This window comes from Microcaecilia unicolor, chromosome 1 (assembly GCF_901765095.1).
Source record: "Microcaecilia unicolor chromosome 1, aMicUni1.1, whole genome shotgun sequence".
Taxonomy (NCBI): Eukaryota; Metazoa; Chordata; class Amphibia; order Gymnophiona; family Siphonopidae; genus Microcaecilia; species Microcaecilia unicolor.
In genome coordinates this window covers 12,308,149-12,560,521 of record NC_044031.1, presented here as the reverse complement: position 1 = coordinate 12,560,521, position 252,373 = coordinate 12,308,149, and the positions used below count along the sequence as shown (strand labels likewise).

General features: G+C 46.4%; 4 protein-coding genes and 1 pseudogene across 4 annotated transcripts; 1 reads left to right on the top strand and 4 right to left on the bottom strand.

The window, feature by feature from the left end:
• Positions 1–16,545: 16,545 nt before the first annotated feature.
• LOC115461309 lies at positions 16,546–187,383 on the bottom strand. Its single transcript, XM_030191425.1, has 14 exons — positions 187,254–187,383; positions 166,767–166,887; positions 158,705–158,818; positions 155,967–156,127; positions 151,938–152,052; positions 151,182–151,295; positions 150,946–151,030; positions 105,279–105,295; positions 102,432–102,545; positions 78,806–78,919; positions 66,386–66,607; positions 35,973–36,076; positions 24,607–24,733; positions 16,546–17,133 (listed from the first exon to the last, which is right to left on the bottom strand). The coding sequence occupies exons 1-14, from the start codon at positions 187,275–187,277 to the stop codon at positions 16,829–16,831; spliced, it is 1,737 nt and encodes a 578-aa protein (XP_030047285.1). The 5' UTR covers positions 187,278–187,383; the 3' UTR covers positions 16,546–16,828.
• On the bottom strand, positions 136,838–138,192 carry LOC115463010 (annotated as a pseudogene).
• Positions 187,384–201,059: 13,676 nt separating the features above from the next.
• LOC115463001 (gastrula zinc finger protein XlCGF17.1-like) lies at positions 201,060–208,617 on the top strand. Its single transcript, XM_030193157.1, has 3 exons — positions 201,060–201,094; positions 201,246–201,359; positions 207,451–208,617. Exons 2-3 carry the CDS (start codon positions 201,308–201,310, stop codon positions 208,395–208,397), a joined length of 999 nt encoding a protein of 332 aa, XP_030049017.1. The 5' UTR covers positions 201,060–201,094; positions 201,246–201,307; the 3' UTR covers positions 208,398–208,617.
• Positions 208,618–220,147: 11,530 nt separating this feature from the next.
• Positions 220,148–222,019, bottom strand: LOC115462993 (gastrula zinc finger protein XlCGF17.1-like). The gene has a single exon (XM_030193147.1). It carries the CDS (start codon positions 221,861–221,863, stop codon positions 220,730–220,732), a length of 1,134 nt encoding a protein of 377 aa, XP_030049007.1. The 5' UTR covers positions 221,864–222,019; the 3' UTR covers positions 220,148–220,729.
• Positions 221,899–245,558, bottom strand: LOC115456468 (zinc finger protein 90-like). Its single transcript, XM_030189135.1, has 7 exons — positions 245,529–245,558; positions 238,917–239,030; positions 237,129–237,289; positions 227,190–227,316; positions 226,464–226,577; positions 222,070–222,213; positions 221,899–221,981 (listed from the first exon to the last, which is right to left on the bottom strand). The coding sequence occupies exons 1-7, from the start codon at positions 245,533–245,535 to the stop codon at positions 221,899–221,901; spliced, it is 750 nt and encodes a 249-aa protein (XP_030044995.1). The 5' UTR covers positions 245,536–245,558.
• Positions 245,559–252,373: the final 6,815 nt, after the last annotated feature.

Sequence of the window (252,373 nt, the reverse complement as noted above, 5' to 3'; positions counted from 1 at the left end):
TAATCTATTTCTTTTACGTTATTCCCCTTAAGTTGTTAAATCACATTATCTTGTTTATGAGGTTTTACTACTTCTGTTTTCTCAGAAATGCTTGCACCTTTTTGTTACTTTTATTTTCTCAGAAATGCTCACATCCAGGGTGGCTTGAGTTTCTGAGTTACACAGGTTACATAGTAACATAGTAGATGACGGCAGAAAAAGACCTGCATGGTCCATCCAGTCTGCCCAAGACAAACTCATATGTGTATACCTTACCTTGAATTTGTACCTGTCCTTTTCAGGGCACAGACCATATAAGTCTGCCCAGCAGTATTTCCCGCTTCCCATCACCGGGTCTGGTACAGACCGTATAAATCTGCCCTCCCCTATCCTCGCCTCCCAACCACCACCCCCTCTTCCCCCCACCTGCTCCGCCACCCAATTTCAGCTAAGCTTCTGAGGATCCATTCCTTCTGCACAGGATTCCTCTATGCATATCCCACGCATGTTTGAACTCCGTTACCGTTTTCATCTCCACCACCTCCCGCGGGAGGGCATTCCAAGCGTCTACCACCCTCTCCGTGAAAAAATACTTCCTGACATCTTTCCTGAGTCTGCCCCCCTTCAATCTCATTTCATGTCCTCTCGTTCTACCGCCTTCCCATCTCCGGAAAAGATTTGTTTGCGGATTAATACCTTTCAAATATTTGAACGTCTGTATCATATCACCCCTGTTACACAGGTTAGTTAGCCTTTTGTCCTTTAGGCCCTGAACCAAAGTTCATGGCTGTGCCCATATTCTACAGTGGATACCCCACTTCACTTCCCTTCCATCCATATGCAGAATCTTCCCCTCTCCCTTCCCCCCGCTAGGGGTCCCACATAACTTCCTACCTCCCACAGTCCCCCTCCTAGGCAGCACTAGCAGGTAGGATGGGCAGTCTTCCTCTCTCCAGCAGCTGGCCTGAAGCTTTCCCTCTGCTGCCTCCTTCCCACATGGCAAGAGAGGGAAGGACCCTGGGCTGATTTTTTATTTAGCTAAGCAGAATATTGTTTTAATAAACATAAACTTGACCTACTGCTTCACTCAACACAGACAAATAAGGAGAGAGAAGAGAAAGCTGCAAAATATTTTCCTTGTACTGGTGGAACCCTGTGTGAATCATTTCTTACCTGATCAGGAACCATGGGCAGACATTTCCCTGCTGTTTCCCCTCTGAATTCTGCAGCTAACTGGGATGGATTCAGGCTGGAGATTTGCCTTTTCCTGCAAAGACAAATAAAACAGGAGGAGGCTGAGCTGATTCCAGGTCTCAGATAAATTCCCTCTGCAGATCTGAGACTGGGTCTTGCAGGGATTCCAGGACCCAAAGGCAGAAAGTTTCTGCTCTTGTTCTGAGTCTTTTCCCCCTTTGCAGCTCTTCTGCAGACAGACAGAGCATGTTCAGAGCTCCTCCTCCTGGTGTGGTCAAGGAACTATGATGATTAACAGCATGTGGCATGACATCACAGGGCTGAAGCCACTTCACCCAGGAAGTTTTTTCATTTCTCTCCAAAGCATCCACTGTCATCTCAGTACACCCAAAAACAATGTACTAGACAGAATGTAGTAACATAGTAGATGACGGCAGAAAAAGACCTGCACGGTCCATCCAGTCTAGGGTTACCATATGGCTCCAGAAAAGGAGGACGGATTGAGCCAGCCGGGTTTACTTCCATTGCTTTCAAGCAATGGAAGTAAAACCCGGCTGGCTCAATCCGTCCTCCTTTTTCTGGAGCCATATGGTAACCCTAATCCAGTCTGCCCAACAAGATAAACTAATATGTGATACTTTTTGTGTATACCCTACTTTGATTTGTACCTGTGCTCTTCAGGGCACAGACCGTATAAGTCTGCCCAGCACCATCCCCGCCTCCCAACCACCAGCCCCGCCTCCCACCACCGGCTACTACTACCACTTAACATTTCTAAAGCGCTACTAGGGTTACGCAGCACTGTACAATTTAACATAGAAGGACAGTCCCTGCTCAAAGAGCTTACAATCTAAAGGACACGTGAACAGTCAGTCTGATAGGGGCAGTCAAATATTGGGGCAGTCTGGATTTCCTGAAAGAGTTAGGTGCCGAACGCAGCATTGAAGAGGTGGGTACCTGTGTTCTTCAGGGCACAGACCGTATAAGTCTGCCCAGCACTATCCCCACCTCCCAACCACCGGCTCTGGCACAGACCGTATAAGTCTGCCCAGCACTATCCCCGCCTCCCACCACCGGCTCTGGCACAGACCATATAAGTCTGCCCAGCACTATCCCTGCCTCCCAACCTCCAGTCCCGCCTCCCACCACTGGCTCTGGCACAGACCGTATAAGTCTGCCCCTCTGCTATCCAATCTCGGTTAAGCTCCTGAGGATCCATTCCTTCTGAACAGGATTCCTTTATGTTTATCCCACGCATGTTTGAATTCCGTTACCGTTTTCATCTCCACCACCTCCCGCGGGAGGGCATTCCAAGCATCCACCACTCTCTCCGTGAAGAAATACTTCCTGACATTTTCTTGAGTCTACCCCCCCTTCAATCTCATTTCATGTCCTCTCGTTCTACCGCCTTCGTATCTCCGGAAAGGTTCGTTTGCGGATTAATACCTTTCAAATATTTGAACGTCTGTATCATATCACCCGTTTCTCCTTTCCTCCAGGGTATACATGTTCAGGTCAGCAAGTCTCTCCTCATACGTCTTGTTACGCAAATCCCATACCATTCTCGTAGCTTTTCTTTGCACCGCTTTGATTCTTTTTACATCCTTACCAAGACACGGCCTCCAAAACTGAACACAATACTCCAGATGGGGCCTCACCAACGACTTATACAGGGGCATCAACACTCCCTTTCTTCTGCTGGTCACACCTCTCTCTATACAGCCTAACAACCTTCTAGCTACGGCCACCGCCTTGTCACACTGTTTCATCGCCTTCAAATCTTCAGATACTATCACCCCAAGATCCCTCTCCCCGTCCGTACCTATCAGACTCTCGCCATCTAACACATACGTCTCCCATGGATTTCTATTCCCTAAGTGCATCACTTTGCATTTCTTCGCATTGAACTTTAATTGCCAAACCTTAGACCATTCTTCTAGCTTCCTCAGATCCTTTTTCATGTTTTCCACTCCCTCCCGGGTGTCCACTCTGTTACAGATCTTAGTATCAACCGCAAATAGGCAAACTTTACCTTCTAACTCTTTGGCAATGTCACTCACAAATATATTGAACCAGGGGCGTAGCCACAGGCGGGCCTGGACGGGCCCAGGCCCAGCCATTTTCCCTCCAGGCCCGCCCATCCACATCCTTCGCGCGCTGTCACTGCCCTTTTGTCCCGCGGAGGCAGTGTTCAGTGTGCGGTCTGGTTTCTCGACCCCTTCTCTCCTCCCCGAGGTTCGGCATCTATTTCACTTCCCTCTCCACCTCGCACTGTGCCACCACTTTAGTCCTCTGAACTTCCGGCAGCATCACCCTCGCCTCTTGCTGGCCCTGGAAGCTTTCTGCTGTATCCCGCCTACGCGGGAACAGGTCAGGAAGTTGTACAGTGAGATCTTTTGGGGCTGGCAAAGAGCGAGGCTGCCTTGAGAGGAGAGTTGATGCTGGTAGAAGATCTAAGAACTGCAGCAGAAGGAGGGGTCAGGGAGCAAAGTGAAAAAGCAACAAAAATGACATGGGACTGTGAGGAGAAGGGAAGGGAGAGAGAAACCGGAGCGAGGAGGTAAAGGTGTGAAAAAAAAATGCTACGGGGCGGAGATGAGAGATGATTGCCAGTTCTTGTGGACTGTGTTTTATGAGCATGGATTTACCACGCTCTTCTAATGCATGACCGACCAGCTGTAAATTGACTACATCAAACCCTAGACACTATTTTGGAAACTTGTCCTCCATACTGAACATTTAGCACTCGATCCCTGGAATACAGATAAGTTCTTTTCTATAATTATTTTTTTCAACTTTATTAAGTGGATTTGTTTCACTAGGTTTTGGTGTACCATTTTTTTATGTTGTGATATTTTGATTTTTTTTTTTTTTGTTTAGTTTTTTTATCTACTATCATTATACTTATTTTAAGTTTAAAACTGCTTCATTGTATTTTAGTACTTGTTTGACTTTTGGAGAGGTTTTTTGATACTTGATTCCCACTGCTTCTATTTTTGACAAACATAATAAGAAACAAACAAAACAACCAGACAGCAAAGGTAGAAAAGAATTTTATTTTGAATTTAGTGAATGAAAAATGTCAGTGTTACAAGAAATTTACGCTGATTTCTTAATTTTTTATAGAATGCAGGGTGCTGTTTGCATTTCTCTACTGTTGCACTGTGTGCAGAGTGTGGCTTCTTAGGGGTTATATTTAATTTTTGTCTACATGTCCATATTTAAAGGTTGTGGTCACTTATTCTGCACTTGGAAAGGGTCTATTTGTGTTCAGTATTTGTGACCGAGGCTAGGTACTGCATGGAGTTTCTATTTAAGCATCCGTAATATGTCAGCTTGTTCAGTTCTCCAATACAATAGGCATTTTAATGTTCAAGGTTCCACTGCTATATTTACTATGTTGAGCGTTCCTAGGCAGAGTCCTTGTGCTACTTCTGTAAGTTAGTGGTGTTATGCTGTATAGGTCCTGGGTAGTTTTTGTAGATTTTATATTACAAGTACTTCACAATAAGCTTGGAACTGGAGAGGGTTTATGGTTTACTAAGAAGACACCAAAATCAAACTTTTTTTTTTTTTTTGTATGGTGAGTTCCTGGGGAAATGCTCTTTTTCTGCTTGACATAAGAAAAGCCATACTGGGGCAGACAGATAGTCCATCTAGCCCAGTATCCTGTCTCCAACATGGGCCAATTCTGGTCACGAGTACCTAGAAGAATCCCAACAAGTAACAAGATTCCGTCTTGCCAACCCCAGGGATAAGTAATGGCTTTAATGTGGAACCACAGTTTCTGTTTTTGGTTATAAGTAGTGTCCAGCTTACTAGCAGTTTATGGACTTTTCCTCCAGGAATTTGTCCAAATCTTACTCTAATTGCTGTTACCACATTCTCCGGCAACAACTTCCAGACCTTAAATTAACAACATAATGGTCCAGTGTGCAGTGTCAGGGCTAGGTATTTTTTCATGTTACATTTCTGGGCTACATAATTAAACTTCAAAGTTATTAATCTATTGTATTAATACAGCTTTATAAGAATTTTATATTTGTTATAAAGCAAAGTTGTGCCATTTTGGTAATTATTTTACAGGATACTGTGATATTGTTGAGATGTTGACCAGACACAAGTCTACTATAATAGCAAAGTTTAAATTATGGGATAACTAGACTTTGAGCCCGTAAAAACGGGCTATTATAGGAAGGGGGGGTTGAAAGGCCCGCCCCCACCGCCGAGTTTGCCGCTGCCCCTCCCCCTCCAAGTTCGCACCACCCCCACCGAGCCGTCACCACCCACCTTCCACCCGGCCGGGCCCTCGCTCCGCTATTGAAACAGCGAGGGTCCGGGAACGCAGCACTGAGCTCTGCTGAGCTGCCGACGTCGGCCTTCGTTCTTCTTCTCTGCCTGTCCCGCCCTCGTGTGACGTAACGTCGTCGAGGGCGGGACAGAGGCAGAGAAGAAGAAGAAGGAAGGGCGATGTCGGCAGCTCAGCAGAGCTCAGTGCTGCATTCCCGGACCCTCGCTGTTTCAATAGTGGAGCGAGGGCCCGACCGGGTAGAAGGTGGGTGGCGGCGGTGACTCGGGTGGGGGGAGCGTTAGACGGCGGTGTCCCTCCCTCAGCAATGTGCAGTACAGACCCTCTGTGTTCCGCCCTCACCCCCCCCGTCATCACGTATTGACGTGGGTGCGGGGCAGAGAAGGTCTCTACTGCGCATTTGCGAGTGAGTACGGTCACTCGCCGTTTATATGTTTGATGCTACTATATTTAAAAATGTCAGTGTTTCCAAAGTTTCCATAAGTATGTATGGAGTTTATGTTGATGTAGCACAGACTGTTTGCTTAGAAGTCTGTCATCAACTTTATTTAGGAGTATATCAAGAACTACAGCTTTATGCCTAGTGCCCCCCCCCCCCCATGTTAACTTTGGACCCTCCCAAAATGTCAGGTCTGGCTTCGCCCCTGCTAGAATTGCTCTATAGGTCCTGAGTGTTTTGTATTCTCGGTATGCCTGGTGCTGAATTTTGGAGGGGGTGTTAAAAAATGACCAGCCCGGGTGTCAACGACCCTATGTACGCCACTGTTTTGATTGCTGTCGCTGCCTATTCTCCGGCGGCTGATGCCAAACTATGGGGGAGGGGGAAGGGCAGGGTTGATGCCGGGCTACAGTTCCAGGCTGGAGATTTTGGGATAGTCTTGCATTTCTGACCACCCCATTGTTATGGGACTTGCAGCACTGATTTCCATGGGCAGAATCAGGCACTGCAAATCCCACACTGATTTGGGTTATAAAGTTTAAATCAGGACTGTACAAAATCTCAAGCCTGGAACTGGGTAATTTGCCATCTCTGTGGTTGCCTCGGATTTCATTGGCATGCCCACGTGACCTCGCTGCTAATTCTGCAAAAACAAAGGGTGACCCACACGTTCTCCTGCTCATTGTGGCATTGTTTCTCGTTGTGTGAGCATCACCCCGCGCGTCTAACGCAACGCACGCAAGATAAAATCACATGTGCTCAAATCTCATTTTCCCTGTTAAGTGTTTCCCTTGCTAATAAGTTAACCCTTTCCCTTTAGCTCCATCATGGGACTATATTTATTCTCTATAAAATGTGTTTTTGGTATGTATTTTGGAGTGTCTAGAATGAATTAATTGGATTTACATTGATTCATATGGAAATAATTGCCTCGGTTTTTGTCTGTTTCGGTTTTCCGACGGATTATCAGCGAAAACCGAGGTATCACTGTACTTGATCACGGTCTTTCTTTGGTGTTTCTGGGACACGGACCATAGAAGTCTGCCCAACTATGTCCTTATGTTCCACCTACTGGAGTTGCCTCGAAAGCCCACTCCAGCCTTTCCAAATCCATCTTATCATTTGCGGGACAAAGCCCGTAAAAGTCTGTCCAGCACTGTCCTCACATTCTAAATTACTGGAGTTTCTGTCAAAGCTCTCTCCAATCCATTCTAAACCAGACTGCTATATCTGGGATCAGACCATACAAACCAGACCAGCACTGGCCTTAGTTGATGGAGCTAGAGTTGCCGTTTAAGCAGCACTTGACATGCAAACCTTTGACCGTAGATGTTGAAATTGATTATAGCCAAGATCTTTCTCCTTGCCACTACTTTTTCAAGAATGTTCCTTTAACTCTTACAGTTTTCATAACGTATTGTTACGTATGTAAGCCACATAGAGCTGAATAACTGTATTCGGATAATGTGGGGTACAAGTATCAAATCCTATATAATAATTTGCACCTCCAACATTCTACGCCTGGATGCCTGGGTTCGTAATATCCATTCCCACTCATTGCCCCACCCTCGTGTCAAAATGTAATGACGTCAGAGGGCGGAACAATGAGGGGGAAGGGACCGCAGTAGGCGAGATGATGTCAGGAGGAGAGAATCTCCAGGCAGCTCTCGGACGGTCCATCTGCTCCTTCCCGCCCTCAGCTCCCCGATCAACAGCCAGCCAGAGAACGTTCAGGTACAAATTGAGGGGAGAAGAGACTCGCAGGACATTGAGGAGAATGAGGGAGGGAGGAAGGGAAGGGGAGGGCAGGGCAGAGGAGAATTGATGGACATGGATGGGATGGGAGGACAGTAGAGGAGAGAATCATGGGACATGGATGGTATGGGAGGGCAGGGAAGAGGAGAATCTCTGGACATGGAGGGGAGGGAAGAGGAGAATCACTGGACATGGAGGGGAGGGGAGGAAAGAATTGCTGGACATGGAGGGCAGGGCAGGGGAGAGAGAAAAAAAGAAGCTTACATGACAGCCTTCCTAGGGCCCGTTTCATTGTTGAGGAACCGGGCATGGTTCCACTAGTAAATAAATAAAATTACCACCAGAATGGGCAAATTTATTAGTAAATCTGGCACTAAAAAAATTTGTTTGTCTTAGGGGTGCCTTAGTGCACCCTTGCATAAGTTTTTCCCATGTGCCAAGGCCATTTATACCGCAGCCTTAAAAGTCAGTTTTCTGTTTGTTAAATTAGTGGTCATGTGCTAATGTTGCCATTAATGCATTGCCATTAAAAAGAACAAAATTACAGCACGAGCACTTACCGCTACCCATTTTGTAGACGGTAAGGGCTCATAGTGTAATCCTGCACTAACCAGGCAGTTACCACAGGACGCCTGAGCCATTTTAAGCTGTGTTAGGAACTTGTTAGCAGCTAACGGTAGCTAGCCATTTCTCTAAACTTTACATGAAAAGTGCAACATATCCCTGAATAACACTCAAGAAACCTCACATATTTCCTGGTTAAGGGGCCCTTTTACTAAGCAGTGGTAAGTTCACCGCAGGCGCTAGCCCAATGCGGGCGCCAGCAGTAGTTCCACTCCCAATGTGCGGCATTTCCGGTGGAGTGGAGGAGTAGCCTAGCAGTTAGCGCAGCGGACTTTGGTCCTGGGAAACTGGGATCGATTCCCACTGCAGCTCCTTGTGACAATGGGTAAAGTCACTTAACCCTCCATTGCCCCAGATAAATCGCTTTGGATGTGGTTGCTAGTGAGTCTGCAGGACGTCAGACTCACAGAAACAGAAGGCTGCGCGGCTGCGTTGCTGATCTGCAAGGGCAGGCTTCTACATGGAATGTTGCTAGTGGAATAGCAACATTAACGTTCCATGTAGAATCTCAAATAAGGGAAATGGGACTTGATATACTGCCTTTCTGAGGTTTTTGCAACTACATTCAAAGTGCTTTACAAATATTTGGGTACTTATTTTGTACCAGGGGCAATAGAGGGTTTAATGACTTGCCCAGAGTCACAAGGAGCTGCAGTAGGAATCGAGCTCAGTTCCTCAGGATCAAAGTCCACTACACTACTACTACTACTACTACTTAGCATTTCTATAGCGCTGCCAGGGTTACGCAGCGCTGTACAAGTTTAAACATGGGGAAGGACAGTCCCTGCTCAAAGGTAAAAACTATGTAGTCAGTGTAGGTATCAGGAATGGGAAGGTGGTTAGGCACCAAAAGCAAGGGAGAAGAGATGGGCCTTGAGTAAGGACTTGAAAATGGGCAGGGAGGGCACTAACCACTAGGCTACTCCTCCACAAGGACCCCTAAGTCCTACTACTGAAGACCCACCTCTTTGACAGAAGCTACCACAATGATTAACACGTGAACTCTTCCACATGGAACCAGAACTGTCCTACTCTATTACTTGCTAAGATATTATCATGTTTTATTATTATCACCTTACCCTTAGATCCTTTTGCTATACTAAATGTATTTTTTCAGACAGATTTCCACAACTCATGACGTATTGGAAGCCACATTGAGCCTATAAAAAGGTGGGAAAATGTGGGATACAAACGCAATAAATAAATACATAAATAATATTGGGGTTAGCATTATATTTTCCTAATTTTGTTGGTTCTCTTATATGGAGCACCAATGCTACATCTTTATGAAAATATTTTGAAATTAATAGCAATTTCCTAGAAAAAGTCATTACATTTTTTTAATAACATAGCAAATATTACCAAAAATACATTACCTCCTCAACCCCCCACCAAAAAATAGCAAGGCCTTCCTCTTGAAATAATTCTAACCAAAGCCAGCCAATGTCCCCCCACAGCAAGGACATAGAATTCTGCAACCACTTTACTGCTCCCCATATGAGTGTTTGAAGTCTGACTCACTGCCAAAGCTGCAGGTTTCTCTACAGGCTGCCGTCTATGTTTACTAAGGTGCACTATGGGCATGTTAGCATTTTAATGTGCTTAAATGGTTTACTCACGTTAAACACTAATGCACCCATAGAAATGTATAAGCGTGTTAGCGTTTAACGCACCTTCAATTTGAAAGTGTGACAGAAATGCTAACACACCTTAGTAAACATACCCCTGTATTTTCAAAAGGGACAGACTTATTCTATGCCCTGGGCAAAATCCTTTGGGATAAAGAAATATTTACATTTTTTAGACAGCAACACTACTACTACTTAACATAAGTCTGCCCAGCACCATCCCCGCCTCCCAACCACCAGCCCCGCCTCCCACCACCGGCTACTACTACTACTTAACATTTCTAAAGCACTACTAGGGTTACGCAGCGCTGTACAATTCAACATAGAAGGACAGTCCCTGCTCAAAGGAGCTTACAATCTAAAGGACATATGTACAGTCAGTCAAGTAGGGGCAGTCTAGATTTCCTGAAAGGTATAAAGGTTAGGTGCCGAAAGCAACATTGAAGAGGTGGGCTTTGAGCAAAGATTTGAAGATGGGTAGGGAGGGGGCTTGGCGTATGGGCTCAGGAAGTTTATTCCAAGCATAGGGTGAGGCGAGGCAGAATGGGCGGAGTCTGGAGTTGGCGGTGGTGGAGAAGGGTACTGAGAGGAGGGATTTGTCCTGTGAGCGGAGGTTTCGAGCGGGAACGTAAGGGGAGATGAGGGTAGAGAGGTAGTGAGGGGCAGCAGACTGAGTGCATTTGTAGGTAAGAAGGAGAAGCTTGAATTGAATGCGGTATCTGATCAGAAGCCAGTGAAGTGACCTGAGGAGAGGGGTGATATATCGGTTCTGGCGGAATATAAGACGTGCAGCAGAGTTCTGAACGGACTGAAGGGGGGATAGTTAAGCAACAGACCTAGAAGTACTGAAATATTTCCTTTTAGTAAAGGAAGAGAGTCAGAAATAAGAAGAATTAAATGAAAAATACAAATCCAATACTCTAGAAAAATGGTCATTATAGAACTATTATACACCTTTAACTGCTATTGGATTTTATATATTTAATTTAATTTAAATGGACAAGGCAGATTATATACAGATGAGCAATCGATCATTCAAAAAACAAAAACCCTTCTAACAATGACATCATAATCCAATAAGTGTCCCAACTGCAGAATTTAAAATATCATAAAGCAAGTATAAATTATTCCAATAAATGTAGATGAAAAAGTTGTCTATAAAGTATTTCTAAAGTCTGTATAAGAAATTTCTCCCTTACTTCATATGTCAAGATTTCCACAATATTGGTCTACCCTAGGATGGTCCGTTGTCTTTTAACCTACAGCTTGATTGAAGAGACACTAGGCAGTGATAATCGAATTTCATTTTCTGATCGTAGTTGAAGAGATGGAGGAAAATAACTTACAAATGGGTCTTTTTACTAAGCTGCGGTAAAGCAGTAGTATGTGCTTACCACAACTTAAAATGGCTTACTGTGGTAAGTTTTTTATATGCGCTCAGACATCCTGCGGTAAGTTTGAAATGTATATATGCAAAATGCAAGCTAAAAACATTTTTATTTTTTCTGTGGAGGGGGTGGAGAGTGGGTGTTTCAGCACTGATCAGTTAGAGCAACGAGGCCGTATCTTGTTAAGGATGTAAAAAGAATTGAAGCGGTGCAAAGAAAAGCTACGAGAATGGTATGGGATTTGCGTTACAAGATGTATGAGGAGAGACTGGCTGAACTAAACATGTATACTCTGGAGGAAAGGAGAAACAGGGGTGATATGATACAGATGTTCAAATATTTGAAAGGTATTAATCCACAAACGAACCTTTTCCGGAGATGGGAAGGCGGTAGAACTAGAGGGCATGAAATGAGATTGAAGGGGGGGGGGGGGGCAGACTCAAGAAAAATGTTAGGAAGTATTTTTTCACAGAGAGAGTGGTGGATACTTGGAATGCCCTCCCGCGGGAGGTGGTGGAAATGAAAACAGTAACGGAATTCAAACATGGGTGGGATAAGCATAAAGGAATCCTGTGCAGAAGGAATGGATCCTCAGGAGCTTAGTCAAGATTGGGAGGCGGGGCTGGTGGTTGGGAGGCGGGGATAGTGCTGGGCAGACTTCTACGGTCTGTGCCAGAGCCAGTGGTGGGAGGCGGGGCTGGTGGTTGGGAGGCGGGGATAGTGCTGGGCAGACTTATACAATCTGTGCCAGAGCCGGTGGTGGGAGGCGGGACTGGTGGTTGGGAGGCGGGGATGGTGCTGGGCAGACTTATAAGGTCTGTGCCCTGAAAAGCACAGGTACAAATCAAAGTAGGGTATACACAAAAAGTAGTACATATGAGTTATCTTGTTGGGCAGACTGGATAGACCGTGCAGGTCTTTTTCTGCCGTCATCTACTATGTTACTATGTTACTATTACCATAAAAGGATGTTATCAGTGCTGTTCCGCAGGGGTCGGTCCTTGGGCCAGCTCCTTTTAACATCTTTGTGAGTGATATTGTGGAAGGACTGTCTGGTAAGGCTTGTCTCTTTCAGGAGGATACCAAGCTCTGTAATAGGGTGAACACCCCTGAGGGTGTGGATGGCATGAGGAAGGATCTAGCAAAGCTTGAAGAATGGTCCAAAAATTGGCAACTAAGAGTTTATGCTACGAAGTGCAGGGTATGCACTTGGGCTAAAGGAATCCAAGGGAACGGTACAGTATACGGGGTGAAGTGCTTATGCGTTCAAAAGAAGAGCGGGCCTTGGGGGTGATTGTGTCAGATGACCATAAGGAGGTCAAAAAGGTAGAAAGGGCAATGGTCAAAGCCAGAAGGATGCTTGGGTGCATAAGGAGAGGGATGACCAGCAGGAAAAAAGAGGCGATAGTGCCCTTGTATAAGTCTCTGGTGAGGCCCCGTTTAGAGTACTGCGTCCAGTTCTGGAGACCCTCACCTACAGAAAGATATAAACAGGAAGGAGTCGGTCCAGAGGCCGGCTACAGAATTTTTGAGAGGTTTCTGCCATAAAATGTATAGGGACAGGCTTATAAATCTCAACATGTATACTCTGGAAGAGAGACGGGAAAGAGGGGATATCATAGAGACTTTTAAATACCTCAGTGGTGTTAACGTACAGGAGGTGAGCCTTTTTCAAATGAAGGAAAACTCTGGAATGAGAGGGCATAGGATGAAGATAAGAGGAAATAGGCTTAGGATGAATCTAAGAAAATACTCTTTCCCGGTGGAGGTCGTGGAGACGAGGACTATGTCAGAATTTAAGAAAGCATAGGACAGGCACTTGGGATCCCTTAGGAAAAGGAGGAATTAGTGGTTGCTGAAGAAGGGCAGACTGGATAGGCCTTTTGGCCCTTATCTGCCGTCATGTTTCTATGTTTCTATAAGGACATAAGAATAGCCATACTGGGTCAGACCAATGGTCCATCTAGCCCAGTATCCTGTTTCCAACGGTGGCCAAGCCTGGTTACAAATATCTGGCAGAAACCCAAATAGTGGCAACATTCCATGCTACCAATCCCAGGGCAAGCAGTAGCTTCCCCATGTCTGTCTCAATAGCAGACTATGGACTATTCCTCCAGGAACTTCTCCAAACAGAGAGTTCCAGATCTGACCTATTCATTGAGTGAAAAAATATTTCCTCCTATTTGTTTTAAAAGTATTTCCATGTAACTTCCTTTAGTGTTTCCTAGTCTTTGTATTTTTGGAATGAGTAAAAAATCAATTTACTTCTACTCGTGCTACACCAGTGAGGATTTTCTAGATTTCAATCATATCTCCCCACATCCGTCTCTTTTCCAAGCTGAAGAGCCCTAACCTCTTTAGCCTTTCATAAGTACATAAGTATTGCCATACTGGGACAGACCAACAGGCTTATTTTCGAAAGAGAAGGACGCCCATCTTTTGACACAAATCAAAAGATGGGCGTCCTTCTCACAGGGTCGTCCAAATCGGTATAATCGAAAGCCGATTTTGGATGTCCCCAACTGCTTTCCGACGTAGGGATAGCCAAAGTTTCCGGGGGCGTATCAGAGGCGTAGCAAAGGCGGGACTTGGGCGTCCTCGACCCATAATGGAAAAAAAAGGGCGTCCCTGACGAGCACTTGGATGACTTTACCTGGTCCTGTTTTTCTCATGACCAAGCCACAAAAAGGTGCCCGAACTGACCAGATGACCACCGTAGAGAATCGGGAATCACCTCCCGTTACTCCCCCAGTGATCACCACCCCCTCCCAACCTCAAAAAACATCTTTTAAAATATTTTGCGCCAGCCTCAAATGTCATACTCAGGTCCATCACAGCAGTATGCAGGTCCCTGGAGCAGTTTTAGTGGGTGCAGTGTACGTCAGGCAGGCGGACCCAGGCCCATCCCCCCCTCTACCTGTTACACTTGTGGTGGTAAATGTGAGCCCTCCAAAACCCACCAGAAACCCACTGTACCCACATCTAGATGCCCCCTTTCACCCATAAGGGCTATGGTAGTGGTGTACAGTTGTGGGTAGTGGGTTTTAGGATGGGGGGGGGGGGTTGGGAGGCTCAGTAGACAAAGTAAGGGAGCTATGTTCCTGGGAGCATTTTATGAAGTTCACTGCAGTGCCCCCTAGGGTGCTCAGTTGGTGTTCTGACATGTGAAGGTGACCAGTGCACTACAAATGCTGGATCCTCCCACGACCAAAGGGCTTGCATTTGGTCATTTCTGAGATGGGCGTCCTTGGTTTCCATTATCACCGAAAATCAGAAACAAGATGACCATCTCTAAGGACGACCTAAATGTCAATTTTTGGGTGTCCACGACTGTATTATCGAAATGAAAGATGGACGTCCATCTTGTTTCGATAATATGGGTTTCCCCATCCCTCCACCGGGACGTTTTGTGAGGATGTCCTCAGCAAAACTTGGGTGTCCCTTTCGATTATGCCCCTCCAAAGGTCCATCAAGCCCAGCATCCTGTTTCCAACAGTGGCCAATCTGGGTCACTGTTACGCTCTGCTACACTTCTCCAGGATGGGTCGGTTTCTGTTTCCTAACCCGGCAGCCGTCATCTGGCTTGGAGCAAGGACAGCCGCCATCTTGGCTAGCTCAGGAGGGGGCAGCCATCTTGTATACAAGAACAGGAAGGAAGCCCATATTTGGGTGTTGTGCTACTCTGTTGATGGGGGCAGCCATCTTGGAACAGCTGCACATGGTTGAGCCTAATTCCTGCACTATTTAAAGCCCTATTTCCAGTCCTTCCATGCTTCGGCTTCTATTTGCGTAGAGATTGTGGTCTTCACCTGTTCCAGTGTTTTCCTATGTTCCTGACCTTGGATTGCTTACTGACCATGCGTTGTGTTGCTGCCTGCCTTGACCTTAGACTGTTTGCTGACTATTCTTTGCTCTTCCATTTTCGGGCTCTGGACTGTGTTTGTTTGCCCTCCTGTCTAGTCAGTGGTCGTGCAACCCCGCTGGTTCCGGAAGTCCTGCCGGCCACTAGAACCCAGGGGCTCAACTCCTGGGGGGGCAGTGGCCAAGTGCAGGTGAAGCTAGGGGTTGTCTGGCTGCCTGACCGAGTGCAGTGTCACTCCATCTTCGCCGTGCTCAGTCGGGGCACAAGGGCTCACACATCTCCATTCATAACAGTCACAAATACCTGGCAAGATCCCAAAAAAGTACAAAACATTTTATACTGCTTTTTCCCCAAGTCCAATTTAATAATGGTATATGGACTTTTCCTTTAGGAAACCGTCCAAACCTTTTTTAAACTCTGCTAAGCTAACCGCCTTTACCACATTCTCTGGCATATGAGAGGAGTTCTATCCCCGTTATCATTTTGGTTGCTCTTCTTTGAACCTTTTCTAATTCCGCTTTATCTTTTTTGAGATACGGCGACCAGAACTGAACGCAATACTCAAGGCGAGGTCATACTGTGGAGCAATACAGAGACATTATAGTATTTTCGGTGTTATTTTCCATCCCTTTCCTAATAATTCCTAGCATTCTGTTTGCTTTTATGGCTGCTGTCGTACACTGAGCAGATTTCATCATATTATCTACAATGACACCTAGTGAACCCTTACCATCTATAAAATAGGTGTTGATAAGTGCTCAAGTGCCAAATTTTTGTTAATGTCCGCATAGCTGCCAAGAGGGGGAGGCAGGATGGATAAGGTTCCCCGGGCCCAGGGCCACAGTCCCACCCGCCCTCCGTCGTCGACCGTCTGCCACCGGGCCGGGCCCCCTGCATTGAAATCACAGCACCTCTCACTTCCATATGAAAGCGCTGCAGGCAGCAGGGCAGCAGATCACTTCCCTGTGTCCCGCCCTCGCCTGACATAACTTCCACGAGGGTGGGACACAAGGAGGGAAGGAGGGCCGAAGGGAGGTGATCTGCTGCCCTGCTGCCTGCAGCGCTTTCACATGGAAGTGAGAGGTGCTGTGATTTCAATGCAGGGGGCCCGGCCCGGTAGTGGGCGGAGGGGGGCGGGCGGAGGGGGGAGCGGTGGCGGTGGCAACCTTGGGGGGGATGGAGGGGGGAGCAGCGGCGGTGACCTCGGGGGGGGGGGCAGGAGCGTGGCCCCAGGGGCTGTCTTGCCCCAGGCCGGGCCCAGTCTCTCGGCGTCCCTAAATGGCCGCACACTAATGGCAACATTAGCACAAGACCATTAATTGAAAAAAAAAAAAAAAGGAAAGTCATCCATATTTCTGCTGAGGTAAAAATGGCCTTAGCATGCGGGAAAATCCTTCACTAGGGAGCGCTAGGGTCACTTTTTACAGCAGCTTAGTAAAAGGAGCCCCAAATGATTTTGTGTAGGAACCAAACCATACGAGAACTTAAAAACAAAACCCAACAGTTTAAAAGTAATCCTCACCCGAACTGGGAGCAAATCTAGTTTTATCAGCTATGGTGCAGCTTGATCGATCCAACCTCTCCCAATACCAATTTGGCTGCAACATTTTGCAAAGTCTGTAGTATACATATCTATCAATCATTAGCCACTTAAGATTTTTTGGCGGTTTCTGCGAGAGACTTTAAGATGCTGTCACTGAATTTATAAGTAAGTTTCTTTTTCACTTTTTTAATTTCCCCAGTCCTGGAGTAGTTTCTCAAGGCTCTGGCCATTTTCTGGTATGTCATAACTTTCCTGTTGCCTTTCCTGTCACCCCAGATCTCAGCAAGTTTCTCCTTGTTCTTGGAAGAGAACTGGAAGACCCCGGTATAGGGCTGTATCCAGGAAACACAGTGCCTCATCAAGGGATCTTCCAACATTTCGTACAGGAATTGGAATAGCCGCATTTTCTTCTCTGAAAGAAATCCAAAGAACACTATGATAAGGCAGTGACAGAATTTTATTTATTTATGACATTTGTATCCCACATTATCAGGTTCAAAGTGGCTTACGTACAAGAAAAACTTCAAGATCATTTTAACAATTTTAATATATCAGGAAAGATGACGTTTGCTCAGTTGAAACAGGTATTAATTCTCTATTGATGATTCCCTTTAGATATTGGTTTGTATTTTGTTCCTAGCAGGGGCGTAGCTACGGGTGGGCTTGGATGGGCCCAGGCCCACCCAGTTTTGTCTCAGGCCCATCCTCACCTTCTCCCACCCCCGCCGTAGCGCTGCCTCCTCTCCTGCACTTCATGGTCTCTGTCTCCCACCCTCGCGGCGGCGCTTTCAATTTGCTATCAGCGCTGCCTGCCTGACAGCTGACAGACACGGCGTGACGACGTCCTGCTCCGGGGCCTTCCCTCTGCTGCGTTGATTCAACTTCCTGTTTACGCAGGGCGGATTGCATGCGGCAGAGGGAAGGTACCGGAGCAGGACGTCGTCGCGCCGCGTCTGTCAGCTGTCAGGCAGGCAGCGCCAATAGAGCGCTGCCGCGGGGGTGGGAGACGGAGACCATGAAGTGCAGGAGAGGAGGCAGCGCTGATAACTTTAAATGTGCTGGACCGTGTGTGTGTGGGGGGGGGGGGATTGAAATGTGCCCACCCATCCAACCCGCTGGCCCACCCAAAAATTGTCTTCTGGCCACGCCACTGGTTCCTAGTTAGTGCTTGGGATGTGCAAAGGATAAACATTTTCAGTTTGTTTTCGGTCCATTAGGCATTTTTCTCTAACGTTTGGATTTTTCTTTTCAGTTCATTTCACACATTTAAGGGCTCTTTTACTAAGGTGCGCCAAAAAATGGCCTGCGCTGGTGTAGGCGCATGATTTTGACACATACAGGTCCATTTTTCAGCGCGCCCACAAAAAAGACCTTTTTTGGGGGGAGGGGGGAATGGACATGCGGTAAAATTAAAACCACCCATTGACTTAGCTGTAAGGTCTCATGCGTTAACCGGGCGGTAATCGTCAGCGCGTTTATTCTGCCAATTACTGCTGGGTAAGCACCATGCGGTAGAAAATTTCTACCACGTGTTTTGGACACGCATCAAATATGGAATTACCACCCGGCAGGGGCTTAGCCAGACCAGCGGGAGGGGGGTCCAGAGCTCAAGGTGAGGGGGCACATTTTAGACCCCCCCCGCCATAGCCGATCCCTCCCCTGCTGCTGCCACCGCCACCAACTTTGATGACCCCTGCCGACAACCCTCTCGACTCCCCCCTCCCGCCGCCACCCCTCCTCCGCCGCCAGCGCTGCCGCTTACCTTTGCTGGCGGAGGACCCCAATCCCCGCCAGCCAAGGTCCTCTTCTTCCCGCGCAAGGCTTTGTTCTGTTTCTGACGTCCTGCAGACATCAGACTCACAGAAACAGAATGAAGCCAGCAAAGGTAGTCCACGGCGGGGGAGGGTTGGCAGGCGGAGGGGGGGTTGAGATGGTCATCGGCAGGGGGGGTTCAAGGCCAAATCTACGGGGGCCCAGGCCCCCGTGGCCCTAAGTAGCTATGCCCCTGCCACCCGGGGCACATGGTAGCCGGGCGGTAGTTCCAATTTGATGTGCGTTGGACGCACGTCAGCGCCTACACGTCTTAGTAAAAGGGCCCCTTATTTTATTTGGCTGTTACATGCAGGGATTACCAACCCAGGTGGCAATTAGAATTAATTGGGGTGGTATTCGGTGTGTGATGTGTTTGCTCAAGTGGTCTCAGCAGAGCATCCCAGATCCCCCTTGATGGTTTTACCCCATTACTACTAATGTCTTTTCAGTTGCCACCTGTTTGGATTAGAGACAAGAAAAACAAGCTATACCTTTCAGTTCCAAGCCCCGATGACATCCAGCCATCCAAGTGCACCAGATGTAAGGATGGGAACCTTGTTCACTGCTTTGAATTATGAAGAAAATGAGGGAGAACCGAGTTGCTTACATTTTAAGAATGGATGTTTCAGTCAGAAAATCTTTAATGGAACTATATGGCTTAGAGTGTTCTGTCCTCTGACAGCCTTGTACTAGTTTATAATTTGACCTTATAATGTGTTTAATGCCTTTACTGTCATTCTCACTTCTAAAGATCTTCATTGCTGCAGTTCCTACTGCAAAGACGTGAGCAATGCATTGTGTGTAATGTAGTTCACAGGCCATGCAGCCACACTTGCCTGTCTGTATAAGTACTGTTACTATTGGTTTGTGCTGCTGCCTAGACCTCCTCTCTTTCTCAGCCAAGCTTGGCTCCTTTGTCTACCTGCTATCATTTCCTGGTCAGTCTTACTATCTTTGTCCTGAGAGGTCAGCTAGGTACGACCTTTCCCTCCAATCGAGGGCTGTCCTCTAGGCCTACCCCTTGCTACCCGATGGCAGGCTCTGTCCCCATTGGTCTATTTACCTCCTCCTTCCTGGGCCTGTGTGAACCCTTCTTAGCCTCTCCCTCTCTCTCTCCATGAGGCATTCTCCATCTTGCTTCAGACAGCACTTGTCCTGCTAAACTCCCTGGAGCGAACTTGGTTTTTTACCTTGAATATATCTTCCTAATGAAATATTGCACTCGCCAGTCACTCAGCTCTGAGCTACTTCTATTTTCTCACCTCTGCAATAAAGCTGCTTCTCTTTAGATTTCTACCTCCAACCACTGTTACAGCTCTCAGAATTACGGAGTCTCTGTGCCCTGGGGCAACATTTCTGAACATCTGACTGTGAGTAAATTATCTATATTTAATCAATAAAGGAAATTTCAGAAAATAAAGAGACTTCAGGTGTGTGGCCAAGGTTATACTTCAAGATATTGAGGCTTTACAGTTAACAAGTCTTGAGAGGCTTGACATAGAGATCCATGTTTTCACAGGTCCACTCTTCCATCTATACACATGCACATGTGGTCTTAATTTTGATATCCAATACAAAATCTTTGCAAGTACTTACTTGTGCAATCACTCCAGAAAATGGATAAAGAAACATTGGGGTCTTTTAGTAAAGGACGGTGAGCAATCACTGCATGAATAAGTGCACAGAAACTGTTAGTGCACAGGCATGATAAACATTACTGAAAATGCTCACTAATTCACATGCTAACTGCATACCCTAGAATAAGGTGGGGAATGGGCAAGTTATGGGAGGGAAATAGGCAGGGATTGGGTGTATCGGTCGCTCTATGTAGGAGGAGAGGTGTAAGGATTTTTCAGCTGGCTAGAGCTGTTCAGCTTGGAGAAAAGACAGCTGAGGAGAGATATGATAGAGGTCTATAAAATAATGAGTGGAGTGGAACGGGTAGATGTGAAGCATCTGTTCACTCTTTCCAAAAATACTAGGACTAGGGGGCATGTGATGAAGCTACAAAGTGGTAAATTTAAAACAAATTGTAAAAATGTTTTCTTCACTCAATGTGTAATTAAACTCTGGAATTCGTTGCCAGAGAATGTGATAAAGGCGGTTAGCTTAGTGGGGTTTAAAAAAGGTTTGGACGGCTTCCTAAGGAAAAGTCCGTAGACCATTATTAAAATGACTTGGGGAAAATCCACTGCTTATTTCTAGGAAAAGCAGCATAAAATGAACTTTTTGGGGATCTTGTCAGGTATTTGTGACCTGGATTGGTTACTGTTGGAAACAGGATGCTGGGCTTGATGACCCTTTGGTCTGTCCCAGTGTGGCAATACATATCTACTTATGTACTTGCAACGAGTTCATGGCGACTGAGGCAGATTGCATGGATGCACTTATCATCTTCAAAATACTGCACAATAAAGGGTTTTTTTTTTCCCTGTGTGATAACTGCATGGGAAGATACAGGGAAACGACCAAAGTTCAATGAACAGTATGGGCTGTTAATCACACTAAGGTAATCTAATACTACAAAAACTGAAACACAGCCAAACCCAATCTCAAAGGGTCAAACGTAGTCAATATACACCAGGGGCGTATCTGGACTCCGGTGGTAGGGGGGGCCAGAGCCAGAGGGAGAGGGCACATTTTAGCCCCCCCCCCCCCGCCACCGACCCCCCCCGCCATTGTCAGAGCCCCCACCGCCACCAATGACTCTCTCCACCCCCCCCCCCGCCACCAACCCTCCCCCGCTGCTTACCTTTGCTGGCGGGGGGCCCCAACCCCCGCCAGCCGAGGTCCGCTTCCACCTGCCGCTGCCTTAAAAACTACTTCTTCAGCCGGCGGGGGACCCCAAACCCCCGCCAGCCGCCCCGAGGTGTTTAAAGTTCATCTTCGGCCTCCGTGGCCGTGCTGCTGTTGATAGGAGCTGTTGAATCCACTTCGGAGTCTGACGTCGCTGCACGTACAACCTACAACGACGTCAGACTCCGAAGTGGATTCAACAGCTCCTATCAACAGCAGCACGGCCACGGAGGCCGAAGATTAACTTTAAACACCGCGGGGCGGCTGGCGAGGGTTGGGGTCCCCCGCCAGCAAAAGTAAGCAACGGCAGCGAGGGAGGGTTGATGGCGGTAGGGGGGTTCAGGGCAAAATCTGCGGGGGCCCAGGCCCCTGAGGCCCCACGCAGATACGCCCCTGATATACACTAAATAAATGACAAATGGGAAATACCCTCAGAAACCAAGGTCACTGCCAAGGTCTGACCATCAAGACACTGATATCTATATACGATTTGTGTGCCTGTGATCTTATCTCTTTCATTACTGAGCACAAAAAAACTCCAAACAGCAGCATTACTTAAATAAACAAACTTAGCTGTCTCATTGCTGGCTGAATGCCCCACACTTTGAAATTTATTTAAGTAATGCTGCTGTTTGGAGTTTTTTTGTGCTCAGTAATGTTTTGAAGTAATGGTTTCATTGTGAATCAATTCTATTGACAAGATATGGGAAAATATACCCCATGAAAGAGATAAGATCACAGGCACACAAATCTTATATAGTAACATATAGTAACATAGTAGATGACGGCAGAACAAGACCTGCACGGTCCATCCAGTCTGCCCAAGAAATGTGCCACTTTTTTGTGTATACCTTACCTTGATTTGTACCTGTCTTTTTCAGGGCACAGACCGTACAAGTCTGCCCAGCACTATCCCCGCCTCCCACCATCTGCTCTGGCACAGACTGTATGAGTCTGCCCAGCACTATCCCCACCTCCCAACCTCCAGCCCCGCCTCCCACTACCGGCTCTGTTATCCAATCTCGGCTAAGCTCCTGAGGATCCATTTCTTCTGAACAGGATTCCTTTATGTTTATCCCACGCATGTTTGAATTCCGTTACCGTTTTCATCTCCACCACCTCCCGCGGGAGGGCTTTCCAAGCATCCACCACTCTCTCTGTGAAGAAATACTTCCTGACATTTTTCTTGAGTCTGCCCCCCTTCAATCTCATTTCATGTCCTCTAGTTCTACCGCCTTCGTATCTCCGGAAAAGGTTTGTTTGCGGATTAATACCTTTCAAATATTTGAACGTCTGTATCATATCACCCCTGTTTGTCCTTTCCCCCAGGGTATACATGTTCAGGTCAGCAAGTCTCTCCTCATACGTCTTGTAACGCAAATCCCATACCATTCTCGTAGCTTTTCTTTGCATCGCTTCAATTCTTTTTACATCCTTAGCAAGATACAGCCTCCAAAACTGAACACAATATTCCAGATGGGGCCTCACCAATGACTTATACAGGGGCATGATATAGATATCAGTGTCTTGATGGTCAGACCTTGGCAGTGACCTTGGTTTCTGAGGGTATTTCTCATTTGTCATTTATTAGTGTATATTCACTACATTTGACCCTTTGAGATTGGGTTTGGCTGTTTTTCAGTTTTTGTAAGATACAGGGAAACCCCTCAGCAGTTACATAGGTGTTGGAGGGGGAGGGGCCAGCTGCTCCATAAAAAGCTCCTTTGGGTAATGCAAAAATTTACTTTGCCTCCCCCCTTGGAGAAATTCCTCCCTGTACCACTGAGCAGATACCACACAGGCTTTGCAGTTATCGCACAGTAATTTTTAACTTACTACACAGTGAGAGCAAAACGTTGCCATACTTTAGGAAAAGGTCCTATTGTCTTTGTGTTATTTTTGCATTTACAGTAAAATTTCCAAAACTCTCTGCCCAAAATGGTGTCTCTACTTTACAACAGCTTTATTTTGAACCTGCAACATATTCTACCTAAAGCTGGCTCTTCTGCCTCACCATCAGATGCCCAGATAATGCCACCTTTAGGGTGTATGGTTGCCCAATCACATAGGGGTCCTTTTACTAAGGTGTGCTAAAAAACAGCCTGCGGCAGTGTAGATGCGTGTTTTGGGCGCGCGCAGAATCATTTTTCAGTGCACCTGCAAAAAAATACCTTTTTAAACTTTTTGCAGAAAATGGACGCGTGGCAAAATGAAAATTGCAGCGCGTCCATTTTGGGTCTGAGATTTTACCGCCAGCCATTGACCTAGCAGTAAAGTCTCACGCGGTCAGTGCATTTTTTCTAGCAAAAAAGGTGCCAGTACTCAATTGCCAGGCCACCCTTCAGGGGTGGGGTGATCACTGAGGGACCCACCCCACAACAGCCAGGCCCCCTGCAACCAGTCACAGAATCTATGACAAGGCAGAATTGTAGTGTAGAGCCTGAGCTCTTTCATTAAAACTTGTGTTCCATGGGTCAATTTTAGCAGACAATGGAAAAGATGCCAGCAGTGGTGTAGCTATGCGGGGCCTGGGGGGCCTGGGCCCCCATAGATTTGGCCCTGGACACCCCTGTTGACGACCCTCTCGACCCACCTCCCGCTGCCAACCCTCCCCTGCCATCGCCATGGGCTACCTTTGCTGGCGGGGGACCCCAATCCCCGCCAGCCGAGGAGGTCCTCTTCTTCCTCCGGCTTCGTTCTGTTTCTGACATCCTGCACGTTGTACGTGCAGGACGTCAGACTCACAGAAACAGAACGAAGCCTTCGCGGGAAGAAGTGGACCTCCCCGGCTGGCGGGGATTGGGGTCCCCCGCCAGCAAAGGTAGCCCACGGCGACGGCGGGGAAGGGTTGGCAGCGGGAGGAGGGTTGAGAGGGTCGTCGGCAGGGGTCGTCAAAGTTGGAGGTGGCGTGGGGGGGGGGGTCGGCAATGGCGGGGGAGGAGTCGGCAGCGCCAGGGGAGGGCTAAAATGTGCCACCTCACCTCGGGCTCTGGACCCCCCTCCCGCCGAGGTCTGGCTACGCCCCTAGATACCGGTACTCAGTATCCCCAAGTACCCCCTCAAAAAAAGCCCTGCATGCAGTAACCGGGCAGTAATGACCTACGCGTGTCAGCTGACTAGCGTCAGAAAATACTACATATTTTTCGGGCTTGCGTAGCGGATACGCACCAAAAATAAAATTACCGCAAAGGCCACATTGTAGCCGTGTGATAACTCAAGTTTGGCGTGCGTTGGGCATGCATAGATGCTTAAGAGGCTTAGTAAAAGGGTCCCATACTTTTTTCAGTTTTGCTGTTGTAGCATTCAGCTCTGGGATCCAATGCAGGGTTCGGATAGATCTGAGTTGTAACAGAAACTGTCGAATTATGAAGAGTGTCAGGTTGTGTCCACTGAGTAAACTCACACTGAAAAGAAAAAGAAAACAACCTCACGTCAGATTTCCGCATCACAGCATATTGCAAAATGTTCACATTGTTCTGTTTTATGCCTCTAATATTCTCATTGATTCACTTTGTTCTGTTTTGACCTCACCGGTCTTACAGCATGTTAAACCTCGTGGACCTACCTCCCAGAAACGCCACAAGATCATCTCGCAAATTTCTCAACCTGCACTACCCCAGCTGCAAAGGACTTAAATACAAACTGATGCATGCTACTACCTTCTCGTACAAGAGCACGCAATTATGGAATGCATTACCCGCAGACCTGAAAGCAATCAACGAAACAACTAGCTTTCGAAAAGCTCTGAAAACATTCTTCTTCAACAAGGCCTACAATGAACACCTATAATCACTCTAAGGCACCTCACCAACCCGCTCAATTCTGAAAGGTCACCTTATACAACTATCCTTATTATTTATTTATTTATTTATTGCATTTGTATCCCACATTTTCCCACCTATTTGCGGGCTCAGTGTGGCTTACAATAAGACTTGAATAATAGAAATACACTACCTTCCTTCTCCCTCTTCCCGTCCTTGATCATCACACATCACTAATTGTATCTGATATATTGTTACGATAATGTCAACAAATCTATGTAAGCCACATTGAGCCTGCAAATAGGTGGGGGAATGTGGGATACAAATGCAACAAATAAATAAATAAATAAATCCCGAGCTTCAAAAAGAACACTGGATTTGCTTTAAGTGAGTTCCAGAAAGTTTGTAGCAAGAACTATGAATCAATTAAAACTGATTATGCTTTATAAAAAGAAGCTAATTAAAGGACCCTTTTGCCTAAGGGGGTCTTTTCCCCAGCAATTGTTCTCACCCCCACTTACGGCGCCATCAAAATATTTTTTTATTTATGTAGTGCTGGTGTTTACCTGGCGGTAATTGGGTAGTACCGCGCGCTGCCTGGTTACCTCTGGGTTAGCGTGGAAGCCCTTACCCACCACCTCAATGGGTGGTGGTAAGAGCTTCATCCCCCAAACGGCCACGCGGCCAAGTGGTTCACTTTCCGTACGGCCATTTCTTTTTTAAAAAGTCAGCTTTTTACTCACTGTGGTGAAAGGGGACCTCAGTGCAGGCCCCCTTTTACTGAAGCTCGGTAGAAGGATCCCTAAGTTTGGTAGAGTAAATGCCCCAATTACCATTTGATAACTGCAAATCCAGTGTAGTAAATGCTGACGTGTTTCCAGCATATTTCCGTACAGTTACCATAGAGAAAAACCCTTTAGCTAACGTGGACAAGTGCAAAGTTATACAATGCAAGGTTTCAAATTAGGAGTAACCACTCAAGAAAAAGATTTAAAGGTCATTGTGGGTAATATGTTAAAATCCTCTGCAGTGGTGGCCAACTCCAGGCTCCGCCCTTTCTGCCTCGCCTCACCCTATGCTTGGAATAAACTCCCTGAGCCTATATGCCAGGCCCCCTCCCTGCCCATCTTCAAATCTTTGCTCAAAGTCCACCTCTTCAGTGTCGCCTTCAGCACCTAACCACTACACTTCTACTCAGGAAATCTAGACTGCCCCAACTTGACATTTCGTCCTTTAGATTTTAAGCTCCTTCGAGCAGGGACTGTCCTTCTTTGTTAAACTGTACAGCGCTGCGTAACCCTAGTAGCGCTCTAGAAATGTTTAGTAGTAGTAGTAATAGAAACTGTCACGCCCCGGGGTCGGGGTGAATTTGTGCCGCCCAACCAACCCGGAGGTCAGGTAGGCTCCAACTGATGATAGGCGAATCATCCAGGCTAGAGAGATGAAGGGGTACTGGGCTAGAGGCTGAAAGCTGGAACTGGAGCTGGAGGTTGAAAGCTGGAACCAGGAACTGGACGTTGGAGGCTGAAAGCAAAAGCTGGAAGCAGGAGCTGGGAGCTGGAGGCACACTAAAAGAGTAGCATGGAGACCTATTAAAAGGCAAGGAAGCTTTGACAGCCGTCCCCTAAAATGGAGCTCTGGGCATCTGACGTCATCATGGGAGATCCACCAGCAGTAGGCAAAAAGGCAGCCTTACGCACGCATGCACACCCAGAGAGGCCAGTGCGAGGACAGTCCATAGGACCCACGGCAGGCCCGAGACTCCGGGAATGCCCACACAGGCAGACTGACGAGCAGCAGGGGTGGGAGGAGAACCTGGGAATTGGCATGGCACGACCCTGGTATCAAGCAGCAAAGCCAGGTCAGCTGCGGTGAAGGGCACGGTGGGGCCGTTTTAGAAACATAAAAATGCGGGAAATGATGGCATAAAGACCTTATGGCCATCTAGACTGCCCATCCATCCTTACCAAATATTAATTTCTAGTATTCTTTCCTGCTTTCCAGAGATCTGTGCAATTTTAGGAATTATTAAGAAAGAGCAGAGAACAAAACAAAACAAAGGTATCATAAAGCCTCTGAATTGTTCCATGGTGCTACCGCACCTTGGATACTTTGTGCAATTCTGGTTATCACATCTCAAAAAAAGGAATTAGAAAGCGTGAAGAGAACATTGACTAACAATAAAGGGGGTGGAATGACTGCCATGAAAAAAGGGTAAAGAGGTCAGGGCTCTTCAGCCTGGAGAAGAGATGGCTGAGGGAAGATAAGATAGAGGTCTATAAAATTCTGCGTGGTCTGGGGACACACCATGAAGTCTGTAAAATACTATATTTAAAACAAGTGGGCGACAATATTTTTTTCACTCTAGAATTTGTTGACCCATGATTAATTCCTATGATCTAACTTTTGGATAAAGGAATATTTACTGAAACCCTTTCTAATACCATTAACATTTCCTTTCATTAAAAGATTGTTATTATTTTGTTCAGTTTTGATAATGCAAGATAGTCCTTCTTTTGTGTTTATAATCTCAGAAGCTAAGTAGGGTCAGGACTAGTTGCTACTTGGATGGCTCCCTATCCGTTTTCGCATCCTGTTCAAACTTCTTCTACTAACCTATAAATGTATTCACTCTGCTGCTCCCCAGTATCTCTCCACACTCGTCCTTCCCTACACCCCTTCCCGTGCACTCCGCTCCATGGATAAATCCTTCTTATCTGTTCCCTTCTCCACTACTGCCAACTCCAGACTTTGCGCCTTCTGTCTCGCTGCACCCTACGCCTGGAATAAACTTCCTGAGCCCCTACGTCTTGCCCCATCCTTGGCCACCTTTAAATCTAGACTAAAAACCCACCTCTTTAACATTGCTTTTGACTCGTAACCACTTGTAACCACTCGCCTCCACCTACCCTCCTCTCCTCCTTCCTGTACACATTAATTGATTTGCTTACTTTATTTTTTGTCTATTAGATTGTAAGCTCTTTGAGCAGGGACTGTCTCTCTGCCCGTCTTGTCTTCCGCCAGGGTCGCTTTACTCATACTACCTCTCTCCTCAAGTCGCTTCACTGGCTCCCTATCCGTTTTCGCATCTTGTTCAAACTTCTTCTACTAACCTATAAATGTACTCACTCTGCTGCTCCCCAGTATCTCTCCACACTCGTCCTTCCCTACACCCCTTCCCGTGCACTCCCTTCTCCACTACTGCCAACTCCAGACTTCGCGCCTTCTGTCTCGCTGCACCCTACGCCTGGAATAAACTTCCTGAGCCCCTTCGTCTTGCCCCATCCTTGGCCACCTTTAAATCTAGACTGAAAGCCCACCTCTTTAACATTGCTTTTGACTCGTAACCACTAACCACTCGCCTCCACCTACCCTCCTCTCCTCCTTCCTGTACACATTAATTGATTTGATTAGTAGTAGAAGACCACATTCCTGACCTTTGACCCTGTACTTCTCCAGCTTCCTACTATCTGGCAACTGGTGACCAATGTGACTCCATGTGAACACCTTTGAGTTTCTGCCTTACCAACTTAGAAGGCACGAAGGTTGTTAAACATGAACTTACACGACCTTTGCCAAGGACTCCCCGGTATTCCCAAACGAGGGGTCAACTGGCCATGACCTTTTCAAAGGGCCACAATGAAGCTGCTATTGTTGTCTCTAGTCTGTCAGCTATCGAGTCACCTTCAGCAGTCAGCCCTCAAGTGATTGTAATGATGAATGAGCAGTTGCAAACCTACAAAAGATCACGTCTGAAGTCCTATCCCTGGCCAGATAATATCCACATGTTTTTATAGCTTTCCGAGATGCCATTTTTTCTGGGGCTAGAAGTACTTTTTGTACCTTTGTCAATAGTTGTAAACCTTATTTTTTTAATGAGATCTGATGTGTATCCTACAGACCAAAAGAAACTAAGGTTTATAGTGTCCCTTTTGCAAGGTGACCCTCAGGTCTATGCTCTTGACTTACTTGAACAAGAGATCCTGATTTTGCTTTCCTTGATTTATTCCTTCAAGTGATGACTACAGCTTGACTCTAACATGAGGACCTCTGCTGAAGCTACTCTGGACCAGGGCTGCCAAGAGTCTGGGCTGGGCCCGGGGCAAGGCCGCCCCCGGGGCCCCCGCCCCCACCGCTCCCCCCTCTACCCCCCCCCCCCGAGGTCGCCGCCACTCTCCCCTTCCACCCGCCCCCCTCCGTCCGCCACTGGGCCGGGCCCCCTGCATTGAAATCACAGCACCTCTCATCTCCATGTGAAAGCACTGCAGGCAGCAGGGCAGCAGATCGCCTCCCTTCGGCCCTCCTTCCCTCCTTGTGCCCCGCCGTCGTGGAAGTTACGTCAGATGAGGGCGGGACACAGGGAGGGAAGGAGGCCTGAAGGGAGGCAATCTGCTGCCCTGCTGCCTACAGCGCTTTCACACGGAGATGATAGGCACTGTGATTTCAATGTAGGGGGCCCGGCCTGGTGGCAGACGGTCGACGACGGAGAGCAGGTGGGACCGCGGCACCGGGCCCCCCTTGGAGGCCTGGGGAATTTTGTCCCCCCTGCCCCGCCTCTCAGCGGCTATGCTCTGGACTAGATTCTATAGATGGTGCCAAAAAAATCAGCACTGAAAAAAATAGCATGTAACACTATTCTATAAATCGCGCTCAAAGTTAGGCATGTTGGGAGCCGTGACTACATTTAGGTGCAACCGTTTACTCCAATGAAACCTGGTGTAAATCCCTATATGTCAATTAGGCGCAGAACCCCCTAATATTAGAACAATGTGCATAAATTACAAGAGCGCCTCTGACCTGCCCATGCTCCTCCCATGGCCACGCCCCCTTTTCAGGTCCAGAATTGAATTGTATCACGCACGTAAATTTCAGTTCTGATAATTGCTTGCATTGCCCAATTATCAGCACAGATTGGCTCATTATTCAATTAAGTTGCGTGCGCAAATTAGGCATGTAACTCAAAGTCCCATATATAGAAATTCAAGGCTCTATGTGCCCTCAGCCAGGGAAAGTATATGTAGAGGAATACACAATTCATGCTCTCGGATGAGAAAACATAAAGTAGGATGGACAGAAGCAGTCAAGGAAGGGCTACCATGTAGTAAATCTACCTACGGTAATACAAATCCTGGAGACAATATCTTAAAAACGTCTTTATTGATGAAAAGACTCGACACAACTGTTGTGTTTTGGCCTACAGGCCTGCATCAGGAGTCTGCCACAATTGCGTAACGTATATGAATCTCAAAAGCCAGCATTCCTCCCCCTGAGGGTCGCCTGATCCTAGCCAAAAACCGATAACTCACAAATCTCTATGCTGGGGCATGGAATTGGAAGGAAATGGTTGGGAACAGCCTTTTACAGTTAATATAGAGGTTGCTACCGTGCATTAAGGGGTAAATTCAAGAAACGGCATCAAATTTTAAGCTCCATAATGATGCACGCTAAACGCAAATTCTATAACGGCAGTGCCGAGCAGAACTGATGGCAGAATACTAGTGTAAGTCAGTACTTTGGGCCTAACTTTAGGCACGAACATTTACGCCAAAATGTTTGCTCGTAAGTACTGGAAATGAAAGTGCGTCATTGACAATATTCTATAACATTGCGCCTAATTGCTTGGCACACCCCAGACCTGCACATGCCCCTCCCAGGTCCATGCCCACTTTAGAGTTGTGCGCCACATAAATTAGGCATTTAGTTTATAGAATAGGAGTGTAAGTTAGTTATGTGTGTAACCATAGACCGCTACTAAATGGGAAAAATCCACAATTTCGGGAATAACATGTATAGAATGTTTCTACGTTTGGGAAGCTTGCCAGGTGCCCTTGGCCTGGATTGGCCGCTGTTGGGGACAGGATGCTGGGCTCGATAGGCCTTTGGTCTTTTCCCAGTATGGCATTACTTATGTACTTGTAGCTTGTTTAGGCTAATTGATACTTATCACCAATTAAGTGCCAATTTAGTGCTAATTAGCAAATTAAGTGATACAAGTAATTGACCCTATTCTATGTGCGCTCAATTGTGTGCCTTATTTATTTATTGTAAAAATGTATACACCGCCTACTGCCTAGGGGGTTTCCAAGAAAACCATACATACATACAAAGAAAAACCAAAAATAACATAACAACCATTACAAGTCATCAAACAAACAGTACTGCTCTTCCACATCAAACAGTCATAACAGCCTTACTTTGGACCCCATTTATAGAATTTAGGGGTAGCTGTTACAGTGACAGATAACGCACAGTAGCTAATGCCATCTCAAGAGTTGGATTTTCATGGTCCGCAGACAAAACGGGCCAGAGTACTTAAAAAATAAGCTAGCCTTTACACACCTTTAAGGTCCTCTCAAGCATCATCACTATCTGTACCCTCACCAAAAGAAATTGTACGATGTGATACCCGCCAGTGAGCCTTCTCAGGAGTAGCCCCCAGGCTCTGGAATTTACTCCCAGAGGGGCTATGTGTAACTCAAGACTATCTCAACTTCAGGAAGCAGGTGAAAGCCTGGCTCTTCTCCCAAGCTTTTAATACATACTACACACTGCACCTGGACTAGCTTGCTACATACACTGTAACTTTGATCAGTTCCTTACCTCTTGCTTAACTATACAAAAAATTTGCCTTAAGTTTAGCCAACCATCAAATTATCCCAACTGACTCTATACCACGCATCGTGTTCACATCATATATCTGCTCTTGGTCCCTCAGCTATATGGTAATCTCTAATGTAGAAAATCTTTAGCATCATATCTGTTAGTTGAATGTTGTAATGCATTGCGTATTAGGTGTATCATTAGTATTATGCTAACATTGTATTACATCTCTGGTATTTGAATTCCAGTGCTGTTAAATGTGTATATTTTTGATACTGCTTCACAGTAGTTCTATTATTAGGTTTCAATTTACTGTTTTCAAGTTGACCTCATTTCTGTATTTACTATTGTTATGCTGTCAACATAATTGTAAGTTTTCTGTTAAACTGTGCCTGCTGAACACCGCCTTGGGTGAATCTCTTCATAAAGGCGCATAGGCAGTCGGTGGCCCAACTGTTTGGGGAGGCTAAATCTACACCTCTTCCCTGGGCTCCCTCATCTCATCTCATGGCTTCCAGTGTCATCTCTATGCGGACGACACCCAGCTTTATCTCTCCACACCAGACATCACCGCAGAGACCCAGGCAAAGGTATCGTCCTGCTTAACCGACATTGCTACATGTATGTCCAACCGCCACCTGAAACTGAACATGTCTAAGACTGAGCTCATCGTCTTTCCACCAAAACCCACTTCTCCTCTTCCTCCACTTTCCATCTCAGTAGATAACACCCTCATCCTCCCCGTCTCATCTGCCCACAACCTTGGAGTCATCTTCGACTCCTCCCTCTCCTTCTCAGCACACATCCAGCAGATAGCCAAGACCTGTCACTTCTTCCTCTTCAACATCAGCAAAATTCACCCTTTCCTCTCTGAACACACCACCCAAACTCTCGTCCACGCTCTCATTACCTCTCGACTTGACTACTGCAACTTACTCCTCACCGGACTCCCACTTAGCCATCTATCCCCCCTTCAATCTGTTCAGAACTCTGCTGCACATCTTATATTCCGCCAGAACCGATATACTCATATCACCCCTCTCCTCAGGTCACTTCACTGGCTTCCAATCCGATACCGCATTCAGTTCAAGCTCCTCCTTCTTACCTACAAATGTACTCAATCTGCTGCCCCTCACTACCTCTCTACCCTCATCTCCCCTTATGTTCCCACCCGAAACCTCAGTTCACAGGACAAATCCCTCCTCTCAGTACCCTTCTCCACCACCGCCAACTCCAGGCTCCGCCCATTCTGCCTCGCCTCACCCTATGCCTGGAACAACCTTCCTGAGCCCCTACGTCAAGCCCCCTCCCTGCCCATCTTTAAGTCTCTGCTTAAAACCCACCTCTTCAATGCTGCCTTCGGCACCTAACTCTTACCTTCAGGATATCCGGACTGCCCCAAATTGACTGCCCCCATCGTATCGTCTACTTGACTGACTGTACATTTGTCCTTTAGATTGTAAGCTCTTTGAGCAGGGCCTGTCCTTTTATGTTAAATTGTACAGCGCTGCGTAACCCTAGTAGCGCTTTAGAAATGTTAAGTAGTAGTAGTAGTTGGGGAGGCTAAAGGGGGCAGAGTTAGGGGTGGGGCCAGGGGTGGAGCTTAAATCCATAATTGTCTGATAACATGCAGAAAAAATAAATAAATAAAAATAAAAGTCACAATTAATACCTTTTGTTAAATTTAGATATTAGATATGTATCATATGTCAAAGAATAAAGTGGTTGCTCAAAGCATATTCTAAGCACAATCGCTCAACTGCAAAACACTATGCACAACTTTGTGCAAAAACACACTCAGAACCTTACTGTACCATAAATATTACACTGGGCAGAACCTAATACACCAATATACCACCCATACGGAAAATGCAGACCGTCAACAATATGAAACAAGGGGACGATTCCAAGATGGCGCTCTGAGCGGACGCACCTGAGTTTGCTCCGAGAGGACGTTGCAAGTCCGGTTTCCTTCGTGGCCTTCGACCCGTCGATAGTGATGGGGAAGCGGAGGAGAAAGGTGAAGGAGTTCCCCTCGGCTCCTGGAACCTCGTCGATGCTGAAACAAACGACTTTGCAATGCCCCAAGTCGCAACCAGGTTCTCTGGGAACTTCGACTCCTTCTGCAGCTATTGACGCTTTGACGTCGATAGAGAGCGGCGACGGGGCTTTCTTGAGCCCCGTGGAATGCATGGCACCACGACAACTGGGAAGTGAGTTGTTCGCAGCAGCCCAGTCAGAGACGGACACCGGAGGGGTGAAACCGGAGCTGTTAGAGGGGAGGATTGCAGCGAATACGAGCAGGACCCAGGCTGCAGGTATTTCGGCTCAGTTGGCTTTGAAAGTATTGCCTCAAGACATTGTTTCTAAACTTTCCCGTAGCGAGGCCCTGCCACACTCCCCATTACCATCAAGTGGTATAACTAAACCGGCCAATGTGACGTTAGAGTCACTGTGGGATATGGTGTACAATACACATTCCTCTATGCAAGATATGTTGAAAGAAAACACTAAGGATATTAAAGTTCTTTCGGAAGCCGTTCTGATACAGGCACAAGTAACTGCACAGCAGTTCCTTAAAACTGAAAAAGTGGAAACTAAGATTCAAGAAATGGGAACTTTGGAAACTGCTTTGGTTAAGGATAATAACTATTTGCATAAACGTTTGGAATATCTGGAGAACCAGACAAGAAGACTTAACCTTAGGTTTCTTAATTTCCCTAAGTCTCCTTTAATTCCTCCAGTGGAAATGGTGAAAAAATATATGTCGGAGATCCTATGAATGGACAAAGATTCATTACCTCCCATCACACGAGCCTATTACATCTGGAATTTTAAGGGGAACTTAGGAGAACCCCCTTTACATGCGGTGGGTGAAGGAATGAACCTTACTTCCTTCCTTGAGAGCTCGTTGGATGTTGTTACTTATAGGACAACTATGCTGGTCACTTTTGTGCTGGAACCAGACCGGAACGCAGTTTTAAGACTTTCCTTAAGACATTTAGAAACATTTTTTATGGGCTCAAAAGTTAGAATCTTTCCTGATCTCTCCAAGCCAACACAGGTGCGACGCAGGGCCTTTTTGGAACTGCGTCCCAGAGTCGAGGCTTTGGGAGCGAATTTCATATTACGGTTTCCTTGTATTTATAATATTATGCTAGAGGCTAAACAATTTAAAATTATGGACCCTAAGCAACTTAAAGATTTTCTAGATGCTAGAGTTGATGTGAATGTAGTATGCCATCCCACACAGCAGGCTGGAGTTTGAACACAGAGGTAGCAACTGTATATTTCTTTAAATTTCCTTGTTATTGATGTGTTTAATCTTGGAATCACTTTTCTTTAATTGTGGACGGAAGAATTTATTTTTTTTTTCCCTGGAGATTTTTATTTCCTATTGTTAAATTGAATGCTGATTACAAGATCACATTGTTTTGTGAGATATTATAAAATATTAATAAAGAGAAATTTAAAAAACCCCAATATGAAACAAGGGATCATATCATCACAATTCTCATGTAGAGCCACAAAACACCCTAATTCATGTTTAATGTGGGATAAAATGCCATAAATAAGTAAATAAATATAAACTTTTAATGTTGAGCACCTGATTCTCAAAGTGGACATATTCCAAACACTATAATGAAAATAAAATGAACTTTTCTACCTTTGTTGTCTGGTGACTTTTTCTGATCATGCTGGCCCAGTATCCAATTCTGCTGCTATCTGTCCTCAGGTGTCAGTGCAAGTCTCAAGTCTCTTTGATATGAACTACTCATGTGCAGGTCAGGAAGTCATCCTCATTAAATATCTCCCTGGCAACCCAGAACACCTCCAGCCAACCCCCCCTGCTCTCCCAGTATTAAGGTAAACAAATTAAACCATAAACCAATTTCTACAACTGGTTACACAAGGCTCCTGCTGTGAGGATGGAGGTAAATCAACAATTTAAACCCCCCAGAGCAGCGGGACTCCACAGCTGATCCATCCTGCTGCAGCAGGGGAGACTTAGCCTCCCCAAGCCTCTTATACCGGGCGCCCATGTAAAGGTGGTTAATAAATCCCAATAAATAAATAAAAACAAATAAGAGAGATAATGTACTGCATCATATTATTTCTTCTATAGTTAATGCATGGTAGCAACTTTTTCTCATAGCAACACTCCCAAAAAGGCTAGGATTACATAGAGATTTGCTACTACTGCATGTTTATTTGGGCAATTGCAACATGAGAGCTGCATAACATTCCCACACTTTAGCAAATAGGGGCCAATGTAACTTACCAGTTCATTTTTGAAGACTTCGGCATCAGGAAGTGCAGAAAAATGTGGCCTTGAGCTGCAATTGTAGTGCGTGGCTTGCAGGGGAAATTCAAAGCAACTTTCATCTAAATCAAATCAAAACACAATAATTATAATAATTTAGCTGATGTAAAATGCCAAAAGATCATCCTGCAAATTTCTGAACCTACACTTCTCCAGCTGTAAAGGACTAAAATACAAGCTGATACACTCAACCACCTTCTCTTACATGAGCACACAGCTGTGGAATGCATTACCAACTGCCTTGAAAACTACTGCCGAAATAATGAACTTTCGTAAATCTCTGAAGACACATCTCTTCAACAAGGCATACAAAGAGAACCCATAACCTACAAAATACCTACGAATCCACCAGCTTCAACAATCCTTCCTAAAACCTTCCTTACCTTTTCTCTTACTTAACCCTGACTTACCAACTAATGACAATGCCATAACAAAACTCTGTAAGCCACATTGAGCCTGCAAATAGGTGGGAAAATGTGGGATACAAATGCAATAAATAAAATAAATAAATAAAATGCGAGTACTAGCCTTTTCACATCTGGAAGTTAGGGGCTAGAGGGTGGGTGGGAGGGAGGGCGGGTGTTAGAGTTATAGGGGGAAGAAATTGAAAATTGCTGATGATACATGTGTTGATTGTATTGATTCAATATCCTCTTCTTTGAGAGTGTGTTATGTCACATAAGTTATGTGCGTACAAGGATGTATTTTTCAGAGTGTCATCAATAAAAACGTTAAAACATAAATAAAATAATCTACACTGTTTTACTCTGCATAGCATGTGCCAAGTGGCATTTGACGTGCCTAGGTCATTACCGCCCGGTTACTACGTGAGACTTTAGCGCTAGGTCAACAGCTGGTGGTAAGGTCTCAGACCCAAAATGGACGTGAGGGAATTTTGATTTTGCTCCACATCTATTTTGGCAAAAATTTAAAAAAGACCTTTCTTACAGGCGCGCTGAAAAATGGATTGGTGCACACCCAAAACCCATGTCTACACTACTGCAACTAAGCGCAGGAAGAGCAAAATTACTACAACAGCAATATATTATTCTAATACTGTCACGCAGACAACTTTTGTCGTGCTTATATTAAGCCACTGCAATTGTGACACAGTATAATCATTGACAGCCCCCAACCTCCGGTAGTGCACAATATTTGCTCGTGATGAATCACCAATTATTATAACTTAAATCTAAATGTCTTTATCATTGTGCTCATATCATAGCATGCTGAATTTCACTACAAGGAGCGTGCAGGACATGAGGGGAAGAGAGAGCAGGGCAGGCAATGCGGCGGCGCCGGAGACCGGCACTGGATGAAGGTTTCAGCTGGCGGGGTTGGGGACCCTCGCCAGGCAAGGTATTTGCAGCGTCAAGGTGGTGGGGAGTAGCGAGGTGGCGGGGAGTGGCAGGGCGGCGAGGTGGTGGTAGAGGGGTCGGCACACCAAAATGTCCCCCCCACCTCGTCCTCTGACCCCCTCCCACCACAAGGTCTGGGAAAATGAAACAGAAACAAGACTTGGGCAGATAAAGACCATATGGTCTGCCCATCCATGCCATCTAATTTTATACAATAGGCATAATCTGGCTGCTATTTAACTGGCCAGAAACAGATGCTGGCCAGTTAAATAGCGTTTCAGCACCCAACTGCTAATATTTAGCATGAGATAACCAGTTATCTGTGCTGAATATTGTTGGTTAGTACTGAAAACATAACCGGATATATCGCACGATAACTGGCAATATTCAGTGTTGACCGGCTAAATTTAGCAACCAAATCGGACCACCTATCTTTGGCTATAAACATAACTGGCCAGTGCTGAATATTGATATAGCCGGTTGAGTTTGAGCCAGCCAACCCCCCCCCCCCCCCCCCCCCCCCCGGATAATCAATACCGGTCACCAGAAATTGCCCAGCATTGAATATCTGGGGTCAGCGCTGATCGCAGCACTAAGACGGGCTACCTCCCACAGGGTGAATATCGGCAATTATTCACCCTATGTGCCTTCACAGTCTAGGTGCCCTCTTATAAAAATACCCTCCGTATGTCCTCAATTAAAGTGTGCCTTCCTTTAAGAATATAAGAATAGCCATAGGAGCTTCATCTAGCCCAGTATCCTGTTTCAAACTGTGGCCAATCCAGGTCACAAGTGCCAGGCAGAAATCCAAGTAGTAGCAACATTCCATGTAGAACCTCGAAAAGTATCAACATTCCATGCTGCTAATTCTGAGCAAGCAGTGGGTTCCCCATGTCCATCTCAATAACATACTATATGGACTTTCCTTCCAGTAACTTGTCCAAACTTTTTTTAAAAACCTAGATATGCTGGATACTGGGCAGATTTTAGTGTATTGTCTACAATGACATCTAGATCTTCATCTTGGGTGCTGACTCCTAAGGTGGACCCCAGAATCAGGTAACTATGATTTGGATTATTCTTCCCCATGTTCTTTGCATATTCTGGCATAGGCATCAGGGGAGTTGGTGATGTTCAAACAATTTTCTCAATTAAAACAGGAGTTTAGTGGGGCAAGTTTAAATCATTCAAAATTTCCCCAACTCCACCTAGCTAAGGAGGGCCTTAAAATGCACTACCGGCGGTCCTGCAGGAGTGTTGGCAGTTAGCTTAGCGGGGTTTAATAAGGTTTAGCAGTTAGCTTAGCGGGGTTTAAAAAGGTTCGGATAATTTCCTAACAGAAAAGTTCATAAGCCATTATTAAGATGGACTTGGGAAAATCCACTTCTTATGTCTAGGATAATCAACATAAAGTCTGTTTTGCTGTTCTGGGATCTTGCCAGGTACTTGTAACCTGGATTGGTCACTGTTGGAAACAGGATACTGGGCTTGATAGACCTTCAGTCTATCCAAGTATGGCAATGCTTATGTTCTTATGTTCATCTCTGCACGCTTCCCAGGCACTAAAAATACTTTTTATTTTTTAGTGCTGGGGGCATGTTTGGGGGTGAATAGTAGGTTAGCACAACTATATTTTATTTTATTTTATTTTACATTTGTACCCCGTGCTTTCCCATTCATGGCAGGCTCAATGCGGCTTACATATACGGGTACTTATTTGTACCTGAGGCAATGGAGGGTTAAGTGACTTGCTCAGAGTCACAAGGAGCTGCCTGTGCCTGAAGTGGGAATCGAACTCAGTTCCTCAGTTCCCCAGGACCAAAGTCCACCACCCTAACCACTAGGCCACTCCTCCACTGTTGCTACTATTTGAGATTCTACATGGAATGTTGCTATTCCACTAGCAACATTCCATGTAGAAGTCGGCCCTTGCAGATCACCAATGTGGCCGCGCAGGCTTCTGCTTCTGTGAGTCTGACGTCTACGTGCAGGACGTCAGACTCACAGAAACAGAAGCCTGCGCAGCCTTCTACATGGAATGTTGCTAGTGGAATAGCAACATTCCATGTAGAATCTCCAATAGTAGCAACATTCCATGTAGAATCTCCAATAGCAGCAACATTCCATGTAGAATCTCCAATAGTATCTATTTTATTTTTGTTACATTTGTACCCTGCGCTTTCCCACTCATGGCAGGCTCAATGCGGCTTACATGGGGCAATGGAGGGTTAAGTGACTTGCCCAGAGTCACAAGGAGCTGCCTGTGCCTAAAGTGGGAATCAAACTCAGTTCCCCAGGACCAAAGTCCACCACCCTAACCACAATAGGCCACTCCACCACTGTTGCTACTATTTGAGATTCCACTAGCAACGTTCCATGTAGAAGTCGGCCCTTGCAGATCACCAATGTGGCCGCGCAGGCTTCTGCTTCTGTGAGTCTGACGTACGTGCAGGACGTCAGACTCACAGAAACAGAAGCCTGCGCAGCCTTCTACATGGAATGTTGCTAGTGGAATAGCAACATTCCATATAGAATCTCCAATAGTAGCAACATTCCATGTAGAATCTCCAATAGTATCTATTTTATTTTTGTTACATTTGTACCCCGCGCTTTCCCACTCATGGCAGGCTCAATGCGGCTTACATGGGGCAATGGAGGGTTAAGTGACTTGCCCAGAGTCACAAGGAGCTGCCTGTGCCTGAAGTGGGAATCGAACTCAGTTCCCCAGGACCAAAGTCCACCACCCTAACCACTAGGCCACTCCTCCACTCCATATTAATGTGTACCTACCAGTTAATGCATGGTTACCACATGAGGCCTTTCTGCCTACTAAACAGATGTCGATATGGGCTAACACGCTAATGGCCACACGCTAATTGGGAAATTAGCACCTGGTCATTAGTTGAGGAAATGAAAACTCAGCCGTTTTGCTGCATGATATTCAGCACAACCTTGCTGATATGGGGATAACTCCATTTGCACAAATCATCACCCCATTTCTACCTGTACAAACTTTGTGTGACTAGATTGAGCTGGATATTCATATTGCTGAATATCCAGATTAATTTATCCTGTTTTATTTACCCACTCAGATACTTTTAAAGATCCACTCCATGATATGAATCTTATGGCTCATGCTTTTTCTTTTTACCCTATATGGATGTTTTGTCTGTCATTTCTGTGCTTATCTCTCTATATAAAACGCACCTCCAACGTTCGAATGAAGCCTCACTTTCCCAACGTTCTAAAGTGAGGCGGCAGAGACCACTTTTTGCTCCGAGTGTCTGCCCCGCCCACGCGTCAAACGTGATGACGTCGAGGGCGGAGCACAGACACTCAACACATCCAAAAAACGATCACTGCCTCTACCCCCCCCCCCCGGCGCATCACCCAAGCCCCTCTCCTGCGAACCACGCAGGGGGAGGAGTAGGGAAACACCCAGACACATAAAATCCAGACCGCCCTCTTCTGTCTCCCTCCCCCCTGTCAGGACTCTGAACACCCTCCTCTGTGGCCTCAGGACGACAGATGACGTAGGATTACAACGTTGGAGGTGCAGTATCCACCCTCCGCCACGCCCCCCAAGTCGGCCACACCCCTCTCCCCTCCCCCCCCAAGTTGGCAACACAACACTCTCCACCCCCCCCAGGTCGCAACACCCAGTGATCCACACTCCCCCCCAGAAGGTCGCAGCACACACTGCTCCACCCTCCACCCCCCCCAAACAGGTCGCCGACCCCCACCCACGTTGTCACCGCTCCCTCCCTCCACCCACCCCCGAGGCTGCAACATCCACTGCTCCACCCCCCCCCCCCAGGTCGCATCAGCAACCGCTACAACCCTCCAACCCCCCCCCCCCCCCCACCAACAGGTCACCGCCGCTCACCCCCCCCGTCCGATTAAAAAAAAAACAATGAAAAAATGATTTTCAAAAAGAAAGGAAACGGAGCCGACACCACCCCCACCATAGCTGCGCCTCGACTACCTCTTTCCTCTTCTTGCTATTGTTCTGTAGCTTTCGATCTTTCCTCCGGCGGAGCATGCAGTTCTCGCAAAGAAAACGGAGCCACAAGTCGCAGAGCTTTAAACTGCTGAACGAGGGTAAAAAGAAAGGGCAGTTGAGGGCCAGGTGCTCTTGGGGGGGAGGGGTGAAGGGAGTGCACATGTCCAGCTGCCTAAACCCCCTAGAAAATGGTCTGTTTTGAAAGACATTTTCAAAACAAAACAAAACAAAGGATGTGCTGTTTTCTAAATGCACGATAAGCAAGAACTTTGACAGAGGGAAGATTTATGACTCAACCTGCCTGAACTATATCCTCAGAGCAACAGTTATGGGAGGAGGCAGTGTCCTTGAAAAGCACTTATTCCCGGTGTTAATTTCTGATGCATATTTGTCTCGGGGGTTTGTTTTGTATTTTTGGGGAGATGGGGAGTTTCAATCTTTATTTTTATTTCATTTTTATCATTAATGTTTTCTTCTCCTACAATTAACAAAAATAATTGGCTGCTGTTCCTTACGTTTGCTGCTCAGAGGATAAACTTCTCACATAAACACACTCTCTCACAGACACACTTGCACTCACTCTCACTGTCTCACACACACACACTTGCACATTCACTCTCTCTCTCACACACACAGTCACTGTCACAGACACTCTCTCAAACATACACACTCCGCCAAAAAACTTCTCACACACACTCATTCTCACATAAACACACTCTCTCACAGACACACTTGCACTCACTCTCACTGTCTCACACACACACACTTGCACATTCACTCTCTCTCTCACACACACAGTCACTGTCACAGACACTCTCTCAAACATACACACTCCACCAAAAAACTTCTCACACACACTCATTCTCACATAAACACACTCTCTCACAGACACACTTGCACTCACTCTCACTGTCTCACACACACACACACACTTGCACATTCACTCTCTCTCTCACACACACAGTCACTGTCACAGACACTCTCTCAAACATACACACTCCACCAAAAAACTTCTCACACACACTCATTCTCACATAAACACACTCTCTCACAGACACACTTGCACTCACTCTCACTGTCTCACACACACACACACTTGCACATTCACTCTCTCTCTCACACACACAGTCACTGTCACAGACACTCTCTCAAACATACACACTCCACCAAAAAACTTCTCACACACACTCATTCTCACATAAACACACTCTCTCACAGACACACTTGCACCCACTCTCACTGTCTCACACACACACACACACTTGCACATTCACTCTCTCTCTCACACACACAGTCACTGTCACAGACACTCTCTCAAACATACACACTCCACCAAAAAACTTCTCACACACACTCATTCTCACATAAACACACTCTCTCACAGACACACTTGCACCCACTCTCACTGTCTCACACACACACACTTGCACATTCACTCTCTCTCTCACACACACAGTCACTGTCACAGACACTCTCTCAAACATACACACTCCGCCAAAAAACTTCTCACACACACTCATTCTCACATAAACACACTCTCTCACAGACACACTTGCACCCACTCTCACTGTCTCACACTTGAAAATTCACTCTCTCTCACACACACAGTCACTCTCACAGACACTCTCTCAAACATACACACTCCGCCAAAAAACTTCTCACACACACTCATTCTCACATAAACACACTCTCTCACAGACACACTTGCACCCACTCTCACTGTCTCACACTTGAAAATTCACTCTCTCTCACACACACAGTCACTCTCACAGACACTCTCTCAAACATACACACTCCGCCAAAAAACTTCTCACACACACTCATTCTCACATAAACACACTCTCTCACAGACACACTTGCACTCACTCTCACTGTCTCACACACACACACTTGCACATTCACTCTCTCTCTCACACACACAGTCACTGTCACAGACACTCTCTCAAACATACACACTCCGCCAAAACACTTCTCACACACACTCATTCTCACATAAACACACTCTCTCACAGACACACTTGCACCCACTCTCAGTCTCACACACACACACTTGCACATTCACTCTCTCTCTCACACACACAGTCACTGTCACAGACACTCTCTCAAACATACACACTCCACCAAAAAACTTCTCACACACACTCATTCTCACATAAACACACTCTCTCACAGACACACTTGCACCCACTCTCACTGTCTCACACTTGAAAATTCACTCTCTCTCTCACACACACAGTCACTCTCACAGACACTCTCTCAAACATACACACTCCGCCAAAAAACTTCTCACACACACTCATTCTCACATAAACACACTCTCTCACAGACACACTTGCACTCACTCTCACTGTCTCACACACACAGTCACTGTCACAGACACTCTCTCAAACATACACACTCCGCCAAAAAACTTCTCACACACACTCATTCTCACATAAACACACTCTCTCACAGACACACTTGCACCCACTCTCACTGTCTCACACACACACACTTGCACATTCACTCTCTCTCTCACACACACAGTCACTGTCACAGACACTCTCTCAAACATACACACTGCGCCAAAAAACTTCTCACACACACTCATTCTCACATAAACACACTCTCTCACAGACACACTTGCACCCACTCTCACTGTCTCACACTTGAAAATTCACTCTCTCTCACACACACAGTCACTCTCACACACACTCTCTCAAACATACACACTCCGCCAAAAAACTTCTCACACACACTCATTCTCACATAAACACACTCTCACAGACACACTTGCACTCACTCTCACTGTCTCACACACACACACTTGCACATTCACTCTCTCTCTCACACACACAGTCACTGTCACAGACACTCTCTCAAACATACACACTCCACCAAAAAACTTCTCACACACACTCATTCTCACATAAACACACTCTCTCACAGACACACTTGCACTCACTCTCACTGTCTCACACACACACACACACTTGCACATTCACTCTCTCTCTCACACACACAGTCACTGTCACAGACACTCTCTCAAACATACACACTCCACCAAAAAACTTCTCACACACACTCATTCGCACATAAACACACTCTCTCACAGACACACTTGCACTCACTCTCACTGTCTCACACACACACACACACTTGCACATTCACTCTCTCTCTCACACACACAGTCACTGTCACAGACACTCTCTCAAACATACACACTCCACCAAAAAACTTCTCACACACACTCATTCTCACATAAACACACTCTCTCACAGACACACTTGCACTCACTCTCACTGTCTCACACACACACACACACTTGCACATTCACTCTCTCTCTCACACACACAGTCACTGTCACAGACACTCTCTCAAACATACACACTCCACCAAAAAACTTCTCACACACACTCATTCTCACATAAACACACTCTCTCACAGACACACTTGCACCCACTCTCACTGTCTCACACACACACACACACACACACTTGCACATTCACTCTCTCTCTCTCTCTCTCACACACAGTCACTGTCACAGACACTCTCTCAAACATACACACTCCACCAAAAAACTTCTCACACACACTCATTCTCACATAAACACACTCTCTCACAGACACACTTGCACCCACTCTCACTGTCTCACACTTGAAAATTCACTCTCTCTCACACACACAGTCACTCTCACAGACACTCTCTCAAACATACACACTCCGCCAAAAAACTTCTCACACACACTCATTCTCACATAAACACACTCTCTCACAGACACACTTGCACCCACTCTCACTGTCTCACACTTGAAAATTCACTCTCTCTCACACACACAGTCACTCTCACAGACACTCTCTCAAACATACACACTCCGCCAAAAAACTTCTCACACACACTCATTCTCACATAAACACACTCTCTCACAGACACACTTGCACTCACTCTCACTGTCTCACACACACACACTTGCACATTCACTCTCTCTCTCACACACACAGTCACTGTCACAGACACTCTCTCAAACATACACACTCCGCCAAAACACTTCTCACACACACTCATTCTCACATAAACACACTCTCTCACAGACACACTTGCACCCACTCTCACTGTCTCACACACACACACTTGCACATTCACTCTCTCTCTCACACACACAGTCACTGTCACAGACACTCTCTCAAACATACACACTCCACCAAAAAACTTCTCACACACACTCATTCTCACATAAACACACTCTCTCACAGACACACTTGCACCCACTCTCACTGTCTCACACTTGAAAATTCACTCTCTCTCACACACACAGTCACTCTCACAGACACTCTCTCAAACATACACACTCCGCCAAAAAACTTCTCACACACACTCATTCTCACATAAACACACTCTCTCACAGACACACTTGCACTCACTCTCACTGTCTCACACACACAGTCACTGTCACAGACACTCTCTCAAACATACACACTCCGCCAAAAAACTTCTCACACACACTCATTCTCACATAAACACACTCTCTCACAGACACACTTGCACCCACTCTCACTGTCTCACACACACACACTTGCACATTCACTCTCTCTCTCACACACACAGTCACTGTCACAGACACTCTCTCAAACATACACACTGCGCCAAAAAACTTCTCACACACACTCATTCTCACATAAACACACTCTCTCACAGACACACTTGCACCCACTCTCACTGTCTCACACTTGAAAATTCACTCTCTCTCACACACACAGTCACTGTCACAGACACTCTCTCAAACATACACACTCCGCCAAAAAACTTCTCACACACACTCATTCTCACATAAACACACTCTCTCACAGACACACTTGCACTCACTCTCACTGTCTCACACACACACACTTGCACATTCACTCTCTCTCTCACACACACAGTCACTGTCACAGACACTCTCTCAAACATACACACTCCAGCCAAAAAACTTCTCACACACACTCATTCTCACATAAACACACTCTCTCACAGACACACTTGCACTCACTCTCACTGTCTCACACACACACACACTTGCACATTCACTCTCTCTCTCACACACACAGTCACTGTCACAGACACTCTCTCAAACATACACACTCCACCAAAAAACTTCTCACACACACTCATTCTCACATAAACACACTCTCTCACAGACACACTTGCACTCACTCTCACTGTCTCACACACACACACACTTGCACATTCACTCTCTCTCTCACACACACAGTCACTGTCACAGACACTCTCTCAAACATACACACTCCACCAAAAAACTTCTCACACACACTCATTCTCACATAAACACACTCTCTCACAGACACACTTGCACCCACTCTCACTGTCTCACACTTGAAAATTCACTCTCTCTCACACACACAGTCACTCTCACAGACACTCTCTCAAACATACACACTCCGCCAAAAAACTTCTCACACACACTCATTCTCACATAAACACACTCTCTCACAGACACACTTGCACCCACTCTCACTGTCTCACACTTGAAAATTCACTCTCTCTCTCACACACACAGTCACTCTCACAGACACTCTCTCAAACATACACACTCCAGCAAAAAAACTTCTCACACACACTCATTCTCACATAAACACACTCTCTCAGACACACTTGCACCCACTCTCACTGTCTCAAACTTGAAAATTCACTCTCTCTCACACTCACAGTCACTCTCACACACACTCTCTCAAACATACACACTCTGCCAAAAACCTTGCTAGCGCCCGTTTCATTTCAGCCAGAAACAGGCCTTTTTTACTAGTAGATTATAAGCTCAATGGTGTGGGGACTCTCTTACGCATTGTGTCCATCTTGTAGCACTATATGAATAATTAATAGTAACTGTAGTGCAATCTGTCCCTGAGGAGTTTCACTATTTGCTGCCTTTCCCCACTAGCAATGAGTTGTCAGGTAAGTTGCTTTTTCCCCTTAGCAATGTTTAACATGATATTACAGTGTCACCCAGTGGCTGCAGGTTTATCTGATTTGCCTGTCTCTAAAGTTTTGCTTTCCTTTTTTTTTTTCTCCTGACGTCAGTTTCCCGTTCCAGGGGTAGAGGACCGGCAGAGCTGACAGCGCATACCTGAAGGCTGCTGCAGACCCACGCTTCTTTTTCTTCTTGTGTCAGCGCTGCTGTAAAGAGGTCTGGAGGGAGAGAGAGAGTGTGTAAAAGAGCAGGGGAGAGCCAGGGACACGGAAAAGAGCAGGGGAGAGCCAGAGAGAGATGGGGAGAGAAAGAGGGGACATGGAAAAGAGCAGGGGAGAGCGGAAACAGAAAATGAGAGCGGGACCAGAGCTGAGAGAGAAGGGAAAGCTGAAGCACCGAGCCTGCTCGCCTTTCACTGCTGCCACCGGGACCCCAAGGTAAGATGAGTTTTAAAATTCTGGGCGGCACGCAAGAAGGCGAGGACGGACCGGCGGAGAACTGAGGGAGAAGAGGGCGGGCACCGGGCAGTTGGGCTGGCTGGGAAGGGAACTTCCGACTTCCGGCAGCTGCAGAGCCTCCTAGGGTTTCTGGCGCCCTCATGAAATCCTAAGAAGTTAGACCCTGCATGCAGCACAATACCAGACAAAGAGAAAGAAACACATTGCTATACATTGCAAAATAAGATAGCAGATGTAAATTCTCAAAGTGGACATATTCCAAACACTAAAATGAAAATAAAATGATTTTTTTCTACCTTTGTTGTCTGGTGACTTTGTTTTTCTGATCATGCTGGCCCAGTATCTGATTCTGCTGCTATTTATCCTCTTAACTCCGTTTCCAGGGCTTCCTTTCCATTTATTTCTTTACTTTCCTCCTTTCTTCTTCATTTCCTGCTCTATATCCATAAGTAAAAGCTGGGTCCTCCTTTCTCCCCTGCCCCCCTCCATCCATCCATATCTAGCAATTCTCCTCTCTCCCCTGTCCTCCTCTCCATGTCCAGCAATTTCTCCACTCTCCCTGGGCACTGCCCTCCCATCCATGTCCATCCATGCTCCTCTCTCCCCTGCCCCCTCCATCCATCTATATCCAGCAATTCTCCTCTCTCCCCTGTCCTCCTCTCCATGTCCAACAATTTCTCCACTCTCCCTGGTCCCTGCCCTCCCATCCATGTCCATCGATGCTCCTCTGTCCCCTGCCCTCCTCCATCCATCCATATCAAGCAATTCTCCTCTCTCCCCTGTCTTCCTCTCCATGTCCAGCAATTTCTCCACTCTCCTGGGGCACTGACCTCCCATCCATGTCCATCCATGCTCCTCTCTCCCCTGCCCCCCTCCATCCATCCATATCAAGTAATTTCTCCTCGTTCCCTAGGCTCTGCCCTCCCATCCATGTCCATCAATGCTCCTCTGTCCCCTGCCCACCTCCATCCATCCATCTCAAGCAATTCTCCTCCCTCCCCTCCCTGTACAGCAATTTCTCCACTCTCCCTGCCCTCCTCTCCCATCCAATGCTTTAATCTTTTAAATTTACCTCCGTGGCAGCAGCTGAGCCTGCGCAGCATCAGTGAAAGCGCTGCCCCCTAGCCTTCCCTTTGCTTCGTTCGTTCCCTCTTGGTGTCCCGCCTTCTTCTGACATCATTTCCGCGAGGGCGGGAAACTGAGAGGGAACGAACGAGCGAAGGGAAGGCTAGCGGGCAGCGCTTTCACTGATGCTGCGTAGCTGCTGCGACATCAGAGGGCTAAGCGGCGCCCCCTGCCCCTGCCTGGGCAGGTGAAAACATTGGGGGTGCTCGAGCACCCACAGCACCCACGGAGTCGGCGCCTAAGGCCGCACGCCTGTCAGCTCTGCTGTTTCCCTGCTCCCTCTGCCCCAGAACAGGTTACTTCCTGTTCTGGGGCAGAGGGAGCAGGGAACCAGCGGAGCCGAGAGCCGCGCAGCTGCTCCCAGCACATAAGAATGCACCCGGGGGGGGGGGGGGTGTTGATGCCCTAGGAGGGGGGGTGTCGTGCTGCACCGGGGGGGGGGGTGCACATTGGCGATCCGCCCCGGGTGGCAGCCGACCTAGGAACATCACTGTTCCCACCTCCTTAAAGTGGATCTGTGTAGAAAGTAGATAACAGGCAAAGGGTCCTACGCAGTGAGAACAGATCAGGGAAACGATTTAGGGCCTGATGCACAAAAGTCCCTGGAAAGAGACGCTTCCTATTTCCAGCTCAGTAAAAATTGCTGAGGTGCAAATAGTGAGCGATTCACAAAAGAAACTGCATGCAAATGAGCTGCATGGACTTTTATCATGCAGCTTGGGTACAGAAAGTGTGGCTGCTATGTGCATGCTCAGAACAGTTTACTATGGACGTTTGTCGTACATGCATATGAGCTGTGTGTATGAAAGCCATGTGTATTGTCATCACAAACAGCTGCTTAACCTTCTCCCCCTCCAAAAGAGCCAGTTTCAAAGGATGGAGGGGGAGCAAACGGAAGAGCTCATGACAAGAAACCTCCCCAGACTACTCTGATCACCCCTGGAGCTCCCAAGCGCTGTCCATGTCAGTCCCAGACAATCAAGGGCCACTGACCCACCTGCTACAACCCCTGGAGTTCTCAGGCGCTGAGCATACCCTAGTCTCTGGACTCCACTGCGCGCCTGCCACAGCTCACACCCATAATTCCGCATCACCGTGATGCTTTTCTTGGCTTGATGCAGCAGTGTTTTGGCTTCTTTTTCCATCCCCCAAATGTAGCCAGAAGACGCCAGACGAGTCTGCTCACGAGCTTCCGAAACGGGACACCTGTGCACACCTCCTCCCTGCCTGAACTCTCTGCTACAAGACCCGCCCTCCTGGTCACTGGCAGTGGATGCAGAACAGCAAACATCAAGGAAAATTAAATAATGTATTCTAATTTTGCATCTTACAAGAAAAAAATATATGCAGCCGGGATGCCGCCAGAATGCTACGACAGCTCCTGACCTCCCGTAAATATTCTCCTGTAAGAGCTAGGCGTTTCTTCATTTGCATCGCTCGTAAAAGGCTGTGCATCCCTCGGAATGCACATTTAAATACAAATCAGCTCATTTGCATAGATTTGCATGCAATTCCCATTGGCTGCCTTCATGGACGGAAAAGAGCTCGCAGGTCATGGACGGAAAAGAGCTCGCAGGACCTCTTTGTGCATGTCTCGCAGAATACCGGTGTAAAGCACACGGTGCTGCCCTGGTAAGTTTTGTGCATCAGGGTCTTAGTCCTCTTTCATCTACGTCCTTGTGGTTCTTAAGATCTGAATCTATATGAAAATTCTGGACCCCTCACTATGGAGAATTACATTTATATCTTGCCAGTGTTTATTTAGGCACTTCAGTGAATTGTTTTGTGCAAACTGACTCTTCAAATTGCTTGAAGTCAGCAAATACAGTGTAGTAATTGGATGGTAAATTGTCTCTCCTTCTGGATTTGTTGTAAGTGAGTTGAAGCAGTATTGCCAAATCTGAAATACGATATTATGCGGTAACCCCCAAATTATTGTATTTTACAAAACATCATTTGTGCACTAAACTTGCTCTTGATGGCCAGGTCATTTGTCCCCAGATGGATTACAACATCAGTATTAATATCCTTCTGTATGGAGCTGGTCCCTCATGCAGTGGGGCTGAGGGTGATCCAGGGGGTGGGTACACACATTTATTCTGATTAATCAGAATGTCTAAGTATATATTTTGCCTGTTCGTATTGCAGCTGGTGAAGGAGGCTCTATGTGGAAGAATACAAGTGACTGAGACAAGCATTTGAAGTGAAACAGTGCCTGAATCTTACTCACTTACAACTATTACTAAAAAGGCACTCAGCCACAACCTCACACTCGAGAACCAAGTAAATACCATACTAAAGAAAATGTTCTATGCAATGTGGAAACTCAAACGAATAAAACCTTTCTTCCCGAGGGAAACTTTTCAAAACCTAATACAATCAATGGTCCTAAGCCATGCAGATTACTGTAACGGAATCTACGCAGGATGTAAAGCACAACTCACAAAAAAACTCCAGACCGCCCAAAATACAGCAGCCAGATTGATATATGGTAAAACACGATTCGAAAGTGCTAAACCCCTACGAGAAAAGTTGCACTGGCTCCCAATCAAAAACGGACCATCTTCAAAATCTGCATCTTGGTACACAAAATCATCTATGGCGTAGTACCAGGATACATGATAGACCTAATAATTGTAAGCTCCTTGAGCAGGGACTGTCCTTCTATGTTAAATTGTACAGCGCTGCGTATCCCTAGTAGCACTTTAGAAATGTCAAGTAGTAGTAGTAGTAATAGATCTACCAACCAGAAACAGAATCAGACCATCACGATCATACCTAAACCTACATTATCCAAATTGTAAAGGACTAAAATACAAAACAACTTATGCATCCAGCTTCTCTTACATAACCGCACAACTATGGAACGGACTCCCAAATGCTGTAAGAACAATCCATGACCACTTAAACTTCAGGAAATCACTCAAAACTCACCTCTTCAAAAAGGCCTATCCCACCGATCCAACATAAATCCCAGTAACACAGCATAACTAATGATCGTACTGGACAATTTATAATCTTCACTTCCTTCGACCCCTCGATGTCTGATCCACACCTACCTCATCGGACCCCAATATAACTTTGTATCTGTTACCAACCAAATTGGCAACAGCCTCTCCGATACTATGTAAGCCACATTGAACCTGCAAATAGGTAGGAAAATGTGGGGTACGAATGTAACAAATAAATATGGGTGCTGATGTGCCCAACACAGACTCTTCCTATCATTATTATACTGTATGTCTGTAGTCTGATATTAGAAAGAAAAGGGGTTGATATTTAAAAGGACTCATCAGGGAAGCAGCACTAGCCTACAGTAAGTTAGGATCCTAAGTTTTTTCCATTATTTTCATCCAAACTTAGGAGCATAAGTTTTCAGGTGAAAATTCTTCTGACTTTAGAAGCTTAAATTTATGCTTTTCAGGAGATCCAAGATGGCTGCACTTGTCCGACATGCTGCTAGTGCTCCGAGGTTTCTTCTTGCTTTTTTCTCTACTATGCCGAAGCGACGGGGCAGACCTGCTGCCAGAGCCTATCTGCATGTTGTTGCCCCTTCTTATGGTCGGATGAATACCTATCTTCAGATGTAGGGGTTGCCAGATAGGTCGGAAGGTAGTTCTGACCATAGTGCCCCTCTTCCCCAGCCCAGCAGCAGTAGTTCACCACTGCTGAAACCGTCAGCGTCACGACCAGGAAGTGTAGTAGCTGTTCTGTGTGATGCTCCAATTCATCCAGCAGCTGCGAAGGAGGTGGCGGTTGTAACATCATTAACCCCTCCAGGGGAGATGGTGCGAGCGTCAACTTCTATTGGGGAGGATTCAAGAACCACTTGAGAAATGACCGAGGGAGCTTCTTCAGTTTTACAGGTACGGATTCCACAAATTGCTTCTTTTCAATGTGTGACGCCATGTGAGGTCATCAGAAGGCCCAAGAAGCCCTGATTAAAGATCTTGGAAACCTAAAGAATAAATCAAAATCATTTGAGAAGAGGAGGAAGTGAATTCACTGAGCAAAATGGTCGCTTGAAGTGAGAACTCCCGCTTCCCCACATAAAGTTTTTTGGCGTTACCCCATCTTTATGTGCAATCCATAGCGTGACTCGGGTGTCCCCGATTAAGAACACTTAGCAGAGACAATAGGGTGATGAGCACAACCGCGAACCTCACTCAATTCACCTTCTCAAGCAGCTCGGCGGCGAAGCAGGTGGTAGTGATGGAACTGGCGGCTCTGGACCCTGCACGCCCCCCCGGGGGATCTCTGTCCCAAGATATGTTTCTATCAGAAAGAGACCATGAAGGTTCGGAACCATTAAAGTTTCCAGAGCTTAGAGACTGGCTTATGGAGATGCAGACGGATCTTAAAGCGGACAGCACAGATTTAGCAGCTTTGGGGGCGGACCTGCAAGGAGAAATCCGCGACCTGGGTAACCACCTAGAAGAGCTGGAAGGTCGAGTGGAAGAGCAGGAGAGAGGGATACATGCCCTAGATCGACAGATGGGGGACATGCACGCAGGATTTCAGCAACTTACAGATAAGTTGGAGGACTTGGAAAATAGAAGCCGGAGACGCAATCTCCGGTTTAGAGGTTTGCCGGAATCCCCAGCTTACATAGATTGTGAAGATGTAGTGCAGAAAACGGTGAGCACTTTGTTAACAGAAGCAGGTTCAGCAACTGATCCAAAAGAGGTTCTTTTGGAGCGGTCCCACAGGGCCTTGGGCATAGCGAGAAATAATTTGCCTAAAGATATAATTGCCTGCTTTCAAGATTTCAAACTCAGGAAGCGAGTGCTGCAAGCGAGTCGAAAGCTTGATAACTTTAAGTGGGATACCTATCAGATAGAAGTATTTCAAGACTTGGCCTCAATTACGCTAAAAAGGACAGCAGACCTGAAGCCGGTTACTGTGAGACTGCGTGAACTGGGCATTAGATACCGATGGAGACACCCATTTGCTCTGGCATTCTACAAAGATGGCCGCATGCATCAAATTAAATCTGTGGCTGAGGCACGTGAAATATTGACAGATGGAGATATAGATAAATCCTCAGCGATGTCAGGCAAAACTAGATCTCTCTCTATGTCGGCACACCCGAAGTGGCAGCGGGTGTCGAAAGGAAATAAGAGGTTGGAACGCCAGAAGTCTGCTGGTCAGCTAACCTGATGCGATGTCACTTCCAGATAGTTGAGTATGGGACACTATCAGGCTTATTTTCGAAAGAGAAGGAAACCCATCTTTCGACACAAATCGGAAGATGGGTGTCCTTCTCACAGGGTTTACCAAATCGGCATAATCAAAAGCCGATTTTGGGCGTCCCCAACTGCTTTCCATCATGGGGACGACCAAAGTTCCTGGGGGCGTGTTGGAGGTGTAGCAAACTACATGCAATCAGATTGTCAATCTGAAAGATGAAAATGGGGTGTTGACTTCAGAACACCTGCACCTACAGCGGATATTTTGGCAGTTTTATGAAAGACTTTACACGCCAGATATTGCCCTCTCAGAGAGGGATATATCTGCCTTTTTAGAACAAATTCACCAACCCAGGCTTACTCTCGGGGTCCAGCAACGGCTTTCTAGGCCAATTGAATTGGATGAGATTCTTCAAGCGATTCAAGCCCTATCTCCTGCAAAGGCACCGGGACCGGATGGCTTTACTAATAAGTTTTATAAGATTTTTGGTAAGCTTTTGGCCCCTTGCTCCTGCGGGTTTTCAATTCCTTTAGTGAGGGCTAAGACCTTCCAGAGACATGGAATTTGGCGACCATTACAGTTATACCCAAGCCGGGTAAGGACCCTCAGCTGTGTGGCTCTTACCGCCCAATTTCTCTCCTGGGGGTTGATTATAAGATTTACACTAAAATATTGGCTACGCGCTTACAACATTACCTCCCCTTATTGATTCATGAAGATCAGGCGGGTTTCGCTCATAAGTACATAAGTAATGTCACACTGGGAAAAGACCAAGGGTCCATCGAGCCCAGCATCCTGTCCACGACAGCTGCCAATCCAGGCCAAGGGCACCTGGCAAGCTTCCCAAACGTACAAACATTCTATACATGTTATTCCTGGAATTGTGGATTATTCCCAAGTCCATTTAGTAGCGGTTTATGGACTTGTCCTTTAGGAAACCGTCTAACCCCTTTTAAAACTCTGCCAAGCTAACCGCCTTCACCACATTCTCTGGCAACGAATTCCAGAGCTTAATTACGCGTTGGGTGAAGAAACATTTTGTCCGATTTGTTTTAAATTTACTACACTGTAGTTTCATCGCATGCCCCCTAGTCCTAGTATTTTTGGAAAGCGTGAACAGACGCTTCACATCCACCTGTTCCACTCCACTCATTATTTTATATGCCTCTATCATGTCCCCCCTCAGCCGTCTCTTCTCCAAGCTGAAAAGCCCTTAGTCTTTCTTCATAGGGAAGTCGTCCCATCCCCGCTATCATTTTAGTCAAACAAACATTTGATACTATCCGTCAGGCCCTACACCTGTTATATTATGCTGAATCTGCACAGGTACCTTCATGTTTACTATCGCTTGACGCAGAGAAGGCGTTTAATAGGGTACATTGGCCGTTTATGTTTGCGGTTCTAGAGAGAGCTGGAATAGAAGGTTCCTTCCTTCATTGGCTTCTTCTTATTTATACGGCTCCTTGTGCTTCAGTTCAAGTTAATAGTCAGCGGTCTCCTTCGTTTCCTCTGTCTAGGGGTACGAGACAGGGTTGCACCCTATTCCCTCTTCTTTTTGCGTTGGTGGATGAACCTTTGGCAGTCAATATCCGCATGCATCTGGAGATCCAAGGAGTAAGAAGAGGGGGGATTAAGACTCGAATCTTCTGTTTGCGGATGATGTATTGCTGACTCTTGCTGACCCGGGTGCTTCCTTTTCAGTTTTAACCTTGATTTTACATGAATATGGTCAGGCTTCAGGTTTTCAAATTAATATGGATAAGCCAGAAGCTTTGAATGTGACTATCCCTGAGGAACAAGTAGCTGGATTAAAGATTAGGTTTCCTTTCCGTTGGGCGTCAAGAGGTATCTGATAACTTGAGGTAAATTTGACAAAAAGGTTTAAGGATTTATATGAGGTGAATTTTCCAGGGAAGCTCAAGGAGCTCTTTCTGGAACTTGAGCGTTGGGAGGGCTTGACAATTTCATGGCTAGGCCGGATTGAAGTGGTTAAGATGATTCTGCTACCCAAGCTGCTGTATTTGTTCATGGCAATTCCCATTTTCTTACCTGAACATTTTTTTCAGGGCTTGACATAGAGTTTTTTAATTCATCTGGAAGCGGAGGCCACCCCGAGTGAGGAGGGAGGTGATGTATCAATTGAGTGTGTTAGGAGGGATGGTTGTTCCCTCTTTTTCGGCTTACTATCAGGCGGCTCATCTTCGCATTTTGGCAGAATGGATGCAGGGGGCGGGTAAATTGTGGAAATCCCTTGAGCAGACATGGCTGGACCCATTCCCATTGGCGGCAGTCCCTTGGTTGCCCAACAAGTTTCTAGGGGGGCTGGTTAGAGGGACGCCACCATTGCTCCAGAGACCCCTGTCAGTTTGGAGGGACATTCGGAGGAAGCTTTTCTCGGGCCGCATATATTTTCTGCATATGTATATTCGTTTTGCACCCCAGTTTGCCCCAGGGGGGGTGTGTGGCCTCTGGGTATGGGTTATGGGAAAAAATGGGTTTGCGTGAATTTTGGCAGATTTGGGAAGAGGGGGACTTTGTTTCGTTTAAGGATATTCGTGAGGAATATGGGATCCCTATTTCTCAAGCATTTCAATACCACCAAGTGCGAGATGTCATTTTTAGAAAAGCTGGAGGGGATTTGAGTTTAACTGAAACGAACCTGGAAAGGGCGATGATGAGTGGGGGGGGGGGGGGGGGGGGGAAGAGGGGGGTCTCCAGACTGTATACAGCTCTCCTCTCACAGAGTAAACCTGTCATGTTTTATCTGCTGAAATGGGAGCAGGCTTTGGGTGTGTCTTATGAATTTTCACAGTGGGAGCAGATCTTTAAATCATTGCTTAAAGTATCTATTTCTAGTGCTTTAACGGAAAATGGGTACAAGATCTTGTATAAGTGGTACTATACTCTTAAGCGATTGCATAAAATGTTTCCTTAGGAGTCAGCTTTATGCTGGCGTCAATGTGGTATGGAGGGCGATATGTACCACATATGGTGGGCTTGTCCCAGTGCTCAGAAGTATTGGTCTAACATTTGGAAGTTTGTTTCCAGCCTTACTAAGCTTACATACCCTATGAAGATGGAACATTGTCTCCTGCACGTTAAGCCGATGGGGGTAAAGACTCACATACATCATTTGGTTACTTCTGTGTTTGTAGCCAGCAAGCTGCTGCTGGCTGTGGCCTGGAAACAGTCGGCATTGCCTGGTCTCTCAGTGATATTACACAACTTGGACAGCATTCATCTGATGTCTAAGTTAACAGCCTTGCGAACTGCTCACCTATTATCATCCCGTAAGATTTGGGACCCATATGTGAAATGGTCTGCCTGTCCGGACTCCTCCCTTCTTATCATATAGAGACTGTAGAGTATGGGGGGGTGGAAGTGTCATGGGGAAGGGGATTTAAAGAATTTCTGTATAGCTTGCCACTGGGGAGATATCTGCTGAGATATGTTTTGCTGTGTCTGGAGTTGATGTTGTGCCCAGGCTGGCTATTTATTGTTGTGATTTGCTGCATTCTTCAATAAAAGCATTAAAAAAAAGTCTTTTGAGAATTATATTAGGTCTAATAACCTGCATTTTCTAAATTTTCCTCAGATAGAAACTGTGACGTCTAGAGAATGCTCAGGAGATATTTGAAAGAGTATCGAGGGTCCTGTTGCCTTGAAAAGATTTGCACCACAGTTGTGAGGCCGCAGGGCATGTCAAGAGGGGCAAGTTGTAAACACGCCCTTCCCCTTGGGAGTTTTGGCTCTCTAGTGTAGTTCTCAAAGGGGAAGCGTAAAATGAAGCTGAAGACAGAGACAGTGTCCCAGGTCCTGTGGACAAACACTTGAAAGAGGTTTTAGGGGTTCCTGAAGAATCTTTACCCCCTTTCTCTCAAATATTTGCCTTCTACTACTTCAGGGAGACCTGACAATGTTGACCAAACTGAGCATCCTCTTGATGTGTCTGTTAGTACATAAGTATTGCCATACTGGGAAAGACCAAAGGTCCATCAAGCCCAGCTACCTGTTTCCAACAGAGGCCAATCCCGGTCACAAATACCTGGCAAGATCCCCAAAAAGTACAAAACATTCTATACTGCTTATCCCAGAAATAGTGGATTTTCCCCAAGTCAATTTAATAATGGTCTATGGACTGTCTAGAACTTTTTAAAACCCCGCTAAGCTAACCGCCTTTACCACATTCTCTGGCAATGAATTCCACAGTTTAATTACACGTTGAGTGAAGAAACATTTTCTCCGATTCGCATTAAATTTACTACTTTGTAGCTTCATCGCATGCCCCCTAGTCCTAGTATTTTTGGAAAGAGTAAACAAATTATTCACGTCTATCCGTTCCACTCCACTCATTATTTTATAGACCTCTATTTTATCTCCCCTCAGCCATCTCTTCTCCAAGCTGAAGAGCCCTAGATGCTTCAGCCTTTCCTCACAGGGAACTCGTCCCAACCCTTTTATCATTTTCGTCGCCCTTCTCTGTACCTTTTCTAATTCCACTATATCTTTTTTGAGATACAGCGACCAGCAAATCTCTCGCATGAATATTCATTGTGGATATCCAAAAAACCTGACTGGCTGAGGTGGCTCCAGGATCAGGTTTGGGAACCACTGCTTTAACCAGATTTTAATCCAGAATAGGACACTTCCTCCTATCCCATGACTCTCCAATTTCTTCTGGTGCCTTTCATGAGGTACTTTGTCAAAAGCCTTTTGAAAATCCAGATACAGAATATCAACCGGCTCGTCTTTATCCACGTTTGTTCACCACTTCAAAGAAATGTAGTAGATTGGTGAGGCAAGATTTCCCTTCACTAAATCCATGTTGGCTTTGTCTCATTAATCCATGCTTTTGAATATGCTCTGTAATTTTGTTCTTTATAATAGTCTCTACCATTTTGCCTGGTACTGACATCAGGCTCACTGGTCTATAATTTCCCGGATCCCCCCTGGAACCTTTTTAAAATATCAGCGTTACATGGGCTACCCTCTAATCTTCCGATACCACGCTCGATTTTAAAGATAAATTACATGTTACTAACAATAGTTCCGCCAGTTCATTTTTCAATCAGTACTCTGGGATGAATACCATCCGGTCCAGGAGATTTGCTACTTTTCAATTTGTCAAATTGCCCCATTACATCCTCTAGGTTTATAGAGATTTCATTCAGTTTCTCTGACTCGTCAGCTTTGAATACCATTTCTGGCACCGGTATCTCTCCCAAATCTTCCTCGGTGAAGACCGAAGCAAAGAATTCATTTAATCTCTCCGCTATGGCTTTGTCTTCCCTGATAGCTTCTGTTTTAAAGTTTCCTTCTATTGACCTCATATGGCCCAGAGCTTTCCACAAGCTTCAGGCAATAAAGACACCAATCAAGAAGGACTGCAAGTTATGAGAAGTCAGCTCTCAATTTATTGGTACAAAGTTATACCCACCAAACAGTCAGGCAGAGAGTCAAACAATTCACAAGTCCTGAGTTCTCTAATGTTTTATTTTACCAGCCAAAGCCAATTAATAGATATAAAAGACTTAAAGCCTGTAATTACACTAGATTATATAGGCCATTTTACATCATTAGACCTGTCTTTTTCCGTCATTATTGTCTTTTTACATCATTAGGCCCGCCTCTTTCAACTTCCTCAAAACACTTTCTGAGATATCTGGTCATCTTCCTGTGGAATTTTCCCAGTTCTGTTATTCTGAACATCTGTTACCACACTGTTGCTACACGATGCCACTTTGTTCTTTCCCACTCACGCCCATTCCTCATTCTGCTGCATGAGAGTGTCACAACAGATCATGAGTTCTGCAGCCACACTGGAGTTCAGGTTAGAGTCATGGGCCTATAAGTTTTTCCCTCATTTTAGATTCTGAACCAAAGTCTCAGGCCTTTGGTCTTTCCCAGTATGGCAATACTTATCCTATATAATAAAACTCACTCTCAACGTTCTGAAGACACTAACGTCAGTGAAGCCAAGCCACTGACGTCACTTCCTTCAAGACGGGTGAAGCCACCGAAATCGCCAAGTCTCGGGGCCCCGCCCTCGCGTCAAACGTGATGACGTCAAGGACGGAGCAATGGCGTCACACACCGAGGGCGGAGCAATGGCGTACGGTGCGTTCAGGAGGTGCGGAGCAATGGCGTCAGAACGACGAAGGCGTCGGCATGTAGGTAGGTAGGGAGGGAGGGAGAAGGGGGGGGGGGGTGTTGGGGAGAAAAACCTTGTTAGCGCCCGTTTCATTTGCTCCAGAAACGGGCCTCTTTTACTAGTGTAATAATAATATTCACTCCTTTTACCCCTTTGTTGTCTGGACATTTTATTTTTCCATCTTGCTGGTTCCAATTTCTCTTTTATGCTTTCCTGTTTGTCACCTGCTAATTCCTTCTTCGAGCGGCTGCAGTCCATTTGTTTTTTCTCTTCTCTCCTGTCTGTTCCCTCACTACGCCTACCTCTGACATATTGATCATTCCTTTTTAACTCTTTTCTGCCTCTCTCTCACCCTTCTTCTCCTCCTTTTTACTTTTCAACTACCTATCAAATTTCCATCTTCTTCTTTCAACCACTAGCTCTCCTATTCCCCGTCTCACTCCTTCCCCTGCCCTACATTTCTTTCATCTTTAATCTACTCCCCATTTCTACCCTCTATAATCACTATCCTCTCATTCAATTCCTTGCCACCCCCTACTGGCCTCTCCCACAGGGTTCCACCATTCTCATCGTCTTCCAGCCTCCACCCTTCTAGCTAGCATCTAATCCCTCTTCTTTCCTCCCCAAACTATCCTCGTAGCCTGACATTTTCCTGTCCTTTCTCTTTTCCCTCCTGCTCTCTCTCCCATGGTCCAGTATTTTTCCCTCGTTCTCTCCTCTCCACCAGCTCCTGTGTACCTCTTCCTCCTTCTCATCCACCCCCATGTCAAACATCTTCCCCTCTCATTCCCACTGTCTACCATCTCTCTCTCCCCCTCCCTTCTGTTCTGGGTCCAACATCTCTCTCCCCTTCCATGCAGCATCTCTCCTTTCATCCCCTCTACCATCATGTCCAACATTTCTTCCTCTCCTCCACCCCTACGTTAAATATTTCTTTCTCCCTCCTCTCCATCCCTATATTCAACATTTCTCCTTCTCTTGCCCCCTATCTCCTTTCTATGCAGTATGTCTCCCTTCCTTCCATCTCATATGCAAGATTTCTCCCCCTCCCCCCTTTGCTGCATACCTCCCATCTTCCCCATGCACCATCTTCCCTCTCATCCCGCCATGCAGCATCTTCCCCATGTTTCCTCCCCCCCTTGGAGCATTTGTCCTCCATGTTCCCTCCCCCATGCAGCATCTTTCCCCTATCTTCCCTCTCCCCCCAAGCAGCATCTATCATCCCCTTCCTTTCTCTTTCCTACACACAACTCTCCTCGTGCTTCTATGGGTTGCCAGTCAGCAGTGACGGCGATTTCTACACGCTGCCTGCCGCTCAACAATCTCCTTGCGGCCGCTAAGCATTAAGTCTCTCCTCTGCTGCATCCTGACTGGTCAGAAACCGGAAGTTGAGGCATAGAAGAGGCTTCCGGGTTAGCGCTTAGCGGATACAAGAAGGTCGTTGAGCGGCAGGCAGTGTGTGGGAATTGCTGCAATCCTGCGACCAGCAGACGGCAGCAGCTACTTAAGGGACACTGCTGCTGGGTGGGCCCGACACCAAACTGGGTGGGCCTAGGCCCACCCGTGGCTATGCTCCTGGCTGTGTGAGTCATTTCATGTCATTTCCGTTCAACTTTTCTTTTGAAGGAGTTATCGTATTTGGAACGTTTAAATGGTTTATGTCCCATGTGACAATTACATAAAAACACTAGGAATAACCAAATACAAACTGGAGTGAGGAACACCTTAATTATTACCCTACTTTGAAATCAATATACACCCGAATCAACACACTTTCAGGCTTATTTTCGAAAGAGAAGGGCACCCATCTTCTGACACAAATCGGGAGATAGGCGTCCTTCTCTCAGGGTTGCGCAAATCGGCATAATCGAAAGCCGATTTTGGGCGCCCTCAACTGCTTTCCGTTGCGGGGACGACCAAAGTTCATGGGGGCGTGTCAGCAGCGTAGCGAAGGCTGGTCTGGGGCGTGCTTAAGAGATGAGTGTCCTCGGCCGATAATGGAAAAAAGAAGGGCGTACCTGACGAGCACTTGGGCGACTTTACTTGGTCCATCTTTTCTTGCGACCAAGCCTCAAAAAGCTGCCCGAACTGACCAGATGACCACCGGAGGGAATCTGGGATGACCTCCCCTTACTCCCCCAGTGGTCACCAACCCCCTCCCACCCTAAAAAAAAAAACTTAATTTTTCTTTTTGCCAGCCTCAAATGTCATACCCAGCTCCATGACAGCAGTATGCAAGTCCCTGGAGCAGTTTTAGTGGGTGCAGTGCACTTCAGCTAGGCGGACCCAGGCCCCCCCCCCCCCCCCCCGTAACACTTGTGGTGGTAAATGTGAGCCCTTCAAAACCCACCAGAAACCCACTGTACCCAGATGCAGGTGCCCCCCTTCACCCTTTAGGGCTAAAGTACTGGTGTACAGATGTGGGGAGTGGGTATTTTGGGGGGGGGGGGGTTTGAGGGGCTCAGCACCCAAGGTAAGGGAGCTATGTACCTGAGATCAATTTGTGAAGTCCACTGCAGTGCTCCCTAGGGTGCCCGGTTGGTGTCCTGGCATGTCAGGGGGACCAGTGCACTACAAATGCTGGCTCCTCCCACGACCAAATGACTTGGATTTGGTCATTTCTGAGATGGACGTCCTCGGTTTCCATTATTGCCGAAAACCGGGGAAGACCATCTCTAAGGACGACTATCTCTAAGGTCGACCTAAATGTTGAGATTTGGGCGTCCCCGACCGTATTATCGAAACGAAAGATGGACATCCATCTTGTTTCGATAATATGGGTTTCCCCGCCCCTTCACGGACCCATCCTGTGAGGACGGCTCTAGGTAAACTTGGGTGCCCTGTTCGATTATGCCCCTCCACATCTATGGTAATGGATGAAAAAGATCTCAGGAGCGGTAGAAGTTCCTGAAGATCAGTGGCTTAACATACCTTACAGACCAGCGGTACTTCCGAACTGCCACGCAGCGAGCCTGCAATAGGCTTTCTGCACTTCAGTAAAATGATCCCTTTCTACATTTACAAATGGGTCTTTTAGACTATTTAAACCATTCCCCCCCCCCCCCCCCCCCCGTCAGACCCTATATATAGGGCATTGCAGCTGGGCTTCACTTCTAAAACCTCTTTGAATGTAGTTGCAAAAACCACAGAAAGGCGGTATATGAAGTATATGCCGCTTCTTCCTCTTTAACATCAGCAAAATTCGCCCTTTCCTCCCTGAACACACCACCCAAACTCTCGTCCATGCTCTCATTACCTCTCGCCTTGACTACTGCAACTTACTCCTCACTGGCCTCCCACTTAGCCATCTATCCCCCCTTCAATCTGTTCAGAACTCTGCGGCACGTCTCATATTCTGCCAAAACCGATTTACTCATATCACCCCTCTCCTCAGGTCACTTCACTGGCTTCCAATCAGATACCGCATTCAATTCAAGCTTCTCCTTCTTACCTACAAATGCATTCAGTCTGCTGCCCCTCACTACCTCTCCTCCCTCATCTCCCCCTATGTTCCCGCCCGTAACCTCCGTTCACAGGACAAATCCCTCCACTCTGTACCCTTCTCCAACACCGCCAACTCCAGGCTCCGCTCATTCTGCCTCGCCTCACCCTATGCTTGGAACAACCTTCCTGAGCCCTTACGCCAAGCCCCCTCCCTGCCCATCTTCAAGTCTTTGCTTAAAACCCACCTCTTCAATGCTGCATTCGGCACCTAACTCTTACCGTTCACTAAATCCAGACTGCCCCAATTTGACCGCCCCTATCGGACTGTCCGTTCACTTGTCTCTTAGATTGTAAGCTCCTTGAGCAGGGACCGTCCCTCTATGTTAAATTGTACAGCGCTGTGTAACCCTAGTAGCGCTTTAGAAATGTTAAGTAGTAGTAGTAGTAAGTCCCATGTGCTTTCCTTAAACTATGTGAGAGGTTCTTCCTAGTTGTTTGTCCAGGCCATTGGCCTGCTCTGACCTTCCTCTCTGACAGTAACACCTTGTTTTTGAAACATTTATAATGTCAAGTAGTAGTAGTAGAAGTATTTCAATTGGGCCTTCTTATTCACAACATTTAAATGGTTTCTCTTCTGCATGAGTCCATTTGTGCCTTTTCAGGGTCATGCTGGTTCTGAAACATTTATCACATTCTGAACATTTAAACAGTTTTTCACCCATATGAGTCATTTTGTGATGTTTCATTTCAGACTTGGATTTGAAACATTTCTCACATTCTGTACATTTAAATGGTTTCTCTCCTGTATGAGTCCTTTCATGGCATTCTACATCACCCTTTTCACTTATATACACTGTCAGCTAGCACATTTGCTTATTTCCGATCTGAGGAAGAAGGGCAACCTTCGATAGCTAATCAAGAAATGTATTAAGTTATGTCCAATAAAAAAGGTATCGTCTTATTTTCTTTTCCATGTTTTATTTTGTTTGATTTCTATTGATAACCTTAAGAGTGGACTACCACGGCTACCACACTCCTCTACATCACCCTTGGATTCGAAACATTTATGACATTGAAACCATTTAAACGGTGTCTCTCCTGTATGAGTCCTTTTGTGCCTTTGCAGATTAACCTTACTTCTGAAACATTTATCACATTCTGAACAGTTAAATGGCCTCTCTCTGGTATGAATCCATTCATGCCGTTTTAGATGTTCTTTAGTGCTAAAGCATTTATTACATTCTGAACATTTAAATGGTTTCTCTCCTATGTGAGTCCTTTCATGAACTTTGAGCTCACTTCTGCTTCTGCCACATTTCTCACATTCTGTACATTTAAATAGTTTCTCTCCTGTATGAGTCCTTTTGTGCCTTTGCAGACTAACCTTGCTTCTCAAACATTTATCACATTCTGAACAGTTAAATGGCCTCCCTCCGGTAAACACTTATTATATTCTGAACATTTAAATAATCTTTTCTCTCCTGTGTGAGTCCTTTCATGAACTTTGAGCTCTCTCCTGCTTCTGATATATTTATCACATTCTGTACATTTTCAATGGTTTCTCTCCCGTATGCGTCCTATAATGACATTCCAGCTCAACCTTCCTTCTGAAACATTTCTCACATTCTGAACACTGAAATGGTTTCTCTCTTATATGAGTGATTTCATGACATTTCACCTCGGCCTTGGTGTTGAAACATTTATCACATTCTGAAAATTTAAACGATTTTTCACCAGTATGAGTCATTTTGTGACGTTTCACCTACTACTACTACTACTATTTAGCATTTCTATAGCGCTACAAGGCGTACGCAGCGCTGCACAAACATAGAAGAAAGACAGTCCCTGCTCAAAGAGCTTACAATCTAATAGACAAAAAAATAAATAAAGTAAGCAAATCAAATCAATTAATGTGAACGGGAAGGAAGAGAGGAGGGTAGGTGGAGGCGAGTGGTTACAAGTGGTTACGAGTCAAAAGCAATGTTAAAGAGGTGGCCTTTCAGTCTAGATTTAAAGGTGGCCAAGGATGGGGCAAGACGTAGGGGCTCAGGAAGTTTATTCCAGGCGTAGGGTGCAGCGAGACAGACGGCGCGAAGTCTGGAGTTGGCAGTAGTGGAGAAGGGAACAGATAAGAAGGATTTATCCATGGAGCGGAGTGCACGGGAAGGGGTGTAGGGAAGGACGAGTGTGGAGAGATACTGGGGAGCAGCAGAGTGAGTACATTTATAGGTTAGTAGAAGAAGTTTGAACAGGATGCGAAAACGGATAGGGAGCCAGTGAAGGGTCTTGAGGAGAGGGGTAGTATGAGTAAAGCGACCCTGGCGGAAGACGAGAGGGGCAGCAGAGTTTTGAACCGACTGGAGAGGGAAGAGGTGACTAAGTGGGAGGCCAGCAAGAAGCAGATTGCGGTAGTCTAAATGAGAGGAGACAAGGGTGTGGATGAGGGTTTTGGTAGAGTGCTGGAATGTCTCCAAATGAGTTAGCTTTACAAATGACAGTAATGATCTTCACTGCCATGCCAGGGTACGTGATATGATTTCAGTCTCAAAATTTACTGCTTTCACCTCAGCCATGCCTCTGAAACATTTATCACATTCTGAACATTGTAATAGTTTCTCACCAGTATGTGTCCTTTTGTGACATTTGGAGTCAGTGGTAAAGGTTTCCCAAACATTAGCACGTTTAAATTCTCTCTCACCTTTGAGTCTTCCAGGTTGTCTACAGTTTCTCTTTTGTCTCTCTAATCTTTCTCCTGTCTGGGATGCTGCTTTCTCACTAGTTGGTATTATGCTACCGATACCTCCTTCACAGTCTGCTGAAGGATCTGTGCTGTCTCTGGAGGAGTCTTCGTGTTTCCATTCCTCTTTCTGCTGCTCATCGCACATTCTTACTCTTTCACTGTCATTCTCAAATCCATCATCTGTTGGATAAAAAATATGAGTACGATTATTCATTCCCCTGTACCGCCCCTTATTTTATGAGCAATCAGAGGTAATATTCAGGGTACCGGTACTACCTGCTTTAATGCCACTGAACACTGGGGGTTAGGCAGCCCCAGCAGACTGTTGAGAAAATGACCTACTTAATCTGAAGGGTACAGATTTACAGGCGTGAAGATATTAAATACATTTCTATTACTGTAGATTTAAAAAAACACAAAAACATTCCCCTGCACAACTCAGGCCAAAGCAATTAAATTACCTCAGAAGAAACCTCCCCCTTTCCCTGAGAGGAACTCTGCTACAGTATAATTAGGTCCATGACTTTGTTTGATCAAAGAGGGAGAGGAGAAAGCAGGTGGCCAGTGTTTCCATCAGCGCTATATTATGGCTGGAGGGCTATGGAGGGAACAGGGTAGATGTAGAGACCTGGATGCCTTAAGGCGAGACAGAAAAGATGGAACAGTAAAACCAACTGGTGAGAACATCACTTTTTCCTCAGAACCATGACCCCTTACCTTCTATAAGTGCAATAAGAAGTTCTAACAAGAATGGGCCCAATTGGGTCCCAGGAAATGCATCTTTTATTTGCCTTCTCAATCAAAAATAAAATGACATTTTACAGCACCAACTTCTTTGAATTCTAAGCTAAGAGAAATTGTACATAAGTCTCTTGTAAAGAAGGGGCAAGAAGACCACTGACCATCTCTCACTTGTAGGTCTTCCTCCTGCCGGCTTCTCCCTTTTGCTTGTGTAGCCCAATTACCCTGCCTTATTTCTGCTGCAAGATAGTTTCTTATTTTTTCAAACTTTGGTAAGAACAAAACATTACTAATGTGATAAGATTCTTTTTGTTTGTAGTTTTCTTTTTGTCGTTTACCAGGCCAGTGATTCCAAGAAAGACAGTTGGGGTAATTTGTTTGGGGGAATCCGGGTTCTGTTTCCAACTGAGACCCAAACAGGCAGCTGAGAGGTGATATGATAGAGGTTTACAAAATAATGAGTGGGGTAGAGCAGACAGATGTGAAGCGTTTGTTTACACTTTCTAACAATAATAGAACCAGGGGACACAAGATGAAAAATGTGGAGAAAGTTTTTCTTTACTCAGCGTGTACTTAGACTCTGGAACTCATTGCCGGAGAAGGTAGTGACGGCAGCTGGCCTTGCTGAGTTTAAAGGGGTCTGGACAGATTTCTGAAGGAAAAGTCCATTGATCATTATTAAATTTGGGATTTTTTGCCAGGTTCTTGGGGCCTGGATTGGCCGCTGTCAGAGACAGAGTGCTGGGCTTGATGGACCTTTGGTCTTTTCCCAGCGTGGCAGTGCTTATGTGCTTATTTAAGTGGGCAGGAGTCTTTCTACATGGCAGGGGGCAGAGAATGAGAAGACATTGCATGGAGAGAGAGAGAGAGGGGCTGCATGGCAAGGGAGACAGAGTGATGGCAGGGGGCACAAAGACAGAAAGAGGAAAGTGAATAGCAGACAGAAAATGAAGAGGCTGCATAGCAGGGGGAACAGAGAGAGAATGAGGGAGAGAAGAGGCTACATTGCATGGGACAGAAAGAGAGAGAGGCTACACTGTATGGGGTACAGAGAGAGAGAAAGAGACAAAAGAGGCTGGATGGCGAGAGAGAGAGAGAAGAAGCAGCTTTACTGCAGGGAGCAGAGAGAGAGAGAGAGAGAGAGAGAGAGAGAGAGAGAGAGAGGGAGAGAGAGAGAGAGAGAGAGAGAGAGAGAGAGTGAGTGAGTGAGTGAGTGAGTGAAGAGGCTACTTGGATTTCAGCAAAGCCTTTGATATGGTCCCCCACAGAAGACTTGTGAATAAGTTGAGAGGGCTGAACTTAGTACCCAAAATGGTGAACTGGATAGGAAACTGGTTGATCAACAGGCAGCAAATGGAATCAGTTCAGAAGAAAGCAAGGTGAGTAGTGGAGTGCCTCAGGGATCGGTGCTGGGGACAATTCTATTTGATATATTTGTGAGAGACACTTCAGAAGGGTTAGAAGGAAAAGTTTGCCTTTTTGAAGATGACATCAAGATAGCCAATAGAGTGGATACCCTGGATGGAGTAGGAAACCATGAGAAGGGATCTTCAAACGTTGGAAGAATGATCAAGGGTCTAGCAGTTAAAATTTAATGCCAAGAAGTGCAGAATGATGCACTTGGGGTACAGAAAACCAAAAGAGATGTAGCAGATAGGAGGGAAGAGATTGGTAAGCTTGGCTCAGGAGAGGGACGTTGGGGTGATGGTGTCCGAGGATCCCAAGGTGACAAAACAGTGTGACAACGCGGTGGCCTTGTGAATATAAAAAGACTTGAACTGGTTAAAAGAAAAGCAATAAAAATGGTATGGGATTTACATAGCAAGACGTACATGAAGAAACTTATTGACCTAAACATGTATACCCTGGAGGAAAGGAGAAACAGGGGTGATACGATACAGACATTCAAATATTTGAAAGGTATTAACCTGCAAACAAACATTTTCCATAGATGGGAAGGCGGTAGAACTAGAGGGCATGAATTGAGGTTGAAGGGGGGCAGACTCAGGAGTAATGTTAGGAAGTATTTTTTCACCGAGAGGGTGGTGGGTGCCTGGAATACACTTCCACGGGAGGTGGTACAGATGCAAGTGGTAACGGAATTCAAAAATGTGTGGGACAAACACAAAGGAATCCTGAATAGAAGAAATGGATCCACAGAAGCTTAGCAGAGATTAAGTTGGAAAGCCAGTGCTGGGCAGACTTCTATGGTCTGTGCCCTGATCAAGGCTGAATACATTTGGAGGGGCTGGAGTGGAGCTTTTCAGGGACTGAGACAACTACAACTGGTGAACTACTTCAGAAATTTCAGAACAAAGACAGTGCCGGCCAGACTTCTACAGTCTATACCCTAAAAATGGCAAAGATAAATCAAGATCACATATACTTATGAAGTATCACATACCATAGGTCAGTGATGGCGAACCTTTCAGAGACCGAGTGCCCAAACAGCACCCCAAAATCTAATTATTTATCGCAAAGTGCCATTCCCCCCCCCCCCCTCGCACCCCTCCCTCCCGTCCCCCTCCCCTTTCCCCCTCCCCCTTCCCCCCTCCACCTCCCTCCGAGTTCCAGGCCCCCTCCCTCCCAGTTCCAGAGTCGGCCCTCCCTGCCCCCGAGTTCCAGGGTCCCCTCCTCCCAGTTCCAGAGGTAACAAAGGAGATAATGTGTATATATCTGTGAGGAAGTATTAAGGGAGGGTGCAAGAGAGACAATAAATAAGCCTACCCACCCCCACCCTCAACTTCCACTGCCAATTAAACTTCTAACTAATCTATAAAGAATTTCACGGTGACAAAAAACTCCAAAGTTTGGGGATATTACCTGGGCTCTGTCTGCTCTGCTCCTCCAACTGCAAGTCAAGATTCTTCTCTTCTGCCGAGTGCCGACGATACCGGTGGCTCAGCGGGGGTGGAATGCAGCACTGCAGCTGAAGCAGAAGGCGGGAGTCGCAGAGCGGCGGCTGCACTGAAGACCAGTGGCGGACGCACTGATGTGCTGGCGAAGGGGGAGGAAGACATGACGCCGTGACATTTAGTCCAGATGGGCTGGACTGGAGACGGAGCAAACTTCCTTGGGCGGGACTCGGGAGAGAGGAGACTTACAGTGGGAGGAGATGACGCAGTGAGCAAGGCAGCGAACACGGCGTAAGTGGAAGGTCCGTGCCGGCGACACCCCCCTACTGGCTGCAGAGCCGAACAGCTAATGCGATGGTTGCCTGGGCTGCGGTGCCGCAATTCCTTGTTTTTTTTCTTTTTGTAGCGGCCACGAAGGATGAAGGGCGTGCGTGCCAACAGAGAGGGCTCTGTGTGCCCTCTCTGGCACGCGTGCCATAGGTTCGCCATCACTGCCATAGGTAAACAGGGAAAATTAGATTCTTACCTTGGTAATTTTCTTTCCTTTAGTCACAGTAAATGAATCCAGCAGGTGGAGATAGAGAACACTAAAAAACCATAGTGCCTCCTGGACGGCTAGCTCCATCTGCCTCTCAGTATTTTGAAGCTTCCAAAGCAGTATTCGACCGCACAATGGAATAACATGAACTTTCCTCACAGCGAAGACACGCCCCAGAACAGAAGCAATAACACAAAGGAGGGACGAACTCAACCTCCTGTAGTAGAACAGTCCGTAGAAACTGAAGAACTGGTTTTCAACTCCTCCTGAAGAGGGAACATATCTGCATAATAACTGAACAAAAACAAAGTCAGACAGGGAGGGATCATGGATTCATCTGCTGTGACTAAAGGAAAGAAAATTACCAAGGAGTGGAGGAGTGGCCTAGTGGTTAGGGTGGTGGACTTTGGTCCTGGGGAACTGGGTTCGATTCCCACTGCAGGCACAGGCAGCTCCTTGTGACTCTGGCCAAGTCACTTAACCCTCCATTGCCCCATGTAAGCCGCATTGAGCCTGCCATGAGTGGGAAAGCGCAGGGTACAAATGTAACAAAAATAAAATAGATACTATTGGAGATTCTACATGGAATGTTGCTATTCCATGTAGAAGCCTGAGCGGCCACATTGGTGATCTGCAAGGGCCGACTTCTACATGGAATAGCAACATTCCATGTGGAATCTCAAATAGTAGCAACAGTGGAGGAGTGGCCTAGTGGTTAGGGTGGTGGACTTTGGTCCTGAGGAACTGAGTTCAATTCCCACTTCAGGCACAGGCAGCTCCTTGTGACTCTGGGCAAGTCACTTAACCCTCCATTGCCCCATGTAAGCCGCATTGAGCCTGCCATGAGTGGGAAAGCGCGGGGTACAAATGTAACAAAAAAAAAAAGGTAAGAACCTAATTTTGCCTTCCTTTTCATCAGCAGCAGATGAATCCATTAACTGATGGGATGTATCAAAGCAATCCCTAGATAGGGCGGGAACAAACCACACCACACCACGCACAAGCACTTGTGCTCCAAAAAGCGTGTCCCTCCTGGCAGCCACATCCAGCCTGAAATGTCGTGCAAAAGAGAGCTTAGATGCCCAAGTAGCTGCACTACAAATCTCTTGAAAAGAGAGTGCTCCAGTTTCAGCCCAAGAGGAAGAAATCGCTCTTGTGGAATGTGCCTTAAAGGCTTCAGGCGGAGGCCGGCAAGAGAGAAGATATGCAGAAAAAATGGCTTCCTTAAGCCAACGGGCTATAGTGGCTTTAGACGCTGGAGACCCTCTGCGAGGACCTGACAACAATACAAAAAGGTGATCAGAGGTCCTGAAAGGATTTGACATCCGCAGATACTGCAACAGAGCCCTGCGCACATCCAGAAGGTGCAACTGCCCAAAGGAATCTGGAAACTCCTCCCGAGAAAAGGAGGGCAAGAAAATGGGCTGGTTTAGGTGAAAGGCTGTAACCACCTTAGGCAGAAAGGAGGGCACCGTACGTACCGTCACTCCAGACTCTGAGAATTGCAGAAATGGGTCTCGACAGGACAACGCCTGGAGCTCAGACACCCGTCTCGCCGAAGTAATGGCCACCAAAAAGACTGTCTTTAGAGTCACATCCTTCTCCGAAGCTCGCCTCAGCGGCTCGAAGGGCGAACACTGAAGAGCCTTTAATACTAGCCCCAGGTTCCAGGCCGGACAAGGGGCCCGCATGGGAGGACGGAGCCGAAGCACCCCTCTAAGAAACCATGCAATGTCTGGATGCACAGCCAGGGAGAGGCCAGAAACCTTCCCCCGAAAACATGCCAAGGCTGCCACTTGAACACGCAGGGAATTATAGGCCAAGCCTTTTTGTACACCATCCTGCAAAAAGTCAAGTATCGGCGAGACAGAGGCCCGTGAGGGTGTGAGGGCTTTAGAAGCACACCAGGACTCAAACTGGTGCCAAATCCGAGCATAAGCAACATATAGTAACATAGTAGATGACGGCAGAAAAAGACCTGCACGGTCCATCCAGTCTGCCCAACAAGATAAACTCATATGTGCTACTTTTTGTGTATACCTTACCTTGATTTGTACCTGTCCTTTTCAGGGCACAGACCGTATAAGTCTGCCCAGCACTATCCCCGCCTCCCACCACCGGTTCTGGCACAGACCGTATAAGTCTGCCCAGCACTATCCCCGCCTCCCAACCACCGGCTCTGGCACAGACCGTATAAGTCTGCCCAGCACTATCCCCGCCTCCCAACCACCGGCTCTGCCACCCAATCTCGGATAAGCTCCTTAGGATCCATTCCTGCTGAACAGGATTCCTTTATGTTTATCCCACGCATGTTTGAATTCCGTTACCATTTTCATTTCCACCACCTCCCGCGGGAGGGCATTCCAAGCATCCACTACTCTCTCTGTGAAAAAATACTTCCTCACATTTTTCTTGAGTCTGCCCCCCTTCAATCTCATTTCATGTCCTCTCGTTCTACCGCCTTCGCATCTCCGGAAAAGGTGGAACGCTTGCGGGCCGCAAGAGAGTGGAAATGACCTTGTTAGAATAGCCTTTGTCTCTCAATTGTGCCCTCTCAATAGCCATGCCGTAAGACCAAAGCAGTAGGGATCCTCCATGGTTACCGGGCCCTGCGTCAACAGGTTCGGTACCAGAGGCCAAGGAAGAGGGGCCTCCACCAGCATCCTCTGGAGGTCTGCATACCACGGACGCCGGGGTCAATCCGGGACAATGAGGATCACCAATCTCTGGCGTAGCCGAATTCGCAGGAGGACTCGCCCTATCAAGGGCCATAGCGGGAACACATACAGGAGACCTGCGGGCCAGGGTTGAGCCAGAGCATCCAACCCCGCCGAGCGGGGATCTCTTCGTCTGCTGAAAAAGCAAGGAACTTTGGCGTTTGCGCTTGAAGCCATGAGATCCACCTTGGGCCTGCCCCATCTGGCATAGATTTGAATGAACACTTCATCTGCCAAGGCTACGTTTGCCAAGGCCCACTCCGCCGGGTCGATCTGATGCAGGCTGAGGAAGTCGGCTTGCACGTTGCTCTGACCTGCGATATGAGCTGCTAACAGAAGCTGTAAATGCAACTCGGCCCAGTGGCAAATCTGTGCGGCCTCCACTGCCAGGGCTGCGCACCGAGTGCCGCCTTGGCGATTTATGTAGGCCACCGCTGTCGTGTTGTCCGACAGAACTCTGACAGCCAGCCCCTCCAGGGTCTCGTGAAAGTCCAGCAGAGCCTGAAATATCGCTCTCAGTTCTAAGCGATTGATGGACCACCCTGACTCCTCGGGTGTCCACAGACCCTGGGCAAATCTTCCCAGGCAATGAGCTCCCCAGCCCTGCAGGCTGGCATCTGTTATGACCAGGCACCAATCGGGAGGGCTAGCGGCTTTCCCCACCGCAGCATGCTGTCTGAGAGCCACCACTCCATACTGAGTCGGGTCGCAGGGAGCCACTTGAGTCTGTGTTGATAATCCTGGGATATTGGAGACCATCGTTGAAGCAGGGCAATCTGCAGAGGCCTCATGTGCGCTCTCGCCCATGGCACCACTTCCAATGTGGTTGTCATCGACCCCAACAGCTGGACAAAGTCCCAAGCTCGCGGGCGAGACATCCGCAGGAGCAGACGGACCTGATTCTGAAGCTTGCGCCACCTTGAGTCGGGTAGATAAACAAACCCCGAGCTTGTGTCGAACCGGACCCCCAAATACTCTAGAGACTGAGAGGGGGTCAGGTGACTTTTGGGTATATTGACCACCCAGCCCAGAGACTGCAGTACTGAGACCACTCTGGCTGTGACATGACGACTCTCCTCCTCAGAGTCTGCTCGGATGAGCCAGCCGTCGAGGTACAGATGATCTCGGATACCCTCTCACCTGAGATAAGCAGCTACTACCTCCATTACCTTGGAAAAGGTTCGGCGAGCTGTGGCAAGGCCAAAAGGCAAGGCCCGAAACTGGAAATGTTTTCCCAACACCGCAAACTGGAGAAACCGTTGGTGCGGGGGCCAAATAGGAATGTGCAAGTAAGCTTCTTTTAGGTCCAGAGACATGAGGAACTCTCCTGGCTGGACCGCTGCAATGACGGAGCGCAGGGTTTCCATGTGAAAATGCCGCACTCTCAGTGACTCGTTGACTTTAAGTCGAGAATGGGCCGAAAAGACCCTCCTTTTCGCGGCACCACAAAATAACTGGAGTAACGGCCGCAGCCTTGTTCGGCGGGAGGCACAGGAATCACTGCTCCAAGGTGCAACAAGACTTGTAAGGTCTTCTCTACCGCCGCCCGTTTGACGGCAGTGCCGCATCGGGACTCCAAAAACATGTCTCTCACTGTGGCGCTGAATTCCAATCTGTATCCTTCTCTGATCAGGTCCAGGACCCACTGATCTGAGGAAATCTTGGTCCACTCCTCAAGAAAGAGGGAAAGGCGTCCTCCTACAGTTGGCAAGGAGGAGTGGACCGGCGTCCCATCATTGTGGAGGACGGCCCTGAACTCCTGGCCTTGACCTGGCCGCTGCGGATCTCTTGTCCGAGCGAAAGGAGTTCCTCTGCTGAAAACGGGGACATTGAGAAACCCCAGCAGAGCAACCTGGGCGATACCTTCGAGCTTCACGGAAGCAAGGTCTGGAAGAGGAGGGAACAGCATGACCCTTGGAAGAAGGCTGCGGCCTATCCTCGGGTAACATCTGGGGTTTAGAATCTCCCAGGTCTTTGACAATCTTTTCTAGTTCCTCTCCAAATAGCAGGTGGCCCTGAAAGGGTAACTTCACCAACCTTTGCTTAGAGGCCATGTCCGCTGCCCAATGCCGTAGCCATAGAAGGCGGCGAGCAGACACCGCCACAGACATGTTTAGCCGAAGCTCTCAGCAGATCATAAAGGGCGTCAGCCAGAAAGGACAAGGCCGACTCCATCCGCGGTGCAACCTCAATGAGGGGCTCCGCACCATCCACAGGCTGCTCCATGGCCTGCTGCAACCAAGAAAGGCAGGCCCAGGCTGCATATGAACTGCAAACAGACGCCCTTAAGGCTAGGCCCGAAATTTCAAAGGACCGTTTGAGAGCGGATTCAAGCTGCCGGTCCTGAATGTCTTTGAGGGCGACCCCTCCTTCACCTGGGAGAGTAGCCTTTCTGGTCACCGCGGTGACTAAGGCATCCACTTTAGGCATATCAAGCCTGGCCAAGTGCTCCTCACTCAGAGGGTACAGATGCCCCATCGCCCTGGCCACTTTCAATGGCCCCTTAGGGTCAAGCCCATTGAGCAGAAATAAGCTCTTGGATGGAGTCATGCAAAGTAAAGGCTTGAGCAGGCTTCTTGGTACTCGCCATCCTCGGATTACCTGAGGGGGTCTCACCATTAACAGGATCATCAATAGAGAGGGCCTGTAAGGCGTCCGAGATCAGCGCTGGCAGCTCATCACGGTGGAAAATCCTAACCGCGGAGGGGATCATCTAGATCCAGTGGCAAAACTGCACCTTCCTCTGGCTCCTCTGACCACAAGGGCCGGCCAGAACCCTCAGAGTCCCCACAGCCCAACCACGGGGGGGGGGGGGGGGGGGGGGGGGGGGGGGGGCCCACTTTCTGATGGGGAATTAACCAGTCTATGTTTAGCGTGCATCCAACGCTCAGGGGAAGTCACATCATCCCCGGAGGAGCTGAGTACCTCGGGCCATCCTCATGCGGAGTGAAACCAGGTGGCAACGCAGTGTCAGACACCTGCAGCAGAGCTGTCTTCAGCATGAAAGCTTTACGTAGCAAAAGCACAAATTCAGGGGAAAAATGCTCACCCTGACCTCCCGTCTCCGCATTAGCAGCAACGGGGACATGAGCTCCTCTGGTAGGCTCAGCCCGAGCCAGTCCCCTGCCCTCAGACTCCTCCGCAACCGCGGGGGTCGAGCCATGTAGCGCTTCCAAGATGGCGCCCGCTGCCAGCTCCAGTGAGCGGGAAGAATCATCGCTCGCCATGCTCGCGCTGGCTCTACCGTCTGAACAGCACGATTTACAGAGCCCCGCTGCCGATTTTCGCTTGCCACAATAGGAACAGCGCTTAATTCCCTCAGCAGCCATCGCCGAAAACGGCAGAAAATTCAAAATGGCATCTTCGCGCCAAAATCACCCCGCTCTCAACGCCGACTGCGCGCCCTCCCCGGAGGAGCTGAGTACCGTTCTTACCTCAAAGGACCGAGTCCAGGAGCTCCGGTCAAACTGTAACTCAGGAAAAGCCTCAGAAATAGTAGCGCTGAAAAAAACGCATCTTTTTTTTTTTAACGCTGTGAGGAAAGTTGGAGGCAAACAGCTACAGAGGCACTCCGGAGGCAGCGGGGGAGTGGGAAAGGCGGGGAAAGGGCAAACCTATATGCCTGCATCCACTTAGGGGGAATGGGTAAGGCAGGGAAAGGGCAAACCTATGTGCCTTTAAAGTGGACACCACCAGCCACAACACCCCAGCTCAACTGGTCAAGCACAGGAGCCAGCCCAGGCAAAATCTTGAAGGAGCTTAACAAGCTGCGTCCTAACCTGCTGGGAGATAGAGAAATACTGAGAGGCAGATGGAGCTAGCCGTCCAGGAGGCACTATGGTTTTTTAGTGTTCTCTATCTCCACCTGCTGGTAGGGGGACACAACCCATCAGTTAATGGATTCATCTGCTGCTGATGACAAGGAAGTTTATCTTGTTGGGCAGACTGGATGGACCGTTCAGATCTTTATCTGCCATCATTTACTATGTTACTTAAAAGAACCAACCTGAGATAGATCAAGAGGTAAGGGAGATGGTCACAAAAAGGATAGGAGAATTTTTCGGAAATATTTGACCGCTATCTGGAGCGTCCGTCATGAGGGAGAGAAACTAAACATATTTTTCAGCTGTACACAATTCATATTCCCAAATAGATTACCTGTTAGTGAAGAGAGGGGAAGGGGGCAAGGTGGATAGGGTCGAGATTGAGCCCATTAATTGGTCCAATCATGCCCCAGATGTGGGTGGACAAGTTGGTAGGGGTTATATACCTTTTGTTTATCAGCTGCTCAACACCTTAGATAAATGGAAGACTAGCTATAGGGGGGCATGGGAGAGGGATTTAGAGAGTTATCTGAGGAAGAATGGAGAAATGACTCAATGTGATCTCATAAATTGTTATATGCACCTCAGATTATTGAGAAGGGTCTTAAGGTACTGGTGAGATGGCATTACTCTCCATCTAGACTGCAAGCCATTATGAGGAAAGGGGATGGTTTATGTTGGAGAGGGTGTAGCCGGAGGGCAACATATACTCACGTCTGGTGGGAATGTCCTAAGGTCCAGAAATTATGGAAGGAGGTATCTGCATATGGGCAACAGTTACTCGAGACTCATATACCGAGTATTATGGAAAATACCCTACTAAGTGGGAGAGTGGAAGGGATAACAGGACCTATGGATAAATTAATGCTATTGTTTTTTTACAGCAGCTCAACTGTTTATTGCCTCACTTTGGCATACACGGGCCATGCCAAAACAGACTGTATATTATATGCAAACGATATAGACTGACTACCTTAAAATCTAATAAATGCAAATATCAAGAAATGTGGGGCGATTCCTCCAGTTGGAAGGACAATCTGAGTTTTGGGGAGGGGAGTAAGGGGAAGGGGAGAGATAAGGGATGGGGAAGGTCTACTTGTAGTTTTTCATTATTGGAGGTGGCAGTTTGTTGTGTAACAAAATGTACACTTGTTCTTAATTTTTGTTGTTGAGAGATGCTGTCAGTTACTTTGCTATAAAATTAATTAACAAAGTTAGAAATGGCAGTTGCGACTTCCCGTGGCAGCCTGCAGGAGGTTGTGGCCGCCATTTTGGAATTGGGAATGGCATGAGCAGGATGCTGCCATTTTGGAATTGGGAAAGGCATCATTACGATAAACTGCATTATGTACTGTGATTTGCATTAACCTATCAGCAACACAAAATGTCCATGACTAAGTCAAATTGTACCATGTACATCAGTCACGTTCCTCCACAACAGTGCAGCCCTCCACCTCCAGAAGCCCTCTCTCAACCCCAAGACACTCTACGATGAAGGGTTTTGCAGACCTGATCCCACCCCTGGGATACCCGCCTCTATCCGTGCCTCCTCCATCTCCACAGACAGTTTAATCTGTCCAAAGTAGGGAAACAGACAGAGAGAGGAGAAGAGGAGATGACAACCTTTTATCCCATCAGCCCTGAATTCCTGAATTGTCCCAGCTGACTTCAGTAAAGATGTGCAGGAGGAATTTTATACTTACTTGTTACAGAAGGACGAGTCTGTTCAGACATCTCTGATTCAGGATTTTCCATGAAAGGGAGATCTTCCTCTTGCTTAATACTCAGTGAGAACACAGATGTTACAACTGGAAGGTCTGTGATGAGAAAACACATTCACAAGGATTCACGATATCTGATAATACTAAATTAGGAAACTGATTTTAAGTGTCCAAATGTTCGATGTGAATGACCCATCTCCTGTGATCTAAAAATGCAAAGCCCACTAAATCCAAAACATTTACTTACTGTTGGTGGAGTCATTTGGATTTTCTTTTCCCTCCCACTCACATTGTTGAGTGAAATATTTCTCATCTTCCATTTTAATCTTGAATATAACATCAGGATTAAGAATTGAATAACCTGTTGATAAGAAGTAGGAAAATTACATTGAAATTGTATTTGTAGAATCCCTCAGGAGGTTCCCTCTGCTTCATGTTTTGATGGAGCAGTGCGTGATTTGTGCATGGAGGTCTGTGTATAGGTATCTTGAGACGCCTGTATTTGTCTGACAAAGCTTGGAGAGAAGAGGCAGCAGTGGTCCGACACTTGATTAAGATTATATCATAGAGGTTTTCTGGTATAGAGATTTCTCTTTGTTTCCCTCCTAGGTGGAGGCATTATAGGAATCAATCTTCTGGTTACCATTTAGAGGGGTTACATGTTGTACAGTATAGTTGACTTATTTATTTATTGCATTTGTATCCCACATTTTCCCACCTCTTCGCAGGCTCAATGTGGCTTACAATACATCATGAATAGTGGAAGTATATAAGAAAATAGACATTTAGTAAATCTTGGGTAAACATGATAATGATAAAGCATGATAATAGTATAGCAAGCAAATATCTTAAGGCAGTACTGGATATATGTGTAGGAGTTCACATTTGTTGATCTTTGTGGTATGCCTTGTTAAAGAGATGGGTCTTCAATAGCTTGCGGAAGTTAGTTAGTTCATAGTTCATTTTTAAGTTGCGCGGCAGTAGGAAAAGGTTGATGCATGCGTTAGTTTATATTTTAGACCTTTGCAGTCGGGGAAGTGAAGATTAAGGAATATGCGGGATGTTTTTTTTAGCGTTCCTGGGTGGTAAGTCTATCAGGTCTGACATGTAGGCTGGGGCATCTCTATGAATGATTTTGTGAACTAAGGTACATATTTTGAACGTGATGCGTTCTTTGAGTGGGAGCCAGTGTAGCTTTTCTCGTAGGGGTTTAGCACAGAACGTACAAGTCTGGCCAGCACTATCCCCGCCTCCCAACCACCAGCCCCACCTCCCACCACCAGCTCTGGCACAGATCGTATAAGTCTGCCCAGCACTATCCCCGCCTCCCAACTACCAGTCCCGCCTCCCACCACCAGCTCTGGCACCTAAACTCGGCTAAGCTCCCAAGGATACATTCCTTCTGAGCAGGATTCCTTTATGTTTATCCCACGCATGTTTGAATTCTGTTACCGTTTTCATCTCAACCACCTCCTGCAGGAGGGCATTCCAAGTATCCACCACTCTCTCTGTGAAAAAGAACTTCCTGACATTTTTCCTGAGTCTGCCCCCCTTCAATCTCATTTCATGTCCTCTCGTTCTACTGCCTTCGCATCTCCGGAAAAGATTCGTTTGCGGATTAATACCTTTCAAATATTTGAACGTCTGTATCATATCACCCCTGTTTCTCCTTTCCTCCAGAGTATACATGTTCAGGTCCGCAAGTCTCCCCTCATACGTCTTGTAACGCAAATCCCATACCATTCTTGTTGCTTTTGTCACATCCCTCGCTAACTCCGTCTGTGCTTACCTAGAGGCCGGCCCGCGGCCATGGCCGGCCTTGACCCCGCCGCCGGGCGATGCGCCTGCTCCTCGCCCTGATGGCCGGCCATTCCGGTCTCGAGGCGATACCGGCCAGGAGCGGGGGCCGGCCGCCGCTGGGACTGCGGCCGAAGACCGGCCTGCTGTGACTTCCAATTCTCCATCACCAGCTATGGAAGTTACGCTCGCTTCGGCAGGGAAGATGGCGCCGGGAACTTGGGGCCAGCGTCTCTTCCGCCTAGTGAACGCGGGAATCAAGATCCCGCCCTGGAGGACCCTGATTGGGTGGTTGGGACCAAGGCTCCGCCTGAAGACCGGCCTTGAACCACTCCGAAGGGTTCCTCGAGGGAGCTCCCCCGAAGTCTCCACCCCTGTCAGCTGAGGCTCGCTTGCTGATTACTAGTAGTATTTAAGGCATCGCCTCCGGCAGGCATATTGCTTCGGCTTCTGTTTCGTGAGGCTCCAGCTTAGTGGTGATTCTTGGACTACTTTGCTTGTCGCCTGTTTGACCTTTTGCTTGTTCTTGGACTACTCTGCTCGCCGCCTGCCTTGACCTTTTGCCTGTCCCCGGACTACTCTGCTCACCGCCTGCCTTGACCTTTTGCCTGTCCCTGGACTACTCTGCTCGCCGCCTGCCTTGACCTCTGGCCTGTCCCTGGACGTCGCTGCTCCTTGCCTGCTCCTCTGCCCTGTTGGGGTTGGGAGGCTAGTCCCCTTGTGTCTGGTCAGTCCGTCCACCCCCGCGGTTCCAGAAGTCCCGCTGGCCACCTGCAGCTGGGGGCTCAACCTCTGGTGAACGGTGGTCGCCGCGGGTGAAGTCTGGGTGCTCGGCTGTCCTTTGCGGGAACATTGAGGATTTCCTTACGCTCTCCTGGGGGACCCAAGGGCTCACAACTCATCAGTCAGGACAGGAAGCCGAAGCCATGAGCTCGCCGACGCAACCTGATCTGCGGGACTTGGCAAAGATCCTCCAACAACAGCAGGAACAGTTGAACGCCTTGTCGGGGGTGCTCCAGAGTGTTTGTTCTCAGTTAACGGCGGTTCAGGCTCAGAATCAGGCCGCTGCGGCGGCTCCCCATTCGGGAGGGTCCTTTGCGGGACCTCGATTCCCTGAGCCGGGCCGGTTCGATGGAACCCCGGGGAACTGCCGGGGGTTCCTGAATCAGTGCAACCTGTACTTCGCCATGCAGCCGGGGGCCTTCTCATCGGATCAGGTGACGGTGTCCTACGTCCTTTCTCTCCTAACCGGGCCGGCGCTGGCCTGGGCTTCTCCTTTGTGCGAACAACGGGATCCGATTCTAACTATGAGGAATTCCAGCGTCGGTTCCGCATGGTCTTCGATATCCCTGGGAGACCCTCCTCATCCGCCTCTGCCTTGCTGTGGATCCAGCAGGGCGACGGGACAGTGGGCGACTATGCGGTCAGGTTCCGGACCCTGGCCACCGAACTACGGTGGAATCAGGAGGCCCTGTCGGCCATCTTTTGGCAGGGCCTCCAGGACCGCATCAAGGATGAGCTGGCCGGTCGGGATGTTCCAGAGGCATTGGACGCCCTAATAGCCCTCTGTATCCGCATTGACACCCGGTTTCGGGAAAGAGCCCGGGAGCATGCTGCCCGGCGCCAGGCCCCGGGGGCCGAGCTAGACAGACCTCTTCCCCGCGGCGGACCTCCGGAGGCTCGGGGGACACACCGGAGGAACCCATGGTTGTTGGCTGTCAGCGGCTTACTGTGACCGAGAGGTCTCATCGTCTACGGAGCGGTCTCTGCCTATATTGTGGCCAGGCGGGCCATTTCATCAATGTCTGCCCTTCACGGCCGAGAAACGCCGCCCCCAAGGCCCAGTAGGGGGAAGGGTCTTGGGTCACTCCAACCCCCTGCCTGACAATTTGATCACCCTCCCAGTGACCTTGCGATGGCAGGAAGCGTTGGTGCACACCCGAGCCTTGTTGGACTCTGGCGCAGGAGGGAGTTTTGTCAGTTCCGAGCTTTTGAAGCAGATGGGGTGGCCCACTATACCCTATCGCCCTGCGTTGCAGGTGACGTCCATCCAGGGGACGGTGCTACCCCAACCGATTACCGAGGCTACTCCGTTTTTAGGACTGCAGGTGGGGGAGTGCCATCGGGAGCAGGCCCAATTTTTGATCCTGCCCAGAACCATCCACCCCGTGGTCCTGGGGCTCCCCTGGTTACGGCGTCATGCGCCTGTAGTGGACTGGATCCGGGGGGAGATTCGAGCCTGGGGAGATTCCTGTGCGGAGTCCTGTCTGAAGGGCAAGGAGTCTAGTTGCTCAGCCTGTGCGGCCGTCCCGCGCGGGCCTCAGCCCTGTCAAGCCGCCCTGCCCAAGGAGCACCGGGACTTCACGGACGTATTCAACCCTGTTGAAGCAGAGGTGCTACCCCCACATTGATCCTTCGACTGTGCTATCAACTTAGTACCTGACCAGATGCCCCCGCGAGGGCGGCTGTACACCCTGTTGCGGGACGAATCTAAGGCCATGCAAACCTACATTCGAGAGAATCTCCAGAAGGGGTTCATTCGGCCCTCCACGTCTCCAGCCGGGGCGGGGTTCTTCTTCGTCACCAAGAAGGACGGCTCCCTGAGACCATGCATTGATTATCAAGGCCTCAATGCCATCACGGTGAAGAATCGGTAACCCCTGCCGTTGATTCCAGCATTATTTGATCACCTTCAGGATGCCCAGATTTTCACCAAGTTGGATTTACGGGGGGCGTACAACTTGGTGCGCATCAGGCAGGGGGACGAATGGAAAACAGCCTTCAATACCCATGAAGGGCATTTCGAATACTTGGTCATGCCCTTCGGGTTATGCAACGCTCCGGCTGTGTTCCAGAGCTTCATGAACTTTGTGTTGGAAGACCTTCTCCGCTCCACCGTAGTAGTATACTTGGATGACATTTTGATCTTTTCCAAGGACCCCCAGGAACATGTGTCACACGTCTGTACGGTGCTTCAACGCCTACGACAATTCCGACTATTTGTCAAACTCAGTAAGTGCTCCTTCCATCAGCATACTCTTCCGTTCCTTGGACACATCATCTTGCCTGGGGGATTGTGCATGGATCCTGACAAACTCCGGGCTATCCGGGAGTGGCCCAGACCCCAGGGATTGAAAGCGCTGCAACGATTCCTGGGGTTCGCCAATTATTATCGTCAGTTTATTCCCCACTACTCTCAGCTGACCGCGCCACTGACGGCGCTCACGAGGAAGCACACGGACGTCAGGAATTGGTCAGCAGAAGCACTGACGGCTTTTGCTCGCGTGAAGGAAGCCTTCGAGTCAGCCTCTATTCTCCATAGCCCAGATCCCAGCAAACCGTTCGTGGTAGAGGTGGACGCCTCTGCATTGGGCGCTGGAGCCGTCCTCTCTCAAATTAATGCCAAGGGGAGACGCCAGCCGTGTTTCTTTTTCTCCCAGAAATTTTCCCCGGCTGAGCAAAATTACACAGTGGGGGACAGAGAGCTGCTGGCCTTGAAGTTGGCCCTCCAGGAATGGAGACATCTACTCGAGGGTGCTGAGCACCAGTTTACAGTGATCACTGACCATAAAAATCTTCTGTACTTACAAGAGGCCCAGAGGCTGAACCCGAGACAAGCCCGCTGGTCGCTGTTCTTCGCGAGATTCCAGTTCCAACTGGTGTTCCGCTCTGCCGAGAACACCCAGGCAGATGCCCTTTCCCGGGCTTTCGAGGCCCCCGATGATCTCGAGGAACCCCACCCGATGTTGGACCCGGCCTGTCTACCCGCGGCGCCGGGGATTGTGACACCAGTCCAGGAGTTCATGTCCCCTCAGGACCGGGAAAAAGTGCTACACTGGGAACACTCATCGGCACTGGCAGGGCATTTCGGATTTCAAAAGACGCTCCGCCTAATTACCCGACATTATCAGTGGCCCCGCATGAACCAGGATATCCGTCAATTCGTGGCAGCATGCCCTGTCTGTGCTCGCACCAAGTCTGCGGTGGGATGACCTTGGGGGGACTTGCAACCCTTGCCAGTTCCAACACTCCCCTGGGAGGAACTTTCCATGGATTTTATCACAGATCTTCCTCGCTCCCAGGGGCATACTGTGATTTGGGTGGTGGTGGACAGATTTTCTAGAATGGCGCACTTTGTGCCCCTGCCCGGGCTTCCGTCGGCCGCAGCCTTGGCCCGCCAGTTTATCCAGCAAATCTTCCGCCTCCATGGGCTGCCGGCTCGGATCATTAGTGACCGAGGAGCACAGTTTACATCACGATTTTGGAGAACCTTATGTACCGCTCTGGGGGTAGCTACCAACTTCTCCTCGGCCTACCACCCCCAAACCAATGGGATGGTGGAAAGGGTCAACCAAACCCTTAAGGGATTCCTGCGGGCCTTTGTTAACAGTCGACAGGACCAGGGCCGTGCCGATGCGGTAAGCGGGGTAAGCGCCGCAGGGGGGCGCCCACCTCTGGAGGGCGCCGCCGCGGTGCTTACTCTCGCCCCGCGCCGCCGAGGCCTTTAAATCTTTTACCTGGTCGCAGCAGCGTCAGTGAAAGCGCTGCCGACGTCTCCCTTCCCTTGCACTCATTGGTTCCCTCAGTGTCCCGCCTTCTTCTGACGTCAGAAGAAGGCGGACACTGAGGGAACCAAGAGCGCGAAGGGAAGGTAGATGTCGGCAGCGCTCTGCTTTAACTGACGCTGCTGCGACCTCTTCGTTGCCGTCGCGTCGTCCCACCCCCCACTTCACGCGATTCGCGAACCGCGCTGTCGCTTAGCACTGCTTTAAAAAAAATTTACACGTCAGCAGGAACAGGCTGCTTCAGCCAATCCCAGGAGCCTTCCTTCAGCCCTCAGGGGCGGAACACGCTGAAGGAAGGCCCCTGGGATTGGCTGAAGCAGCCTGTTCCTGCTGCCGTGTAATTTTTTTTTTTAAGCAGTGCTAAGCGGTTCGCGAATCGCGTGAAGGGAGAAGACAATTTGCTGGAAATGGAGGGGAGGGGAGAGAGAGGAGGATTGCTGGCTATGGATGGAGGAGGGAAGGGCAGAGAGGGACAAGGATGGACATGGGGGCCCAGGGAGAGGACAATTTGCTGGAAATGGAGGGGAGGGGAGAGAGAGGAGGATTGCTGGCTATGGATGGAGGAGGGAAGGGCAGAGAGGGACAAGGATGGACGTGGATGGGAGGACAGGACCCAGGGAGAGAGAAGAAATTGCTGGAAATGGATATAGAGCAAGAAATGAAGAAGAAAGGAGGAAAGTAAAGAAATAAATGGAAAGGAAGCCCTGGAAATGGAGTTAAGAGGACTGATAGCAGCAGACTCAGATACTGGCCAGCATGATCGGAAAAAGAAAGTCACCAGACAACAAAGGTAGAAAAAAAATCATTTTATTTTCATTTTAGCGTTTGGAATATGTCTACTTTGAGAATTTACATCTGCTATCTTATTTTGCAATGTATAGCAATTTGTTTCTAAGAATATTGCTGACAATTCCTGTCAGTGTAGCAAGTGGTGAGTGATCATTTTCACCGGGGGGGGGGGGGGGGAGCGTGATCATTTTCACCGGGGGGGGGGGGGCGCCAACTGATAGTCTGCAGGGGGGCGCCAGAGACCCTAGGCACGGCCCTGGACAGGACGACTGGGCATCTCTCCTCCCGTGGGCGGAATTTGCATACAATAACAGCGAACATTCCGCCTCCAAGGAGTCACCTTTCTTCCTCGTGTATGGAAGACACCCACGCCTCCCACCACCCATATCCACAGCCTCGACTAATCCAATGCTGACGCAGACCCTGGGTGACCTGCAAAGAATCTGGAACTCAGTCCAGGAACAGCTTCAGAGAACGGCCGCCAGGTACAAGAGATTCGCAGATCGGCATCGACGCCCTGCTCCTGTTTTCCAACCAGGGCAGAAGGTATGGCTGAGCACGAAGTATCTGCGACTCCGACTGCCATCTCGGAGGTTGGCTCCGCGCTTTATCGGACCCTTTATGGTTCAGTCCCGGATTGGGGCAGTAACGTACCGCCTCCGACTGCCAGGGAATCTACGTATTCACAATGCATTCCATGTATCCTTGTTGAAGGCCTACCGGGGGTCCACATGGCATTCTCAGAGGGAGGAGCCGACCACAATGGATGCAGAGCCAGACCCCGAATATGAGGTTGAGGAGATCCTCGATGCCAAAAGGCGGCGGAGAAGATTGTTTTATCTCCTCTCCTGGAAGCATTTCGGGCCAGAGGACAACTCATGGGAATCGGCCGCTAACGTTCATGCCCCGGATCTGGTTCGGGAATTCCATGCCTGTTACCCCCATAAACCAGGACCCAGAGGGAAGGGGGCATACCGTCACATCCCTCGCTAACTCCGTCTGTGCTTACCTAGAGGCCGGCCCGCGGCCATGGCCGGCCTTGACCCCGCCGCCGGGCGATGCGCCTGCTCCTCGCCCTGATGGCCGGCCATTCCGGTCTTGAGGCGATACCGGCCAGGAGCGGGGGCCGGCCGCCGCTGGGACTGCGGCCGAAGACCGGCCTGCTGTGACTTCCAATTCTCCATCGCCGGCTATGGAAGTTACGCTCGCTCCGGCAGGAAAGATGGCACCGGGAACTTGGGGCCAGCGTCTCTTCCGCCTAGTGAACGCGGGAATCAAGATCCCGCCCTGGAGGACCCTGATTGGGTGGTTGGGACCAAGGCTCCGCCTGAAGACCGGCCTTGAACCACTCCGAAGGGTTCCTCGAGGGAGCTCCCCCGAAGTCTCCACCCCTGTCAGCTGAGGCTCGCTTGCTGATTACTAGTAGTATTTAAGGCATCGCCTCCGGCAGGCATATTGCTTCGGCTTCTGTTTCGTGAGGCTCCAGCTTAGTGGTGATTCCTGGACTACTTTGCTTGTCGCCTGCCTTGACCTTTTGCCTGTCCCTGGACTACTCTGCTCACCGCCTGCCTTGACCTTTTGCCTGTCCCTGGACTACTCTGCTCGCCGCCTGCCTTGACCTCTGGCCTGTCCCTGGACTTCGCTGCTCCTTGCCTGCTCCTCTCCCCTGCTGGGGTTGGGAGGCTAGTCCCCTTGTGTCCGGTCAGTCCGTCCACCCCCGCGGTTCCAGAAGTCCCGTTGGCCACCTGCAGCTGGGGGCTCAACCTCTGGTGAACGGTGGTCGCCGCGGGTGAAGTCTGGGTGCTCGGCTGTCCTTTCGGGGAACATTGAGGATTTCCTTACGCTCTCCTGGGGGACCCAAGGGCTCACAACTCATCAGTCAGGACAGCTTTCCTTTGCACCGCTTCAATTCTTTTTACATCCTTCGCAAGATACGGCTTCCAAAACTGAACACAATACTCCAGGTGGGGCCTCACCAATGACTTGTACAGGGGCATCAACACCTCCTTTCTTCTGCTGGTCATATTTCTCTCTATACAGCCTAGCAACCTTCTCACTACGGCCACCGCCTTGTCACACTGTTTCGTCGCCTTCAGATCCTCAGATACTATCACCCCAAGATCCCTCTCCCCATCCGTACCTATCAGACTCTCACCACCTAACACATATGTCTCCTGTGGATTTCTCTTCCCTAAGTGCATCACTTTGCATTTTTTCGCATTGAATTTTAATTGCCAAACCTTAGACCATTCTTCAAGCTTCCGCAGATCCTTTTTCATGTTTTCCACTCCCTCCCGGGTGTCCACTCTGTTACAAATCTTAGTATCGTCCGCAAATAGGCAAACTTTACCTTCTAACCCTTTGGCAATGTCACTCACAAATATATTGAACAGAATCGGCCCTAGCACCGATCCTTGAGGCACTCCACTACTCACCTTTCCCTCTTCCGAGCGAATTCCATTAACCACCACCCTCTGGCGTCTGTCCATCAACCAGTTCCTAATCCAGTTCACCACTTCGGGTCCTATCTTCAGCCCATCCAGTTTATTTAAGAGCCTCCTGTGGGGAACAGTGTCAAAAGCTTTGCTGAAATCTAAGTAGATTACGTCTATAGCTCGTCCCTGATTTAATTCTCCTGTCACCCAATCAAAGAATTCAATGAGATTCGTTTGGCACGGTTTCCCTTTGGTAAAACCATGTTGTCTCGGATCTTGCAACTTATTGGCTTCCAGGAAATTCACTATCCTTTCCTTCAGCATCGCTTCGATTACCTTTCCAATAACTGAAGTAAGGCTTACTGGCCTGTAATTTTCAGCTACTTCCCTATCACCACTTTTGTGAAGAGGGACCACCTCCGCCGTTCTCCAGTCCCTCGGAACCTCTCCCGTCTGCAAGGATTTATTAAACAAATCTTTAAGAGGACCTGCCAGAACCTCCCTGAGCTCCCTCAATATCCTGGGGTGGATCCCGTCCGGTCCCATGGCTTTGTCCACCTTTAGCTTTTCAAGTTGTTCATACACACTCTCTTCCGTGAATGGTGCTCCATCCACTTCATTCTCATTTGTACCTTTTCCAGTCCATCGCGGTCCTTCTCCAGGATTTTCTTCTGTGAAAACAGAACAAAAGTATCTATTTAGCAAATAGATACATCTTCTTGGTTAAATTTTTCGTGTGATTTTCAAGTGTTAGGTGACGATCAATGGTAACTCCAAGAATTTTTAGGGTGTCCGATATTGGAAGATTCAGTTTTGGTGTGTTAATGGTGGTGAATTTGTTTGTGTTATGTTGAGAGGTGAGTATTAGGCATTGGGTTTTTTCTGCATTGAGTTTCAGCTGAAATGCATCCGCCCATGAATGCATGATATGTAGGCTCTGGTTGATATCACTGGAAATTTCCTTTAAGTCTTGTTTAAATGGGATGTAGATCGTTACGTCGCCTGCGTAATGTGAACTGGTCACCCTTCCAAGACCTGGCCAGGGCTGACCCTGCTTAGCTTCCTTCACAAACATCCACCAACACCAGGCTTCTTACAACCAAAGGTTTTATTAATTGCCATTTAACATAATCTTCAGGGCTTATTTCTTCTTTATCTCAAACATTTCTTCCTCAACTCAACATAACAAAGATGCATTACTCAGAGTCTTCTAATTAAACCCTTTCCAGACTCAAAGCAGTTCCTCAAACTTTCACAGTTCAAACAGCCCAACAAAAGCCTTTACTTTTCATTTAAAGACTTTCTCAGATGGTAGTGCAGCTGCCACCTTTTCAGCAGAGAGTTTCAAAAGTCCACAGAGTTCAGCCAATACCTTGAAGGGGATCTTCTTCCTCTAGCTCCCAGGTCTCCAGCTCCTCTCTCTTCTCTTTTACTACTCAGGCAGGTATAAGGTGGTTAATTAGCTTCTCCACCCCTTTAGGCGCTTCCCCCTAATTCCAGGCAGGACCCAGCCCATAACAACTTCCACCTGTTTCTAGCCCAGGACTCTCCTTGGTCCTAGCAACCTCCACCTGGACATTCCCCTACTGGCTCCCTCTAGTGACTCCTCAATAATGACATGAACTGGACATTTCCCCCCATTTCTATGGAAACAGCGCCCTCTAGTGGCCTACCCAGGACAGGACAGCCCCTTATTCTTCACAGTATATGTATGGGTTGAGGTTTTGGTTTGATAGTAGTTTGGCCAAGGGTATCATCATTAAGTTGAATAGGTCGGTGAGAGGGGGGATCCCTGTGGAACTCCACATTCGGGTATCCATGTGGCTGATGTAGTCAAATTAGAAGTTACTTGGTATGATTGTGTGGTTAGGAACCCTTTGAACCAATCGAGAACGTTGCCTCCAATTCCGAAGTACTCTAGGATATGTAATAGTATTCCGTGATCTACCATGTCGAAGGCACTGGACATGTCAAATTGTAGGAGTAGTACGTTCTTGCCAGTTGCAATCAATTGTTTGAATTTCGTCATGAGAGTAACTAGTACTGTTTCAGTACTATGGTTAGACCGAAATCCTGACTGGGAGTCGTGCAGTATTGAGAATTTGTTTAAGTAGTTTGTGAGTTGCTTGGTCACCATTCCTTCTGTTAATTTGGTTATTAAGGGAATGGATGCTACTGGTCTGTAGTTGGTTAGTTCACTCGCACTTTTCTTTGCGTCTTTGGGTATGGGGGTGAGTAGAATATTTCCTTTCTCCTTCGGGAAGAGTCCATTTTGTAACATATAGTTCAGATGGTTCGTTAGGTCTGTTATAAATTGTTGAGGGGCAGACGTCATAAGGTTGTTTGGGCATATGTCTAATTTGCAATGAGATTTGGCGAATCTATTGAGCGTGTGGGAGATGAGATCCTCCGATAGTATCTCGAAGTTGGTCCAGATTCTGTCTGCTGGGTATACATCAGGGTCTGGATCTAGACAATCAAGGAGATCGGTGTAATCAATGGTGCTGACAGCTATTTTAAGTCGCAGTTTTATGATTTTCTCATTGAAGTATTTCGCGAGATTGTCTGCACCTGGTGTATCTTTGCTGTTGGTTATGACTGGTGTAGTATCTAGTAGTTGATTCATGAGTTGGAAGAGTTTATGTGTGTCCTTGTAATTTGGTCCAATTTTGGTTTTGTAGTATAATTTTTTAGATTGTCTTATAGTATATTTATATTTTCTTTGAAGTTGTTTCCAGGCATTAAGTGTGGGGTCATCTTTCTTTTTATTCCACGCACGTTCCAGCCTTCTAACTTGTGTTTTAAGATTTTTCAGTTCTTCATTAAACCATGATATTGAGTTCTTTCTGTGTGAGGTTCTGGTTTGAATTGGGGCAATATTGTCTAATATGAATCTGCATCTATCGTCCCATTCTAGGAGAAATTTGTTTGTGTCTGCCCTTATTGTCCAGCCGTTGTGGTAAATCTGTTGCCAGAATATTACCGGGTCTATTTTTCCTCTCGTCGTGTAGGATTTTCGTTCTTGTTTATTAAGTGAGTCTTTCGTTCGCCATTGGAGGGAGATGTGTGCTTTGTAATGGTCTGACCACGGTGTAGGAGTCCATTTTGTATGTTAGTATAAGGTTGGAGTCAAATTTGTGTGTGATAATGTCTAGTGTGTGTCCTTTAGTGTGAGTTGGACCGAATGTTTGGTCCAACTGATATGTCATGACGTTATGCAGAAGTCTCAGAGGAAATCTGATAGGTAAATTCTCTCTCTGGTCTTCTGTGCCAAAATATTTTGTATAGGAATGGGAGAGAGATTCCAGGTGGTGGTGTGTGAAGCCTCTAGTATAAGGTCTACATTTTATCTTAAAAATGAGAGCAACATCTTTTGCAGATCCTGTAGCAGTGGAGTCTTTCACAGGCTCCTATTGAATATGGGATGCCATCAGAAGCCAAGATCTAAATTTCAGGTGCCCATGGTATCTAGTTCCTGTGATTTTTATGTGCTTGTTTGGTAGATGACAGAGAAACCTGTTTACCTCGTGAGATGAGGATGTCATGAATCTCCTTGATGGCCTTCTTGTACCGCTCCTTCTGCCATTCTCCCAGAATGTCCCAGTTCGCTTCCAAGAAATAAGCAGAAACGTCCTTGAATGTGACCAATGCCTACAACAGCAAACAGGATACCCTACATCAAAGTGTCATCATTTTTTCATTTCATTTTATTAAATATACACCCTCCTATCAACATACTTCTAGATGGTTTACAACAAACCCGTGTAATAGTTCACATAAGAAGAAACAAGAATAGAAACAAAAAATCATTCAAAGTAAAATGGGTAAGTAGAAGAAAACAGTCAAGCCTTTATCTTTCTTCAAAAAATCAAATAATGCTACACATACCGCAACTTCAAGGGTAAAGTGTTCCAGTTGTATACATCATACTGAAAACACACACTGTCTCATGGAAGTTTTATAAACCACAGCACTGTTAAGAAGAACGAAGGTTTCTAGAAGGAAGACATTTAAGTAGTGTGCGATATTTTACAGGTGTCCAATGCAACTCCCTCAGAATGGAAGAACTAGGCATTAAATGGGCAACTCTATAATCTAGGTGTCGCATATGTAAATGTCTAGAATACCAGCATTTCAGCGAGTATGTGTTCTGGTACCTATATTACTGCTAGAAGGGTGCCTAAGCACTTTTCTGCAAATACCCACTTTCACAGCGTTTACTTGCAAGGGAGCAACACAACAACAGACAGGACTAAGCACGTGACTTACAGAAAACCTCATGTAGGTGTCTGCACTTACGCCAGCTCCATGGCTGGTAACACTGGGCATCTAAATGTGAGTCATGCCGATCTCAGGTTAAGCCAGTATTCTATAATGGATCCCAGTCACTTAGAATCTGTTCTGGAAAAGGATCCTACTGCACGTCTTTGGGGCACCTACATGGAGGCTCCCGGTTGTAGAATTGTCTCCAAATTGTCCACATCCAGAAATCAGATGTGCTGCAGTGCTCTAGTCAAGTTGCAAAAGGCCTAAGCACTGTATCATGGAAACCTAAAGATGTAATCCGTTGGGTTGGTCGTGAGCCCTTGGGCCATGGCCGAGGCTAGCAGGGCGCTGACCCAGGCCAAGGGGAGACCGACCCACCACCACACACTCCAGCTACCCAATGCCCTTAAGCTACCCCTCCCCGCAGTCCCTCAGCAAGAAGGGAAATAGGCATACAGGCGGGCCTCGCGGCCAAACCGGAACCCATGCACACAGAGCCACTCATGCGAGCCTCACGGGTGAACTGGAACCCAGACACACACGGGGGGGGGGGGGGGGGGTGAAAGAACCCAGAGGGCCCCCTGGGACCCCAAAATGTCAGATACGCGCTGAACACCAGCGATAGGGCAGAGGGAGAAACAAAAGAACCAGAGCGGGCCACGCCCACCCCGGGGACTAGCGCAGGGCAGGGGAACTAACACAGCAACCCCCAAAAGGGTTAGGAAGCCCCAGGCAGAAGCCAGGGGAACCAGGCACAAAAGGAAGGCAGAAAGCCTTTGCCCCAAACCCACAGCAGACAGAGGCAACCAGAACACAAAGGGTTAAGCTTGCAGAGCTAGCAGGCACACCAGAGAGAGAGAGAGAGAGAGAGAGAGAGAGAGAGAGAGAGAGAGCTCCCTAAATCAACAAACAAACAGAGAGAACGTTTCCCCCCCCCCCCCCCCCCCGAGGGGAAGCAGGGCCGATAGAAGGGACAGAGAACACACAGTACAGAGTACACAAAGGGTTAAACTCACTGAGCCAGCAGGCCAGGACACTGGGAAGAGAAATCCTTAGAGTAAACTAGAGAGTTGCACGGGGACAGAAATAAGACCCATCCCCGCCCGTCCCCGCCAGAATCTAACCCATCCCCACCCGTCCCCATGAGTAATCTCCTCCGTCCCCGCCCATCCCCGTGAGTGATCTCCTCCATCCCCGCCCGTACCCATAAAAAAAGGAAGTATAAAGTACTGAGTGGAGTGGACAGGGGGCACACAGTGCAGAGTAATACATTTAAAACGAATCAAAGAAAATATTTCTTCACTCATTAATATACTGAATCTTAGAAAAAGGGCAATAAATACATAAAACAAACTGAAGTTTTTTCCACACTAAAATAGAGAGAATTATTGGTCAGCTGAGCTCACCTCTGTGCAGTTCTCTTCTGTGGATACTGAGGTCTGGCAGTGCCTGGAAGACTCACTACATACAACTTGAGCAAATCTCCTGCACGTGTTGAACATGAGTTGACACAGAGAGAGACCCGGGTGAAAACGTGCAAGTGCTCGTCAAGGACGTCCTTTTTTTTTTTAGATTATGGATGAAGGACGTCAGGACGGCGGATGAACCCCAACCCCCGCTAGCTGAAGACTTCGTCCAGCCAACCAGGGGCCCAGTCCACCGTGGCCCCACCTAGCTACACCAGTTTTAAAGTGATCAGAAGCACAAAGAAGAAAAGGAAGGCGAGTCCTCTGAATCCAATATTTTCCACTTTTTAAAAGCCATAAGGGGATCCAGAGGACACTTGGGTATGCTAATATCAGAGAAGAGAGCCAGATCCTCTGAATCCCATTTGGAGGATACAGTGCAGCTCTGGCGACTCCATCAAGAACCAGAGGATACTTGGGTAAACATTCTGTGAACAACAGTGGTAACAACGACTAAGCACCAAGGTCCTAATTTTTGATCTGGCAAAAAGCCTCCGTCAATTTAGACTTCTAACCAGATACCATTGCAAAACTAAAAGCTGCATCCTTTGGATCTGCCAATAGTCAGGCCCAATTTAAGATGGAATGCATAGGGTCCAGAGAATACAGCCCTTATCTATTCCCAGCGCAAGGAGAAAAGAAGCTGATGTGAAGATCAGATTAAAATAACATTCAAGACAGAAACTGGGTTGAATATAGATTCAGAAAGTATAACATAACATTTGATGCCCTGCTGGGAAATACCTTCTGGTTCTCGTACACAGCCTCCAGGGCTGCGCAGGAAAAGGATATCAAATATTTCACGGTCATCTATTTTATCTGGGATATCCTCATCTTCATCCTGAGCTGTCACCTGCCGGTCCCCAGAGCGCTGGTAAATCAGAGGATTGGCATTCTCCAGCTGGTTGCCTCCCACCATGTTCTCCAGCGGTAGAACAAGAGGACATGAAATGAGATTGAAGGGGGGCAGACTCAAAAAAGATGTCAGGAAGTATTTTTTTCACCGAGAGGGTGGTGGATGCTTGGAATGCCCTCCCGCGGGAGGTGGTGGAGATGAAAACGGTAACGGAATTCAAACATACGTGGGATGTGCATAAAGGAATCCTGTGCAGTAGGAATGGATCCTCAGAAGCTTAGCCAAAATTGGGTGGCGGAGCAGGTGGGGGAAGAGAGGTTGGTGGTTGGGAGGCGAGGATAGTGGAGGGCAGACTTATACGGTCTGTGCCAGAGCCGGTGATGGGAGGCGGGACTGGTGGTTGGGAGGCGGGAAATACTGCTGGGCAGACTTGTACGGTCTGTGCCCTGAAAAAGGCAGGTACAAATCAAGGTAAGGTATACACATATGAGTTTATCTTGTTGGGCAGACTGGATGGACCATGCAGGTCTTTTTCTGCCGTCATCTACTATGTTACCATGAGGCATATTTTCAAAGCACTTTGGGAGGCTAAGTTCCATAGGTTTCTATGGAACTTTGGGAGGCTAAGTGCTTTGAAAATATGCCTCTATGTAGACCCTCCTAAGAAGGAAGCCCCCAGATCTCTCAAAAGCCCCTGCAGACACCTTCCATTAGCTGCAAACTTCATATTGCACTTTTTTTTTATTTTTAACACTAGATCCCTACAGAGCTCCCTCCTATATTCAGGTCCATTGAGTCTTCACCAACCCCCATCTCCAGTCTCACACATAATCCGTACTATTTGTTTCCATAGCATTACTAGACATACACACTGCAGTATATACGTAAAACACTGAGTTCTTCCCTACTATCCCATATACCCCTCAGAGATACCAAATCACATGCACTCGACTGCCCTCATACTCTCACACACCGAGCACCCCTCTTCATACGCATGCAGAAAGACGACCAAACAGTCCCAGTCCCCGCAGTCTGCCATCTCTCCCTCTCTCTTCAGCTCTCCCCAATTCAGAACGCCCCCCCCCCCCCCCCGATCTGGCACCTCTTTGTCAATTTCAAACTCCCCCACATCCTACCTTCAAACTCATTCAAGACGTCACCCACACTACAACTGATTCCAGGAACAGTTGGTTGGGTTACAGGTTCCTCTTTGGGCCCCCCCTTAGTTCAGACACAATTCTTTCCCTCCTCGACCTCAATCCGCTGTGCCGTAAACAGGAAGTTGCGTTAAAGAGGGGGGTGGAACCAAGGAGGTTGAAGAAAAACAGGAGACAGGATGATGTCAAAACGTTGAAGCCACTTAGGCTCGCCTTTGTTTCCTTTTCCTGCACATACAGCCATCGGCGTCATCTATAGTTGGGCCGCGATTCTTGGCCGGCCTCGATCCCTGCGGCACTCCTGCTGACCAGGGTTCCGTCCCCGCGGCACTCCCGCTGACCAGGGTTCCGTTCCCGTGGCAGTCCCGCTGACCAGGGGGGGGGAACCCGTGGACTCCGCGGGATCCCCGCAAACCCCGTTCCCGTGCAGACCAGAGAGGACGCTCTCAGACAAGCAGCCTAGCTGAGATGAAAGCTGAACAAAGCCCAGCCCCCATTTGAGGAACAAGCAGCTGGCTTCCCACAGAGAGCAGCAGCCAGCGAAGGGAAACCCAGCTGGAGGCAAGGGAACTAATTAAACACACACACACACAAACAGCAAATAAAGTAAAAAAACAAAAACTATAATACCTATGAACGAAATGTCAGCAGAGTCATGAACTAATCCTAGATAACAGATTTGATTCCTAATTGGAATAGGTTCAAGAAAGGAGGGTAAAGATAAAAATGCAGAGAAGAGCAGAGCTGATCAGTAGGTACCACCATCATCTCAGTCTTTTCCATATTCATTGTTGGGCCATTTTGAGCCCACTGTGCTGAAACCTCAGTATCTGTGACTGATGAGATCCGAGAGACTTAGAAAAAAGTGCAAATCGATAATATAGCATCAGTGTAAAAACTGACAACACTCTGCCACAAAAGATCACATATAGATGTCAAATAATACAGCAGAAAACATAGAACCCCAAGAGACCCCCCCCCCCCCCAATACTAAACGACTGCGACTAGCATTGAATATCCAGTTTATTTTTGGCTGGTTTCGACTTAACTGACCGATATTCAGAACTGACCAGTTTAGTTGAAACCTGTGAAAGATATTCAAGCTATTCACATGCTTAAGAAGGACAGAGATGGCAGAAAAGGGGGAGATTTGTCACCACAGGCTATGTTCGTAGGCAAATCATTCACCCTATACAACAATTAATTTGAAGTTCAGTGAGAAAAACACAAAATAAAAGCATATACGTAGAAATTGCTAGATGGGAGGGAGGGGGGAGGGAGATGGAGGGAGGGGGGAGGGGGGAAGGGATCTTTGACTTTGTAAGTGCCTGAATGTTTGATAAGTATTCTGTTTGTTATTATAAAATGAATAAAAAATTTACAAAATTAAAAAAAAAAAAAAAGCATAAAATATACCAAATAATCTTAAGGCCCTTTATATTACTTTAGGTAACCTTACTCTCTTAGCATGTTTGAATAACTAAACAATTCACCAATATTAATATGCAGACAGCAATCTAGCAGTAAGATGTGGCACTTAATTCAAAAGACTGGCTAGCACCCATGTATGCTTATCTCCCAGCTGGCACCTAACCCTTTCCGTTCAGTGAATCCAGACTGCCCCAATTTGACTGCCCCTATCGGACCGACCGTTCACTTGTCTATTAGATTGTAAGCTCTTTGAGCAGGGACTGTCTCTCTTTGTTAAATTGTACAGCGCTGCGTAACCCTAGTAGCGCTCTTGAAATGTTAAGTAGTAGTAGTAGTAGTAGTAGTAGATCACACGTGTGTACTCAGTGCAAAGAGCTCCTGGTTCTCAAAGAATGAGTCTGATTTGTCAAGGCTAGAGTACCAGAATTGGAAGCACTGAAGCAGACAGAGAGGAATACAGAGGAGACCAAACACGAACATAGTACAGAAGTCCCATCTCTAGTCTGGCAGCCTCTGAACTATCTTGGTAGAGAGATCATCTAAAAAAGGGAAGCATCACTTTGGTGAGGCAGAAATGATCCAATAGCCAGGATCTAGCCTCCAAAGAAGTTTCATAGTAACATAGTAACATAGTAGATGACGGCAGAAAAAGGCCTGCATGGTCCATCCAGTCTGCCCAACAAGATAAACTCATATGTGTATACCTTACCTTGATTTGTACCTGCCTTATTCAGGGCACAGACCGTACAAGTCTGCCCAGCAGTATTTCCCGCCTCCCAACCACCAGTCCTGCCTCCCATCACCGGCTCTGCACAGACCGTATAAGTCTGCCCTCCACTATCCTCGCCTCCCAACCACCAACCTCTCTTCCCCCACCTGCTCCGCCACCCAATTTTGGCTAAGCTTCTGAGGATCCATTCCTACTGCACAGGATTCCTTTATGCACATCCCACGCATGTTTGAATTCCGTTACCGTTTTCATCTCCACCACCTCCCGCGGGAGGGCATTCCAAGCATCCACCACCCTCTCCGTGAAAAAATACTTCCTGACATCTTTTTTGAGTCTGCCCCCCTTCAATCTCATTTCATGTCCTCTCGTTCCACCGCCTTCCCATCTCCGGAAAAGATTTTTTTGCGGATTAATACCTTTCAAGTATTTCATCCTCTCGCACAGAGGATGTGTCTTCAGGAGCATCTGCTAGAGAGGGAAGGGTAAGGATGGCGTGAAGGAGTGAAGGAGGCAGATTTCACACATTACCTAGATAGGATTTTAAACAGTGATGGGGAGGAGCCAGCTGTCTTGATACATGTGGGTACCAAAAACACAGGAAAGTGTGAAAGGGAAGTCCTGGAATCCAAATTTAGGCTCTTAGATAGAAAGCTGAAATCCAGAAGCTCCAGAGTAACATTCTCAGAAATACTACTTGTTCCACGTGCAGAACCCAAAAGATAAAAAAAATAAAAAGATACAAAAGAACAAAAAACCTCGCACAGATAATGGCACTCAGAAGATAGCGAAGGTGACTCAAAAAACCAACCATCCTGTGTAGTCTTGAAAATTTATTACACAAAGGCAGCAACTCAAGACGGCCGTGTTTCAGCCCAATGGCCTACCTCAAGAGTCTTCTTGTGTTTAGTGGCTGAGTCTATTGGTGTCACTTCCTGGTTTCAGGTATTTCTAGTCTTATTTATTATGATAATGCTCAAAAAAGGTGGGAAGCACTGCAACTAGCACCGAACGACCTAACAACGCGCTTGAAATTAACTTTAGACTCGTTCAAACAGTTAGGACTGTTGAAAGTCACTCAGGAGTAGATGGACTGGGATTAGGTATCTTTAAAGGATACTATCAGAACAGGGAAGTAAGGGCATCCCGATAGGGAAATTGCAACACAGGCAGAAATAGGCCAGATACCGTCAAAGGAAGAGCAGATCGAGAGTGAAGACTGCTAACGATCCCTGTCAACTACTAAGCAAACTGTAAATACATTACAGAGAAAAAACTCACTTTGAAATGTCTGTATACAAATCCTAGAAGCCTGAAAAATAAGATGGGAGAGTCAGAGTATATTGCAATTAGGGGCCCTTTTACTAAGCCGCCATTAGGCTACTGGGGCAATGGAAAACTGCAATCTGGCTCTATCGTCGGGCACACAATTTCCATGCCGGATTATTTTTGGGGGTGAAGCGGCAAGGGCAGTGGGGAAAAAGGGCCTTGGCACTTGGCAAACCTGTGCACTGATATCACCACAGGGCTCCTGATCTGTGGAAGGAAAATAACCAATGGAACACTCTGAAATCAGGGTCCAAATTATATCACCATGGATTAAACTGGAGGGTGGTAGCACTATATGTTAACGAGGAAATTCAGTGAAACAGAATAAAAATTCAGCAGGAAACAAATTGCAAAGTGGATAGAAAGAGGTCAGAAATAGTGAGAGATACAGGGAAGATTATAAAAATTGATAAAGGAAGAGAGACAATAGATACAAAAGAAGATGAAGAGGAAAGAGCGATATGGGATAAGGATGGGGAGAATAAGAGAAAGAAGAAATGAAAAATAAAGAAAAGAGTACACAAATGAAAGAAGAAACGTAAAAAGAAGAAAACTAGAACAAACACATTATCTACACAAAAAGAGTTAGACGTCAGAGGCTGTGATTATAACACCTCATTCTCACTATCCCTGGTCCACAGGAGGCATCTTTCTTATAGGAAAAGTTTGTTTCACCTCATTACTAGCTTTAATCGTAGCTTCATCACATGCTTCAGGCAGTTCCTCACATCTGCCTGTGGTGGTCAGATTTCCTTTTTCCTCAGATCCCTGAGGCTCAGTCTTGAATTCCCCTTGCTCAAATCGGATTAACATGTAAGGCTTGACATTGTGGGAGCCTATTATAGGAAAAAGACAGCAAAATATGTTTAAAACAAAAGTTATCACAGAGTCTATAAGTGCCCAAAATTATTCACAGGGACCACCACTGGTACAGAAGGGTACTGCTGTTCTGATCATCATCAGAAATGTATTCTAGAAATACCCCGGTATTTTCATACTGTGGTGAGCAACTCCTTTCTCAACAGCTACAAACAGCTCTGTTATACACACTGCTACTGCGTAAATATAATGGACATGTCTGTCATCAGGAATTTTGGTTCTTTTTTTTTAGTTTTCCACCTAGTTTCTGTATACATCAGATTCTGCTGCACACCGAAAATGTTAAAACTGCTAAATCATTTTGAGATAGATATTCAGCTTGAGGCAGTCAGGACAGCACAGGGTATATTCAGCGATACTATCCAGTTAAAGGCCACCGAATATCTGGGAATGACCGGCTCAGTGTGGTTTAACTGGGCAGGACCCTCTCCTGCCTAGTTAATAAACCCATGTTAATATTGGACCCTAAGATTCTATAAGACAGAGTGGGAGAGGTCTTTAGACCCCAGGTTTTTTGTCCTTCTTCTATTTCCTCTCTATCCCTATGCATCTCCTTCCTCTCTTCCACCCCTCCAACCAAGTCCAGCATTTCTGCTCTCTTCCCTCCCCTCCATCCATGTGCATCTCCTTCCTCTCTCTCCCCTCCCCCATCCATGTCTAGCATTTCTCCTCTCTCCTTTCCCTCATCTGTCCAACATTCTCCTCTCTTCCCTCCCCTCCACATGCATCTCTTTCCTCTTTCTTACTCTCCATCCATGTCTAGCCTTTCTCCTCTCTTCCCTCCCCCTCCATTCATGTTCAGAATTTTTGCTCTCCCCCTCCCCTCCATGCCCAGCATTTCTCCTCTTTCCTCTTCCCTCCCCTCCAATTATGTCCAGCATTTCTACTCTCTCCCACCTACTCTTCAACCTCACCCACTTTCTATTTCCTCACCTCCTTTGGTCCAACCTTCCCCCCTCCAGTATTTCTCTTCCTGTTTCTCCCGCTGCCTACTTTAGACAATATGGGCTGCCCAGCACCAGCGCTAACTTCGCAGTGAGGAGACTCTGCACCCATGCGCTCGGGAAGATCCTGTTCGTTCCACCCTCTTGGACACGTATGCGTCAGAGGAATGGTACCAATAGGGACTCCAAGAGCAGATAGGCTTGAAGGCTCTTCACTGCTGAAGTTAGCGCTGGTGCCGGGCCTAGTACTGTCTGATTACTATCAGCGGCTCAGACTGTCAGAGGCAGGCAGTGGAGGGAAACGGGATCAGCCTCACAGTGACGCCAACAGGGAAGCAGTAAAAAAGGTTCTGATACCTATCGGCACAAAAAAAGCCCTGATTATTTTACTGTTAACCCCAGCTATTAATAAATAAACCAGAACCAAAGAGGAAGACAACGCGATTTGGAATAACCTGCCAGAAATGGTGACAGAAAGGAAAGGAATATAAACATACCTGGGACAGATAGAGACAGAAGTGACAGAAGAAGTCTGAGGGGTTGGATGAAGGATATTGGGGGAGTCCGCACTGGTCTGCATTTTACCTGATCACCTTCCCAAACTGGTAGACAGCCAGCACAGAAGAAAACTGATCTTGCAGAAGGCATCGTATAACTTTCAGTCTCCTTTGTTCTACAATTAGCCCCTTCCCACAATAAATGTTAAGTCCTTAATCTCTTATTGGTCTGTCTTGAATAGATTCTAAGCTTTGTCTCTTACGTGCCTGTGTACAGTGCTGTGTACGTCTAGTAGCATTATAGAAATGATAAGTAGTACTATTAGTAGTATTAATGCTGCTGCTCAACCATACCCCCTGGCAGTATCTGCTTTACAGAGAGGATAACAGGTTCTTATTCCACCAGATCTCAATTCCTAAATAATCCCGGCTGACTTTATTAAGATTTGCAAGAGAAATTTTATACTTACTTGTTACAGGAGGGTGAGTCTGTTCAGACGTCTCTGATTTAGGAAGATCCATCAAGGGGAGATTTTCCTCTTGTTTAACACCGAGTGAGATCACACACGTTATAATCGGAAGGTCTGTTAAGGGAAAACACATCTAGAAGGATTCACCAAGGATACGTTAATACTAAATTAGAAAATGGATTTTAAGTCTCTAAATGTCTGGAGACTTTCATCTGAAAATTCAGAGCCCTTCAAATCCAAAACATTTACTTACTCTTCGTGGGATCATCTGGGTTTTCTTTTCCCTCCCACTCAAAATGTGGAGTGAAATATTTCTCGTCTTCCTTTAGTATCTTGAACATAATATCAGGATTAACAATTGAATAACCTGTAAGTAAAGAAGGAAAATGGCATTTCAATTATACGTAGAAGCCGTGTGGAGGTTTCATCTATTTCATTTTCTGAACAAACAGTGCACACAATTTTGAGCGCCATATACAGAATAAGGGTGACCCTGTATATCTTGGGCTGTGTGTTTTGTCCTCAGAAGGCTACTGGGTGACAACCTGCTCCAGAGAGAACAATTATTTTGAATTGGCTTAGTGAGATACCAATAAAGATTTTTCTCTGAGGACAAGCAGGCTGCTTGTTCTCACATGTGGGTCGACGTCCGCGTCGTACTAGGAATCGGCATTTTGCAAGCAAAATATAAAAAAGGTTTCGCCAGAATCTTCTGGGGTGCATGCATCATGCACCGCGGACTGATTTCCTGCCCGTTGCATGAGCGCGTTCCCTCAGTTTTCTTTTCTCCGCGTTGAGGTGTGGTAGGTTTTTTTTCTGCGCTCCTCTCAGGCCCAGGAAAGAGTCTTCGACTTTTCACTTTTTTCTCCTCATTTTTTCTTTATTTTATTATTATTGTCATTTAAAAAAAAAAAAGTCCTGTAGTGTACTTTTAGTTTTGTCCCCTTTCAAGTTTCCTTTATTTTCATCGTGGCCGGTTTTTAGGCTGCATAGTTGGGTTATTCCCTTATTTTTGTGCCCTTTTTTCTTTTATCAGGCACAATCGCGTCTTTTGATTTCGCCGAAGCCATTTTTCGTTCCATGTGTATAATTATGGTACAGCCAGAGACCCCTCCACTGGAATGGTGGCGGGCCCAGTCATAGAGCTCAGGCCATTACAGACCTTGGCTGAGTCAGAAATCTGATGGCCGACATAACTGGGAGCTTACTGGAAAAGTATGGCCTAGTTTGTAGCCCGGATTGAGGCCTAAATAAGCTAAATTAGGAAAAGTTAGGTCAATAGATATGGAAACAAAATGGAGAATTTCAGCACAAAATGGAAGCCGTATCTGTTGCAAAGTGGAATTTTCTCTAATGTAAGTTAGAAAAACAAGTTGAGAAATGAGACTTTCCTGTGAGCAGGATTGTGGTCAGCCATGGTGTGAGAAAGGAAAGGTGTAGCTGGATGCAGGGTCTTGCTTAAGATTTGTGGTCAAGCGAGCTAAACACAAAACCATGTTAGCAAAATAGAAGCTACTCATTAGCATGAGCCAATCAGTGACAACCATGACATTAGCATAGATCCAATCAGGTATATCTACTGTCATATTATCCATATCCTGAGGGCACCTATAAAAATCAGGGTATTTCCTGGTTTAAGTTAGAGAGAAGGGTTGGCACTCTCTCTCTCCAAGGGAAACCAATGTGTCCAGCAGAATTGACAAATTACCTAATTGCTTTCCCTTGTAAAACCTTTAATTGGTAAGAGAAATTATAAAAGATTAGGAACTAATTAACACCTGTTTGCAGCTGGATTATTATATTCCTATAATTAATTGATTGTACGTGCCTGTTGTCAATCACTGATTTGACTTGTACCTTGGCAAATAAACTCCTCATTCCAAATGATGATTTGTGGGCTTCACTTAATGATCAAAGGCTGTAAGTATAAATGCTTTTGCTGTATCAGGCTATCTTTCTCTGCATTGTATAACTTGTAATCTAAATCCAGTTTGTCATAAGGCTGGTATCTTTTCCTTAGACCTAACGTCTCCCTTAGTGGAAATTCCTTTTAGAACTTCACAACTCCTTGATTACCCCAGTACTAGTGCTATTTAGAGATGGAGTCAGATTAAGGTCACTCCAGCCTTCTTGGGGGGCTCTGGACCCCTCAATTCACAACACATGTCATCAAAGACACCCAGCGGCTTCAAACGTTGTACTCGGTGCAACCGGACCATCTCAGGTACCGATACCCACACCTGGTGTATCCAGTGCCTTGGGCCCAACCATAGCCCAGCCGCTTGCAGTCTGTGTCTTCGTATGAAGAAATGGACCCAAGCGTCTCGAGAAGCCCAATGAGAAAAGCTTTTTGGGGCTCGGTCCGGTCCTTCGATGTCGACATCGGTATTGAGGTCAGCGGTGTCAACATCGACATGGAGGGAAGCATCGATGTCGGGAGCAGAAGTAATAGCTGCTGAAAGACTAATTCACACTGGGAGCAGTGAGGCATCTAATGGGTCTCCATCTGCCTCGAGGCCTCCTGTTTGGCAGGCCCCCCGGGATCGACCTTCATCAGACCCAGCCCCAAGGAAGCGTGAGGATTCCGCGTCTTCATCGGTACCGAGGAGTCTCGATGACGGGCATCGAGCGAAGGCGAAGAAGGGAGGATGAACCCAGGGCTGAGATGCTCGAGGTCCTGGATTATCCTTCTCCGCCTAGAGAGGCTGCAACAGCTCCTTTGCATAAAGTACTGAAGGAAGTCCTTATGCGAAACTGGTCGTTCCCGCTGTCTAATCCCAAAAAAAAGCTGAATCCCAATATCGTATCCATGGTGAACCTGGATTGATGAGGTCTCAGCTACCTCACAATTCCATGGTGGTGGACTCCGCCCTCAAAAGAGCCAAGAGCTCTAGGGACTATACCTCGGCACCCCCAGGCAGAGAATCTAGAATCTTGGACTCTTTTGGGAGGAAGACATATTAGGCCGCTATGCTCGCTGCTAAGATCCAGACATACCAGCTCTTCACGAGCGTCCACTTGCGGAACTCGGTGAGGCAACTGTCTAGCTTGGTTGATGCACTCTCTCCGGAGCAGGCCGAGCCTTTTCGCCAGGTGGTCAGGCAGCAGAAGGCGTGTCAAAAATTCCTGGCCAGGGGTATGTTCAACATTTTTGATGTAGTATCCAGGATCGCTGCCCAAGGTATAGTGATGCGCAGACTCTCATGGCTGCGTGTCCCTGACCTGGATCATTCGGTCCAGCAGTGGATGTTCCTTGCCGGGGGAATAACCTTTTTGGTGAGAAAGTAGAGGATCTAGTTGACCAGATCAAGAAACACAATGATGCTATGGATTCTCTCTCCCGCCGGGCGTCTTCTGCTACTACCTCCTCATCTAGGAGGTTTTTTGGAGGGAAGATGAGTGCTCCCTATTCCTATGCTAGGCGTAGCTACACTCCTGCTTCTCGGCAGCCTGCCCAGGCTCAGTCCCAGCGTGTTTGTTCTTGTCAACAGCATGCGCCTAAGACCACTACAGCTCCCCAGCAAAAGAAAGGGACGGGCTTTTGACTGGCTCCAGTTCAGCATAGCCTCAGTAAACGTGTCCATACTGGAGTGGAGGAGTGGCCTAGTGGTTAGGGTGGTGGACTTTGGTCCTGGGGAACTGAGGAACTGAGTTCGATTCCCACTTCAGGCACAGGCAGCTCCTTGTGACTCAGGGCAAGTCACTTAACCCTCCATTGCCCCATGTAAGCCGCATTGAGCCTGCCATGAGTGGGAAAGCGCGGGGTACAAATGTAACAAAAAACAAAAACAAAACAAAAAACTTATCGGTTGGGGGGAGGTTAATGCTTTTTTCACCAAAGGTGGCCTCTTATAACCTCCGATCGGTGGGTTCTTCAAATTGTCCGGTTAGGATACACCCTCAAACTGGAATCCAAGCCTCCAAATTACCCACTGGGAGTTCAGTCCAACAGCTACCAGCACAAGCAAGTGCTTGTAGAGGAACTCTTCACCCTTCTACAGGCCCAAGCGGTCGAACCCATTCCACCAGGGGAAGAAGGGCTGGGATTCAAGTCCAGGTACTTCCTTGTGCAAAAGAAAACAGGAGGGATGCATCCCATCCTAGACCTAAGGGCCCTGAACAAATTTCTTATCCGAGAAAAGTTCAGGACGGTTTCCCTAGGCACCCTTCTTCCCATGATTCAGGAAAATGATTGGCTATGCTCTCTGGACTTAACGGATGCTTACACACGCATCTTGATACTTCTAGCTCACAGGAAGTATCTTCGATTTTGGCTGGGAACACAGCACTTTCAGTACTGTGTACTGCCTTTTGGCCTGGTGTCTGCGCCCAGTGTGTTTACAAAATGCCTAGCTGTAGTCACAGCGTCGCTACGCAGACTGGAAGTGCATGTGTTTCCTTATCTCCACGATTGGCTGGTGAAGAGCACCTCGAAGGAAGGTGCTCTGGAGTCCATGCGAATGACTATTCAGGTGCTGGAGCTACTGGGGTTCATCATAAATTATCCCAAGTCCCATCTCACACCAGTCCAAAATTTGTAATTCATTGGAGCTCTGCTGAACACTCAGACAGCTCGAGCTGATCTCCCCGAGGCAAGGGCGGACAACCTTGTGTCCCTGGTTTGAGCGTCTCAACAGATCACGGCTCGGCAGATGTTGAGACTTCTGGGGTACATGGCCTCCACATTTCATGTAACACCCATGGCACGTCTACATATGAGATCAGTTCAATGGACCCTAGCTTCCCAGTGGTTTCAAGCTGCGGGGGATCTAGAGGATGTAATCCAACTGTCCACTCAGTGGTGGACGATTTGATCCAATTTGACCATGGGGCGACCATTCCAAGTTCATCAGCCACGAAAAGTGCTGACAACGGATGCATCTCTCCTGGGGTGAGGAGCTCATGTAGATGGCCTCCACACTCAGGGAGCCTGGTCCTTTCAGAAAAAGGTCTGCAGATCAACCTCCTGGAATTAAGAGCGGTCTGGAACGCTCTAAAGGCTTTCAGAGATTGGCTGTCCAACCGAGTAATCTTAATTCAGACAGACAATCAGGTTGCCATGTTTTACACCAACAAACAGGGTGCACAGGATCTCGCCCTCTGTGTCAGGAAGCCATCCAGATGTGGCTTTGGGCTCGCCATCACAGCATGTTTCTCCAAGCCACTTATCTGGCAGGCGTAAACAACAGTCTGACCAACAGATTGCGCAGGATAATGCAACCTCATGAGTGGTCACTGAACATGGGCGTAGTCCACAAGATCTTCCGAGCGTGGAGCACCCCCTCGGTGGATCTTTTTGCCACTCAGATCAATCACAAGGTCCCTCAGTTCTGTTCCAGGCTTCAGGCCCACAACAGACTAGCGTTAGGTGCCTTTCTCCTACACTGGGGGACAGGCCTTCTGTATGTGTATCTTCCCATACCTTTAGTGGGGAAGACTTTGCTGAAACTCAAGCAAGACTGCGGAACCATGATCCTGACTGCACCCCTCTGGCCGCATCAGATTTGGTTCCCTCTTCTTCTGGAATTGTCCTCCGAAGAACCGTGGAGATTGGAGTGTTTTCCAACCCTCATCACTCAGAATGAGGGGTCGCTTCTACATCCCAACCTCCAGTGTCTGGCTCTCACAGCCTGGATGTTGGGAGCTTAGAATTTGCCTCCTTGGGTCTTTCAGAGGGTGTCTCTTTCAAATGGAGGAGGTTTGCCGTCTGGTGTGACAGCAAGGCCCTAGATCCTCTTTCTTGTCCTACACGGACCCTGCTTGAATACCTTCTGCACTTGTCCGAGTCTGGTCTCCAGACCAACTCTGTAAGGGTTCACCTTAGTACAATTAGTGCTTATCATTATCATGTAGAGGGTAAGCCTATCTCTGGACAGCCTTTAGTTGTTCGTTTCATGAGAGGTTTGCTTTTGTCAAAGCCCCCTGTCAAACCTCCACCAGTGTCATGGGATCTCAACGTCGTTCTCACCCAGCTGATGAAGCCTCCTTTTGAGCCACTGAATTCCTACCATCTGAAGTACTTGACCTGGAAGGTCATTTTCTTGGTGGCTGTTACTTCAGCTCGTAGGGTCAGTCAGCTTCAGGCCTTGGTAGTACATGCACCTTATATTAAATTTCATCACAACAGAGTAGTCCTCCACATCCTAAGTTCCTGCCAAAAGTGGTGTCGGAGTTTCATTTGAACCATAAGTACATAAGTATTGCCATACTGGGGAAGACCAAAGGTCCATCGAGCCCAGCATCCTGTTTCCAACAGTGGCCAAACCAGGTCACAAATACCCGGCAAGATCACAAAAATGTACAAAACAGTCTTGCCAACATTCTTTCCCCGTCCTCATACCCGGCCTAGTGAAAGCAGTTTGCATACCTTGGACTGCAAGAGAGCACTGTTTTATGTGGAGCGGACAAAGCCCTTCAATCAGTCCGCCCAGTTGTTTGTTTCTTTCGATCCCAACAGGAGGGGAGTCGCCATCAGAAAACCCACAATCTCGAATTGGTTAGCAGATGGCATTTCCTTCACTTATGCCCAAGCTGGGCTGACTCTAGAGGGCCATGTCACAGCTCATAATGTTAGAGCCATGGCTGCATCAGTGGCTCACTTAGTCAGCCTCCATTGAAGAGATCTGCAAGGCTGCAATTTGGTCATCAGTCCACAAATTCATATCTCACTACTGCCTTCAGCAGGATACCCGATGCGACAGTTGGTTTGGGCAGCCAGTGCTGCAGAATCTGTTCAGGGTTTAGAACCCAACTCCACCTCCCTAGACCCATTTTTGTTCTGTTCCAGGCTGCACTCTCAGTTAGTTGATTTTGGTTTCAGGTCAATCTAAGTTATGTCCTCACCGTTGCGAGGCCCAATTGACCAATGTTCGTTGTTTTGAGTGAGCCTGGTTGCTAGGGATATCCCACATGTGAGAACAAGCAGCCTGCTTGTTCTCGGAGAAAGCGAAGATACTTACCTGTAGCAGGTATTCTCCGAGGACAGCAGGCTGACTGTTCTCACAAACCCACCCACCTCCCCTTTGGAGTTGTTATTTATTTCTTTTTATGCTTTTTGATTTTATTGAGGGAACGCGCTCATGTGACAAGCAGGAAATCAGTCTGCGCATGTGCGATGCGCGTGCGCCAGAAGACTCTGGCAAATTTTTTTTATATTTTGCTTGCAAAATGCCGATTCCTGGGCTGACGCAGACATCGACCCACATGTGAGAACAATCAGCCTGCTGTCCTCGGAGAATACCTGCTACAGGTAAGTATCTTCGCTTTACTGATTGTCTCTCGTATTCCAGCCTCAAGGGCTGAAGTGTTTTCCCCTCCCCAGGGGCAAGGGACAGGTTTACACACACTGCAGGTGTCAAGCTTCTCTGTGATATCTGGTTACCATCTGAAGGGGTTACACATTGTACAATGTAACTAACTAGATAGCAGCTGAGAGACAGGCCCTTTACACAGAAGTTGTAGTTCTCAGCAAGAAGGGTAAGAATTTGTTGTGCGGAAAAGGGAGGCAGACTGCAGCTGGTCTTGTATGAAGTCTCCAGTTTCAGGTAAACATTTTATCTTTTGCACCAGAAGCCAGGTCTCAATTTCAGGTGCCCACGGGACCTGGTACCTGGGATTTTTCCAGCTCTGATAAAATAACAGCACCCATTCCATTAATGTGCCTGTATGGTAGATGATAAAAAAGACACATTTACCTTGTGAGATGAGAATGTCATGAACCTCCTTGATGACCTTCTCGTACAGCTCCTTCTGCCATTCTTCCAGAATGTCCCAGTCCGCTTCCAAGAAATAAGCAGAAACGCCCTTGAACAAGTCCTGGAACAACAGACAAGACACCGTCAGTCACAGTTTCATTATAATGTTTATCTTGTTGGGTAGACTGGATGGACCGTGCAGGTCTTTATCTGCCATCATCTCTGTAACAGACTTTGTTATATGACCTCTGTCAGTAAGATCAGAGCTCCAGTATATTATAGTATGAAGTATATAGTACGAGTTCTGTCCCCTTAAATCTCCAATATTTTGAACAGATTTCCTGGTCCTTACACTGGAAATCTCTCGTGTTCACTGATGTAGCAGTTGGAAGGAGGAGGCAGCAACAACTGTAGAGGTGGGAGATAGAGAGGCTGGTGGGTTAGTGTAGCTAAGGTTGGAGAAAGCACAGGAGACGGCATGACATCACAAAGCTGAAGCCAAAAGATACAACACAGGAGGTGCACTAGATCCCCACGAAACACGTAATGAGAAAAAAAGGAGAGGGTGGGGAAGTCCGACCAAAATTTAACAACCGGCTCTTGTAAGCCGGAGCGAGCTGGCTCCAGCACACCACTGATAACAGGCCTCAGAACAAACACAAAGGAAAAAGAAGCATAGTTGCATGAGAAATGCTATAACAGTAGTAAATTTAAAACCAATTGGAGAAAATATTTCTTCCTCAATGTGTAATTAAACTCTAGTATTCGTTGAAAGAAAATGTGGTAAAAGCAAGGTTTTGAAAAAGGTTTGGCTAACTTCCTAAAAGAAAAAAGTCCAAAAGCCATTATTAAGATGGACTTGGGGAAAATCCACTGCTTATTTCTAGGATAAGCACTGTATAATTATGGTACAGCCAGAGACCCCCCCCCCCCCCCCCCCCCCCCCCCCCCCACTGGAATGGTGGCGGGCCCAGTCATAGAGCTCAGGCCATTACAGACCTTGGCTGAGTCAGAAATCTGATGGCTGACATAACTGGGAGCTTACTGGAAAAGTATGGCCTAGTTTGTAGCCCGGATTGAGGCCTAAATAAGCTAAATTAGGAAACGTTAGGTCAATAGATATGGAACCAAAATGGAGGATTTCAGCACAAAATGGAAGCCGTATCTGTTACAAAGTGGAATTTTCTCTAATGTAAGTTAGAAAAACAAGTTGAGAAATGAGTGAGTCATGCCAGGTGTAGCTGGATGCAGGGTCTTGCTTAAGATTTGTGGTCAAGCGAGCTAAACACAAAACCATGTTAGCAAGATAGAAGCTACTCATTAGCATGAGCCAATCAGTGACAACCATGACATTAGCATAGATCCAATCAGGTATATCTACTGTCATATTATCCATATCCTGAGGGCACCTATAAAAATCAGGGTATTTCCTGGTTTAAGTTAGAGAGAAAAGGGTTGCCACTCTCTCTCTCCAAGGGAAACCAATGTGTCCAACAGAATTGACAAATTACCTAATTGCTTTCCCTTGTAAAACCTCTAATTGGTAAGAGAAATTATAAAAGATTAGGAACTAATTAACACCTGTTTGCAGCTGGATTATTATTTCCTATAACTAATTGATTGTACGTGCCTGTTGTCAATTACTGATTTGACTTGTACCTTGGCAAATAAACTCCTCATTCCAAATGATGATTTGTGGACTTCACTTTAAGATCAGAGGCTGTAAGTATAAATGCTTTTGCTGTATCAGGCTATCTTTCACTGCATTGTATAACCTGTGACATAAATCCAGTTTCCATATCATCATGCTGATCAATCCATAGACTGGTGGGTTGTGTCCATCTACCAGCAGGTGGAGATAGAGAGCAAACTTTTGCCTCCCTATATGTGGTCATGTGCTGCCGGAAACTCCCCAGTATGTTCTCTATCTCAGCAGGTGGTGGTCACACACAGCAGCAGCTCTGGCTAGGCCTCCAAGCCTAATTTTTAGGTTTTGTTGAGTGCCTGGGGTTGAGGGCTCTTCTTGAGCAAGTGCAAACCTGGTGGCGCCAGGTCCCTCCTTTTCTCCCCCCTCCCGCTGGCTCCGTTAAAAAAAAAAAAAAAAATTTTGACGTCCTTTAAAGACGTTTATTTTCGACGTTTATTTAAACGTCTATTGCAGCTACTCACTGGGACACCAGGTCGTTACAGCTCGGAGCAAGAAGCAGGTAATTTTTACCTTTTTATAGCGGGCAGGGGGTTCCCCGATCGATCTCCACGTGGCCTATGGCGTCGGAGGGCGAGGGCGCGAAGAATCGCTCCCCGGACCGCGTGTACGCTTCTAGCGGGGATGCGGGGGTCTTAAAGTCTGATTCGCCCTTCTTGGGGGTCAGTTCGGAGGCCGGTCAGTGTCCCGGTTCTCCCTCCGGCGCGGCGGTTTTTCCCGCCATAAACGCCCATCCCCCGCTGCTCGCCTCCGCCATCTTGGCCGGCCACTCTGCTCGGACGGCTTCTTCTTGGACCGCCCTTGAGCTGGGAGACGTTAATGCCTTGGCCGCCCTTGATTTGGGCGACGGCAAGAAGGCGGTTAAAATTAAGCGCCGTTCTTCCCGCGCGGCTCCTTCTCGGAGTGTCGCGCCGGACGTCATCTTGGATGCGCAGCATGTTTCTCCCCCGCTCTTGCGAGCGCCGGTTGAGGGTGCGTCTAGGGCTGTGGCCCAGGCTGCTGAAGTGCACAGTCTGGGGGGTTTCTCCCCTGAGTTTATTTTGCTGCTGCATCAGGCCTTCCTTATGCAGAACGCTGCCCCTGCTCCCTAGTCTGGTAAAGAGGTTGAGGTCCCCGGAGGTAAACGCCCTCGGGTTGATTCCCAGGCCTTGGAGGACTTTGCCTCCTCCGATGTAGATGAGGGCAGCGTATCTGAGTTCTCCCAACGGTCCTTTGCGGATTCCTTGGAGGAGACGGATCCCCGCTCGGTTGGAGCGGATGACCCCTCTGCAGCGCGGCTTTTTAGCTCAGAGGATTTGCCCAACCTGTTAGTGCAGGCCATGGGCATTTTGAAGATTTCCTCTCCGGAGGACGTCTCTCCCTCAGCCCCTGTTGGCTCCGCCATTATGCTGGGGACGAAGCGCCCGCCTAGAACCTTCCACGTGCATGATGCCATGCACACCTTAATTTCGGCTCAATGGGATGTCCCGGAAGCGAGCCTCAAAGTGGCTAGGGCTATGTCCCGCCTCTATCCTTTGCCTGAAAGTGAACGTGAGGCCTTTCTTTGGCCTACCGTGGATTCTTTAATGACTGCGGTGACTAAGAAAACGGCGTTGCCGGTGGAAGGTGGCACGGCCCTAAAGGACGCCCAAGATAGAAGATAAGAGGCGGCCTTAAGGTCGTCCTTCGAGGCGGCTGCTTTAAGTTTGCAGGCCTCAGTTTGCGGCTCCTATGTGGCCACGGCGTGCCTGACGATTGTACAGCGGGCTTCCCCCTCGGATCCTTCCTTGAGGGCTGATTGGCCGGCCCTGGAATCGGGCTTGGCTTATTTGGCAGACTTACTGTATGATGTCTTGAGAGCCTCAGCTAAAGGTATGGCTCAGACAGTCTCTGCGCGGCGGTGGCTATGGCTGAAGCATTGGTCTGCGGACCACGCCTCTAAGTCCCGCCTGGCTAAGTTGCCTTTTAAAGGCAAGCTGCTCTTTGGGGTCGAGCTGGACAAAATTGTGACCGATCTCGGCACGTCTAAGGGCAAGAGGTTACCAGAGGCCAGGGCTCGGCCTAGTGCTCGTCCCGGTAACTCCAGAGGACGGTTTCAAGAGGTCCGTCGGTACCGCCCGGGCAAGTCGGGCTCCTCTGCCTCCTCTTCCTTCAAGAGGAACTTCTCCCCCAAGCAGCATTCCTTTCGCAGAGACCGCCGTCCCGGAGGTACGTCCTCCGGTCCTCCCCCAGGGTCTCGAACCCAATGACGGGGTCTTGGTCCATGGCCCAGTGCAGATTGGAGGACGCCTGTCCTCGTTTTTGGGCGAGTGGACCAGAGTAACTTCAGACGCTTGGGTGCTGGAAGTCATCAGAGACGGCTACAAGCTAGAGTTCTGCCGACCCTTAAGAAACGGGTTTGTACTCTCTCCCTGCAAGTCTCCGGTCAAAGCTGTGGCAGTGCAGCAGACCTTGGAAAATCTGATCCGCCTGGGTGCGGTCGTTCCGGTGCCAGAAAATCAGCTTGGCAAGGGACGTTACTCCATTTACTTTGTGGTGCCAAAGGAAGGAGGTTCTGTACGGCCTATCCTCGACCTCAAAGGGGTCAATCGGGCCTTGAAAGTTCGGCACTTTCGCATGGAGACTCTCCGCTCTGTTATAGCGGAAGTGAAGGCAGGGGAGTTCCTGGCATCCTTGGACATCAAGGAAGCGTACCTGCATATTCCCATCTGGCCTCCTCATCAACGCTTCCTGCGTTTTGCAGTACTGGGCCGACACTTTCAGTTCAGAGCCCTCCCGTTCGGGTTGGCTACTGCTCCGCGGACCTTCTCCAAAGTAATGGTGGTCATCGCGGCCTTCCTGCGAAAGGAAGGAGTACAAGTCCATCCTTATCTGGACGACTGGTTGATCCGAGCCCCCTCTTATGCAGAGTGCGGCAAAGCTGTGGACCGGGTGGTTGCTCTTTTGAGCTCCCTGGGGTGGATCATCAACTGGGAGAAGAGCCAGCTGCGCCCGACTCAGTCCCTGGAGTATCTGGGAGTTCGATTCGACACCCAAGTGGGCAGAGTGTTCCTGCCAGACAATCGGATTGTCAAACTTCAGGCTCAGGTGGACCAGTTCCTAGTAGCCTCTCCGCTTCGGGCTTGGGACTATGTGCAGCTGTTGGGCTCTATGACGGCCACGATGGAAGTAGTGCCCTGGGCCAGGGCTCATATGAGACCACTACAACACTCTCTGCTGCAGCGCTGGACTCCGGTGTCGGAGGATTATGCTGTGCGCCTTCCCTTGGACCCAGCAGTGCGCAAGGCGCTGAGCTGGTGGTTGCAGACAGACAAGTTGTCTGCAGGGATGCCTCTCGTGACCCCGGAGTGGATCGTCGTCACGACGGACGCCTCTTTGACGGGCTGGGGAGCCCACTGCTTGGGAAGGACAGCGCAGGGGCTCTGGTCTCCTGCAGAGGCAAAGTGGTCTATCAACCTCCTGGAACTCAGAGCCAATCGGTTGGCGCTTTTGGAGTTCATCCCGGTACTGGCGTTGAAGCCAGTACGGGTTCTGTCGGACAATGCCACGGCTGTGGCCTATGTCAACCGCCAGGGAGGTACCAAGAGCGCCCCTCTAACCAAGGAGGCCATGAATCTATGCCAGTGGGCGGAAGCGAACCCGGAACAGCTGTCAGCGGCTCACATTGCCGGAGTCATGAATGTCAAGGCGGACTTTCTCAGTCGCCATACCTTGGAGCCCGGAGAGTGGCAGCTATCTGCTCAGGCGTTCTTGGACATCACGAAGCGCTGGGGCCAGCCGAGCCTAGATCTGATGGCGTCATCGGCCAATTGCCAAGTGCCGCGCTTTTTCAGCAGAGGACGGGACCCTCGATCCCTGGGAGTAGATGCTCTTCTCCAACAGTGGCCGACACAAGAGCTTCTCTATGTGTTCCCGCCCTGGCCCATGTTGGGCAGGGTGCTAGACCGGGTGGCGAAGCATCCGGGCCGGGTAATCCTGGTGGGTCCGGACTGGCCCAGACGTCCCTGGTATGCAGACTTGATCAGGCTCTCAGTCGACGTTCCTCTGCGGCTGCCAGTGGAGCAGGGCCTGTTACATCAGGGTCCCGTGGTGATGGAGGATCCCTCCCCCTTTGGTCTTACGGCCTGGCTATTGAGCGGCAGCGTCTGAGACAGAAGGGCTTCTCAGACAAGGTCATCGCCACTATGCTGAGAGCGAGGAAGCGCTCTACTTCTACTGCTTACGCCAGGGTTTGGCGTACCTTTTCAGCGTGGTGTGAGGCAGGCTCACTTTCTCCCTTCACTGCTCCAATTTCTTCAGTGTTGGCGTTCCTGCAAGAAGGTCTGGAGAAAGGCCTGTCGCTCAGTTCCCTTAAAGTCCAGGTAGCGGCTCTGGCTTGCTTCAGGGGCCGCCTGAAGGGTGCTTCCCTGGCTTCGCAGCCAGATGTGGTGCGTTTTCTCAAGGGAGTTAATCACCTGCGCCCTTCTCTGCGCTCAGTGGTGCCTGCGTGGAATCTCAACCTGGTGCTAAGAGCCTTGCAGAAGCCGCCTTTTGAACCCTTGTCGAGGGCATCTCTGAAAGACCTGACATTGAAAGCAGTCTTTTTGGTGGCTATCACTTCAGCCAGAAGAGTTTCCGAGCTCCAGGCACTCTCATGTCGAGAGCCTTTTCTGCAGTTCACTGAGGCAGGAGTGACTATTCGCACAGTGCCTTCCTTCCTGCCCAAGATTGTTTCTCGCTTCCATGTGAATCAGCAGCTCTGTCTCCCTTCCTTTCGTAGGGAGGACTACCCAGAGGAATACTCTGCTCTCAAATATCTGGATGTGAGACGAGTCATCATCAGATACTTGGAAGTGACCAATGATTTCCGGAAATCGGATCATCTGTTTGTCCTGTTTGCAGGTCCTCGTATGGGTCTGCAGGCTTCTAAGCCTACAGTGGCAAGATGGGTCAAGGAAGCCATTGCAGCGGCTTATGTGGCCGCGGGGAAGGTGCCACCTATCCAGCTGAAGGCTCACTCCACTAGAGCTCAGGCGGCCTCGATGGCAGAGGCCGGGTCCGTCTCCTTGGAAGAGATTTGCAAGGCGGCAACTTGGGCATCGGCCCATACCTTCTCCAGGCATTACCGCTTGGCGGTGGCTGATCGGGCGGAGGCCCGGTTTGGAGCTTCAGTGTTGCGGTCAGGGATTTCAATGTCCCGCCCTGGGTGAGTACTGCTTCGGTACATCCCACCAGTCTATGATCAATCCATAGCCCCTCCCAGATATCTGTATTGTTTATATTCTGGTTACATTTCAGGTTCAAGTTTAGTCTTCAGTTCCTGCTCAGGAGGACTTCGTGTTCAAGTTTTTCAATGGATTCTTCAAGAGTTGAGACGAATTTGTGTTACAGTGAGCTGCTGCATTCCTCTCCCCTCCGTTTTACGGGGCTGGATTGAGACATAAATTCTGCCGGCGCTCCCTCCCGCTTCGTGCGGCAGTAGGGCAGCTTTGTACCCCTCCCGCTTCGGCGGTGTTAGGGTCAGTCAGCTCTTCCCGCGGTTGCGGTTGCAGGATAAGCCAGATCCCCCCGCATCGGCGGGTGTGGTGTCCCTCCCCCGCTCCGCGGGGATGAGCTGGACGGATTCCCCTCCCCCACTTGTGTGGGGATGAGCTGGGTTAATTCCCCTCCCCCGTTTCGGCGGTGGTGAGCTGGGCAGAGTGTCCCTTTGTGGGTGTAATTCTCTAAGTGCTGAGTCCTGCGGATGGAGCTTTGATATCGACATACTGAGGAGTTTCCGGCAGCACATGACCACATATAGGGAGGCAAAAGTTTGCTCTCTATCTCCACCTGCTGGTAGATGGACACAACCCACCAGTCTATGGATTGATCAGCTATGATTAATGGAAAGAAAATTATCACGTATGATACATAATTTTACCTTGTCATAAGGCTGGTATCTTTTCCTTAGACCTAACCTCTCTCTTAGTGGCAATTCCTTTTAGAACTTCACAACTCCTTGATTACCCCAGTACTAGTGCTATTTAGAGATGGAGTCAGATTTAAGGTCACTCCAGCCTTCTTGGGGGGCTCGGGACCCCTCAATTCACAACAGCACATAAAATCTTGCCAGGTACTTGTGACAGAGGGAAGGACCTTGAGGCTGGCTGGAGAGACAGGGAGTATTTTGGGGTGGCAAGGTATTTTCTTGGCCTGGTGCTTGACATCCTATACTGACACCTATGCCCACGGGATCCCACCAGACTGCAGCACACTGGTTCTCCAGTTCCAATACACCTGCACCCTTGGTGCTCATTGGCCATTCCCTTATCTGCTGCACTTGTTACCCTCCTGCAGCACATCTTTCTTTCAGCGTGCACATAGCATGAACCTCCTGTCTCCTCCTTCCCTTAACACCTAAAAATCTCCTTATTTCGGGGAGGGGGAGTCTCAGCCTCGCTCACCAATCAAGTTAAGACCACATCTGCGTACCATATATGGGTCATATAGAGGCATATTTCCAAAGCACTTAGCCTTCCAAATAGTTTCATTTCCTCATAAGTTACTACTACTACTACTATTTAGCATTAATATAGCGCTACAAAGTGTACGCAGCGCTGCACAAACATAAAAGACAGTCCCTGCTCAAAGAGTTTACAATCTGATAGTTGCTGCTTATCATGTAAGTGCATAATAACACTTATTATTTAAAGGTAAACAAAACTTATGCTTAGTTTCTGGAACACAAAGCTTATGCCCTCTATCCACAAGCAGCAGCAGAAGGGAGAAATACACACACTTACGTTCATGTGCATTTCCCCCTCTCCCTTCCCTTCCATCCATATGCTCTTTTCCCTCTGCCTTCTCTTCTACACACACTTTCCTTCTATCCATGTGCAGAATTGTCTCCTACCCCATTCCCTTCCTTCCATGTGCATTTCCTCTCACCTTGTGGATCCCCCACTTCACTTCCCTTCCATCCATATGCAGAATCTTCCCCTCTGGCTTCCATCCATTTGCAGTTTCTCGTCCTCCCCTGTTCCCCCCTAGGGGTCCCACATGCCTTCCTACCTCCCACAGTCCCCACCCCACCCCCCTCCTAGGCAGCATTGGCAGGTAGGATGGGCAGTCTTCCTCTCTCCAGCTGGCCTGAAGCTTTCCCTCTGCTGCCTCCTTCCCACATGGCAAGAGAGGGAAGGACCCTGGGCTGATTTTTTATTTAGCTAAGCAGAATATTGTTTTAATAAACATAAACTAGATCTACTGCTTCACTCAACACAGACAAATAAGGAGAGAGAAGAGAAAGCTGCAAAAGCTGCACAGAAATATTTTCCTTTTATAGCTGGAACCCTGGGTGAATCATTTCTTACCTGATCAGGAACCAGGGCAGACATTTCCCTGCTGTTTCCCCTCTGAATTCTGCAGCTGCTGGGATGGATTCAGGCTGGAGTGGAGGAGTAGCCCAGTGGACTTTGATCCTGGGGAACTGAGTTCAATTCCCACTGCAGATCCTGGTACAAAATAAGTGCCTGAATATATGTAAACTGCTTTGAATGTAGTTGCAAAAACCCACTTCCCTTCCCTTCCCCTTTTCCTGGACAGATGAATAAAACAGGAGGAGGCTGAGCTGATTCCAGGACTCAGATAAATTCCCTCTGCAGATCTGGGACTGGGTCTTGCAGGGATTCCAGGCCCCAAAGGCAGAAAGTTTCTGCTCTTGTTCAGAGTCTTTTCTGTTCCCTCTTTACAGCTCTGCAGTCTGCAGACACTAGATAAGGATTCAGCAGAGCATGTTCAGAGCTCCTCCCCCTGGTGTGGTCCAGGAAGTTTGATTAACAGGAGATGACATGATGTCACAAGGCTGAAGCCACTTCACCCAAGGAGGTTTTCATTCTCCCAAATGCAGCCACCGCCATCTTGGTACACCCAAAACAATGTACTTGACAGGATGATAAGCTCTGCCTACTCATTTCATGCACGCTCCTTGGGTGAGGTCTTTCTGGGATTTCCTACCTCCTTAAAGTGCATCTGGGTAGAACAAGGAGGTTTAATAAACAGCAGTGGAAGTGAACCTATCCACTCCACTGTACACACGAAAGCCAGTTAGGACTATTTAAGTTTCTCCTTCCCAGCGCAGCCGTCATCCCCATTCACTCAAAACAAAGCAGGCAAACCTAGGAGCTGCAGTATCCACATTGTTGTTTTTTTGTTTCTTATTGGACAGCTTTTTCGTATGTAGATATAATATCATGAAATAACACTTGAAAATCACTAAAACAGCTTAAAACATATGTGAATGCAAGGACTTGCCAAACATGCAACCCACCCACAACAAAGGTCACACACTAGATATCATTACCCACAAATTCTCATCAGAACCAAACCTTGCGAGACTGGGAGAATGGGAGTGCAAGTGGCAGATGAAGTTCAATGTTGACAAGTGCAAAGTGATGCATGTGGGTAAGAGGAACCCGAATTATAGCTACATCTTGCAAGGTTCCGCGTTAGGAGTTACGGATCAAGAAAGGGATCTGGGTGTCGTCGTCGATGATACGCTGAAACCTTCTGCTCAGTGTGCTGCTGCGGCTAGGAAAGCGAATAGAATGTTGGGTGTTATTAGGAAGGGTATGGAGTCCAGGTGTGCGGATGTTATAATGCCGTTGTATCGCTCCATGGTGCGACCGCACCTGGAGTATTGTGTTCAGTACTGGTCTCCGTATCTCAAAAAAGATATAGTAGAATTGGAAAAGGTACAGCGAAGGGCGACGAAAATGATAGTGGGGATGGGACGACTTTCCTATGAAGAGAGGCTGAGAAGGCTAGGGCTTTTCAGCTTGGAGAAGAGACGGCTGAGGGGAGATATGATAGAAGTGTATAAAATAATGAGTGGAATGGATCGGGTGGATGTGAAGCGACTGTTCACGCTATCCAAAAATACTAGGACTAGAGGGCATGAGTTGAAGCTACAGTGTGGTAAATTTAAAACGAATCGGAGAAAAGTTTTCTTCACCCAACGTGTAATTAGACTCTGGAATTCGTTGCCGGAGAACGTGGTACGGGCGGTTAGCTTGACGGAGTTTAAAAAGGGGTTAGATAGATTCCTAAAGGACAAGTCCATAGACCGCTATTAAATGGACTTGGAAAAATTCCGCATTTTTAGGTATAACTTGTCTGGAATGTTTTTACGTTTGGGGAGCGTGCCAGGTGCCCTTGACCTGGATTGGCCACTGTCGGTGACAGGATGCTGGGCTAGATGGACCTTTGGTCTTTCCCAGTATGGCACTACTTATGTACTTATGTACTTATCATATTAATAGATACAAAATGGACAGCTACGCCATGGTCCGATCACTATAGAGCAAACCTCTCCCTTCACTGACGAACAAAAAAGGCACAACCAAAACAAGAACAACAAACCTACACCACGAGAGGCAAAATAGACCCACTAACATTCTCGCAACAAGTCTACATCGACGAATGGACAACACCTACAGACTCACCCCAATTTCTCCAAGAATGGGACAACAGATGCAGAACCGTACTAGACAACATAGCACCGCTTCAAACCAGAACCTCACCTTTAAATTCCTCGCTTTGATACAACGCCGGATTCATTCTCCACCGTGCCGGTCGGTCATTATTGTTCCATCCCAGCTCCACCCAAACCGGCGCGTGATCTGAAACCATGGCCTCCCCAATCATTGCTTGCTGTACCCTACCCATTAGCTGCCCTGAGACCAGTACATAATCTAACCGGGCATGTACCTTGTGGGGGTGCAAAAAAAAAAGTGAAATCTTTCTCCTCCTCATGTAGGAGACGCCATGTGTCCAGCAATGCCAATTCATTAATTAAATAGTTAACTCCCTTATGAAGATGATCTTTCAAGGGTTGACGAGGTGGCTGACAATCTATAGACGGATCGCAAGTTATGTTAAAATCCCCTCCCACTATTATTTATTTATTTATTTATTGTTTGCATTTGTATCCCACATTTTCCCACCTCTTTGCGGGCTCAGTGTGGCTTACAATAAGATAAGAATAATGAAAATACATTTGTTACAACTTGGTTATGGGTTATATTGTACAAGTTATGCGAGATATTGAATTATCATTAGGAATATCACAATGGGACGTCAACATGAAGCTTAAGGGCAGTGTTAGGTCACAAGGGCATGTGGTGTACATATATATTTTTTTTTTTATTTGTACCCCGCACTTTTTCCCACTCATGGCAGGCTCAATGCGGCAGGCAATGGAGGGTTAAGTGACTTGCCCAAAGTCATAAGGAGCTGCCTGGGCTGGGAATCGAACTCAGTTCCTCAGTTCCCCAGGACCAAAGTCCACCACCCTAACCACTAGGCCACTCCTCCATTTCTGTGAGTAAGTGTATGAGTAGTGTTGAATTGTGGGGGATGGGAGATCATAAGTGGATGTATGATGCATTGATGAACAGTGAGTGTGGACTCTATGTGTTTTGGTTCTTTCCGTAAATTGTTTCAAATAGATGGATCTTCAGTGATCTGCGGAAGGATGCTTGTTCGTGGGTCGCTCTTAAGTTGCGCGGCAGTGTGTTCCAAAGCTGCGTGCTCATGTGAGAAAAGGTTGACGCGTGTAGCGTCTTGTATTTCATGCCCTTGCAAGTAGGGAAATGGAGGTTGAGGTATGTTTGGGAAGATCTCCTAGCATTTCTGGTGGTAAGTCAATCAACTCGGACATGTAGGCTGGGGCTTCGCCGTGAATGATCTTGTGGACTAGTGTGCATACCTTAAAAGTGATGCGTTCCTTAAGTGGAAGCCAGTGTAGTTTTTCTCGTAGTGGTGTTGCCCTTTCATACTTTGGTTTTCCGAAGATGAGTCTGGCTGCTGTGTTCTGGGCTGTTTGAAGTTTCCTCAGTGTTTGCTCTTTGCAGCCTGCGTATAATGAGTTGCAGTAATCCAGATGGCTGAGGACGAGTGATTGCACTAGGTTACGAAAGACGAATCTTGGGAAGAATGGTCTTATCCTTTTCAGTTTCCACATGCAGTAGAACATCTTCTTACTTGTGTTGTTTGCATGGGTTTCAAGTGTTATGTGGCGGTCGATAGTGACTCCAAGGATTTTTAGCGTTTTTGAGATTGGAAGGTTTAGGTTTGGTGTATTTATCACTTTGAATTCGTTAGTGTTGTATTGGGAGGTGAGTACCAGGCATTGAGTTTTATCAGTATTTAATTTCAGACGGAATGTGTCTGCCCATGTGTTCATGATGTGTAGACTTTGATTGATTTCGTTGAGGATTTCTTTGATGTCTTGTTTGAAAGGGATGTATCATCTAATGTAGCCAATTTAGATCGAAGTTGGGTGAAAAATTTGTAAAAATAGACATTCAGTGCATACACGCTACACAATGCCACTCTAACCCCTGTAATGTCCCCATGACTATGACCCATCGGCCTTCTGGGTCTTGAGCAATTTCATGGAGTGTGAATGGCAAGGCCTTTTTAATCAACAAAGCCACACCCCGCTGGCGGTCACTATAAGATGCCGAATACACTTCCCCCACCCAATCCCTTCTTAACTTAGCATGTTCATTTTTATTTAAATGCATTTCCTGCAGCAATGCTATATCTGCCTTCAGCCTTTTTAGATACTGCAAAAGTCTCGTTTGCTTAACTGGTGAGTGGATCCCATCAACATTTAGTGTCACAACTCTCGTATGTGCTAGGGACATATAGTTTTATGAACTATAATTATACTGCAAGACCTTATTACATAGATCAGGTGGGCCCCCCAGCTAAGTCTCCCCGACTTCCAGTACCTATCCCAAATCTTCTGCCTAATTGTAGCCTTATCATGTTCGACTATCCCCGGAAACTCAACCCACTTTCCCCAACCCCAGCCCCTAGCCCCCACTCCCTCCCACTCCCTCCTTCCCTCCCGTCTATCAGCTGTCCCCAACTCACCATCCACCACATCCATCTTATCATCAATCCCCCCACATTCATACTCCACTCTTCTCCTCCTCCCAACCTTGCCCCGCTCCTTTTCCCACAGACTTATCTCCCCCCCCCCCCCCCCCCCCACAACTGAACAGGATGAAAAAGTTCCCAAATTTGTAACAAACAGTTATAACAGTACCACTTTTATCTGGTGGTTCAAAACAAGGAAAAACCTCTTTAACTTAACTGCCATGTTCCAGTGTGCAAATGCTCACCCCATTCTGTAACACATACATCCTCATTCATTCTCCTCACTTTTTTGTTTCATAAATACAGAACAGCCATAACCAACTCCAGGCATAAAAAGAAAAGAAAAACTCAAGTGTTATGCCTGACATTTCAACTCGTTGTGTCCTATAAGCAAACTCTCTGTCCTCACTACTCACAACAGTTCTGAGTCGTCCTTCAACGCTGTCTTTCGTTGCTTAAGGTAAACCAGCATGCTTATTTTCATGTAGGCCTCCAAACTAGTCTCCAGTGTACATTACATTAATCCATGCACATACTCTCCTAAGAAGCCTGTCCCATTGCATATCCGCCGTTCCTTATACAGAAGAGTACTGCCATGACAAACCATACTACTTAATTTGCAGTCTTACAATTATCAGGCTGTTTCCAAATTGTTTACAAATCTCCATGCAGTCAAATGTATCCCATAAGGACCTTCCTCCCATTTCTCCTCTAGGTTGTGGTCTGCAACTCACGCTTTTAAAGTTTATCCACAAAAGACTTCAAATCCACTGGATCATTGAAGAAGTGGGTATTGTTATTGTGCACCACCCGGACCTTTGCTGGATATAGAATGGCAAATTGAATACCCCTGTCAAACAGGGGCTTGCACAGGGCCCCCATCTTCCTTCTTTGTTCGGACATGCGAACAGAATAGTCCTGAAATAGGAGTATTTTTGGGCCCTTATATTCCACTGTTCTTTTGGCCCTTTATGCTTGCATTACCCTTTCCTTGACAGCATAATTCAGTATTTTCGCCAGTACTGGTCTAGGTCTCTGGGCTCCTTCTTGTGCGACTCCCACTCGGTGTATCTGCTCCACAGTGAGGCCCCCCCCCCCACCCCCGATGTTTATATATCCAAGTGGCTGGGGATCTAATTTATCAAGAAATCCCGGAGCTCCTTATCTTGTACCGTTTCTGGCAGTCCTATTATCCGGATATTATTGCGCCTGCTTCTGTTTTCCAGGTCGTCCGCTAGCTGCAATAACTGCCTGGTCTGTGCCTCTGCCACTCCCAGTTGGTTTTCTACCGCCTCCACCCGATCTTTAGTGCTGGGCAGACTTATACGGTCTGTGCCAGAGCCGGTGATGGGAGGCAGGGCTGGTGGTTGGGAGGTGGGGATAGTGCTGGGCAGACTTATACAGTCTGTGCCAGAGCCGGTGGTTGGGAGGCGGGGATAGTGCTGGGCAGACTTATATGGTCTGTGCCCTGAAGAGGACAGGTACAAATCAAGGTAAGGTATACACAAAAAGTAGCACATATGAGTTATCTTGTTGGGCAGACTGGATGGACCGTGCAGGTCTTTTTCTGCCGTCATCTACTATGTTACTATATGTTACTTATTCGTTCCTCGGCCCCTTGCAGTCGCGCCGCCTGACTCTCAAAGTTCTCCCGAATTTCATCTACCGACGCCTGCAATTTTGAGAGCCTGTCATCTAGAACCACCGTCAGTTGTTTAGTCAGTTCTCTTACCGCCTCCTCCTGCAATGTGACCACAGGGGTAGTTGCCTGTTGTGCCGCCATTTTCGGGCTACCGGTGGGAATGCGGTCTCTGCTGGGCCTCAGGGTTTTCGCTGGCATGCCCCGGTTAGCAACGCGGATTCGCCGCTCTGAAGACCTGCTCACCACTCTGCCAGCTGTTTTCGCTACCATCTGGTATGTTTTTGCAGTGCGGGGGGGGGGGGGTTATCGGAAGGTCTGCAATTGCTGATTAAATTGCGGGCATAGAGGAGCTGAGCTTTTGAGCGTCTTATCCGCCCCGCGGCATCACGTGACCCCTCCAGTCCTGAGTTCTCTAATGTTTTATTTTACTAGCCAAAGCCAATTAATAAATATAAAAGACTTAAAGCTATTCATGAGAAAGCAATAGGATTGCATGCCAATTGATTGGTTTCTCATTGGTGAGAGCAGCATGCAATACAACAATCGGTATTATCAGAATCTGACTCTCCCCCGTACAGCCTGTAATTACACTAGATTATATAGGCCATTTTACATCATTAGACCTGTCTTTTTCCGTCATTATTGTCTTTTTACATCATTAGGCCCGCCTCTTTCAACTTCCTCAAAACACTTTCTGAGATATCTGGTCATCTTCCTGTGGAATTTTCCCAGTTCTGTTATTCTGAACATCCCTACCACACTGTTGCTACACGATGCCACTTTGTTCTTTCCCACTCACGCCCATTCCTCATTCTGCTGCATGAGAGTTTTCACAACAGATCATGAGTTCTGCAGCCACACTGGAGTTCAGGTTAGAGTCATGGGCCTATACGTTTTTCCCTCATTTTAGATCCTGAACCAAAGTCTCAGGCCTTTGGTCTTTCCCAGTATGGCAATACTTATGTAATAATAATATTCACTCCTTTTACCCCTTTGTTGTCTGGACATTTTATTTTTCCATCTTGCTGTTCCAATTTCTCTTTTCTGCTTTCCTGTTTGTCACCTGCTAATTCCTTCTTCAAGCGGCTGCAGTCCGTTTGTCTTTTCTCCTCTCTCCTGTCTGTTCCCTCACTATGCCTGCCTCTGACATATTGATCATTCCTTTTTAAACTATTTTCTGCCTCTCTCTCACCCTTCTTCTCCTCCTTTTTACTTTTCAACTACCTATCATTAGGCATATATAGATAGCTGGGTGGCTGGTGGACGTGAGGATCGCCTTGTGACTTGCTTGCCTGGTGCAAAGGTGGCGGACCTCACGCGTCACCTAGATAGGATTTTAGATAGTGCTGGGGAGGAGTCTTGGTACATGTGGGTACCAATGACATAGGAAAATGTGGGACAGAGGTTCTGGAGGCCAAATTTAGGCTCTTAGGTAGGAAGCTCAAATCCAGGTCCTCTAGGGTAGCATTTTCTGAAATGCTACCTGTTCCACGCGCAGAGCCAAAGAGACAGGCAGAGCTCTGGAGTCTCAATGCGTGGATGAGATGATGGTACAGGGAGGAGGGTTTTAGATGTTAGGAACTGGGCAACATTCTGGGGAAGGGGGAGCCTATTCCGAAAGGATGGGCTCCACCTTAACCAGGGTGGGACCAGGCTGCTGGCATCGGCATATAAAAAGGAGATAGAGCAGCTTTTAAACTAGAAATGGGGGGAAGGCCAACAGTCGCTCAAAAGCGCATGGTTCGGGATAAGGTATCTTGCAAAGATACCTCACAAACAGGGAAGATAGGGTTTCTGGATAGTGAGGTTGCACAACAGACCGTGGTAGGCCAGGTGCCCTTAAATACAACTAAAGATCAGACAAAAGATGGCAACTCAATAGTGGCAAGTACTAAGCATCATGCAAATAGGAACAACAAACATACTCTGAAATGTCTATATGCAAATGCTAGGAGTTAAGAAATAAGATGGGAGAGTTGGAATATATTGCACTAAATGAAAAATTGGATATAATAGGCATTACTGAGACCTGGTGGAAGGAGGATAACCAGTGGGACACTGTCATACCGGGGTACAAAGTATATCGTAGTGATAGGGTGGACCGGACTGGTGGAGGGGTAGCACTGTATATTAACGAGAGCCTTGACTCAGATATATTACAAATTCAGCAGGACACAAATCACACTTTTGAATCATTGTGGGTTGAAATTCCATGTATAAAAGGGAAAAGGACAGGGATAGGAGTGTACTACCGTCCGCCTCACCAGGATGAGCAGGAAGACGCAGAAATGATAAAAGAAATCAGAGACGCAAACAAAATGGGCAATGTCATAATAATGGGTGACTTCAATTATCCAAACATAGACTGGGTAAATGTAACATCGGGACATGCTAGAGAGGTACAATTCCTTGATGAAATCAAGGACAGCTTTATGGAGCAGCTGGTGCAGGAGCCGACGAGAGAAGGAAAAATTCTAGACTTGGTCCTTAGTGGAGCGCATGATCTGGTGAGGGACATTATGGTACTGGGGCCGCTTGATAACAGTGATCATAATATGATCAGTTTTGATATCAACCTTGAAGTATCTATACACAGGAAGTAAAATACATTAGCGTTTAACTTTTAAAAAGGAGACTATGATAAAATGAGAAGAACAGTGAAAAAAAAAAACTTAGGGGGGCAACTGAGTGGGTAAAAACTGTACAACAGGCATGGACGCTGTTCAAAAATACCATCCTGGAGGCCCAGGCCAAACATATTCTGTGAATTAGAAAAGAAAGACGGAAGTCCAAAAGACAGCGGGTGTGGTTGAAAAGTGAGGTGAAGGAAGCTATTAGGGCTAAAAGAAACGCCTTCAGAAAATGGAAGAAGGAACCATCTGAAAATAACAAGAAGCAGCATAAGGAGTGTCAAAGCAAATGCAAGGCACAGATAAAGAAGGCCAAGAGGGATTACGAAAAAAAGATAGCATTAGAGGCAAAAAAAAACATACCAAAAAATTTTTTCGGTATACTAAAAGCAGGAAGCCGGCAAAAGAATCGGTTGGGCCACTGGATGACTGAGGGGTAAAAGGGGCGATCAAGGAAGATAAAGACGTAGCGGAGAGATTGAATGAATTCTTTGCTTTGGTCTTCACCGAGGAAGATTTGGGTGGGATACCGGTGTCGGAAATGGTATTTCAAGCGGACGAGTCGGAGAAACTTACTGACTTCACGGTAAACCTGGAGGACGTGATGGGGCAGTTCAGCAAACTGAAGAGTAGCAAATCTCCTGGACCAGAAGGTATTCATCCTAGAGTACTGATAGAACTGAAAAATGAGCTTGCAGAGCTACTGTTAGTGGTATGTAATTTATCCTTAAAATCGAGCATGGTACCAGAAGATTGGAGGGTGGCTAATGTAACACCGATTTTGAAAAAAGGTTCCAGGGGAGATCCAGGAAATTATAGACCGGTGAGTCTGACGTCGGTGCCGGGGAAAATGGTAGAGACTGTTATCAAAAACAAAATTACAGAGCACATCTGAGGACATGGATTACTGAGACCAAGTCAGCATGGCTTTTGTGTGGGGAAATCTTGCCTGACCAATTTACTTCAATTCTTTGAAGGAGTAAACAAACATGTGGACAAAGGGGAGCCGGTTGATATTGTGTATCTGGATTTTCAAAAGGCGTTTGACGAGGTACCTCATGAAAGGCTACAGAGGAAATTGGAGGGTCATGGGATAGGAGGAAATGTCCTATTGTGGAATAAAAACTGGTTGAAGGATAGGAAACAGAGAGTGGGGTTAAATGGGCAGTATTCACAATGGAGAAGGGTAGTTAGTGGGGTACCTCAGGGGTCTGTGCTAGGACCGCTGCTTTTTAACATATTTATAAATGATTTAGAGATGGAGTAACCAGCGAGGTAATTAAATTTGCTGATGACACAAAGTTATTCAAAGTCGTTAACTCGCGACAGGATTATGAAAAATTACAGAAGGATCTTACGAGACTGGGAGACTGGGCAGCTAAATAGCAGATGACATTTAATGTGAGCAAGTGCAAGGTGATGCATGTGGGAAAAAAGAACCCGAATTATAGCTACGTCATGCAAGGTTCCACGTTAGGAGTTACGGACCAAGAAAGGGATCTGGGTGTCGTCGTCGATAATACACTGAAACCTTCTGCGCAGTGTGCTGCTGCGGCTAGGAAAGCGAATAGAATGTTGGGTATCATTAGGAAAGGTATGGAAAACAGGTGTGAGGATGTTATAATGCCGTTGTATCACTCCATGGTGCGACCGAACCTTGAGTACTGTGTTCAATTCTGGTCGCCGCATCTCAAGAAAGATATAGTAGAATTGGAAAAGGTGCAGCGAAGGGCAACTAAAATGATAGCGGGGATGGGACAACTTCCCTATGAAAAAAGACTAAGGAGGCTAGGGCTTTTCAGCTTGGAGAAGAGACGGCTGAGGGGAGACATGATAGAGGTATATAAAATATTGAGTGGAGTGGAACAGGTGGATGTGAAGCGTCTGTTCACACTTTCCAAAAATACTAGGACTAGGGGGCATGCGATGAAACTACAGTGTAGTAAATTTAAAACAAATCAGAGAAAGTTTTTCTTCACCCAATGCGTAATTAAACTCTGGAATTAGTTGCCGGAGAACGTGGTGAAGGCGGTTAGCTTGGCAGAGTTTTAAAAGGGGCTAGACGGTTTCCTAAAAGACAACTCCATAAACCACTATTAAATGGACTTGGGAAAAATCCACAATTCCAGGAATAACATGTATAGAATGTTTGTACGTTTGGGAAGCTCGCCAGGTGCCCTTGGCCTGGATTGGCCGCTGTCGTGGACAGGATGCTGGGCTCGATGGACCTTTCGTCTTTTCCCAGTGTGGCATTACTTATGTACTTATGTAAATTTCCTCTTCTTCTTTCAACCACTAGCTACTACTACTTCTACTACTACTACTATTTAGCATTTCTATAGCGCTACAAGGCGTACGCAGCACTGCACAAACATAGAAGAAAGACAGTCCCTGCTCAAAGAGCTTACAATCTAATAGACAAAAAATAAAATAAGCAAATCAAATCAATTAATGTGTACAGGAAGGAGGAGAGGAGGGTAGGTGGAGGCGAGTGGTTACAAGTGGTTACGAGTCAAAGGCAATGTTAAAGAGGTGGGCTTTCAGTCTAGATTTAAAGGTGGCCAAGGATGGGGCAAGACGTAGGGGCTCAGGAAATTTATTCCAGGCGTAGGGTGCAGCGAGACAGAAGGCGCAAAGTCTGGAGTTGGCAGTAGTGGAGAAGGGGACAGATAAGAAGGATTTATCCATGGAGCGGAGTGCACGGAAAGGGGTGTAGGGAAGGACAACTGTGGAGAGATACTGGGGATCAGCAGAGTGAGTACATTTATAGGTTAGTAGAAGAAGTTTGAACAGGATGCGAAAACGGATAGGGAGCCAGTGAAGCGACTTGAGGAGAAGGGTAGTATGAGTAAAGCGACCCTGGCGGAAGACGAGACGGGCAGCAGAGTTTTGAACCGATTGGAGAGGGGAGAGGTGACTTTGAGGCATATTTTCAAAGCACTTTGGGAGGCTAAGTTCCATAGGTTTCTATGGAACTTTGGGAGGCTAAGTGCTTTGAAAATGAGCCCGTAAGTGGGAGGCCAGCAAGAAGCAGATTGCAGTAGTCTAAACGAGAGGTGACAAGCGTGTGGACGAGGGTTTTGGTAGAGTGCTCGGAAAGAAAGGGGCGGATTTTACGGATGTTGTAAAGAAAGAAACGACAGGTCTTGGCGATCTGCTGGATATGAGCAGAGAAGGAGAGAGAAGAGTCAAAGATGACCCCAAGGTTTCGAGCTGAGGAGACAGGGAGAATGAGAGAGCCATCAACAGAAATAGAAAACGGGGGGAGTGGGGAGGTGGGTTTGGGGGGAAAAAATGAGAAGCTCGGTTTTGGTCATGTTTAATTTCAGGTGGCGTTGAGACATCCAGACAGCAATGTCAGACAAGCATGCTGAAACTTTGGTTTGGATGCAAGGTGAGATATCAGGGGTAGATAGGTAGATTTGGGAGTCATCAGCATAGAGATGGTAGGAAAAGCCATTTCTACCCTCTATAATCACTATCCTCTCATTCAATTCCTTGCCACCCCCTACTAGCCTCTCCCACAGGGTTCCACCATTCTCATCGTCTTCCATCCTCCACCCTTCTAGCTAGCATCTAATCCCTCTTCTTTCCTCCCCAAACCATCCTCATAGCCTGACATTTTCCTGTTCTTTCTCTTTTCCCTCCTGCTCTCTCTCCCATAGTCCAGTATTTTTCCCTCGTTCTCTCCTCTCCACCAGCTCCTGTGTACCTCTTCCTCCTTCTCATCCACCCCATGTCAAACATCTTCCCCTCTCATTCCCACTGTCCACCATCTCTCTTTCCCCCTCCCTTCTGTTCTGGGTCCAACATCTCTCTCCCCTTCCCATGCAGCATCTCTCCTTTCATCCCCTCTACCATCATGTCCAACATTTCTTCCTCTCCTCCACCCCTATGTTAAACATTTCTTTCTCCCTCCTCTCTACCCCTATATTCAACATCTCTCCCTCTCTTGCCCCCTATCTCCTTTCTATGCAGCATGTCTCCCATCCTTCCATCTCATATGCAAGATTTCTCCCTTTCTCCCCCTCCCCTCTTTGCTGCATACCTCCCATCTTCCCCATGCAGCATCTTCCCTCTCACCCTGCCATGCAGCATCTTCCCCATATTTCCTCCCCCCTTGCATCATTTGTCCTCCATGTTCCCTCCCCCATGCAGCATCTTTCCCCTATCTTCCCTCCCCCCCAAGCAGCATCTGTCCTGTCTTCCCTCCCCCTGTGCAGCATCTGTCCCCTATCTTCCCTCAATCCGTGCAGCATCTTTCCCCCATCTTCCCTCACCCCCATCTTCCTGTGCAGCATATGTCCCTTATCTTCCCTCACCCCCGTGCAGCATCTATCGTCCCCTTCCTTTCTCTTTCCTAGACTCAACTCTCCTCATGCTTCTATGGGTTGCCAGTCAGCAGTGACAGCAATTTCTACACGCTGCCTTCCGCTCAACAATCTCCTTGCAGCTGCTAAGCATTGTCTCTCCTCTGCTGCATCTTGACTGGGCAGAAACCGGAAGTGGAGGAGTGGCCTAGTGGTTAGGGTGGTGGACTTTGGTCCTGGGGAACTGAGGAACTGAGTTTGATTCCCACTTCAGGCACAGGCAGCTCCTTGTGACTCTGGGCAAGTCACTTAACCCTCCATTGCCCCATGTAAGCTGCATTGAGCCTGCCATGAGTGGGAAAGCGCGGGGTACAAATGTAACAACAAAAAAAAAAGTTGAGGCATAGAAAAGGCTTCCGGGTTAGCGCTTAGCGGGTACAAGAAGGTCGTTGAGCGGCAGGCAGCGTGTGGGAATTGCTGCGACCCTGCGACCAGCAGAAGGCAGCAGCTACATAAGGGACGCTGCTGCTGGGTGGGCCAGACACCTAACTGGGTGGGCCTAGGCCCACCCGTGGCTATGCTCCTGGCTGTGTGAGTCATTTCATGTCATTTCCGTTCAACTTTTCTTTTGAAGGAGTTATCGTATTTGGAACGTTTAAATGGTTTATGTCCCATGTGACAATTACACAAAAAATCTAGGAATAACCAAACACAAACCGGAGTGAGGAACACCTTAATTATTACCCTACTTTGAACATTACAAATCAAAATACAATTTCAGGCTTATTTTTGAAAGAGAAGGGCGCCCATCTTCTGATACATATCGGGAGACAGGCGTCCTTCTCTCAGGGTTGCCCAAATCGGCATAATCGAAAGCCGATTTTGGGCGCCCTCAACTGCTTTCCGTCGCGGGGACGACCAAAGTTCATGGGGGCGTGTCAGCAGCGTAGTGAAGGCGATACTGGGGCGTGCTTAAGAGATGGGTGTCCTCAGCCGATAATGGAAAAAAGAAGTGCGTCCCTGACGAGCACTTGGGCGACTTTACTTGGTCCATCTTTTCTTGTGACCAAGCCTCAAAAAGCTGCCCGAACTGACCAGATGACCACCGGAGGGAATCTGGGATGACCTCCCCTTACTCCCCCAGTGGTCACCAACCCCCTCCCACCCTAAAAACAAAAAATTAAACTTTTTTTTTTTCCAGCCTCAAATGTCATACCCAGCTCCATGACAGCAGTATGCAGGTCCCTGGAGCAGTTTTAGTGGGTGCAGTGCACTTCAGCTAGGCGGACCCAGGCCCATCCCCCCCCCCCCCCCCCCCCGTAACACTTGTGGTGGTAAATGTGAGCCCTTCAAAACCCACCAGAAACCCACTGTACCCACATGAAGGTGCCCCCCTTCACCCTTTAGGGCTATGGTACTGGTGTACAGATGTGGGGAGTGGGTTTTTTTTTGGGGGGGGGGGTTTGGGGGGCTCAGCACCCAAGGTAAGGGAGCTATGCACCTGGGATCAATTTGTGAAGTCCACTGCAGTGCTCCGTAGGGTGCCCGGTTGGTGTCCTGGCATGTCAGGGGGACCAGTGCACTACAAATGCTGGCTCCTCCCAATACCAAATGACTTGGATTTGGTCATTTCTGAGATGGGCGTCCTCGTTTCCATTATCGCCGAAAACCGGGGAAGACCATCTCTAAGGACAACCATCTCTCTCTCTCTTTTTTTTTTTTTTACCATTTTATCATTTGGATTTTATTTTTTCAAAATGACAGTTTAAGTTAGACACATATGATCCGAGTACAACATATAAACGAACCCCAAGACAGAATCTATGTAAGTTCTGAAATCGTGATTTGAGAGGAACTGGAGCTCTCTGCCTTATGGAGTCAGGCCAGTGAGAAAGTTCCCAAGGAGTGTGGGCCTTAATAGAAGTATGACATTCTCTTTTGGACATTTCCTCCAATTACAGCCATGTACGAATAATGGGGAAAAAGCCTCCCATGTCAGTCTAAAGACTTGGTGACTGATGTGTTAAGCATGGTGTAACAAAACAAAGTGGTAAACAAAATTTTATGTAAATCGAAACAAACTATATGTGCAAACACATTTTAAACATGCCAATTACCATGCAAGCAGAATTATGCACAAAAACATTGTATCAGTACCTCAAGTTGCACTTTCATAAGCATGTCTGGAATGCTGTTCTGCATATTAGTATGACTGAATGATATTAAGTGTCTTCAGTTGAGTGCTCTACTGCTCATTGCATAGCACCTCCCACCTAAATCCTGCATGAAATCCTCACTAACTTCTCAGAACACAAAAAGCTTCAAAGGACTCAAAGGGTCAGTGGGGACATATGTATGAATGCCCTAATTGCAGCACAGAATCACAGACATCGTGCATGCTAATGTTCTATGCTCCTAGGGCAATATTTGCAAGTCTGTAATTCTTCCTGCTGCTACTCCATTTGATTTTAGTCTCAGCTGCTCTAAAGGTTATTGTAAGTCACTGAAAGAACAAATGTCATGTGCATGTCAATTGCGGTTGGCACTGGGTCTGCTATTTAGGAAAATACTTGAAGACGGGCCTTACCTCTATATATAAAAGGCACCTCCAACGTTCTAATTGAAGCCTCCAGCCGGAAACTTGAGATGGCATAGATGGTTTAGCAAGAACACAAAGGAAAAGAGAGTTGCAAGTAAAGCAATTAACTCCTGCCACTGTTGTTTTCTCAGGCACCTGGAGTGGTTGCCCTGGGTGATTAACAAGGTCAGCTGGGGTGCACAGGGAGGGTGGGGGGAGGGAGACCCTGGAACTGGGAGGGAGGAGGGAGTGATGGGCCCCTGGCACACACTCTGATTCTCATATACACTTTCACAGACACACTCGCACCCAGCCACACTCTCTCTGTCACACACACACTCTCGCACATTCCCTCTCTCTCACACAGTCAATCTCACACACACTCTCTCAAACATACACACTCCGAGGAAAACCTTGCTAGCGCCCGTTTCATTTCTCAGAAACGGGCCTTTTTTACTAGTAGTTCCTAAAGGGGAAAGCAAGTGGGAGATGTGTTAAATGATTCTTGAGAGGATTTTGGGGGGAATTTTTATCTAGTGTATTGTGTTCAGTGATTATCTTATTTGGTATAATTTTTCTATTTATCTTTAACCTTTTAATTTCTAAAAAAAAAAAAAAAGCCCTCAAAGTAAGCTTTGACGATCAGGTCTCCTCTTAATCTGGGTTTAATAGGTAACGTTTTTATTAGTACCAAATGTAAAGGCACAGGGCACCATGCCTGAACACTGTCTTATGTGCTAGCACAGGACAGCCAGAATAGTGCAGGTTCTGTGCCAAGTCAGCCCCATCTAGAAACCTAAAGTCAAAAACGAGATGTCTCCTGCAACTGCAGCGGAAACCTTTAATGGAAAAAAGGCTGCTTGCAAATAAACATGCAACGATCTTCACGTAGATATTCAGTCTCCTACATCAACAACTTGAATCTTATGTAATGAGAGAACTCTACCGCTTAAGACAGTCTTACCCAGTCAAGTTGTCAGAGTGGTATGCAGAATACATACTTTGATCCTCCTAATCTGAAAGGCTGTTGTAGTTATCCCTGCACAAATGAGGCAGCCAGCAAGTGGGTTGCAAGTTGGGAGAATCTGCTTGAAGACTACATGCACCCGCCAGGCAGACTCCCCAAGAAACCATGCACTGTTTAAAACCTTTATTCATGGCTTTTAGGAAAGAAATGTGGCCCCCACTGTCATTTCCACTTCCTTGGAATTAAGAGTGTATACACAGAACATATGTACTACTACTACTACTACTACTTAGCATTTCTATAGCGCTGCCAGGGTTACACAGCGCTGTACAGGTTTAACATGGGGAAGGACCGTCCCTTCTCAAGAGACAATCTAAAGGTAACAAGCTATGTAGTCAGTATAGGTATCATGAATGGGGAAGGTGGTTAGGCGCCAAAAGCAAGGGAGAAGAGATGGGCTTTGAGTAAGGACTTGAAAATGGGCAGGGAGGGGCATGGCGTATGGGCTCGGGAAGTCTGTTCCAGGCATAAGGTGATGCGAGGCAGAAAGGGCGGAGTCTGGAGTTAGTGGTGGTGGAGAAGGGTACAGATAGGAGTGATTTGTCCTGGGAGCGGAGGTTACGGGTGGGAACATACGGGGAGAGGAGGGTAGAGAGGTAATGGGGGGCTGCAGATTGAGTGCACTTGAAGGTCAATAGGAGAAGCTTGAACTGTATACGGTAGCGGATCGGGAGCCAGTGAAGCGACTTGAGGAGAGGGGTGATATGAGAGTATCGGTTCACGCGGTAGATAAGATGTGCGGCGGAATTTTGGACAGATTGAAGGGGGGGATAGATGGCTAAGCAGGAGGCCAGCGAGAAGAAGGTTGCAATAGTCAAGACGAGAGGTAACGAGTGAGTGGACGAGGGTTCGGGTGGTCTGTTCAGAGAGGAATGGGCGAATTTTACTAATATTATAGAGGAAGAAGCGACAGGTCTTAGCTGTCTGCTGGATATGTCAGACTAAAAGGGAATAGGAATATTCATCTGTAATCCTACATATCTGCACCTGAAATGGCACAAATACACAGGGCCGAAGTCAACCTGCTCCATCAGTCTGCACCTAGTAATACATGGGAAAATCACCACCTTATTCAAAACCAAAGGCAAGGCAGTATTACTGTGCAATAATTGTTGTAACACCACAAAACACATTTGGGAACAACTTCATTGAACCTGACTGCTATGGGAGAGCTAAATCAAGATGCTGCAATTCATGGGAAAGCAGCATTAAGGAGTCCTATGGCTAACTGGCTGTTGCATTTAGCAATAAACCGGATCTGCACCTGTACGTAAAATGAGTACCATCCTCCAGCAGGGAAAGTCGCCAGAAAAACCTGCTCTTAAAATACTAATAAACTGCAAGGTTTGCAAGAGGAGGAACAGCAGCATCAGATACATAGTGCTCAGTCCGATGCAACAGATTCCACAGCACAACCATTGATCCAACGCAACCCTTAGAAGCCAGTGGGGGTAAGTATGTTCATGTCACGATGCTTAAGATTATGTGCATGGGCAGCTGTTTTTTTCCCCTCAGCCAATGGGATGTCCATCTTGGGTGCTTTGAAGCTATTGGGGTCCTCTGCCATCCTGGTGGTCTGAGTCCGAATCAGCTCCATAGGTGATAGCTTCTGAGCACCTTTGTAGGACTGGACAGTGAAGCCCCCTGGATCTGTAGAGGATTTCTGAAGAGGCCCAAACATGCTCCATTTGTCTGCTGAGCCACGGTCTCCACTCATGGTGTCAATGGAGCCATACTTAGAACCAGGGAGAGAGGATATGGATCTCTGACTGAACCAGCCTCTGGGTTTGTGCTTGGGAGATGAGCATGGAGTGTTACTTGCTGAGGAATGGGCCAGTTTGCTTTCTCTACTCTGTCTTTTGTTGCTTCACCTCTCTGCATCTTTAATTTATGAAGTACTTCGGCCACACGATGGTATTTGGTTTCTTCAGCAGTGAGGCCCTTGTGGGGGGTGTATCCAGCATCCCTCAGGCCTGCCTGCTGCTCGAAACGCTGCATGCTCTCCTGCGTTTGCTTTGTTATTAGTGAATTCATGATGGATGTAGCCTTGGCTTTCACAACAGGGACCTTGCTGATAGATTCATTGGAAGAGGAGGGCGTTATAGAAGGAGGGGACAAAGTTTCCCCTTCCTCAATCTTGGAAAGCTGCTTGTACTTCCACTCTGGGATGACAGGCTGTTTCCACAGGACATTACTGCACATGTCTGAAGGTGGAGGTGACATCAGATCAGTGCTGTCCAAAGCATCGTCATAACTGAATGCTCAACGATGCATTCCAATTGGTAGTGACATCATACCAGGAACATCAGGTTGATTTGGTTCCATAACAGCAGACTGATACGGATTTTTTTCAGGCTGCAAAATGTGCAAACTATGCCGATATCAAGATGTGAAAAGGAACATCCTGCTGGCAGGCCGATTACAGTAAAACATCATGGAGTTTCCATCCATGGGCTCGAAAGGCTAGAAAATTAAAATCAAATAAAGCGATTCAGGCCCAGAAGCCGCCACGATCACAGAGCCCGGCCTAAGGCCTCACTTAGCCCCAGACACTAAGAACTCAACTGAGCTCAGCTAGGCCACGTCACCGAGCCAAAGCAAAGCCCCAGACAAAACACGGGTCGCACCCACTACCCCCGAGCGCCTTCAATCCGCCCCTGTCTCCGTCCCGGCCATTATCCAGCAGCAGCCCGCTAGCGAGCAACATGGCACTCAGGACAACCATCTCTAAGATCGACCTAAATGTTGAAATTTGGGCGTCCCCGAGAGTGTAGGAGTGGCCTAGTGGTTAGGGTGGTGGACTTTGGTCCTGGGGAACTGAGGAACTGAGTTTGATTCCCACTTCAGGCACAGGCAGCTCCTTGTGACTCTGGGCAAGTCACTTAACCCTCCATTGCCCCATGTAAGCCGCATTGAGCCTGCCATGAGTGGGAGAGTGCGGGGTACAAATGTAACAAAACAAAAACAATTATCGAAACGAAAGATGGACACCCATCTTGTTTCGATAATACGGGTTTCCCCGCCCCTTCACTTGGGTGCCTCGTTCGATTATGCCCCTCCACATCTATGGTAATGGAAGAAAAAGACCTCATGAGCAGTAGAAGCTCTGAAGATCAGTGGCTTAACGCACCTTACAGACCAGTGGGACTTCCGAATTGCCACGCAGCAAGCCTGCAATAGGCTTTCTGCACTTCAGTAAAATGGTCCCTTTATACATTTACAAATGGGTATTTTAGACTATTTAAACCATTTTTCTCCCCTGTCAGACCCTATAGGCCATTGCAGCTGGACCCTATAGGCCATTGCAGCTGGGCTTCACTTCTAAAACATTTGGAACATTTAACTGGTTTATTGTATGAGTCATTTCATGTTGTTGCAGCTTGATATGGAATTCAGGAACATTTAACTGGTTTCTCTCTTGTATGACTCATTATACCATTTGCATCTCGGCCTTTGTAACCAGCAGGGACTAAGCCCACCGTACACTCACTGTGAGGTTTAACCTCTTCACACCACCTCTGTGATGGGGAAGTCTTACCCAAAAAATTCTCACACATCCAGCTGTCAAATTCAGCAGGATTCTCTTTATTTTTCTTACTTCAAGCAGCAGACAAAAATCATAAGCAAGGGAAGAGTGCAAGCAGCTACTGAAACATAAAAGAGAAAGATCAGGAGGGGAGCTCAGCTAGGGAAGATAAGACTCCCCTCGAGCTAAGGGTGGATCCCCTTTTATACGTCTTCTATCTGTCTTTCTGTCCTTTCCTTCTCATTTGCCTGTCTTTTTCACCTATCCTCTCTAACTTAGTTTCCATCCCTCCCATATTCCACAACCATCTTTCCCATCTTCTAACTTGTTTCTGTGTCATGTCCAGCTACAGTTTTTTCTCTAAATTCCTAACATTGCAGAGACAATTTGTTCCTACTATGTAACCCATTGCAGCTCCTTGTGACTCCGGACAAGTCACTTAACCTCCATTGCCCCAGATACAAATAAGTACCTGTATATAGTATACAAACCTCTTTGAATGTAGTTGCAAAAACCACAGAAAGGCGGTATATGAAGTCCCATTCCCTTTCCCTAAACTATGTGAGAGGTTCTTCCTAGTTGTTTGTCCAGGCCATTGGCCTTCTCTGACAGTAACACCTTGTTTTTGAAACATTTATAACATCTTGAATATTTAAATGGCTTGTCTACTCTGATTTTTTGCAGGCCGAGTCAGATCGCTCTACCCTCTGAAACATCACATTCTAAACATTTAAATGGTTTCTCTCTCCTTTCGTGCTATTTCAGTTGGGCCTTCTTATTATTTAAAATATTTATCATATACTGAATATTTAAATGTTTTTTTCTTCCATATGAGTTTTTGCGAACTTTCACCTCGACCTTCCTTCTGAAACATTTATCACATTTGGAACATTTTTATGGTTTCTCTCATATGAGTCCTTTTGTGCTGTTTTAGTTGGTCTTTCCAAAAGAAACATTTATCACATTCTGAACACTGAAATGTTTTCTCTCCTTTATGAGTGATGACACTTTACCTCACTCTTGGTGTTGAAACATTTATCACATTCTGATCATTGAAATGGTTTCTCTCCAGTATGCATCATTTCATGACGTTTCACCTTGCTCTTGGTTATAAAACATTTATCACATTCAGAACATTTAAACGGTTTTTCACCAGTATGAGTCATTTTGTGACGTTTCACCTCAGCCATGTCTCTGAAACATTTATCACATTCTGAACATTTAAATAATTTCTCTCCAGTATGCGTCATTTTGTGACGTTTCACCATGCTCTTGGTTCTGAAACATTTATCACATTCTGAACATTGAAACGGTTTCTCTCTAGTATGCAACATTTCATGACGTTTCACCTTGTGAGTGATTTCATGACATTTCACCTCAGCCTTGGTGTTGAAACATTTATCACATTCTGAACATTGAAACGGTTTCTCTCTAGTATGCAACATTTCATGACGTTTCACCTTGTGAGTGATTTCATGACATTTCACCTCAGCCTTGGTGTTGAAACATTTATCACATTCTGAACATTGAAACGGTTTCTCTTTAGTATGCAACATTTCATGACGTTTCACCTTGTGAGTGATTTCATGACATTTCACCTCAGCCTTGGTGTTGAAACAGTTATCACATTCTGAACACTGAAACGGTTTCTCTCCAGTATGCATCATTTCATGACGTTTCACCTTGCTCTTGGTTATGAAACATTTATCACATTCTGAACATTGAAACGGTTTCTCACCAGTATGCATCATTTCATGACGTTTCACCTTGTTCTTGGTTATGAAACATTTATCACATTCTGAACATTGAAACGGTTTTTCACCAGTATGAGTCATTTTGTGACGTTTCACCTCAGTCATGCCTCTGAAACATTTCTCACATTCTGAACATTTAAATGGTTTCTCACCACTATGAGTCATTTTGTGATATTTCACCTCAGACTTGGATTTGAAACATTTCTCACACTCTGTACATTTAAATGGTTTCTCTCCTGTATGAGTCCTTTCATGGCATTCTAGATCAACCTTGGATTTGAAACATTTATGACATTCAAAGCATTTAAATGGTGTCTCTCCTGTATGAGTCCTTTTGTGCCTTTGCAGATTAACCTTGCTTCTGAAACATTTATCACATTCTGAACAGTTAAATGGCCTCTCTCCGGTATGAATCCATTCATGCCGTTTTAGATGCTCTTTAACGGTAAAGCGTTTATTACATTCTAAACATTTAAATCGTTTCTCTCCCGTATGTGTCCGTGTGTGATTATTCAGGCGGGTTTTCTCTATGAAGCATTTATCACATTCTGAACATTTAAATGGTTTCTCTCCAGTATGAATCATTTCATGACGTTTGACCTCTGCCTTCGTTTTGAAATATTTATCACATTCTGAACATTGAAATGGTTTCTCTCCTGTACACGTCCTTTTGTGACATTTGGAGTCAGTGGTAAAGGTTTCCCAAACATCAGCACTTTTAAATTTTCTCTCACCTTTCAGTCTTCCAGGTTGTACAAGTCTTGGGAAACGGCTACAGTTTCTCTTTTGTCTCTCTAATCTTTCTCCTGCTTTCTCACTAGTTGGTATTATGCTACCGATACCTCCTTCACAGTCTGCTGAAGGATCTGTGCTGTCTCTGGAGGAGTCTTCATGTTTACATTCCTCTTTCTGCTGCTCATCCCACATTCTTACTCTTTCACTGTCATTCTCAAATCCATCATCTGTTGGATAAAAAATATGAGTATGATTATTCATTCCCCTGTACCGCCCCTTATTTTATGAGCAATCAGAGGTAATATTCAGGGTACCAGTACTACCTGTTTTAATGCCACTGAACACTGGGGGTTAGGCAGCCCCAGCAGACTGTTGAGAAAATGGCCTACTTAATCTGAAGGGTACAGATTTACAGGCGTCAAGATATTAAATACATTTCTATTACTGTAGATTTAAAAAAACACAAAAACATTCCCCTGCACTACTCAGGCCAAAGCAATTAAATTACCTCAGAAGAAACCTCCCCCTTTCCCTGAGAGGAACTCTGCTACAGTATAATTAGGTCCATGACTTTGTTTGATCAAAGAGGGAAACAGCTGGAGAGAAGAAAGCAGGTGGCCAGTGTTTCCATCAGCGCTATATTATGGCTGGAGGGTTATGGAGGGAACAGGGTAGATGTAGAGACCTGGATGCCTTAAGGCGAGACAGAAAAGATGGAACAGTAAAACCAACTGGTGAGAACATCACTTTTTCCTCATAACCATGACCCCTTACCTTCTATAAGTGCAATAAGAAGTTCTAACAAGAATGGGCCCAATTGGGTCCCAGGAAATGCATCTTTTATTTGCCTTCTCAATCAAAAATAAAATGACATTTTACAGCACCAACTTCTTTGAATTCTAAGCTAAGAGAAATTGTACATAAGTCTCTTGTAAAGAAGGGGCAAGAAGACCACTGACCATCTCTCACTTGTAGGTCTTCCTCCTGCCGGCTTCTCCCTTTTGCTTGTGTAGCCCAATTACCCTGCCTTATTTCTGCTGCAAGATAGTTTCTTATTTTTTCAAACTTTGGTAAGAACAAAACATTACTAATGTGATAAGATTCTTTTTGTTTGTAGTTTTCTTTTTGTCGTTTACCAGGCCAGTGATTCCAAGAAAGACAGTTGGGGTAATTTGTTTGGGGGAATCCGGGTTCTGGTTCCAACTGAGACCCAAACAGGATTTAGGTGGGCAGGAGTCTCTCTACATGGCAGGGGGCAGAAAATGAGAAGACACTGCATGGAGAGAGAGAGGGGCTGCATGGCAAGGGAGACAGAGTGATGGCAGGTGGCACAAAGACAGAAAGAAAGAGGAAAGTGAATAGCAGACAGAAAATGAAGAGGCTGCATAGCAGGGGGAACAGAGAGAGAATGAGGGAGAGAAGAGGCTACATTGCATGGGACAGAAAGAGAGAGAGAGAGGCTACACTGTATGGGGTACAGAGAGAGAGAAAGAGACAGAAGAGGCTGGATGGCGAGAGAGAGAGAGAGAGAGAGAGAGAGAGAGAGAGAGAGAAGAAGCAGCTTTACTGCAGGGAGCAGAGAGTGAGTGAGTGAGTGAGTGAAGAGGCTACTTGGATTTCAGCATAGCCTTTGATACGGTCCCCCACAGAAGACTTGTGAATAAGTTGAGAGGGCTGAACTTAGGATCCAAAGTGGTGAACTGGATAGGAAACTGGTTGATCGACAGGCAGCAAACAGAACCAGTTCAGAAGAAAGCAAGGTGAGTAGTGGAGTGCCTCAGGGATAGGTGCTGGGGACAATTCTATTTGATATATTTATTTATTTTATGGCATTTGTATCCCACATTATCCTACCTCTTTGCAGGCTCAATGTGGCTTACATTTCGTCATGGATACTGGAAATAGCATTGAAGGTAAAATTATGTATCATACCTGATAATTTTCTTTCCATTAATCATAGCTGATCAATCCATAGACTGGTGGGTTGTGTCCATCTACCAGCAGGTGGAGATAGAGAGCAAACTTTTGCCTCCCTATATGTGGTCATGTGCTGCCGGAAACTCCTCAGTATGTCGATATCAAAGCTCCATCCGCAGGACTCAGCACTTAGAGAATTACACCCACAAAGGGACACTCTGCCCAGCTCACCACCGCCGAAACGGGGGAGGGGAATTAACCCAGCTCATCCCCACACAAGTGGGGGAGGGGAATCCGTCCAGCTCATCCCCGCGGAGCGGGGGAGGGACACCACCCCGCCGATGCGGGGGGATCTGGCTTATCCTGCAACCGCAACCGCGGGAGGAGCTGACTGACCCTAACACCGCCGAAGCGGGAGGGGTACAAAGCTGCCCTACAGCCGCACGAAGCGGGAGGGAGTGCCGGCAGAATTTAAGTCTCAATCCAGCCCCGTAAAACGGAGGGGAGAGGAATGCAGCAGCTCACTGTAACACAAACTCGTCTCAACTCTTGAAGAATCCAAGTGAAAAAACTTGAACACGAAGTCCTCCTGAAGTAACTGAAGACTAAACTTGAACCTAAAATTCAACCAGAATATAAACAGTACAGATATCTGGGAGGGGCTATGGATTGATCAGCTATGATTAATGGAAAGAAAATTATCAGGTATGATACATAATTTTACCTTCCATATCATCATGCTGATCAATCCATAGACTGGTGGGATGTACCGAAGCAGTACTCACCCAGGGCGGGACATTGAAATCCCTGACCTCAACACTGAAGCTCCAAACCGGGCCTCCGCCCGAGCAGCCACAGTCAAGCGGTAATGCTTGGAGAATGTATGGGCCGATGCCCAAGTTGCCGCCTTGCATATCTCTGCCAAGGAGACGGACCCGGCCTCTGCCATCGAGGCCGCCTGAGCTCTAGTGGAGTGAGCCTTCAGCTGGATAGGCAGCACCTTCCCCGCGGCCACATAAGCCGCTGCAATGGCTTCCTTGACCCATCTTGCCACTGTAGGCTTAGCAGCCTGCAGACCCTTACGAGGACCTGCAAACAGGACAAACAGATGATCCGATTTCCGGAAATCATTGGTCACTTCCAAGTATCTGATGATAACTCGTCTCACATCCAGATATTTGAGAGCAGAGAATTCCTCTGGGTAGTCCTCCCTACGAAAGGAAGGGAGACAGAGCTGCTGATTCACATGGAAGCGAGAAACAATCTTGGGCAGGAAGGAAGGCACTGTGCGAATAGTCACTCCTGCCTCAGTGAACTGCAGAAAAGGCTCTCGACATGAGAGTGCCTGGAGCTCGGAAACTCTTCTGGCTGAAGTGATAGCCACCAAAAAGACTGCTTTCAACGTCAGGTCTTTCAGAGATGCCCTCGACAAGGGTTCAAAAGGCGGCTTCTGCAAGGCTCTTAGTACCAGGTTGAGATTCCACGCAGGCACCACTGAGTGCAGAGGAGGGCGCAGGTGATTAACTCCTTTGAGAAAGCGCACCACATCTGGCTGCGAAGCCAGGGAAGCACCCTTCCGGCGGCCCCTGAAGCAAGCCAGAGCCGCTACCTGGACTTTAAGGGAACTGAGCGACAGGCCTTTCTCCAGACCTTCTTGCAGGAATGCCAACACTGAAGAAATTGGAGCAGTGAAGGGAGAAAGTGAGCCCGCTTCACACCATGCTGCAAAGGTACGCCAAACCCTGGCGTAAGCCGTAGAAGTAGAGCGCTTCCTCGCTCTCAGCATAGTGGCGATGACCTTGTCTGAGAAGCCCTTCTTTCTCAGACGCTGCTGCTCAATAGCCAGGCCGTAAGACCAAAGGGGGAGGGATCCTCCATCACCACGGGACCCTGATGTAACAGGCCCTGCTCCACTGGCAGCCGCAGAGGATCGTCGACTGAGAGCCTGATCAAGTCCGCATACCAGGGACGTCTGGGCCAATCCGGACCCACCAGGATTATCCGGCCTGGATGCTTTGCCACCACCTGCTGAGATAGAGAACATACTGAGGAGTTTCCGGCAGCACATGACCACATATAGGGAGGCAAAAGTTTGCTCTCTATCTCCACCTGCTGGTAGATGGACACAACCCACCAGTCTATGGATTGATCAGCATGATGAGATGGAATATACATTTGGTTTACAGAGGGTTTTGTGTTACGTGGTAATGAGATAGATGAGGGCGTTAGAGCAGAAAGACATTATAAAACATTATAAGACAGTCTGGAAGTTTAAGACTATACAGTTACACATGTTAAATTATACAGTTACACATGTTGATCTTTGTGATATATCTTATCGAAGAGATAGGTTTTCAATAGTTTGCGGAAATTGGTCAATTCATAGACCGTTTTCAGGTTACGTGGCAGCGCGTTCCAGAGTTGCGTGCTTGTATAGAAAAAGGTAGATGCATGCATTGATTTGTATTTCAGACCCTTGCATTTGGGAGGATGCAAATTAAGGAATGTGCGAGAGGATCTTTTTGCATTCCTGGGTGGTAGGTCTATCAGGTCATATAGGCTGGGGCGTCACCATGGATGATTTTGTGGACCAGGATGCAAAGTTTGAACGTGATGCGTTCCTTTAGTGGGAGCCAGTGTAATTTTTCCCACAAGGGTTTCGCACTTTCGTATTTTGGTGTGCCGAATATTAGTCTGGCTGCTGTATTCTGGGCTGGCTGGAGTTTTTTAATTATTTGTTCTTTACAGCCAGCGTAAAGTGAGTTGCAATAATCCAGATGACTAAGTACCAATGATTGTACCAGATTGCGAAAGACAGTTCTTGGAAAAAATGGTCTGACTCTTTTTAGTTTCCACATTGCATGAAACATCTTTTTAGTAGTGTTATTTGCGTGGTTCTCAAGTGTTAGGTGTCGATCAATGGTGACACCAAGGATTTTTAGGGAATCCGAGACTGGTAAATTTAGTTTAGGTGTGTTGATGGTGGTAAATTTATTCTTGTTGTATTGCGAGGTTAGTACCAAACATTGGGTTTTCTCTGCATTGAGTTTCAACTGGAAAGCATCTGCCCAGGAATTCATAGTATGTAGGCTTTGTTTGATTTCATTGGAGATTTCCCTTAGATCTTGTTTGAATGGGATGAAGATCGTTACATCATCAGCGTATATGTATGGGTTTAGGTTCTGATTCGATAGTAGTTTGGCCAAGGGTGTCATCATTAGGTTGAATATGGTCGGTGAGAAGGGGGATCCCTGTGGTACTCCGCATTCAGGTATCCATGTGGCTGATGTAGTCGACTTTGATGTCACTTGGTATGAGCGTGTAGTGAGGAACCCTTTAAACCAGTTAAGAACATTGCCTCCAATTCCGAAGTATTCGAGGATATGCAATAAAATTCCATGGTTGACCATGTCAAATGCACTTGACATGTCAAATTGTAACAATAGAATGTTGTTGCCGTTTGCTATTAGTTGTTTGAGTTTGGTCATAAGCGTGACTAGTACGGTTTCAGTGCTGTGATTAAAGCGAAATCCTGACTGAGAATCATGTAGTATTGAGAACTTGTTTAGATAGTCTATGAGTTATTTGGTCACTATACCTTCTGTTATTTTGGTAATTAGTGGAATGGATGCTACTGGTCTATAGTTCGTTAGTTCATTAGCATTTTTCTTTGCATCCTTAGGTATAGGGGTGAGTAAAATGTTACCTTTTTCCCTAGGGAAGAGTCCATTTTGTAGCATAAAGTTCACGTAGTTTGTTAGGTCCGTTATAAATTGTTGAGTGGCCGATTTCATGAGGTTGTTTGTGCAAATATCTAGTTTGCAGTAGGATTTGGCGTATCTTTTAAGCGTTTGTGAGATAAGATCTTCCGGTAGTGTTGTGAATTCAGTCCAGATCCTGTCTGCTGGGTAGATTCCAGGGTCTGGGTCAAGGCAGTCTAGGAGTGTGGTGTATTCGATGTGGCTAGCAGGTATTTTCAGTCGCAGTTGAATAATTTTCTCCTTGAAGTATTTCGCCAAGTCGTCAGCTCCTGGTGTGTCTTTGCAGTTGTTGGTGACTGGAGTGGTGTCTAGTAATGTATTCACAAGTTGGAAGAGTTTGTGTGTGTCTTTGTAATTTGGTCCAATTTCAGTTTTGTAGTATTGTCTTTTGGTTTGTCTTATGGTGTATTTATATTTCCTTCGAAGTTGTTTCCAATCGTTAAGTGTGGGATCGTCTTTCTTTTTGTTCCATGCACGTTCCAGTTTCCTAACTTGTGTTTTGAGTTTTTTCAGCTCTTCGTTGAACCAAGGTATTGATTTGTTTCTGTGCGAAGTTCTGGTTTGGATCGGGGCGATGTTGTCCAGTGTTAGTTTACATCTATCATCCCAGTTTGAGAGGAATTGAGTTGTGTCTGTCTTTATTGTCCATCCGTCGTTGTAGATCTGTTGCCAAAATTTAACCGGATCAATTTTTCCTCTTGTGGTGTAGATTTTTTGTATTTGTTTGTTAGGTAGGTCTTTCGTTCTCCATTGGAGGGTAATATGTGCTTTGTAGTGGTCGGACCATAGTATGGGTGACCATTCAGTGTATATACTTGTGAGAGACACTGCAGAAGGGTTAGAAGGAAAAGTTTGCCTTTTTGAAGATGACATCAAGATAGCCAAAAGAGTGGATACCCTGGATGGAGTAGGAAACCATGAGAAGGGATCTTCAAACGTTGGAAGAATGATCAAGGGTCTAGCAGTTAAAATTTAATGCCAAGAAGTGCAGAATGATGCACTTGGGGTACAGAAAACCAAAAGAGATGTAGCAGATAGGAGGGAAGAGATTGGTAAGCTTGGCTCAGGAGAGGGACATTGGGGTGATGGTGTCCGAGGATCCCAAGGTGACAAAACAGTGTGACAATGCGGTGGCCTTGTGAATATAAAAAGACTTGAACTGGTTCAAAGAAAAGCAATAAAAATGGTATGGGATTTACATAGCAAGACGTACATGAAGAAACTTATTGACCTAAACATGTATACCCTGGAGGAAAGGAGAAACAGGGGTGATACGATACAGACATGCAAATATTTGAAAGGTATTAACCTGCAAACAAACATTTTCCATAGACGGGACGGTGGTAGAACTAGATGACAAGAATTGAGGTTGAAGGGGGCAGACTTAGGAATAATGTTAGGAAGTATTTTTTTACCGAGAGGGTGGTGGGTGCCTGGAATACACTTCCACGGGAGGTGGTACAGATGCAAGTGGTAACGGAATTCAAAAATGTGTGGGACAAACACAAAGGAATCCTGAATAGAAGGAATGGATCCACAGAAGCTTAGCAGAGATTAAGTTGGAAAGCCAGTGCTGGGCAGACTTCTATGGTCTGTGCCCTAAAAATGGCAAAGACAAATCAAGATCAGATATACTTATGAAGTATCACATTCCATATGTAATGAGTTTATCTTGTTGAGCAGACTGGATGGACCGTACAGATCTTTATCTGCCATCATCTACTATGTTACTTAAAAGAACCAACCTGAGATAGATCAAGAGGTAAGGGAGATGGTCACAAAAAGCATAGGAGAATTTTTACGGAAATATTTGACCACTTCAGGCTTAGTGGCTATCTGGATCGTCCGTCATGAGGGAGAGAAACTAAACATATTTTTCAGCTGTACACAATTCATATTCCCACATAGATTACCTGTTAGTGAAGAGAGGGGAAGGGGGCAAGGTGGATAGGGTCGAGATTGAGCCCATTAAATTGGTCCAATCATGCCCCAGCTGTGGGTGGACAAGTTGGTAGGGGTTATATACCTTTTGTTTATCAGCTGCTCAACACCTTAGATAAATGGAAGGCTAGCTACAGGGGGGCATGGGAGAGGGATTTAGAGAGTTATCTGAGGAAGAATGGAGAAATGACTCAATGTGATCTCATAAATTGTTATATGCACCTCAGATTATTGAGAAGGGTCTTAAGGTACTGGTGAGATGGCATTACTCTCCATCTAGACTGCAAGCCATTATGAGGAAAGGGGATGGTTTATGTTGGAGAGGGTGTAGCCGGAGGGCAACATATACTCACGTCTGGTGGGAATGTCCTAAGGTCCAGAAATTATGGAAGGAGGTATCTGCATATGGGCAACAGTTACTCGAGACTCATTTACCGAGTATTATGGAAAATGCCCTACTAAGTGGGAGAGTGGAAGGGATAACAGGACCTATGGATAAATTAATGCTATTGGTTTTTTACAGCAGCTCAACTGTTTATTGCCTCACTTTGGCATACACGGGTCATGCCAAAACAGACTGTATATTATATGCAAACGATATAGACTGACTACCTTAAAATCTAATAAATGCAAATATCAAGGAATGTGGGGCGATTCCTCCAGTTGGAAGGACAATCTGCGTTTTGGGGAGGGGAGTGAGGGGATGGGGAGGGTTTTTCATTATTGGAGGTGGAAGTTTGTTGTGTAACAAAATGTACACTTGTTCTTAATTTTTGTTGTTGAGAGATGCTGTCAGTTACTTTGCTAGAAAACTAATAAACAAAGTTAGAAAAGGCAGTTGCGACTTACCATGGCAGCCTGCAGGAGGTTGTGGCCACCATTTTGAAATTGAGAATGGCATGAGCAAGTTGCCATTTTGGAATTGGGAATGGCATGAGCAGGATGCTGCCATTTTGGAATTGGGAATGGCATGAGCAGGCTGCCGTTTTGGAATTGGGAATGGCATCATTACGATAAACTGCATTATGTAATGTGATTTGCATTAACCTATCAGCAATACAAAATGTTCATGACTAAGTCAAACTGTACAATGTACATCAGTCACGTTCCTCCACAACAGTGCAGCCCTCCACCTCCGGAAGCCCTCTCTCAACCCCAAGACACTCTACGATGAAGGGTTTTGCAGACCTGATCCCACCCCTGGGATACCCACCTCTATCCGTGCCTCCTCCATATCCACAGACAGTTTAATCTGTCCAAAGTAGGGAAACAGACAGAGAGAGGAGAAGAGGAGATGACAACCTTTTATCCCATCAGCCCTGAATTCCTGAATTGTCCCAGCTGACTTCAGTAAAGATGTGCAGGAGGAATTTTATACTTACTTGTTACAGAAGGACGAGTCTGTTCAGACATCTCTGATTCAGGATTTTCCATGAAAGGGAGATCTTCCTCTTGCTTAATACTCAGTGACAACACAGATGTTACAACTGGAAGGTCTGTGATGAGAAAACACATTCACAAGGATTCACGATATCTGATAATACTAAATTAGGAAACTGATTTTAAGTGTCCAAATGTTCGATGTGAATGACCCATCTCCTGTGATCTAAAAATGCAAAGCCCACTAAATCCAAAACATTTACTTACTGTTGGTGGAGTCATTTGGATTTTCTTTTCCCTCCCACTCACATTGTTGAGTGAAATATTTTTCATCTTCCTTTTTAATCTTGAATATAACATCAGGATTAAGAATTGAATAACCTGTTGATAAGAAGTAGGAAAATTACATTGAAATTGTATTTGTAGAATCCCTCGGGAGGTTCCCTCTGCTTCATGTTTTGATGGAGCAGTGCGTGATGTGAGCATGGAGGTCTTGGTATAGATATCTTGAGATGTGTGTATTTGACTGACAAAGCTTGGAGAGAAGAGGCAGCAGTGCTCCGACACTTGATTAAGATTATATCACAGAGGTTTTCTAATATAGAGAATATTCTTCATTTCCCTCCTAGGTGGAGGCATTGCAGGAGTCAATCTTCTGGTTACCATTTAGAGGGGTTAAATGTTGTACAGTATAGCTGACTTATGTGCAACTGATATCTAATGACGTTATGCAGAAGTCTCAGAGGAAATCTGAGAGGTAAATCCTGTGCCAAAATATTTTGTATAGGAATGGGAGAGAGACTCCTGCTGGTGTTGTGTGAAGCCTCTAGTTTAAGGTCTACATTTTATCTTAAAAAGGAGAGCAACATCTTTTGCAGATCCTGTAGCAGTGGAGTCTTTCACAGGCTCCTATTGACTATGGGATGGCATCAGAAGCCAAGATCTAAATTTCAGGTGCCCATGGTATCTAGTTCCTGTGATTTTTATGTGCTTGTTTGGTAGATGCCAGAGAAACCTGTTTACCTCTTGAGATGAGGGTGTCATGAATCTCCTTGATGACTTTCTTGTACAGCTCCTTCTGCCATTCTCCCAGAATGTCCCAGTTCGCTTCCAAGAAATAAGCAGAAACGTCCTTGAATGTGACCAATGCCTAGAACAGCAAACAGGATACCCTACATCAAAGTGTCATCATTTTTTCACTTCATTTTATTAAATATACACCCTCCTATCAACATACTTCTAGATGGTTTACAACAAACCCGTGTAATAGTTCACATAAGAAGAAACAAGAATAGAAACAAAAAATCATTCAAAGTAAAATGGGTAAGTAGAAGAAAACAGTCAAGACTTTATCTTTCTTCAAAAAATCAAATAATGCTACACATACCGCAACTTCAAGGGTAAAGTGTTCCAGTTGTATACATCATACTGAAAACACACACTGTCTCATGGAAGTTTTATAAACCACAGCACTGTTAAGAAGAACGAAGGTTTCTAGAAGGAAGACATTTAAGTAGTGTGCGATATTTTACAGGTGTCCAACGCAACTCCCTCAGAATGGAAGAACTAGGCATTAAATGGGCAATTCTATAATCTAGTTGTTGCATACGTAAATGTCTAGAATACCAGCATTTCAGCGTGTATGTGTCCAGGTACCTACATTACTGCTAGAAGGGTGCCTTGCAAGGGAGCGACACAGCACCAGAAAACCTCATCTAGGTGTCTGACAACACTCTGCCACAAAAGATCACATATAGATGTCAAATAATACAGCAGAAAATATAGAACCCCAAGAGACCTCCCCCCTCCCCCCAATACTAAACTACTGCGACTGGCATTGAATATCCAGTTTATTTTTGGCTGGTTTCGACTTAACTGGCCAATATTCAGCGCTGACCAGTTTAGTTGAAACCTGTGAAAAATATTCAAGCTATTCACATGCTTAAGAAGGACAGAGATGGCAGAAAAGGGGGAGATTTGTCACCACAGGCTATGTTCATAGGCAAATCATTCACCCTATACAATAATTAATTTGAAGTTCAGTGAGAAAAACACAAAATAAAAGCATAAAATATCCAAATAATCTTAAGGCCCTTTATATTACTTTAGATAACCTTACTCTCTTAGCAAGTTTGAATAACTAAACAATTCACCAATTTTGAGATGCAGACAGCAATCTAGCAGTAAGATGTGGCACTTAATTCAAAAGACTGGCTAGCACCCATGAATGCTTATCTCCCAGCTAGTGAGAGATCACACGTGTGTACTAAGTGCAAAGAGCTCCTGGTTCTCAAAGAATGAGTCTGATTTGTCAAGGCTAGAGTACCAGAATTGGAAGCACTGAAGCAGACAGAGAGGAATACAGATGAGACCAAACACGAACATAGTACAGAAGTCCCATCTCTAGTCTGGCAGCCTCTGAACTATCTTGGTAGAGAGATCATCTAAAAAAGGGAAGCATCACTTTGGTGAGGCAGAAATCATCCAATAGCCAGGATCTAGCCTCCAAAGAAGTATCATCCTCTCGCACTGAGGATTTTTTTTTAATTTTATTTATTTTAGTTACATTTGTACCCCGCACTTTCCCACTCATGGCAGGCTCAATGCGGCTTACATGGGGCAATGGAGGGTTAAGTGACTTGCCCAGAGTCACAAGGAGCTGCCTGTGCCTGAAGTGGGAATTGAACTCAGTTCCTCAGGACCAAAGTCCACCACCCTAACCACTAGGCTACTCCTCCACTGTTGTGTCTTCAGGAGCATCTGCTAGAGAGGGAAGAGAGGGAAGGGTAAGGATGGCATGATGGCATGAAGGAGGCAGATCTCACACATTACCTAGATAGGATTTTAAACAGTGATGGGGAGGAGCCATCTGTCTTGATACATGTGGGTACCAAAAACACAGGAAAGTGTGAAAGGGAAGTCCTGGAATCCAAATTTAGGCTCTTAGATAGAAAGCTGAAATCCAGAAGCTCCAGAGTAACATTCTCAGAAATACTACTTGTTCCACGTGCAGAACCCAAAAGATACAAAAGAACAAAAAACCTTGCACAGATAATGGCACTCAGAAGATAGCGAAGGTGACTCAAAAAACCAACCATCCTGTGTAGTCTTGAAAGTTTATTACAAAACGGCAGCAACTCAAGACGGCCGTGTTTCAGCCCAATGGCCTACCTCGAGTCTTCTTGTGTTAAGTGGCTGAGTCAATTGGTGTCACTTCCTGGTTTCAGGTATTTCTAGTCTTATTTATTATGATAATGCTCAAAAAAGGTGGGAAGCACTGCAACTAGCACCGAACGACCTAACAACGCGCTTGAAATTAACTTTAGACTCGTTCAAACAGTTAGGACTGTTGAAAGTCACTCAGGAGTAGATGGACTGGGATTAGGTATCTTTAAAGGATACTATGAGAACAGGGAAGTAAGGGCATCCCGATAGGGAAATTGCAACACAGGCAGAAATAGGCCAGATACCGTCAAAGGAAGAGCAGATCGAGAGTGAAGACTGCTAACGATCCCTGTCAACTACTAAGCAAACTGTAAATACATTACAGAGAAAAAACTCACTTTGAAATGTCTGTATACAAATCCTAGAAGCCTGAAAAATAAGATGGGAGAGTCAGAGTATATTGCAATTAGGGGCCCTTTTACTAAGCCGCCATTAGGCTACTGGGGCAATGGAAAATGGCAATCTGGCTCTATCGTCGGGCACACAATTTCCATGCCGGATTATTTTTGGGGGTGAAGCGACAAGGGCAGAGGGGAAAAAGGGCCTTGGCACTTGGCAAACCTGTGCACCGATATCACCACAGGGCTCCTGATCTGTGGAAGGAAAATAACCAATGGAACACTCTGAAATCAGGGTCCAAATTATATCACCATGGATTAAACTGGAGGGTGGTAGCGCTATATGTTAACGAGGAAATTCAGTGAAACAGAATAAGAATTCAGAAGGAAACATAAGTACATAAGTAGTGCCATACTGGGAAAGACCAAAGGTCCATCTAGCCCAGCATCCTGTCACCGACAGTGGCCAATCCAGGTCAAGGGCACCTGGCACGCTCCCCAAACGTAAAAACATTCCAGACAAGTTATACCTAAAAATGCGGAATTTTTCCAAGTCCATTTAATAGCGGTCTAAGGACTTGTCCTTTAGGAATCTATCTAACCCCTTTTTAAACTCCGTCAAGCTAACCGCCCGTACCACGTTCTCCGGCAACGAATTCCAGAGTCTAATTACAAGTTGGGTGAAGAAACATTTTCTCCGATTCGTTTTAAATTTACCACACTGTAGCTTCAACTCATGCCCTCTAGTCCTAGTATTTTTGGATAGCGTGAACAGTCGCTTCACATCCACCCGATCCATTCCACTCATTATTTTATACACTTCTATCATATCTCCCCTCAGCCGTCTCTTCTCCAAGCTGAAAAGCCCTAGCCTTCTCAGCCTCTCTTCATAGGAAAGTCGTCCCATCCCCACTATCATTTTCGTCGCCCTTCGCTGTACCTTTTCCAATTCTACTATATCTTTTTTGAGATACGGAGACCAGTACTGAACACAATACTCCAGGTGCGGTCGCACCATGGAGCGATACAACGGCATTATAACATCCGCACACCTGGACTCCATACCCTTCCTAATAACACCCAACATTCTATTCGCTTTCCTAGCCGCAGCAGCACACTGAGCAGAAGGTTTCAGCGTATCATCGACGACGACACCCAGATTGCAAAGTGGATACAGAGAAGTCAGAAATAGTGAGAGATACAGGGAAGATTATAAATATTCATAAAGGAAGAGAGACAATAGATACAAAAGAAGATGAAGAGGAAAGAGCGATATGGGATAAGGATGGGGGAGAATAAGAGAAAGAAGAAATGAAAAATAAAGAAAAGAGTACACGAATGAAAGAAGAAACGTAAAAAGAAGAAAACTAGAACAAACACATTATCTACACAAAAAGAGTTAGACGTCAGAGGCTGTGATTATAACACCTCATTCTCACTATCCCTGGTCCAGAAGAGGCATCTTTCTTATAGGAAAACTTTGTATCACCTTATTACTAGCTTTAATCGTAGCTTCATCACATGCTTCAGGCAGTTCCTCACATCTGCCTGTGGTGGTCAGATTTCCTCTTTCCTCAGATCCCTGAGGCTCAGTCTTGAATTCCCCTTGCTCAAATCGGATTAACATGTAAGGCTTGACATTGTGGGAGCCTATTATAGGAAAAAGACAGCAAAATATGTTTAAAACAAAAGTTATCACAGAGTCTATAAGTGCCCAAAATTATTCACAGGGACCACCACTGGTACAGAAGGGTACTGCTGTTCTGATCATCATCAGAAATGTATTCTAGAAATACCCCAGTATTTTCATACTGTGGTGAGCAACTCCTTTCTCAACAGCTACAAACAGCTCTGTTATACACACTGCTACTGCGTAAATATAATGGACATGTCTGTCATCAGGAATTTTGGTTCTTTTTTTTTAGTTTTCCACCTAGTTTCTGTATAAATCAGATTCTGCTGCACACCGAAAATTTTAAAACTGCTAAATCATTTTGAGATAGATATTCAGCTTGAGGCAGTCAGGACAGCACAGGGTATATTCAGCGATACTATCCAGTTAAAGGCCACCGAATATCTGGGAATGACCGGCTCAGTGTGGTTTAACTGGGCAGGACCCTCTCCTGCCTAGTTAATAAACCCATGTTAATATTGGACCCTAAGATTCTATAAGACAGAGTGGGAGAGGTCTTTAGACCCCAGGTTTTTTGTCCTTCTTCTATTTCCTCTCTATCCCTATGCATCTCCTTCCTCTCTTCCACCCCTCCAACCAAGTCCAGCATTTCTGCTCTCTTCCCTCCCCTCCATCCATGTGCATCTCCTTCCTCTCTGGTTATTTTACTGTTAACCCCGGTTATTAATAAATAAACCAGAACCAAAGAGGAAGACAACACGATTTGGAATAACCTGCCAGAGATGGTGACAGAAAGGAAAGGAATATAAACATACCTGGGACAGATAGAGACAGAAGTGACAGAAGAAGTCTGAGGGGTTGGATGAAGGATATTGGGGGAGTCCGCACTGGTCTGCATTTTACCTGATCACCTTCCCAAACTGGTAGACAGCCAGCACAGAAGAAAACTGATCTTGCAGAAGGCATCGTATAACTTTCAGTCTCCTTTGTTCTACAATTAGCCCCTTCCCACAATAAATGTTAAGTCCTTAATCTCTTATTGGCCTGTCTTGAATAGATTCTGTATAAAAATGCTACAGCTACTACTACTACTATTTAGCATTTCTATAGCGCTACAAGGCATACGCAGCGCTGCACAAACATAGAAGAAAGACAGTCCCTGCTCAAAGAGCTTACAATCTAATAGACAAAAAATACAGCTATGAGCCTTGGTCCCCTGCCTAGACTTTGGTTCAGGCTCTAAAATGAGGGAAAAGCTTACAGGCCTGTGTGACTCTTGCTTGAACTCCCAGTGTTGGAGCTCTAAAGAGAACAACAGGAAACACAAAGGTGGGGGTCCAAAGGACAGAGTGACATTGTGGTCAGCCATGGTGTGAGAAAGGAAAGGTGTAGCTGGATGCAGGGTCTTGCTTAAGATTTGTGGTCAAGCGAGCTAAAGACAAAACCATGTTAGCAAGATAGAAGCTACTCATTAGCATGAGCCAATCAGTGGTAACCATGACATTAGCACAGATCCAATCAGGTATATCTACTGTCATATTATCCATATCCTGAGGGCACCTATAAAAATCAGAGTATTTCCTGGTTTAAGTTAGAGAGAAGGGTTGCCACTCTCTCTCTCCAAGGGAAACCAATGTGTCCAGCAGAATTGACAAATTACCTAATTGCTTTCCCTTGTAAAACCTCTAATTGGTAAAAGAAATTATAAAAGATTAGGAATTAATTAACACCTGTTTGCAGCTGGATTATTATATTCCTATAATTAATTGATTGTACGTGCCTGTTGTCAATCACTGATTTGACTTGTACCTTGGCAAATAAACTCCTCATTCCAAATGATGATTTGTGGGCTTCACTTAATGATGAAAGGCTGTAAGTATAAATGCTTTTGCTGTATCAGGCTATCTTTCGCTGCTTTGTATAACTTGTAATCTAAATCCAGTTTGTCATAAGGCTGGTATCTTTTCCTTAGACCTAACGTATCTCTTAGTGGCAATTCCTTTTAGAACTTCACAACTTCTTGATTACCCCAGTATTAGTGCTATTTAGAGATGGAGTCAGATTTAAGGTCACTCCAGCCTTCTTGGGGGTCTCTGAACCCTAAATTTAAACAATTCTAAGCTTTGTCTCTTACGTGCCTGTGTACAGTGCTGTGTACATCTAGTAGCGTTATAGAAATGATAAGTAGTACTATTAGTAGTATTAATGCTGCTGCTCAACCATACACCCTGGCAGTATCTGCTTTACAGAGGGGATAACAGGTTCTTATTCCACCAGATCTCAATTCCTAAATAATCCCGGCTGACTTTATTAAGATTTGCAAGAGAAATTTTATACTTACTTGTTACAGGAGGGTGAGTCTGTTCAGACGTCTCTGATTTAGGAGGATCCATCAAGGGGAGATCTTCCTCTTGTTTAACACCGAGTGAGATCACAGACGTTATAATCGGAAGGTCTGTTAAGGGAAAACACATCTAGAAGGATTCACCAAGGATACGTTAATACTAAATTAGAAAATGGATTTTAAGTCTCTAAATGTCTGGAGACTTTCATCTGAAAATTCAGAGCCCTTCAAATCCAAAACATTTACTTACTCTTCGTGGGATCATCTGGGTTTTCTTTTCCCTCCCACTCAAAATGTGGAGTGAAATATTTCTCGTCTTCCTTTAGTAGCTTGAACATATCATCAGGATTAACAATTGAATAACCTGTAAGTAAAGAAGGAAAATGGCATTTCAATTATACGTAGAAGCCGTGTGGAGGTTTCATCTGTTTCCTTTTCTGAACAAACAGTGCACACAATTTTGAGCGCCATATACAGAATAAGGGTGACCCTGTATATCTTGGGCTGTGTGTTTTGTCCTCAGAAGGTTTGGAGAGAGGAGGGAGCTGTAGTTTGCTGCCTGATTTATATTAAATGTTGGAGGTTTTCTGGTGCCTCATTTCTATTCAGGAACCTCTAAAGCTGAAGTCACTTGTATATTCCTTCTTATACTAGGCCTGTAAAATGGCCCTGCTGGCCCTCAGTTTTCCTAGCCTTGCTGTTATCAGCATATTTTTAGTTTCTTCCTGCAGCTATATGTAAGCTACAGTGCTTTCTCAGTAAATGGAACGTACTTAGGAGGAACTGAGGCTATGCGGCCCATATATGGCAGATACACATGGATATAACTTTGATGGTGATGACAGACTGAGGACTCTGCAGACACCAAGTTGTTCCAACGGAAATATGTGTTCAGAGAGGAAGGACACCAGGTGTTTCATACTTGTTAGCTGGTTTTCCACGCTGTGATCACGCGTTATTGATAAGGAATTGCCAATTGCCACAAAGTGTGCATGTGAACACAAGTAGGAGAGGATGGTAGAATACAGGAAATTGCCATTTTTGTATATTACTATATTGTGTGATGGAAGGAAACAGGAAAATCCAAATATGACCATAAGTTAGGAGAAACGAAACTTACAACAGTATATATGTGATAGCTGAAAAGGTTGTGTTGAGCACACTTTGTTATTCAGTCTGTGCGTCTGGCTACTGGGTGACAACCTGCTCCAGAGAGAACAATTATTTTGAATTGGCTTAGTGAGATACCAATAAAGATTTTTCTCTGAGGACAAGCAGGCTGCTTGTTCTCACATGTGGGTCGACGTCCGCGTCGGCCTAGGAATCGGCATTTTGCAAGCAAAATATAAAAAAAGGTTTCGCCAGAATCTTCTGGGGCGCGTGCATCGCGCACTGATTTCCTGCCCATCGCATGAGCGCGTTCCCTCAGTTTTCTTTTCTCCGCGTTGAGGTGTGGTAGGTTTTTTTTCTGCGCTCCTCTCAGGCCCAGGAAAGAGTCTTCGACGTTTCACTTTTTTCTCCTCATTTTTTCTTTATTATATTCACTTTTTTCTCCTCATTTTTTCTTTATTATATTATTATTGTCATTAAAAAAAAAAAAAACAAGTCCTGTAGTGTACTTTTAGTTTTGTCCCCTTTCAAGTTTCCTTTATTTTCATCGCGGCCGGTTTTTAGGCCGCGTGGTCGGGTTATTCCCTTATTTTTGTGCCCTTTTTTCTTTTATCAGGCACAATCGTGTCTTTTGATTTCACCGAAGCCATTTTTTGTTCCATGTCATCAAAGACACCCAGCAGCTTCAAACGTTGTACTCTGTGCAACCGGACCATCTCAGGTACCGATACCCACACCTGGTGTATCCAGTGCCTTGGGCCCAACCACAGCCCAGCCGCTTGCAGTCTGTGTCTTCGTATGAAGAAATGGACCCAAGCGTCTCGAGAAGCCCAACGAGAAAAGCTTTTTGGGGCTCGGTCCGGTCCTTCGATGTCGACATCGGTACTGAGGTCAGCGGTGTCGACATCGACATGGAGGGAAGCATCGATATCGGGAGCAGAGGTAATAGCTGCTGAAAGACCAATTCGCGCTGGGAGCAGTGAGGCATCGAGTGGGTCTCCACCTGCCTCGAGGCCTCCTGTTTGGAAGGCCCCCCGGGATCGACCTTCATCAGACCCGGCCCCAAGGAGGCGTGAGGATTCCGCGTCTTCATCGGTACTGAGGAGTCTCGATGACGGGCGTCGAGCGAAGGCGAAGAAGGGAGGATGAACCCAGGGCTGAGATGCTCGAGGTCTGGATTATCCTTCTCCGCCTAGAGAGGCTGCAACAGCTCCTTTGCATAAAGTACTGAAGGAAGTCCTTATGCGAAACTGGTCGTTCCCGCTATCTAATCCCGCAAAAAAGCTGAATCCCAATATCGTATCCATGGTGAACCTGGATTGATGAGTTCTCAGCTACCTCACAATTCCATGGTGGTGGACTCCGCCCTCAAAAGAGCCAAGAGCTCTATGGACTATACCTCGGCGCCCCCAGGCGCCCGCTATGCTCGCTGCTAAGATCCAGACATACCAGCTCTTCACGAGCGTCCACTTGCGGAACTCGGTGAGGCAACTGTCCAGCTTGGTTGATGCACTCCCTCCAGAGCAGGCCGAGCCTTTTCGCCAGGTGGTCAGGCAGCAGAAGGCGTGTCAAAAATTCTTGGCCAGGGGTACGTTCAACACTTTTGATGTAGTATCCAGGATCGCTGCCCAAGGTATAGTGATGCGCAGACTCTAATGGCTGCGTGTCCCTGACCTGGATCATTCGGTCCAGCAGCGGATGTTCCTTGCTGGGGGAATAACCTTCTTGGTGAGAAAGTAGAGGATCTAGTTGACCAGATCAAGAAACACAATGATGCTATGGATTCTCTCTCCCGCCGGGCGTCTTCTGCTACTACCCCCTCATCTATTTTATTTTTTTTATTTTTGTTACATTTGTACCCCACGCTTTCCCACTTCGATTCCTCCCTCTCCTTCTCTGCCCATATCCAACAGACAGCTAAGACCTGTCGCTTCTTCCTCTATAATATTAGCAAAATTCGCCCCTTCCTCTCTGAACAGACCACCCGCACCCTCGTCCACTCACTCGTTACCTCTCGTCTTGACTATTGCAACCTTCTCCTCGCTGGCCTCCCGCTTAGCCACCTATCCCCCCTTCAATCTGTCCAAAATTCCGCCGCACGTCTTATCTACCGCATGAACCGATACTCTCATATCACCCCCCTCCTCAAGTCGCTTCACTGGCTCCCAATCCACTACCGTATACAGTTCAAGCTTCTTCTATTGACCTTCAAGTGCACTCAATCTGCTGCCCCCCATTACCTCTCTACCCTCCTCTCCCCATATGTTCCCACCCGTAACCTCCGCTCTCAGGACAAATCACTCCTATCTGTACCCTTCTCCACCACCGCTAACTCCAGACTCCGCCCCTTCTGCCTCGCAGCACCTTATGCCTGGAACAGACTTCCTGAGCCCATACGCCATGCGCCCTCCCTGCCCATCTTCAAGTCCTTACTCAAGGCCCATCTCTTCTCCCTTGCTTTTGGCGCCTAACCACCTTCCCCATTCCTGTTACCTACACTGACTGCGTAGTCTATTACCGTTAGATTGTAAGCTCTCTTGAGCAGGGACTGTCCCTCCCCGTGTTTAAACTTGTACAGCGCTGCGTAACCCTGGCAGCGCTATAGAAATGCTAAGTAGTAGTAGTAGTAGTTATAGCAGGTTCAATGCGGCTTACATATTATATACAGGTACTTATTTGTACCTGGGGCAATGGAGGGTTAAGTGACTTGCCCAGAGTCACAAGGAGCTGCCCGTGCCTGCAATGGGAATCGAACCCAGTTCCCCAGGACCAAAGTCCGCCACTCTAACCACTAGGCCACATCTAGGAGGTTTTTTTGGAGGGAAGAGGAGTGCTCCCTATTCCTATGCTAGGCGTAGCTACACTTCTGCTTCTCGGCAGCCTGCCCAGGCTCAGTCCCAGCGTGCTCGTTCTCGTCAACAGCGTGCGCCTAAGACCACTACAGTTCCCCAGCAAAAGCAAGGGACGGGCTTTTGACTGGCTCTAGTTCAGCGTAGCCTCAGTAAACGTGTCCATACCGGACTTGACAGTTGGGGGGAGGTTAATGTTTTTTTCACCAAAGGTGGCCTCTTATAACCTCTGACTGGTGGGTTCTTCAAATTGTCAGGTTAGGATACACCCTCAATCTGGAATCCAAGCCTCCAAATTGCCCACTGGGAGCTCAGTCCAACAGCTACCAGCACAAGCAGGTGCTTGCAGAGGAACTCTCCGCCCTTCTACAGGCCCAAGAGGTCGAACCTGTTCCACCAGGGGAAGAAGGGCTGAGATTCAATTCCAGGTACTTCCTTGTGCAAAAGAAAACAGGGGGGATGCGTCCCATCCTAGACCTAAGAGCCCTGAACAAATTTCTTATCCGAGAAAAGTTCAGGACGGTTTCCCTAGGCACCCTTCTTCCCATGATTCAGGAAAACGATTGGCTATGCTCGCTGGACTTAAAGGATGCTTACACACACATCTCGATACTTCCAGCTCACAGGAAGTATCTTCGATTTTGGCTGGGAACACAGCACTTTCAGTACTGTGTACTGCCTTTTGGCCTGATGTCTGCGCCCAGAGTGTTTACAAAATGCCTAGCTGTAGTCACAGCGTCGCTACGCAGATTGGGAATGCATGTGTTTCCTTATCTCGACGATTGGCTGGTGAAGAGCACCTCGAAGGAAGGTGCTCTGGAGTCCATGCAAATGAATATTCAGGTGCTGGAGCTACTGGGGTTCGTCATAAATTATCCCAAGTCCCATCTCACACCAGTCCAAAATTTGGAATTCATTGGAGCTCTGCTGAACACTCAGACAGCTCGAGCTGATCTCCCCAAGGCAAGGGCGGACAACTTTCTGTCCCTGGTGCCCCTGGTTCGAGCGTCTCAGCAGGTCACAGCTCGGCAGATGTTGAGACTTCTGGGGCACAGGGCCTCCACAGTTCATGTAACACCCATGGCACGTCTACATATGAGATCAGTTCAATGGACCCTAGCTTCCCAGTGGTTTCAAGCTGAGGGGGATCTAGAGGATATAATCTAACTATCCACCGACTTTCGGAATTCTCTTCAGTGGTGGACGATTTGATCCAATTTGACCATGGGGCAACCATTCCAAGTTCCTCAGCCACGAAAAGTGCTGTCGACGGATGCATCTCTCCTGGGGTGAGGAGCTAATGTAGATGGGCTCCACACTCAGGGAGCCTGGTCCTTTCAGGAAAACGGTCTGCAGATCAACCTCCTGGAATTAAGAGCGGTCTGGAACGCTCTAAAGGCTTTCAGAGATCGGCTGTCCAACCGAGTAATCTTAATTCAGACAGACAATCAGGTTGCCATGTTTTACACCAACAAGCAGGGGGCACCGGATCTCGTCCTCTGTGTCAGGAAGCCGTCCAGATGTGGCTTTGGGCTCGCCATCACGGCATGTTTCTCCAAGCCACTTATCTGGCAGGCGTAAAGAACAGTCTGGCCAACAGATTGAGCAGGATTATGCAACCTCATGAGTGGTCACTGAACATGGGCGTAGTCTACAAGATCTTCCGAGTGTGGAGCACCCCCTCAGTGGATCTTTTTGCCACTCAGATCAATCACAAGGTCCCTCAGTTCTGTTCCAGGCTTCAGGCCCATGACAGACTAGCGTTAGGTGCCTTTCTCCTACACTGGGGGACAGGCATTCTGTATGCGTATCCTCCCATACCTTTAGTGGGGAAGACTTTGCTGAAACTCAAGCACACTCAGATCAATCACAAGGTCCCTCAGTTCTGTTCCAGGCTTCAGGCCCACGGCAGACTAGCGGTAGGTGCCTTTCTCCTACACTGGGGGACAGGCTTTCTGTATGCGTATCCTCCTATACCTTTAGTAGGGAAGACTTTGCTGAAACTCAAGCAAGACTGCGGAACCATGATCCTGATTGCACCCCTCTGGCCCCGTCAGATTTGGTTCCCTCTTCTTCTGGAATTGTCCTCGGAAGAACCGTGGAGATTGGAGTGTTTTCCAACCCTCATCACTCAGAATGAGGGGTCACTTCTACATCCTAACCTCCAGTGTCTGGCTCTCACGGCCTGGATGTTGAGAGCTTAGAATTTGCCTCCTTGGGTCTTTCAGAGGGTGTCTCTTTCAAATGGAGGAGGTTTGCCGTTTGGTGTGACAGCAAGGCCCTAGATCCTCTTTCTTGTCCTACACGGACCCTGCTTGAATACCTTCTACACTTGTCAGATTCTGGTCTCAAGACCATCGCCGTGTAGAGGGTAAGCCTATCTCTGGACAGCCTTTAGTTGTTTGCTTCATGAAAGGTTTGCTTTTGTCAAAGCCCCCTTTCAAATCTCCACCAGTGTCATGGGATCTCAATGTCATTCTCATTCAGCTGATGAAAGCTCCTTTTGAGTCACTGAGTACTTGCCATCTGAAGTACTTGACCTGGAAGGTCATTTTCTTGGTGGCTGTTACTTCAGCTCATAGGGTCAGTGAGCTTCAGGCCTTGGTAGTACATGCACCTTATATCAAATTTCATCACAACAGAGTAGTCCTCCGCACCCTAAGTACCTGCCAAAAGTGGTGTCAGAGTTCCATTTGAACCATAAGTACATAAGTATTGCCATACTGGGAAAGACCAAAGGTCCATTGAGTCCAGCATCCTGTTTCCAACAGTGGCCAATCCAGGTCACAAATACCCCGCAAGATCCCAAAAATATACAAAACAGTCTTGCCAACATTCTTTCCCCGTCCTCATACCCGGCCTAGTGAAAGCAGTTTGCATACCTTGGACTGCAAGAGAGCATTGGCCTTTTATGTGGAGCGGACAAAGCCCTTCAGACAGTCCGCCCAGTTGTTTGTTTCTTTCGATCCCAACAGGAGGGGAGTCGCCATCGGAAAACGCACAATCTCGAATTGGTTAGCAGATGGCATTTCCTTCACTTATGCCCAAGCTGGGCTGACTCTAGAGGGCCATGTCACGGCTCATAATGTTAGAGCCATGGCTGCATCGCTGGCTCACTTAGTCAGCCTCCATTGAAGAGATTTGCAAGGCTGCAATGTGGTCATCAGTCCACACATTCATATCTCACTATGCCTTCAGCAGGATACCCGATGCGACAGTCGGTTTGGGCAGTCAGTGCTGCAGAATCTGTTCAGGGTCTAAAATCCAACTCCACCTCCCTAGACCTATTTTTGTTCTGTTCCAGGCTGCACTATCAGTTAGTTTTGTTTTGTTTTTTGTTACATTTGTACCCCGCGCTTTCCCACTCATGGCAGGCTCAATGCGGGCAATGGAGGGTTAAGTGACTTGCCCAGAGTCACAAGGAGCTGCCTGTGCCTGAAGTGGGAATTGAACTCAGTTCCTCAGTTCCCCAGGACCAAAGTCCACCACCCTAACCACTAGGCCACTCCTAGGTCAATCTAAGTTATGTCCTCGCCGTTGCGAGGCCCAATTGACCAATGTTCGTTGTTTTGAGTGAGCCTGTTTGCTAGGGATATCCCACATGTGAGAACAAGCAGCTTGCTTGTCCCCGGAGAAAGCGAAGATACTTACCTGTAGCAGGTATTCTCCGAGGACAGCAGGCTGATTGTTCTCACAAACCCGCCCACCTCCCCTTTGGAGTTATTTGTTTCTTTTTATGCTTTTTGATTTTACTGAGGGAACGCGCTCATGTGACAAGCAGGAAATCAGTCTGCGCATGTGCGATGAGCGTGCACCAAAAGACTCTGGCAAAATTTTTTAATATTTTGCTTGCAAAATGCCGATTCCTGGGCTGACACAGACGTCGACCCACATGTGAGAACAATCAGCCTGCTGTCCTTGAAGAATACCTGCTACAGGTAAGTATCTTCGCTTTACTGATTGTCTCTCATATTCCAGCCTCAAGGGCTGAAGTGTTTTCCCCTCCCCAGGGGCAAGGGACAGGATTACACACACTGCAGGTGTCAAGCTTCTCTGTGATATCTGGTTACCATCTGAAGGTGTTACACATTGTACAGTGTAATTAACTAGTTAGCAGCTGACAGGCCCTTTACACAGAAGTTGTAGTTCTCAGCAAGAAGGGTAAGAATTTGTTGTAAGGAAAAGGGAGACAGACTGCAGCTGGTCTTGTATGAAGCCTCCAGTTTAAGGTAAACATTTTATCTTTTGCACCAGAAGCCAGGTCTCAATTTCAGGTGCCCAGCTCTGATAAAATAACAGCACCCATTCCATTAATGTGCCTGTATAGTAGATGATAAAAAAAGACACATTTACCTCGTGAGATGAGGATGTCATGAACCTCCTTGATGACCTTCTCATACAGCTCCTTCTGCCATTCTTCCAGAATGTCCCAGTCCGCTTCCAAGAAATAAGCAGAAACACCCTTGAACAAGTCCTGGAACAACAGACAAGACACCGTCAGTCACAGTTTCATTATAATGTTTATCTTGTTGGGTAGACTGGATGGACCGTGCAGGTCTTTATCTGCCATCATCTACTATATTACTATGTTTCTGTAACAGACTTTGTTATATGACCTCTGTCAGTAAGATCAGAGCTCCAGTACATTATAGTATGAAGTATATAGTACAAGTTCTGTCCTCTTAAATCTCCAATATTTTGAACAGATTTCCTGGCCCTTACACTGGAAATCTCTCATGTTGACTGATGTAGCAGTTGGAAGGAGGAGGCAGCAACAACTGAACAGCTGGGAGATAAAGAGGCTGGTGGGTCAGTGTAGCTAAGGTTGGAGAAAGAACAGGAGACGGCATGACGTCACAAAGCTGAATACAAAAGATACCACACAGAGTGTGGAGGTGCACTAGATCCCCACGAAACAAGTAAAGGGAAAAAAAGGAGAGAGTGGGGAAGATAGGCTCTTTTCAAACAGTGGAGAAGAAGTATGATTTTCAATAAAAAGTAAAGCGAAAGCTACATACCTGTAGAAGGTATGCTCCGAGGACAGCAGGCTGATTGTTCTCACGACTGGGTGACGTCCAGCGGCAGCCCAGGACCGGAAAATATTCCCTACCAACAAAAGTTTGCTAGTCTCGCGCTTCCGTGCGCACCGCGCATGCGTGGCCGTCTTCCTGCCCGATCGCGAGCGTGCTCGTCAGTCCAGTACATAGCTAAGGTAAGGGAAGACACAACTCTGAAGGGGAGGTGGGCTGGATTGTGAGAACAATCAGCCTGCTGTCCTCGGAGAATACCTTCTACAGGTATGTAGCTTTCGTTTTCTCTGAGGACAAGCAGGCTGCTTGTTCTCACTGATGGGGTATCCCTAGCCCCCAGGCTCACTCAAAATAACAAAACATGGTCAATTGGGCCTCACAACGGCAAGGACATAACTGAGATTGACCTAACTACAAACAACTAACAGAGAGTGCAGCCTGGAACAGAATAAAAATGGGCCTAGGGGGGAGGAGTTGGATTCTAAACTCCAAACAGGTTCTGTAACACTGACTGCCCAAACCGACTGTCACGTCGGGTGTCCTGCTGAAGGCAGTAGTGAGATGTGAATGTGTGGACAGAAGACCACGTCGCAGCCTTGCATATCTCTTCAATAGTGGCTGACTTCAAGTGGGCCACTGACGCAGCCATGGCTCTAACATTGTGAGCCGTGACATGACCCTCAAGAGTCAACCCAGCCTGGGCATAAGTGAAGGAAATGCAATCTGCTAACCAATTAGATATGGTGCGTTTCCCAACAGCCACACCCCTCTTGTTGGGATCAAAAGAAACAAACAATTGGGCGGACTGTCTGTGGGGGCTTGTCCGCTCCAGAAAGAAGGCCAATGCTCTCTTGCAATCCAATGTGTGCAATTGACGCTCAGCAGGGCGGGTATGAGGCTTGGGAAAGAATGTTGGCAAGACAATTGACTGGTTCAGATGGAACTCCGACACCACCTTTGGCAAAAATTTAGGGTGAGTGCGGAGGACTACTCTGTTATGATGAAATTTGGTATAAGGAGCATGAGCTACTAGGGCTTGAAGCTCACTGACTCTGCGTGCTGAAGTTACTGCCACCAAGAAAATGACCTTCCAGGTCAAGTACTTCAGATGCCAGGAATCCAATGGCTCAAAAGGAGGTGAGAACAACATTGAGATCCCATGACACAGTAGGAGGTTTGATGGGGGGCTTTGACAAAAGCAAACCTCTCATGAAGCAAACAACTAAAGGCTGTCCAGAAATCGGCTTACCCTCTACACGGTAATGATAAGCACTGATAGCACTAAGATGAACCCTTACAGAGTTGGTCTTGAGACCAGACTCGGATAAATGTAGAAGGTATTCAAGCAGGGTCTGTGTAGGACAAGAGCAAGGATCTAAGGCCTTGCTGTCACACCAGATGGTAAACCTCCTCCATAGAAAGAAGTAACTCTTCTTAGTGGAATCTTTCCTGGAAGCAAGCAAGACTCTGGAGACACCCTCCGAGAGACCCAAAGAGGCAAAACCTACGCACTCAACATCCAAGCCATGAGAGCCAGGGACTGGAGGTTGGGATGCAGAAGCGCCCCCTTGTTCTGAGTGATGAGGGTTGGAAAACAGTCCAATCTCCACGGTTCTTTGGAGGACAACTCCAGAAGAAGAGGGAACCAGATCTGACGCGGCCAGAAAGGAGCAATCAGAATCATGGTTCCGCGGTCTTGCTTGAGTTTCAGCAAAGGTATGGGAGGATACGCGTACAGGAGGCCCTCCCCCCAATGTAGGAGAAAGGCATCCGACGCTAGTCTGCCATGGGCCTGCAGTCTGGAACAGAACTGAGGGACCTTGTGATTGATCTGAGTGGCAAAAAGATCGATCAAGGGGGTGCCCCACGCTTGAAAGATCTTGTGTACGACTCTCGAGTTGAGAGACCACTCGTGAGGTTGCATGATCCTGCTCAATCTGTCGGCCAGACTGTTGTTTATGCCTGCCAGATAGGTGGCTTAAAGAAACATGCCGTTCCGGCGAGCCCAAAGCCACATCCTGACGGCCTCCTGACACAGAGGGCGAGATCCGGTGCCCCCCTGCTTGTTGATATAATACATGGCAACCTGATTGTCTGTCTGAATTTGAATAACTTGATTAAACAACAGATTCTTGAAAGCCTTTAGAGCGTTCCAGACCGCTCGTAACTCCAGGAGGTTGATCTGCAAACCGGTTTCCTGGGGGGACCAACTCCCTTGAGTGTGAAGCCCATCGACATGAGCTCCCCAACCCAGGAGAGATGCATCCGTCGTCAGCACTTTTTGTGGCTGAGAAATTTGGAATGGACGTCCCAGGGTCAAATTGGATCGAATTGTCCACCAATGCAGGGATTTGAGAAAATATGTGGACAGTAGGATAACATCTTCTAGATCCCCCGTGGCCTGAAACCACTGGGAAGCTAGGGTCCATTGAGCTGATCTCATGTGAAGACGGGCCATGGGAGTCACATGAACTGTGGAGGCCATGTGGCCGAGCAATCTCAACACCTGCCGAGCTGTGATCTGCTGAGAGGCCTCCACCCAAGAGACGAGAGCCAAAAGATTGTTGGCTCTCGGCTCGGGAAGGTAGGCACGAGCCATCCGAGAGTCCAGCAGAGCTCCTATGAATTCCAATCTTTGAACTGGAAGAAGGTGGGACTTTGGATAATTTATCACAAACCCCAGTAGCTCCAGGAGTCGAATAGTCGTCTGCATTGACTGTAAAGCTCCTGCCTCGGAGGTGTTCTTCACCAACCAATCATCGAGATAAGGGAACACATGCACTCCCAGTCTGCGAAGAGATGCCGCTACTACAGCCAGGCATTTCGTGAACACTCTGGGTGCAGAGGCGAGACCAAAGGGTAGCACACAATACTGAAGTGCCGTGTTCCCAGATGGAATCGCAGATACTGCCTGTGAGCTGGCAATATCAGGATGTGAGTGTAGGCGTCCTTTAAGTCCAGAGAGCATAGCCAATCGTTTTCCTGAATCATGGGAAGAAGGGTGCCCAGGGAAAGCATCCTGAACTTTTCTCGGACCAGATATTTGTTCAAGGCCCTTAGGTCTAGGATGGGACGCATCCCCCCTGTTTTCTTTTCCACAAGGAAGTACCTGGAATAGAATCCCAGCCCTTCTTGCCCCGGTGGCACGGGCTCAACCGCATTGGCGCTGAGAAGGGCGAAGAGTTCCTCTGCAAGTACCTGCTTGTGCTGGAAGCTGAAAGATTGAGCTCCTGGTGGGCAATTTGGAGGTTTTGATATCAAATTGAGGGAGTATCCCAGCCGGACTATTTGAAGAACCCACCAATCGGAGGTTACAAGAGGCCACCTTTGGTGAAAAAACTTTAACCTCCCTCCAACCGGCAGATCGTCCGGCACAGATACTTTTATCTCAGCTATACTCTGCTGGAGCCAGTCAAAAGCCCGTCCCTTGCTTTTGCTGGGGAGCCGCAGGGGCCTGAGGAGGCGCATGCTGTTGACGTGAACGAGCGCGCTGGGACTTAGCCTGGGCAGGCTGTCGGGAAGGTGGATTGTACCTGCGTTTATTATAAGCATAGGGAGCAGTCCTCCTACCCCCGAAAAAACGTCTACCAGCTGAGGTAGATGCTGAAGGCGCCCGGTGGGAGAGTTTGTCGTAAGCGGTATTCCACTGGTGGAGCTGATCTACCACCTTTTCGACTTTCTTGCCAAAAATGTTATCCCCCCGGCAAGGAGCATCCGTGACATGTTTTTGGACTCTACTACTACTACTTAACATTTCTAAAGCGCTACTAGGGTTACGCAGCGCTGTACAATTTAACATAGAGGGACAGTCCCTGCTCAAGGAGCTTACAAGTGAACAGATAGTCCGATAGGGGCGGTCAAGTTGGTGCAGTCTGGATTTAGTGAACGGTAAGAGTTAGGTGCCGAATGCAGCATTGAAGAGGTGGGTTTTAAGCAAAGACTTGAAGATGGGCAGGGAGAGGGCTTGGCGTAAGGGCTCAGGAAGGTTGTTCCAAGCATAGGGTGAGGCGAGGCAGAATGAGCGGAGCCTGGAGTTGGCGGTGTTGGAGAAGGGTACAGAGAGGAGGGATTTGTCCTGTGAACGGAGGTTACGGGCGGGAACATAGGGGGAGATGATGGAGGAGAGGTAGTGAGGGACAGCAGACTGAATGCATTTGTAGGTAAGAAGGAGAAGCTTGAATTGAATGCGGTATCTGATTGGAAGCCAGTGAAGTGACCTGAGGAGAGGGGTGATATGAGTAAATCGGTTTTGGCGGAATATGAGACGTGCCGCAGAGTTCTGGACAGATTGAAGGGGGGATAGATGGCTAAGAGGGAGGCCAGTGAGGAGTAAGTTGCAGTAGTCAAGGCGAGAGGTAATGAGAGCATGGACGAGAGTTCGGGTGGTGTGTTCAGAGAGGAAAGGGCGAATTTTGCTGATGTTAGAGGAAGAAGCGGCAGGTCTTGGCAGTCTGCTGGATATGCGCAGAGAAGGAGAGGGAGGAGTCAAAGATGACTCCGAGGTTGCGGGCAGATGAGACGGGAAGGATGAGGGTGTTATCAACTGAGATAGAAAGTGGAGGAAGAGAAGACGTGGGTTTTGGTGGAAAGACGATGAGCTCGGTCTTGGACATGTTCAGTTTCAGGTGGCGGTTGGACATCCAGGCAGCAATGTCGGATAGGCAGGCTGATACCTTTGCCTGGGTCTCTGCAGTGATGTCTGGTGTGGACAGATATAGCTGGGTATCATCAGCATAGAGATGATACTGGAAGACTCTACCGTCTAAGTCAGTGGCACACAGCCATGAGAGTCTGCGTATCACTATACCTTGAGCGGCAGCCCTGGAGAGGAATTTACGACACACCTTCAGCTGCCTGACCACCTTCTGAAACGGCTTGGCCTGCTCCAACGGGAGCTTGTCAACCAAGTCCGCCAACTGCCTCACATTATTCCGCAAGTGGATGCTCGTGTAGATATGGTGAATTTTGGACAAGAGCGTAGCAGAATGGTAGGCCTTCCTCCCAAAAGAATCCATAGTTCTAGATTCACACCCCGGGGGCGCCGAAGCGTAATCCCTATAACTCTTTGCCTTCTTAAGGGCCAAATCCACCACTCCAGAGTCATGAGGCAACTGAAATTGGGTGGCGGAGCAGGTGGGGGGAAGAGGGGGTGGTGGTTGGGAGGCGAGGATAGGGGAGGGCAGACTTATACGGTCTGTGCCAGAGCCGGTGATGGGAGGCGGGACTGGTGGTTGGGAGGCGGGAAATACTGCTAGGAAGACTTATATGGTCTGTGCCCTGAAAAGGACAGGTACAAATTCAAGGTAAGGTATACACATATGAGTTTGTCTTGGGCAGACTGGATGGACCATGCAGGTCTTTTTCTGCCGACATCTACTATGTTATGTTACTATGAGTCTTCATCAACTCTGGATCCTCGTGGATTCGGTACTGGGACTCAATCTTCTTGGGAATGTGGGGATTAGTTAGTGGATGCGTCCAGTTCTCTAACAACATCTGTTTGAGGATGTTATGCAGAGGAACAGTGGACGATTCCTTAGGAGGGGATGGATAGTCCAGGACCTCGAACATCTCAGCCCTGGGCTCATCCACAGTCTCCACCGGGAAGGGAATGGCCGTAGACATTTCCCGAACAAAAGATGAGAAGGAAAGACTCTCCGGGGGGAAAGTTTCCTCTGGGACGAAGGAGTAGGATCAGAGGGCAAGCCACAAGACTCCTCCTCCGAGAAGTACCTGTCATCCGCCTCTGCTTCCCACGAGTCCTCCTCTGCGGAATCGGACATAAGTTCATGAACTTCTGTCTGAAGCCTAGCCCGTCTCGACTCTGAGGATCGATATCCACCGCGATGTCGTCGAGAGGAAGACTCCCACGCCGGAGGCGATGAAGCGCCCTCCATCGATGACGGCGGAGAATCTGCCTGGGTGGCACTCATCCCCGGTCGGAGACCGCACCACGGGCGATGAGTCAACTGCCGCCTCCCTCGACGGCACCAGCGGCGTAAGCACCGACGGTACCGGAGATGAGCGTAACAGGTCTCCCAGAATCTCTGGGAGAATGGCTCGGAAGCTCTTGTTAAGAGTGGCTGTAGAGAAAGGCAAGGGCACTGGTACAGGAGAAGATGTGAGAACCTGTCTGGAGCGCGGAGGCAGTACCGGGCTGTCTGGAGATGAGCGCACCGACACCTCCTGAATCGAGGGTGAGCGGTCCCTCCGGCATCGGCGTTTCTCGGGTGCCGAGTCCTTCGGCGCCCCGGAGCTCTCAGCACCGTGTCAGGACGGTGACCGAAGTTGATGCTTCTTAGCCTTCGCTTGAAGCTTGGTACCGGTACCGCCCGGTGCCGACGAGGAGGACGTCGAATCCAAACGACTCCTCGGGCCAGGATCCGAAGAAGGACATTCCCGGTGGGCCTGCACAGCAGGAGTCCTCGAGGCAGGCGGAGACCCACTCGATGGCTCACTGCTACCAGCATGGGGGTCTCTGGACAGCCATTACCTGCGCTCCGGAGAACGATGCACCCTCCGATGCCGACATCGATACTGGCAATGACCTCAGTACCGCTGGCTCCGTCGACGTCGAAGAACCGGACCGGGCTCCGAACAAGACATTCCACTGAGCCAAACGCACCGCCTGAGTTCGCTTCTTCAATTGGAGACACTGAAGACAGGCGTCAGGTCGATGACTCTCACCTAAACACCGAAGACACGAAGCGTGCCTGTCAGTAAGGGAGATGGTCCGGCGGCACCACGTGCACCTTTTGAAGCCGCTGGTAGGCTTCGAGGACATGGGCGGAAAAATCGCACCTGCGAGGTCGAACGCGATGGTGCCTGAAAAAAAGACACCAAAAGAAAAAAAGGAACCGCCCGGGCGGCCCAAAATGGCCGCGCGAAAAAACGAAAAGGAAAAAAAACTAAGAAAAAATAAAGGATTTTCTTTTTGGGTGTTTTTTTTTTTTAATAGAGAAAAAATTCGCCGAAAGCGGGCGAAGAAACAATAAAAAAGCGCAAGAGGTTGATCCTGGCAGAGAAGCGGCAAAGCAGCGTTCCTGAACCGAGGAAAAAAGAAGACTGATGAGTATGCTCGCGATCGGGCGGGAAGAAGGCCGCGCATGCACGGTGCGCACGGAAGCGCGAGACTAGCAAACTTTTGTCGCTAGGGAATATTTTCCAGTCCTGGGCTGCCGCTGGATCTCACCCATCAGTGAGAACAAGCAGCCTGCTTGTCCTCGGAGAATGTTTATTACAACAAATTGACTCAACACAGCCGTGTTTCGGCGCCGTAGCGCCTTCCTCGGGAGTCTTGCAAAGCTTTATCAGGTGCTTAGATAGTTAACACACCAAAATGACAGTGCACTGAGGACTAAACAATTCTTTCCTCCCACTAATAGAAGCGAAACCAAAGATGCAAGTAAGATGCTGCACCGCCATTGTTCTTGGAGAGGCAGCCATTCGGCCAACACATCTTACTTGCATCTTTGGTTTCACTTCTATTAGTGGGAGGAAAGAATTGTTTACTCCTCAGTGCACTGTCATTTTGGTGTGTTAACTATCTAAGCACCTGATAAAGCTTTGCAAGACTCCTGAGGAAGGCGTTACAGAACATGCCGGTGTGTGCAGCATATGTACACAGAGGATCTGTCACAATGGAATAAGCTTTCATTGGTTAGAGTTGTAATTTGTCCTAAATTGCTATCACTGAGGCAATAGTGTGAGGTGGAGCTGCCCTCTGCCTTGCAGAGGGAGGAACCTTTCTGTGAGGGAGAGTCGGTGCTGACTCCAACAGGCACCCTATTGGACACCCGCAGATATTGATGGTCCTGTTGCCTTTAAAAGAGTTGTGCCACAGGTGTGAGGTCGCAGGGCACGGCAAAAGGGGTGTGCCGTAAGGTGCACACCCTGCCCCTTGGGAGTTTTGACTCTATAATTCTCAAAGGGGAAGAGCGTAAAGTGAAGCTAAAGACATCAACTCCAAGTGTCCTAGGTCCTATGGACAAACACCCGATTTCTTCTGGACCATCAATTAATCAGGTATTTTCTCCCCTTGGAGCTTCTTTTAGCTCACCGGAGCAGACCCCATCTCTCCCTCCCTTTTCCTGTCAGATAGGGGCTTCCCGGGTGGTGCCCCTTCCTCAGGCTGGAGGTTCAATTGGAAGGAGCAGTTTCATCATTAACTTTTGTCAAGTTGCCAACAGCTATTCAGGCACCTAGAGACGTCGGGACTCGGGAGGGAAGCGCTTTCAGTGATGCTGCTGCCCATGCGGTAGGACTCCGACGGAGGTTAGGTAAATTTAAAATAAAAGAAAAAGGATCCTTGGGGGGAGAAGAGGGCACCAGGGCGGGCAGATAAGTGGCGGACCGGCCCTGTGTGAACCGGCAGCGGGGGAGAGTCAGCGCTGGCAGGGTTGGTGAGGGACCGGATCCGGAGGGAGGGAGAGCCGGCTCGCGCTGTTCAACAACCGGCTCACAAGTCCAACCAAAATTTAACAACCGGCTCTTGCGAGCCGGAGCAAGCTGGCTCCAGCACACCACTGATAACAGGCCTCAGAACAAACACAAAGGACAAAGAAGCATAGTTGCGTGAAAAATGCTATAACAGTAGTAAATTTAAAACAAATTGGAGAAAATATTTTTTCCTCAATGTGTAATTAAACTCTAGTATTCGTTGAAAGAAAATGTGGTAAAAGCAAGGTTTTGAAAAAGGTTTGACTAACTTCCTAAAAGAAAAAAGTCCAAAAGCCATTATTAAGATGAACTTGGGGAAAATCCACTGCTTATTTCTAGGATAAGCACATAAAATCTTGCCAGGTACAGAGGGAAGGACCTTGAGGCTGGCTGGAGAGACAGGAGGTATTTTGGGGTGGCAAGGTATTTTCTTGGCCTGGTGCTTGCCATCCATACGCCCATGGGATCCCACCAGACTTTGCAGCACACTGGTTCTCCAGTTCCAATACACGTGCACCCTTGGTGCTCATTGGCCATTCCCTTATCTGCTACACTTGTTACCCTCCTGCAGCACATCTTTCTTACAGCCTGCACATAGCATGAACCTCCTGTCTCCTCCTTCCCTTAACACCTAAAAATCTCCTTATTTCAGGGAGGGGGAGTCCTCAGCCTTGCTCACCAATCATGTTAGAGACCACATCTGTGTACCATATATGGGTCATATAGAGGCATATTTTCAAAGCACATAGCCTTTGTATAATTATGGTACAGCCAGAGGACCCCCCCCCCCCCCCCCCCACTGGAATGGTGGAGGGCCCAGTCATAGAGCTCAGGCCATTACAGACCTTGGCTGAGTCAGAAATCTGATGGCTGACATAACTGGGAGCTTACTGGAAAAGTATGGCCTAGTTTGTAGCCCGGATTGAGGCCTAAAAGTTAGGTAAATAGATATGGAAACAAAATGGAGGATTTCAACACAAAATGGAAGCCCGTATCTGTTACAAAGTGGAATTTTCTCTAATGTAAGTTAGAAAAACAAGTTGAGCAATGAGTGAGTCATGCCAGGTGCATAGAAAATAGGGAACTAGCTGTCCAAGAGAGGAGGGAGACTTTCCTGTGAGCAGGATTGTGGTCAGCTGGTGTGAGAAAGGAAAGGCGTAGCAAGATAGAAGCTACTCATTAGCATGAGCCAATCAGTGACAACCATGACATTAGCATAGATCCAATCAGGTATATCTACTGTCATATTACCCATATCCTGAGGGCACTTATAAAAATCCGGGTATTTCCTGGTTTGAGTTAGAGAGAAAAGGGTTGGCACTCTCTCTCCAAGGGAAACCAATGTGTCCAGCAGAATTGACAAATTACCTAATTGCTTTCCCTTGTAAAACCTCTAATTGGTAAAAGAAATTATAAAACATTAGCAAATAATTAACACCTGTTTGCAGCTTATTATATTCCTATAATTAATTGATTGTACATGCCTGTTGTCAATCACTGATTTGACTTATACCTTGGCAAATAAACTCCTAATTCCAAATGATGATTTGTGGGCTTCACTTAATGTTCAAAGGCTGTAAGTATAAATGCTTTTGCTAAATCAGGCTATCATTCGCAGCATTGTATAACTTGTAACCTAAATCCAGTTTGTCATAAGGCTGGTATCTATTCCTTGCCAGTGCTGAGAGGCGGACTAATGCGGGTCCCTTAGATCTAACGTCTCTCTCAGTGGCAATTCCTTTTAGAACTGCACAACTCCCTGATTACCCCAGTACTAGTGCTATTTAGAAATGGAGTCAGATTTAAGGTCACTCTAGTCACTCTAGCCTTCTTGGGGGGCTCGGGACCCCTCAATTCTCAACATTGGTGACCCCGCGTTCGATTTAAACAAGCCACCAGAATTTTTGTCAAAGTGGGGGTTACTTATAGCTCTTGACTAAAATTCTGTTGTTTTATCTTCCAATTGAATCCGCACTGAGCCCCCACCTCCTTTCCTGCCTCTATACTTCTGCTTTTCTATTTTTCTCTGTAACACAGACTTTAGATCTCGTACGGAGAGAGTGTCCCTTCCCTGCCCTCCGAGAGATCTGGGTTTATTTCCTCTGTGCTGTACTTAAACCTCTGAGAGGTACTTAACCTCTACCTTTCATGCTCTCTGATTCTGTTTCTGGCCACTTACACTAATATTGATTTCTCCCCATCCCTGTTAGAAACTGTCCTGATGTGTCTTTGTGAAAAATTTATAGTTTAAATCTTACAATTCTTTGCCGCCTTTCTAGCTCTACGTTGCCATTTCCTGCTTCACATTTAAAACTGCGTAGTAAGTCTTGCTACCTTATTTTTCTCTTACTCTTTCCCCCCCCCCCCCCCCCTCTTTTCCTTCCTGTCATACAGCTTTATTTCTATGCCTGCCTGCCTGTTTTGGAAACCCCCATCTGAAACTTTCATGATATTATAAATCTCCACTTGAGAAGTCCCGGTCTGTATTCCGTCTCTGTTCCCCGTAGCCACTTTAGTTGCACTTCCGGGTTTAATTTTCGCTGCATAACATAATTTTTGGCTGAATTTATAAACTGCTGTTTTATTTTTGCTTTCTAAAACTGTTTCTGAGACTTTCAGAATTAAGATGCTTTATTTGGCAATCTAATCTGTTGCCCGGTTTCGTTAAAACTCAGAGACAGGTTTTTTTCTTTGTTTTTATGCTGCAAAAGACAGCTTGGTAGATCTTATCGTGTTCCACAATGTGGTTATAAAGTTTTAAAAGTTTGCTTCTTTCCCCTTAAAAGAGGAGTTCTCGATACTAAATCTTATCTCTATTTCTACTGCGACATTTTTTCACTTCCCCTTTTCTCGCTTGGGCGGTGCCCACTTCCTTCCTCTTCTCTGCACTTTCTCCCTCTCGTATCTACTAATCTCAAACTTTGGAATCTATCATTAAATCCTTTTTCTAATAATCTTCTTTAATAAAGTCTTGATTTGCCTCCGTTGGTTACTACAACAACACTTTCCTTTCCTTTTGGCTATGTTCCCTGCTCTAGCCTGTCACTCCGTTACATTTGCACCTTTCTCTTATACACACGCTATTTCTCTGCTATACCATCTTGTCATTTATTTCTCTGACTATAAATATTCCCTGTGACAGGTCTGTTGCCAGTTTTAAGTATTGTCAGCTCGTGTCTCTATTCTGCAAGTACATCTTATGCCTTGAGTGCTTGTTGTCCGTTTATGCACTGTAAACATTTTGTGCCTCTACTTTTGACAGACTGCCACTATCTTCCGCTTTGATAATACTTTTTCTTTTCTCATTCACCCTCCCACTATGGGCGTCGCCAGGGGCGTAACCACTGGTGACACTCCATACTTTGGATACACCTCCTTGCCCTCCTCTTGCATTTTTTTTTTTATTTTTTTTTTCCCTCTCCAAACCGTCCCTCCTTCTATTACTTTTGTGTCTTCAGTTTAAAGGGTAATCAATGGGACAGTATTATCAAATATTCAGTAGTAGCATTTAAATGTGTGGCCCTCTGTAGATTATTGTTATTATACTTAGATTTGATACTTTGCAATGTAACATTGGGAACTGTAATTGTATGAGTCCATTTTTGGATTAGGACAAACATATGCAGCATTTGTTTAGCCGTGAAGGGGTAATTGAAGTGACAATCCGTAATGTTGTTTCATGATAATATGACTTAGAAGCAATCCTATTCTTAGCCTTGTTAGTATGGTATTTTTGACTCCGGGACTTAGTTTATGGCATTATTTCTGTTCGGCATGATTAATATGCACTCATTTCCTGTAGAACTGCTTGCCCGTAACTTTTCAGGATGCAAGTTAGATGGTAAACTACAGATTAGCTTTGCCGTGAGAAGCTGGGGCTTTCATTTTAGTTATACTGTGCTCGTGTTCTATGAAAAAGGGTGTACGGCATTGTTTTTAGTTCAAGCATATATTCAGCTTTATGCAAGTTTGACTTAGTTTCTTTGTATATTTCTCTGCATGTATTACGCTATTCATATTTAATAAGATAAAGGCATTCTCCTACAAAAACCATTGTGCTTGAATGCTTTTTACTTTCACTTTCATGATTACAGCGCTGGCTCGTTGCTTTCTTAAAGATAGACTCTGTCTTTGTATTATAATCTTAACCCTTCCAGAACACTAATTTACAACCTGTTTTTATTTTATTAATTCTGTTCATTTATTCTTTATTTTCTCCGATGTAGGGGAAATTACTTACCTGCTTGCTTATTGGTTTCTAATGTTTGTCTATCAATCTGTAAGTCCCACCTCCCTCCCTCTTTAGTGCATGTCATTTTTATTTGCAGATTTTCTTTTTGTATGCTATAATTGCAGCGCTTGTCTCGTTCGCTCTGTGGCAGAAGCTGCACAACTTTTTACTTGTTTATTTCTAACTAAAACTGTCTTTTTCACTCCTGACATAACTGAACGAATGAATTTGTACTGTTCGCTCTTGCATTATAGGTTTCCTTACTGTCAGCTGTTCCGTTTCAATGCTTCTAAACTTTCCTGCTTGTGGTTTGTTCAATGAAAAATATATTGTCATGGAATGATGAACGTGGAATTTTTCATATTTTCGTTCTGGCCAATATATTACAACAAATGGCTCCTTTTCATGGTTGTACCTTCCCCGAAGAGCTTACATATGTTTTGTTTTGCTGTAGGATATTTCATTTTTCTTTTCTGTTATATTTTACCTTCTTCTATTTCATCACCTTTGAAGTATGCTTCAGGGGTTCTTCCCTGGGATATGCTATACATACAGTATATTATTTTTTCATGTATCTGTGTTACGCTATAACCATTGACTTTGATATCGATGCCTGGGGCTTACACCCATCGAAGGGTCACTGACCCTCCCATGGATGACGGTATCGCAATTACTAGATTTTGAGCAGAATTCCATTCCATTTTCGGAGTGGCTTGCATCCACTATTTTGGACCATTGCCCATGTAGGGGTTACTTATACAGATGACCGCGGGGGCAATAAAGAGACGTCTAGCGCCTTTCGTTGCGATTGTGTATAGGTTGACTAGGGCCTTTCCATATTTTGGGACGGTTAGGTAATGTGGGATGCTGCCTACCCATAAATTCTTTTTAGGACGGTTAGGTTATGTGGGATGCTGCCTAGCCACGGTTAGGTTATGTGAGACGCTGCCCAGCCATGAAATTTTTGCATGCTTTGTAGTTGAGTGGGATGCCGCCAAAGCTTTAAAGGTCCATTGGGGTGGTTAGTCGCGCGAGATACCCTAATCAGCGGAACTCCATTGGACCGCTGCTCTTCAACTCATGAGACCTTGTTCGCTGGTTTTTTGGGTTCTTTTTGGGAGTGTTTGCAATGTCCCTTTTTGGGGGCTCTATCATGGGTTGATACTCATGGCTGATAACCGGGACAGTTGTTGGCAGACAGATAATCCGGGATGGCTCCTGTCTTTAGAAGCACACTCTGGGGAGTAGTTTTCATTAATTGGGGGTAGAGTAGTATAAATATATAATAGCTGACACTAGGTATTTCTTCACTTATACACTGACTCTCTAGGTACATTTCTGTTTGCAGTTTTTGTCTTGCTTTCTCCTAATGTCACTTGCGGTCAAAGCGTGGAGCTTTCCGCCAATTAGTACTTTTTATTTTGGGTCCCTTTGTTGGAGTACATTAGCAGATGTGTGAGTATGATTGTGTTATGTCTTTGCATATTTTACTATCAGGATAATCATTGCATGTTTTTGTAAACTGTTAGCACATTATCATTTCTAGGTCTCCCTGCTATCTCTGAAGCTGCCTTTTGAACCACTGACCTTGTACCAGGTTCTAGGTCTGGTCAATATATATATTACTAATCTAGTTCATTTTTCTATAGCAAATTACAGGTCTAAAGCTCACTAGGTCCCGTTATTATACATATTGGGTGATGTTGTTCACTACCCATTATATCATATCTTCCTCTCCGCACCCAACACCAGATACTGGTGATCTGACATCTATTCAGATCTCTGGTAAGGACTTTCCGTCCGAAACAAACCTTTCTATTTTGCGGTTGACCTCCCAATGCCACCGAGAGTTCGGAAGGGCATAGTGATCCCGCCAACTGTCCTCTTTCTCAATTGATTTTCTGCGCTGGAGATTACATTGCACGAATCGTGAGTATATTTTCATTTATTGTATGTGTTACTATTAAGCTTGCCGTTATATACTTTCATAGCCTGTTGGATTAGCTCTAATTTAAATGTTTTATTTTACCAAATTTAGGATTAAGATTTTGTCCTCAATACACAGGGACACCTCTGTATGTGGGACAATAACTTTGTATGTGTATGAGTGTGGTTTTCCTTTTCTGTCTGTGTGCTGTGACTTGTGATTGGCTACTGGAATATTTATTTTTATGTTTTTTTGTTTTGAAACCCTAAACAATTCCTTAACTGTGCACAATTCCAATGATTGGTTTTGAACTACATTTAGAAATATCTTGCTTCCTCTTCTGAGCTTTAAGTTTTCTACGTATCAGGATTAGGTTACTGTTTTAATTTTATGTCTATATGTTCCTGTGTGTCCTGTGGTAAATAGCATAAATTAAACCAGGTAGTTATTAAGGAATCATTTCTTTAGTTTTAAATTAGTGCTTTAAGGTTACCCCGCGAGATTGCCTATCAACTGCAGTGGTAGTAAATCTCAAAGGAGTGTTTTTTTTTCCAGGATTGTATATTATTTCATTTAAGCAATGTTTGTTTAATTTGTGACATGATATTAAATAGATTGTTGTTGTTTACTTCCGGTAAATTGCTTTCACTAGAAATGGAACCACTTTTTAGTTCTAGTAGCTATAAGAACCGTACCTCTGAAAGCAGATAAAGTAATGACCTTCTTTTCCTCCTTTTCCTCTCCTGAAGTATTAATTCTATGAAGACTAACTACACCAGCATGAAGTTTTAATACGAAAACTTAAACTTACAGTTTTTGTTTGATGTATAGTCATATTTTCAGTCACCATAATATCCAATGCTTGCAGTGAGCAATAAACTCAAATTAGACACAGGAAGCACAGTTATTTCGTGATTTCCTTAGGACCGAATGACAGAGATTAACCCTTGTAGTTCTTATTTTCTCTTAGGTTCATTTTTACAAAAGCTTTGAACTCAGTATATGATACAGGAATTCATTACGTGTTTCAGATTTTTAATAACTAGATGGGTTTTTCTGTGATTCTGTGTTATCCTTGCTACTCTTTGTTTAGAATTCAATTTACAATGTAGGCTTACAAGCTGTTCCATTTATTATACTGATCTATATGAACATATCCTACTGGTCAATTTATGCATTTATTGCATTAATAAAAATTGTTATTATATCCTTGAATTTTTGAATTTCACTAAAATGTTTTAAGAAATGCTCCTATTTGTCTCCTGCTTATAAAGCGGCTCCTCCTCTGTATTTAAAATATACTCCAAATTATAATTAGATTTCTGGGAATATATAAGCTTATTTTTAGCTATCCCTCTGCATGTGAATCTTGATATGCTGTCATAATTTAGGGCCCAAATTGTGAGAGCATAGAAAGGATCAGTTTAAAATTTAATATAATTTTCATTTTCCAAATTGGCTGTGAACTATTACAGAGGACTATAGGTTATTGTCCTTCTCTTGACCTATTTAAACCTTGTAAAGGTCACATGAGGAGGCCTCATAGACATATATAGTTTTTACATCTTTCTTTTCTGATATTGGCTTTTCTCTATCTCTCTAAATATCATATTAAAAGCAGCATTTTCCTGGCGCAGACTCTGACCACAATGTTTCCTCAGACTCTGCTGACTTCCTGTGCCAGCAACATCTAATCTACAGAGGAAAAAATTGTTTTCTACTTGTAATTTGTGATTTTATCCGCCTACTGGTGTCCCAAGGAACTAACAATGCATTCCTTGACTTTTCTTTCTGATAGTCCTGTGCTGAGATTTGACTATAGGTTGAATGAAGACTGCTAATCCAATTTCTGATCTACCGCCTCTATTCCAGTTTGGTACTTCTGCTACAATTGACCTCTGGCAAGAAAAAGAAGTGCCAACTTTTCCAATGAGAATTTTCTTTTGTCCAAATGATTTAATTAATTTGGACCTTCTTGGTTATGCTCTTAAATATTCTACTGTATTACATATTTTTGCAGGCTGCTCATCTTTTCCAGAACCTATATGGCACTTTACGTATGAGCTCTCTGTTACAACAGACAGCGACCGTGATTCCAGAAGATACTTCCATCACCTGGACTAGTTATGAGTTTTAAATTTCTGCACATTAGTCTTCTGCTTTGACTATGACTATTTCCTAAGATACCCTTCTTTCTGAATCATCTAACTCGTAAGTCCTGCTGGCCTCCTGCAGCTGAGGGCTCAACCCTTGGTGAATGTTAGTCATCGCAGGTGAAGATTTCATACCTACTGGCGATAGATTGCAACGCATTGCCCGTGCCTTTTGACTATTTTTGTGCACCACATTCCTGACCCTCCATACATCTATAACTTGAACAATCAACATCATCTCTAAATTTTAATTGTTTTTTTGGTACCCTTTTCTTTTGTTCCATATAGTTACCTATTGTTATTTGATCATCTCTTAGTAGTAATTACCAATCTGTCTTGCACACTATGCAAGCCAGAAGTGGGGATACATTCAGCAAATCCCAATTCCTAGTATTAAGACTGTCACTTCTACTGATTCCTTGCCCAAGTTGCTGTGGAACTCCAGCCATTTAGATCTTCCAGATCTCCGTCCAGATTCTTCAGCGCTTCCACCGCCTCAACCATGATCGATGAAAGAGAATTCAGAACGGATACTTAATTTGAGATTTACTGTTGCTGTTTATGGACATTATAGATTCATATTTTGTTTTATTTTCAGTTTAGCACTAATCCTGTCTATATATTGAAAAGGTTTTATTTTTATTTTCCTATTATTTCCTTTATTGTTCTAATTGTTTTTCCAAGAGTTTCCCCGTTATTTCTGTTTATGTAATTTAAATTGAAGTTGATATTGCTCAGATACGAGGACCACTGAGATACATACATTAGATTATCTCCCCATGCACTATGCAGCAGATACAATAGAAGCCATAGAAAGACCTGAAAGTATTTATTAGCATGATCCACCTGAAATTGCTATTACCAGCATACCTATACTTCATGAGATTTTGTAGATGAACTCATGGATTTGTCCCATTCATGAAACATGTCTCACTACAGGTTTGAGTAAGTCTCAAGAGAGATGACATCAGGATTAAGGCCCAAGGGATTGGGTAATATAAAGGGAATTCCATATGCCCAAATAATATATCACCTGAGAATGAAGTTTCCTATCTTGCATCATATCTTCTAGCAATTTGTAAGACCAAAACTCGCCCCCTCGTTTGATAGCTTGCCACCTTCTGGAATGGATGATGACAAGCTTGACAAGCTTTGTGTCACCCCTCCCCAGAGGGGGTGACAAGTGGGGAATGTATAATTATGGTACAGCCAGAGACCCCACCCCACTGGAATGGTGGAGGGCCCAGTCATAGAGCTCAGGCCATTACAGACCTTGGCTGAGTCAGAAATCTGATGGCTGACATAACTGGGAGCTTACTGGAAAAGTATGGCCTAGTTTGTAGCCCGGATTGAGGCCTAAAAGTTAGGTAAATAGATATGGAAACAAAATGGAGGATTTCAACACAAAATGGAAGCCCGTATCTGTTACAAAGTGAAATTTTCTCTAATGTAAGTTAGAAAAACAAGTTGAGCAATGAGTGAGTCATGCCAGGTGCATAGAAAATAGGGAACTAGCTGTCCAAGAGAGGAGGGAGACTTTCCTGTGAGCAGGATTGTGGTCAGCTGGTGTGAGAAAGGAAAGGCGTAGCAAGATAGAAGCTACTCATTAGCATGAGCCAATCAGTGACAACCATGACATTAGCATAGATCCAATCAGGTATATCTACTGTCATATTACCCATATCCTGAGGGCACTTATAAAAATCCAGGTATTTCCTGGTTTGAGTTAGAGAGAAAAGGGTTGGCACTCTCTCTCCAAGGGAAACCAATGTGTCCAGCAGAATTGACAAATTACCTAATTGCTTTCCCTTGTAAAACCTCTAATTGGTAAAAGAAATTATAAAACATTAGCAAATAATTAACACCTGTTTGCAGCTTATTATATTCCTATAATTAATTGATTGTACATGCCTGTTGTCAATCACTGATTTGACTTATACCTTGGCAAATAAACTCCTAATTCCAAATGATGATTTGTGGGCTTCACTTAATGTTCAAAGGCTGTAAGTATAAATGCTTTTGCTAAATCAGGCTATCATTCGCAGCATTGTATAACTTGTAACCTAAATCCAGTTTGTCATAAGGCTGGTATCTATTCCTTGCCAGTGCTGAGAGGCGGACTAATGCGGGTCCCTTAGATCTATCTAACGTCTCTCTCAGTGGCAATTCCTTTTAGAACTGCACAACTCCCTGATTACCCCAGTACTAGTGCTATTTAGAAATGGAGTCAGATTTAAGGTCACTCTAGTCACTCTAGCCTTCTTGGGGGGCTCGGGACCCCTCAATTCTCAACACCTTCTAAATAGTTTCATTTCCTCGTAAGTTACTACTACTACTACTATTACTATTTAGCATTTATATAGTGCTACAAAGCGTACGCAGCGCTGCACAAACATAGAAGACAGTCCCTGCTAAAAGAGTTTACAATCTGATAGTTGCTGCTTATCATGTAAGTGCATAATAACACTTATTATTTAAAGGTAAACAGAACTTATGCTTAGTTTCTGGAACACAAAGCTTATGCCCTCTATCCACAAGCAGCAGCAGAAGGGAGACATATACACAACATGTGCATTTCCCCCTCTGCCTTCTCTTCTACACACACTTTCCTTCTATCCATGTGCAGAATTGTCTCCTACCCCATTCCCTTCCTTCCATGTGCATTTCCTCTCACGAGCTTTCTTTTCCTTCATGTGGATTCCCCACTTCACTTCCCTTCCATCCATGTGCAGTTTCTTGTCCTCCCCTGTTCCCCCCCCTAGGTGTCCCACAGTCTCCCTCCTCACCTCACAGGCCTACAGATTTGCAGCACTGGCTGGTAGGGTGGGCAGTCTTGCTTTCTCCTGCTGGCCTGAAGCTTTCCCTCTGCTGCCTCCTTCCCACATGGCAACAGAGGGAAGGACCCTGGGCTGATTTTTTATTTAGCTAAGCACAATATTGTTTTAATAAACATAAACTAGACCTACTGCTTCACTCAACACAGACAAATAAGGAGAGAGAAGAGAAAGCTGCAAAATATTTTCCTTTTATAGCTGGAACCCTGGGTGAATCATTTCTTACCTGATCAGGAACCAGGGCAGACATTTCCCTGCTGTTTCCCCTCTGAATTCTGCAGCTGCTGGGATGGATTCAGGCTGGAGTGGAGGAGTAGCCCAGTGGACTTTGATCCTGGGGAACTGAGTTCAATTCCCACTGCAGATCCTGGTACAAAATAAGTGCCTGAATATATGTAAACTGCTTTGAATGTAGTTGCAAAAACTCATTTCCCTTCCCCTTTTCCTGGACAGATGAATAAAACAGGAGGAGGCTGAGCTGATTCCAGGACTCAGATAAATTCCCTCTGCAGATCTGGGACTGGGTCTTGCAGGGATTCCAGGACCCAAAGGCAGAAAGTTTCTGCTCTTGTTCAGAGTCTTTTCTGTTCCCTCTTTACAGCTCTGACAGGAGGGTTTCATTCACCGCCATCTTGGTACACCCAAAACAATGCACTTGCCGAGATCCTGGATCCACCTTAAGGAGGTGGGCGGGTCTTGAGTGATGTCAGCAAAGGGGAGGGGCTACGAACGGGTTTGCTTTCGTTCTCTGGCTCTGTGTAGTAACAGGGCTGCAAAAGGGCAGCAGAGGAGGATCAGGGACAGGATAAAAGCAACATCTTTCTGGCTCTGGGGGAGAGACCTGGAATCAGTTGAGAAGGAAATGTCTGCCCTGGTTTCTGATCAGGTAACAAATTCTTCTCTCTCCTCTTGTCCATAGTGGCAGCAGAGGAACGGACAACAGGGCTCACCCCAGTACCTGATCAATCAGAGAAAGGCAATTTGGGGATCTGGATTGCAAAATCTACTTTAATGGTCTGCTGCATACATTTGCATTAAGACCCCAGCAGTCCAAGCCAGTGAGGAACATAAAGAGGAAGTCAGGCCACCAACACTTACCCCCCCCCCCCCCTCCCATATTAAGAATCAAACTTATGCTAATAGTCCCACTGAAAAGCCTCTTTATAAAGGCAGTGTTAAGAAACAGCAGGAATTGTGTTTATTTTTTGAAACTGCTTTCCTGTGGAAGCTAATTTACAGTTTTCTAGTATATGCTTGACATTGAAGGGTGTGGTAGACCCTTTTCTCAGGTCTGGCTGGACCTGTAGTTTTCAGTCTAAAGGAAAGACAGGTAGCAATGGAGAAGCATCTAATGAAGAAGCAGGGGGGGGGGGGGGGGCACCAGAGACCCTTGGCACGGCCCTGCAAACCACCCTCACAGCATCCAAAAAGCACCTTAAAGCCCACCTTTTCTCTCAGATCTTTGGCTCCTCTGCTTCTTAAACCTTCCCCCCCCCCCCACAAAGTCATCTCCTTCTTTCTCTCTTCTTAATTTGTTCTGTGTAAACCGCATAGATGTCTGTTTTTGACCCATTGCGGTATCTCAAATCAAACATATAAACGGCGAGTGACCAAACTCACTCGCAAATGCGCAGTAAAGACCCTCTCTGTCCCGCCCCCGCATCAATACGTGATGACGGGGGCGGAACAGAGAGGGTCTCTACTGCGCAAGGGGAGGGACAAAACCGCCGTCGCTACCGCCTCCCCCCCCCCAAGGTCATCGTCGCCGCCACCACCCACCCTCCATCCGGGCCGGGCCTTCGCTCCACTATAGAAACAGCGTCAACGCAGCACACAGCTCAGCTGAGCTGCCGTCGGCCTTCCTTCCCTGCCTGTGTCCCGATCTTGCCCACGAGGGCGGGACACAGGCAGAGAAGAAGGACGGCAGCTCATCTGAGCTGTGTGCTGCGTTCCCGCGCTGTTTCAATAGCGAAGCGAGGGCCCGGCCTGGGTGGAGGGGTGCCGGCGACTCCGGGGGGGGGGCATAGCGGCGAGCTCGGCGGCGGGGGGGGGGGGCTTTCAAACCCCCCTCCTCCAGTCCTATGGGCTCAACGGCTAGTAAATAAATAAAAGGAAAAAGTGGGCCTGGGCAGCTCTTCAAGCCTTCCCTTCTATTTCCCTGTTTCAGACTAGACCAGAATTTATAGTCCAGCGGGGATTTCTGATAATTTTAGGAGAATGCATGGAGGGAATGAGAGCTGCCTCTTTTATTTCATCCATGTGGCCCCTTTAATACTACTACTACTTAACATTGCGGTTATACTTCCTGGACCATGCCCTCCTGACTCCACCTTTCCTATGTCACTTTCCCCTTGGGCGTGACTAGGTGTTTTAAGGTGGTCCGACACTGTGAGGGAGTGTTCTTAAGAGAAGTGGTAGCGTCTACAAGACTACCTCACACCAAGCTTGTAACAGCTACGGTGCAGCGCTGTACAAATTAACGAATAAGGACGGTCCCTGCTCAGAAGAGCTTACAATCTAAAAGACGAAATGTCAAGTTGGGGTAGATGAGATTTCCTGAGAAGAGATGAAGTGATTAGGTGCCGAAGGCGACATTGAAGAGGTGGGCTTTGAGCAATGATTTGAAGATGGGTAGGGAGGGGGCCCGGCGTATGGGCTCAGGGAGTTTATTCCAGGCGTGGGGTGAGGCGAGGCAGAAAGGGCGAAGCCTAGAGTTGGCGGTGGTGGAGAAGGGTACTGAAAGGAGGGATTTGTCTTGAGAGCGGAGGTTACGGGTAGGGATGTAAGGGGAGATGAGGGTAGAGAGGTAAGGAGGGGCTGCAGATTGAGTGCATTTGTAGGTGAGTAGGAGAAGCTTGAACTGTAATAGACTATAGACCCAGGATCAGGACCTGTCATTGTGCTTTTATGTGGTCAGGAATGTGTGTGTGATGTTTCTTTCTGCATTAACACATGGAAAAGTACTGTGAGTTTCCTAGCCTCCATGTCCTACTTCTTCAGCCAGATCTCTCTATACATGGCCCACAGTGCCTCCTCCTTTCCCCCTGTATTTCAGCCTCTTTGATAGCATCGCTGTGTAATCAAGAAATGGATGCAGTTCCAGTGGATAGCGTATGATGTCTAATGGACGGATGGGAATCAACTGAGAATGTGATCTAGAACATCTGTTTGTCAACTAGATAAATGTCCAACCCAATTTCTGAAGGCAGTCCCTTTAAGTTTTAGGGTTATGATATTTAATTGGTTAAAAAGTTCCTTCTCTTTAGGTTCATACCCAGCTCGTTAGGTGAAATCTTGAAAAATTAGAAAGAATCTCAGGCAAACATGTTTATTTATTTACTGCCTCTTTGAAGGAATTCACTCTTTACAGCGGTAAAAATATTCAAATAACAATACAAAGTATGGCATAGTTACTACTTGCAATGTCAACACAATACGTAATAGAACATTTTAATAGACAGTGTAGGGTATAAGCAATGATGGAACATACAGATAGGTAAGAGAGTAAGAAGAGTTAGAAAGTAAGGTGACTAATTTAAAGAAAGTCGCACGTGAGGTCAGAGAGATGGTTAAATATTATCTCAGCTAGGGTAGGAGTGGATAAACATGTCCCGCTGCAGTATGTGCAGCCCGAGTCACTCCTTGTGTGTGTGAGTGAGAGTAACAAGTTAGTTATACTGAACAACTGCTTGGTTGAATTGGCAGCCTGTGCAATGCATTGAGAGAAATGCTGTTTTTTGGTTGCTGTTAAGGCTTGGCGGTACTTTGCCATGTGCTTCTTACAGTTTAGCCTGTCTTCATCCAGGTGAGATTTGCGCCATCTCCTTTCCAGCTTTCGTCCTTCGCATTTAAGGATCCGAAGTTCTGGAGAAAACACAAACGTAGTATCATAGTAGATGATGGCGGATAAAGACCTGCACGGTCCGTCCAGTCTACCCTACAAGGTAAACATTATAATGAAACTATGACTGACGGTGTCTTGTCTGTTGTTCCAGGCCTTGTTCAAGGATGTCGCTGCTTATTTCTTGGAAGTGGACTGGGACCTTCTGGGAGAATGGCAGAAGGAACTGTACAAGAAGGTCATCAAGGAGATTCATGACATCCTTATCTCACAAGGTAAATATGTCTTTTTTATCATCTACCACACAGGCACATTAATGGAATGGGTGCTGTTAATTTATCAGAGCAGGAAAAATCCCAGGTACCAGGTCCCGTGGGCTTCTGAAATTGAGACCTGGCTTCTGTTGCAAAAGATAAAATGTTTACCTTAAACTGGAGGCTTCATACAAGACCAGCTGTCTGTCTCCCTTTTCTGTACAACAACATTTTGACCCTTCTTCCTGAGAACTGCAACTTCTGTGTAAGAATATAAACCAGGTTTCAGTGGACGTAAATCCTTACACCCAAAATTGGTCGCAGATCCCGGCTCAAAACACTGTTCTATCAACAGCACCTGACTCAGAAAACTGTTTATAGAATAGCGTTTAGCTCCAATTTTTATCAGCGTCATTTTTTGGCTCCATATACACACACACACTTTCATGCACTGCTTGTACACAAGAGGAAACAGATGGAACCTCTCCAGGGCTTCTACATACAAATTTAAATTCTGTTTTCCTGCTTACTTACAGGTTATTCAATTGTTAATCCTGATGTTATATTCAAGATTAAGAACGAAGACGAGAAATATTTCGCTCAGCATTTTGAGTGGGAGGAAAAAGAAAACCCAGATGGTCTCATGAAGAGTAAGTAAATGTTTTGGATTTGAAGGGCTCTGAATTTTCAGATCAAAGTCTCCAGCCATTTAGAGACTTAAAGTCCATTTCCTAATTTAGTAGTATTGTATCTTTGATGACTCCTTCTAATGTATTTTCTCTTAACAGACCTTCCAGTTGTAACGTCTGTGATCTCACTCGGTGTTAAACAAGAGGAAGATCTCCCCTTGATGGATCCTCCTAAATCAGAGACGTCTGAACAGACTCACCCTCCTGTAACAAGTAAGTATAAAATTTCTCTTGCAAATCTTAATAAAGTCAGCTGGGATTATTTAGGAATTGAGATCTGGTGGAATAAGAACCTGTTATCCCCTCTGTAAAGCAGATACTGCCAGGGTGTATGGTTGAGCAGCATTGCTATTACTACTAGTACTACTAAGTATCATTTCTATAGGGTTACTAGACGTACACTGCACTGTACACTTGATCAGAACTTACAGTCTATTCAAGACAGACCAATTAGAGATTAGGGAGTTAACATTTATTGTCGAAAGGGATAATTGTAGAACAGAAGAGAATGGAGTCGCACCATGGAGCGATACAAAGGCATTATAACATCCTCACTGTTGTTTTCCATTCCTTTCCTAATAATACCTAACATTCTATTTGCTTTCTTAACCGCCACAGAACAATGAGCAGAAGGTTTCAACGTATCATCAACAACGACTCTGAGATCTCTTTCTTGGTCGGTGACGCCTAACGTGGAACCTTGCGTTACGTAGCTATAGTTCGGGTTCCTCTTTTCCACATGCATCACTTTGCACTTGCTCACATTAAACGTTATCTGCCATTTAGACGCCCAGTCTCCCAGTTTCGTAAGGTCCTCTTGGAATTTTTCACAATCCTCTGGCGATTTAACAACTTTGAATAACTTTGTGTCATCAGCAAATTGAATTACCTCTCTAGTTACTCCCATCTGTAGATAATTTATGAATATGTTAAAAAGCAGCGGTCCCAGCACAGACCCCTGGGGAACCCCACTATCTACCCTTCTCCATTGAGAATACTGACCATTTAACCCTATTCTCTGTTTTCTATCCTTTAACCAGTTTTTAATCCACAATAGGACACTTCCTCCTATCCCATGACTCTCCATTTTCCTCTGGAGTCTTTCTTGAGGTACTTCGTCAAACACGTTTTGAAAATCCAGATACACAATATCAACAGGCTCGTCTTTATCCACATGTTTGTTCACCCCTTCAAAGAAATGTAATAGATTGGTGAGGCAAGATTTCCCTTCACTAAGTCCATGTTGGCTTTGTCTTATTAATCCATGCTTTTGAATATGCACTGTAATTTTGTCCTTTATAATAGTCTCTACCATTTTGCCTGGCACCGACGTTAGGTTCACCGGTCTATAACCTCTGGAACCTTTTTTAAATATCGGCTACCCTCCAATCTTCTGGTACCACACTCAATTTTAAAGATAAATTACATATTACTAACAATAGTTCCGCCTGTTCATTTTTCAATTCTGTCAGTGCTCTGGGATGAATACCATCTGGTCCAAGAGATTTGCTACTCTTCAGTTTGTCAAATTGCCGTATTACATCCTCCAGGTTTATAGAGATTTCATTCAGTTTCTCTGACTCGTCAGCTTTGAATACCATTTCTGGCACAGGTAACTCTCCCAAATTTTCGGTGTAGACCGAAGCAAAGAATTCATTTAATCTCTCCACTATGGCTTTGTCTTCCGTGATCGCCCCTTTTACCCTTCGGTCATGTAGAGGTCCAACTGTTTCTTTTGCCGGTTTCTTGCTTTTAATATACATAAAAAACATTTTAGTATGTGTTTTTGCCTCCAACGCAATCTTTTTTTCGAAGTCCCTCTTTTCCTTCCTTATCAGCGCTTTGCATTTGACTTGACATTCCTTATGCTGTTTCTTATTATTTTCAGTTGGTTCCTTCTTCCATTTTCTGAAGGATTTTCTTTTAGCTCTAATAGCTTCCTTCACCTCACTATTTAACCATGCCGGCTGTCGTTTGGTCTTCCGTCCTCCATTTTTAAAACGTGGAATATATTTGACCTGGGCTTCCAGGATGGTATTTATTTTTGAACAGCAGCCATGTCTGATGTAAATTTTTGACCCTCGCAGCCGCGCCTCTAATTTTCTTTTTCACTCTTTTTCTCATTTTATCATAGTCTCCTTTTTGAAAGTTAAACGCTAACGTTTTGGATTTCCTGTTTATACTTACTCCAAAGCTAATATCAAATCTGATCATATTATGATCACTGTTATCAAGTGGCCCCATCACCATTACCTCCCGCACCAGATCATGCGCTTCACTAAGGACTAGGTCTAGAATTTTTCCTCCTCTTGTCGGCTCCTGTACCAGCTGCTCCATAAAGCAGTCTTTGATTTCGTCAAGGAATTTTACCTCCATAGCATGCCCTGATGTTACATTTGCCCAGTCAAGATTGGGGTAATTGAAATCACCCACATTTTTGTGTTGCCCAGCTTGTTAGCTTCCCTAATTTCCGATTACATTTCTACATCCGTCTGTTCATCCTGGCCAGGCGGACGGTAGTACACTCCTATCGCTATACTTTCCCCATTTACACATGGAATTTCAGTCCATAGGGATTCCAAAATGTATTTGATTCAAGGCCCTCCTTAACATACAGTGCTACCTCTCCACCAATTCAATCCACCCTATCGCTATGATATAATTTGTACCCCGGTATGACAGTGTCCCACTGTTTATCCTCCTTCAACCAGGTCTCAGAGATTCCTCTTATATCTAATTTTTCATTTAGTGCAATATATTCTAACTCTCCCATCTTATTTCTTAGGCTTCTGGCATTCGCATATAAACATTTCAAATTATGTTTGTTGTTCCTATTTACATCATGCTCAGTACTTGACAGTATTAATTTGCAGTCTTTTATCTGATTTTTATTTTTATTTAAGGACACCTGATCTACTATGGACTTTTTGGCAACCTCACTATCGGGATACCCTATCTTCCCTGTTTTGGTGATATCTTTGAAAGATACCTTATCCCGAACCATGCGCTTTTGAGCGACTGTCGGCCTTCCCCCCATTTCTAGTTTAAAAGCTGCTCTATCTCCTTTTTAAATGCCGACGCCAGCAGCCTGGTCCCACCCTGGTTAAGGTGGAGCCCATCCTTTCGGAATAGGCTCCCCCTTCCCCAGAATGTTGCCCAGTTCCTAACAAATCTAAAACCCTCCTCCCTGCACCATCGTCTCATCCACACATTGAGACTCCGGAGCTCTGTCTGTCTCTTGGGCCCTGAGCGTGGAACGTGTAGCACTTCAGAAAATGCTACCCTAAGGATTCTGGATTTGAGCTTTCTACCTAAGAGCCTAAATTTGGCTTCCAGAACCTCTCTCCCACATTTTCCTATGTCATTGGTACCCACATGTACCAAGACAGCCGGCTCCTCCCCAGCACTATCTAAAATCCTATCTAGGTGATGCGTGAGATCCGTCACCTTTCGCACCAGGCAGGCAAGTGATCACCAGCCACCCAGCTATCTACATGCCTAATAATCGAATCACCACCAAAATTTGTGATGATAGACATTTCCATTATATTTATGCAGTAGCAGTGTGTATAACAGAGCTGTTGAGAAAGGAGTTGCTCACCACAGCATGAAAATATCGGGGTATTTCTAGAATACATTTTTGATGATGATCAGTACAGCAGAACCCTTCTTTTTTTTAATTCTGTACCAGTGGAGGTTCCTGAGACTAATTCTTTGGTAACTTTAAAAAAAAAAAAAAAAAAAGATATTTTGCTTTCTTTTTCTTATAATAGATTTCTACAATGTCAGGCCTGACATTTTAATCCAATTTGAGCAAAAAGGATTCAGAACTGAGCCTCGGGGATCTGAGGAAAGAGGAAATCTGACCACAACAGGCAGATGTGAGGAAGTGCCTGAAGCATGTGATGAAGCTTTGATTAAAGCTAGTAATGAGGTGATACAAACTTTTCCTCTAAGAAAAATTCCCTCCTGTGGACCAGGGATAGTGAGAATGAGGTGTTATAATCACAGCCTCTGACTTGTTCTGTTTTTCATATTTTTACTTTACTCATTTCATTTGTGTTCTCTCTTTTTTTTTTTTTTTCATTTCTTCTCTTTCTCTTATTCTCCCCCACCCTTACCCATATTTCTCTCTTTCCTTCATCTTCTTTAATATCTATTGTCTGTCTTCCTTTATCAATTTTTATAATCTTCCCTGTATCTCTCACTGTTTCTGACCTCTTTCTATCCATTTTTCTGTCAGTTTCCTGCTGAACTTTTATTCTGTTTCACTCAATTTCCTCGTTAACATATAGCACTAACACCCTCCAGTTTAATCCTCTCTGTCATGATGATATAATTATTTGAGGCCTTTTCATTTAGTGCAACAAACTCTAACTCTCCCATCTTAATTTTCAGGCTTCTAGGATTGTGTACAGACATTTCAAAGTGTGTTTTTTGTCTCTACTGTATTTACAACTTGCTTAGTAGTTGTCAGGGATAGTTAGCAGTCTTCACTCTCCATCTGCTTTTCCCTTGAAGGCATCTGGCCTACTTCTGCCTGTGGGGGAACAGTTTTACTATGGTTTTTCTTCTTGTTGGAAGGTTGTCTCCATCAAGTATGTTTTTCTTTTTTCCCCAGGAGAGTTGCAGTGATTTAGTATGTGGGGGGGGGGGGGGGGGGGTCTCTGGGGGTTCTGTGTTTTCTGCTATATTATTTGACATCTATTTGTCCCCTTTATGTGATCTTTTGTGACAGAGTATTGTTTGTCAGTTTTTTTATTATTGATTGCACTTTTTCTCTAAGTCTTCTGGTTCTCATCAGTCACAGATAGTTGAGCATGTTAGTGAAATTTCAGCACAGTGTGGTCAGAATGGCCTAAAAGACTGAGATGATGGTGGTACCGGTGGTACCGCTGATCAGCTGCATTTTTGTCTTTACCCTCCTTTCTTGAACCTATTCCAATTCAGCATCAAATCTGTTATCTAGGAATAGTACTTGACTCTGCTGACGTTTTGGCCACAGGTTTTTGTAATGTGTTTGTTTTTTGTTTTTGTTTTACTTTATTTGCTGCTTCATCTTCACACGTCAGATGGTTTTAGTATGCTGACAGAATTGGACCTGTCTTCCAGGCCTGAAATTACCGCTGTGCTGGCCTGATGGTAGTCTCATTTGGGCGTGCGCTGCACACGAGTACAGCCTACCACAGCTTAGTAAAAGGGCCCCTGCCAACCAGCCAGTATTTCTTGTTCTCCAGCAGAGGGTAGACGTGGCAGTCTGTGCATCCTAACCGGTCTGTTAGGCCCTAGGGAGTGCTTTGGTGCTCTGTGGTTGTTTTTTCTTTGGGGGCTTTTCTTCTTCTTGAGTTTTTAGCCTGGGAAAAAAAGCCTGTGCCTGGTCCCTTGTAGTGCTCCTGAGGTTCTGGAATGTGGGTCCGGTGGGGCCCCATTTCCCCTTGGGGTGTTAAACCCAAGTGGCCAGGTCCCTCCCCGTTCTCTGCTCTCTGGAGTGAACAGCTTTGTGCCTCTGTTGCCTTGAGTGCCATGCTCAGCCTTCAGCAGCGGAGCTCAAGTTTAACAAAAAAAGAGAGAGAGAGTAAACAGCACCAGACTCAGTGCCGGTACCTTTTGGCTGTCCGGGAGAGCAGAGTGTTGATTCTGTGCTGGAGGGGAAGTTGTTTTTGCTTGGTTTGTAGGGCGGGTCGCATCTTTCCTCCCTCCTGTTTTTACCGGGGTGATGTGTGCATCCAAGCTCCTCCGCTGCTGCTTATGTGCGCCAGGGGTTGAGGTGCCTGGATCACAGTGCCGGCTTTCTGATGATGAGTCAAAGTCGTCCTCTGCGACTCCACCCGATTTGACTGTGAAGCACAGCGCAGCAAGAACAGAGGCTGCCCTGCCAGTGTGTTCACCAGCGGTGGCTCCGTTTTCGGCGGTTCCCACGCTGCAGGGCCGCCTCAGTTGTTGCAGGAAGATATTCGGTCTGGGCCTCTATTTTTTGCCGGTGAATGCTCAGGAGGGATGGGGCTCCCTCCTGAGTTTGTCTGGACCTTATATCAGGCCTGGAAGACAGGTGAGGGAGCTGCTCCGGTGGTGGCCAAAAGACCTCGCCTGGATTGGGCTGAGGATCTGGACGGTTTCCCTCCCAGGCTCAGAGGAGGATTTTAGTGTGCTCGAGGAGAAAGATTCCCTGGTTTCTCCGGAGAAAGGTGTCTTGCTACCAGGAGAGAACCCTTCTGTGGTTAGGGGGTCGAGGTGCATGGATCACAGCGCCGGCTTTGTGGTGAGCCGCAGTTGTCCTCGGCAACACCGCCCCGATTTGACCACTGAGCACAGTGCGGCAGGAACAGCCTGAACGGAGGCTGCCCTGCAGGCGGGTTGGCCAGCGGTGGCTCCATTTTCAGCAGAAACCTCCGCCATTTTGAATTCTTCCCACACTGCAGGGCCGCCTCAGTTGTTGCAGGAAGCAGGGCCGCCGAGAGGGGGGGGGCAGGGGGGACAAAATTCCCCGGGCCTGGGCCTCGAAGAGGGGCCCGGCGCCGCAGTCCCACCCGCCCGCCCTCGGCTCCATCATCGACCGTCTGCCAGCGGGCTGGGCCCCCTGCATTGAAATCACAGCGCCTCTCACCTCCGTGTGAAAGTGCTGCAGGCAGCAGCAGATTGCCTCCCTTCAGGCCTCCTTCCCTCTCTGTGTCCCGCCCTCGTCTGACCTCGGGGGGAGGGGGGGCGGCCTTGCCCCGGGCCTGGCCCAGTCTCTTGGCGGGCATGGCAGGAAGATATTCAGTCTGGTCCTGTTTTGGCTGATGAATGCTCAGGAGGGATGGGGTTCCCTCCTGAGTTTGTCTGGACCTTATATCAGGCCTGGAAGACAGGTCCAGCCATTGCTGATGCTCCCGGTGGTGGCCAAAAGACCTCACCTGGATTGGGTAGAGGATCTGGATGCCGTTTCCCTCCCAGGCTCAGCGGAGGTTTTTAGTGAGCTGGAGGAGGAAGATTCCCTGGATTCTTAGAGTCTTTCCTTAAGCGTAGTTTTGATTTATCGGCTCTAGTGCTGCAAGCGTCCATTTGTGCATGGCTAGTGGCCCGCGCTTGCTTTCGCTGGGCAGATTCAGTCTTGGCAGGGCTGGTTTCGTGCAGCAGTTGGTCAAGTTGGAGATAGGCTCTTCTTTCCTGGCTGATGGCCTTTATGATTTGCTACGTGCATCAGCAAAGAATATGTCCCTCATAGTTGCGGTACGGAGGGTGCTTTGGCTATGGGGTTGTATTACCCTACCCTCTACCTACCCAGGTACCCTCCCAACACAGATTAGGCAATAATTTGGAGTGGTTATTCGATAAGAGGGCGGATCAGAGAGAGAATGCAATCACAACACGTTAAGCACCAAACTTCTTCCCCTAGGGGACAGAGAGGACAGATATGGGTTCCAGAGCTTCAAAGAACGGGTTTTACGATTGCGACATCCTCTCGCCTCCCTCGATTTAGAATTGCCCATTTACATAAGTACATAAGTACCGCCATACTGGGAAAAGACCAAGGGTCCATCAAGCCCAGCATCCTGTCTCCGACAGCGGCCAATCCAGGCTTCAAGAACCCGGCAACCCCCCCCCCCCCCCCAAAATAAAATAAAATAAATAAAAATTAATAATGTTCAATGGACTTTTCCCTCAGGAATCTGTCCAAACCCCCTTTAAATTCCGTAAGGCCAGCTGCTGTCACTACATTCTCCGGCAACGAGTTCCAGAGTCTAACTACACGCCGAGTAAAGAAAAACTTTCTCCTATTTGTTTTAAATGTACCATATTCTAGCTTCATCTTATGTCCCCTGGTTTTGTTGTTGTTTGAAACAAACGCTCACATCTGTCCGCTCTAATCCACTCATTATCTTGTAGACTTCTATCATATCACCCCTCAGCCGCCTTTTCTCCAAGCTGAAGAGCCCTAACCTACTCAGCCTTTCCTCAAAGGGAAGTCGTTCCATTCCCTTTATCATTTTCGTCGCCCTTCTCTGCACCTTTTCTAATTCCTTTATATCTTTTTTAATGCCTAGTTCTTCCATTCTGAGGGAGTTGCATTGGACACCTGTAAAATATCGCACACTACTTAAACGTCTTCCTTCTAGAAACCTTTGTTCTTCTTACCAGTGCTGTGGTATAAAACTTGTATGAGACAGTGTGTGTTTTCAGTGTGATGTATACAACTGGAACAATTTACCCTTGAAGTTGTGGTGTGTGTAGCATTATTTGATGTTCTGAAAAAAGATAAAGGCTTGACTGCTTTACTTTCCCATTTTATTTTGAATGATTTTCTGTTTCTGTAATTGTTTTTATGTGAACTATTACATATGTTTGTTGTAAACAGTCTAGAATTATGTTGATAGGTGTTTGTTTAAAGAAATAAAATGAAGTGAAAAAATAATGAAACTCTGACATAGGGTGTCCTGTTTGCTGTTCTAGGCATTGGTCACTTTCAAGGATGTTGCTGCTTATTTCTTGGACGTGGACTGGGACCTTCTGGGAGAAAGGCAGAAGGAGCTGTACAAGAAGCTCATCAAGGAGATTCATAACATACTCATCTCACGAGGTAAATATGTGTTTTCTGTCATCTACCACACAAGCACTTAAAAATCACAGGAACTAGATACCATGGGCACCTGAAATTTAGATCCTGGCTTCTGATACCATCCCATATGCAATAGGAGCCTGTGAAAGACTCCACTGCTACAGGATCTGCAAAAGATGCTGCTCTCTGTTGTAAGATAAACTAGAGGCTTCACACAGCACCAGCAGGAGTCTCTCTCCCATTCCTATACAAAATATTTTGGCACAGAAGACCAGAGAGAGATTTCCTCTGAGACTTCTTCATAAGGTCATGACATATCAGCTGCACACGTCAACTATACTGTACAATGTATAACCTCTCCAAATGGTAACCAGAAGATTGACTCCTGCAATGCCTCCACCTAGGAGGGAAACAAAGAGAAATCTCTATACCAGAAAACCTCTATGATATAATCTTAATCAAGTGTCGGACCACTGCTGCCTCTTCTCTCCAAGCTTTGTCAGACAAATACACGCGTCTCAGACCTCCATGCACAAATCACGCACTGCTCCATCAAAACATGAAGCAGAGGGAACCTCCCGAGGGATTCTACAAATACAATTCCAGTGTAATTTTCCTACTTCTTATCAACAGGTTATTCAATTCTTAATCCTGATGTTATATTCAAGATTAAAATGGAAGATGAGAAATATTTCACTCAACAATGTGAGTGGGAGAGAAAAGAAAATCCAAATGACTCCACCAACAGTAAGTAAATGTTTTGGATTTAACGGGCTTTGCATATTTAGACCACAGGAGATGGGTCATTCACATCGGACATTTGGACACTTAAAATCAGTTTCCTAATTTAGTATTATCAGATATTGTGAATCCTTGTGAATGTGTTTTCTCATCACAGACCTTCCAGTTGTAACATCTGTGTTGTCACTGAGTATTAAGCAAGAGGAAGAGCTCCCCGTCATGGAAAATCCTAAATCAGAGATGTCTGAACAGACTCGTCCTTCTGTAACAAGTAAGTGTAAAATTCCTCCTGCACATCTTTACTGAAGTCAGCTGGGACAATTCAGGAATTCAGGGCTGATGGGATAAAAGGTTGTCATCTCCTCTTCTCCTCTCTCTGTCTGTTTCCCTACTTTGGACAGATTAAACTGTCTGTGGAGATGGAGGAGGCACGGATAGAGGTGGGTATCCCAGGGGTGGGATCAGGTCTGCAAAACCCTTCATCGTAGAGTGTCTTCAGGGCCGTGCCGATGCGGTAAGCGAGGTAAGCGCCGCAGGGGGGCGCCCGCCTCTGAAGGGCGCCGCCGCGGTGCTTACCCTCGCCCCGCGCCGCAAAGGCCTTTAAATCTTTTACCTGGGTCGCAGCAGCGTCAGTAAAAGCGCTGCCGACCAGCAAGGGCGGGGCGGTCCGCCCCGAGTGTCATCAGAAAGGGGGGTGCCGCCGCTCCCGCTGCTCTTCTTCCTGGCAGCCCCTCCCCCGCACCAGCCCTTTAAAAATAAATTGCCGACGCGAATAGCGAGCGCAGCACCTCGTGTGCAAGTAAAAGAAGCGGATCCGATCATCTCATTGGGCCTTCCCTCACTGTCCCGCCCTCCTCTGACGCAACTTCCTATTTCCTCTAGGGCGGGACAGTGAAGGAAGGCCCAATGAGATGATCGGATCCGCTTCTTTTACTTGCACACGAGGTGCTGCGCTCCCTATCGCGTCGGCAATTTATTTTTAAAGACCGGGTGGCAGGGAGAAGACGAGGCAGGGTGAGGGTGGGGGACAGATGCGGTGAAGGTGGGGGGGACTCGGATAGCAGAAGGGACTGGGTGGGAGCCAGATGGGGTGAGGGGGACTCGGATGGGCAGAAGGGACTGGGTGGGAGACAGATGGGGTGAGGGGGACTCGGATGGGCAGAAGGGACTGGGTGGGAGACAGGGTGAGGGTGGGGGGCACTTGGATAGCAGAAGGGTCTGGGTGGGAGCCAGAAGGGGTGAGGGGGACTCGGATGGGCAGAAGGGACTGGGTGGGAGACAGATGGGGTGAGGGTGGGGGGCACATGGATAGCAGAAGGGACTGGGTGGGAGACAAATGGGGTGAGGGTGGGGGCACTTGGATAGCAGAAGGGACTGGGTGGGAGACAGATGGGGTGAGGGGGATGGGCAGAAGGGACTGGGTGGGAGACAGATGGGGTGAGGGTGGGGCACTTGGATAGCAGAAGGGACTGGGTGGGAGACAGATGGGGTGAGGGGGACTTGGATGGGCAGAAGGGACTGGGTGGGAGACAGATGCTTTAGGATATAGTATTTTAGCTGTGTTAATAAATGTCTGGTTTCGTTTTACAATAGGTGAATTGATGTTCTAGTGCTCACTGTAGTGCTTAAGATGCTTTCCTTTTCCTTGTGTGACTCATAGAAGCGACTGCTTATGGTATGGTAAAATTGCTCTATAGGTCGTGTTTTGTATTCTCGGTATGCCTAGTACTGGATTTAGGGGGGGGGGTGTTAAAAAATGACCGGCCCCAGGTGTCAACTACCCTAGCTACGCCACTGCTGCCGACGTCTCCCTTCCCTTTGCGCCTTTGGTTCCCTCAGTGTCCCGCCTTCTTCTGACGTCAGAAGAAGGCGGACACTGAGGGAACCAAGAGCGCAAAGGGAAGGGAGACGTCGGCAGCGCTCCGCTTTCACTGACGCTGCTGCGACCGGAAGTAAAAGATTTAAAGGCCCCAGGGCGCGGAGGGAAGGGCAGAGAGGCATGGATGGGAGGGCAGAGAGGCATCGATGGGAGGGCAGGGCCCAGGGAGAGGACAAATTGCTGGAAGGGGAGGGGAGAGAGGATTGCTGGCTATGGATGGAGGAGGGAAGGGCAGAGAGGGACAAGGATGGACATGGGGGCCCAGGGAGAGGACAAATTGCTGGAAATGGAGGGGAGGGGAGAGAGGAGGATTGCTGGCTATGGATGGAGGAGGGAAGGGCAGAGAGGGACAAGAATGGACATGGATGGGAGGGCAGGACCCAGGGAGAGAGGAGAGATTGCTGGAAATGGATATAGAGCAAGAAATGAAGAAGAAAGGAGAAAAGTAAAGAAATAAATGGAAAGGAAGCCCTGGAAATGGAGTTAAGAGGACAGATAGCAGCAGAATCAGATACTGGACCAGCATGATTGAAAAAAGAAAGTCACCAGACAACAAAGGTAGAAAAAAAAAATCATTTTATTTTCATTTTAGCATTTGGAATATGTCCACTTTGAGAATTTACAACTGCTATCTTATTTTGCAATGTATACCAATTTGTTTCTAAGAATATTGATGACAATTCCTTTCAGTGTGGCAAGTGGTGAGCGATCATTTTCATGGGGGGGGGGACGTGATCATTTTCACGGGGGGGGGGGGGGCGCCAATTGATAGTCTGCAGGGGGGCGCCAGAGACCCTAGGCACGGCCCTGAGTGTCTTGGGGTTGAGAGAGGGCTTCCGGAGGTGGAGGGCTGCACTGTTGTGGAGGAACGTGACTGATGTACATGGTACAATTTGACTTAGTCATGGACATTTTGTGTTGCTGATAGGTTAATGCAAATCACAGTACATAATGCAGTTTATCTTAATGATGCCATTCCCAATTGCAAAATGGCAGCATCCTGCTCTTGCCATTCCGAATTCCAAAATGGCGGCCACAACCGCCTGCAGGCTGCCACGGGAAGTCGCAACTGCCATTTCTAACTTTATTAATTTTCTAGCAAAACAACTGACAGTATCTCTTAACAGAAAAAATTAAGAACAAATGTACATTTTGTTACATAACAAACTGCCACCCCCAATAATGAAAAACTAAAAGTAAACCCTCCCCATCCCTTATCTCTCCACTTCTCCAAAACTCAGATTGTCCTTCCAACTGGAGGAATCGCCCCAAATCTATCTATATAAATAATTCTCACCTCCAATTCTGAAGCTCACTGTGTGCCACGGAAACACTGAAGCCCTGTACTGTTGTAGCCTGTCAGCACCACTCACTCTCACTCATACACCTGTCCTCAGCCGCGCCCCATCCGGACATAATTCGCAACCCCAACGTTCTAATGAAGCCCCCCAAGCTCCACCCACTTCCGTGAAGGGTTCGTTACTTCGTGGTGGTGAAGCCTCTCCACTCACCATGTCTCTGTCACGCCCTCGCATTGAACATGATGACGTCGAGGGCGCAACAATTTCCATCAACGACAGGAACGCTACGGAAAGGGAGGAGTAGGGAAATGATGACGTCGAGGGCGGAACAATTTCCATCAACGAAAGGAACGCTACGGAAAGGGAGGAGTAGGGACACACGCTCCGCTTGTTTCCCTACTCCTCCCCCTGCCTGACAATCAGCTGCCAGTGCGCTGACGAAAACAAAATGGCGCCAAAAACGAGCGTCCACACACGCCACAAAACCGCTTCGGGGGGGGGGCAGGCAGGCAGGCAGGCATCCAGAGACACTCAACGTCAGAGGGTACGATGGAGGGACTTACATTCATGCCGTCCCGCCAACACCTGAACGACAACGTCGATGCAGCACCTCATAGGTTTGCTTTCTTTTGAGTGTATGGCGATGACGGCTGCAGGGGACAGGGGAAACAGAGATTAACCAAATTGCCTTCCTTGCTTACACTACATAGCCTTATCTCCACTCCTGTCTACAAACAGAGGGGAGGGAGGACCGCATGCAACTCCGAGGGGGCACAGGGAGAGACCGGGGGAGGGGGGAACCTTGCTAGCGCCCGTTTCCTTTCATACAGAAACGGGCCTTTTTTACTAGTTTCTTGATATTTGCATTTATTAGATTTTAAATTAGTCAATCTATATTTATTATTTATTTATTATTACATTTGTACCCTGCACTTTCCCACTCAAAGCAGGTTCAATGCGGCTTACATAGTAACAAGGATTACAGAGTATTGAAGAGGAAAAATCTATATCATTTGCATATAATATACAGTGTGTTTTGGCATTGCCCGTGTATGCCAATGTGAGGCAATCAGCAGTTGAACTGCTGTAAAAACCAATAGCATTAATGTATTCCTAGCTCCCGTTATCCCTTCCACTCTCCCACTTGGTAGGGCATTTTCCATAGTACACACTGTACGAGTCTCGAGTAACTGTTGCCCATATGCAGATACCTCCTTCCATAATTTCTGGACCTTAGGACATTCCCACCAGACGTGAGTATATGTTGCCCTCCGGCTACACCCTCTCCAACATAAACCATCCCCTTTCCTTATAATGGCTTGCAGTCTAGATGGAGAGTAATGCCATCTCATCAGTACCTTAAGACCATTCTCAATCATCTGAGGTGCATGTGACAATTTATGAGATCGCATTGAGACATTTTCCCATTCCTCGTCGGAGAACTCTCTAGATCCCTCTCCCATGCCCCCCTGTAGGTAGCCTTCCATTTATCTAAGGTGTTGAGGAGCCCATAAACAAAAGATATATAACCCCTACCAACTTGTCCACCCACTAAAGTTTCAAAAGCTGGCTTAAGGCCTCCGCCCCCTGCTATTAGTTGTGCTCGCTGATTGAAACATTTATCTTGACGATAAGGGAATAACATCTCTAGCTGCTAGTTGATAGTGAACTTGTAACGTTCCAAAATGTAGAATTTGGTCATCTCCTATAAATTGACCAAAATAGAGAAGACCATGTCTTTCCCATCTTTGAAACAAGCTATTGCCTAGCTCGGGTACAAACTTATCCGTATGTCCCATGCAATGTCTCTTCTCTCCCTCATTCTCTCTCTCTTTCCCCTGCCATGCAGCCTTCTCTGTTTCTGTGCCCCCTGCCATTTTTCATCTTTATTCTCTCTCTCTCTGTTTTGTTCTTACCAAAGTTAAAATAAGAAAGTATTTTGCAGCAAAAATAACGCAGGGTAATTGGGCTACACAAGCAAAAGGGAGAAGCCGGCAGGAGGAAGACCTACAAGTGAGAGATGGTCAGTGGTCTTCTTGCCCCTTCCTTAGCTTAGAATTCAAAGCAGGGGCGTAGCCAGATGGCCAATTTTGGGTGGGCCTGAGCCCAAGGTGGGCGGGCATAGAATTTGTTCCTCCCACGGGCCCCCTACGGTTTGCTCCTCTCTCCACTCCTCCATGCCCACAAACCCCAAATATTAAATTCTTTAGCTGGTGAGGATCCTCAAACCCTGCCAACTGAAGATTTCCTCCTCCTCCCCCTCAAGCAGCCAGCACTCTTCCAAACAGCAGCCAGCAGCATGTGCCTCAAAATGATGCTGTTGCCGGCAGGCTGTGCACGCTCATTGCTTTTGCATGTACAAAACCTGAGCATATGCAGAAGGGGCAGGCTCGGCGTCAGCTCAAGGCAAGTGCTGCTGGCTGACATTTGAAAGAGCGCTGGCTGCCCAAGGAGAGAAAATCCCCACCAGCTACAGCAAGAGTGTCACAATTTTGGGTGGGCCTGAGTCCAAAGTAGGTGGGCCCTGGCCCACCCAGGCCCACCTGTGGCTACGCCACTGATTCAAAGAAGTTGGTTCTGTAAAATGTCATTTTATTTTTGATTGAGAAGGCACATAAAAGATGCATTTCCTGGGACCTAATTGGGCCCATTCTTGTTAGAACTTCTTATCGCACTTATAGAAGGTAAGGGGTCATGGTTCTGAGGAAAAGGTGACGTTCTCAGGAACCAGTTGGTTTTACTGTTCCCTCTTTTCTCTCTTGCTTAAGGCATCCAGGTCTCTTCACCTGCCCTGTTCCCTCCAGAACCCTCCAGCCATAATATAGCGCTGATGGAAACACTGGCCACCTGCTTCCTTCTCTCCAGCTGTTTCCCTCTTTGATCAAACATAGTCATGGACATAATTATACTGTAGCAGAGAGGTCCTCTCAGGGAAAGGGGGAGGTTTCTTCTGAGGTAATTTAAATTTCTTTGGCCTGAGTAGTGCAAGGGAATGTTTTTGTGTTTTGTTTAATCCATAATAAGAGAAATGTATTTAATATCTTCACGCCTGTAAATCTGTACACTTCATATTTACTAGGCCACATTCTCAAGAATCCCCTGGGGCTGCCTAACCCCCAGTGTTCAGTGGCATTGAAGCAGCTGTAAAATGAATGATCGTACTCTTCTATTTTATCCAACAGATGATGGATTTGGGAATGAGAGTGAAAGAGTGAGAATGTGCAATGAGGAGCAGAAAGAGGAATGGAAACACGAAGATTCCTCCAGAGACAGCACAGATCCTTCAGCAGACTGTGAAGGAGGTATCGGTAGCATAATACCAACTGATGAGAAAGCAGCAGCTCAGAAAGGAGAAAGATTAGAAAAAGAAAAGAGAAACTGTAGCTTTTTCCCAAGACTTGTACAACGTGGAAGACTCAACAGTGAGAGAGATTTTAAAAGTGCTGATGTTTGGGAAACCTTTACTACAGACTCCAATTTTATTGAGCACCACATAAATGGGCTTAGGACTGAAGTTAATGACTGTCAAGGTATGCACAAAAATAACCCATCTGGAAACTGTGAAAAACCATGTAAACGTTTCAATGAGAAAAGGAACCTACAACTGCATAAAATAGGTTACATGGAACATAAACCATTTAACTGTTCAGAATGTGATAAATCCTTTAGCTTCAAAGAGAATCTGAAACGGCATGCAAGGATTCATACAGAAGAGAAACCATTTAACTGTTCAGAATGTGATAAATGCTTCAAATGGAAAGGTTCCCTGCATATTCACAAAAGGACTCATATGGGAGAGAAACCATTTAAATGTTCAGAATGTGATAAATACTTTAGCTTCAAAGAGAATCTGAAACGGCATGAAAGGATTCATACAGGAGAGAAACCATTTAAGTGTTCAGAATGTGATAAATGCTTCAAATGGAAAAGCTCCCTGAATATTCACAAAAAGAGTCATATGGGAGAGAAACCGTTTAAATGTTCAAAATGTGATAAATGTTTCAAAACCAAGACCGAGTTGAAAAGTCACAGAATTATTCATATTGGAGAGAAACCATGTTACTGTTCAGAATGTGATAAATGTTGCAAAAACAAGACAGGTGAAAAGTCACAGAATGATTCATACTAGAGCTAAACCATTTCAATGTTCAGAATGTGATAAATCTTTTAGCTTGAAATAGAATCTGAAATGGCAAAATTCATACAGGAGAGAAACCATTTAACTGTTCAGAATGTGATAAATGCTTCAAAACCAAAGCTGGAATGAAATAGCACAAACAGACTCATACAGGAGAGAAACCATTTAAATGTTCAGAATGTGATAAATGTTTCAAACCCAAGGCCTAGGACTAGGGGGCATGCAATGAAGCTACATAGTAGTAAATTTAAATTTTTCTTCACTCAATGTGTAATTAAACTCTGGAATTCGTTGCTAGAGAATGTGGTGAAGGCAGTTAGCTTACCTAGGTTTAAAAAAGATTTGGATGGCTTCCTAAAGGAAAAGTCCATAAGCATATTATTAAAAAGGACTTTGGAAAAATTCACTGTTTATTTCTAGAATAAGTAGTATAAAATGTTTTGTACTTTCTCAGGATCTTGCCAGGTATTTCCAAGTAAACACTTATGTACTTATCTGAGGTATATGAGAGTCAGAATTCAAACAAACCAGGAGATCAGGAAAGTCAGCAGATACCCTGCAGGCAAATTCCCAGTAACCACACTAATGGTAGTGCTAATCAAATGGGATAGTAAACCTCTGAAACTACCAGTTATCACCGCATGCAATCTCTGTACTGTCTAAAGGAAGAATTCTTTAGAAAATTCAGCTTGAAAATACATTTCCACAAAAGAGAAACTCCCATCAGACCAGAATACAATTTTAAACAAAAAAACACATTTTACCCCACAGGATGGACAAAACAATAAACTGGCCAACTACATTGAACGTTTTCAGACAGAGTGCCATCACAACTTTCCAGCAAACAAAATTCTGCACAACCTCCCTCTACCTGAGAGGGCCGATGATCACGAGCAAACACGGGTGCTAGAGACCAATAGTGCCGTACTAGTGCTTCCAGGCTGTGAATGCTAAATGCATGCAAATAAAGGTCTCCTTCAGTTGGACAACTATCTAGTTAGATCTTCTCCCCCCCCCCCCCCCCCAGAGCCTACCTCTCCATTATAGTTGTAGGTGGAGGAGGGAGGGACTTCAGGTGCCTTCCCAAAATGGAGGCATCCCGTCCTGCCCGGTGCATCCTGGGAGGGACTTCAGGTGCCTTCCCAAAATGGAGGCATCCCGCCCTGCCCGGTGCATCCTGGGAGGGACTTCAGGTGCTTTCCCAAAATGGAGGCATCTCGCCCTGCCCGGTGCATCCTGGGAGGGACTTCAGGTGCCTTCCCAAAATAGAGGCATCCCGCCCTGCCCGGTGCATCCTGGGAGGGACTTCAGGTGCCTTCCCAAAATAGAGGCATCTCGCCCTGCCCGGTGCATCCTGGGAGGGACTTCAGGTGCCTTCCCAAAATGGAGGCATCTCGCCCTGTCCGGTGCATCCTGGGAGGGACTTCAGGTGCCTTCCCAAAATGGAGGCATCCCGCCCTGCCCGGTGCATCCTGGGAGGGACTTCAGGTGCCTTCCCAAAATGGAGGCATCCCGCCCTGCCCGGTGCATCCTGGGAGGGACTTCAGGTGCCTTCCCAAACTGGAGGCATCCCGCCCTGCTCGGTGCATCCTGGGAGGGACTTCAGGTGCCTTCTCAAAATGGAGGCATCCCGCCCTGCCCGGTGCATCCTGGGAGGGACTTCATCCTGGGATGCACCGGGCAGGGCTTAACTTCCATATAAGGGAGACCTGTCAAACAACTTCTGCGGAAGGATTGTTTCCAGGCACAATCCTGCAGAAATACCCCTATGATCAGAGCTAGTACCGGGCATAAATTTGTGTGCTGTTGCTTTGATCATAGGGGTGTTTAAACTACAAAATAACCAAAGCATTGTTATCAAACCTGCAGACAAAGTGATTACATTGAAGGACACAGACAGCTCTCGGACAACACATACTATAGGAAACTGATTGAACCTACACAGGATTATACAAAACAGTTGAAAAATCTTATCAAAGGCACTTCCAACGCAAGTACAGCCACATCTAAAACAAAAGGAAAAACTCATACCAAACCATCCTTCTGTGGGCACGTTCTACACTTGCTATCCAAAATCCACAAACCTGGAAACCCTGGCTGACCAATCATATCTGGTACTGGCATAGTTACAGAGGAAGTATCTGGACTTATAGAGGGAATTCTGAAACCTTTCATACAAGACACCAAAGCCTTTCTGAACAAATTTTAAAAAACATTAAGCAGCTACCGCTGCGTACCCTTCTGGTCACAATGGATGTAGATTCGCTACACACAGCTTTCCCCATGCAGATGGCGTAGCTGCTTATGAGAAACCCCTGCACCACCAATACTCAAGGAAACTATTACAAAATTAATCAGTCTTTCTTTTTTTTTAATTTTTTATTTATGCAGTTTTTTAATTACAATCCAAAGCAAAGATTTGTCAAGAAACAAACACAATATAATTTCAGTGGAAATAAACATAATGAGGAATAATCCCCATGAAGAAACATTTATACATTCATAGTCCTCAAACTTGGGGAGACTGATATCTTTAAACCTTATAAGAGGATAGGAGGTCACGTGACGCCATGCGGGCGAGCGGTCACAGGTGAGACGCTCTCTGGCCCAGGCTCTCTTCCCCTCGAGAATCCAGCTGATCAGACCCCCGATAATCGGAGGCAATTAGAGTCGGAAGTGGGGCGGACACTTGGGCTGCAGATCGTAGGAGCGGGGGACGACTATGGCAGCGAAATCGGCCAGCAAAGACCGCTTAAGGCAGAAACCGGTGGATTCCAAGATGGTGTCCTTGCCCGGGGTGATCAGGGCCACGGTCTCCTCCACGTGGGTAGGTGAAATAATAGTGGAGATGACCACGGTTTGGGAGGAATTACTAGAGCGAAGGCTCACACCAATCGATACTAAGCTCGAAAAACTGCAATCCCGCATGGAGGATTTGACCCGTGAATGTGTGGCCTTCCAATCTCGTACCAGTGCGGGTGGAAGACCAGGTGCTGGAGGTAGAGGATGGACAGAAACAGCTCGCCAAACAGATGGAGACATTGGAGCAAAAAATAGAGGACTTGGAAACCGCTCCCGACGCAATAATGTAAGGCTAGTAGGTTTTCCTGAGGCTCTTGGAGGCAGAGACCTGGCCGCTGTACTGGAGCGCTGGCTCACGGCGAGAGTGAACTTCCCAGACAGCATGGGTCCGCTGCGGATAGAGAGCGCCCACCGCCTCGGACTACGCCAAGATAGAGCCACCAAACCGCGAGTCATAATCCTGAGAGTGCTGAATTTAGCACATAAGCAGTTGATTTTACAGGCATCAAGGAAAGAGAATGCCCTGCTGTATGAGCAGAAGCGGATTTTATGCTTTCAGGATTACTCTGCAGGAGTTGCGGAGAGGCGACGGGCCTTTACGCCTATTTGTTCTCAGCTGTTTAATATGAAGGTGCGTTTCGCCTTAATCTACCCGGCTGTGCTGAAAATTACACACCATGGAACAGCACACTCATTCGAATCGGCCGAGGAGGCGAAGGATTTTTTGCAACAGCTAGAGGGAGACGCTGCGGCGGGACCAAGCCATGTGCCACCGACTTGAACGGGTGGGGAGCCTCACACACCATCATCGCTGGTGCAAATAGTTAAAAGGTACCCAGGGAACCTCAAAACGAACAGATGAAACGCGATGCACCCTTGTTGACAAGGGTGGCATTTGGGACGTAATGGCCTGAAGGTGCCTGAAGTGTTAAGAGTTACGTTCAAAGGTTTACTGGTTTGCTGTTATTATTATTATTTATTGCATTTGTACCCCACATTTTCCCACCTATTTGCAGGCTCAATGTGGCTTACAGAGTCTTGTTATGGCATTGTCATTCCAGGATATCAGATACAGTTAGTGATGTACTAAGATTAAGTAGGGGAAAAGAAAAGAGTTAGGTGGGTGAGTATAGAAGGTAGACTGTCTTAACTGGGTTGGGTTGGCAAAGTAATTTATTGAGGCTATGTTGAAGAGATAGGTCTTCAGAGATTTACGAAAATTGGTTATTTCGTCAATAGATTTCAAATCCTTTGGTAATGTTGGATAAAGACAACTGTAAGTACCCAAACGCTGAGGCGATTCTGAACAACACCTTGCCAGCGTGAGTGGATGGACAGTTTGAGTACAGCTAATCCTGGTTTGCGCCGCAGATAGATGTTTGCGAACTCTGAGATGTACAGCCGCGACAAACTCTACTCTTGTCGGGAGCACTAGGACTGGAGGCAATGGACAGAGGATGGTATAAGCTATGAGAGTAAAGCTTGAATGCATGTGGGGTTGTTGTACGATAAAGCTTGCTGCAGATACCAGGAATATTGCACTGGGGTTGTTCAGTTAGTTTATTGTTGCTCGGTATGAGGGGATCTGGGTGTAAGGGAAGCGTGTGTGAGGGGTTGTAACAGTAATAATATGTATAATAGCACTAAGGAGAGGGGGGGGTCTAGGATCTTGTTCTGACACAGTTAAGAGGGGATGAATGATCAGGAGGTGTTAAACGTGACTGGTTCCTATTTTGGGAACGCTGGGAAAGGGGTCATCGGGTAGGGGGGTGGGAGGAGGAGAGTGTGGGGAGGGGGGGAATTTATAAATAAAGAATTAAAAAAATAAAAAGATCTAGGTGTCATTGTTGATGATACGTTGAAACCCTCTGCTCAGTGTGCTGCTGCAGCTAAGAAAGCAAGTAGAATGTTAGGTATTATTAGGAAAGGAATGGAAAACAAAAATGAGGATCTTATAATACCTTTGTATCTCTCCATGGTGCGACCGCACCTCGAATATTGTGTGCAATTCTGGTAACCGCATCTAAAAAGATATAGTGGAATTAGAAAAGGTACAGAGAAGGATGACAAAAATGATAAAGGGAATGGGACGACTTCCCTATGAGGGAAGGCTAAAGTGGCTAGGGCTCTTCAGCTTGGAAAAAAGGCGGCTGAGGGGAGATATGATAGAGGTCTATAAAATAATGAGTGGAGTTGAACGGGGAGATGTGAATCGCTTGTTTACTCTTTCCAAAAATACTAGGACTATTTTATTTTATTTCTATTGATTACCTTCACTCAATGTGTAATTAAACTCTGGAATTTGTTGCCAGAGAATGTGGTAAAAGCAGTTAGCAGGGTTTAAAAAAGGTTTGGATATCTTCCTCAAATAAATGTCCATAAGCCATTATTAAGATGGGGAAAATCCACTGCTTATTTCTTGGAAGAGAGTGTTTATGAACTTGAAAATCTAAAGGTGGACAAAGCCATGGGTCTGGACGGGATCCATCCCAGGATATTGAGGGAGCTCAGAGAGGTTCTGGTGGGTCCTCTTAAAGATTTGTTTAATAAATCCTTGGAGACGGGGGAGGTTCTGTGGGATTGGAGAAGAACAGCTGTGATCCCTCTTCACAAAAGTGGTGACAGAGAAGATGCTGGAAACTACAGGCCAGTAAGCCTCATGGGGAAGGGGCGAGGATCAGGGGTCAGGGACAAACTTTGCCCCTGTGTCATTTTCTACTTTGAAGCCTCTTAATGACCTGGAATGTTATTCATATTTGAGTGATGCAGATGACGATATTTTGATTTTTTGGAAAAACGAGCAAACATGCTGGCCACAACTAGCAAAATTTGCATGGGGGATCCTGTACATCCTGCTACCAGCACATCTTCTAAGAAGACAAGTTGCTTGTTTATCTTATTGTTTTCTATTGGTGATTTATGTTTAAATTATCTTTATTAGAATTAACAACAAGGTGCCATACTGAACAGGCAAACTGAGCTACAAACAACTGTAAAACTTCCGTGCTACTCTCCCCACTGCTCCACCCCAACCTCTGAACTCCCCCCCCCCACAATCCCTTCCCCTAACCCTCTCCCTTCCCATCAGCACAGGCGTCCAGATCACAGATGCAAAGTGTACTGTCTAGTTTAGAATTCTGCTTCGAGCTGCGGGTTGCAAAGTGTCCCCAAAAAGTTCCCAGATCTGTTGCAGACGTTGGCCCTTAATCTCACACCTCTCCAGTTTTAGTAGTTCGATCATATGCGTCCTCCACACTCCGATGGAAGCTGTTGGTAATTTATAAACAACAGTTGTACAGCATCTTGTTCCTTTTTATACTTTAATAAAAAGATTTAAATATAAAATAAGTGTTTGAGGCTTCTACAGATGAGAACAGAGCCCACGGGGATGGGACGGGGACAGAGACAGAACCTGCGGGGACGGGGACAAACTTTGTCTCCGTGTCATTCTATACTAAGAAAGGAGTGGTTTAGCTTCAAGATAGTTGGAAAGTTGTAAAGAAGATTGAACAATTGATTCAAGGAACTACTCCTTCATTGTGTAAATTCTCTCAAGAACGTTTGGTTAAAACGAAAGAGATGGATCAGAGACTTATAAAAGTTGAAACAGCATTTCGAAAGACTGAACAAACTGTTGTTACCTTGCAATCTACTGCAGCTTCTGCTGTTAAGGACAGTTGGCCGATTCAGTCACATCTGGAAGCTCTGGAAAATAACATCTCAGGGGTCTTTTTAACTAAAGGGTTGCCGTTTGGCAACCTGGAATTACCACCGGTGGCAGTTCCACCCCGAACGCGCAGCATTTCCAGCGCTAGCGGAAATATTGGAAAAATATTTGCGCAGGGGGTTACCGCTAAGTTAGTGTCAGAACCCTTACTCCCACCTAGATACTTATCACACGGCCATTTCTTTTTTGGGGCTTTTACCTGCTGCGGTAAAATGGGGGACTCTGCAAGCATTAAAACTATGCGTTGACGCTAGCGCAGGACCACTTTTACTGCAGCTTAGTAAAAGGGCCCCTTAAAACCCTCAAATTTTCTAGCGACTCATTATCTGGCTCCTTTACAGCTTCTGAAACTGTATCTAAAGAATATTGTTGGCTATCCTCATGCAGCTGTTCTAACTGTCGAGGGTATATTTTATGTTCAAAGAAGCTCAATCCAGATAAGAGGAGAGGGTGAAATGGACCAAGTACTGTCTAGTCCTGTAGAAAGTTTAGATTTATTTCAATTTTTGGAGTCGTCACAGGATTTAATAGCAAAAAAGAGCTATTCTTCTGGTTAAATTTTCCTCTAAAATTGACCCCCCCCCCCCCCAATATTCTTAAATTATATTTGTCAAAAAAATCTGTACCTTTCTGTGGTCACCAAATTTATATGTTTCCTGATGTCTCCAGACAATTAAGTAGAAAGCAGTTCCCACAGTTAAAAGTAAAGTTTTGGCTGTGGGAGCAACTTTTTTCCTTAAATGCCTTCAAGAAGGAAACAATAGTTACATTTTTGGGAATTATTTCTTTCTGATAAACCAGTACTTACTAATCAGGTTTCCTGAAATGTAATGGTTTTTGAGGTTTTGGAGTGATACATGAATACTAGTGGAACCAAGCCCGTTTCGTCAACAATGAAACGGGCCCTAGGAAGGCTCTCGTGTGAGCGTTTATCTCCCTCTCCCCTCCATGTCCAGCGATTCTTCCCTACCCTCCCCTACCAGCAATTCTCCTCTTCCCTGCCCTCCCATCCGTCTCCTCTCCTCCCATCCCATCCATGTCCATCGATTGTCCTCTGCCCTCCCCTCGCCTCGATGTTCCGCGATTCTCTCCTCCCCTCCATATCCAGTGATTTGTACCTGAACGTTCTCTGGCTGGCTGGCTTCCGTAATGTTCCTTTCGTAACATCCTTCCTGACATCAGCTCGCCTCCAGTGTTCCCTTCCCTCTGCCTCCCCTCGCCTCGATGTTCCGCGATTCTCTCCTCCCCTCCATATCCAGTGATTTGTACCTGAACGTTCTCTGGCTGGCTGGCTTCCGTAATGTTCCTTTCGTAACATCCTTCCTGACATCAGCTCGCCTCCAGTGTTCCCTTCCCTCTCACTGTTCCACCCTCCTCTGACGTCATTACGTTTTGACACGAGGGCGGGACAGTGAGAGGGATTGGAACGCTGGAGGCTGGCTGACGTCAGGAGATGTTACGAACCCAGTCAGCCATGGAACGTTGGAGGTACAAATGATTATATAGGATATCTGCATCGCCTGCTCTGCTTTACAGTGTTTCCATTTTCCTCTTGAGGTTCCAGCTCGCTCGTTAGCCTACTGCACTTTCCTAGATGTGATTAAGCCTATTTATATATTTGTTATTATTTTTTTAATTTTTGAATTATTCTTGGACGTTTCTCTACTTTGTATGGTAAAATTACAAATAAGACAAAGAAATAGAATCAGGAAAGGAACTCCATAAAAATGATAGGAAAGAGATCACACACCAAACAGAGAAACCTTCCCTGTGGCTGCCTCCAAATGCAGTGTGCAGTGGCATAGCCAGAGAGCCGGTTTTGGGTGGGCAGAAAATTTTCTCTGCCCCGCCCTACCCCCACCTCAAAATAGAAATACTTTAGCTAACGAGGATCCAGCTCTGGAAGCTGAAGGTGGCCAGAACTCTCTTTTACCAAGCTTGGCAGGCAGAAGCAATGACCCTAAGCCACTGATCTGGCACCCCACACATGCTTAGTTGTCGATGGCTCAAAGATGCTGTTGCCAACTGCAAAGCTTGGTAGAAGGGAGTTCTGTCTGTCTTTGGATCCTCACCAGCTATACAGAAAGGGTCAGGACTGGTGTTAGACCTGCTTGGACCCAGGTCAGAAGAGGGCCCCCCCCCTCCCCGATTCCCTCTCCTCTCTGCCTCCCCTCTGATTTCCCACCTGCCATTACTATCACATCAACAGACCCTCACCAAATACAGAACAAGGGATCACAAATTAGAAATAAAATATTTTGAAAAAAAATTGAATGGGGACCCCAAGAAGTTAAACTTAGCATTACTGCAACACTGGAGTCATAAAACAGAAATTCATTTCTTTACATTTGTTATGCACATTTCCCAAAAGCTAACATATTCCATTTAAAACCTTCAAAATAAAATGCTTTGTTTCTACCTTAGTTGCTGGTTCCAATTTCTCTTTTCTGCTTTCCTGTTTGTCATCTGCTAATTCCTTCTTCAAGCTACTGCAGTCCATTTGTCTTTTCTCCTCTCTCCTGTCTGTTCCTTCACTACGCCTGCCTCTGACATATTGATCATTCCTTTTTGGCTCTTTTCTGCCTCTATCTCACCCTTCTCCTCCTCCTTTTTACTTTTCAACTACCTATCAAATTTCCATCTTCTTCTTTCACCCACTAGCTCTCCCATTCCCCATCTCACTCAATTCTTTGCCACCCCCTACTGGCCTCTCCCACAGGGTTCCACCATTCTCATCGTCTTCCAGCCTCCACCCTTCTAGCTAGCATCTGACCCCTCTTCTTCCCTCCCCACAACATCTTGACATTTTCCTGTCCCTTCTCTTTTCCCTCCTGCTCTCTCTCCCCCATGGTCCAGTATTTTCCCTCATTCTCTCCTCACCACCAGCTCCTGTGTACCTCTTCCTCCTTCTCATCTACCCCCATGTCCACCATCTCCCCCTCTCATTCCCACTGTCCACCATCTCTCCCTCCCTCCCTTCTGTTCTGGGTCCAACATCTCTCCCCTTCCCATGCAGCATCTCTGCCTTCCTCCCCTCTACCATCATGTCTAACATTTCTTCCTTCCCTCCACCCTATGTCTAACATTTCTCCCTTCCCTCCACCCCTATGTTAAACATTTCTTTCTCCCTCCCTATGTATCATTTCTCCCTCTTCTCCACCCCTATATTCACCATCTCTCCCTCTCTTGCCACCTATCTCCTTTCTAAGCAGCATGTCTCCCATCCTTCCATCTCATATGCAAGATTTCTCCCTTTCTCACCCCTCCTCCTTTTGCTGCATATCTCCCATCTTCCCCATGCAGCACCTTCCCTCTCCACCCGCCATGCAGCATCTTTCCCCATATTTCCTCCCCCACAAGCATCATCTGTCCCCTGTTTTCCCTCGCTTGTGCAGCATCTGTCCTGTCTTCCCTTCCCCTGTGCAGCATCTTTCCCCTATCTTCCCTCCCCCACAAGCATCATCTGTCCCCCGTCTTCCCTCTCCCTATGCATCATCTGTCCCCTGTTTTCCCTCGCTTGTGCAGCATCTTTCCCCCCCCCCCCCATCTTCCCTCACCCCCGTGCAGCATCTGTCATCCCCTTCCTTTCTATTTCCTACCCACAACTCTTCTCATGCTTCTATGGGTTGCCGGCCAGCAGCGACAGCGATTTCTACACGCTGCCTGCCGCTCAACAATCTCCTTGCAGCCGCTAAGCACTAACCCGGAAGCCTCTCCTCTGCTGCATCTTGACTGGGCAGAAACTGGAAGTTGCAGCAGAAAAGAGGCTTCCGGGTTAGGTCTTAGCGGCTACAAGGAGGTTGTTGAGCGGCAGGCAACAAGTGGGAATCGCTGCGAGCCTGTGACCAGCACAAGGCAGCAGCTACTTAAGGGACACTGCTGCTGGGTGGGCCCAACACCAGACTGGCTGTGTGAGTCATTTCATGTAATTTCCTTTCAGCTTTTCTTTTGAAGGAGTTATCATATTTTTTAGAACATTTAAATGGAATAACCAAACACAAACCAGAGTGAGGAACACCTTAATTATTACCCTACTTTGAACATTACAAATCAAAATACATATGCACCCAAATCAACACACTTTATCTGTGGTAATGGAGGAAAAAGACCTCAGGAGCGGTAGAAGCTCTGAAGATCAGTGGCTTAACACACCTTACAGACCAGCGGTACTTCCGAATTGCTAAGCAGTAAGCCTGCAATAGGCTTTCTGCACTTCAGTAAAATGGTCCCTTTATACATTTACAAATGAGTCTTTTTAGACTAAACCATTTTTCTATCCAGTAAGACCCTTTAGGCCATTGCAGCTGGGCTTCACTTCTAAAACAGTTAGAGCATTTAACTGGTTTCTCTCATTATATACCATTTGCATCTCAGCCTTTGTAACCAGCAGGGACTAGCCCACTGTACACTCACTGTGAGGTTTAACCTCTTCACACCATATCTGTGATGGGGAAGTCTTACCCCCAAATTCTCACACATCCAGCTGTCAAATTCAGCAAGATTTTCTTTATTTTTCTTACTTCACGCAGCAGACAAAAATCATAAGCAGAGTGCAAGCAGCTACTGAAACATAAAAGAGAAAGATCAGGAGGGGAGCTCAGCTTGGGAAGATAAGACTCCCCTCCAGCTAAGGGTGGATCCCCTTTTATAGGTCCTCTCTCACTTAGTTTCCATCCCTCCCATATTCCATAACCATCTGTCCCATCTTCTAACTTGTTTCGGTGTCATGTCCAGCTACAGTTTGCTCCTGGTACCTTCCTTATCTGCTTAGAATACAAACTTATAAGCAGTGGTAATAATGAACAGAATAAATGTTAAAGTACATATCTCCATACAGTATAATGTTACCATTTTTACAATGCTTAATGTGCAATGAACTCTTCCACACTCTCTACTGAACTGCCACACAGTTCACACATACTGGTCCACGATCCTTGTTCTTAAGCATGTCTTAATGCCTTAAACTATGTGACAGGCCTACGCAATCCCTCTTTTCAGAAACCTTGGTTCTGAAACAATTATCACATTCTGAACAGTTAAATGGTTTCTCTCCTGTATGAATCCATTCATACCGTTTCAGACGCCCTTTGAAGTTAAAGGATTTATCACATTCTGAACATTGAAATGTTTTCTCTTCAGTATTTATTTATTTGTTGCATTTGTATCCCACAATTTCCCACCAATTTGCAGGCTCAATATGGTTTACATTATGCCGTGATGGCGATTGCCATTTCCGGCTAGAGAAATACAAGTGATATTACAATAAGGTTTATAAATGGTAAAGTAGAATAAACAGTGGTATTACATTGACGTTTCTAAATGATAAAGAAAATTATAGAATAAGTTAAACAGTCAAATAAAGAAAGTTCATATCTGGTGTATGAAATAAAAAGGTAGAGCATGTTGCTTAACTTTCATAAGTATCACGTAGGTTATCAGTCTGGTGCGAAGATATTGGTTTTGTCTAAATCATTTAGAGTCTGGCAGTCTAGTATTTAGGGTGGATCATTATGGTATGCCTTTTTGAACAGGTTAGTTTTCAGTTGTTTTCGGAAGATTGCTAGGTCTTTTGTATGAGTCCTTTTGTGGTTTTCCAGGATTAACTTGATTCTGAAACATTTGTCACATTCTGAACTCCAGTATGAATCATTCTGCGACTTTTCACCTCGGCCTTGAAACGTTTATCACATGCTGAACATTTAAATAGTTTCTCTCCAGTCTGAGTCAATTTGTGGCTTTCCAGGTTCACCTTTGTTCTGAAACATTTATCACATTCTCAACAGTTAAATGGTTTCTATCCTGTATGAATCCTTTCATGCCGTTTCAGATGCCCTTTGAAGCAAAAAGATTTATCACATTCTGAACATTGAAATGGTTTCTCTCCTCTATGAGTCATTTTATGAAGTTTTACCTCGGTCTTGGTTCTGAAACATTTATCACATTCTGAACATTTAAATGGTTTCTCTCCTGTATGAATCCTTTCATGCCGTTTTAAATGCCCTTTGATGCTAAAGCATTTATCACATTCTGAACATTGAAATGGTTTCTCTCCTGTATGATTCCTTTTGTGGCATTCCAGGTTTACCTTGACTCTGAAACGTTTATCACATTCTGAACATTTAAATGGTCTTTCTCCTGTATGAATCCTTTCGTGCCGATTCAGATCCCCTTTGGAGCTAAAGGATTTATCACATTCTGAACAGTTATATGGTTTCTCTCCTGTATGAATCCTTTCATGCCGTTTCACATGCCCTTTGAACCTAAAGCGTTTATCACATTCTGAACATTGAAATGGTTTCTCTCCTGTATGAATCCTTTTGTGGCATTCCATGTTTACCTTGAGTCTGAAACGTGTATCACATTCTGAACATTTAAATTGTTTCTCTCCTGTATGAATCCTTTCATGCTGATTCAGCTGCCCTTTGGAGCTAAAGGATTTATCACATTCTGAACAATTAAATGGTTTCTCTCCTGTATGACTCCTTTCATGCCGTTTCACGTGCCCTTTGAAGCTAAAGCATTTATCACATTCTGAACAGTGAAATGGCTTCTCTCCAGTATGAATCATTCTGTGAATTTTCATCTCAGTCTTGGTTTTGAAACATTTATCACATTCTGAACATTTAAATTGTTTCTCTCTTGTATGAGTCCTTTTGTGAATATTCAGGGAGGTCGTCCGTTTGAAGCATTTATCACATTCTGAACATTGAAATGGTTTCTCTTCTGCATGAATCTTTTCATACCGTTTCAGATTCTCTTTCAAGCTAAAGGATTTATCACATTCTGAACAGTTAAATGCTTTATGTTCCATGTGTCCTATTTTATGCAGTTGTAGGTTCCTTTTCTCATTGAAACATTTATCACCTTCAGAACATTTACATGATTTTTCACAGTTTCCAGAGTATCCAGATGGGTTAGTTTTGTGCATACCTTGACAGTCATGAACTTCAGTCCTAAGCCCACTTATGTGGTGCTCAATAAAATTGGAGTCGGTAGTAAAGGTTTCCCAAACATCAGCACTTTTAAAATCTCTCTCACCGTTGAGTCTTCCAGGTTGTACAAGTCTTGGGGAAAAGCTACAGTTTCTCTTTTGTATCTTTAATCTTTCTCCTGTCTGGGCTGCTGCTTTCTCACCAATTGGTATTATGCTACTGATACCTCCTTCACAGTCTGCTGAAGGATCTGTGCTGTCTCTGGAGGAGTCTTCGTGTTTCCATTCCTCTTTCTGCTGCTCATCGCACATTCTCACTCTTTCACTCTCATTCCCAAATCCATCATCTGTTGGATAAAATAGAAGAGTACAATCATTAATTTTACAGCTATGGAAAAAGATATACTTAAGGTGGGCAGGAGCGAGGGGGGGGGGGGGTTGAAATTAAAAAAAAAAAGAAAAACAAAAAAGTTATGTGGGTGTCTGCTCGCTATTCAGTAGTTCATGTCCTATGTGAGCCAGCCAGCACCCGCATAACCCTGGGCTCCTCCTATATGCCTCCCTCTCATAACCGGCCCTTATTTTGTGAGCGATCAGAGGCAATATTCAGTGTACCGGTACTACCTGCTTTAATGCCACTGAACATTTGGGGTTAGGCAGCCCCAGGGGATTCTTGAGAATGTGGCCTAGCAAATATGAAGGGTACAGATTTACAGGCTTGAAGATGTTAAATACATTTCTCTTACTGTGGATTAAAGAAAACACAAAAACATTCCCTTGCACTACTCAGGCCAAAGCAATTAAATTACCTCAGAAGAAACCTCCCCCTTTCCCTGAGAGGAACTCTGCTACAGTATAATGATGTCCATGACTATGTTTGATGAAAGACGGAAAGCCGGCCATCTGGTAGCCACGCCCATGTCCCACCTTCGCTAAGCCACCAACACGCCCCCTTGAACTTTCGCCAGCGAGGTGATGGGAAAGCGGCGATGCTGTCAAAAACACCGCTTTTGATTATACCGATTTCGCCGCTTTTGAGAGATCGCCGGCCATCTCCCAATTTATGTCGTGAAATGGCCAGTGATCACTTTCGAAAATAAGCCTGATTGGCATACACGGGACATACGAACTATAGAGATGGTTAAAAACAGACTGTGTATTATATGCAAATGATATAGACTGTCTGCCTTAAAATCTATTAAATGGAAATGTTATCAAGAAATGTGGGGAAGATTTTGCCAGTTAGAAAGACATTCTTTGAGTTTTGGGGAAAGGGGGGGTGATAAGGGATGGGAAGGTCTGTTTTTAGTTTTTCATTATTGACTGTGCTCAGACAAATGGTGACGGAACCACGAGGGAGGAAGAGATGCTGGATCTGATGCTCACAAATGGGGATAAGTGTGTCAAATGTCCGAGTGGGTGCTCACCTGGGCAGCAGTGATCATCAAACAGTTTGGTTTGATATGACAGCTGAAGTGGAGGGCGGCCACTCAAAACTCAAAGTCCTGGATTTCAAGCATGCTGACTTTAGTAAAATGGGGGAATACCTGAGGAAGGAGTTCATGGGCTGGGAGGGCGAACGAGAAGTGCAAGGACAGTGGTCCAGGCTGAAAGAAGCTATAAATATGGCCACAAACCTTTATGTAAGGAGAGTAAATAAAAGCAAGAAAAAAAGGAAACCGATATGGTTGTCCAAGCAAGTGGCTGAGAAAATAAAGGCTAAAGAGTTGGCGTTCCTGAAATACAGAAAAACTCAAGAACAGGAACACGGAGAGGAATACCGGATGAAAATGAAAGAAGCCAAGAGAGAGATACGTCTGGCGAAAGCGCAAGCGGAAGAACAAATGGCTAGAAAGGTAAGGAGGGGTGACAAAAATTTCTTCAGATATATTAGTGAAAGGAAGAAGACAAAAAAAGGGAATTGTGAGACTAAAAGATACTGCGAACTGCTATGTGGATAACGATGAAGAAAAAGCAAATTTGCTAAATAGATACTATTGTTCTGTATTCACAGAAGAAAATCCTGGAGAAGGACCACGATTGACTGGCAAAAGTACATATGAGAATGGAGTGGATATAACACCGTTCACGGAAGAGAATGTGTGTGAACAACTTGAAAATCTAAAGGTTGAAAAAGCCATGGGACCGGACGGGATCCACCCCAGGATATTGAGGGAGCTCAGAGAGGTTCTGGCGGGTCCTCTTAAAGATTTGTTTAATATATCCTTGCAGATGGGAGAGGTTCCGTGGGAGTGGAGAACAGCAGATGTGGTCCCTCTTCACAAAAGTGGTGATAGGGAAGAAGCTGGAAACTACAGGCCGGTAAACCTCACTTCGGTCATTGGAAAAGTAATGGAAGCGATGCCGAAGGAAAGGATAGTGAATTTCCTGGAAGCCAATAAGTTGCAAAATCCGAGACAACATGGATTTACCAAAGGGAAATCGTGCCAAACGAACCTCATTGAGTTCTTTGATTGGGTGACCGGAGTATTGAATCATGGACGTGCTACAGATGTAATCTACTTTTTTTTTTTTTTTGTTACATTTGTACCCCGCGCTTTCCCACTCATTGCAGGCTCAATGCGGCTTACATAGATTTCAGCAAAGCTTTTGACACGGTTCCCCACAGGAGGCTCTTGAATAAACTTGATAGGCTGAAGATAGGACCCGATGTGGTAAACTGGATTAGGAACTGGTTGACGGACAGACGCCAGAGGGTGGTGGTTAATGGAATTCGCTCGGATGAGGGAAAGGTGAGCAGTGGAGTGCCTCAGGGATTGGTGCTGGGGCCGATTCTGTTCAATATTTTTGTGAGTGACATTGCCGAAGGGTTAGAAGGTAAAGTTTGCCTTTTTGCGGATGATACTAAGATCTGTAACACAGTGGATACCCAGGAGGGAGTGGAAAACATGAAAAAGGATCTGCAGAAGCTAAAAGAATGGTCTAAGGTTTGGCAATTAAAATTCAATGAGAAGAAATGCAAAGTGATGCACTTAGAGAGTAGAAATCCACGGGAGACGTATGTGTTAGGCGGTGAGAGTCTGATATGTACAGACCGGGAGAGGGATCCTGGGGTGATAGTATCTGAGGATCTGAAAGCGACGAAACAGTGTGACAAGGCGGTGGCCGTAGCCAGAAGATTGCTAGGCTGTATAGAGAGGTGTGACCAGCAGAAGAAAGGAGGTGTTGATGCCCCTGTATAAGTCATTGGTGAGGCCCCACCTGGAGTATTGTATTCAGTTTTGGAGGCCGTATCTTGCGAAGGATGTAAAAAGAATTGAAGTGGTGCAAAGAAAAGCTACAAAAATGGTATGAGTTTTGCGTTACAAGACGTATGAGGAGAGACTTGCTGACCTGAACATGTATACCCTGGAGGAGAGGAGAAACAGGGGTGATATGATACAGATGTTCAAATATTTTAAAGGTATTAATCCGCAAACGAACCTTTTCCATAGATGGGAAGGAGGTAGAACTAGAGGACATGAAATGAGATTGAAGGGGGGCAGACTGAAGAAAAATGTCAGGAAATATTTCTTCACGGAGAGAGTGGTGGATACTTGGAATGCCCTTCAGCGGGAGGTGGTGGAGAGGAAAACGGTAACAGAATTAAAAAATGCGTGGGATAAACATAAAGCAATCCTGTTTAGAAGGAATGGATCCTCAGAAGCTTAGCGGAGATTGGGTGGCAGAGCCGGTGGTGGGAGGCGGGGCTAGTGGTTGGGAGAAGGGGCTAGTGCTGGGAAGACTTCTACGGTCTGTGCCCAAAAATGGCAGATACAAATCAAAGTCAAGTATACACATAAAGTAGCACATATGAGTTTATCTTGTTGGGCAGACTGGATGGACCGTACAGGTCTTTTCTCTGCCGTCATCTACTACGTTATTATGTTATTATGTTACTATCCATATTTCAATTACCTGTTATTGTTTGATGATTGCACATTTTTTGTTTATTGTTCAATATATTTTTAAGACAATGAACAGTTGTTTATTGACTCTGCTTGTCTGGACTGATAAAGAATCCTGGTGGTTTATGTGTTGGGTCTGTGAGTGCTTTCTGGGAATTGTGGGACCACTGGGAGTGTGGCCCCAGTAACCTAGAAATCACTGGAGATATTTTGAGAGTGGGAGACTTGCCCAGAGGCAGTTCTGACCCAGCCAGTGGGAGGAGGGTGCTAGTATAGAGCACAAGTGGCAGGTGCAGGCAGACCTGAGCTGTGCTGGGGATAAAGTGGCTGCGGGGTAACCCCACATGGGTGGCTAGGCGTTTCATGTCAGATGTCCCGTTTGCTGTTCTAGGCATTGGTCACATTCAAGGATGTTGCTGCTTATTTCTTGGAAGTGGACTGGGACATTCTGAAGGAGCGTTACAAGAAGATCGTCAAGAAGATTCATGACATCCTCATGTCACCAGGATGACCGTAGCAGGACCAACACTCGGTCATTATTGGGGGTGGCAGTTCGTTATGTAAAAAATGTACACTTGTTCTTAATTTTTTCTGTTAGGAGATGCTGTCGGTTATTTTGTTTGACGTTAATGACCCATCTCCTGTGATCTAAAAATGCAAAGCCCATTAAATCTAAACCATTTACTTACTGTTGGTGGAGTCATTTTGGGGTTTTTTCCACTCCCACTCAGATTGTTGAATTAAATATTTCTCATCTTCGTTTTTAATCTTGATTATAACATCAAGATTAAGAATTGAATAACCTGTTGATAAGAAGTAGGAAAATTACATTGAAATTGTATTTGTAGAATCTCTCGGGAGGTTCCCTCTGCTTCATGTTTTGATGGAGCAGTGCGTGATTTGTGCATGGAGGTCTGAGACGCGTGTATTTGTCTGACAAAGCTTGGAGAGAAGAGGCAGCAGTGGTCCGACACTTGATTAAGATTATATCATAGAGGTTTTCTGGTAAAGAGATTTTCTATTCATAGCTCTCCTAGGTGGAGGCATTGCAGGTGCCAGTCTTCTGGTTACCATTTAAAGGGGTTACATATTGTACAATATAGTTAACTAGTGTGCAACTGATAAGTCTTGACATTATGCAGAAGTCTCAGAAGAAATCTCTCTCTGGTCTTCTGTATAGGAATGGGAGCGACTCCAGCTGGTGCTGTGTGAAGTCTCTAGTTTAAGGTCTACATCTTATGTTACAACAGAGAGCAGCATCTTTTGCAGATCTTGTAGCAGTGGAGTCTTTCACAGGCTCATATTGAATATGGGATGGCATCAGAAGCCAAGATCTAAATTTCAGGTGCCCATGGTATCTAGTTCCTGTGATTTTTATGTGCTTGTGTGGTAGTTGACAGAAAACACATATTTACCTCGTGAGATGAGGATGTTATGAATCTCCTTGATGAGCTTCTTGTACAGCTCCTTCTGCCTTTCTCCCAGAAGGTCCCAGTCCACGTCCAAGAAATAAGCAGCAACATCCTTGAAAGTGACCAATGCCTAGAACAGCAAACAGGATACCCTACATCAAAGTGTCATTATTTTTTCATTTCATTTTATTAAATATACACCAATCAACATAATTCTAGATGGTTTACAACAAACATATCTAATAGTTCACATAAAAAGAAATAATAGAAACAGAAAATCATTCAAAATAAAATTGTTAAGCCGAAGAAAACAGTGAAGGCTTTATTTTTTTCCCCAAAAAAATCAAATAATGCTACTCCCACCACAACTTCAAGGATAAGAGAGCAAGTGTAATTTATTTGCAGTGAGAAAGAAACATAAAATAAAAGCATAAAATATACCAAATAATGTTAAGGCCCTTTATATTAATTTAGGTACCCCGACTCTCTTAGCGTGTTTGAATAACTAAACAACTCACAATACTAAGATGCAGACAGTGGTCTAGTAGCAAGATGGGTGCTCTCCAGTCTTTTGAATTAAGTGCCACATGTATGCTTATCTCCCAGTTGGTGAGAGATCATATGTGTGTATTCAGTGCAAAGAGCTCCTGGTTCTCAAAGACTGAGTCTGATTTGTCAAGGATAGAATTCCAGATTTGGAAGCACTGAAGCAGACAGAGAGTTATATAGAGGAGCCCAACGGGGACATAGTAGAGAAGTCCCATCTCTAGTCTGGCAGCCTCTGTGCTGTCTTGGAGGTCAGATCACATAAAAGGAAAGCATCATTTTGGTCAGGCAGGAAGTGATCCAATACCCAGGATCTAGCCTCCAAAGGAAGTAATATCCTCACGTACTGAGCATGTGTTTCCAGGAGCTTCTGCTATGGAGAGAAGGGAAAGGATGGGATGAAGGTGGCAAACCTCACACTGTGGGAGCAAAAGGGTCCTTCATGAAATATTATGTGAGTGACATTGCCGAAGGGTTACAAGGTAAAGTTTGCCTTTTTGCGGATGACACCAAGATTTCCAACAGAGTGGACACCCCGGAGGGTGTGGAAAACATGAAAAAAGATCTGAAGAAGCTAGAAGAATGGTCTAACGTTTGGCAATTAAAATTCAATGCGAAGAAATGCAAAGTGATGCACTTAGGGAGTAGAAATCCAAGGGAGACATATGTGTTAGGCGGGGAGAGTCTGATAGGCACGAACGGGGAGAGGGATCTTGGGGTGATAGTATCTGAGGACCTGAAGGCGACGAAACAGTGCGACAAGGTGGTGGCTGTAGCTAGAAGATTGCTAGGCTGTATAGAGAGAGGTGTGACCAGTAGAAAAAAGGAGGTTTTAATGCCCCTGTATAAGACGTTGGTGAGGCCCCACCTGGAGTATTGTGTTCAGTTTTGGATGCCGTATCTTGCGAAGGATGTTAAAAAAATGGAAGCGGTGCAAAGAAAAGCTACGAGGATGGTATGGGATTTACGTTCCAAGACGTATGAAGAGAGGCTTGCTGACCTGAACATGTATACTCTGGAGGAAAGGAGGAACAGGGGTGATATGATACAGACGTTCAAATATTTGAAAGGTATTAATCCGCAAACGAATCTTTTCCATAGATGGGAAGGCGGTAGAACGAGAGGACATGAAATGAGATTGAAGGGGGGCAGACTCAGGAAAGATGTCAGGAAGTATTTCTTCACGGAGAGGGTGGTGGACGCTTGGAATGCCCTCCCGCGGGAGGTGGTGGAGATGAAAACGGTAACGGAGTTCAAACATGCGTGGGATATGCATAGAGGAATCCTGTGCAGAAGGAATGGATCCTCAGAAGCTTAGCTGAAATTGGGTGGTGGAGCAGTTGGGGGGAAGAGGGGGTGGTGGTTGGGAGGCGAGGATAGGGGAGGGCAGACTTATACAGTCTGTACCAGAGCCGCTGATGGGAGGCGGGACTGGTGGTTGGGAGGCGGGAAATACTGCTGGGCAGACTTATATGGTCTGTGCCCTGAAAAGGACAGGTACAAATTCAAGGTAAGGTATACACATATGAGTTTGTCTTGGGCAGACTGGATGGACCATGCAGGTCTTTTTCTGCCGTCATCTACTATGTTACTATGTTACTATGTATTATAGCATTGTGCAGCAATTCATTCAAAAAGGCGGTAAATAAATCCTAATAAATAAAACCTGACATCAGAAATATAGACTCTGGCTAACATCATTTTTCATGCTGAGGCCGGCTGCCTGAATAGGCTTCAAGCTTACATGCAGCCACAGAAGAACATTGCTAAACATGGCCATGGCTACAAGAGAATGAGACTAACAACACTTTTTTTTAACTGGAACAGTGAATGTCATGGTCAGATTGACTTTGCTACACAGCTCTTGTGGACTAGTGTTATGGTTCCCTAAGCCACAAAATTGGGAATCCTAAAACTTGCTGTTCCAGACTTTGAGGCTTGAGTCACCCAAGAAATGATATAAGAAGCCTCTAAAGAAAGGTAAAATTATGTATAATCATACCTGATAATTTTCTTTCCATTAATCATAGCTGATCAATCCATAGACTGGTGGGTTGTGTCCATCTACCAGCAGGTGGAGATAGAGAGCAAACTTTTGCCTCCCTATATGTGGTCATGTGCTGCCGGAAACTCCTCAGTATGTCGATATCAAAGCTCCATCCGCAGGACTCAGCACTTAGAGAATTACACCCACGAAGGGACACTCTGCCCAGCTCACCACCGCCGAAACGGGGGAGGGGAATTAACCCAGCTCATCCCCACACAAGTGGGGGAGGGGAATCCGTCCAGCTCATCCCCGCGGAGCGGGGGAGGGACACCACACCCGCCGATGCGGGGGGATCTGGCTTATCCTGCAACCGCAACCGCGGGAGGAGCTGACTGACCCTAACACCGCCGAAGCGGGAGGGGTACAAAGCTGCCCTACAGCCGCACGAAGCGGGAGGGAGTGCCGGCAGAATTTATGTCTCAATCCAGCCCCGTAAAACGGAGGGGAGAGGAATGCAGCAGCTCACTGTAACACAAACTCGTCTTAACTCTTGAAGAATCCAAGTGAAAAAACTTGAACACGAAGTCTTTCTGAAGTAACTGAAGACTAAACTTGAACCTGAAATGCAACCAGAATAAAAACAGTACAGATATCTGGGAGGGGCTATGGATTGATCAGCTATGATTAATGGAAAGAAAATTATCAGGTATGATTATACATAATTTTACCTTCCATATCATCAAGCTGATCAATCCATAGACTGGTGGGATGTACCGAAGCAGTACTCACCCAGGGCGGGACCTAGAAATCCCTGACCGCAACACTGAAGCTCCAAACCAGGCCTCCGCCCGAGCAGCCACAGTCAAGCGGTAATGCTTGGAGAATGTATGGGCCGAAGCCCAAGTTGCCGCCTTGCATATCTCTTCCAAGGAGACGGAACCGGCCTCTGCCATCGAGGCCGCCTGAGCTCTTGTGGAGTGAGCCTTCAGCTGGATAGGCGGCACCTTCCCCGCGGCCACATAAGCCGCTGCAATGGCTTCCTTGACCCATCTTGCCACTGTAGGCTTAGCAGCCTGCAGACCCTTACGAGGACCTGCAAACAGGACAAACAGATGATCCGACTTCCGGAAATCATTGGTCACTTCCAAGTATCTGATGATGACTCGTCTCACATCCAGATATTTAAGAGCAGAGTACTCCTCTGGGTAGTCCTCCCTACGAAAGGAAGGGAGACAGAGCTGCTGATTCACATGGAAGCGAGAAACAATCTTGGGCAGAAAGGAAGGCACTGTGCGAATAGTCACTCCTGCCTCAGTGAACTGCAGAAAAGGCTCTCGACATGAGAGCGCCTGGAGCTCGGAAACTCTTCTGGCTGAAGTGATAGCCACCAAAAGACTGTTTTCAACGTCAGGTCTTTCAGAGATGCCCTCGACAAGGGTTCAAACGGCGGCTTCTGCAATGCTCTTAGCACCAGGTTGAGATTCCACGCAGGCACCACTGAGTGCAGAGGAGGGCGCAGGTGATTAACTCCCTTGAGAAAGCGCACATCTGGCTGCGAAGCCAGGGAAGCACCCTTCAGGCGGCCCCTGAAGCAAGCCAGAGCCGCTACCTGGACTTTAAGGGAACTGAGCGACAGGCCTTTCTCCAGACCTTCTTGCAGGAACGCCAACACTGAAGAAATTGGAGCCGTGAAGGGAGAAAGAGAGCCTGCTTCACACCACGCTGCAAAGATACGCCAAACCCTGGCGTAAGCAGTAGAAGTAGAGCGCTTCCTCGCTCTTAGCATAGTGGCGATAACCTTGTCTGAGAAGCCCTTCTTCCTCAGACGCTGCCGCTCAATAGCCAGGCCGTAAGACCAAAGGGGGAGGGATCCTCCATCACCACGGGACCCTGATGTAACAGGCCCTGCTCCACTGTCAGCCGCAGAGGATCGTCGACTGAGAGCCTGATCAAGTCCGCATACCAGGGACGTCTGGGCCAATCCGGACCCACCAGGATTACTCTGCCGGGATGCCTTGCCACCCGGTCTAGCACCCTGCCCAACATGGGCCAGGGCGGGAACACATAGAGGAGCTCTTGTGTCGGCCACTGTTGGAGGAGAGCATCTACTCCCAGGGATCGAGGGTCCCGTCCTCTGCTGAAAAAACGCGGCACTTGGCAATTGGCCGATGACGCCATCAGATCTAGGCTCGGCTGGCCCCAGCGCTTCGTGATGTCCAAGAACGCCTGAGCAGATAGCTGCCACTCTCCGGGCTCCAAGGTATGGCGACTGAGAAAGTCCGCCTTGACATTCATGACTCCGGCAATGTGGGCCGCTGAAAGCTGCTCCAGGTTCGCTTCCGCCCACTGGCAAAGATTCATAGCCTCCTTGGCTAGAGGGGCGCTCTTGGTACCTCCCTGGCGGTTGACATAGGCCACAGCCGTGGCATTGTCCGACAGGGCCCGTACAGGCTTCAACACCAGTACCGGGATGAACTCCAAAAGCGCCAACCGAATGGCTGAGTTCCAGGAGGTTGATAGACCACTTTGCTTCTGCAGGAGACCAGAGCCCCTGCGCTGTCCTTCCCAAGCAGTGGGCTCCCCAGCCCGACAACGAGGCGTCCGTCGTGACGACAATCCACTCTGGGGTCACCAGAGGCATTCCCGCAGACAACTTGTCTGTCTGCATCCACCAGCTCAGCGCCTTGCGCACTGCTGGATCCAAGGGAAGGCGCACAGCATAATCCTCCGACATCGGAGTCCAGCGCTGCAGCAGGGAGTGTTGTAGTGGTCTCATATGAGCCCTGGCCCAGGGCACTACTTCCATCGTGGCCGTCATAGAGCCCAACAGCTGCACATAGTCCCAAGCCCGAAGAGGAGAGGCTACTAGGAACTGGTCCACCTGAGCCTGAAGTTTGACAATCCGATTGTCTGGCAGGAACACTCTGCCCACTTGGGTGTCGAATCGAACTCCCAGATACTCCAGGGACTGAGTCGGGCGCAGCTGGCTCTTCTCCCAGTTGATGATCCATCCCAGGGAGCTCAAAAGAGCAACTACCCGGTCCACAGCTTTGCCGCACTCTGCATAAGAGGGGGCTCGGATCAACCAGTCGTCCAGATAAGGATGGACTTGTACTCCTTCCTTTCGCAGGAAGGCCGCTATGACCACCATTACTTTGGAAAAGGTCCGCGGAGCAGTAGCCAACCCGAACGGGAGGGCTCTGAACTGGAAGTGTCGGCCCAGGACTGCAAAACGCAGAAAGCGTTGATGAGGAGGCCAGATGGGAATATGCAGGTACGCTTCCTTGATGTCCAAGGATGCCAGGTACTCCCCTGCCTTCACTGCCGCTATAACAGAGCGGAGAGTCTCCATGCGAAAGTGCCGCACTTTCAAGGCCCGATTGACCCCTTTGAGGTCGAGGATAGGCCGGACAGAACCTCCTTTCTTTGGTACCACAAAGTAAATGGAGTAACGCCCCTTGCCAAGCTGACTTTCTGGCACCGGAACGACCGCACCCAGGCGGATCAGATTGTCCAAAGTCTGCTGCACTGCCACAGCTTTGACCGGAGACTTGCAGGGAGAGAGTACAAACCCGTCTCTTAAGGGTCGGCAGAACTCTAGCTTGTAGCCGTCTCTGATGACTTCCAGCACCCAAGCGTCTGAAGTTATTGTGGTCCACTCGCCCAGAAACGAGGACAGCCGTCCTCCAATCTGCACTGGGGCGTGGACCAAGACCCCGTCATTGGGTACGAGACCCTGGGGGAGGACCGGAGGGAGCACCTCCGGGACGGCGGTCTCTGCGAAAGGAATGCTGCTTGGGGGAGAAATTCCTCTTAAAGGAAGAGGGGGCAGAAGAACCCGACCTGCCCGGGCGGTACCGACGGGCTTCCTGAAAACGTCCTCTGGAGGTACCGGGACGAGCACTAGCCCGAGCCCTGACCTCTGGTAACTTCTTGCCCTTAGACGTGCCGAGATCGGTCACGATTCTGTCCAGCTCGACCCCAAAGAGCAGCTTGCCTTTAAAAGGCAATCTAGCCAGGCGGGATTTAGAGGCGTGGTCAGCAGACCAATGTTTCAGCCAAAGCCACCGCCGCGCAGAGACTGTCTGAGCCATGCCTTTAGCTGAGGCTCTCAAGACATCATACAGCAAGTCTGCCAAATAGGCTAAGCCCGATTCCAGGGCTGGCCAATCAGCCCTCAAGGAATGATCCGAGGGGGAAGCCCGCTGCACCATAGTCAGGCACGCCCTGGCCACATAGGAGCCGCAAACTGAGGCCTGCAAACTTAAAGCAGCCGCCTCAAAGGACGACCTTAAGGCCGCCTCCAATCTCCTGTCTTGGGCGTCCTTTAGGGCCGTGCCACCTTCCACCGGCAATGCCGTTTTCTTAGTCACCGCAGTGATTAAAGAATCCACGGTAGGCCACAGATAGGCCTCACGTTCACTCACAGCCAAAGGATAGAGGCGGGACATAGCCCTAGCCACTTTAAGGCTCGCTTCTGGGACATCCCATTGAGCCGAAATTAAGGTGTGCATGGCATCATGCACGTGGAAGGTTCTAGGCGGGCGCTTCGTCCCCAGCATAATGGCAGAGCCAACAGGGGCTGAGGGAGAGACGTCCTCCGGAGAGGATATCTTCAAAGTGTCCATGGCCTGTAACAACAGGTTGGGCAAATCCTCTGGGCGAAAAAGCCGCGCTGCAGAGGGGTCATCCGCTCCATCCGAGCGGGGATCCGTCTCCTCCAAGGAATCCGCAAAGGACCGTTGGGAGACCTCAGACACGCTGCCCTCATCTACATCGGAGGAGACTAATTCCTCCAAGGCCTGGGAATCAACCCGAGGGCGTTTACCTCTGGGAACCTCAACCTCTTTACCAGACGAGGGAGCAGGGGCAGCGTTGTGCATGAGGAAGGCCTGATGCAGCAGCAAAACAAACTCGGGGGAGAAACCCCCCAGACTGTGCACTCCCGCAGCCTGGGCCACAGCCCTAGGCGCGCTCTCAACCGGCGCTCGCAACAGCGGGGGAGAGACATGCTGCGCACCCAAAATGGCGTCCGGCGCAAAACTCCGCGAAGGAGCCGCGCGGGAAGAACGGCTCTTAACTTTAGCCGCTTCTGTGCCGTCGCTCAAATTAAGGGCGTTCATGGCATTAATGTCTCCAACCTCAAGGGCGGCCCAAGAAGAAGCCGTCCGAGCCGCGTGGCCGGCCAAGATGGCGGAGGCGAGGAGCGGGGGATGGGCGTTTATGGCGGGAAAAACCGCCACGCCGGAGGAAGGACCGGGACATTCATCGGTCACGAAACTGTCACCCAACAAGGGCGAATCAGGCTTTAAGACCCCCGCATCCCCTCTAGAAGCGCTCAAGCGACCCGGGGAGCGACCCTTTGCGCCCTCGCCCTCCGACGCCATGTGCCACGAGGAGAAGAATCGGGGAACCCCCGCCCGCTATAAAAAGGTAAAAATTACCTGCTGTCCGCTCCGAGTTGTAACGACCTGGTGTCCCAGTGAGTAGCTGCAATAGACGCTTAAATAAACGTCGAAATAAACGCCTTTAAAGACGTTTAAAATTTTTTTTTTTTTTTTTTTTTTTTTTAAACGGAGCCAGCGGGAGGGGGGAGAAAAGGAGGGACCTGGCACCACCAGGTTTGCACTTGCTCAAAAGAGCCCTCAACCCCAGGCACTCAACAAAACCTAAAAATTAGGCTTGGAGGCCTAGCCAGAGCTGCTGCTGTGTGTGACCACCACCTGCTGAGATAGAGAACATACTGAGGAGTTTCCGGCAGCACATGACCACATATAGGGAGGCAAAAGTTTGCTCTCTATCTCCACCTGCTGGTAGATGGACACAACCCACCAGTCTATGGATTGATCAGCTTGATGATATGGAACATGAGATTATCTGGAGTAGTTATCCGAGGAACTGCCGTCAGTAAACCAGGTAACAACCCTGATCCGAGCTGGTCGCACCACAAAGACATCTAAAGCTCGTTAAACATGGCCTGCTACCTGCCTGCTGGTTGCCTACGGACCCTGCCCATCCCCTTGAGAGACAGCACTTAACAGCTCCCTGATTGCCCCTGCCTCAGTTGTCCATGAGAGTGAGAGAGCCCTCCATCACCTGTCAGGTTGTAAACTGCTGAGGAGTTTAGGGCCCAGATGCACTAAACGTTTTTCATCGTTAAATGAGCCCTTAAGGAAGAATTTCCTATCCTTTCCATGCACTAAAGCCTATTTTTCGACGGCAGTAGCAGCTAACGAAACTGGAATGCAAATGAGAAACTACCATTGAAATGTAGACAATTTGGAATGCACTAACCATACCGACGATAGCAACGATTCACTTACCGCCAGAAATTTAACGTCAGCTCAGACCTGTCGTTAAAGCCTGAACTGTCATCTCCCCACTGCCCCCTGCACGATGAAAAACCAAATTGCTGGCATGTTTTAAAAGAAAAGTGGCTCCCTGCTTCCCTGTGCCTAAAATAAAAAAGGAAACTAAATTAAAAAAGGATCGGGAGGGGGCAAAGGCGCTCATCAGCAGCGTCCTGTATGGACGGCCTTGCCTTGCCCCCCCCCCGAAGTCCCCGCTGCTCCCCGCTGCTCCGTTTGTGAAATAAAAGCTGATAGCTGACGTCAGAGGAGGGCGGACACAGGAAGAAAAAGGAGACATCGGAGGAGACAGAAGAGCTCAAGAACAGCTGATCCATCCGGTGCAGCGCCTTCAAACATAGGTGAGAGGCGCTGCACCGGCCATTATGGTGGAGGGGGGGTCCGGTGGTGGGGGGGAGCGGCGGGGACGAAATCGGGGGGGGCGGGGCACGGAGGTGGAGGAGGGCAGGAGGCGGAGCATTGCCGACTAAAGAAGAGAGACACAGGAAGGGAGGGGGAGCCCAGCAACTGCAAAGGTTTCATTTTTAAAAGATTTTATTTCACAAACGGAGCAGCGGGGAGCAGCGGGGACTTCGGGGGGGGGGGGGGGGGCAAGGCAAGGCCATCCATACAGGACGCTGATGATGAGCGCCTTTGCCCCCTCCCGATCCTTTAATGTTTGTGGAGACATGCAGGGGAAAGTGGGGAGCCACGTGTTTGTGTTTTCTTTTTTTTCTTACGTTTCTGGCATGCGCAGAGCAGCCAGCATAACGCTTGGCTGCTTTGCGCATGCTTTACGAGCCGATTACCGACGGGGATTAGTGCATCGTTCTTTACAATACCGCACCAAACTTTTTGGGGCTGTGTTTTTGGAGCATGCTTCGTTATTTGAGATTCGGTAAAGGTTTTTACGTTTCTGATTTTTTTACGTTTGCTTGATGCATCTACCCCTAGGAGTCTTATTTCAGGGCTTAGGGTTTATAGTGTGGGTTCTGTGATTATAACACCTCACTATCCCTGGTCCAGAGGAGGCATCTTTCTTATAGGAAAACTTTGTATCACCTCATTACTAGCTTTAATCGAAGCTTCATCACATGCTTCAGGCAGTTCCTCACATCTGCCTGTGGTGGTCAGATTTCCTCTTTCCTCAGATCCCTGAGGCTCAGTTCTGAATCCTTTTTGCTCAAATTGGATTAAAATGTCAGGCTTGACATTGTGAGAGTCTATGAAAAGATAAAGATAGTACAATTAGTTTTAAAAAAATGTTAACACAGAGCCTCTAAGGGTGCAGAATTATGTTGTTTTCACAGGCTTGTCCACTAAGAACCAAAAAAAAAAGAAGGGTACTGCTGTACTGATCATCATCAGAAATGTATTCTAAGAAATACCCTGATATTTTCATACTGTGGTGAGCGACTCCTTTCTCAACAGCTACAAACAGCTCTGTTATACACACTGCTACTGCGTAAATATAATGGAAATGTCTGGGATCAGGAGGTATTTTTCTCTGGCATAGGCTGTTCTTCATCTAGTTTCTGTAGATTAGAAATCAGATTCTACTGGACACCAGTGGTGGGTTGAGATCCTGGGGAACTGGGTTCAGTTTTCACCGCAGCTCCTTGTGACCCTGGGCAAATCACTTAACCCTGCATTGCCCCAGGTACAACTAATACTTGTGAGCTCATTCGGGACAGAAAGAACCTGCATAGTTGCCTAAATCAAGTGCCAAAAACAAATAAAACTGGAAAACTGCTAAATCATTACGAGGTAGATATTCAATATAGTTAAAAAAAAACAGCAGCCAATAACACCTACAATAGGCCACAAAGGGGAAGAAAGACTAAGGGGCGTGGCATATCTCAGAAAGAGCGTGCCTTCGCTATGCAGCGACTCGGCCGATACTGGTGACGTAGCTGAAAGGGGCAGGGCAAAAGCCTTACCGCCAAGCTCCCCAGAGAGTAGAGACGGAAAAAGTGCTGTGTACGTTTAGTAGCGCTACAGAAATGATAAGTAGTAGTACTAGTAGTAGAAGTGCAGGAACTGTCTCTTACGTGTCTGTGTACAGCGCTACGGGGCACTTTAGAAATTTTTAAATAGTAGTACTATTAGTAATACATAACATAGTAACATAGTAGATGATGGCAGAAAAAGACCTGCATGGTCCATCCAGTCTGCCCAAGACAAACTCATGTGTATACCTTACCTTGAATTTGTACCTGTCCTTTTCAGGGCACAGACCATATAAGTCTGCCCAGCAGTATTTCCCGCCTCCCATCACCGGCTCTGGTACAGACCGTATAAGTCTGCCCTCCCCTATCCTCGCCTCCCAACCACCACCCCTCTTCCCCCCAACTGCTCCGCATGTCTCCAGCATGAAAAATACCGCCTATAAAGCTAAGTGCATTAGTGCATATTAAATTGAAATTGAAAAACACTGATGTTTAATGGGTTAAAAATTGAAAAATTCTAAAAGATTAGTATGAGGAAAATTTAAAGGAAAGGATTTATGAGGATTGCGGTGTGCCCCTTTGAAACTGCATGGCTCAGTTATAGCCAGTACGGAAGTACATACGTTGATCTGATGATCCTATAAGGAAGATAAAGCCTTTTTCAGTCCTGTTTAAGAAATATTACGTTGAATATTGGACTGAAGCTGAGTACTTAGAAGTTGTCTGGATTATATGCTCCCTTCACCATAATTATAGCTTTACCTATTTATGCCACACAATCACATACCCCGGCAGTATCTGCTTTACAGGGAGGATAATGGCTTCTTATCCCACCAGATGTCAATTCCTAAATAATTCCGGCTGACTTTAGTAAGAGGTGCAAGAGGAATTTTATACTTACTTGTTACAAGAGGGTGAGTCTGTTCAGACGTCCCCGATTCAGGAGGATCCATCAAGGGGAAATCTTCCTCTTGTTTAACACTCAGTGAGATCACAGACGTTATAATCGGAAGGTCTGTTAAGAGAAAACACATTAGAAGGATTCAGCAAGGATACGATAATACTAAATTAGAAAATGGATTTTAAGAAGAAGGAGCTGTTGGCATGGGAAGGCTTAGGAGAAATGGAAAATCAGTGGTCAAAAACAAGAGAAACAGGAAGCCCATGTGGTTCTCCAAACAAATAGCTGAAAACATAAGAGCGAAAGAGGCTTTGTTCAAGAAATACAAAAGAACGCAACGAGAGGATCACGGAAAAGATTATCGGATTAAACTCAAAGAAGCGAAGAGGGAAATATGGCTAGCGAAAGGGCAAGCGGAAGAAAAAATGGCTAAAGATGTAAAGAGAGGTGACAAGACCTTTTTCAGATATATTGGAGAAAGGAGAAGAGATAGGAATGGAATTGCGAGACTGAAAGATGATGAGAATGGCCATGTGGAGAGTGATGAAGATAAAGCGAACACGCTAAACAATTACTTCTCTTCGGTGTTCACGGAGGAAAATCCTGGAGAAGGACTGTGGTCGGCTGCCGAAGGAACATCTGGGAATGGAATGGATACTGTGCCGTTTACGGAAGAGTTTATAAACAGCTTGGGAATCTGAAAGTGGACAAAGCTATGGGGCTCTTAAAGATTTAGTTAATAGATCTTTAGAGACGGGAGAGGTTCTGCAAGATTGGTAAGTCTCACGTCGTTGGTAGGAAAAATAATGGAGTTGCTGCTGAAAGAAACTTTCTAGAAGCCAACGGGTTACAGGACCTGAGGCAACATGGCTTTACCAAAGGAAAATCCTGCCATACAAATCTGATTAACTTGTTTGACTGGGTGACCAAAGAACTGGATGAAGGACGTACGCTAGATGTAGTCTACTTGGACTTCAGCAAAGCCTTTGATACGGTCCATCACAGAAGACTCATGAATAAGCTGAGAGGGCTGAACTTAGGACCAAAAGTGGAGAACTGGATAAGAAACTGGTTGACCAACAGGTGGCAGAGGGTGGTGGTAAACAGAATCCGCTTGGAGGAAAGGAAGGTGAGCAGTGGAGTTCCTCAGGGGTCAGTGCTGGGGCCAATTCTGTTTAATATATTTGTCAGAGATACTGCTGAAGGTTGGAAGGAAAGGTTTGCCTTTTTGCAGATGACATGAAGATAGCCAATAGAGTGGATTCCCTGGAGGGAGTAGAAACAATGAGAAGGGATCGCCAAATGTTAGAAGAATAGTCAAGGGTCTGGCAGTTAAAATTTAATAACTATCAAACAACTAGTAAAAAAGGCCCGTTTCTGTCAGAAATGAAACGGGCGCCAACAAGGCTTTCCTGGGAGTGTGTATGTTTGAGAGAGTGTATGTGAGAGTGACTGTGTGAGTGTGTGTGTGTGTGAGAGAATGAGTGTGGGTGCGAGTTTGGGTGTGACAGAGAGAGTGTGTGGGTGAGAATGAGTGTGTGCAAGTGCGTATGTGATCCTGGTATCTGTAGTTGAGGGGGTTTTCCGGGGAGGCTGGCTGTGCCAGGCTATTTGCCATCTGTGCCGTGACGTCCCTGAGCTATCGTGATGGAGGGTGTCACACTTTCTATACCTGTGTATGTTGTACATAGCTTCCTGCTGTTTCCCTCTGTGTGAGACAGAGGTACCTGGGTTCTGTGTAGAAAGAATTCTTCAGTGTTTGTATGAGGCTCTGAGGCTCTGTGGCAATGGGCTGTCGCTTCCTGCGTGTCTCTGTAGGTTGCCTGCCTTCACAGTTCCTCCATGCTGTCTGGCAAGCTGCGTTCCCTGTGGGCACTGTTGATGAGCGGCATGGCAATTGTTTGGGAGGTATGTGCTTGGGGGGGAGGTGGTGGGCGATGCGCGGAGGAGGGGGGCAGGGCCTACTCGTCGCCGTGCGCGCGTTGCGGTTCTGTTTGTTTTTGTACTCCTGCTCCTCCCCCTGTGTCCGTGGTGGTGCTCCCCCCTCCCCCTGCGTCGGTCACAGTTTTGTGTGCCTTCTGCCTTTCCTGCCGTGCTGTCATCTGTCCATGCGACTTGTGGCTTCTGCCTTCCCGGCCCCGCCGGCGACGTCATCGCGAGAGGCGGGGTTGGATCGGCCGAGCTGTCAGTAGAGCGTTTCTGTTGTGGAGTGTAAAAGTAATCCTCTCCACATCGTCGCCCATCCAGAAGGCTCATCCAATGACGGTATTTGTAATCGCGAGAGGCGGAGGAACGCGAGGGCGGAGCTACAGGCAACAGGCCAAACCGGATATCTCGGGCGCCTCAACATCCGGCTTGAGGCTTCAATGGAACGTTGGAGGTGCCTTTTATATATAGGGAGATTCCACCAGTATTTGGATGTAATCTGTCCCTTCAATATGTTTGTTAACAAAAAATGTTTTTATTTTTTACTATGCAGTGCTCAGAACTTACTGGTGTACCCTATACCATATATTATGGAATGGGTCAGCAGCAACATACCATCATAGCACTAGTCCTGCCTGCCTCCTATTAAAGTAGACCACTCGATAGAGGTTAAAGTTGTGAATTCTGTGGACAAGTAAACAAATCACTTATCTTATAGGTGGTCAGATTGGCTGACTGTGTCAGGGCTAGCGTTCTGGCTGCTGGACTCCAACACCCTTGTGTACGTGAAATTAAAACTTTCAGTCTGTCTTTATTCCCGACGTGGAGCCACGTTTCACCGTCATGGCGCTCTCAAGCACCTCCCAACTTCCACTGAAGTGCTTGACTCGAGATCGCTCCCGCTTTTTCAACGGCTGTGGTTTACATTCCCTTGAGAACGCCATGACGGTGAAACGTGGCTCCACGTCGGGAATAAAGACAGACTAAAAGTTTTAATTGTTTGATCTTTATTGACTCACATCAGTTTTAATACAAGAGTTCATGCATTTTTAGCAGAGTTAAAATTTAATGCCGGTTGAGCAGGCGATTAAAGGATTGTTACTTAATAAAGCACCAGGGCCGGATGGGTTTACCAACAAATTTTATAGGTGCTTTGGGAAGATATTATCTCCCATTTTATTAAAGGTTTTCAACTCCATAAATGAGGTCACTGGCTTACCACCAACTTGGAACTTGGCGACCATTACAGTACTACCCAAACCAGGCAAAGATCCTCTCATATGTAGTTCTTATAGGCCTATCTCATTACTGGGGGTAGATTATAAGATATTTACTAAGATTTTAGCTACTAGATTGCAGAAATATCTTCCCACGTTAATACATGAAGATCAAGCAGGCTTTGTACAGAACCGCCAAACCTTTGATAACATAAGGAGGACACTACAGGTAATTCAAGGGGCACAGCTCACAAACTCCCCAATGTGTATACTCTCTCTAGATGCAGAAAAGGCTTTCGATCGTGTCAGCTGGCCTTTTCTTTTTGCAGTATTAAAGAAGGCGGGTATTGAAGGGAGGTTTGCGGAATGGCTAAAATCTATATACAGATACCCGAGAGCAGGGGTACGAGTTAACGGGATTTTGTCCCGGCCATTCTCTCTACACAGAGGCACTAGGCAGGGCTGCGCATTGTCACCAATGCTGTTTGCTCTGGTTATGGAGCCTTTTGCAGCCAGAATCAGAGCAAACGATGGAATACGAGGTTTACGAGGAGGGGGGATTGAATCTAAAATACTTCTTTTTGCAGATGATATTCTGCTGCTCTTAAAAGATCCCAAAGTAGCTTTTCCATTGATTGGAGAGGAAATACAAGTCTATGGAGCTGTATCAGGCTTTAAAATAAACTTTGACAAATCAGAGGCACTGGATATAAACATCACTGATACACAATTAGATCACTTAAAAGCCCAGTTTCCATATAGATGGGCACATAAATATATCAAATACTTGGGGGTAAATATACCTCGAAGGATAGAAGAAGTTTACAAAAGTAATTTCCCAGCAAAAGCATTAGAATTGTTTAGGGAGCTGGAGAAATGGGAGGGTTTAACATTATCATGGGTAGGTAGGATTAGCGCTATTAAAATGATGGTTCTCCCAAAGCTCCTGTATTTATTCATGGCCTTACCAATTGACATTCCTGAAGATTTTTTTCGGGGTCTGCAAAGAAAAATATTTTCCTTTATCTGGAGGAAAAGACCACCCCGGGTCAGACGGGAGGTGTTGTGTCAATTAAAAGATAGGGGAGGTATGGGGGTTCCGGCAATCCATGAATATTACCATGCAGCCCACTTAAGAATTTTAGCGATATGGATGCAAAATAAGGGAAAGATTTGGGAGCGCATAGAACAGAGCTGGTTGAAACCATTTTTACTCAGGGCTATACCTTGGCTACAAAAGCAACAATTGAAAAAGGTAATAAAAGACAGCCCTCCCCTGATCCAATGGCCACTAAATACATGGTACAAGATCAGGGAGAAATTTTTCCCAGAGAGGAAGTATTTTAAGCATGCATTCCTTAGATTCACACCTCAATTTGGGCCAGGAGCAATTGATAAAACATATGAGGAGTGGGAGGATATGGGATTATGTACACTGGGGCAAATGTCGGAGGAGGGGCAGGTACCTTCCTTTCAGGTGTTGCGTCAAGATCATGGGCTCTCACCTCTCCAAGTGTTTCAATATTACCAGGTGCGAGACTTTATCTGCCGTGACGCAGGGGAGGAGCTGAGCCTAGCCGAAACAGTGTTGGAAAGGGGGATGATGGGAGGAGGGGAACGAGGTTGTATTTCAAGGATATATAAGGCCTTGCTTTCCTGGTCCCAGCCGGTGGAACATTACACACAAAAATGGGAATCGGCAACGGGAGTATCCTTCGAACCTATACAATGGGCACAGACCTTTAAATCTCTTCTGAGAGTATCGATATCCAGTTCATTAATTGAGAGTGGACACAAGGTTTTATATAGTTGGTACTACACTCCCAGCCGCTTGACAGCTATGTATCGAGCGGGATCTGCCTTATGCTGGCGGCAATGCGGAGAGATAGGAGATATGTATCATATATGGTGGGCGTGCGATCAGGCTCAAAGATATTGGGAAAAGATAGGGGATTTTATTAACCAGGTGACGGGGATACAATACCCAATGACACTGTACACATGCCTACTACATTTCAAGCCACCAGGACTCAAAAATCACATCCACAGGTTTGCCACACAGGTGTTTGTATCAGGAAAGATGGTCCTGGCAGCATGGTGGAAAAAACCACACTTACCTGATCTGTCAGTGGTTATAAATAAACTGAGATCCATTCAATTGATGTCTAAACTTACAGCAATACGTAATGGGCAAATTGTTCAGTATCACAAGATATGGGATCTGTACACTACATGGGCCACCAAGAACATAGCAACAGTTACGTTACGCACACAGACGTAGGGCAGGGGGGAAAAGGGGAGGGAACGGGGGAAATAAGGTCAAGGCTTTACTGAGTGATAATAGATGATGCTGTTAGATATCCTTTTTTCTCAATGTTTATGTTTAATATGCCAAGTTATTACAAATACAAAATGGTTATGTAAGTTATAAACATTGAATTTGGTTGATATTGAAAAATGTATAAATAAACAATATAAAAAAAAAAAAATTTAATGCCAAGAAGTGCAGTGATGCACTTGGGGTGCAGAAACCCAAAAGAGAGATACCAGATAGGAGGGGAGAGTTTAGTAAGCTGGACTCAGGAGAGAGACCTTGGGGTGTTGGTGTCCGAGGATCTGAAGGTGAAGAAACGATGCAATAAAGCAACGGCCGTGGCCAAAAGGATGCTAGGCTGCGTAGAGAGGGGCATAACCAGCCCCTCTACAAGTCGTTGGTGAGGTCCCACTTGGAGTATTGTGTTCAGTTTTGGAGGCCGTATCTTGCTAAAGATGTTAAAAAGACTGGAAGTGGTGCAAAGAAAAGCTACAAAAATGGTATGGGACTTACCGACCTGAACATGTATACCCTGGAGGAAAGCAGAAACAGGGGTGACATGATACAGGCGTTCAAATATTTGAAAGGTATTAATCCGCAAACAAACCTTTTCCGGAGACGGGAAGGCGGTAGGACATGAATTGAGGTTGAAGGGGGGCAGACTCAGGAGTAATGTCAGGTAGTATTTTTTCACGGCGAGGGTGGTGATTACGTGGAATACCCTCCCGCGGGAGGTGGTGGAGATGAAAATGGTAATGGATTTCAAACAGGAATCCTGTTTAGAAGGAATGAATCCACGGAATCTTAGAAGACATTGGGTGGTAACACCGGTAATTGGGAAGCAAAACCAGTGCTGGGCAGACTTCTACGGTCTACGCCCTGATCGTGACTGAATAGATATGGATGGGCTGGAGTGTAAATTTTAAGGGGCTTCAACGTTAGCTTCAGAACTTTTAGTACAAGAAGAGTGCTGGGCAGACTTCTACGGTCTGTACCCTGAGAATGGCAGGGACAAATCAAACTCGGGTATACATATAAAGTATCGCATAACATGTAAAATGGGTTTATCTTGGGCAGACTGGATGGACCGTTCAGGTCTTTATCTGTTGTCATTTACTATGTTACTATATGTAAGTCTCCAAAACATCCACTTACTCTTCATGGGATCATCTGGGTTTTCTTTTCCCTTCCACTCAAAATGTGGGGTAAAATATTTCTCATCTTCCTTTTGTATCTTGAATATAACATCAGGATTAACAATTGAATAACCTGTAAATAAGTAGGAAAATGGAATTTAAATTTATCTGTAGAAGGTGTTGAGGAGGTTCCATCCGTTTCCTGTTCTGAATAAGCAGTACATGAGTGTGTCTGTGTACCCAGAAGACTAAGTTCTGTACATGGTGCCAAAAAACTGACTCTTCTATAAACTGTTCTCAAGCTATAACCTTTTTGCATATGTGCAATTGCGCAACTCCGTCACAGCTTTGGGATGGCCCAACCTGACAGAAGACGTTCAAGACACCTTAAACACAGCATTAACGCTGGGTGCGCAAACATTAGTGCCTTTGCGATATCATCGTAGATACCTATTTGACTCTACAGAAGAACTGAATTATAGCCACTTTGCGAAGATTTGGTCGGCAGAACTTACAACAGTACTGACAACGGAACAATTTCAAGTATTCATTTTGAACACCTTGAAACATCTTCCATTCACTTGTTATGTGGAATTACAATACAAGTTTACGCTAAGACTGTACATTTCGCGGAGAGGGAAACTGCCCAAAATGTCATCAGATACCAGTGAATTGAAGCCATATGTTTTGGAATTGTCTGGTAATCAGCCACTTTTGGGCACACCTGTTGCAGGCCGTTTCCAATCTTTGGAAATGTCCAGTGGCACAAAACCCGTTACTTCTTTTCAAGATAACCCAATGTCAAAAGTCCAGTCCACCAGGCTTCACGTCATTTTTATGTCAGGCAATGCTCAAGGCGAAGAAAGTGATATTGTTGTGTTGGAGGCAACCTTGTACGCCTACTTTGGCAATGTGGCGTACTCATATGATTGACTTAAGTTAGAGCGCGTTGGAATTAGTGACATCAACTCAAAACAAGGCGTGAGATTTCAGCGCACCTGGGAGCGATTCTGGGACACATTACACCCCACAGCTCGCAGCCGGTTATTAAATCAGGCTTAATTTTCCTATAATGTAGTGTACTTGCCCAATGGTGTACAAGGTATAGACTATGGAAGGTTTCATGAAGGGGGAGGGAGAAGGGAAAAGGGGGGTTGTTGTGGGAGGGAGTTTTCATCTTAATTTAAAATTTATTGTTAGATAACATCCTGTGTACAGGAATAAAACTGCTGTATATGAATGCAAGTGATGTTTGTTGGTTATCATCGATTGTTTTAATAAAGGTGATTTAAACGTAAACAGTTCTCAGTTAAGCGCTGTTTATAAAATAGTGTTTTGTGCCGGGATCCGCAACCAATTTCGGATGTGAGGATATTCTCACGCCTAAATTAGGCGTGAGTCTCACTTATTCTGTAACACTGCGTGCAAATTCCAGGAACGCCCCTGATCCAACCCATGCACCTCCCGTGCCCGTATCCCCTTTCTGGATCCACGTATAAGTTTAAATTAATGCCAAATAGTGATGATAATTGATCATTAGTGCCCAAGTATCGGTGCTAATTGGCTAATTATGCAATTAAATTACATGTGTCCAATTTCCCATGGGACCAGGTACCTGTGATTTTTATACCACTGATTCCATAATGTTTGGTACATGATAGAGAAGACACATTTACCTCGTGATTTGAGGATGTCATGAATCTCCTTGATGACCTTCTTGTACAGCTCCTTCTGCCATTCTCCCAGAAGGTCCCAGTCCACTTCCAAGAAATAAGCAGAAACCTCCTTGAATGTGACCAATGCCTGGAACAGCAGACAGGACAGTGTCAGTCACAGTTTCATTATTATGTTTATCTTGTTGGGAAGACTGGATGGACCATGCAGGTCTTTATCTGCCATCATCTACTATGTTAGTATGTTTCTGTAACAGACTTTGTTATATGACCTCAGTCAGTAACATCAGAGCTCCAGTACATTATAGTATGAAGTATATAGGAAATCATTGAAACTTACTTCAATAATCTGGATCCAACCTCCGATGGATACCCAGCTGACCGGATCTGGACAACATTTAATCTCCTCAACACCGAAACAGTCACACAAGCGACTCACAGGTTCGCCAAGACCCACTGCAAACTGGATATATGTCCCAGTCATCTACTCAAGTCTGCCCCTGACCGCTTCATAGCAGACCTTACTTTACACCTAAACTTCATGTTACAACAAGGTCTCTTCCCTGAAGAACATGGCAACACCCTACTCACCCCAATACCAAAAGACACCAAGAAAAACACAAACGATCTCACCAACTACCGTCCAGTTGCGTCTATCCCATTAGTAGTAAAACTGATGGAGAGCTTGGTGACTAAACAGCTTACGACCTACCTGGACAAGTTTTCAATATTACATAATACACAATCTGGATTCCGATCCCACCACAGCACTGAAACTGTCCTAGTCACCCTCCTGGCCAAATTCATGGAGGAGATAGCAGAAGGCAAAAGCATACTCCTTCTCCAGTTCGATATGTCGAGCGAATTCGACATGGTCAACCATAACATATTACTAAGATTGCTAAACCACTTTGGGATTGAAGGAAATGTATTCAATTGGATCAAAGGTTTTCTAACCACCAGAACTTACCAAGTAAAATCAAAGTCAAATATATCACCACCATGGAAAGCAGTATGCGACGTACCCCAGGGATCACCGCTATCACCAATACTCTTCAATATGATGATGATTCCACTAGCACAGTCCTTATCCAATCACGGCCTTAACCCATTCATTTATGCAGATGATGTTACAATCTACATCCCCCCTTCAGATATGATCTGACAGAAATAGCCAATAAAATCAATGATGGCCTTAACATCATGGACTCCTGGGCTAACTCATTCCAACTAAAACTAAACACTGAAAAAACACATTGTCTCATCCTCTCCTCACAACACAACAATTACAAACCCACAACCATACCCTCCCTACCTCGGACAGTTTGAAAATACTCGGTGTCACGCTTGATCGCAACCTTACTCTCGAGACCCAAGTAAACTCAGTAACACCTAACCTTTATACCTTTCAGGAAATCTAGATGCCCCAATTTGACAGCCCCTACTTGACTGACTATACATTTGTCCTTTAGATTGTAAGCTCCTTGAGCAGGGACTGTCCTTCTATGTTAAATTGTACAGCGCTGCGTAACCCTTGTAGCGCTTTAGAAATGTTAAGTAGTAGTAGTAGTAGTAACAAAGAAAATGTTCTATTCAATGTGGAAGCTCAAACGATTAAAACATTTCTTCCCAAGAGCAACCTTTTGATATCTAATACAATCAATTGTCCTAAGCCATGCAGATTATTGCAACGGAATCTATGCGGGCTGCAAGGAACAACTCATGAAAAAATTACAGATGGCCCAAAACACAGCAGCCAGGCTGATATTCAACAGAACATGCTTCGAAAGTGCCAAACCTCTTCGAGAAAAGTTGCACTGGCTCCCAATCAAAGAACGGATTACCTTCAAAATCTGTACCTTAGTCCACAAAATCATATACGGCGTAGTCCCAGGTTACATGACAGACCTTACAGACCTGCCAATAAGAAAAAAAAATCAAATCAAGATCCTACCTAAACCTACACTACCCAAACTGCAAAGGACTGAAATACAAAACAACCCACGCAACCGGCTTCTCCTACATAAGCGCAAAACTATGGAATGGCCTCCCAAACGCTATGAAAACAATGCACGACCACCTGAACTTCAGGAAATCACTAAAAAACAACCTCTTCAAAATGGCCTACCCCAATGACCCCACGTAAACCTCTTCATCCAGCAACACTGCTTGACTATAATTGTACTGGACAGCAAGCAATCTTCATCCCTTGCGACTCTCCACTTATAATTCATACGATCACTATACAACCTTGTATCTGTTATCAACCGACTGGGCAAACGCCTTGACGGTACTATGTAAGCCACATTGAGCCTGCAAATAGGTGGGAAAATGTGGGGCACAAATGCAATAAATAAATAAAATAAATAAATAAGTATATAGGAAATCATTAAAAACCCACATCTTCAAAAAAAGCTTATCCCACCGATCCAACATAAATCCTCACACCCAGCAACACAACATAATCAATGTTCGTACTGGACAATTTACTTTCCCCTCGACCCCAGGACGCCTGATTCAATCTACCTCATTTGACCTCAACACAATCTTGTATTTGTTAGCAACCGAAATGGCAAACGCCTTTATGGTACTTTGTAAGCCACATTGAGCCTGCAAATAGGTGGGAAAATGTGGGGTATAAATGTAACAACTGGAAACAGCGAGTGTTGAATAACAATTGTGAAACAAGTTCTAACTTAATGAGAAACAGAGGAGGAGAGGACCTCAGACCAGTGCCACCTTTTTAATCAATGAAATGATACTCATGTGGCCATAATCATATAATCACTGGTCCTCTGCCAACCTCCTCCCTCAATGTTGATTTATGTACTGCTGCTCTATGACGGTGCTACCTATCACCCCGTCTTTAACAGATATTAAACACCACAGCCACTTAGCTCATTGCTGCTCCAACCAGGGGCTCCCCGACGGTCCCGTTTCGCCACTGGGGCTTTGTCAAGGGAAAAGCTCCCTGCAGCACCGAACTGTGGTAAATATCCTTCTCCTCCTCGGCACAGCCTGTTGCTCCATCCCTGGAGCCGAGGAGAAGGATATTTACCACAGTTCGGTGCTGCAGGGAGCTTTTCCCTTGACAAAGCCCCAGTGGCGAAACGGGACCGTCGGGGAGCCCCTGGTTGGAGCAGCAATGAGCTAAGTGGCTGTGGTGTTTAATATCTGTTAAAGACGGGGGTGATAGGTAGCACCGTCATAGAGCAGCAGTACATAAATCAACATTGAGGGAGGAGGTTGGCAGAGGACCAGTGATTATATGATTATGGCCACATGAGTATCATTTCATTGATTAAAAAGGTGGCACTGGTCTGAGGTCCTCTCCTCCTCTGTTTCTCATTAAGTTAGAACTTGTTTCACAATTGTTATTCAACACTCGCTGTTTCCAGTTGTTATTATCTGTGTGATTCCCATGACCTTTTGTTACTTGGGTATAAATGTAACAAATAAATATAGTACGAGTTCTGTCCCCTTAAATCTCCAATATTTTGAACAGACTTCCTGGTCCTTACACTGGAAATCTCTCATGTTGACTGATGTAGCAGTTGGAAGGAGGAGGCAGCAACAACTGAACAGCTGGGAGATAAAGAGGCTGGTGGGTTAGTGTAGCTAAGGTTGGCGAAAGAACAGGAGATGGCATGACGTCACAAAACTGAAGCCGGTTTAGCCCAACAGCCGCCATATTGGTACACCCAAAACAAACTATCAGCTGCTGTATCCACGTTGTCATTGTAAATTGTTATTTTATCTCAGTTATATTTAGAAACATGCCAGTGTGCGCAACATATGCACAGAAAGGCACTGTCACAACGGAATAAGCTTTCCTCAGAGTAGTAAGTTGTCCTAAATCGCTATCATTGGATCATTTTGAGGGGTTGTATTGGTGCTGAGATTTATTCACCTAGTAAAGGGCCACCAAAACAGACATCATGTTATGAGAATCAGGTGCTCAACATTCAGAGTTTTTTTATTTCTAGGGGGTGGTGGCTTGCCTGAGGCAATAGTGTGAGGTGGAGCTGCCCTCTGTCATTGTCAACTTGCAGAGGGAGGAGCCTTCCTGTGAGGGACAGTCGGTGTCAATTCCAACAGGCACCCTATTGGACACCCGCAGATATCAAGGGTCCTGTTGCCTTGAAAAGAGTTGCGCCACAGGTGTCAGGCCGCAAGGTGTGGTAAAAAGGGTGTGCCCTAAGGTGAATGCCCTGCCCCTTGGGAGCACCAAGGAGCTTCATTTGGTTTTTGCTCTATACTATAATTCTCAAAGGGGAAGCGTAAAGTGAAGCTGAAGACATCAACAGTGTCCTGGGTCCTATGGAGAAACATCTGATTTCTTCTGGGCCATCAATTAATCAGGTATTCGCTCCTCTTAGAGCTTCTTTGAGCTCTCCGGAGCAGACCCCACCTCTCCCTCCCTTTTCCTGTCAGATGGGGGCTTCCCAGGTGGTGCCCCTTCCTCAGGCTGGAGGTTCAGGTGGAAGAAGCAGTTTCATCATTAACTTTTGTCAAGTTGCCAACAGCTATTCAGGCAACTACCCCAATTCAGCAGCCTTCAGCTATTGACAACCACCAGGGAATGACGTTAAAGATTTGTGGGATTCAATCCAACGTATGGAGAGTATGTTCATGTCCACTGTATCTCAGATTGCAGTTTTTCTCAAGTGGTGGTAAATAAATTGGAAAATGTAGATTCTAATATGCAATGTTTCTTCCTTATTGGCTATCTCAGTCACAACTATTAAGGATTGTCACAATGTGTATGTTATGTTTCAACAATATAAAACAACCAACAATATTGACATATAAAAAAGGCATATATCAAAATGTACACAATAAAATCGAATAGTTAAGCTCTGTCGGAGGATGTGGTAACAGCGGCTAGCGTATCTGGGTTTAAAAAGGTTTTGGACAAATTCCTGGAGGAAAAGTCCATAGTCTGCTACTGAGACAGACATGGGAAGCAACTGCTTGCCCTGGGATTTGTAGTAAGGAGTGTTGATGAAACAAAAAAGTGAGGAGAATGGATGAGGATACCAACTGTTTTATATTTATTCACTTAAAAAATTCACTTAAAAAATTACATGTGCATAACAGCGACCCGACACGGCAAATTGTAAAAAAGCTTTTTTACAATTTGCCGATAACTCTTAGGAGAGGAGTATTTAGATGCTCGTTTTTTAAAAAA

Coding starts and splice junctions, on each gene's coding strand:
- LOC115461309 (XM_030191425.1), bottom strand. CDS start 187,277: ATGTCTGCCCTGGTTCCTGATCAG. Junction 158,819..166,766: donor TGACATCCTCATCTCACGAG/GTAAATGTGTCT, acceptor CTTTACTTACAG/GTTATTCAATTGTTAATCCT. Junction 156,128..158,704: donor CCCAGATGATCCCACGAAGA/GTAAGTAAATGT, acceptor TTCCTATAATAG/GCTCCCACAATGTCAAGCCT.
- LOC115463001 (XM_030193157.1), top strand. CDS start 201,308: ATGGAAAATCCTAAATCAGAGATGTCTGAACAGACTCGTCCTTCTGTA. Junction 201,360..207,450: donor GACTCGTCCTTCTGTAACAA/GTAAGTGTAAAA, acceptor TTTATCCAACAG/ATGATGGATTTGGGAATGAG.
- LOC115462993 (XM_030193147.1), bottom strand. CDS start 221,863: ATGCACAAAACTAACCCATCTGGATACTCTGGAAACTGTGAAAAATCA.
- LOC115456468 (XM_030189135.1), bottom strand. Junction 222,214..226,463: donor CCAAAATGACTCCACCAACA/GTAAGTAAATGG, acceptor TTTATCCAACAG/ATGATGGATTTGGGAATGAG. Junction 221,982..222,069: donor CAGTAGCATAATACCAATTG/GTGAGAAAGCAG, acceptor ACAACCTGGAAG/ACTCAACGGTGAGAGAGATT.